Source organism: Rutidosis leptorrhynchoides, chromosome 6, assembly GCF_046630445.1.
Source record: "Rutidosis leptorrhynchoides isolate AG116_Rl617_1_P2 chromosome 6, CSIRO_AGI_Rlap_v1, whole genome shotgun sequence".
NCBI lineage: Eukaryota > Viridiplantae > Streptophyta > Magnoliopsida > Asterales > Asteraceae > Rutidosis > Rutidosis leptorrhynchoides.
This window is the reverse complement of record NC_092338.1, coordinates 170,091,184-170,379,541: the sequence shown is the minus strand read 5'-3', so window position 1 is coordinate 170,379,541 and position 288,358 is coordinate 170,091,184. Positions and strand designations below refer to the sequence as shown.

The 288,358-nt window shown below is 34.2% G+C and overlaps 1 pseudogene; it reads left to right on the top strand.

Annotated features, from left to right (window-relative positions):
- The first annotated feature begins 94,031 nt into the window (after positions 1 to 94,031).
- On the top strand, positions 94,032 to 220,923 carry LOC139854248 (uncharacterized; annotated as a pseudogene).
- The last annotated feature ends 67,435 nt before the right edge of the window (positions 220,924 to 288,358 follow it).

Here is a 288,358-nt window from a genome sequence, read left to right as displayed (position 1 = left end):
GGTAGGACTGTACGATTGGCTCATCCGATCAGATCCATACTACCCTATTTAGAGGTTCATCCTCATTACTTCTTTTCCCTAGCCTAGACGTATATCATGGACAACATTTCCTTGATCTGCACACTCCGGTATTCCTCCACCTTTTTACTTTTCCAGTACTTAGGAACCAGTTAGATAAAAACTTAAACTACTCTTTTATCCAGACAGTTTAACCAAGAACAGTTATCCCTTTGAAATTCAATTCGTTAAACCATTCAAAAACACGACCCTAGGTCAACTTACTCTTTCTACCTTAAAAAGTGCTAATAAGATTTAGGCCCCCGCACTTAAAAAAAAAAAAAAAAAAAATTAGAACACTGTTGGGACCCACTTGTCTACCTCGTCCCACGAAAAACGTAACCGACTTTTTAAGCGATATCAAGGTGTGATTGACCAAGATTAGCGTTCTATTGACCAAAACTCCTTTGGATATGAAGAGGGCAACTATTCTAAGCATGTTGAAACAAGTTTCATGAATTATAGATACCCCGAAGCGGTTAATCTTTATTTGATCAAGAGATTTAGATAGAACATTCTACGATCAATCCACGGTCAGCCGTAGAGTCAACCGTGTACCTGGTTTCAAAAACCAAGGTACATGATTCCCACGGTCTGACCTGCGATCGATCGTGGACTAAACCGTGTGGCATCTGTTTATTTTAAGCTTCATTTGGTTTGGTCTTTGCTAGAGTAAGTGTGGATTATTGAACTTGTATATTTATGTCAAGATGTCTACCACCACTTTTGGTTATATGCATGAGTCATCATCAAAATACTTATTAACGTTGGTTAAGATTAATATTATCGTTAAACATAAACCAACATCCTTCCCCAACAGTATTGATTAGTATTGATTAATATTATCGTTAAATATAAACCAACATCCTTCCCCAACAGTATTGATTAGTTTTTTTTTTTTATATTTACATTTTTATTCTTAGGTTTTGAATGCAATTTTTTTGTATTTTGTGGTTTCATTTTATTTCTTTTGTAATTAAATAATCTTTTGTACTTTTCTAACGATAGTCCTACTACATTTGTTATCGTGCATAAATGATTAGTACATAGCGATTATTATTGGTTTTTGTTTAGCAATTACTCTTTTAAGCAATCATTTTAAACAACTAAATTATTTGGTTTTGACTGGTTAAATTATGGAAACTTATATTAATAATATTACAATTAAGCAAATCCAAAGTTACTATTCCTCAATAGTAACTTTTTTGTCCTTTTGTTTTATTTTCATCTCAAACTATTTTTGTCTTTGTTCCAACAACATCTAACCACCATACTTTCGGCAATACAACTTTTAGAACTTACCCACATAGCTTTTAGACCTAAAAAATCTCATAAACCCACCCCAAACTTTGAACGCAAATACTTTAATTTTCTAGCGAAATAAAAAGACACCACCTACACAAATTAACGCGCAGCATATTTTCGAACGTACAATTTTTACCAGCAATCGGTCTGAAGCGCACTGTCACACGCCACACACATAGGTCATCGGAAATTTCTCCCACCACTTTTTCTGAGTTTTTCCATGTAGTATAGATGTGTTCTTCAGTGGGAACAAAAGATATCAGCGACGAAAAAAGGAAAGAAAGAAGAAAAGTCTGGACGTTCGGAGGATACTAGAAACCGGAACGGAGCCGAAAAAATCAGGTTTTAGGCGAGACACATGAGAGAAGGCAGAGTCAACAAATATGTCGAGACTCATAGAGCAAATATTCAGAAGATATTGTAAATGGTTACCTGACTTTTTTTAATACTAGCTATATATAGATATAGCACTTGCTCCAATTAAAGACTTGGAGTCATTAATAAAATATTCCTTTAATGTGCAACACAAATTACATTACAATTACAATTATAAATTACATCAAAATTGGGTCATTCTTTTCTAACTTAAATTTTTTCAAACCTTATTAAATCATTCTTCTAATTTATACGGAGTAATTTTTATTACGTGTATATAAATTTATTTACGTGTTATATAGTAATTATTTATAACAATTAATTTGATACATCTCAAAAAAAATATTATACAATATAATTTGGACAGCTCAGGATAATTAATTTGTTACAATCCATATAGTAATATATGACACTATGTTTCTTTGCAATTGTATTAGATGTTTAATATGTTAAAACGAATTATTGTCTTATAAGTTACGTTAACTGTTTGTTTCAATATATTTTTATTAAAATATATGAAAAAAAGTTTTACGTAAACGAGGGGTGGTCGTCGCAACGCGCGGCTGACCACCCTGCTTGTTAATATGGATTTGGAAGCTTTAACTAGATTTTTTTGTTAATCCTAGTACGAGTAATATATTTTAATAAAAAAACATATAAGTTTGTATAATGATAATTAGCCCAATCGCCGCAACATGCAGATAACCTACACTGGTTATAAAATATTAGCCGAGGAAAATGCTGATCTATTGGGTCTTACTGTCCAATAATTAAAGCTTCCTTAAAAAGCCTAGTAGTAGGCTTTTGATGGGCCTGAGGATTTGGGCTTCGTATTGGAGGCTGAGTTCATAGCTCACTATCATCCAACATGATAACATGACTACTATTCTCATATTAAAACTTTAGCATAAATTATGTTTTATTGTTAAAAGTACGGATTTATGATTAACAATCATGTTTACATAAACTAATTTTTTTATTTCCAAATTAAAATTAATCGTAACATTCAGTATTTAATTTGTTAATATTTTTCTAATATTATTTTTTTAAATTGATTTAATAAAGAAACTCTTTCTTATAACACCCTCCTTATAAATTTAATCGGAAGTATGAATTTAGAAAAATGATAAACATAGTCCTTAAGGCTATGTTTAAGCATACTATATAAACTTAAGAAAGTTGATACTAAAAAAGGGATATTTATACTCTCTAATTAATTTAATGAAGTTTGTAAATTTAAAATGATAAGCTTAAACGTAGGCCTAAAAGTTACGTTTATAAAATCTTTATGTACGTGCTTCAATGAAGTTTAGGTAACTGGGTTTGTGTTTGAATTTAGGGTATCTTAAGTCAGCCCATATATATTAGGGCAGGTAATGTTCTTGATATCAACTTAAAATAAATGAATCGTTAATCATCAAATCAAATTATAATTGATATGTGAACGGAAACTCATCAAGTTTTTAATACTCCGTATTTCGTACACTCTGTCAAATAAATTTCGATGGATGGTCTAGTTTGAAATAGCTGTATCTAATTTAAGTTTTTGGTGACAACTAACGCGAATTTTGTGGGATTAAGAAAAACACGAATATTTTATACTTAGAATAAACACTACCTAAATAATTATACGGCCAATCCTAATATTATAAATACTTTATTTATTTATTTATATACGAAATTTAATACTGTAGCTAATCTTATACGGAGTACGTTAAAATGAAATGAATTTAATTAGTGAGTTGAACACCTGGACAGGTAAACACGTAGGGCAACTTTAAACGAATCTGAATGAGACACGTAACCAAACACCAGTTGAATATAAACACGTGCCACATGGGCCCAGTTAAAAGATCTATATAATGACGTGGGGGTTTCGATTTGTGAGCTGGATTTGCTGATGGGTCATGGGCCCAAGGTACTTAATTTATTATTTATACTGTGAACCAACTCATTCAGTGGACACGTCGATGGCCCGGACCACATCTTAAACCGACATCAGCAACGGTGTTTGTATGGTCCAACTAACGACTTCCAAGATGCCCTTTATTCATTTCTAAATTCTTTTCATCGTGGATTAATCTCGGTCGTCTCTCCTCCAGATCAGGGTCCCACGAGACTAGTGATTGCTTGTTGATATTTTAAAATATGTAAATGACCATTTATTATTAGAGAGATGGTCCTTACATCCAATTTTATGAAACATGTACGTCTAATAACATATTTTATACTTAATTATATTTATTTATTTTTTTTTTTTTGAAAAGCCAAATATATTATATATGCAAATAATTACAAACCAATGAGGTAAACGAAATGGCTACCCACATCAGACGCGTATGGTACAAATTCACGAAGCTATGGAAATCAACGCTACATTACAATACAAACTATAATAACTCAACCGGGGGCAAAATTGGTGTTCAACACGTTTGAAGATGACGGTTGAAGAAGCCATTGATGCCATGATGTGAAGAGTTTCTTCGACCGATTTTTAATCCATTCGAAAGATTGCACTTGAATCTCATTAATGATTTTCGGTGTGGCCCATGCCTCGTTTTTGAAGACCTTGAGATTTCGATTTTTCCAAATGATATAGCATGTTACCCACATCACCGCTTGCCACATTTTCGATAGTTTTGAGTCTAATGCAAATGAAATCGAACCTTTGAGTAGTTCATCAATCGTACATCCCGAGGGGAGGGAGAGATTCCACCATTTAATGATGCCCATCCAAACTTCTTGAGCGAATTTGCACGAGAAAATGGCGTGATCCACCGACTCCACCGCGTCGTTACATATAGGGCATAATAGTGTGTCCAAGTCGATCCCCCTCCGATCGAGTTCCTCTTTTACCGCTATTCTTTTCCTAAGAATTCTCCAAATAAGTATCCCGATCTTTAAAGGAACAAGATTGTTTCTCATAGTAGACGTCGGGTTGGATTCTTTTGGGATAAATTTGTCGTCGATTGCTTTAGCCATTGAGTTTGTAACGAACGTACCGCTTCTGTCCCCCAAGAACTTCCATTTGCAACCCCCGCTACCTGAGATCGAAACTTCACCGATATCGTTTACCATGGACTCTAACTCACCGTGTAGCCTGCCTGATAATTCTCGTGACCAATCCCAACTGAAATTACAAGTGTTGTTGTTTCGAATTACCCTCTCCTTGACTGAAATTAATGGCTGCCTTTCGAGCCGGAAAAGACGCTGGAATTTGTCTTTAAGTGGCCCGGAACCAGTCCATGTGTCGAACCAGAAACTGACCTCGCCACCATCTCCTATCTGGCGCTCGAATAATGCTTCAATGTTGATGCCGAGTTTTCGAAGTTCACCTCCAACTTTGACTATATTCTTCCAAACCGAGTTCTGTTTCACAATCTCATGTTCACGATTAGTATTTAACCCCCCGTCCCGCCCATAAATGCTCTTAATTGTTTTAGCCCAAAGTGAATCATTTTCGGTGTAAAATCGCCACCACCACTTGACAAGTAATGCCCAATTTTTTGCTTTAAGACTCCTAATGTTTAACCCGCCCTCTTTAAAAGGTAAAAGAACCGTTTCCCATTTAATCCAAGCAAGTTTAGTGTTATCCCCCGACCCGCCCCAAAAGAAGTTACGTCTCATACCTTCGAGTAGTTTAATGATGCAAGATGGAGCGCGAAACAACGAGAAGAAGTAGAGAGGGAGACTATTAAGTACCGCCTTTAAGAGGGTCAATCTACCACCGAAAGACATCGTTCTTGCTTTCCAATCCGACAAACGTTTATTAAATTTCTCAATAACGGGGTTCCATGCTTCTTTTTTATGCCACTTTTCGCCTATCGGCATCCCTAGATAAGTGAATGGTAGGGAGCCCGACAGACAACCCAATCTACTTAATTATATTTATAATAATAATATAAATTCCAACTCTCTGAAGCATAATTATAATTTTATGAGATAAAAGTATACATGGATCAAAAAGTGATGTGTGAAAATCACCTCCCTATTATAATGTACAAAGCTAATTATACTTTAAAGCATTGTACAGTAGAACATTGTAAAACATAATTAATTATGTACGTAATAAAAAAATTTGTATACATATCATCACGTTTATTTTAAACGCCAAATGATATATATCTCCTACTCCCTCCCTCCTATTTCAAATTACCAGTTTTTCCTTTTAAAGATGTCACAAATTAATTGTCCACTTCCGTAAATAAAAAAAATACTCCTGCCGTCCCATATCTATTGTGCATTTTTTTTTTAAGATGTCCCAAATTAATTGTTCATTTTTATAAATGGAAAAAGTATAATGTGATAAATTATTTTTGTTTATATATGTAAGACAAAAGGATTAATAAAAATTAATAAAAATTAATTAAAGGATAAGACTAAAAAGTTAACAAAAAAGTATATGTGTCGAGTATTTTTTCTTAACTGTGTAATTTTTTGTCTGTGGACAATAGATTTGGGACAAATGGAGTAATGTGATAAAGTTCTTATGTGCCCCTTAATTTATAAATATATGACCGAAAGATAGGTAAAAAGTAAGGGATAAAGCTGAAAAGTAAACAAAAAAGTTATGCGTCAGTCACATTTTCTTAAACCGTATTTTTGATTATTTTTTTTTGTGGGACTATAGATATGAGACGAATGTAATATTATATTTAAGTATGTAATATTTCTAATTAATTACTCCATGGTAGATCCACTTATATTTATGCATTACAATTATTATACCGTATAACAACTATTGCATAAAAAGTAAATATATAAAATGAATTTATCAGCACCCTTATTTATATTTATTATATCCATCATAATTAAACAATAATTAGTATAGTGGCGGAATTAGAATTTTTTTTTCCATTTGAGAGGGATTTTTTTTTTAAAGCGTAGCAACTTTTTTTGGACAAAATATGGAGGCTTTTGGGCATAATATTGAGGCTTTGAGAAAAATAAAGATGTTTTTGGGCAAAATATGAATGTTTTGGAAAAAAATGAAGGCTTTTGGACAAAATATGAAGACTTTTGGGCAAGGAAAAAATTTATTGGAAACAAAATAAAAAATCTAAAATTTTTGCATTAGAAATTTAAAATCGACTATGGGTGCCCCATATGCATTAGAAAAAAGAACTCAGCTATTTCAACACGAATTTTATAAAAGACGACACGAAAACCTTTTGGTACTTGAAGTAAAAAACCTTTTATATATATGTTTCAGAAATCTCAAGTCTTACATAAAAGGATTTTATGAAAATAATAGTGTAATTGTACATAAAACTTTATCTTCATGTTTATTCTATACCGTTACATAAATATACCAATGATAAATCCATCAAAAATTTCATGTATTACTTTATTGTATTGAATGTATATGTTTAAGAAGTTGTGATGTGGTTCAGCAGTTGGTGGCATACCTCTTTTAGAGGAGGTCGGGAGTTCGACCCCCGTTGGCTACATATTAAAAACACAATTTCATCTCTGCCATGAAGTATCCACCCATGACACCTTTCTCATATCGTTTGAGGGGTAAAGGGGATGGGGGTTTTACTTGGTCGTGCCCTTGGATCGGTTTCAAGGTTTCCTCCCGGGCAGCGATGGGGGCGTGGTTATTATCGTTGCATTGGCAGAGTCGAAACGGGAGATGATCGCAACAGGTGGTTTAGTCCCCTCGGGTAATTACAATCGCTGTTAAAAAAAAAAAAGAATGTATATGTTTAATGTATTTATCAAATAGTGTGTTGAAGATATAACAAACCGAAAAAATATGGTTTTATACACCAAAACAATCAAATGTGTGTAATCATATATGCAAAAACGTGTATAACATTAGTTTAAAAAATTTGCACTTAGTTTATTCCTTCATGTTGCCTCATAAAAAGATATAAATCTGGATATAACTGATCAATCCTAAATTAGATGCTAAAATCTAATTTAGGAATTGAGTGCAATGGGGGTGGATGGTGGTGTTGATAATGTTTTTGGGATCTTATGATCGTCTTTCACTTAGATTCAAGTGATCAATCACCATGTCCCAGTCTTGATCGTATTACCTTGGCTCGATTATGATTAATACTTGAGCGTAGTGACAAGTGAATCACAAAGACCAGAGCAATTGCACAAAATCAACAACCTAAAATGAGAGGCCAAGCTCCCTATTTATAGGCTTAGGTCGCGGAATCTATTAGGTACCCGAGAAGGAGTAAAACGTGTTTCCCTAGCCTTAAGGAGGATCCTTTGTACGAGGGCTATATAAAGGATTCAAGGCTCCCTAGATTAGTTAACAGTAGCCACCGATTTGTAATGTATTCAAGAGAGCCGTGGAATATAGTTGACTAGTTTGACTAATGATGTGACGCCCCGTACAAAATCATCGTGTACGGATCATCAACAACAGGATTATTACAAGGTCAAACACTATATGCTGTTTAAAAACCAGTTTTTGCATTCATGAAAAGATAACTTCAATTGTTTTACAAAAGATAACGTGCTTCCTACGAATAGAAGCATTAACATAAGTATGTGACCCAAAGGTCGTTACAAAGCCATTGTTTGAAAATAACGTAAGTTACGAATGCAAGATAAAAGTTCCATGATTGAGACATCTTTAAGTAATGCAGCGGAAGTCTAACACAGCAAGTTTGTAATGGCAAGTTTATAGCACCAAGACAGCAAGTCTAACAGCGGAAGCAACAACGTCTAAGCACCTGAGAAATACACGCTTAAAAAGTCAACGCGAATGTTGGTGAGCTATAGTTTGTTTGTAATCAGTAAAGTAATGTAGACCACGAGATTTCAGTGCTTCAACCAGCAGTTTAAATCAGTATGAAAAGTATATGCTTAACCATGGACACCCGGTAACTAGACTTAACGTATGTATATCACCCCCTAAAAGTGCACTTGGCGAGTGCGTTTGTCCTCGAAGTATTAAACACCCGTTGAATGCTAGCGCGACTAGCCCGAGTGGGGATGTCAAACCCTATAGATCCATATCTAAGATTCGCGTTCACGGTTAGGAAACTAATGATTAAACGTTACCGAGCTAAGGGGAATCTTTGTGCCGTTATGTTACCCACACATATGTAAAGTTTAAGTACTCGTGTCTAGTATGTAAAACGTAAAAAGCGCATGCATTCTCAGTTCCAAAAATAGTAAAAAGTAATAAGGGATGCTATAACTCACAGTGAATAAGCAGTAAAAGTTGATATGAAACGTATGCAAGTAGTAAGTCGGTCCGAAAGGTCATCAACCTAAGTCAAAGGTCACTAGGTCAGTATGTTGTCCCCATAAGTTTAAAAGTGCGTAAATTAAGTTTAAGTGTCATCCTCATCATCATCATTCATCAAAGCTAAAGTAAGTTTAACAAGAATAGAGATCGAAACAATAGGCTGACTTTGGACAGCTGTTACGACCTCTATACAAATCGAAAAGACGCGTAGTCAGTGGCCATGGCTCTGTATGTGAGTCCTCTAACCGGTTACCAATTTTCAGAACCTAACTATTCTTCATTTGACCGTGGCGACGGTTTAAGTGCGAGTAGGTCAGAAATTTCAGCACAACGTTACAAAGGCGTAGTGGTTTTAAAAAGACTATAAATCCTAAACCGTATATCGGATTTAGGTGAGTCTTAAACGAAAAGTTATCTACTCGAAACGAAATATCTGAAAATCAGCTTTACAGAAGCCTCAGGGGTCTGATCAGACCCCGAAAAATATTAAACAAGTGCTCCGGTGGGATTCTTGGTGCTTGATGCTCATCACGGTTCTCATCCTTGATGCTTGTAGCTTCAAGTGTACAACTCATTGATGTGTTAGCATCACTTTGACCAAGTTTCAACCATCAACACACAAAATGTCAAGACTAAGTAAGATTACAACTCACTTAAGAGTTTTAGAAGGATGATGAACCTAGATTACATCATGTTCTTAGTCTTAACACAAATACAAGTCCTATCTACAACAAAAGCTACAAACTTTCATTCAATCAAACAAGTATGAACATAAATTTGATCAAACAAAGTAATGGAACCCTAAGCTAGAAAGCTTGGATCCTTTTAACAAAAGTTATGAGATTGCAAAGCTAGAAAGCTTGAATCTTTTTTGTTATTGAAGATCTTGAATGCATAAAGCTAGATCTTCAAGTTCCATGAAGATCATAAACACAAGTTTTGATCTTTATAACAAAATAAGGAGATCATAAGCTAGAGAACTTAGATCTAACAAGTAAATGAAGATTCAAAGCTAGAAAGCTTGAATCTTGATTGTTCTTGAAGATCCTTGAAGCATGAAGCTAGATCTTCAAGTTACCTGAAGATCATAAACACAAGTTTTGATCTTTATAACAAAATAAAGAGATCATAAGCTAGAAATCTTAGATCTAACAAAGTAAGTGAAGATTCAAAGCTAGAAAGCCTGAATCTTCCATGTTCTTGAAGGATTCAAATTCAAGTTTGAATCTACAAGATGTAACAAGATCAAAAAGCTAAAAAGCTTGATCTTCACATGATGATGATGATTTCGTGACTAGGAGAAGAAGAAGAAGAGAAAGAAAATTTAATAGTTACACTTTTTAGAGTGAGAAAGACTAGAGAGAAAATAAGAGAGTAAGTGTGTGTAAATTATGAATGAGATCAAGTGTGAAATGGGTGAGCTAAGGCTTGTATTTATAGTGGAAATGGGTGTGGAGAGGTCCTTATGGCTGTAGCTTTTGGGGGGGACAAGTGGGGGGACAAGATTTACTTTTTGGTTAGTGGTTGTCTAAAGTTGGTGCTTATGTTAGGATCTCATGTAACATTAGTGATAATGGTTAACAAAAATGCTAGTATGTTGTCTCTCATAAATGGGAATTTTTCCTACATATAATTGGGTCATTAACCATTAATAATTGGGCTAATTAAATAGTCCACTAGCTAGAGTAGGGTGGGCTTTGAAGGTATTCGTATGCCCGAGAGATATATTAAATTAATGTGGCAAATATGTTATGATCCAAGTCGGGTCATACCCAATAACAAGCTTACCAACACCTTATACGTATTTAATCTTAACGATTGGTTCGTTAAATGAATACGCGACACTTGAACTTTAGAAAATCGGTTTTCTAATATCACTTGAAATAAATTATTTGGATAATTTATATTTAATTATTTATAGGTTTAAATAATTATGTTGTGTTATATTTTATAACTTAGTTTATAAAATATGTAAGTAACAAATGCAAGGAATTAGATATAACAAAGTTTATATTCTACAAGTTTTATAAAACAATGGTCTTTTATAAAAAAATAATACCCACTCATGTGCTGAATTTTGGAAGCCCCATGAGGACACACATGCAAGCATATTTGTAACTTTTAAGGTGACTCCATTCCAAATGTGCATGGGTGATTGAAAGACCAAGATATTCCTTGACTTCTACTTAGAAAAATACAACATTTCAAGTGTTAAAGAGGCTCACATTTTCTGTCCAATATTTGCTGCTGCTGTTCGATTTTTTGGGCAGCAAGAAAGGGTATTTGAGCTTGTTTTTTTGGTCATTCAAGTGTCTCTAAAGCCTAACCATATTAAGGAAGGTGTTGGTAATTGAAAGCTTGGGGTATGCTACACTTGAGGCTTCAAGTTAGAAGCTTATTTGCCATCATTTTCTTCATCATTTTCAGCTCACAAACTGCAGCTGCTGTCCGATTTTTACAAGGCAGAAAAGTGGTTTTTCAAGTTAGTTAACAAGGGTTTAAAGGTTCCAAAGTATAGCCAAGATTAAGGGTGGTGGTGGAGCACAAGAGCTTAGGGTTCTATACACTTGAAGGTTCAAGTTAGGGGCTCATTTCATCATCATCTCCTTCAAACTTTCTGCTCATTTTGGACAGCCCTTAAACTTAATTAAGGAGGTATAACACTCTATCTTTTCTTGTTAATTAGTAAGCATAATATTCACAACTTGATCCTTGTGGGATTTGGCTTTAATTGGTTTAAAGATGACAAGTAAAATTGATTAACACACGCTTCCGCTTATTATGATTCTTAAAAGGTTTTAAGATATATGAACTTGTTAAATCCCAACAATGGTATCTAGAGCCGAAGTTGTTGAAATATGCTTCTAGATGGTTATTAAACCCACTATAATTTTGCATTCTATGAACATGCATGAAGTAGAATGTAAAATTTTCGGTTTTGGGTGGTTGTCATTTTGGCCAAAATCACTTGTGATTCTGCATTCTGTACTGCCAATCACTTGTGATTCTGTACTGCAAATCACTTGTGATCCTGTACTGCCAATCACTTGTGATTCTGAACTGCCGATCACTTGTGATTCTGTACTGCCAATCACTTGTGATTCTGTATTGCCTATCTCTTATGTAGTTAAAGTTCACAATCTATGCCTTGACCTTGTGTTTGGTTGCATGCATGGTTGATTGATATTTATTCAATTGGTTTGTAATAATATTTATTCATTTGGCATGTAATAATTCATTTGGTTATGTAATTCATTTTATATTTGGTATGTAAAATAGAATAGGTTGTATTTTCATTTTCTAGATAAAAATGTATTAGGATACATATTTTGTAAAAATGAAGATACAAGATGATGAAGACTTGAAGAACACAAGGAGCATATGGATGCAAGAATAAGTGGGAGATTTGAAATCTCCTACTTTGTATGATTAACCCTTACCCGGTGACATTTGTTTTCGGCTAAACAAATGTCTACCAAAATGGCTAGATTGTGAACATACTTATTTTGCATGTGTGGTTGCTTGTATGTTTATTATGTTTGTGTGATTTGGATGATACAATTAATTACTAGATAACAACAAGCAAAACGACTATTTAATCGGTTAAATTAGACGTATTAAGGACATGCAAAACGGCAATTTAAATGGTTAAATTGAAAAGGCAACTAAAGACCTTAATAAATGGTTATTAGGAACAAGAAAAGGATAACAAATATAAATTGGTTTATATCAAGTAATTGGCTCAATTACAAGACATGAAATTGTTTTTTTTCATATGTACCATACACTAAATGCATGTTGGTGTATGACATAAAAGTTTTCTCAAACTAGAATTAACGAAAACTTAAAATCCCTTTTACTAAACAAGGCAACAAGTTTAACGCCATCCTTTTGTGTGACACTTAAGCATGTTAGGGAACTCATGATGGGATAAAGGTCACCTAACCATCATGAACAAACTAATGTGGTTAAGGTGAATTTGACATACTTGTGGGATAAAGGTCACCTAACCACTTGTATGTTAAATTTACACGTTTACACAAGTAGGACGACTTGATTTGGGAATCATGAACTTAGGGTCACCGAAGCATGAGGAACAAATAGGCGTTGATGGGATAAATATGCCATGCAAAAGGATTGCATGATCCCATACATTAGAAGTTGCAAAAGGATTGCAATTGTCATATAATGACTACCTAGCTAAATCAAACAACGGGATAAAGGTCACCTAACCGAAATTTGGTTTACCGTTGGATTCTAAAATTTAATATATCAATTGGATTAAAAGGGTATTGAATGTTAAATTAAAATCGATACTTAAACGAACTTTGTTAAATTTTGTAGATGGCCGCCAATAACAACAACATTCCAAACGCACCAATCCACTTTAATAACCTATCATTGAGGTCCATCCTCAGAAAAGAAAATAACTCCCAATCTGTTTCATCTAATGCACTAAAGATGAAAAGCCTCATTGATCGATTGCACCGTCTCAACAGTCCCGTGTCTAATGAATTAACCACGGACCTTATCCTCAACTCTTTGTCAAAAAGGTTTGACACATGCGTGTTGAATTACAGCATGAATGATTGGGATAAGAGCATTGACGATTTATATGTCATGCTAAGGACGGATGAATCAAGCATGGGTAAAAGGGCTTCACCCATGCTCATGATCAAAGAAGGTGGATCCAAGGATAAATCCTCTTCTAAGCCAAAGGTGGCTAAGAAGAAAGGACCCACCTACAAGGGCAAAGGAAAAGGGAAGATGGTTGCCCCAACCAACAACACTAAATGGCAAAAGGGTGCCAGACAAGCAAACCCCAAGGAAGATCCGTGCTTTGGTTGCGGTGTGATAGGTCACTGGAAACGCAACTGCCCGGTCTACCTAAAGGAGTTGAATGCAAAGAGGGATGCAGGGCAAACCTCAGGTAATGTATACATGATATACGTTGAGCTTAGTATTACTTCTTCTAATACATGGGTACTAGACACAGGATGTGGAACTCATATTTGCAATTCATTGCAAGGGTTCAAAAGAAGTAAACTAAATGCGGGAACAACAAGTCTCTACATGGGAAATGGTGCAAAGGTGCACGTAAAAGCTCAAGGAGACTTTGTTTTAAAGCTACCAAGTGGTTTGGAGCTTATATTGAAAAATGTTTTGTATGCACCTGATTTAACACGAAACATTATTTCTGTTTCCCGTTTAAGACATTGAGGTTTTAATCTTAATTTTATTAATGATGATATCCATGTCTTTTTGAATGATATGTTCTATTTTAAGGCCTCGCCTTTGAATGGTATTTATGAATTGGTTCATGATAACACATCGTTCGATAGCTCAATATACCAAGCAAGCACCAAGAAACTCAAAAGGGATTTGAGTGATTCCTACTTATGGCATTGTCGCCTTGGTCACATAAACAAGAATCGAATGCATACACTTCAAAAGAGTGGCCTTTTGAAATCAAATGAACTAGACTCATTTGATGTATGTGAATCTTGTTTACAAGGCAAAATGACTAAAGCACCTTTCAAAGGGACCTATGAAAGGGCTAAGGACTTATTGGGATTAATACATTCGGATGTATGTAGACCCTTTAAGTCCATGACTAGGAATGGTGAAGGATACTTCATTATTTTCATTGATAACTTCAGTCATTTCTGATATGTCTACTTATTAAGACACAAGGACGAAACATTTGAAGCATTCAAAGTATATCAAATGAAGTACTTAATCAACTCAACAATATATTTTGGGGTTATTGTCTATGCTCCGTGGCTCGTATTCTAAATATGGCTCCAACCAAGAAAATGGAACGAACACCTCATGAGATATGGTTTGGTAAACCTCCATCTCTATCATACTTAAAGGTATGGGGATGTGAAGCTTATCCTAAGCATTACGTCCCTAATAAGTTGAATGCTCGATCCACGAAGTGTATCTTCATAGGATATCCCAAGGATGATATGGGATATTATTTCTATGATCCATCCGAGCAGAATGTATTTGTTGCTCGGAAGGCTGAATTCCTTGAAACTAAGTTCCTTCTGGAAGGAAATAGTGAAAGGAAGATAGATCTTGAAGAGGTTCAAGATCAAGTGGATGATACACAATTGGTTGACACTAGCACTCAATATGAAAATGTTGAGAATGATCACATGGGTGATCAAGGTATACAAAACATTCGTAGATCTGGTAGAATTAGTAACCCTCCTGAGAGATATGGGTATCTCATAGATGGTTGCTATACGGTTGATTTGGATGAACCAACAAACTACCAAGATGCTTTATCACGGATTGATAAAGATAAATGGCAGGAAGCCATGAAAGCTGAAATGCAATCCATGTATGACAACCAAGTTTGGGAATTGGTTATACAACCTACTAGCTCTAAGTTAGTTGATTGTAAATGGATTTTAAGAAGAAAACCGACATACATGGAAACTTAGATACATACAAAGCTAGACTTGTAGCAAAAGGTTTCACTCAAACTCAAGGGGTTGATTATGATGAAACTTTTTCACCTGTAGTAATGCTAAAGTCTATCAGGATATTATTTACCATTGCTGCACATTATGATTATGAGATATGGCAAATGGATGTCAAAACCGCTTTCCTAAATGGATATCTTGAGGAAGATGTCTATATGGTTCAGCCTGAAGGTTTTATCGATCCAAAACATCCTGACAAAGTATGTAAACTAAAGAAGTCAATCTACAGACTGAAACAAGCTTCTAGAATGTGGAATCATCGTTTTAATGAGGAAGCCAAGAAATTTGGCTTCATTAAAAATGGAGATGAAGCTTGTGTATACAAGAAAGCTAGTGGGAGCTCTATCATATTCCTTGTACTATATGTGGATGATATATTATTATTTGGAAATGATATTCCGCAAATGCAAGGAGTTAAGACTTGGCTAAATAGTTGCTTCTCCATTAAGGATATTGGAGATGCAAAATACATTTTGGGGATTGGGATCTACATGGATAGATCCAAGAAATTGATAGGTTTGTATCAAAGCGCATACATTAAAGAGGGCTTGAAAAGGTTCAAGTTGGAAACTCTTAGAAAGGTTTGGTACCTATTCAAAGAGGAACACTTCTCAGTTCATCTCAGTGCCCTACCACAAAAGATGAACAAGTGAGAATGAAGAATGTCCCATACGCGTCTGCCATTGGGTCAATCATGTATGCAATGATATGCACTAGACCGGATGTGTCATGCGCTCTTAGCTTGACAAGTATATACCAGTATAACCCAGGAAACAGTCATTGGATTGCTGTTAAAAGTATATTGAAATACCTTAGAATGACTAAGGATATGTTTCATATGTACGGGTCTGGTGAGGAGGAACTCGCTGTAAAAGGTTACGTGGACGCGAGCTTCCAAACTTATTGAGATGGATCTTGGTCACAATCCGGTTATGTCTTCATTTTAAATGAAGATGCGGTCTCTTGGAAGAGTTAAAACCAGGATGTTGTTGCTTTATCCACTACAGAATCAGAGTACATCACCGCCTCATTGGCAGCTAAGGAAGCTGCAAGGATGAAGAAATTCATCGACGACTTAGGAGTGGTCCCTACCATTCAGGACACTCTTGAGATCTTTTGTGATAACGAAGGTGTGATTGTTCAAATCAAGGAACCTCGTGCTCATCAAAAGACCCGTCACATTGAGCGGAGATTCAACTACATAAGGGATGAAGTTGAAAAAGGAAAGATATGTATCCACAAAGTTCACACAGATCATATTATAGCGGATCCACTCACGAAGCTCTTACATGGGCCAAAACATGAGGAACGTGTTTGTGCATTAGGGCTTCGATATTCTAGTGATTGGTCATGGTCTGTTATAAGTATTGTACCGGAACGAAATTATTCAAACTCATTAATATAACTATGGTGTTAATTTATTTGAGTTATGTTCCTATTTTGCATATTTCATCCATGAATAAGCAATTATTCTAAATTTCCGTAGTCGATCACATTTGTGGGAACAAGTGTGAGGTTTAGGCTATTATGAACTTGGATTGGTATACATTCACGGACTGAATGTGGGGCAAGGTTGCTACCAAGGTTCATAGATATTTGTAGGACACAAATATTGGAAGACCCGCTCTCAAGATTTACTAAATGGAGCCTTTGTGGTTGATCACATGTAATCTTGAGTAAAGGCGAATATCATTGTATCCTCTGACCTGAGATACATATTGGGTTCGGATATTCACTAAGTATTGTGCCTTGATTCTTTCCTTCGCTATTCTGAAATATGGTAGTACATAAGGAAGAGCTCAGGTATAATGCAAAATGTATATCTAGGACGTATGTAGTCAAGATGGAATTTGTCCCTCTTATTTGTTGAGAGTCAGATGTCTAAGGCCTGATAAAGTTAAATCTATAAGAGAGTGATCACTCTGTATCTCTTGGATTTAACATGACATCTAGGACGAAAGGATATAATGAAAGATTCACCTATTCATATTCGAGATGGGACTCGAAAGGGATGATGTTATTGAATGGCACAAAGTCATAACATATTGGGGGTGATGGACGGTGTGTTAGGCTGTATCCATCACTTGCATTAATTTCTTATGTTTCTCGTGCAAGTGGGAGATTGAAGGTATTCGTATGCCCGAGAGATATATTAAATTAATGTGGCAAATATGTTATGATCCAAGTCGGGTCATACCCAATAACAAGCTTACCAACACCTTATACGTATTTAATCTTAACGATTGGTTCGTTAAATGAATACGCGACACTTGAACTTTAGAAAATCGGTTTTCTAATATCACTTGAAATAAATTATTTGGATAATTTATATTTAATTATTTATAGGTTTAAATAATTATGTTGTGTTATATTTTATAACTTAGTTTATAAAATATGTAAGTAACAAATGCAAGGAATTAGATATAACAAAGTTTATATTCTACAAGTTTTATAAAACAATGGTCTTTTATAAAAAAATAATACCCACTCATGTGCTGAATTTTGGAAGCCCCATGAGGACACACATGCAAGCATATTTGTAACTTTTAAGGTGACTCCATTCCAAATGTGCATGGGTGATTGAAAGACCAAGATATTCCTTGACTTCTACTTAGAAAAATACAACATTTCAAGTGTTAAAGAGGCTCACATTTTCTGTCCAATATTTGCTGCTGCTGTTCGATTTTTTGGGCAGCAAGAAAGGGTATTTGAGCTTGTTTTTTTTGGTCATTCAAGTGTCTCTAAAGCCTAACCATATTAAGGAAGGTGTTGGTAATTGAAAGCTTGGGGTATGCTACACTTGAGGCTTCAAGTTAGAAGCTTATTTGCCATCATTTTCTTCATCATTTTCAGCTCACAAACTGCAGCTGCTGTCCGATTTTTACAAGGCAGAAAAGTGGTTTTTCAAGTTAGTTAACAAGGGTTTAAAGGTTCCAAAGTATAGCCAAGATTAAGGGTGGTGGTGGAGCACAAGAGCTTAGGGTTCTATACACTTGAAGGTTCAAGTTAGGGGCTCATTTCATCATCATCTCCTTCAAACTTTCTGCTCATTTTGGACAGCCCTTAAACTTAATTAAGGAGGTATAACACTCTATCTTTTCTTGTTAATTAGTAAGCATAATATTCACAACTTGATCCTTGTGGGATTTGGCTTTAATTGGTTTAAAGATGACAAGTAAAATTGATTAACACACGCTTCCGCTTATTATGATTCTTAAAAGGTTTTAAGATATATGAACTTGTTAAATCCCAACAGGCTTAAGTCCAAGAAGGTAGAAAGTCCAACAAGACTAACTAGTGTGTTCTAGTAAATCACTAAGTGTAGTTAAGCATCCAAAAACCAAGTAATTGTTATTATAAAATAACAATTAGTATTTCGTAATCATAATATTCCGATTATGACCAAAGTTAAACGTGTACACAGTACATAGCTCATTTCAAATGTCAAGTGACACCAACGGTCGTAAAAGCATTCGGGGATCAAGTTAAGTGATTACACACTTAATAGCACGTTTTAAGATATAAATGAAAGTAATTAATCATTAAATAAGATCCCAGAGCATAAACTAGCTTAGTACGCACATATACGCAGTTTCGTGAAAGCACAAAGCACAAAAGCAAGTTGAAAAAGCCGGGTCGTTACATTACCCACCCGTTAAAGAAAATTTCGTCCCGAAATTTTGAGGAGTGACCAACAATGGTACCGTTTTTGAATAAGAATGAGCGTATCAAAGTTCCGAGGGACTCGTGGGCTCAGAAGTGAGCTATTTATCTTGAAAGGTGTTTGGGTGTATAAAAGTAAGAATAGTATATGCCATTAATTAAGTCTCTTGTCCTAAGATATCAACAAATTTATTTTGTTTCTTGCTAACACGAATATGTCATCTGAATATATACCCACAAAAAGAAAGATGATGTTTTTAGCCTACAGGCATCCTCAATAAGCTAGATGTATGAAATGCATCATGAATGTTACCAAACTCTTCTAAAACATTGAGCGCTTATGTCGCAATACAAAGCTGACAGGTAGAATGGAAAACATGGTGCTCTCAACCATGCGATTTGATGTCTGGATAGTGTTAGCCACAAATTTTACTAACCCCCCCTTAATTTCGGAAGAAGACTATAGGTATAAAGAACCCGATATTTAAGAAATGTTTGATTCGAATAAATGAATTGAAATTTTTTTGCTGAAAGTGACTAATCAGACTTACATGTAATGCAAGCCATAATTATTTATAGTGTCTTCAGGACGGTCTGAACGAACAATGAAGGATATCACCCAGTTTAACGTACTGGATGTGAACTTATCCTTAGATGGGATGAAAGCACAGTTCCATAATGTATGCTTTCAGTTACATGCTGAAGTTAGGGTTATCATCGACTAGAATAACATATAGTTGCAACCAACGAAGGAAGAAATATATAAAGTAACCGTATCAGTGTTATAGATGTTTTAAGCAGTCCCTTCCAAGAGGACAAGATTCATAGATTTCTAAAGTAGTTTACATTACATTTCTGAAAGAAAATCGCACGAAAGGTGGGGTCTTTGAACGAGAGTGAACTCTTCGAGCGGGTTGTTCTGAATTTAGCCTTATACTTAAGGGGATGCGCGAATGAGAAGATACGTGAACCCTTGGTCATAAAGAATGGTTTACTCTAAGTGAAAGGAATCTCAAAAATGATTCCTTGTACCTCAACCTACTGATTCACAGAGATGACGTTTACGAGGGTGTTGCAATTTAGCCGTGAAACATTGAGAGTAAAAACCCGCCTAGTGCCTTTTCTACGATAGGGTGACCACTGAGTGTTTCCCAGAAAACTGATTTATCTTCTCGCGTTTTTGCCAAGTCTAACCTTAAAAGGAACATTTTCGAGTGCAAAGACTTCCCAATAAATTTTATAAATCTGCCATCCAAAGTGGCTCAAGATTTTTTAACAAAGATTTTAATAGTAAGCTTCATCCCTAACGGAGGGCGAGAAGAAATGTGATCCATACATGGTGTAGTCTAATACGAAAACCTTTAATAAAATCAACCAAGGAAGTTTTGAAAAACCTTTAAATGTTTGGGCTAATTGAATCTGATCTGGCCTGTTTTCTTATTTGGGCTAACCGAATCTATAAGCCCAATAGCAAAAAATGTCAGATTATGATGAATTTTCACATTTAGTCTATGACATGTTTCAAGGTTTTACAAGACCAGTCCTTTACCGAATCTGACAGTCTTTTTGACAGTTTTGGCCCCTGCAGTTCATCAGATTTTTTAAGAATGGTCCTTTACCGAATCTGGACCTCCAAAGCTTATTTTTCTACTACTTTTGAGGCTCGAATTCACACGGCTTTTCTCATACGCGTTCTTTACGATATTTTGGAGATTTTCTGCGCATGTCAACCATTTTAAACAATGACGCTTTTATTTTATGCAAGCATCATTGTGGGGGAGATATGGATATGGTTGATGTGAATGTGACTTCTATACATGTACGGTATAGGACTCGGACTTCAAAGAAAGAATTGTTTGTTTGGGGGGGAGCTAGAGACTTGATGAAGATCCTACATCATATGGGGAGTTTTCTTATAACTAGTATCGAAAGTACACTTTGGAACAATGAAAGTTCAAGAGGCGTGTCTCGGTATTGAAACCGACGGTATTTACTTCATGACACTTTGATGAGAGCCCATGTACTTTGAGGGAGGAGCTTCTAAAGTTTCGAAACGACTTCTCAATACAAGAAAATTCTAAAGACACATCACAACTAAGTCAAGGGAGGGATTGATGGTAACATATTTAGTTTGTGATGTGTTCTTCAATGCGCATTCCGCTGTGCACACTCAAAGACCGTTGAAAGAACAATGACATCAAGTTTGGAAGATTTCAAGATCTTCATCAAAGGCCGTACATCATTCGGGGGGGGGGGGGAGTTAGTTAGCAATAGTTGATTCTTTCCTTGTAATGTTGTGTTGTAACGACCCGACTTTTTCGACTTCCTTTTGTGCTTTGTGCTTTCACGAAACTGCGTATTTGTGCGTACTGAGCTATATTATACTGTGGGATCTTACTACATGTGGATTACTTTCTTTTATATGTTTAAACGTGCCTTTAAGTACGTAGGTTACTTAACTTGATCCCCGGAAGCCTTTATGACCGTTAGTGTCACTTGACGTTTATAACGAACTGCGTACTATGTACACGTTTAACTTTTGTCGTAATCGGAATATTATGACTATGAAACACTAATTGTTATTTTATAATAACAATTACTTGGGTTTTTGAGTGCTTAATTACGCTTAGTAATTTACTAGAGCACACTAGTTAGTCTTGTTGGACTTTCTACCTTGTTGGACTTAAGCCCACCCTACTCTAGCTAGTGGACTATTTAATTAGCCCAATTGTTAATAACTAGTGACCCAATTATATGTAAGATAAATGCCCATTTATTAGAGGGAACATACTAGCATTTTTGTTAACCATTATCCTTAATGTTACATGGGATCCTAACATAAGCACCAACTTTAGACAACTATTAACCAAAAAGCAAAAAAGGTGTCCCCCTTGTCCCCTCCCCAACCCCACGGTCACCACCAACTCCCCACACCCTCACCTTCTATAAATACCAAGCTTATTCATCCCATTTCACACTTGATCTCATTCACAAATTACACACACATACTCTCTAATTCTCTCTCTAGCCTTTCTCACTCTAAAAAGTCTAAGTTTTAAACTTTATTCTTCTTCTTCTTCCCTTCTCATTCACGACATCATCATCATCAAAGGGTCTAGCTCTTTAGCTTTTAGATCTTATTATATCTTGTAGATTCAAACTTGGATTTGAATCCTTCAAGAACATGAAAGATTCAAGCTTCCTAGCTTTGAATCTTCACTTATTTTATTAGATCTAAATCTTGTAGCTTTTAATCTCTTTATTTTGTTGTAAAGATTCAAACTTGTGTTTGTAATCTTCATGTAACTTGAAGATCTAGCTTCATGCTTCAAGGATCTTCAAGAACAATCAAGATTCAAACTTTCTAGCTTTAAATCTTCATTTCTTTTGTTAGATCTAAGTTTTCTAACTTATGATCTCATTATTTTGTTATAAAGATCAAAACTTGTGTTTATGATCTTCATGTAACTTGAAGATCTAAGCTTTATGCTTCAAGATCTTCAAGAACACCAAAGATTCAAGCTTTCTTGCTTTGTAATCTCATAACTTGTGTGAAAGGATCCAAGCTCTCTAGCTTAGGGTTTCATTACTTTATTTGATCAAGATTGTGTTCATACTTGTTTAATTGGAGGAAAGTTTGTAGCTTTAGTTGTAAATAGAACTTGTATTTGTGTTAAGACTAAGAATATGATGTAACCTTGATTCATCATCCTTCTAAAACTCTTAAGTGAGTTGTATTCTTACTTGGTCTTAACATATTGTGTGTTGATGGTTGAATCTTGGTCAAAGTGATGCTAACACATCAATGAGTTATACACTTGAAGTTACAAGCATCAAGGATGAGAACCGTGATGAGCATCAAGCACCAAGAATCCCACCGGAGCACTTGTTTACTATTTTTTGGGGTCTGATCAGACTCTCTGGGCTTCTGGAAATTTTATTTTCAGATAGTTCGTTTCGAGTAGATGACTTTTCGTCTAGGCCTCGCCTAAATCCGATATACGGTTTAGGATTTATACTTGCACTTAAACCGTCGCCACGGTCAAACGAAGACGAGTTAGGTTCTGAAAATTGGTTAACGGTTAGAGGACTCACATGCGGAGCCATGGCCACTGACTACGCGTCTTTTCAATTTGTATAGAGGTCGTAACAGCTGTCCAAAATCAGCCTTTTGTTTCGATCTCTATTCTTGTTAAACTTACCTTAGCTTTGATGAATGATGATGATGTTGATGATGACACTTAAACTTAATTTATTCACTTTTAAACTTTTGGGAAAAACATACTGACCTAGTGACCTTTGACTTAGGTTGAAGACCTTTCGGACCGACTTACTACCTGCATACGTTTCATATCGACTTTTCTGCTTATTCACTGTGAGTTATAGCATCCCTTACTACTTTTTTTTACTATTTTTGGGACTGAGAATACATGCGCTTTTTACGTTTTACATACTAGACACGAGTACTTAAACTTTATATATGTGTGGGTTACAAAACGACACAAAGATTCCCCTTAGCTAGGTAACGTTTAATCATTGGTTTCCTATCCATGAACGCGAATCTTAGATATGAATCCATAGGGTTTGACAACCCCACTTGGGCTATTCGCGCTAGTAGACAACGGGTGTTTAATACTTCGAGGACAAACGCACTTGCCAAGTGAACTTTTAGGGGGTGATATACATATGTTAAGTCTAGTTACCGGGTGCCCACGGTTAAGCATATAATTTTCATATAGATTTAAACTGCTGATTGAAGCACTGAAATCTCGTGGTCTACATTACTTTACTGATTACAAACTATAGCTCACCAACAGTGTTGACTTTTAAGTGTGTATTTCTCAGGTGCTTAGATGATGTTGCTTCCGCTGTTAGACTTACTGTCTTGGTGTTATAGACTTGCTGTTATGGACCTGCTGTGTTAGATTTCCCCTGCATTACTTAGAGATGTCTCAATCATGAAACTTTTATTTTGCATTCGTAACTTATGTTATTTTCAAACAAAGGCTTTGTAACGACCATTGGGTCACATACTTATGTTAACGCTTTTATTCATAGGAAGCACGTTATCTTTTGTAAATCGCTATCTTTTATGAATGCAAAACTGGTTTTCAAATAGCATGTAGTGTTGGACCTTGTAATGATCCTGTTGTTGATGAACCGTACATGATGGTTTTGTACGGGGCGTCACATGGATGTTTACTAGGGAGTTAGTTTTTGGAAACCCGGCTCACTCCTGGGGGGAGATTGTTAGGTACCCGAGAAGGAGTAAAACGTGTTTTCCTAGCCTTAAGGAGGATCCTTTATACGAGGGCTATATAAAGGATCCAAGGCTCCCTAAATTAGTTAACATTAGCCACCGATTTGTAATGTATTCAAGAGAGCCGTGGAATATAGTTGACTAGTTTGACTAATTCTCTCTACATTCATGTGATTAATTCTTCACATTCATGGTATTCATAAGATCTAGGATCCTACAGAATCAATGTTCGCGCACACTTTGCAAATCCGTAATGTTTATGCGGGACATCTTCGCAATCTCAAGTTATGCGGGCATCTGCAATGTTACAACGCTTTTGGCAATTGCTTTTTACCTTCGCAGTTTTGTTTGCATTTGCTCTTGAATTGCCTTTTGCACTTAAAATGTACATATACATGCCTATGTATATGATCAAGTCCCCCCAGTTTATTGTGTTATATTTACGCAGAAAAATATAACATAATAAACTCTAAAAAATGTAGTCAAATATATATATTTTCAAACGGTTCGCAAAAGAAAATCCGATACGCATAAAATAATGCGTCTGACAGACAGTGCGTGTCCCATCAGCGCCTTCTAACGGCTCTTTTCTAGCCGTTGATATAATTCTGCAAACTTATAGCCGTTGATTGTAATCATTGCGAATAATTTTTAACACTTCAATTAACAATATAAATAGGATCGATTTCCACTCAATTTCATTTTAATCATTCGCATTCATCTTTCATTCCATTAAAACGCTTTCGCTATTCCAACGCCGATTAACACTTCATCTACTTTGCTATTGCAACTCACACTTGATCACTTTTTCTTTTAGATTCTTTAATTTCAATTCTTTCTTAATTGACCATGGCTTCCCCTTCTACACCTCAATCTTCAACCGCAACAACTGCGAATAAGTTCTCATCATATATGACGGATGAGAAAATTGACCAATTGAATGTCAACTATCCATTATTGGATCAGTTCTGCCCAATCGCTCCTTCTGAGGATGAAAGGGCAAACAATCCTCCACATGGGGTAATTGAGGTTTACGAAACCGTGATGTATCAAGGAAATCTCAGATTTTCGCTGAACGACTTCTTCTTGGGCGTATGAGATGCATATAACATCGGCATCGCTCAATTGCACCCAGTTGCTAAAGTAGTATTGTTTGAAATGTACTGCAGGGTTATTAACAAGCAACCTTTAATTGAGGTGTTTCGCAGTTGTAAAATATCACGCCAACTGATAGCGGATGGTTCTCATTCAAATCACGCCAAGGCATCATTACAACTCCCAAGGCCTCCATTGGGAATTGGCGCATCTCCTTCTTTTTCATTAAGGGTGAAACTGTGCGTGAGCACGAGGACAGAGTCTCCTGGGCAATGGAGCTTGGCCAGAGTGCCTTTGAACGCATCACGCTTAACGAGATTGGTGAAGAACTTCTTGTAGACATCAAGAATTTTCACTTAGCGGTCCGCCCATATGGCCATGTTCCGCTATATATGGGACAAGTTTATACGTATTGGCCATGGAGCAATTTAACGCTGTTTTGCTTGACGCAAATAATCAAGGTATGCAATAAACCTTTAAGTTGTATAAAAAGTTCATTCGTGTATGCGTATGTCATACTAACCATCATTACTTTTCGCAGAAATTTTGCTCGTTGACTTAATGCGGTTAGAAGATGTCACTGGCGTTAAAGCCATTCGCCGCCCAAAAGAAAGTGGCAGCACTTCTGTAGATATTGAAGAGCCATTACTCAACTCGAAAATCATCCAAAAGGCGCCGACAAGGGCAAACACAAAAATACTACCACAAGTGAGCCTATTGCGCAAGAAAGTAGATGCAAGCATCCACGCGTTTCTCCTATAGCAGAAGAAGTCTCTGGAAAAGGCAAAGAGAAAGGTACATTACAGTTTTGCGTAATAATTACACGCAATAACTTCTGCCATTGTCCTGCCATTTACTAAATATTCTTTTATGCATTGCAGCTGATACTGTTGATCTGACAGCGGATACAGAGGAAAATGAAGAGGGATTCCTTAATCAAAGTCTCCCACTAGGGGATGAGTTTAGCGACTCCAATTTTCAAAATTTATTCATATCGCCGAACAATCGCGTTCAGTCAATTCTTATTGACAATTTTGCTGCTATCTTGAATGTTAGCAATGCCACAGCTGAAGATCAATTTAAAAATCTTCGCAAAGCGGTACCCAAAGACATTCGCAATGAATATCGCAAACTCAGCGATATTGCCGCAGAAAATTTCAGTATACAAAGCTGCTTTAATGCAGTTTGTTCTTTGATAGATGGCGTTAAACACCGTAAAGCACTCGCTACAGCAATTGGCGCTGAAAGAGCAGCAAATGACGGCCTGCAAGCAAAAATTCTTAGACTTGAACAAGATAATCCGCAGTTATCTTTGGAGCTTAAGGACGCACGAACTGCTCTCAAAGAATTGGGTGCAATGAGGGGTGGATGGTGGTCTTGATAATGTTTTTGGGACCTTATGATCATCTTTCACTTAGATTCAAGTGATCAATCACCATGTCCCGGTCTTGATCGCATTACCTTGGCACGATTATGATTAATACTTGGGCGTAGTCACAAGTGAATCACAAAGACCAGAGCAATTACACAAAATCAGCAACCTAAAATGAGAGGCCAAACTTCCTATTTATAGGCTTAGGATATTAGGGGAATCAATGTTCACTCACACTTTGCAAATCAGCAATGTTTATGCGGGACATCTTCGCAATCTCAAGTTATGCGGGCATCCGCAATGTTACAGCACTTTTGGCAATTGCTTTTTACCTTCGCAGTTCTGTTTGCATTTGCTCTTAAATTGCCTTTTGTACTTAAAATGTACATATACATCTCTATGTATATGATCAATAATAGCACTAAGTGTGAGATTTTCAACAAGCATTGAAAACTCTTTAGAGTTTAGACCTTATTCTGTGATGCCTTATATATACTTTGTTGTATGACAGGAAGCTGGCAACCGCCACTTATGTGTAGGGTTGGAAATTACCACCCGATTCAGTGGATATTCACCCGCTTCGTGATGAATATGGATGAACCTAAATGGATATGGATACGGATATGGATGAACCTAAATGGATATGGATATGGACATAGATGAAAAAGTTTCATCCATAGATATATCTATTAATACCCGAAATAAATATATAAATACATGAATATAGATATATGCTTACATAGTTACTATGATAAATATATTTAACGTTAGATTTACATCCTGCTTTCAACCTATTAATGAAATAACTATGATATTTTCCGATAGAACACGTATATATAACAATATAAAATACAAATTACATATTTAATTATTAATAATTTATGTTTGTTAGAAAATTTAACAAATTGTGTTCTATCTTCAATAAATATAACACATTCTTGTGGATAGATTTTAATTATGTCATGTTATATTTATTTTCGTTATACTACGTTTTCGTTTTGATCGCATGATAGAAAATATTATAAAATTTTCTTAATATCCATTGGATATCCATTAACTCGCTTAATTCATTAGATATGGATATGGATGGATAAATTGAAATTAAATGAGTATGGAATGGATGAACAGAAACTAAATGGATATGGATATGGATACGGCATCACCTGGTCCATATTCGATCCATTTCCATCCCTACTTATGGGGCGTGGAAACAAAAAATGTGGTGGGCGTGGTAGGTACATCGAAAATGAACAATAGAACAAAATACACTTTGATTCGCTATATTAATTTCAACAGATTAATCCTTTATCAATTCTCTCATCAAACTACCAATTATATTTTACAACAATTCACACAACACTCCTTCACAACACTACCATGCAAATCTCATTTCCCACAACATTCTTACGTCAACACAATTTCCCCTAAAACACCACAACACTCACTTCACTTTAGGAAATGGTCTTTATGTAGGCCATTGTGAGCAAGATTTATTCCGGACATGGTTAATTTATAACGCGAAATAAATAAGGTATTCGTCAAATTATTGTTAACTTGTTATTTTAATCTTCCCACTCAACTCCTAATTAAATATTAAATACTGATATTAAATTATTAATTTCTTTACCGACATACATGCGCGCACACATACACATATAAGATCTAATGATCCATTGAGTTACACGTGTGACAAATCAGATGATCTGAATGAATCTACTATGCGTTCTACTCAACGTTAAATTGCAATTACACACCCCAACAAGTAGAAACTAAGCCACAAACATAACTAATCATACAAATCGTGTAACAAACTACCAACAATAGAGCTAAATCTAAACAACATAATCGAGCATTGATATTGCACATTTCTCATATATTTATCATGCTAATATCCGTCATTTTTAGTCCATTCGAATACGGTTCTAGTTATTATTCGCGATTATTTGTAAGTTTATGATTTGAGAGCCAAGAAGTGTTATTTGATTGATTTATGGTGTTTATGGCGCGTTTACAGCAGTTTCTATGTTATCGGGCGATTTTGGTTGTGATTTATTCAAGTTATAAGTAAAAATAGAGCAGAGTTGCTGTGTTCAGGTATGCGCGCTGTGCATCAGGCTGTGCACCGCACAGTTCTACTTCAAAACAGATCAGGAGCTTTCAATTTTCGAGCACCATAATTTATGTGGAAGTGCGCGCCGCGCGGAAGGATGCGCACCGCGCAAATGTACTTCGAATCAGATCAGGGATTTATTAATTTTGTCCTGGGTGTTTTATTTAGATGTGCGCGCCGGGCACTTATTTGCGCACCGCGCGGAATAGGTCTGCCAGAAATTAGATTTTATAAATAGGGAGCATTTTTTATCATGCGGGGTTATCTTTTTTGGCAGCCGTTTTCTTCAGCTCTTAGGGCAATTTTTGGGCACTTTTGGGGAATTCCAAGGTTACTCTAACCCTCTAATCATTCCGCTATCAAGAATCAATTCAAGCAATAATCAAGATTCATTATGTTAGGTTGATTCTTACTTATCATACAATGTTTACTCTATTATTTATTACTTTGATTTCTGTTGTTGCCATGGTTATTGGCTAAGTTATTTAATGTTTGTCTAGACTTATAAACCTTTGTATTGGATGTTACTTATCAGTTATTCTTTTAATTAATGATGATTTGATGTTTGAATTAAAGAACGATTCTTATTAAAGCTAGACTTTTCGATTCAATTGTGTAACGACCCGGCTTTTTCGACTTGCTTTTGTGCCTTGTGTTTTTGCGAAACTGCGTATTTGTGCGTACTGTGTTACTTTATACTCTGGAAACTTGATTTACGTGGTTTACTTCCATTTATATGTTAAAACGTGCCTTAGAGTACGTAGGATACATAACTTGATCATTGGAAGCCTTTATAACCGTTAGTGTTATTTGACGTTTCGAATAAACCGCGAACTTGCGCGCACGTTTAACTTTTGTCATAATCGGAATATTATGACTGCGAAATATTAATTATTATTTTATAATAATAATTACCTGGGTTTTTGGATGCTTAATTACGCGTAGTAATTTAATTATGCACAATAGTTAGTCTTGTTGGACTTTCTACCTTGTTGGGCTCAAGCCCACCCTACTCTAGCTAGTGACCCAATTAATTAGCCCTTGTCCATGTCATCAATCCTTGTCAAATTCCTTGCTTATAAATACTAGCCCTTGTCCATGTCATTAATCCTTGTCAAATTCCTTGCTTATAAATACTAGCCCTTGTCCATGTCATCAATCCTTGTCAAATTCCTTGCTTATAAATACTAGCTATTTACCTCTCATTCAAATCACTTGCTCATTTGGTTTTCACACACACTTGTTCTTTCTTTCTTTCCTTTCTAGTATTGCTTGTAAGTCTTCTTTTTCTTCTTCGTTTCCTTTCATTTTTGTGGCCATCATCATCATATTATGGAGATCAAAGTTCCTTTTAGCTTTGATCTTGCTTATATCTTGTTGATTCAAGCATGAATCTTTCAAGAACATGGAAGATTCAAGCTTTCTAGCTTTGAATCTTCACCAACTTTGTAGATTCATCTTTCTTTTACTTTAATCTTGTTATTTTGTTATAAAGATTCAAACTTTTGTTTGTTATCTTCATATATCTTAAAGATCCAAGCTTTATGCTTCAAGATCTTCAAGAACACTAAAGGTTCAAGCTTTCTAGCTTTGTGACCTTATAAATTGTGTGAAAGGGATCCAAGCTCTCTAGCTTAGGGTTCCATCACCTTTTTTGACTTGGATCATGTTCATACTTGTTTGATTGATGTAAAGTTTGTAACTTTGTTTGTAAATAGTACTTGTAATTGTGTTAAGACTAAGGATATGATGTAACCTTGGTTCATCATCCATCTAAGACTCTTAAATGAGTTGTGTTACCATTTGGTCTTAAAATATTGTGTATTGATGGTAGAATCTTGGTCAAAAGTAATGCTAAACCATCAACGAGTTGTACACTTGAAGCTACAAGCATCAAGGATGAGAACCGTGATGAGCATCAAGCACCAAGAACCTCACCGGAGCACTTGTCCACTGATTTTCGTATCTGATCAGACCACCTGGGCTACTGGAAAGTTAATTTTCAGTTAGTTCGGTTCGATTAGATGATTTTCCGTTTAGGCCTCGTCTTAATCCGAGTTACGGTTTAGGATTTATGGCCCTCCGAGAGTCACTACACCCTATTAACGTTGTGATGAAATTTATGACCTACTCGCACTTAAACCATCGCCACGGTCAAACGAAGACGAGTTAGGTTCTGAAAATTGGTCAGCGGTTAGGGGACTCAAATACGGAGCCATAGCCACTGACTATGCATCTTTTCAATTTACGTAGAGGTCGCAGCAGCTGACTGAAGTCAGCCTATTGTTTCGATCTCTATTCTTGTCGAACTTACCTAGCTTTTATGATGATGAATGATGATGATGATGACACTTAAACTTATTTTATGCACTATTAGAATTTATAAAGACAACCTACTGACCTAGTAACCCTTGATTTAGGTTGACAACCTTTCGGACCGACTTACTACTTGCGTACTTTCATTACCGACTTTACCGCTTTTATCAATGTGAGTTATAGCATTCCCTTTTTACTTTAACTTATTTTGGGAACTGAGAATACATGCGGATTTTATGTTTTACATACTAGGCACAAGTACTTAAACTTATATATGTGTAGGTTATATAACGGCAGAAACATTCCCTTTAGCTCGGCAACGTTTAGTCATTGGTTTTTGAACCGGTGAACGCGAATCTTAGATATGGATCCATAGGGTTTGACATCCCCACTCGGGCTAGTCGCGCTAGCATTTAACGAGTGTTTAATACTTCGTAGACATACGCACTTGCCAAGTGTACTTTCAGGGGTATAAACGTTAAGTTAGTTACCGAGTGCCCACGGTTATACATATACTTTATCATACTGATTTGAATTACTGATTTGAAATGGTTGTTTGAAGCACTGAAATCTCGTGGCCTACATTACATTACTGAATACAAACAAACTATAGCTCACCAACATTCGTGTTGACTTTTTAAGCATGTATTTCTCAGGTGTTTAGACATTGTTGCTTCTGCTGTTAGCCTTGCTGTTCTAGTCTTGGTGTATAGACTTGCTGTGTTAGACTTTCGCTGCATTACTTAGAGATGTCTCAAGCATGAAACTTTTACTTTGCATTCCCAACTTATGTTATTTTCAAAACAATAGCTTTGTAATGACCTTAGTATCATGTACTCATGTTAATGTTTCCTATTCATCTTTTGTAAAACGTTATCTGTTCATGAATGCAAAACTGGTTTTCAAACCGCATATAGTGTTTGACCTTGTAATGATCCTGTTGTTGATGTACCGTACACGATGATTTTGTACGGGGCATCACAGTTGGTATCAGAGCATTGGTTGTAGGGAATTAGGTTGCATTAGTGAGTCTAGGACCGACCCAAGTAGGATTCACTAATAGGACTAATCTACAATTTGCTAGTTTACTTGTTTCTGCGGAACTTGCTGCATGCTACCGTTTCCTTTTACTGTTATGTAAACTCGCTGCATGCTTTTGCTTATTCTAGCTACTGCATGCTACTATCTGCTTTCGATTGCATGTTACTTCTGTTTAGTACTGTTAATATTGCCATGCTATATACTACTGTAAACGAGCTAGGTTGCTGTAGTGCCTGATTACGTGCTTGCTTCATGCCTGCTATTCGCTGCACCGACTTGGAAAAACTTACCTTTCCTAGTTCAGATGTTCTTTTGAACCCATTTCCCACACGTCTAACCCTAAGGATTAGTATTGTAATCCACCTGTTACTACTGTTCCACCGTTCCAGGGATTGAAACTATTCTTCACGCAATCTAGGAGGAGTACCCCTCGAATTACACGCCCACTAAAGTCGATCCTCGGAGGAGGAGATATTGGAGGATTTTTCGGAGTAACCGCACCCCGAGCTCACTCTAAATAGCCACGTACGACGTGTGAACATTCGAAGGTTGTTCAGTTCCTGCAAGATGGCTCGTATCTCGTACGCTTTCATGACCGTCACTTATCTCTTTCGTTCTTCACCACTGCTCGACGATCTGACGACATTTCTGGATTTAGTACCCTAACACTCTTAGGCATTAGGGAAGTCGGGAGGACATCTCCTTTCATAAGGTCAGAGTGCCTTCTACTGATGCTCAACCATACCCAAAGACTTGGGAGTCGCCTCAAGACATATCGTACTACTACTTGCTACACATACAACTCGACTCGAGACCCAGATTGAATTTCTAGAAAGGAACCTAACGATGTTACCTGAACCTGAACATTTTGAAGAAATTTCAGGACATTTAGGCATTGGTGCATGACCTACGGAACTTACGCACCCACACCGAGAAACCGTGAGATTAATTATGTAGATTTTGTTTTGAGATAGCATAGATAAAGCACCGTTGGATGAAATTGAGTAGAACTGAAAGTAATCACGTTACATTGACCATATGGAGTGATATTGGAATGAACGTACGATTTAGTACAATATAATGACGCCAGGCCAGCGTAATTATATTGAAGTGAATTATGCAGAAGTCCCAATGTTACTACATAAGGAATATGAAGCGATTCAAAGGAAATTTTGGTAGGAACCACTTGAGTATACGCATTATGGTCTGATAAAGGCAGGAATAACCACTTAGTCTAGATACTGTACGAGAAGGGCCTGGACTGCAGAATTGATAACCCGAAAATTTGTTATAGATATAGACACCCTGGATACTTAAGGAAAAAGTTCTCAAATAGGAAAAAAAAAAACTTTAGACTCACATACGATAGAGCAATCGTTATCTCAGCTATGGAGACTCGCATGGATCCTGATTTTAGTTAGGGTACGTTTCTTCACAACGATTTATCGTCTCGGAATTGTTTAATACTAGAGTGATAGAAACCTTATATCTAAGAATCCTAGTGTGATGACTAATAAGCCATTAACAATCATGAGAGTTAAGTATTCTATAGGACAAGCTAATGGTAAGTTGGCAGAGATAGAGGAGTAATTTAAGATAGTACCTTAAAAATTAACAGGTGGGTCATTTGGAGATGACCTCATGCCAACAAAACTTGGAAGTTTTATAGTAGTAGTTGGAAAGGATTAGTTACCTGCGCACAAGCAGATGTTATTTGAGATGGTTGATAAAAATTTTCACGGCAGTATAATAAGATTTGGTTGGAATGGACCTTAAAATTAACTTAATACTCATCGAGTTAGAAAGCTTTGAGGAAATAGTTGGAACGGACTGACTTTCAAGGACGAAAGTGAAAGTTATTTATAGTAAGAAGATTATTCTTATACCTCGCGAGAATGGTGAGCCAAAAGCCATCCGGATTACTTCAACAACCCGAGATCCCACAATGGAAATGGGAAGGGATGACGATGGATTTCATTCTGAAACTACCGAAAACAGTCGGCAGTTATGACACTATCGGGGTTATCGTTGATCGCCTCACCAAATCTGCTCACTTTCTAGCCATGAAAGAAACCGATACAATGGACAACGATACATAAAGGAAATTGTGTCCCGTCACTTCAGCAATTCAAATACTATACTACCCAAGAATTGTATTTGATACTCATTCTTATGCGACACTGAATCCTAACTTATTCCGAGAGAATTCTTAATCAATGATAATCACACCATCACCCTTCTTACTTCGATATTAGTCATACCAGTTCGGAATTTCCAAAATCAATGGGTAGTTAATCCCCGTCCTCATACTCTCCCTTTCGTTTCTCACTTATAAGCAACAATTTTATACTTAAGCATTTTTGGTCGAAGGACTTATGCCCTACTAATAGTCATCAACCACATTAAAATTCAACAGTTTTCATTACCTCGTAACATTTTTGCTCAAATATCACCCGAGATTTTCAAAAGTCTTTTACTCTATTCTCATCAATCTTTTTTCAACTTGTAACCTCCGAAATATGAAAATTTTGTTTGCCAAAATTTTACTTACACTATTTTACTGTGCGATCCTCTCAAAACTTAATAAAAAGAAATTTATTTTATTTGCCATTCGTGCGAATTTTTGAAATCGTATACGTTATATAAAATAAAGTAAATAATTACTTCTTTTTGACAAATACATATGAAATTTTACTTTCACTTTTACAAATCAAATCTTTTATTCAAAGGATATTTTACCTTGAATGGTACGTGTTGTACATAACCCTAGTTTGCAAAGAACTTAATTTCTTTTCTTACATCGTCACCTTAAATGAATTCTATAAAATTTTCGTTGCTTGTCAATATAAAATTTTTTGTTGCTTATTCGTATCCAAGTCATCATGAAGACAGACAACTGTCGAAACTAAGAGATTCATGTGTGTGTATGTGATGAAGGCACTTACTACCACGTCATGCAGAGCCTTCGGGCATCCACAAACACTTAAACCATTCAAAATTACTGCGTTACCACAGGGATCTTATTCTTCACATCTGTCGGAGCGATGCTCTATCTTACATAACTCAAAGTCCTGACCTATTCCAAGGAAATTCTCATCTAGCAATATTAACATCATTAGTATTCCGACTTTAATATTAGCCATAACCTGTATGGCATTCTGCAAAGTCAAGAAGCGATTAACTTCTCATCCTCATGCTCTATCCTTCATACCTCACTTTTTAGCAACGGCTTCGGACGTAAACATTTTTGGGCCAAAGACTTAAGTTCGGATAATCATCAAAACTACATTTAATTCATTAGTTTTTATTACCTAGTAACATGTCAACCGATGATTCATAGATTTTTCACTTGACCTTTTCAACTCGTAACCTCTGAAATACGAAAAACTTTGTTTATCAAAAATTTTACACGTTGATTTACACGTTGCTTATTTGTGCGGTCCTCACGAGATTTATGGACAAATGAAAGTACTAAAAACTTTTCTATCACTTACGCGATTTATAAAATCATATATGTATAAATTTACCCTTACTTATTTTGGGTTAGTACATACTAAGTTATACCTTCAAGATGATTAAAAATCGCTCCTTTATTGAGTTGTTTTAAGTCAAATAATTTTGTGCAAATGGTACTTGTTATACATACTTCTAAATTTACCAAGAACTTCGTTCCATTTATGTTGTCGCATCAAACGTTTAAAGGTTTTTCAAAACTTCCTCGGTTGATTTTATTAAAGGTTTCCGTATTAGACTACACCATGTAGGGATCACACTTCTTCTCTCCCTCCGTTAGGGATGAAGCTTACTATTAAAATCCTTGTTAAAAACGCTTGAACCACTTTGGGTGGCAGATTTATAAAAAAAAATTTGTTAGGAAGTCTTTGTACTCGAAAAATGTTCCTTTTAAGGTTAAACATGGCAAAATCGCGGGCCGATAAATCAGTTTTCTGAGGTACACTCAATGGTCACCCCATTGTAGGAAGGGCACTAGGTGGGTTTCTATTCTCAATATTTCACGGCTAATCGCAACATCCTCGTAAAAATCATCTCTATGAATTAGTAGGTTGAGGTACAAGGAATCGTTTTGAGATTCTTTTCACTTAGAGTAAACCGTTCTTTACGACCAAGGGTCCACGTATCTTCTTGTCCGCGCATCTCCTTAAGTATAAGGATAAATTCAGAACAAACCGCTCGAAGAGTTCACCTTGGTTCAAAGATCACACCTTTCGTGCGATTCTCTTTCGAAAATGTAAAGTAACATACTTTAGGAATCTATGAATCTTGTTATCCTCTTGGAAGGGACTGCTTAAAACATTTGTAATACGGATATGGTTACTCTACACATTCCTTTCTTCGTTGGTTGCAACTATATGTTGTTCTAGTTAATGCTAACCCTAACTTCAACATGTAACTGAAAGGATAAAGTTACATTATGGAACTGTTCTTTCATTCCATCTAAGGATAAGTTCACCTGCAGTATGGTAAACTGGGTGATATCCTTCATTGTTCGTTCAGACCGTCCTGAAGGCACTATAGATAATTATGGCTTGCATTGCATATAAGTCCGATTATTCACTTTCAGCAAAAGTTTCAATTCATATAGTCAAATGAAACGTTCTTAAATATCGAGTTCTTTATGCCTATGGTCTCTTTCCGAAATCAAGGGGTTAGTAAAATCCGTGGCTAACACTATCCAGACATCAAATCGCATGGTTATGATCACCATGTTTTCCATCCTACCTGTCAGCTTTGTATTGCGACATAAGTGCTCAATGTTTTAGATGAGTTTAGTAACATTCATGATGTATTTCATGCATCCAGCTTACTAAAGATGCCTGTAAGGCTAAAAACATCATCTTTTCTTTTGTGGATATATTCAGACAACATACTCATGTTAACCAGAAACGAAATCAATTTTTTGATCTCCTAAGAGACTTAATTAATAGCATATACCTATTCTTACGTTTATACGCCAGAGTACCTTTCAAGGTAAATAGCTCACTTTTTAGCCCACGAATCTTTCGGAACTTTGATACGCTACTTCTTATTTAAATACGGTACCATTTTTTTTGTCACTCCTCAAATTTCGGGACGAAATTTCCATTAACAGGTGGGTAATGTAACGACCCGGCTTTTTCGACTTGCTTTTGTGCCTTATGTTTTTGCGAAACTGCGTATTTGTGCGTACTGTGTTACTTTATACTCTGAAAACTTGATTTACGTGGTTTACTTCCATTTATATGTTAAAATGTGCCTTAGAGTACGTAGGATACATAACTTGATCATTGGAAGCCTTTATAACCGTTAGTGTTATTTGACGTTTCGAATAAACCGCGAACTTGCGCGCACGTTTAACTTTTGTCATACTCGGAATATTATGACTGCGAAATATTAATTATTATTTTATAATAATAATTACCTGGGTTTTTGGATGCTTAATTACGCGTAGTAATTTAATTATGCACAATAGTTAGTCTTGTTGAACTTTCTACCTTGTTGGGCTCAAGCCCACCCTACTCTAGCTAGTGACCCAATTAATTAGCCCTTGTCCATGTCATCAATCCTTGTCAAATTCCTTGCTTATAAATACTAGCCCTTGTCCAATGCATTAATCCTTGTCAAATTCCTTGCTTATAAATACTAGCCCTTGTCCATGTCATCAATCCTTGTCAAATTCCTTGCTTATAAATACTAGCCATTTACCTCTCATTCAAATCACTTGCTCATTTGGTTTTCACACACACTTGTTCTTTCTTTCTTCCCTTTCTAGTATTGCTTGTAAGTCTTCTTTTTCTTCTTCTTTTCCTTTCATTTTTGTGGCCATCATCATCATATTATGGAGATCAAAGTTCCTTTTAGCTTTGATCTTGCTTATATCTTGTTGATTCAAGCATGAATCTTTCAAGAACATGGAAGATTCAAGCTTTCTAGCTTTGAATCTTCACCAACTTTGTAGATTCATCTTTCTTTTACTTTAATCTTGTTATTTTGTTATAAAGATTCAAACTTTTGTTTGTTATCTTCATATATCTTAAAGATCCAAGCTTTATGCTTCAAGATCTTCAAGAACACTAAAGGTTCAAGCTTTCTAGCTTTGTGACCTTATAAATTGTGTGAAAGGGATCCAAGCTCTCTAGCTTAGGGTTCCATCAACTTTTTTGACTTGGATCATGTTCATACTTGTTTGATTGATGTAAAGTTTGTAACTTTGTTTGTAAATAGGACTTGTAATTGTGTTAAGACTAAGGATATGATGTAACCTTGGTTCATCATCCATCTAAGACTCTTAAATGAGTTGTGTTACCATTTGGTCTTAACATATTGTGTATTGATGGTAGAATCTTGGTCAAAAGTGATGCTAAACCATCAACGAGTTGTACACTTGAAGCTACAAGCATCAAGGATGAGAACCGTGATGAGCATCAAGCACCAAGAACCTCACCGGAGCACTTGTCCACTGATTATAATATCTGATCAGACCACCTGGGCTACTGGAAAGTTGATTTTCAGTTAGTTCGGTTCGATTAGATGATTTTCCGTTTAGGCCTCATCTTAATCCGAGTTATGGTTTAGGATTTATGGCCCTCCGAGAGTCACTACACCCTATTAACGTTGTGCTGAAATTTCTGACCTACTCGCACTTAAACCATCGCCACGGTCAAACGAAGACGAGTTAGGTTCTGAAAATTGGTCAGAGGTTAGGGGACTCAAATACGGAGCCATAGCCACTGACTATGCATATTTTCGATTTACGTAGAGGTCGCAGCAGCTGACTGAAATCAGCCTATTGTTTCGATCTCTATTCTTGTCGAACTTACCTAGCTTTTATGATGATGAATGATGATGATGATGACACTTAAACTTATTTTATGCACTATTAGAATTTATAAAAACAACCTACTGACCTAGTAACCCTTGATTTAGGTTGACGACCTTTCGGACCGACTTACTACTTGCGTACTTTCATTACCGACTTTACCGCTTTTATCAATGTGAGTTATAGCATTCCCTTTTTACTTTAACTTATTTTGGGAACTGAGAATACATGCGGATTTTATGTTTTACATACTAGGCACGAGTACTTAAACTTATATATGTGTAGGTTATATAACGGCAGAAACATTCCCTTTAGCTCGGTAACGTTTAGTCATTGGTTTTTGAACCGGTGAACGCGAATCTTAGATATGGATCCATAGGGTTTGACATCCCCACTCGGGCTAGTCGCGCTAGCATTTAACGAGTGTTTAATACTTCGTAGACATACGCACTTGCCAAGTGTACTTTCAGGGGGTATAAACGTTAAGTTAGTTACCGAGTGCCCACGGTTATACATATACTTTATCATACTAATTTGAATTACTGATTTGAAACGCTTGTTTGAAGCACTGAAATCTCGTGGCCTACATTACATTACTGAATACAAACAAACTATAGCTCACCAACATTCGTGTTGACTTTTTAAGCATGTATTTCTCAGGTGTTTAGACATTGTTGCTTCTGCTGTTAGCCTTGCTGTTCTAGTCTTGGTGTATAGACTTGCTGTTACAGACTTGCTGTGTTAGACTTCCGCTGCATTACTTAGAGATGTCTCAAGCATGAAACTTTTACTTTGCATTCCCAACTTATGTTATTTTCAAAACAATAGCTTTGTAATGACCTTAGTATCATGTACTCATGTTAATGTTTCCTATTCATCTTTTGTAAAACGTTATCTGTTCATGAATGCAAAACTGGTTTTCAACAGCATATAGTGTTTGACCTTGTAATGATCCTGTTGTTGATGTACCGTACACGATGATTTTGTACGGGGCGTCACAAATTGGTTGTGTATTTGTTTGATAGGATGAGAGTTCATCAATTTAATGCATAAATTTACAATTGGTTTGTCTTAATTGATTGTTTGCTTACTCGGAGACGAGAGTAAATTGCATTCAAAAGGCTAGACGAAATAGGGGTGAATTATGCGCAACGAGAGTTGGTGTAATTGTAATTCGAGTCTTCATCTCAGTTGAGGTATTTGGTCACAATTAGGAGGTCATAGGCTACGGGGAATTCCGTGTCGTGTAATCTTAATTGAAGTGTTTGCGCTGGGGAATTCCAGGTGAACCGACTAGATAATTCACATAAGTTAGATAATAACTGGGGCTTAATCTAAATGCATCCAATATTAGGTGTAAAAGGTCTAGACAAGCATTCGTTCTCCTATTTGATTTCAACTATTTTATTTTTACTTGTCTGTTTGCTTTAAAACTTAAACTTAAAAATACCAAAAATATTGTTTTTCTTCGTTAATTAATTAAAGTTATCCTTGATTTGGCTAATCGTTAAATAGCCACCAACAAAACTATTTCGTACTTTCCATTTTCTTAGATTAACTTAGTTTACTTTTATTAGTTACAATCTTAATTCTCACGTTTAACTGTCCTTGGAACGAATACGGATTTACCAACTTTGTACTATTGCACGATCGGGTACACTGCCCATTAGTGTGTAGTAATACTTTTTACCGGTATTTTCGATTATAAATTATAGACGCGATTTTACACATCAAGTTTTTGGCGCCGCTGCCGGGGACAGTTGTGTCGAAAATTAAGATTGTTATCTAATTGTTCTTAGTTTAGTTTAATTATAGTTTATTATTATTATTATTAGTTTATTCTCAGTTTAATCGGTGCGTTTAATCAGTTGTTAGTTGTGATTTCGCAGATAACAGGTAGTGCATGCCACATACGCGTTCTTCAGATTCTCCTATTCTTCAACCATTTGACGAACCTGAAAGAGAGTTATTTAGAGTGTTAAGTCAAGAGAAACAGTCTACAGTGGATTCATCAGCTTCTTCAAGTGATAATTTAATTAATTTGGGTATTAGTGCTGAGACTGTGGTGCCCGATACACCACCTGAAATCCACGAAGCAGAAGACTCTTACGTTTCATTTGATACTTTCGATACTGAAGAGATGGCTGATCAACCACCTCGTCCTCAGACTATGGCTGATGTGTGCGAGGTGGTGTACAAAATAGTTACTACCTCCGTCCCATCACAAGTGTCCACATTTCTATTTTGGGATGTCCCATATCAAGTGTCCACTTTGTGTTTCAACCAATGAGAAGAGGTTATTCTGGAGAGAGAAGATTTCTGATTGGTGGAGAATGAAGTTAGTGGGATTTTCTAAAACTGTGTGCAAAAAGTAAGTGGACACTTGTAATGGGACGGAGGGAGTATATTTTTACTACGAAAAAACTATTAAATACGATACAATTTTATACAAGTTATTTATTTATTTATAGAGTGGATATACCTAAACCTTGCTACAACACTTATAGGCAGTGTACCTAATCGTACAGTAGCGTAGTTTTTAGTAAGTCCGGTTCGTTCCACAGGGATCTTAGCTAAGTTTAACGCTATATTAGTTTTAACTTATAATTGTAAAAATACAAAAATATATAAATAATATTATTATTATAAAAGGGGGATTTTACCGTTTAATGACCGGTTTGTCGATTTTAAAACTTTAGTCGCAGTTAAAACCTAATGTAAAATATTAAAAATAAATATAACTTAAATTAAAGCGTAAATTAAATAACGATAATGAAATTGCGATAAATAAAAGTGTGATAAAATAAAATTGCGATAATTAAAGAGTACGATAATTAATAGTGCAATTAAATAAAATGACAGTAAATAAAAGTGCGATAATTAAAAGTGCAATTAAATATGAAATAAAATAAATTATGCTTATTTAAACTTCCGTAATCATGATGTTTGACGTGTTGATTTTAGTTTATTACCATGGGTTAATTGTCCTTTGTCCTGGATTATTCAATATGTCCATCTGGTTTTTGTCCATAACAGTCCATCAGTCATAAATATAAAGTGCGAGTGTCCTCGTCAAATTATCCTTATATCCGAAGTCAAATATTCCAACTAATTGGGGACTTAAACTATAATTACACCAATTTTCCTTGTATATAATTCACCCCTGTTTTAATAAGTACATAGACTATTAATCCATTCCCGTGTCCGGTTAAATGAATATAAAATTTTTGTTTTTATTTAATTTTTATATATATTTTGTATAAATATAAATCACAAAACAGAAAATATATATATATATATATATATATATATATATATATAAGTACTCGGCCCAGAACTGTAGCAGCCCATACCTGGCCCGAAACCCTAATCCATGCGACCGCATGGATTTAAAATGCACAGACCATGCGATCGCATGGCCCTGTCTGACACGCCAGGTTTGACCTGATTATTATTATTATTAATTACGGAGTATATTATTATTATTATTATTAAAACCCTAATTAGGGTTTAGTTTTTAATTAATTAGTTTAGTTTTTATTATTAATTTGTATTTTTAGTTTAATTACTTTTATTAATATATAAAAATTAATACTTTTATAAATAAATAATATAAAAATAATATTTTTATAAAAATTGTGCTTTTTACAACTTTAAGTTTATTTTTATATTTTGTATCTTTTTATTTGTTTTAGCGTAATATTTGTATTTTTCGCTCGTATTTAGTTTTAAGTCATAGTTTTTGCCATAGTTATTTTTTTTTTTTTAGATTTTTAGGCTTTGCCGTAAAATCCCTTAAGTACTTTTTCTTTAGACTAAGATTTAGGTGCTTTAGAATTTTGCGACGCCGTTTTAATATTTTAGTACCTTTTTAAGTAATTACCGTTTTGGATATAGTATTTCTTTTAAGCTTTAATACCTTTAGACGCAACTTTTAATTCTTAGTTTTTAGACTTTTAAGTTTCGACGCGCTACGTTCTTTTTATTATTTTTTGACCTTTATTTTTCGACGTTTTTCGACGCGCTCTTTTTCATTCTTATTTTTTCGCCACTCTAGTTTTTAGGACATAGAATTTACTATTTCTTCTGTAAAATTTCTTTAAATTTTAACGAAAAATTATTTTAAGTGGTTAAATTGATAGACATCCAAATTTTCTGCTTCGTAGTAATAGTTGGATTTGTTAGTGGCTGAGTTGTGAGCTTCCGATTTAAAGGGTTCTGGCTCCCTGCTGCATCTATTGGCTATTCGAAACGTGGGCAAAAGCAGAAAAGTCTATTAATTTGATAACTTATATAATTTTTATATTTTATAACTAATAGGATATTCAGTGAATGCACCGAGCAAAACGTTCACTACCTTTTGTACGTTCACCACCTGTAACTCGATCAAGACATCTAGCCAATATTGTCGCCGTTGATTTTTCTTTAGAATCGTCATCCAGTTTAACCAAGTACTCCAATTCAAATTTCCGATAATCCATTTTTTGAACCCGACCTCATAATTGAGAATCCGGAGGATATTCAGGGACAATTCAGAGATCCTGAACCACTAATCTTTCCTCCGGAACCACCAATCATTCAAACAGAGATTGTCGAGGAACAACCCATTAAATCTGAATCCTCTAGTGATTCAGATTCAACAAATTCAATCATGGAGAATCTGGAACCTCTAAGTATGGAAGACCGAATGAGAGCTAAATGCACTGGCCAAGGTCACGCAATTACTCAACCTGACATTAATGCGCCAGATTATAAAATCAAAGGACAAATCCTACACATGGTAACTAATCAATGCCAATTTAGTGGTGCGCCAAAGGAAGATCCAAACGAATATCTTCGTAAGTTTAATAGGATCTGTACAATATATAAAATAAGAGAAGTGGAGGATGAACAGATATATCTCATGTTATTTCCCTGGACTTTAAAGGGAGAAGCCAAAGATTAGTTAGAATCGTTACCTGAAGGGGCGATTGATACATGGGATGTTTTAGTTGAAAAATTTCTTAAACAATTCTTTCCGGCATCTAAAGCCGTAAGACTTCAAGGAGAAATAGTTACGTTCACGCAAAAGCCAAATGAAACTCTATATGAGGCGTGGACCAGATTTGGAAAGTTATTGAGAGGATGTCCGCAACATGGTTTAGACACTTGTCAAATAGTACAAATATTCTACCAAGGATGCGACATCACTACAAGGAAAGACATCGATATAGCAGCTGGTGGTTCCATTATGAAGAAAACAGCAACTGACACTTACAAAATTATTGATAACACTGCTTCCCACTCACATGAGTGGCACCAAGAAAAAGATATCGTTAGATCATCTAAAGCAGCTAGAGCCGATTCTAGCCATGACTTCGATTCCATTTCCTCAAAGATAGATGATGTCGAGAGACGAATGGAAAAGATGACTAAAGATATTCACTCAATACGAATTAGTTGTGAGCAGTGTGGAGGACCACATTTGACAAAAGATTGTCTCAGTATTGAACTAACAATGGAACAAAGAGAGAATGTTTCATACATAAACCAAAGGCCTGGAAATAATTATCAGAATAATTATCAACCGCCAAGACCAATCTACAATCAAAATCAGAATTATAACCGAAATGTTCCATACAACAATCAACAAGATCCCAGCAATCAACAAGTATCCAACAATACTTACAATCAGCAAAGACCTAATTTTCAAACAAACCACCATAAACCGATGATAAAAAGCCAAATTTAGAAGATATGATGTCGAAGCTAGTTGAATCTGAAACTCAATTTTTCACATCTCAAAAACAAACCAATGAACAAAATGCTCAAACATTTAGAAATCAACAAGCTTCTATTCAATATTTTGAACAAGAAGTAAGCAACCTAGCAAGGTTAATAGGTGAAAGGAAATCGGGAAGTCTACCTAGTGATACAAATGCTAACCCCCGGAATGAAACAGCTAAAGCCATTACCACAAGAAGTGGTATTACACTTAAACCACCTGAAATGCCTGTAATTTCTGATGAAGCTATTCCTACTCCACAAGAACCACAATCTGAACAAGATAAGGAAACAGAATCGGTAGTTAAAAAGGTTAATGAAGATAACATAGTTAAGGCAAAACCTTATGTTAAACCATACCAACCACCACTTCCTTACCCGAGTAAAATGAGAAAAGGGAGACTTGAAGCCGAGCAATCCAAATTCTTGGATATGTTTAAACACATAAATGTCAATCTTCCTTTCATTGATGTGATTTCAGGAATGCCTAGATATGCTAAATTGTTGAAAGATCTAATCACAAATAGAAAGAAAATGGAAGAACTCTCGGCTGTTACTATGAATGCTAATTGTTCTGCAGTACTGTTGAATAAGATACCAGAAAAACTTTCAGATCCAGGAAGTTTCACAATTCCATGTTTTATGGGTAGTCTTAGTTCAATAGAAGCATTGGCAGGCTTAGGTGCTAGTATAAATCTAATTCTGTATTCACTATACGCTAAACTAGACCTTGGAGAATTGAAACCAACACGAATAAGCATACAACTAGCAGATCGATCAGTAAAATATCCTAGAGGGATAATGGAAAACATGCTAGTTAAAGCTGGTACTTTAGTATTTCTAGTAGATTTTGTTATTTTGGACATGGAAGAAGATTCTTGAGTTCCTCTCATATTAGGAAGACCATTCTTAAACACGGCCAAAGCAATAATAGACGTGTTTGGTAAGAAACTGACCCTAAGTATAGAGGACGAGATAGTTACCTTTTCTGTTGATAGAGCAATGCAACAACCGCAATCTGAAGATGATACATGTTATTATATTCAAACCATAGATTCACATGCAGAATTATTAGAAGAATTTCCAAAATTACAAGGAACAGGAGAGTGTTCTTTAGGAGAAGGAACTGAACCAATTGATTAAACTGAAATGTTATCTACACTTATGGCTAATGGATATGAACCAACAACAGAAGAAATTCAAATGCTAAAAGAAGAAGACAGATATCGATATAAATCATCGATAGAAGAACCACCGACATTAGAGTTAAAGCCACTTCCAAACCATTTGGAATATGCTTATTTACATGGTGAATCTGAATTACCTGTAATAATATCGTCTTCTCTTACTGAAAATGAAAAATCTCAACTCATTTCTGTGCTAAAAGCTCATAAACCAGCTATTGCATGGAAGATTTATGATATTAAAGGCATAAGTCCTTCGTATTGCACACATAAAATCCTTATGGAAGAAGGTCATAAAACGTATGTGCAACGCCAACGAAGACTAAATCCTCATATGCAAGATGTTGTTAAGAAAGAAATTATTAAACTACTTGATGCAGGTTTAATTTATTCAATCTCTGATAGTCCATGGGTAAGCCCAGTTCAATGCGTACCTAAGAAGGGTGGCATGACTGTCATCACAAATGAGAAAAATGAGCTTATTCCTACTAGAACTGTAACAGGATGGCGTGTTTGTATTGATTATAGAAAATTAAATGACGCTACCAGAAAAGATCACTTTCCCTTACCTTTCATTGATCAAATGTTGGAAAGATTAGCCGGAAACAGTTACTATTGTTTTCTTGATGGTTTTTCCGGATATTTTAAAATTCCAATAGCACCTGAGGACTAAGAGAAAACCACGTTCACATGCCCTTATGGTACTTTTGCTTATAAACGCATGCCATTTGGACTTTGCAACGCCCCTGCAACCTTTCAAAGGTGCATGATGGCGATTTTTCACGACATGATAGAAGAATGCATGGAAGTTTTCGTGAATGACTTTTCAGTCTTCGGTGATACATTTGAATCATGTCTAGTTAATCTTGAACGAATACTTATTAGATGTGAACAATCAAATCTAGTTCTTAATTGGGAGAAATGCCATTTCATGGTTAAAGAAGGCATCGTTCTTGGTCATAAAATTTCAAAGGAAGGAATTGAAGTGGATAGAGCTAAAGTAGATGTATTGGCTAAACTTCCACATCCCACCAATGTTAGAGGAGTTAGGAGTTTTCTAGGGCATGCCGGTTTTTACCGACGTTTCATAAAAGATTTTTCTAAAATTGCCACTCCTATGAATAAACTCCTAGAAAAGGATGCTCCATTCATCTTTTCAGATGAATGCATCAAATCTTTTAATATTCTTAAAGAAAAACTCACTAATGCACCGATCATGATAACTCCAAATTGGAATCTACCATTTGAACTCATGTGCGATGCAAGTGATTTTGCAATGGGAGCCGTTTTAGGACAAAGGATTGAAAAACGATTTCAACCTATTTATTATGCTAGTAAGACGTTACAAGGAGCACAAACAAATTACACAACTACTGAAAAAGAACTCCTTGCTATTGTCTTTGCTTTTGACAAATTTCGTTCATATCTCGTTCTAGCAAAAACGGTGGTCTATACCGACCATTCTGCTCTTAGATACCTATTTTCAAAACAAGATGCTAAACCACGATTAATCCGTTGGATCTTACTCTTACAAGAGTTCGATATTGAAATCCGAGATGAAAAGGGAGCAGAAAATCTCACCGCTGATCATCTTTCTCGTCTTGAAAATCCTGAATTAGAAATTCTAAATGAATCGGCCATACAAGACAACTTTCCTGATGAATATCTATTGAGGATAGATTATAGTGAAATTCCATGGTTTGCTGACTATGCAAACTACTTAGTATGTGGATTCCTTGAAAAAGGGTTGTCGTACAAAAAATGAAAGAAATTCTTTAGTGATATAAAACACTATTTCTGGGAAGATCCACATTTGTTTAAAAGTTGTCCCGATGGAATAATACGCCGATGTGTATTCGGGGATGAAGCTAGTAAAATCTTAAACCATTGTCACACAGGACCAACAGGAGGGCATTATGGGCCTCAACTCACAGCAAGAAAAGTTTACGATGCTGGATTCTATTGGCCTACAATTTTCAAAGACACACACCTTCTTTGCAAATCCTATGATGCTTGTCAAAGGGCCGGAAAAATAAGTCAACGTGATGAAATGCCACAAAATGTCATTCAAGTATGTGAAGTATTTGACATTTGGGGTATTGACTTTATGGGTCCATTTCCAAAATCTCATAATAATCTCTACATTCTCGTTGCCATTGATTATGTATCTAAATGGGCGAAAGCACAAGCTCTCCCAACTAACGATGCACGAGTTGTAGTCAACTTTTTAAAACATCTTTTTGCAAGCTTTGGAACACCGAAAGCTTTAATAAGTGATCGGGGTACTCATTTTTGTAACAATCAACTTGAGAAAGTTCTCAAAAGATATGGAGTAACTCATAAAATCTCAACTGCTTATCATCCACAAACAAGTGGACAAGTTAAAAATACCAACCGAGCTTTAAAACGTATTCTAGAGAAAACCGTAGGATCAAATCCGAAGGAATGGTCCATGAAATTGGAGGATGCACTATGGGCTTTTAGAACAGCCTACAAAACTCCAATTGAAACCACACCTTTTAGACTCGTTTACGGAAAAGCATGTCACCTTCCAGTAAAAATTGAACACAAAGCATTTTGGGCTTTGAAGACATGTAATCTTGATTTACATGAAGCTGGACGTCTACGATTAAGTCAACTAAATGAATTAGAAGTGTTAAGATATGAAGCATACGAAAATTCGTTAATCTATAAAGAAAGAACGAAGAAATGGCATGATAAAAGAATCAGAAGTTCAAAAGAATTTAAAGAAGGAGACAGAGTTCTTCTTTTCAATTCACAATTCAAGCTATTTCCTGGAAAATTGAAATCAAGATGGTCTGGACCATTCATAGTCAAAAGAGTTTTCCCGTACGGAACAATAGAGTTAATAAATTCAAATGGAATTGAATTTAAGGTTAATGGTCACAGAGTTAAACATTACATAGATAGTCCGATGGAAGTTGACAACGAAGTTAATCACAATTTCGACACCACAGCTAACTAAGTGTGGGGAGAATCTTTTTAGGGTTATATGTATTTATGTTAGAGTTAGATATTATGTTTTTGTGTAGTTACCGAGAATGGAATCCGAATGGTCTTTCCCTAGCAGACCCTAAAGAACTAGTCTTCTCCCCCCATTCTGAATTTTTATTTTTTTTAGGTTTTACGAGATGAAGAATTCCTGTGAACTAAACCATGGTCTAATGCTACACGCTTTGATCACTAAACGTAATAATGACACACTCCCGAGTGACCTGGTATCAGTAAGAAGAGCCATATTGGACGGAGTAAGAAAAGAACTCAGGAACGATCATAATAAGTTACTTTTTGGTAAAGGAAAATCAAAATCCGCAGCGAAAAGAAGAGCACGACACCTTGAAAGATGTCACAAATGCGAAAAATGGTCACACGAAGGAAAATGCTCGACGAATCAGACATATTCCAATACCGAGTTCATTACTTTATGCAGAGAAGGACCGTTCATATGTTTCGAAGAAAAATCGTTGAATGCTCGAGGTTATGCCTATGTAGCTATGGAAAACCAATTAGTCCGACTATCTTATGAGTGGGCTAAAGCAGCTCACTGAGAATTCTATCTTACAGGTAAGTTTGTACAGTTTTTATTTTTATTTTATTGCTTTTAACCTTTTGATAATAAACGCTAAATCGTTCGCTATAAAGTATTAAATTGATACTCAATAAAATTAGGTTTTGCGACCGAAATTATTGATATCATACAAAAATTTATTACATCACTGCGAAATTTACCGTTTATTCTTAAGGTATAAATATCTTTAATCAATCAACCCAAAATATTTCAAAAATTCGCCAGGAGTAAAACTAGGTAATATAGTCGAAATTACTTTACCGAAAAGAGGGGCGTATATTTTTGATAATATTTGATTGATTAAAGTGGGATAAAAGACCAAAAAGATTTTTAATTTTTATTTTTACTTTGTTTTTAAAATTAATATATTAATATTAAATTATTATTGTAAACTTTTTAAATCAATATATTTAAGTTTGTAAATATTTGAAAAATTTATGTTTTTAATATAAGTTTGTATGTATAAAAACAAAATTATAATATAGATTTGGTGTGAATTTTTAATAATATGAATTTTTAATTTTATGCATTTTAAATTTAAGTTTGGTGTGAATTTTAAAAACAAAAATTTACTTTATTTCACTAAGCTAAAAATTTGATTTTTAAAATTCGTCGTGAGTTGAAAACTAGGTCATTGAACCGAAATTGCTTTACCCAAGGGAGGGACGAGAACTTTTATTATCATTATTTTCAATCTTATTGAATTAAAGTAAGCCAAAAACATTAAAAAAAAACTCAAAAATCTTTACTTTTTAAAACCGCGCTTAAAAATGACAAATTTTAAAATTTTGTCGAGGGACGGACTAGGACAACGATCCGAAACGCCCTCATCCTAAAAAGAAACAAAATTTTAATTTTTAATTAATTATATGTTTTATTAGTATAAGGTTTTTATAAAAAAAAAAAATACAACTGTACCCGGACCCCATGCGATCGCATGGCATTTGGCCTTAGAATCCATGCGATCGCATGGAACTGGAAAAACGATCAGGAACTTAAAACTCAGCGAGCTGCTTCTGTCTCTACACTTCACACACACAAAACACATGAACACACACATAAACCCTCTCAAATTTCATCATTTTTTCACCAAAATTCACCAAATTTCTTGCTACAATCCGCTCTAAACATTAATTTGATAAGAAGTTTATCAAGAAGGGTAACAATTTCACTCCTAAACCTCTTTAAATTTGATTTTTAGTGTTCTTGAGCTATATTTTACCTAATTTGATTTTGTTAATTTCTAGTGTAATTAGAGTTAAATTGTTAGTATATTATGCATGTATAACCTAGATTGATGCTATTTAACATGATTTGAAGTCAAAAACTTCAAAATTTTTAGAAATCTAGGGTTTGTGTTCTTGATCAATTTGGGGCTTTTTGATATAAACAGGTTATGGCCGATTTTTGTCATGAATTATTGCTAAATTAAGTAATGTAACATGTTTAGGTAGCTAAATGATCCAAACTTTGATCCTAAACAAGATTTTTGAAAATTAAAGTGGACTTTTTAGGTATAAAATTCATGAACTTGATTAAATTGATGTAAATGCCATTTGAAACTTGTTTAATTGCTAGTAATGGTTGTTTTAACATGATATTTGAATTGAATGCTTATGAACTTTGTAAACATTTTTATATATGCTTATTTGAAAAAGTGTAGAATTGTAAAAATTGTGAAAATACGTATAAGTTTAATTTGATTTAACATGTTATTGTAATTGTGTTAATTTGTTATTTTGTTAACACTAATGCATATTTGGATGCACAAATTTTGTGTTTAATGTGTTTTGCAGAGATTTACTAATATTGAAACTGGAGGTGCATCATCATCATCTAGACAACCACAACTGGAACCTGAACCAGAAATGCAATATGAACCTGAACCGGAACAACAACAGGAACCACAACAACAACCTGATCAACATGTACCTTATTATGATCTGCTACAATTTGTTGATGCCTTTGTAGTATTTCCGATGCATCCGCCTGTAGAATACCCAACAATTCCTGAACACACGTTGCATCCTAATCTAAGATTTGATAGAAGCTGGAGAGATTACCCAACATATCAAAGTAACAAATTCAAACTGATACCAAAAAATGTAGAAGTGCCAAGGGTAATCGATTGGGAGCCTTTGGAAAGGGTCCAACTTGCTAACTCAGTTAGACAGCATTTGATCCAAAGGGTAAAACAACGCATTTTCAAAGACTGGCATTAAGTTCAGCAAAAGCTACTAGTTTTGACGACAAAACGAAAAACAAATGTGATGTAACAACAAGACGGAATGAACAAATGATGTGCACCATTTATCATTCAGCAAATAAACGCCAATATGTTTGGAAACTTTGGTAAAATTTAATCATTTTTCTACGCTAATCACCCTCAATAATTTAAAATTGTTACTGATTTCTTGCAAATGAGGGAATTGCAAGATCTTAAGTGTGGAAAGGGGTTAAATTCTTTCGGATTTTTAAAAATTTTCTGACTTATACACTTGGTTACCATTAAAAATACTAGTAAAGCAGTAGTTGTATTAGAATCTAGTGCTCTCTAATAATAAAGAACAGCCCTAGTCTTATATACTGACTACCCAATTCTAGTAAAAATTTTCAAAAATTTTCAAATAAATGAATTCAAAATCATGTTTATACATATTTATGAACGATAAAACTAGGTGTTAACACCGAAATTATTGTTACCTCGGAAAGGACATAAATTGAGAAACAACCCAAAATGTTAGAATTCATTTAAAATGGAATAGAGGACAATAAAAAGGAAAATAAAAGAAAAGTGTGGGAAAAATTTACCAAGTTATTTAAAACATATATCACATATTTTTGTACAAATAACTGAAGATACTTTTGTTTTGGACAAAATTTTATCAAGTTTTACCCAATTTTCTGTAATATATTTGAAAGAAAGATGGATCTACACGATGAATCAATTCCATCATTAAAAGGAAGTAAAGTCTTCCGAAAAAGACACGCGCTTCTTGATTTAGGTCAAGAAGTTGTCGTCCAGACCAGCTGTAGGTTGACGAAAAATCTAGAAAAGTCATCTCTAAAATCAGCAGGAAATCCACGGACCTCAGCGTTAAACAGGGTCGCCAATTGGTCAGACTTATCCTAACTATGAGAGGATCTATCTCGTAAAATGGGGAGGGCACCGTGCAAATTAGCTTGATAAGACTAATGAATCAGACCCCCAGAAAAGGATAATCTCCTTAAAGATTAAAAATCAGCATTTAATCCTGATATTACTCAATCCTTGAGATTGACTTTAAAGATTGAGAATTACAAACTCATGGAATTCGATGAAATCTAAACTCGAGCTTGAACGAGAAAATATTTTGATCAAATTAAAACCGATTTGTTTTCTGAACACCTATTTTTAATGCGTTCATTACCATTGAACGTAAAATCCTAGGAATTCACCTGGAATTCATTAGGTCACCTAAACCAAATCGGGTGTCAACCGTAAGAACGGTGGTTGCATAGCATGGTCGAAGACAGGACCTTATGCCAGACCGAAAAACCAAAGGGTGAGCTTTACTATTGCTCCTACAAAGGATAGTAATTGCATCCGACATGTTATAGACCATAATTAAAAGCATGTCAGGGGACATTGCCTTAACAATTGCTTGTTCAACGCTTTCCTTTACAACCGGACGGTAGTTTACCGAAAGGTAATATACGGAGCAAGTATACTGGACTTGTTGCTTTCCTAATACAAGGTTAGTAAGTGGGTGACACAAAACCGTAAGTTTTGAGCTAAAATTTTCAAATCTGAAACCCACCAATCCCACAAAAACAATTTGCAAACACCGGTGAAGGGTTATTTCGGAAAACTTATCTAGGGTAAAAGCTAGATTTAATTTTCAAAAAGATCAAATGTTTTTTATAAAGATCCAATTTCCTAAAGGATCTAAATTTTTATAGTCATGTGGGACTGTAAACCACATCGTTACTACCATTGTTCATACCGCCGTATAGAAATCACTGATGTACAAAGTGTGAAGAATAAAGAAGTGATTCTAGTATTTTTATTTCAAGACTATATTGTTTGAGGACAAGCAACGCTCAAGTGTGGGAATATTTGATAATGCTGAAAACGAACATATATTTCATAGCATTATCCCTCAAGAAAGACAAGCTTTTAGTTGCAATTGTTCTATTTACAAGTAATATTTGTTTAAATAATAAAAGGTGAAGACAAAATACAGATTCGACGAATTGAAGACGCAAACGACCAAAAAAGCTCAAAAGTACAAAGTACAATCAAAGTGGTTCAAATTATTGATAAGAAACATCTCAAAATTACAAGAGTACAAGACGTAAAACGCAAAATACAAGATATTAAATTGTACGCAAGGACGTTCGAAAATCCGAAACTGGGACCAGAGTTAACTCTCAACGCTCGACGCAACGGACTAAAAATTACAAGTCAACTATGCACACAAATATAATATAATATTTAAATAATTTTCAGAAACCCCAAGCCGAAGAGAAAAAGTCCAACCTTGAAGCTATGATCGAAAAGCTTGTGATGTCTCAAACTCAGCTTGTTACTACTGTCACTCAAAACAATGAGAAGAATGATCAAATGTTTCGAAATTAACAAGCAACTATTCAGAATCGGGAGAAACAAATTGGTCAGCTTGCTAATCAGAGTAATGAGAGGAAACCGGGGGAGTTACCGAGAAAAACAAATACTAACCCGAAGAATGGGCACGTTAATGCTATCACCACCCGAAGTGGTTTAGCATATGATTCACCGCGGAAGCCCGATGAGTATGATTTACGAGTGCCGTTAGCTAAGGTGTGACAACCCAAAAATTTCCAACCAAATTTAAACTTAATCTTTATATGTTTCCGACACGATAAGCAAAGTCTGTAATATTGAATCTCAAAAGTTTTGGAATTATATTCATGTAACCAATTACTCTTTGACAGTGCTCGATGATTCACGAACATTTATGTGTATATAGATACGTGTATATAATATATATATTAATTGAAAACGTTAACAAAGTATTAGATGTATAATACTTTACATGAACGTACTTGTTTCAATATATGTTTAACATATTTATCGAAGGAATTAAAAGGTAATATCAAACGATTGAAGTACCAAACATATTGTGATATGATTACGAGTCTCTGTTGTGAGGTCCACATTGATTTGAGAAATCTTTCCATTTTAACAATATTCCGAAAATGTCAAAGTAATTTTCAAGTAAAAACAAATATGTAAAATAACGATAACCGGGCAAAGGTTAGTAGAGATTCTTGTTTAACTTTCAACGCTTGTTTTGCAATAATTACCTCATGTCTCTTCATAAATTAATTATTTAGTTGTTATAATATTAAAACATTATTTGATATAATAACTTTTATTATTTAAACGATTTTAATTTATATAAAACAACTTTGCAATATAATTAGTTTTGAAAAACTAAATATTATATTATTAAAATATTTCAATTATATATGTACAAATTTATATTTCTAAATATATATATATATATATATATATATATATATATATATATATATATATATATATATATATATATATTACAATAAGATAAAATATAAACTTAGTTATAAAAATGTTTTGGTATAAATTACTTATATTAATAAACAACGAGAAGTTGATTTATAGAAGCAAATGACCAAAACACTCAAATGAATAAGTTACATTTCAATTAGTATAATTATTGGTGAAATAAGTCTAATTATTGATAAAGGTACGTGTCACGAAACGTAAAGTACCAGTTTTTCTAAGCGTACGAAAATGCGTTCGAAATATCGAAATCGGTACGTAAGTCGAGTGTCAACGTACAATTCATCGGTGCTAAAATTACAAATCAACTATGCACGAGAATATAATATAATATTTAATTAATTCTAAAGATTAAATATATTATATATTAAATAATATATATATTAAGATCATAAGTGTCGGCAGAGGATTTTATGAGCTGGTAACATGACTCATGCGATCGCATGAGTCTTCCTCACAACTCTCATGTGATCGCATGAGGGGGCTAGGTGGGCTAGTTTCTTTATAAGGCAAACGTTTTCAGTTTCTGAGATGCATTTGTGCATCAAACACTCCGTGAAATTTAATATATATTATTAATATTATTATTATTATTATTATTATTATTAAGATTATTATTATTAATCTTATTATTATTAGTAGTAGTTTTAGTATTATTATTATTAGTATTTATATATATAATACTACGACAGAGTGCTGTTCGAGTAATTTAAAAATGGGTCTCGAATGGGATAGAGCTAAGGAAATTATGGGTTATAGCTATGGAGGTCATGGGTATTGCTCGGGGGTTATGCTCGTGAGTCAAACTAGTGTTTATCATCTCCGTTGCGTCTACGTACTTTCCTACAATATTGAATCACAATATTGATACGTGAGCATTCATATCTTATCTTTTATATATTAATAGTGTATCCATGTCTAGTGCTCGAGTATATATATTTATGCATGCTTGTATGCTTTAATTTTGTCGTTAGATAGTTTATGATGAATCACGAATTTGATACATATGCTGCAGATATAAAGTATATGATATGCATGTTTTTGGAAAGCTGGCGAAAAATTATTAACTTTTCATTTAGAAATCGCGTGATTTCGATGAACGGATTAAAAGATATGGTCAACTGAATTATGGTTAACATTAATTGAAATTGTGTTTGAAACTGTAAATTAATATTTAAACAACTTGTCTATGAGATTGATAAATTGGATTTTTAGATATTACTAATCGAGTAAATGAATTTCTATATAAGGCACGTTTTGTTTTGTTGATCAATTGTCTAAGTTGATTGTATTATCATGTTTTAAAAGCTTTATAAATACTATAATCTAATTTTACAAGTATTGGAAAAACTATGTGACATAATAAAATATGTTCGATTGTCATGATAATGATAATTCAAATATAATATAGCTCCTGAAATAAATAATATTTTGAGTTTGATAAACTATAAATTCGTTCAATTATCAAGACTTATATTATGTTAATAAACATGTATAGATTTAAAGATCATATTGGGTCAGGTTGACTTTTGAGATGACTTTTGTTAACTTTTGCATGTCGGTCTCGAGCATTAGGATTGTGATACGCTATGACCTGACCTAGCTTGTTAAACATGTATTGACCAACATATGTTCTCTAGGTTGAGATCTACGGTTATTTTGCATTCCGAGTTTCAGTCACATTTCGATGAATGACCTTATGTGCTGTTAAGGTGAGTTTCATTTGCTCCCTTTTTAATTACTTTTGCAATCTATATTTTTGGGCTGAGAATACATGCACTTTATTTTAAACGCAATGGATACAAGTACATACTAAATTCTACACCGAGTTTGAACCGAAAATCCCTTAGCTTTGGTAACTAGTAACTGCTGGTTATAAGAACTGGTGGGCGCGAGTAGTTATATATGGATCCATAGGGCTTGACATCCCCGTCTATTCCAGGTATAGAAACCCTAGCCTGAACTATAAAACAGACGTATGCTATTTGAGTTTAGTACACGTTGGATTACGTGTATTGTACATGTTGGTTGCATGTATGTTAAAACAGGGGTACTTATTATATATACGTTAAGTTTAGTTACCAGGGTGCTCAATCTTGTAGAATATTTTGATAAACATTTCTGGATGAAACAACTGAAATCTTGTGATCCACTTTTATATATACAGATTATGCGCAACATTAAAACTATGAACTCATCAACCTTTGTGTTGACACTTTTAAGCATGTTTATTCTCAGGTTCCTAGAAGTCTTCCGCTGTTTGCTTATACGTTATACAAGCTATGTGCATGGAGTCATACATGCTTTATTCGAGAAAACTTTGCATTCACAAAATCATCACCATGTATTTTATTTGACTGTATTGTTAACGGATGTATTGTTAGAAACTATTATATACGATGATTGTTTATACGTAGAAATCATCAGACGTCAAAAACCTTGGATTTATATATTCATTTATGGTGTACCTTTTCAAAAGAATGCAATGTTTACAAAATGTATCATATAGAGGTCAAACCTACTATGAAATCAATGAATGATGTATTCGTCCAAATGAATTTGGACGGGTCATCACAGTTGGTATCAGAGCTTGAGGTCATAGGGAACCAGAATTTGGATTAGTGTGTTTAACTGGTAATTGTTAGGATGCATTAGTGAGTCTGGACTATGACCGTATCTATTTTTACCGAGTATTGCTTACCATTTATTGTCGAAAATTACTTGCTTATCATTCCTAAGTCTAGACATGTCTTACTGCATTTACTGCATAGATATTGTATCGACAAAATTCATATCTTAGCGTATCTGTTACTTTAAACTTTTCCTGACATCTTCCGAAAATTTCTCTGTAATTTATGGGATTTTGGTATTATATATACATATGTAAATTATGTATTGAAGAATACCAAATCTATGTCCTATAATATATTTTACATCAAAAATCATTTCCCTGATTACACAAAATGGATCCTGTATCTAGTTCAAATTCCTTAAACTCCGACAGCTATTCCGATATGGATATTCACCTGAACTCCGAAGACAGTGTAACCGGAATGGATCAACAAGTTAGCCATCAGCTATTCTAGATGAATTAGGGATGGGTTCGTAGCCTACTTAGTCATTAGAGACAAGAAGAAGGTGATCCCTTCCATCCACCACATTCTCCTCTTGGCGAAGAACCTGAAGCACTTACCGGTGAACCTGTTCGTAATACCATTTTCTCTCTCATCTCCAGAGTATCTCGTCATGATTATATACTATCTCAAATTATGGATCTTATTCATCCACTCGTCCGAAATCGCCAATCATCCCGGTGTAGTAGAAGAAGTCAACGAGCTTCGCGCTCGGGTAGTGACTTTGGAGAATACGGTGCAAAGATTACAAGCACCAGCAGCATCACTGGCATCAACAGTACCACCATCATCAACACCAACAGTATCATTACCACTACCAACAACAACATCTGCATCCCACACCTCAACATCACAATCTGTACCTCGAACATCAATGTCATACGCACCATAGATACCAAGGAATACCAACAACAACAAACGATGAAGTATCGATTCATAACTTCATCGAAGAAATATTCTGCAGAGAATATGTAGTTTCTAAAAGTTTTAGAGATTACTTATTCTACTTCTAATTGTAAACCAGATGAGTGAGCGAATAGAAATGATGAAATAAAACCCTGATCGGAATGGTGCACGATTTACAAGCTAGATCTGTTTTACCAGCAGCATCAACAGTACCGTCAGCATCACCGGCACCATCAGTACCGTTAGCATCGTCAGCATCAGCATCATCTACAATATCACAAGCTCCACCAGATCCGTAATCACTGCAAACATCATCACTAATCAACAACGCGTATATCGTATCAATGAGTTATGAAGTATTAACTCATTCTCTCTGAAGAAATTATATGTATATTATATATATATATATATGAATTTTAAGATTAAAATAAATCTTTTCGTGCTAAGCTATTACGTGTGATTCTTAACTACTCGGTTAGTTCATGTAATTAATATGCTATGATGTACATCCTTCGTTAATGACTTAACAATCGTTAACTATAATCTTTGCTTCGACTTAATAGATTCCATTTCATAATAAATCAAGTGTATTATTCAAATACATGTTTGATTTTACACTTTTATTTTCGATGTACTTGAAACTTTCCAGAAAACATCATTCGTACCTTGTGAAGTTAGCAAGAGTTCCATAAGAACCAACATGATTCACTGAGGAAATATCAATAAAACAGAATAACGAAGTATTGATTACATTAGTGAAATACTCTGCGAAGATTATGAAATCGTTAATGTTTTAGAGATTATTCAATATCTAATCCAGCCGAAAATCAAATGAGCTTAATATGATATTAACTCATTAAATCTATATTACATCTGAAGAAAATATACATACATACATTTTCATAAAGACTGTAATAAAATTCTCTGGTACAAAATATTACTTGTAAAACTTTTAACGGGTAGGTAATACCCGAGAGATATATAACTTACATTCTTCGATTCTGATTCAGCAAATCAACTTTAACTTTTCATCCAAATAAGCCTTATTATTACCTCGATATATACGTTGCCCTTTTGCCATCGTTACCGGAGAACCGTTTATGTTCCACCACATTAGCAATAAACTTACCAACAACTTCACTGATCTTTGACTTTCTGAAAAATCATTATATATTTATTGAAACCCCATCATTTACGCATCCGCATCTTGTAACAAGAATTGTCATGCTAACTACTGGGAATCAGCAATCAGTATTTTGAAATCTCGCAGCATGTCTACGCCAACAGTTATATGTGTACATATAACATCTATCTCCTATACTTAGGTACTTCGAATGTGAAGTTTCTAAAAAACATTTTAAGGTGCGAACTAGTTCTCCGAATTTTTTTTTGAAAAATAATGATGAAGCAGCAAAAACTATAAATGACCTTAACGACCAAAAGTTTGATGATAAAGAATATTGTGTTGGCAAAGCTCAGAAAAAGATAAGGTTTGGAACTGGAAAACGGATTGAGCAAACTATGAAGGAGGCTATGGACAAATCACAAAGACTAAACCTGCCTTCTGTAGTGACCCGTCCTAATCCACCAGGACGAATACATTACAATTGGTTACATCGCGAGGTACTTGACCTCTATATAATACATTTTACAAACATTGCATTCGTTTTAAAAAAAAACAAACTTTCATTACATCGAAAATTGATGGCATGCATACCATTTCATAATATATCCAACTATAATTGACTTAATAATAATCTTGATGAACTCAACGACTCGAATGCAACGTCTTTTGAAATATGTCATGAATGACTCCAAGTAATGTCTCTAAAATGAGCAAATGCACAGCGGAAGATTTCTTTCATACCTGAGAATAAACATGCTTTCAAGTGTCAACCAAAAGGTTGGTGAGTTCATTAGTTTAACATAAATAATCATTTCCATCATTTTAATAGACCACAAGATTTTCATTTTCATTTCTCATAAATATACGTCCCATGCATAGAGACAAAAATAATCATTCATATGGTGAACACCTGGTAACCGACATTAACAAGATGCATATAAGAATATCCCCTATCATTCCGGGAAATCCTTCGTACATGATAAAAACGAATTCGAAGTACTAAAGCATCCGGTACTTTGGATGGGGTTCGTTAGGCCCAATAGATCTATCTTTAGGATTCGCGTCAATTAGTAGATCGGTTTACTAATTCTTAGGCTACCAAGCAAAAGGGGAATATTCGGCTTCGATCATTCACCCATATAATGTAGTTTCAATTACTTGTGTCTATTTCGTAAAACAGTTATAAAAGCGCATATATTCTCAGTCCCAAAAATATATATTGCAAAAGCATTTAAAAAGGGAGCAAATGAAATGCACAATACTGTATTTCGTAGTAAAAATACATATGACGTCATTGAACAAGTGTAAGGTTGGCCTCAGATTCACGAAACTATATCAATTATATATATTAACACATTGTAGTCGAACAAATTTATATATTTTTTTGATTAGTGATATAATTGTTATATTAATAAATTATATGTTTCATGAATTAACTTAATTAAATATATTTATGTTATATACTTTAAATAAATAAATAGTATAAAAATGTTAATATAGTTATGTTATATGTATTAAATATAGTTTTATATAACTTAATAGTTATATGATAAGGTAATATTATTGATAATAATTAGAATGTTAAAAATAATATTAATAATGATATTAATACTAAAAATAATAAAATAACCATAATTCTAATAATAATAATAATAATAATAATAATAATAATAATAATAATAATAATAATAATAACAATAATAATAATAATAATGTTGCTAAGAATGATGATATTAATAGAAATTGTACCCTTATATATCATTATTATAATTATGCCTCATCGTCAAGATCTTGCATCATTATATCGTCTTCATTATCATCATTATACGATTTTCATCACCATCACTTAATCAACACAATCCGATCATCATCATCATCCTTAATATCATCGAATCATCTCGATCATACATTACTAACATCGACTATTTTCGTTATTTTTTTCGTATCCATTTGTCATCATCATATCTTAATCACCGGCACCCTAATCCTTAACATCATTTTTATATGTCATCTTTATCTATATCAATATCAATATAAATATTAATCCGCAATCATCTCGTCCTTATCGTTCTCATCATCAATATATATATCATCTATATCGAATCAACCTTAAGTTATAATGTGAATTGAGTGTTTGTAATATCGAGCCCAATCTATATATATTCAACCCACTAAACATAACAAACCCGATAGCGATAATAACAACCCCATTTAATCAAACCCGACTAGCATAGACCAATTATCACTATCATAATCTTAATAATCTAATCACTATTTTCATGATTATTACTTATAACTATCATTATCATTCTGCAATTACCCCGTAACCCTTATAATCATTAACACCACACTTTCAACTAACTTGATTATCTCCGCAACTATCTCGGGAACTAATTCGTTAAACACCACCCTCGTTATAAAAGAAATTGTAGCAGCATGTCAACAAGGGCTAGTGATTGGATCACGGCCCAACTAAGAAATAGAATATGATAGCCCAACATCCTAGACAAACACGGCCCAAGGTACCTATCTAGTAATTAACGGCCCAGCTAAGAAATGATGTACAGCTCGATAGTAATAAACAAAACAATCTGATTTTTCTCAACCTTGGATCCGTCTCCCACTTGCAGACCCTACCATATCATTATCATTCTACTAAAAATCAAATCATGTATTATCTATGGTTGTGTAGCCTTTAAATAATTTGTGTGGTGAACTTGTAAAGAGGCAATATTTAGATACCCAACATAAATATCACCTTAATCATAAAAGTTAACGGCAGTTGGTTTGGCTTCCATCCAACAAAAATGAATAACAAAAAAAAAATGAGATGTTTGGTTACCTTGAGTTCACGGATTAATTTAGAGAGAGAGAGAGGAGAGAGTGAGATATATGAGCTAGTGAATAAGAAGAGTGGTGTTGTTTATGTTAATGGAGGAGGTCATAAAGGTGGCAGTGGTTGTGGTTATTTGGTTACAATAATTAAAAGAGTTGGAGAATGATGAATAATGGTGGTGGGTTTGATTGTATACGTACTTGTGTTGGTGTTCCGGTGCGATTTCACTGAAGACAAGATGATAGCAGCTGCAGCAGATAATGGGTTTGGTTGGGGTAGATTTCGAATGATAGGGAAACAAAAGTAATCATGTTGGTGATGATTTATTCGTGACAAAACAGAAAAACAAACGTAGTAGCCGTGGAGGTTATCATGGGTTCGATTATGGTATTAGATGATAAAGGTTTTGTGATTGTGATCAGATAGAGCTAACAACGTACGACCCTCGTATCAATATCAATAGTTTGGCAGTAGCAGTCAGTTTCAAATGAAGTAGGAAAAGACACGTACGGTGGTTTGAGGGATGGTGATGGTGGCGGCTCTATAAGGTGATGGAGTAGTTGATCTTGTATCTTTTAAATTTTCTGTTAATTCAATCATATTACAGGTGTAATCGTTTATGTGATAATGTAAATGGATGAGTGGATGACTTCAAGGATAACGTTAAGTAACTTGATTGTTTTATAGCTCATACACTCGACAAGAAGGATCATTGGGTACAGAATATAAATAAAATAAATAAAAGATGAATATGACACCTAACAAAATTCGTTTGTATTGTAAATAATATGTACTGTTATTCAATCACCTACAGTTATATAACAAGATTTGGAAATGACCCTGTGATATATATATATACATATATATCAGTATCTATATTTTGTATATAATTGTTGTTATTAAATAACTAATAAATAATAATAATAATTATAATATTAATTATAATTATAATATTAATTATAATACTAATACTAATAATCATAATAATATTATTAATGATAATATAAATTGCGTTATTTCCTAATAACTATAATAATAATGATCATAATTTATAATAATAACAATAACTCATAATAATAATAAGTCTAATGATTAAAGTAATAATGATAATAATAGTAATGATAATAACCATAATTATAATTTTTTTAATTAATTATAATAAAAGTGATGTTATTAATGATAATAATAATTTTTGTAATTTAATACATTAATTGTATCAAATTTCCTATCTAAATATTATATATAGTAATATTAATAACATTGATATTAATATTAACATTGATTTTAATATTACTAATAATAATGAAGTAATAATAATATTAGTGTACAACTATATTTTACTTGTAATTAAATTTAATTTATTAATATTATACTTTATTAACTATGTAAAATTATATCATATATAATATGATAACATATATTGACTATTTATTATCTATACATTACCACATGATAATAATTGTGAATAGAAATCATATATATATTCATTTCAATAACAACCTAATTATCCTTTATATTATTTTATATTTTAATTCGGATGATTAAAGTGGGGTTATTAATTTATAATAGTATTTATATACTTATATTTATATACACCTAATTCTTTATAATCAGTTGTTCGTGAATCGTCGGAATTAGCCAAAGGGTAAATGCATTCATGAAAAAAGTTCAAAATTTTTTGAGATTCTGTTTAGTTGACTTTTCTTATCGTGTCGAGATCATATAATAATAAAGTTTAAATTTGGTCAAAAATTCCCGGGTCGTCACACCTTCAAAGAATCCAAATGATTTAGTGTCTGCTGAAGTCATTATCAAATACCTTGCTTCTGACTCTAAACCCTTAGGGAAAATATTCTTCATCATCCTCTTATCTTAAATATTCTAAGATATCATCATATCTTACATTATAAATATCCTCCATATTTTTGAAAATATTTTCATAATCATTCTTATCTGAAATCATTTATCTTCTCGCGTTATCTGTGTCACATCATAAAGGAAACTGTTTTAGTTTCTAAACATCTGAAACCTCTGAGTGTAAAGTATGAATGTTTTTGAAGTAGTGTTGGGAAATGAAGCATGAGTTAGTATAATATAATGACACTTGATCAACGTGATTAGATTACAGTAAGTCATGCTGAGTTTCTAAATGGAACGTGATGATTCACATATCAAAACGTCATCATGTGCCATGTTACACGACTCTTGTATTCTACTTAACCTCTAAAACATATCAAGAAAATATTTTTCTTGATGATTCGGTCTTTTCTGAGATATTCTGGTAATTTGACAAATCAAGATCGTGCCATTACAATTTCCTTCTTAGAACATTAACTATGTTCATTCCGAAATTCATATCTGCGAATTCTGGACCATTACATGCGGTGCTTAATTGATAGAAGGGAAAACAGAGCATAAAGCTCCGAAATAGAAATGGGGGTATAAATCGCAGCAAATATGAGAGAGCATTAACTGTGGATGTCGATGATTATAGAAAGACAGAAGCAGGGACTCTGAAAAATAAGGAAAGATATAAATCCCAACGACAACACATAAATTACAAACCGTGTATATCAATAAGTATTGCAACGTAAAGACATGGGAGAACTAAAAACACTATAAAGCCAAGAGTATAGTAAAAGTGAATAGATTCCTCCGGCGGCAGATGAAAAAGAAGAATGATATATATGAAAGTTAGGAGTATATCAAGAACCAGAACTGGATGGAGCATATTGACGAATACTTTAAAGTATGAGTTGAGGGAGGAAGAATAGAAGGTGAGCTGTGGAAATAAAGAAACGAAGGGAGTGGATTTATAGCGAAAAATCTGACAGAGCAATCGTAACAGGTTATCGCATTTAATCAAAGAAGATCCTAATTTCCTTAATTATCGAAGAATCAAATCTTATTATGAAGATTTTCTCTAAATCCCTTGAACTCCAGAAATCAATCCTATCTACGTCAAAAGATATGACGAATCTACATTTATTCATTTCACTCTTTTGTGATAACTTCACTCGTACTCTTCACAAAATCGAATTGTTTTATCTATATTATTCAATGATGATAACACTCTAATTTTCAGCTCGTATGCGTCATGAAAACATACTTATTGTCAGCCATGACCATCCCAATCAAATTTCGGGACAAAATTTTTTTAACGGGTAGGTACTGTGACAACCCGTAAATTTCCAACCAAATTTAAACTTAATCTTTATATGTTTCTGACACGATAAGCAAAGTCTATAATATTGAATCTCAAAAGTTTTGGAATTATATTCATGTAACCAATTACTCTTTGACTGTGCTCGACGATTCACGAACATTTATATAGATATGTGTATATAATATATATATATATATATATATATATATATATATACATATATATATATATATATATATATATATATATATATATATATATATATATATATATATATATATATATATATATATATTAATTGAAAACGTTAACAAAGTATTAGATGTATAATACTTTACATGGACGTATTTGTTTCAATATATGTTTAACATATTTATCGAAGGAATTAAAAAGTAATATCAAACGATTGAATTACCAGACATATTGTGATATGATTACGAGTCTCTGTTGTGAGGTCCACATTGATTTGAGAAATCTTTCCATTTTAACAATATTCAGAAAATGTCAAAGTAATTTTCAAGTAAAAACAAATATGTCAAATAACGATAACCGGGCAAAGGTTAGTAGAGATTCTTGTTTAACTTTCAACGCTTGTTTTGCAATAATTGCCTCGTGTCTCTTCATAAATTAATTATTTAGTTGTTATAATATTAAAACATTATTTGATATAATAACTTTTATTATTTAAACGATTTTAATTTATATAAAACAACTTTGCAATATAATTAGTATTGAAAAACTAAATATTATATTATTAAAATATTTCAATTATATATGTACAAATTTATATTTCTAAATATATATATATATATATATATATATATATATATATATATATATATATAAACTTAGTTATAAAAACGTTTTGGTATAAATTACTTATATTAATAAACAACGAGAAGTTGATTTATAGAAGAAAATGACCAAATCACTCAAATGAATAAGTTACATTTCAATTAGTATAATTATTGGTGAAATAAGTCTAATTATTGATAAAGGTACGTGTCGCGAAACGTAAATTACCAGTTTTCTAAGCGTACGAAAATGCGTTCAAAAAACCGGAACCGGTACGTAAGTCGAGTGTCAACGTACAATTCATCGGTACTAAAATTACAAATCAACTATGCACGAGAATATAATATAATATTTAATTAATTCTAAAGATTAAATATATTATATATTAAATAATATATATATTAAGATCATAAGTGTCGGCAGAGGATTTTATGAGCTGGTAACATGACTCATGCCATCACATGAGTCTTCCTCACAACTCTCATGCAATCGCATGAGGGGGGTAGGTGGGCTAGTTTCTTTATAGGGCGAACGTTTTCAGTTTCTGAGATGCATTTGTGCATCAAACACTCCGTAAAATTTAATATATATTAATATTATTATTATTATTATTATTATTATTATTATTATTATTATTATTATTATTATTATTAAGATTATTATTATTAATCTTATTATTATTAGTAGTAGTTTTAGTATTATTATTATTAGTATTTATACATAAAATACTATGACGGAGTGCTGTTCGAGTAATTTAAAAATGGGTCTCGAGTGGGATAGAGATAAGGAAATTATGGGTTATAGCTATGGAGGTCATGTGTATTGCTCGGGGGTTATGCTAGTGAGTCAAACTAGTGTTTATCATCTCCGTTGCGTCTACGTACTTTCCTACAATATTGAATCACAATATTGATACATGAGCATTCATATCGTATCTTTTATATATTAATAGTGTATCCATGTCTAGTGCTCGAGTATATATATTTATGCATGCTTGTATGCTTTAATTTTGTCGTTAGATAGTTTATGATGAATCACGAATTTGATACATATGCTACAGATATAAAGTATATGATATGCTTGTTTTTGGAAAGCTGGCGAAAAATTATTAACTTTTCATTTAGAAATCGCGTGATTTTGATGAACGGATTAAAAGATGAACGGATTAAAAGATATGGTCAACTGAATTATGGTTAACGTTAATTGAAATTGTGTTTGAAACTGTAAATTAATATTTAAACAACTTGTCTATGAGATTGATAAATTGGATTTTTAGATATTACTAATCGAGTAAATGAATTTCTATATAAGGCACGTTTTGTTTTGTTGATCAATTGTCAAAGTTGATTGTATTATCATGTTTTAAAAGCTTTATAAACATTATAATCTAATTTTACAAGTATTGGAAAAACTATGTGAAATAATAAAATATGTTTGATTGTCATGATAATTCAAATATAATATAGCTCCTGAAATAAATAATATTTTGAGTTTGATAAACTATAAATTCGTTCAATTACCAAGACTTATATTATGTTAATAAACATGTATAGATTTAAAGATCATATTGGGTCAGGTTGACTTTTGAGATGACTTTTGTTAACTTTTGCATGTCGGTTTCGAGCATTAGGATTGTGATACGCTATGACCTGGCCTAGCTTGTTAGACATGTATTGACCAACATATGTTCTCTAGGTTGAGATCTACGGTTATTTTGCATTCCGAGTTTCAGTCACATTTCGATGAATGACCTTATGTGCTGTTAAGGTGAGTTTCATTTGCTCCCTTTTTAATTGCTTTTGCAATCTATATTTTTGGGCTGAGAATACATGCACTTTATTTTAAACGAAATGGATACAAGTACATACTAAATTCTACACCAAGTTTGAACCGAAAATCCCTTAGCTTTGGTAACTAGTAACTATTATAAGAACTGGTGGGCGTGAGTAGTTATATATGGATCCATAGGGCTTGACATCCCCATCTATTCCAGGTATAGAAACCCTAGCCTGAACTATAAAACAAACTTATGCTATTTGAATTTAGTACACGTTGGATTGCGTGTATTGTACATGTTGGTTGCATGTATGTTAAAACAGGGGTACTTATTATATATACATTAAGTTTAGTTACCAGGGTGCTCAATCTTGTAGAATATTTTGATAAACGTTTCTGGATGAAACAACTGAAATCTTGTGATCCACCTTTATATACAGATTATGTGCAACATTAAAACTATGAACTCACCAACCTTTGTGTTGACACTTTTAAGCATGTTTATTCTCAGGTTCCTAGAAGTCTTCCGCTGTTTGCTTATACGAAATACAAGCTATGTGCATGGAGTCATACATGCTTTATTCTAGAAAACTTTGCATTCACAAAATTATCACCATGTATTTTATTTGACTGTATTGTCAACGGATGTATTGTTAGAAACTATTATATACGATGATTGTTTATACGTAGAAATCATCAGACGTCAAAAACCTTGGATTTATATATTCATTTATGGTGTACCTTTTCAAAAGAATGCAATGTTTACAAAACATATCATATAAAGGTCAAAACCTCACTATGAAATCAATGAATGATGTATTCGTCCAAATGAATTTGGATGGGTTATCACATAAGGATAGTGAACCGGTTGTTGTTAGTGAACCGGAGGGGGAAAAGGAGCCGAAACAGGTGGTTGAGAAAGTTGTGAGGATACCAGAAACTGTTGCTGCGAAACCGGTAGTTAAAGAGTATCAACCACCGCTCCCATTCCCAAGGAAGCAGAGATTGGAGAAGCTTGAGGCGGAAAAGTCCAAGTTCATGGACTTGATTAAAAAAGTTAACATAAATATGCCTTTTATTGATGTGATTGCAGGTATGCCAAAGTATGCAAGGTTTCTGAAGGATTTGCTAACTAACAGGAAGAAGCTGGAGAACGTGTCTTCAGTCAGGTTGAATGCCGCATGCTCAGCGGTAGTTGCAAACAAGCTTCCCGAGAAGCTTGAGGATCCTGGGAGTTTTACCATTCCTTGTTTAATTGGTAATTTGGACTGTGTGATGGCGTTGGCGGATTTGGGGGCTAGCATAAATTTAATGCCTTATTCTATTTATTTACAGCTAGACCCCGGGGAGTTAAAACGCACGCGTATGGCTATTCAGCTAGCTGACCGCTCTATTAAATTCCCTCGTGGAATTATAGAGAATATGCTAGTTAAGACCGGGTCGTTGGTTTTCCCGGCTGATTTCATGGTTTTGGATATGGAAGTGGATGAAAGGATTCAACTTATTTTGGGTCGGTCATTTTTGAATACTGCTAGGTGTATCATCGATGTTTATGGCCAAAAGTTGACCCTAAGGATAGATGACTTGAGTGCAACATTCTCAATCGACCATGCTTTAAAATACCCTGCCAACACTGATGATACATGTTATTTTCTTAACACTGTGGATGTCCATTCTGAGTTTTTACAGGAATTCCTAGAGTTACAGGGTTCAGGAGAATGCTCATTGGTTGAAATTGATGAGGAGTTGCAGGTTGAGGAGGTGGATGTTTTAACCGCCTTGATGGAGAACGGCTATGAGCCGACTGAGGAGGAGTTCAAAGAACTCGAACGTGATGTGGATTACCGGAGCAAGTCTTCATTTGAAGAACCTCCCGAGTTAGAATTGAAGCTAATTCCAGATCATTTAGAATACGCTTATTTGCAGGAGGAATCTAAGCTCCCGGTAATTATTTCTTCTTCTCTTACTACAGGTCAGAAAACTGAACTTGTGACCATGCTAAAGGCCCATAAACCGGCCATTGCGTGGAAAATTCATGACATCAAGGGTATTAGTCCCTCCTTTTGCACCCACAAAATTCTAATGGAGGATAACTCTAAACCTGTGGTGCAACGTCAAAGGAGGTTGAACCCGCACATGGATGTCGTGAAGAAAGAGATCATTAAGCTCCTTGATGCAAATCTGATTTACCCGATTTCTGACAGTCCGTGGATTAGCCCGATACACTGTGTACCTAAGAAAGGTGGTATGACTGTTACCACCAATGATAAAAATGAGTTAATTTTCACTCGAACTATCACGGGGTGGCGTGTTTGTATTGACTATCGTAAGTTGAACGACGCCACACGCAAAGACCATTTCCCGTTACCTTTCATGGATCAAATGCTAGAGAGGTTAGCGGGAAACAGCTTTTATTGTTTTCTTGATGGTTTTTTGGGCTATTTTCAAATTCCTATCTCGCCCGAGGACCAAGAGAAAACCACTTTCATGTGCCCTTATGGCACATTCTCATACCGTCGCATGCCCTTTGGCCTTTGTAACGCTCTGGCCACTTTTCAAAGGTGCATGATGGCCATATTCCATGATATGATAGAAGATTGAATGGAGGTGTTCACGGATGACTTTTCGGTCTTCGGTGACACTTTCAATTCATGCCTTCTTAATTTAGAGCGGATGTTGGTAAGGTGTGAGAAATCTAATCTTGTGCTCAACTGGGAAAAGTGCCATTTCATGGTACAAGGGGGCATAGTTCTCGGGCACAAGATTTCTAGGAATGGTATTGAGGTGGATCCCGCAAAGGTAATGGCTATTAAGAACCTTCCACCTCCCACCGATGTTAAGGGTGTTCGGAGTTTTCTCGGGTACGCCAGTTTTTACCAGCGGTTCATTAAGGATTTTTCCAAAATCGCTAACCCAATGAACAAACTCCTCGAAAAGGACACACCTTAGAACTTCTTTAAAGAGTGCCAAAAGGAATTCGAACTTCTTAAGGAGAAACTCATCAATGCACCTATCATAATTGCTCCGAATTGGTTTCTTCCGTTCGAGATTATGTGTGATGCATCCGATTTTGCTGTTGGCTCTGTTTTGGGCCAAAGGGTTGAGAAACATTTTCGACCCATCTATTATGCAAGAAAGACCTTGCAAGGAGCACAATTAAATTATACCACCACTGAAAAGGAGCTCCTTGCGGTGGTCGTTTCTTTTGATAAGTTCCGGTCTTACTTAGTCTTGTCTAAGACTATTGTTATTACGGACCATTCTTCTCTAAAGTAGCTTTTCGCCAAACCGGATTCCAAACCTCGGTGCTGAAAATCTCGCGGCCGACCACTTGTCTAGACTCGTGAATCCGAATCTTGAAGTCCTTCATGAGTCGAGTATCCATGATGATTTTCCCGATGAATATCTCATGAAGGTGGAGGAGTGTGAAGACCCTTGGTTCATTGATATTGCTAATTACTTGGTTGGGGGGTTCTTAGAAAAAGGTTGGTCACATCATAAACGTAAGAAATTCTTTAGTGACCTTAAGTATTATTTTTGGGAGGACCCTTATCTTTTTAGGCGGTTTTCCGACGGAATGATCCGTCGATGTGTTTCCGGAGAAGAATGTGAGCGCATTCTGGTCCAATGTCATCATGGACCGACGGGTGGGCATTATGGTCCCCAAGTTACGGGGTGAAAAGTATTTGAGGCCGGTTTTTATTGGCCTACTATCTTCAAGGATGCCCACCGTATATGTCAATCGTGCGATGCTTGTCAACGGGCGGGCCAAATCACCCAACGAGATAAGATGCCTCAAAATGTCATTCAAGTTTGTGAGGTTTTTGATATTTGGGGGATTGATTTCATGGGCCCGTTCCCGAAATCTAATAATAAGCTCTACATTCTTGTTGCCATCGACTATGTTTCGAAATGGGTCGAAGTGCAAGCTTTGCCCACTAATGATGCATGGGTTGTAGTTTCATTCCTTAAACAACTATTTTCTCGGTTTGGTGCCCCAAAAGCTTTAATTAGCGATCGGGGAACTCACTTTTGTAATGCCCAACTTGAAAAGGTGTTGAAACGATATGGGGTGACCCATAAAGTTTCTACATCATACCATCCTCAAACGAATGGGCAAGTCGAAAACACCAACTGAGCTTTAAAGAGGATTCTTGAAAAAAACGATTGGATCTAATCCTAAGGAGTGGTCGTTCAAGCTTGATGATGCCTTATGGGTGTTTAGAACGGCGTACAAAATGCCAACTGGAACCACTCCTTTTCGTTTACTCTATGGTAAAGCGTGTCATCTTCCAGTGAAGATTGAACACAAAGCTTTTTGGGCTCTCAAAACGAGCAATCTTGATCTTAAGGAGGCGGGTCGCCTTCGTTTGAGCCAATTAAATGAGTTAGAAGAATTAAGGCTCGATGCTTATGAAAATTCATTGATTACTAAGGATGATAGTCGTTTAAAAGATCCTAAGGAATTTAAGGAGGGGGATCGTGTGCTTCTTTTCAATTAACGTTTCCGTTTGTTTCCCGAAAAGTTAAAGTCTAAGTGGTCGGGACCATTTATTGTTCGTAAGGTTTATCCCCATGGGGTGGTTGATTTGGTTAATTCAAAAGGGGAAGAGTTTAAGGTGAATGGTCATCGAATAAAACATTATGTTGATGGACCGCAAGAGGTGGACGATGTGATCAAACTCATCTTTACTTCTAACGACGCGTGATAATCTTGGCTATGATCTTTGTTGTAGAGTTTGTATAATATTTTCTGTAGTTTATATTTTTCATGCTTGAAACAGGTGCAATTTGATCAACGGTATTGTTTTGGTCCATGGGGAATTGATTTAGATGAGTGAAATACGCTAAGTGTGATAAAAAGTATGCAAAATTCGAGTCTGGACATTTGCACGCCGTGCACACACACGCGCACCGCGCACTTGTGAAGAAAAACAGCTGGAAGGTTGGGTTGGATTTCTGATTTCGTTTATAGCTATAACGCGCGCCGCTCGTCACTACACGCACCGCGCAATTTGCACACGCATAAAAGTGCGCCGTGTGGTCTCTGCGCGCCGCACACTTCTGCTTTCAGGCCCGTTTCACTGTTTTAAAATAACCCGAACCCCAAATTTGTTTTAACCCGAAATTAAATGGGTCCAGTCGGTTTTTAAGGACTTTTAGGGTTATTTTAAACCAATTTACACCCACTCAAACACACACAAACATATACGATCTCTACCTAAAGCTAGGGTTTCTTCAATTTTCAAACTTTTTGTGATTTTCTCTCAAATTACTTGTGAATCATGCCTCCTAGGGTCCGTTTCTCTTACTCTTACACTTAATTTCATCTTTATCTGTGCTAGTTATGTTTTAATTGATGATTAATTGAAGTTCAAGTGTGGGGTTAACCCTAATTCATTTAATGCTTAATGATTCACATGATTAGTGTTAATAATGCCTAATATGCTTTGTTTGTATGAAGTTTACATTTCATTAGTGCATATTATTGATGCTAGGGTTTGCTATGAGGTTAAATCCGAATTTGAAGTTTTAATTTGGGGTTTTATGTGTGAGATGGTTAATGGAGGTAGTTCATGATAGTGTGGGGTAATTTGGGCGGGTCAAGTGTGAAGCTACTTGGTTTTTGATATTTTGAGTTGGATTGCCAATAGAGTTGATAATTTTGGGTATGTTTGAGTATGATAGGAATTTTTCATGTGTTGTAGGGGATTTCAAAGGTGATTTTGAGTTGGTTAAAATTTTATGTTCATGAATGATTAAGCCTAGTTTGTTTGGAAATCGAATTTTGTTGATATGCTAGCTTTTCATGAGACATGAAATATCATTGATTATGTGGATTTAGTTGGTTGTGTTTGTCATGAAAAATAGTGTTAATTTTGGAACATGCTCTTATGTGATGTTTAATTGGAAAAAGTAGAATTAATTAATAAGAGGATGTTTGCGAGTTTAAATTTAGCTAACACTAACTTTTGAGTTTTTGTGGTTGTTTTGTGGTTAAAATTGTGAATGCAGAGTCAAGCAAAGCGTACTAGAACTGCACCAAGTGCTTCAGCACAAGCGCAAGCACCGCAAGAGGATCCAAGGGATTGGATTGAGTACTTAAGGAATGAGTATCCGACTGAGTTTGCAAGGATAAATGATCGGGTTATTGGTCTCACTTGGTATTTTGATTGGAGCTTTCTTGAGGAGAGGGTGTTTTCGCTTCATGATGATATTTATCCATTGTTATGCAAGGAGTTTTTCTCTTCGTTGATGGTTACTAATACCAGGGATCCGAATGAGCGTAATTTTATGCGGTTTCGTTTAGGTGGTCAAAATCAAGCGATGAGTCAGTCCCAAATTGCTCGAGCTTTAGATTTGTATCCGGAATTGGATGATATCCTACTTCTGAATTATTTGATTAGGACTGAATTTTACAAGCAGGAACCTTTTAACACTGTTGCTTTTTGGGGTAGATTAACTGGAGGTGAAATTTTTCATGCAGGACGAGTAAGTTATGAGAAAATTAAATTACCATTTGATAGGTTGTTGCAAAGGTTGGTGGCTTGTACTTTTAATGCGCGGGTGAATGGGAATGAGAAACCGAATAATAAGGATCTATGGTACATGGATCAAATCAAGAGAGGGAAGCATACGGATATTATTGGTTCTATCGCTACTTTCTTGAGTAAATGTGCAAGTGATACGGCTCCAGGAAAGAAGCTTTTGGGTTGCCATTATATTACTAAATTCGCGAGGAAATTGAATATTGATTTGAGCAGGTTGCGTACTACAGACCAGAGTATGCCAGTTTTTGGTTCGATGTTCTATACTAATGGGAAGATTTTGATGCACGGTTTTGAGAATCGTTTGGTTATGTATCGGGAACCTGTGGGTTCTGGTGCGGTAGGTACGAGTGCAGCTGGGGCTGCAGGTGGTTCTTCATCGGGACCTAGCACGGGAGCTGGTCCATCCGCTAGTACACATTTTGAAGGTTTTTGGTTCCCGAGTCAGGAAGGTTGGGACAGTTTGATAAATAGTGTGAACAGAATGGGTTTAGATTACGGCGATGTTGCGGGTCAGGTAGAGAATCATGTGTATCAGTATACTATGGATCAACCTGATAATACGGAGTTTCATCGTGACATTCGTAGGCACACCGAGGTGGTGGAAAGGCATAATGAAGAGGTTAGTCGACACAATGCTCAGATGTGGCAGAGTCAGCAGCGAACAGAGGAGCTCGCAAGGGCTAATCATTATGATACAGGGATGATTGCATATGGTGTCGATTGGCAGCGCCATAATTCGCGTTTGTATTTTTCTAACCCTGAGCAGTATTATGGTACGGCGAGTCGGGATTCGGTTTATTATTATGATCAGAACCGTCCTGAGCATCCTCCGCATTATAGTGAGACAGTGGCTATGAGAGACGCACAGTTGAGGTTCCAACAGGAGTATCCAGGCGGGCGTCAGAACAGGAGCGGTTCATGAACTTACGGATGGCCGTTTGATGATTACCAGGGATGAGGGCCTGCGTGCCTGTTGATCATGTTGTATTTGTTTACAAATATTTTATTTGGTTCTGTACTATGATAACTATTTACTTTAATTATGTACTGTGGGTTTTTTCGGGGACAAGGCATTTCGGCATCGGGTGGTGCCACCTTGTCCTATTTATGTAGTTCGTTTGTTTTTCTTTTCTTAGGTTTGTTGGTGAAACGATTTTTCAAGTCTGGCATTAAGTTTAGCAAAACTACATGATTGATGATACTGGTGTGATGATCGGGAATGGACGATGTTCTTATGCTGGCAGTCAGTTCAGCCCCATCTGTCACTGGCATTCCGCGATCAGTGTTTAAGCTCGATAAGTTTTTATATTTTCTTTCTCACATAACCCTTTCGATTTTTATCTAATTTTGATCTCAAGTGATGGGGACATTACTTGATCTCAAGTGTGGGGTGGGGGATGTAAAATCTCTCGGGTTGGTTGTTAATGGAATCATCATCATAGTAGTTTTAATCTAAAAAGACTTGACGTTTCACGGGTTTTGGTCGTAAAAAAGAAAATTGAAAAATTAGGGGAAAAATAAAAAATAGAAAAAGTAGAAAAACAATTGAAAATTTGGCCAAAACCTTTGTTATGAAAATTGGTTTTGATTTGGCTTGGTATTTTATGGCATATTTCGTGATTTCAAAGAAGCCAAAATTGTTCCACATGTTCATTTTCTTGAACATGAAATCCTACGAGTTCTGGGAACTCAATAGTAGGTCACCTGTACCAAAACGGGTGTAAACCGTGAGAGTGCAGTGATTGAATAATGTGATTGTGACCGAATCACGTGCCAGATCAAAAACTTTTAGTTACTTGGTATAGCAGACTTCCGAAACTATACCATTTTATTATTTACATCATCTAATGGTGTGATACTGTGGGAAGAGGAGCCTTGAGCTTCACCAGTGTTGCCCTTTTTAGAAAAAATAGCTACGTGCTTGTGTTTGCTTAGACAACACAACCCATATTCAAAAGCTATGGCACCCAAAGGTTTTTGGGATTTATCGGAAGGGTAGTATCTACTTCCTACCTTTCTTAAAACAAGCAGAAAAGCTTGTCATGTGGGAAGTAGGCAACTTGGAATTAATTCCTACCACATTCATTACCATTGAATGTGAAATCCTACGAATTCTTTAAAAATTCAATCGTAGGTCACTTGCACCAAGGCGGGTGTCAACCGTATGAACGGTGATTGTATCGTGTGGTCAAAATCAGGCCATGTGCTAGATCAAAAACTTTAATAGGGCGATCCTCATTGTTTCTCCTAACAAGGACAATGTTGCACCCGATCACTTTATATAACCTAAGGAGTAAAGTCTCTAAATCGACACACTTGCTGATTTATTTCAGAAGCTGTAGTCCAGACCAGTTGTAGGGTGACGAAAAGTCTTGAAAAGTCATTGCTAAAATCGACTGGAAATCTACCAGGCCTCAACATCAAACAGGGAAACTGGTAGTCAGACTTATCTCGATGAGGGAGATCTATCTCGTCAAATGGGGAGCGCACCATGATACACAAATATGTGATTGATCAGATCCACACTTGGATAACCTCCGGAAAGGTAAGATATCAGCTTTTAAGGCTGATGAACTTCAATCTTTATGGTTGACTTAACGGATTAGATGATTACCTCATGATTATCGATGATATCTGGACGTAATGTGTAGTGACCCGAACTTTTCCATGTTTATATATATATTAAACGAAATTTTTATTTACATGATTAAGTGTTTCCAACATGTTAAGCAATCAAACTTGTTAAGACTTGATTAATTGAAATAGGTTTCATATAGACAATTGACCACCCAAGTTGACCGGTGATTCACGAACGTTAAAACTTGTAAAAACTATATGATGACATATATATGGTTATATATATATAGTTAACATGATATTATAATAAGTAAACATATCATTAAGTATATTAACAATGAACTACATATGTAAAAACAAGACTACTAACTTAATGATTTTGAAACGAGACATATATGTAACGATTATCGTTGTAACGACATTTAATGTATATATATCATATTAAGAGATATTCGTACATCATAATATCATGATAATATAATAATTTAAAATCTCATTTGATATTATAAACATTGGGTTAACAACATTTAACAAGATCGTTAACCTAAAGGTTTCAAAACAACACTTACATGTAACGACTAACGATGACTTAACGACTCAGTTAAAATGTATATACATGTAGTGTTTTAATATGTATTCATACACTTTTGGAAGACTTTAAGACACTTATCAAAATACTTCTACTTAACAAAAATGCTTACAATTACATCCTCGTTTAGTTTCATCAACAATTCTACTCGTATGCACACGTATTCGTACTCGTACAATACACAGCTTTTAGATGTATGTACTATTAGTATATACACTCCAATGATCAGCTCTTAGAAGCCCATGTGAGTTACCTAACATATGTGGGAATCATCATTTGGCAACTAGCATGAAATATCTCATAAAATTACAAAAATATGAGTAATCATTCATGACTTACTTACATGAAAACAAAATTACATATCCTTTATATCTAATCCATACACCAACGACCAAAAACACCTACAAACACTTTCATTCTTCAATTTTCTTCATCTAATTGATCTCTCTCAAGTTCTATCTTCAAGTTCTAAGTGTTCTTCATAAATTCTACAAGTTCTAGTTTCATAAAATCAAGAATACTTCCAAGATTGCTAGCTTACTTCCAATCTTGTAGAGTGATCATCCAACCTCAAGAAATCTTTCTTATTTACAGTAAGATATCTTTATAATATAAGGTAATACTCATATTCAAACTTTGATTCAATTTTTTTAACTATAACAATCTTATTTCGAGTGGAAATCTTACTTGAACTTGTTTTCGTGTCATGATTCTACTTCAAGAACTTTCATGCCATCCAAGATCCTTTGAAGCTAGATCCATTTGTCTCTTTTCAAGTAGGTTTATCCACAAAACTTGAGATAGTAATGATGATCATAACATCATTCAATTCATACATATAAAGCTATCTTATTCGAAGGTTTAAATTTGAAATCACTAGAACATAGTTTAGTTAATTCTAAACTTGTTCGCAAACAAAAGTTAATCCTTCTAACTTGACTTTTAAAATCAACTAAACACATGTTCTATATCTATATGATATGCTAACTTAATGATTTAAAACCAGGAAACACGAAAAACACCGTAAAACTGGACATACGCCGTCGTAGTAACACCGCGGGCTGTTTTGGGTTTGATAATTAAAAACTATGATAAACTTTGATTTAAAAGTTGTTCTTCTGGGAAAATGATTTTTCTTATGTACATGAAACTATATCCAAAAATCATGGTTAAACTCAAAGTGAAAGTATGTTTTTCAAAATGGTCATCAAGACGTCGTTCTTTCGACTGAAATGACTACCTCTTACAAAAATGACTTGTAACTTATATTTCTGACTATAAACCTATACATATTCTGTTTAGATTCATAAAATAGAGTTCAATATGAAACCATAGCAATTTGATTCACTCAAAACGGATTTAAAATGAAGAAGTTATGGGTAAAACAAGATTGGATATTTTTTTATTTTTGTAGCTACGGGAAATATTAACAATTCTATACAAATCATATCCTAGCTAACTTATATTGTATTATACATGTATTCTAATATATTATGTAATCTTGGGATACCATAGACACATATGCAAATGTTTTGACATATCATATCGACCCATGTATATATATTATTTGGAACAACCATAGACACTCTATATGCAGTAATGTTGGAGTTAGCTATACAGGGTTGAGGTTGATTCCAAAAATATATATACTTTGAGTTGTGATCTAGCCTGAGACGTGTATACACTGGGTCATGGATTGATTCAAGATAATATATATCGATTTATTTCTGTACATCTAACTGTGGATAACTAGTTGTAGGTTACTAACGAGGACAGCTGACTTAATAAACTTAAAACATCAAAATGTATTAAAAGTGTTGTAAATATATTTTGAACATACTTTGATATATATGTACATATTTGTTATAGGTTCGTGAATCGACCAGTGGCCAAGTCTTACTTCCCGACGAAGTAAAAATCTGTGAAAGTAAGTTATAGTCCCACTTTTAAAATCTAATATTTTTGGGATGAGAATACATGCAGGTTTTATAAATGATTTACAAAATAGACACAAGTACGTGAAACTACATTCTATTGTTGAATTATCGAAATCGAATATGCCCCTTTTTATTAAGTCTGGTAATCTAAGAATTAGGGAACAGACACCCTAATTGACGCGAATCCTAAAGATAGATCTATTGGGCCTAACAAACCCCATCCAAAGTACCGGATGCTTTAGTACTTCGAAATTTATATCATATCCGAAGGGTGTCCCGGAATGATAGGGAAATTCTTATATATGCATCTTGTTAATGTTGGTTACCAGGTGCTCACCATATGAATGATTTTTATCTCTATGTATGGGATGTATATTGAAATATGAAATCTTGTGGTCTATTGTTACGATTTGATATATATAGGTTAAACCTATAACTCACCAACATTTTTTGTTGACGTTTTAAGCATGTTTATTCTCAGGTGATTATTAAGAGCTTCCGCTGTCACATACTTAAATAAGGACAAGATTTGGAGTCCATGCTTGTATGATATTGTGTAAAAACTGCATTCAAGAAACTTATTTCGTTGTAACATATTTGTATTGTAAATCATTATGTAATAGTCGTGTGTAAACAGGATATTTTAGATTATCATTATTTGATAATCTACGTAAAGCTTTTTAAACCTTTATTGATGAAATAAAGGTTATGGTTTGTTTTAAAATGAATGCAGTCTTTGAAAAACGTCTCATATAGAGGTCAAAACCTCGCAACGAAATCAATTAATATGGAACGTTTTTAATCAATAAGAACGGGACATTTCAGTTGGTATCCGAGCATTGGTCTTAGAGAACCAGAATTTTGCATTAGTGTGTCTTATTGAGTTTGTTAGGATGCATTAGTGAGTCTGGACTTCGACCGTGTTTACTTGAAAAATGATTGCTTAACAAATTTTGTTGGAAACTATATATTTTTAACATGTGAATATTATGTGATATATTAATCTCTTAACGTGTTTGATATTATGTGATAGATATCTACCTCTAGAACAAGTCCCATTGACTCATATAATAATAATGAAGAGTCAAATGTAAATTGGAATGATTCGTGGACTGATTCACAAGTTCCCGGAGAGGAACCGGAAGAAGAGTCGGAACCGGAAGAAGAATCGGAACCGGAAGAAGAAATAGAATCAGTGGAGGAAATAATAAAACGGTTAAGTAGAAGAAAATCCTTAACCAACCGATCAAAGTTAATTATGGTCAATGGTGTTTCCGCCAAGGAAGCAAAGTATTGGGAGGATTACCAATTCTCCGATGAATCGGATCCTAACAAGGATTCCGATGATGTTATAGAAATTACCCCAACACAATTTAATAAGGCAAAAGAGAACAATAGGGAAAGGGCATAAAAATAGATAAATTTGATTCCAAACCCGATGAACTTTATATGTATCGTCAACACCCGTATTTCTTAAGTTGTGACAATAACCCGGGAACCTCTAAACCACCAGGTTTTTCTAAACCAATGTGGAAAACAACGGCTCGTATTAGAGGAACATCATATATCCCAAGAAACTTGGCAAAACGAACCAAAACCGAAGAAGAAGAAACGAGCGAGTCGGAATAAGATAGTTGTATTCGTGTGGTGTAATATATGTAATATAGTGTGCTTATGCTTTATGATATATGTAAAAATTGCTTGTATTAATAAGTATTTTTTTTATGAATCTAACTCTTGTCTATTTTACAGTATAAAAACACAAAATGGATAGACAACCCAATATTTTAAGAGACCTACCCGGAGACATGATTGATGAAATCTTGTCTAGAGTCGATCAGAATTCCTCGGCACAACTATTTAAGACGAGATCAGTTTGTAAGACATTCGAAGAACGTTTCAAGAATGCCTTGGTTTATAAAAGGCTTTCGTTCGAAAGATGGGGGATATCACATTGGGAAATCCATAAGTGACGATGTGTTTACTTTGACGCATATATTGCGGGGAACCCAAATGCTATTTTACGCAACGGGTTAAGAAATTATTTTGACTCAATATATCTGAATATAGGACTTCGTGATTTAGAAAAAGCGGCTAACATGCAACATAAAGAAGCATGTTATGCTTACGGGTTAGTAATGTTCACTTCTCACCAAAGTGAGAACAAGAACATCGGGCTACAACTATTAAACAAAACGTTCCCACAAGTGACGGAGTCGGTAATTGGGGTAAGAAATGAGGTTTTTAGGTTATTACGAGACTGTTGGTCATTACGTAACCTTCATCCTTTTGACGACGTTACAACACATTGTTTTACTATCGGTCACAACGGTTATGTTCCACAAAACCAAGGATGGGAAGTGGTATTAGTAAAACCAGAATGCATGACTTGTTTCTGGACGTATGAATTACGTGTCTTTATTGCCTTTGCTGAACGCCTTATTTATTAACTAGAATTATCTTCGCAACTACTTTGTATCAAAGTTTTATGTGCTATATTTCATGCTATATGTAAAATAGCGGTATTGTAAGTTTGCAAGTTATTGTATAAAGGTTTGAATATGATATATATTTTTTTTGTGATTAGTTTTTCATATAGAATTTTAGTAGTTGAAATGGTATGTTAGCTACTAAGTATGAACTTAACGGGTAGGTACTACCCGAATTAAAGAGTATAAAATGCTAATATGAAAAAAGAGCTTTTATAAATAAGTTCATATTACGCTACGAAATACTATTGACTACTCTTGATATTCTATATGATTAACTCGTTTCATTTGATTATTTTGAAGGAAATGGCACCGACTACTCGACACACCTTGAATATGAGCGAAGAGGAATTTCGTGCCTTTCTTGCTTCAAACATAGCCGCAGTACAGGCCGTGCTACATACCAACAATAACTCTGAATCTAGCGATACAGCTAACAGCGCAAGAAATCGTGTAGGATGCTCCTACAAGGAATTCACTACTTGCAAACCTTCAGAATTTGATGGGACTGAAGGACCAATCGAATTGAAACGGTGGACCGAGAAAGTTGAATCGGTCTTTGCCATAAGTAAGTGTGCTGAAGGAGACAAAGTGAGGTACGCTACGCATTCCTTCACAGGTATTGCGTTAACATGGTGGAATACCTATCTAGAGCAAGTGGGACAAGATGCTGCTTACGCGCTACCGTGGTCAGCATTCAAGCACTTGATGAACGAGAAGTACCGTCCTAGAACCGAGGTCAATAAGCTCAAGTCAGAACTTAGAGGGTTACGAACACAGGGATTCGATATTACTTCGTACGAAAGACGATTCACAGAATTGTGCCTATTGTCTCCTAGAGCGTTCGAAGATGAGGAAGAGAAGATCGACGCGTTTGTGAAAGGGTTACCGGAGAGAATCCAAGAAGATATAAGTTCACACGAGCCTGCCTCCATACAAAAGGCATGTAGAATGACTCATAAACTAGTGAACCAGATTGAGGGAAGAATTAAAGAACAGGCGGCCGAAGAGGCCAACGTGAAGCTAGTCAAAAGAAAGTGGGAGGAAAACGGTGATAAGAGTCACCAAAACAACAACAACTATTCCAACAATCGCAACATCAATCGCAACTACAACAAACGGCAAAACAACAACAATAACAACAACTACAACAATCATTCCAATAACAATAACAACCGCAACAACAACAACAATCAGAAGCATATATGCCAAAGGTGTGAAAAGTATCACTCGGGGTTCTGCACCAAATTTTGCAACAAGTGTAAAAGAAATGGTCATAGCGCAGCAAAGTGTGAGGTCTACGGACCAGAGGTTAACAGAAGGAAAGGAACAAATGGTGTCGGAACGAGTAATGGCAGAGCAAGTAGTGTCGGAGCAAGTTATGCCAATGTAGTTTGTTATAAATGTGGAAAACCGGGCCCACATTATTAGAAATTGCCCGAACCAGGAGAACACGAATGGACAAGGCCGCGGAAGAGTTTTCAATATTAAAGCGACAGAGGCACAGGAAGACCCGGAGCTTGTTACGGGTACGTTTCTTATTGACAATAAATCTACTTACGTTTTATTTGATTCGGGTGCGAATAGAAGCTATATGAGTAGAGATTTTTGTGCTAAATTAAGTTGTCCATTGACGCCTTTGGATAGTAAATTTTTACTCGAATTAGCAAATGGTAAATTAATTTCAGCAGATAATATATGTCGGAATCGAGAAATTAAACTGGTTAGCGAAACATTTAAGATTGACTTGATACCAGTAGAGTTAGGGAGTTTTGATGTGATAATCGGTATGGACTGGTTGAAAGAAGTGAAAGCAGAGATCGTTTGTTACAAAAATGAAATTCGCATTATACGAGAAAAAGGAAAACCCTTAATGGTGTACGGAGAAAATGGCAACACGAAGCTACATCTTATTAGTAATTTGAAGGTGCAAAAACTAATAAGAAAAGGTTGCTATGCTGTTCTAGCACACGTCGAGAAAGTACAAACTGAAGAAAAGAGCATCAATGATGTTCCCGTCAAAAAATAATTTCCCGATGTATTTCCGAAAGAATTACCGGGATTACCCCACATCGATCCGTTGAATTTCAAATAGATCTTGTACCAGGAGCTACACCAATAGCTCGTGCTCCTTACAGACTCACACCCAGCGAGATGAAAGAACTGCAAAGCCAATTACAAGAACTTTTAGAGCGTGGTTTCATTCGAACAAGCACATCACCGTGGGGAGCTCCTGTTTTGTTTGTCAAGAAGAAAGATGGTACATTCAGGTTGTGTATCGACTACCGAGAGTTGAACAAACTTACCATCAAGAACCGCTACCCACTACAGAGAATCGACGACTTATTTGATCAACTACAAGGCTCGTCTGTTTATTCAAAGATTGACTTACGTTCCGGGTATCATCAAATGCGGGTGAAAGAAGATGATATTCCAAAGACTGTTTTCAGAACACGTTACGGTCATTACGAGTTTATGGTCATGCTGTTTCGTTTAACTAATGCACCCGCTGTGTTCATGGACCTTATGAACCGAGTGTGTGGACCATACCTTGACAAGTTTGTCATTGTTTTCATTGATGACATACTTATTTACTCAAAGAATGACCAAGAAAGGTGTTAGAAGTATTGAGGAAGGAAGAATTATATGCTAAGTTTTCAAAGTGTGCATTTTGGTTAGAAGAAGTTCAATTCCTCGGTCACATAGTGAACAAAGAAGGTATTAAGGTGGATCCGTCAAAGATAGAAACTGTTGAAAAGTGGGAAACCCCAAAAACTCTGAAACACATACGCCAGTCTTTAGGACTAGCTGGTTACTACAGAAGGTTCATCCAAGACTTTTCCAGAATAGCAAAACCCTTGACTGCATTAACGCATAAAGGGAAGAAATTTGAATGGAAGGATGAACAAGAGAAAGCGTTTCAGTTATTGAAGAAAAAGCTAACTATGGCACCTATATTGTCATTGCCTGAAGGGATGATGATTTTGTGATTTATTGTGACGTATCAAAGCAAGGTCCCGGTTGTGTATTAATGCAACGAATGAAGGTGATTGCTTATGCGTCTAGACAATTGAAGATTCACGAACAAAATTATACGACGCATGATTTGGAATTAGGCGCGGTTGTTTTTGTATTAAAAACTTGGAGGCACTACTTATATGGGGTCAAAAGTATTATATATACCGACCACAAAAGTCTTCAACACATATTTAATCAGAAACAACTGAATATGAGGCAGCGTAGGTGGATTGAATTGTTGAATGATTACGACTTTGAGATTCGTTACCACCCGGGGAAGGCAAATGTGGTAGCCGACGCCTTGAACAGGAAGGACAGAGAACTGATAATGCTAAAAACGAACATATATTTCATAGCATTATTCCTCAAGAAAGACAAGCTTTTAGTTGCAATTGTTCTATTTACAAGTGATATTCGTTTAAATAATAAAAGGTGAAGACAAAAGACAGATTCGACGAATTGAAGACGCAAACGACCAAAAAGCTCAAAAGAACAAAAGACAATCAAAAAGGTTCCAATTATTGATAAGAAACGTCTCGAAATCACAAGAGTACAAGATTCAAAACGCAAAGTACAAAATATTAAATTGTACGCGAGGACGTTCGAAAATCCGGAACCGGGACCAGAGTCAACTCTTAACGCTCGACGCAACGGACTAAAAATTACAAGTTAACTATGTATATAAATATAATATAATATATAATTAATTATATTAATTATATATATATTATATATATATATTAAAAACCGTCGGCAGCCAGAAACTCTGTAAATACCTCTCCGCGACTCGCGGAGTTTTAAGGCCATTTTGCCGCGAGTCGCGGAGCCCCAATTTTCAACCCTGGCTATAAAGCAACCCGAATTCTGATCAAAATTATCATCTTATTTTCTCAATCTCTCTCTCAATATATACGTAATATATTTATATTTATAATTTATATTTTAATTTTAATTATAATTCTAATAATAAGGGTATGTTAGCGAATGTTGTAAGGGTGTAAGTCGAAATTCTGTCCGTGTAACGCTACGCTATTTTTAATCATTGTAAGTTATGTTCAACCTTTTTATATTAATGTCTCGTAGCTAAGTTATTATTATGCTTATTTAAAACGAAGTAATCATGATGTTGGGCTAATTACTAAAATTGGGTAATTGGGCTTTGTACCATAATTGGGGTTTGGACAAAAGAACGACACTTGTGGAAACTAGACTATGGGCTATTAATGGGCTTTATATTTGTTTAACTAAATGAAAGTTTGTTAATGTTAATATAAAGATTTACAATTGGGCGTCCCTATAAATTACCATATAAACTCGATCGGACACGATGGGCGGGGTATTTATATGTACGAATAATCGTTCATTTAACCGGACACGGGAATGGATTAATAGCCACTAGAATAATTAAAACAGGGGTGAAATTACATTCAAGGGTAATTGGTGTAATTGTTAACAAAGTAGTAAAACCTTGGTTTACACGCAGTCGATAACCTGGTGTATTCATTAAACAAAGTATTAAAACCTTGTTACAATTCGAATCCCCAATTAGTTGGAATATTTATCTTCGGGTATAATAATAATTTGACAAGGACACTTGCAATTTATATTTATGACTGATGGACTGTTATGGACAAAAACCAGACGGACATATTGAATAATCCAGGACAAAGGACAATTAACCCAAGGGCATAAAACTAAAATCAACACGTCAAACATCATGATTACGGAAGTTTAAATAAGCATAATTCTTTTATTTCATATTTAATTTCCTTTATTTTATATTTAATTGCACTTCTAATTATCGCACTTTTATTTATTGTTATTTTATTTAATCGCACTTTTATTCGCAATTTCATTATCGTTATTTACTTTACGCTTTAATTTAAGTCTTGTATTTATTTTATATTTTACATTAGGTTTTAACTGCGACTAAAGTTTTAAAATCGACAAACCGGTCATTAAACGGTAAAAACCCCCCTTTATAATAATAATATCACTTATATATATATTTGTATTTTTATAAAAGTAAACTAATATAGCGTTGAGCTTTGTTTAAAGATTTCCCTGTGGAACGAACCGGACTTACTAAAAACTACACTACTGTACGATTAGGTACACTGCCTATAAGTGTTGTAGCAAGGTTTAAGTATATCCATTCTATAAATAAATAAATATCTTGTGTAAAATTGTATCGTATTTAATAGTATTTCCTAGTAAAATATAAGCTATTTTATATACACCTCGCACTTCATCAAGTATTTTTGGCGCCGCTGCCGGGGAATAACTCTTAAAAGCCGGAAGCGCAACGCTAATATAAAAAAAAAAAAAAAAAGATTTTTAGTTACTTTTATTAAAATTCGTTTTTGTAAAATTACGTTTTAAAAATTCGAAAAATATAAAAAGAAAAAAACAAAAATATTAGTATTTTTAAGATTTTGTTAAATAGTTAAGTTTTATAAGTTCCTTTATTTCTATTTTAGTTTATAAAAATATAACTTTTGTTTTAAACATCTTTTATTTATATAAAAAAAAAAACAAAAAACAGAAAACATAAAAAGAAAAAAAAAAATAAAGAAAAACGCGTAAAAAGTGAAACCTGTCAGCTCAAATTCTGAACCCCGCGACTCGCGGGGATTTCTTCTCTCTTTGCCGCGACTCGCGGAGGGCTTCTGACACACGGACAAAAACCCTAATCACGGGTTATTTTTAATTATTATTATTATTAAAACCTAATTACTATTATTATTATTATTAGTTTTAATTTTACTTATACTATTTATTTATATATTTAGTATTAATTAGTTTTATTAAATTGTAAAATTAATAGTTTTATTAAATAAATAATATAAAAATAATATTTTTATAAAAATTGTACTTTTTACAACTTTTTGTATATTTTTATATTTTGTACCTTTTTAATCGTTGTAGCGTAACTTTTGTATTTTTTAGCTCATAATTAATTTTAAACTTAGTTTTTGCTATAGTTATTTTTACTCCTAGATTTTTAGTCTTTGCCGTAAAATTCCTTAAGTGCTTTTTCTTTAGACTAAGATTTAGGTGCTTTAGAATTTTGCGACGCTTGTTTAAGTTTTAGTTTCTTTTTAAGTTATTTCCATTTGGGATTTAGTTTTTCCTGTAAGCTTTAATATTTTTAGACCTTTTACTATGTATCAATTATCATTCCAATTAGTAATTTCAATTTGCGATTATAATTTTAAGTTAGTTGTAGTAATAAGGTTAAATTAGTTAAGTATTTTTAAGTTTTTATAAGTTTCTTTTATTTTTTTCGTCACCTTTTATTTTTCAACCATTTTTTTCTTTTTCAATCTTTTTCGACGAACTCTTTTTCTCTCTTATTTCTCGCTATTCTAGTTTTAGGACTTAGAATTTTTTCTACTTCTTATCTAAATTTCTTAAAAATTACGAAAATTTATTTTAAGTGGTTAAATTGATAGACATCAAAATTTTCTGGTTCGTAGTAATAGTTGGATTTGTACGTGGACCGGGTTATTGGAGCCAAACAGTCCTCAATTATATTGAGACCAAACGAATCCTGCCCCTCTGCTGCATCTTTTGGCTATTCGAAACGTGGGCAAAATCAGAAAAGTCTATTGATTGGATAACTTATTATAATTTTTCTTTCCTTTTTAAAACTAATAGGATATTCAGTGAATGCACCGAGCAAGACGTTCATCACCTTTTGTACGTTCACCACCTGTAACTCGATCAAGACATCGTTTAACAAATATAACCGCCGTTGATTTTTCTTTAGAATCGTCATCCAGTCGACCAAGTACTTCAGTTCAAATTTCCGATAATCCAGTTTTTGAAACAAACCTCACAATTGAGAATCCAGAAAATATTCAGGAACGGTTCGTAGATCCTGAACCATTAAACTTTCCTCCGGAACCACCAATCATTCAAACAGAGATTGTTGAGGAACGAACTATTAAATCAGAACCATCTAGTGATACCGATTCAACAAATTCAATTATGGAGAATCTGGAACCTTTAAGTATGGAAGACCGAATGAGAGCTAAACGCACTGGCCAAGGTCACGCAATTACTCATCCAGACATTAATGCGCCAGATTATGAAATCAAAGGACAAATTCTACACATGGTGACTAATCAATGCCAATTTAGTGGTGCGCCGAAGGAAGATCCAAATGAACATCTACGTACCTTTAATAGAATCTGCACACTATTTAAAATCCGAGAAGTAGAGGATGAACAGATATATCTCATGTTATTTCCCTGGACTTTAAAGGGAGAAGCCAAAGATTGGTTGGAATCGTTACCTGAAGGGGCGATTGATACATGGGATGTTTTAATTGACAAATTTCTTAAACAATTCTTTCCTGCATCTAAAGCCGTAAGACTTCAAGCAGAAATTGTTACGTTCACACAGAAACCAAATGAAACTCTATATGAGGCGTGGACAAGATATGGAAAGTTATTAAGAGGATGTCCGCAACATGGTTTAGACACCTGTCAAATAGTACAAATATTCTACCAAGGATGCGACATCACTACAAGAAAAGACATAGATATAGCAGCTGGTGGTTCTATTATGAAGAAAACCGAAACTGATGCTTACAAAATTATTGATAATACTGCTTCCCACTCACATGAGTGGCACCAAGAAAAAGATATCATTAGATCATCTAAAGCAGCTAGAGCCGATTCTAGCCATGACTTAGATTCCATTTCCGCAAAGATAGATGCTGTGGAGAGACGAATGGAAAAGATGACTAAGGATATTCACTCAATACGAATTAGTTGTGAGCAGTGTGGAGGACCACATTTGACAAAAGATTGTCTCAGTATTGAATTAACAATGGAACAAAGAGAGAATATTTCATACATAAACCAAAGGCCTGGAAATAATTATCAGAATAATTATCAACCGCCAAGACCAATTTACAATCAAAACCAGAATTATAACCGAAATATTCCATACAACAACCAACAAGGTCCTAGCAATCAACAAGTATCCAATAATACTTACAATCAGCAAAGACCGAATTTTCAAAACAAACCACCACAACAAACCGATGATAAAAAGCCGAATTTAGAAGATATGATGACAAAGCTAGTTGAAACTCAAACGCAGTTTTTCACATCTCAAAAACAAACAAATGAACAAAATGCTCAAGCATTTAGAAATCAACAAGCTTCTATTCAAAATCTGGAACAAGAAGTAAGTAACCTAGCAAGGTTAATAGGTGAAAGAAAACCGGGAAGTTTACCTAGTGATACAAATACTAACCCCCGGAATGAAACAGCTAAAGCTATTACCACAAGAAGTGGTACAACACTTAAACCACCTGAAATACCTGTAACTTCTGATGAAACTATTCCTACTCCACAAGAACCACAACCTGATCAAGATAAGGAAAAAGAACCGGTAGTTGAAAAGGTTAATGAAGATAACACAGTTAAGGATAAACCTTATGTTAAACCATACCAACCACCACTTCCTTACCCGAGTAAAATGAAGAAAGAAAAACTAGAAGCCGAGCAATCCAAATTCTTGGATATGTTTAAACAGATAAATATAAATCTTCCTTTCATTGATGTGATTTCAGGAATGCCTAGATATGCTAAATTCTTGAAAGATCTGATCACAAATAGAAAGAAAATGGAAGAACTCTCGGCTGTTACTATGAATGCTAATTGTTCAGCAGTGCTGTTGAATAAGATACCAGAAAAACTATCTGATCCAGGAAGTTTCACAATTCCATGTTTTCTGGGTAGTCTTAGTTCAATAGAAGCATTGGCAGACTTAGGTGCTAGTATAAATCTAATGCCGTATTCACTATACGCTAAACTAGACCTTGGAGAATTGAAACCAACCAGAATAAGCATACAACTAGCCGATAGATCAATAAAATATCCTAGAGGGATAATGGAGAACATGCTAGTTAAAGTTGGTACTTTAGTATTTCCAGTAGATTTTGTTGTTTTGGACATGGAAGAAGATTCTCAAGTTCCTCTCATATTAGGAAGACCATTCTTAAACACGGCTAAAGCAATGATAGACGTGTTCGGTAAGAAACTGACCCTAAGTATAGAGGATGAGAGTGTTACCTTTTCAGTGGATAGAGCCATGCAACAACCACAATCTGCAGATGATACATGTTATTATATTCAAACTATAGATGCACATGCAGAATTATTAGAAGAATTTCCAGAATTACAAGGAACAGGAGAATGTTCTTTAGGAGAAGGTAATGAACCAATTGATGAAGCTGAAATGTTAGCTACACTTATAGCTAATGAATATGAACCAACAACAGAAGAAGTTCAAATGCTAAAAGAAAAAGACAGATACCGATATAAATCATCGATAGAAGAACCTCCGAAATTAGAGTTAAAGCCACTTCCAAACCATTTGGAATACGCTTATTTACATGGTGAATCTGAATTACATGTAATAATATCGTCTTCTCTTACTGAAAATGAGAAATCACAACTCATTTCTGTGTTGAAAGCTCATAAACCAGCCATTGCATGGAAGATTCATGATATTAAAGGAATAAGTCCTTCGTATTGCACACATAAAATCCTTATGGAAGAAGGTCATAAAACGTATGTGCAACGCCAACGAAGACTAAATCCTAATATGCAAGATGTAGTTAAGAAAGAGATTATTAAACTGCTAGATGCAGGTTTGATATATCCAATTTCTGATAGTCCATGGGTAAGCCCAGTTCAATGCGTACCTAAGAAGGGTGGCATGACTGTCATTACAAATGAGAAAAATGAGCTTATTCCTACTAGGACTGTAACAGGATGGCGTGTATGTATTGATTATAGAAAATTAAATGACGCCACCAGAAAAGATCACTTTCCCTTACCTTTCATAGATCAAATGTTGGAAAGATTAGCCGGAAATAGTTACTATTGTTTTCTAGATGGATTTTCCGGATATTTTCAAATTCCAATAGCACCCGAGGACCAAGAGAAAACCACATTCACGTGCCCTTATGGTACTTTTGCTTACAAAAGAATGCCATTTGGACTTTGTAATGCCCCTGCAACCTTTCAAAGGTGTATGATGGCGATTTTTCATGACATGATAGAAGAATGCATGGAAGTATTCATGGATGACTTTTCAGTCTTCGGTGATACATTTAAATCATGTCTAGTTAATCTGGAACGAATGCTAATTAGATGCGAAAAATCAAATCTAGTACTTAATTGGGAGAAATGCCATTTCATGGTTAAAGAAGGCATCGTTCTTGGACATAAAATTTCAAAAGAAGGAATTGAAGTGGATAGAGCTAAAGTAGATGTAATTGCTAAACTTCCACATCCCACAAATGTTAGAGGAGTTAGGAGTTTTCTAGGGCATGCCGGTTTTTACCGACGTTTCATAAAAGATTTTTCTAAAATTGCCACTCCTATGAATAAACTCCTAGAAAAGGATGCGCCATTCATCTTTTCAGATGAATGTATCAAATCTTTTAATATTCTTAAAGAAAAACTCACTAATGCACCGATCATGATAACACCAAATTGGAATCTACCATTTGAACTAATGTGCGATGCAAGTGATTTTGCAATGGGAGCCGTTTTAGGACAAAGGATTGAAAAACGATTTCAACCTATATATTATGCTAGTAAGACATTACAAGGAGCACAAACGAACTATACAACTACTGAAAAAGAACTCCTTGCTATTGTCTTTGCTTTTGACAAATTTCGATCATATCTCGTTCTAGCAAAAACGGTGGTCTATACCGACCATTCTGCTCTTAGATACCTATTTTCAAAACAAGATGCTAAACCAAGATTAATCCGTTGGATCTTACTCTTACAAGAGTTTGATATTGAAATCCGAGATAAAAAAGGAGCAGAAAATCTCGCCGCTGATCATCTTTCTCGTCTTGAAAATCCCGAATTAGAAGTTCTGAATGAATCGGCCATACAAGACAACTTTCCTGATGAATATCTATTGAAGATAGATTATAAAGAAATCCCATGGTTTGCAGACTATGCAAACTACTTAGTTTGTGGATTCCTTGAAAAAGGATTATCGTACCAAAGACGAAAGAAATTCTTCAGTGATATAAAACACTATTTCTGGGAAGATCCACATCTGTTTAAAAGTTGTCCCGATGGAATAATACGCCGATGTGTATTTGGAGATGAAGCTAGTAAAATTTTAAACCATTGTCACACAGGACCAACAGGAGGGCATTATGGGCCTCAACTAACAGCAAGAAAAGTTTATGAAGCTGGATTCTATTGGCCTACAATTTACAAAGACGCACACCTTCTTTGCAAATCCTGTGATGCATGTCAAAGGGCCGGAAAAATAAGTCAACGTGATGAAATGCCACAAAATGTCATCCAAGTATGTGAAGTATTTGACATTTGGGGTATTGACTTTATGGGTCCATTTCCAAAATCTCATAATAATCTATATATACTCGTAGCCATTGATTATGTATCTAAATGGGCGGAAGCACAAGCCCTCCCAACTAACGATGCACGAGTTGTAGTCAACTTTTTGAAACGTCTTTTTGCAAGGTTTGGAACACCGAAAGCTTTAATAAGTGATCGGGGTACTCATTTCTGTAATAATCAACTTGAGAAAGTTCTTAAAAGATATGGAGTAACTCATAAAATCTCCACCGCATATCATCCACAAACAAGTGGACAAGTTGAAAATACCAACCGAGCTTTAAAACGTATTCTAGAGAAAACCGTAGGATCAAATCCGAAGGAATGGTCCATTAAATTGGAGGATGCACTCTGGGCTTTTAGAACAGCCTACAAAACTCCAATTGGAACCACACCTTTTAGACTTGTGTATGGAAAAGCATGTCATCTTCCAGTAGAAATTGAACACAAAGCATTTTGGGCTTTGAAGACATGTAATCTTGATTTACATGAAGCCGGACGTCTACGATTAAGTCAACTAAACGAATTAGAAGAATTAAGACATGAAGCATACGAAAATTCGTTAATCTATAAAGAAAGAACGAAGAAATGGCATGATAAAAGAATCAGAAGTTCAAAAGAATTTAAAGAAGGAGACAGAGTTCTTCTTTTCAATTCACGATTCAAGCTATTTCCTGGAAAATTGAAATCAAGATGGTCTGGACCATTCATAGTCAAAAGAGTTTTCCCATACAGAACGATAGAATTAATAAATTCAAATGGGATTGAATTTAAAGTTAATGGTCACAGAGTTAAACATTACATACATGGTCCGATGGAAGTCGACAACGAAGTTAATCACAATTTCGACACCACAGCTAACTAAGTGTGGGGAGAATCAAGTCTGTAAAGGATAATATGTATTTCTGTTAGAGTTAGATTGTCTGTTTTCGTGTAGTTCTCGAAAATGGAACACGTATGGTCTTTCCCTAGCAGACCTTAAAGAACTAGCCTTCTCCCCCCATTCTGAATTTTTATTTTTTTAGGTTTTTACGAAATGAAGACTGCCTGTGAACTAAACCATGGTCTAATGCTACACGCTTTGATCACTAAAAGAAATAATGACATACTACCGAGTGAATTAGTATCAGTAATCAGAGAAAGAATGGACGGAGTTAGAAAAGGATCCAGATGCGAAGATAATAAGTTACAATTTGGTAAAGGAAAATCAAAATCCGCAGCGAAAAGAAGAGCACGACACCTAGAAAAATGTCACAAATGTGGAAAATGGTCACATGGAGGTAAATGTTCAAATAATCAAACCTATTCAAATACCGAATTTGTTACTTTATGCAGAGACGGACCGTTCATATGTTTAGAAGAAAAGACAATGAATGCTCGAGGTTACGCCTATGCAGCCATGGAAGACCAATTAAACCGATTATCTTATGAATATAATAGATCATATAACTAAGAAATCTATTTCACAGGTATGTCTGTACAGTTTTTATTTTTATTTTTATTTTTAACCTTTTGATAATAAACGCTAATTTGTTCGCTAAAAAGTATTAAATTGGTATTGAATAAAATTAGGTTTGGCGACCGAAATTATTGATATCGTTCAAAAATTTATTACATCACTGCGAAATTTAACGTTTATTCTTAAGGTATAAATATCTTTAATCAATCAACCCAAAATATTTCAAAAATTCGTCATGAGTCAAATTAGGTCTTGGAACCGAAATTACTTTACCGAAAAGAGGGGCGCATATTTTTGATAATATTTGATTGATTAAAGTGAGATAAAAATACAAAAAGATTTTTAATTTTATTTTTACCATATTTAAAATTAATATTTAAATCTTAAATTAATATTGTAAACTTTGTAAAAACAATATTTTTAAAATTGTAAATATTTGAAAAATTAATATAAGTTTGGTGTGAATTTATAATATGAATTTTTAAATTAAGTTTGGTGTGAATTTTTAATTTTTAAAATATGAATTTTAATTTTATGCATTTTAAATTTTGAGTTTGGTGTGAATTTTTAATATTAATTTTGAATTTTATATTTATGTTGTGTGAATTTAAAAACAAAAATTTACTTTATCTCATTAAGTTAAGAATATGATTTTTAAAATTCGTCGTAAGTTGAAGACTAGGTCTTTGAACCGAAATTGCTTTACCCGAGGGAGGGACGAGAACTTTTATTATCATTATTTTTAATCTTATTGATTTAAAGTATGCCAAAAACATTAAAAAACCCAAAAATCTTAGCTTTTAAAACAATCGCTACAAAAAGACAAATTTTAAAATTTTGTCGAAGGACGGACTAGGACATCGATCCGAAACGACCTCGTCCTAAATAACAAGGGAAACAAAATTTTAAAAATTAATTTCTTAATTATTTTATAAGTTAAAAAAAAAAAAAAAAAAAAAAAAAAAAAAGGGTAAACTCCGCGACTCGCGGAGTTTTCAGTACAAAACCTCCGCGACTCGCTGAGGGTCCAAAACCCAGAAAAAAAATAAAAGAGCTGCTCGATCAGTTTACCTCCCCCACACAAAAACACCCAAATACAGCTCGAAAAAGAACCCGAAAATACACCCAAAAACACTCCAAAAATCTCAATTTTTAACCGTTAATCACCAAATTTTTTGCTAAAATCATATTGAGAAGGATGATATCTAGGAACTACTCAAGAAAAACGGTAAATTTCTACACCTAAACACCATTTAATTCGAATTTTAGTGTTCTTGAGCTAATTTTTACCCAATTTGATTTTGATGCTTTTTAGTGTAATTAGACTTAAATTGTTTATGTATTATGCTTGTATAACCTAGATTGATGCTGTTTAACATGATTAGAAGCCTTAAACTTCAAATTTTGAATAATCTAGGGTTTGTGTTCTTGAGCAATTTGGGGCTTTTTGATATAAACAGGTTATGGCCGATTTTTGTCATGAATTGTTGCTAAATTGAGTAGTGTAACATGTCTAGGTAGTTAAATGATCCAAACTTTGAGCCTAAACATGATTTTGAGAATTAAAGTGGACTTTTTCAAGTCCAAAATTCATGAACTTGATTTTTGAAAGATAATGCCATTTGAGACTTGTTTATTTGCTAGTAATGATTATTTTGACATGTTATTTGAGTTGAATGCTTATGAACTTGGCGAAAATTTTCGTATATGCTTATTTGAAAAAGTGTAGATTTGATAAAAATGTGAAAATAAGCTTAAGTTTGATATAAATTGATAATGTCATTGTAATTATTTTGATTGATGATTTTGCTGACACTAATGCATATTTGGATGCACAAAATTTGTGTTTGATGTGTTTTGCAGAATGAAAGGGGTGAATCTTCATCCCAAGCCCGTCATGCTCCTGCTGAGAACTTGGAACAACAGGAGGTAGATAACTACTACAAGCAGGATGTACCTCATCCAGTCATGACCTTTTCAGATATGCACTTGGAACAGTTGCACCCGAACCTGCGATTTGACAGACTTTGGATAGATTATCCAAAATATCAACGGGGTTTGCATACTCTTCATTCCAAGGTTGTTGAGGTACCGAGGGTCATAGAATGGGGACCCTTGGAAGCTGTAGAATTGGCCGGGCCAATTAGGGAATTACTGGTACAGAGGTATGGTAATTCTTCTTTTAATGACTGGATATGTTTATTCACCATACGCAGACCTGTGTATAAAGTATGGTGTGAAGAGTTGTTATGTAGTATAGAGTTGAATGATCGGGTAGCTAGTTTAACCGATCGTTCTTTTATTAGATTTTTATTAGGCGGTTCGATGCGCCACATGTCTTTACTGGACATGGCTCAGGCTTTACGTATATACACGCCTGAGGAATTAGCGTCTGCCGATTGTAGAGGATTGATACTAAACGGTAGGAAAATAGATGAAAATTTTGATACACACGGTGTGTGGAGTCAAATGACAAGCCATCACCGTTTTAAAGGGGGAAACTACTCTTATTTGGATATAGATAGAGCCGAATTAAGAGTGATACATAGGTTTTTAGCTAATTCGATTACACAAAGGGGTAAAAACAAAGAAAAGGTAAATGAACAAGATTTGTTTTACCATATGTGTATTCGAGACCCACACAGCGCTGTAAGTATACCATATTGTGTGGGTTATTATTTATCAGCTATGGTTCGAGGGATGCGTCCACATAGCATAATAGGAGGTGGTATTTTTATTACTTTGATTGGTGAATATCTCGGTGTGGATATAAGTCGGGGGGGATTATTAGTAGAAGAGCCGGAACCCCGCGACACTATAGGTTTAAATGTATACCATGGTGCTAAAGTTTTGAAGCGGCGAAATAACGCCGCAGTACGATACAATGGTAGACATCCACAGGTAGAGAGAAACCAGGAACAAGGTAATGTAGGAGGGGGGAATGAGATGCAAGAAATGCATAGGTTTATAGCTTCTCAGGAATACGAAAATGCTAGACAGAGAGCATTTGAAGATTGGCAAGTTCATCAGAACCAGATCATAGCGCATTGCCAACATATAGGTAGAAACTATATTCCTACACCGAAACCCGTCTTCCCTCCTTGGTCGATAGAGATGCAGCCACCATATCCTACGTATGACCCTGCCGAAGCATTCTATAGCACTTATGGTTATGCGTGGAACCCCTATTGGTACCAATATCATCCTTAGTTTACTTATTTTTATTTTTATTTTATAATTTGTAATTATTGATATGTTTAATACTTTTGTTAATATTGTAATCATTTTTATAATTATCTAACTTTTATTCTTAGATTTTAATAATTTTTGAATGTGGGGTAATATACCAAACTTCAAAAATATGTATATATGTTTGCAGTTTATCTTATGTACACAACAGGGTAAAACAACGCATTTTCAAAGACTGGCATTAAGTTCAGCAAAAGCAACTAATTTTGACGACAAGATGCAAAATATATGTGAAATAACAACAAGACGGAATGAACAAATGATGTGCACCATTTATCATTCAGCAAACAAACGCCAATATATTTGGAAACTTTGGTAAAAATTTAATCATTTTCACACAAATCACCCTCATTAATTTAAATTGTTACTGATTTCTTGCAAATGAGGGCATTGTAAGATCTTAAGTGTGGGAAGGGGTTAAATTCTTTCGGATTTTAAAAAATTTTATATTAAACACTTGGTTACCATTAAAATACTAGTAAAGCAGTAGTTGTATTAGAATCTAGTGCTCTCTGAAAAAAAAAAGAACAGCCCTAGTCTTATATACTGACTACCCAATTCTAGTAAAATTTTTCAAAATTTTCAAATAAATGAATTCAAAATCATGTTTATACATATTTATGAACGATAAAACTAGGTTTTAACACCGAAATTATTGTTACCTCGGAAAGGACATAAATTGAGAAACAAACTAAAATGTTAAAATTCATTTAAAATGGAATAGAGGACGATAAAAAGAAAAATAAAAAGCCAAGTGTGGGAAAATTTACCAAGTTATTTTAAACATATGCCACATATATTTGTAACAAATAACTGAAAATACTTTTGCTTTGGACTAAACTAAACTGTTTTACCCGATGAAAGAAAAGAAGAGATGGATCTACACGATGAATCAATTCCATCATTAAAAGGAAGTAAAGTCTTCCGAAAAAGACACGCGCTTCTTGATTTAGGTCATGAAGTTGTCGTCCAGACCAGCTGTAGGTTGACGAAAAATCTAGAAAAGTCATCACTAAAATCAGCAGGAAATCCACGGACCTCAGCATCAAACAGGGTCGCCAAGTGGTCAGATTTATCCTAACCATGAGAAGGATTTATCTCGTACAATGGGGAGGCACCGTGCAAATTAGCTGGATAAGACTAATGAATCAGATCCCCAGAAAGGATAATCTCCTTAAAGATTAAAAATCAGCTTTTAAGACTGATATTACTCAATCCTAGAGATTGACCTTAAAGATTGAGAATTCAAACTCATGGAATTCAATGATATCTAAACTCGAGCTTAAACGAGAAAATATTTTGATCAAAAATACAAACCGATTTGTTTTCTGAAAACCCTATTTTCAATGCGTTCATTACCATTGAACGTAGAATCCTAGGAATTCACCTGGAATTCATTAGGTCACCTGAACTAAATCGGGTATCAACCGTAAGAACGGTGGTTGCATAGTGGTCAAAGACATGACCTTGTGCCAGACCGAAAAAATTATAAGGATGAGCTTTACTATTGCTCCTACCAAGGATAGTAATTGCGTCCGACACGTTATAGACCATAATCAAAAGCATGTCACGGGACATTGCCTTAACAGTTGCTTGTTCAACGCTTTCCTTTACAACCGGACGGTAGTTTGCCGATAGGTAATATACGGAACAAGTAAACTGGACGTGTTGCTTTCCAAATACAAGGTTAGCAAGTGGGTGACACAAAACCGCAAGTTTTGAGCTAAAATTTTCAAATCTGAAACCCACCAAACCCACAAAAATATTTTGCAAACACCGGTAAAGGGTTATTCCGGAAAACTTATCTAGGGTAAAAACTAGATTTCAAAAGATCAAATGTTTTCATAAAGATCCAATTTCCTTAATGGATCTAAATTTTTATAGTCATGTGGGACTGTAAACCATATCGTTACTACCATTGTTTATACCGCCATATAGAAATCACTGATGTACAAAGTGTGAAGAATAAAGAAGTGATTCTAGTATTTCAAGACGATATTGCTTGAGGACAAGCAACGCTCAAGTGTGGGAATATTTGATAATGCTAAAAACGAACATATATTTCATAGCATTATTCCTCAAGAAAGACAAGCTTTTAGTTGCAATTGTTCTATTTACAAGTGATATTCGTTTAAATAATAAAAGGTGAAGACAAAAGACAGATTCGACGAATTGAAGACGCAAACGACCAAAAAGCTCAAAAGAACAAAAGACAATCAAAAAGGTTCCAATTATTGATAAGAAACGTCTCGAAATCACAAGAGTACAAGATTCAAAACGCAAAGTACAAAATATTAAATTGTACGCGAGGACGTTCGAAAATCCGGAACCGGGACCAGAGTCAACTCTTAACGCTCGACGCAACGGACTAAAAATTACAAGTTAACTATGTATATAAATATAATATAATATATAATTAATTATATTAATTATATATATATTATATATATATATTAAAAACCGTCGGCAGCCAGAAACTCTAAGGGTGTGAACTGTAAATACCTCTCCGCGACTCGCGGAGTTTTAAGGCCATTTTGCCGCGAGTCGCGGAGCCCCAATTTTCAACCCTGGCTATAAAGCAACCCGAATTCTGATCAAAATTATCATCTTATTTTCTCAATCTCTCTCTCAATATATACGTAATATATTTATATTTATAATTTATATTTTAATTTTAATTATAATTCTAATAATAAGGGTATGTTAGCGAATGTTGTAAGGGTGTAAGTCGAAATTCTGTCCGTGTAACGCTACGCTATTTTTAATCATTGTAAGTTATGTTCAACCTTTTTATATTAATGTCTCGTAGCTAAGTTATTATTATGCTTATTTAAAACGAAGTAATCATGATGTTGGGCTAATTACTAAAATTGGGTAATTGGGCTTTGTACCATAATTGGGGTTTGGACAAAAGAACGACACTTGTGGAAACTAGACTATGGGCTATTAATGGGCTTTATATTTGTTTAACTAAATGAAAGTTTGTTAATGTTAATATAAAGATTTACAATTGGGCGTCCCTATAAATTACCATATAAACTCGATCGGACACGATGGGCGGGGTATTTATATGTACGAATAATCGTTCATTTAACCGGACACGGGAATGGATTAATAGCCACTAGAATAATTAAAACAGGGGTGAAATTACATTCAAGGGTAATTGGTGTAATTGTTAACAAAGTAGTAAAACCTTGGTTTACACGCAGTCGATAACCTGGTGTATTCATTAAACAAAGTATTAAAACCTTGTTACAATTCGAATCCCCAATTAGTTGGAATATTTATCTTCGGGTATAATAATAATTTGACAAGGACACTTGCAATTTATATTTATGACTGATGGACTGTTATGGACAAAAACCAGACGGACATATTGAATAATCCAGGACAAAGGACAATTAACCCAAGGGCATAAAACTAAAATCAACACGTCAAACATCATGATTACGGAAGTTTAAATAAGCATAATTCTTTTATTTCATATTTAATTTCCTTTATTTTATATTTAATTGCACTTCTAATTATCGCACTTTTATTTATTGTTATTTTATTTAATCGCACTTTTATTCGCAATTTCATTATCGTTATTTACTTTACGCTTTAATTTAAGTCTTGTATTTATTTTATATTTTACATTAGGTTTTAACTGCGACTAAAGTTTTAAAATCGACAAACCGGTCATTAAACGGTAAAAACCCCCCTTTATAATAATAATATCACTTATATATATATTTGTATTTTTATAAAAGTAAACTAATATAGCGTTGAGCTTTGTTTAAAGATTTCCCTGTGGAACGAACCGGACTTACTAAAAACTACACTACTGTACGATTAGGTACACTGCCTATAAGTGTTGTAGCAAGGTTTAAGTATATCCATTCTATAAATAAATAAATATCTTGTGTAAAATTGTATCGTATTTAATAGTATTTCCTAGTAAAATATAAGCTATTTTATATACACCTCGCACTTCATCAAGAACCCATTCGAGTAAAATCTCTGAATATAATGATTCACAATAACCTTACTACTCAAATAAAGGAGGCGCAACAAGGAGTTTTAAAAGAAGGAAATTTAAAGGATGAAATACCCAAAGGATCGGAGAAGCATCTTAATATTCGGGAAGACGGAACCCGGTATAGGGCTGAAAGGATTTGGGTACCAAAATTTGGAGATATGAGAGAAATGGTACTTAGAGAAGCTCGTAAAACCAGATACTCAATACATTCTGGAACGGGGAAGATGTACAAGGATCTCAAGAAACATTTTTGGTGGCCGGGTATGAAAGCCGATGTTGCTAAATACGTAGGAGAATGTTTGACGTGTTCTAAGGTCAAAGCTGAGCATCAGAAAGCATCAGGTCTACTTCAACAACCCGAAATCCCGGAATGGAAATGGGAAAACATTACCATGGATTTCATCACTAAATTGCCAAGGACTGCAAGTGGTTTTGATACTATTTGGGTAATAGTTGATCGTCTCACCAAATCAGCACACTTCCTGCCAATAAGAGAATATGACAAGATGGAGAAGTTAGCACGACTGTATTTGAAGGAAGTCGTCTCCATACATGGAATACCAATCTCTATTATCTCTGATAGGGATGGCAGATTTATTTCAAGATTCTGGCAGACATTACAGCAAGCATTAGGAACTTGTCTAGACATGAGTACTGCCTATCATCCATAAACTAATGGGCAGAGTGAAAGGACGATACAAATGCTTGAAGACATGCTACGAGCATGTGTTATTGATTTCGGAAACAGTTGGGATCGACATCTACAGTTAGCATAATTTTCCTACAACAACAGCTACCATTCAAGCATTGAGATGGCGCCGTTTGAAGCACTTTATGGTAGAAAGTACAGGTCTCTGATTTGTTGGAGTGAAGTGGGGGATAGACAGATTATGGGTCCAGAGATAATACAAGAAACTACCGAGAAGATCATCTAAATTCAACAACGGTTGAAAACCGCCCAAAGTCGACAAAAGAGCTACGCTGACATTAAAAGAAAAGATATAGAATTTGAAATTGGAGAGATGGCCATGCTTAAAGTTGCACCTTGGAAAGGCGTTGTTCGATTTGGTAAACGAGGGAAATTAAATCCAAGGTATATCGGACCATTCAAGATTATTGATCGTGTCGGACCAGTAGCTTACCGACTTGAGTTACCTCAAAAACTCGCGGCTGTACATAACACTTTCCACGTCTCAAATTTGAAGAAATGTTTTGCTAAAGAAGATCTCACTATTCCGTTAGATGAAATCCAAATCAACGAAAAACTTCAATTCATCGAAGAACCCGTCGAAATAATGGATAGTGAGGTTAAAAGACTTAAGCAAAACAAGATACCAATTGTTAAGGTTTAATGGAATGCTCGTAGAGGACTCGAGTTCACCTGGGAACGAGAAGATCAGATGAAGAAGAAATACCCGTATTTATTTCTAGAAGATACGTCAACACCTCCAACTGCTTAAAATTTCGGGACGAAATTTATTTAACGGGTAGGTACTGTAGTGACCCGAACTTTTCCATGTTTATATATATATATTAAATGAAATTGTTATTTACATGATTAAGTGTTTTCAACATGTTAAGCAATCAAATTTGTTAAGACTTGATTAATTGAAATAGGTTTCATATAGACAATTGACCACCCAAGTTGACCTGTGATTCACGAACGTTAAAACTTGTAAAAACTATATGATGACATATATATGGTTATATATATAGTTAACATGATATTATGATAAGTAAACATATCATTAAGTATATTAACAATGAACTACATATGTAAAAACAAGACTACTAACTTAATGATTTTGAAACGAGACATATATGTAACGATTATCGTTGTAACGACATTTAATGTATATATATCATATTAAGAGATATTCATACATCATAATATCATGATAATATAATAATTTAAAATATCATTTGATATTATAAACATTGGGTTAACAACATTTAACAAGATCGTTAACCTAAAGGTTTCAAAACAACACTTACATGTAACGACTAACGATGACTTAACGACTAAGTTAAAATGTATATACATGTAGTGTTTTAATATGTATTCATACACTTTTGAAAGACTTCAAGACACTTATCAAAATACTTCTACTTAACAAAAATGCTTACAATTACATCCTCGTTCAGTTTCATCAACAATTCTACTCGTATGCACCCGTATTCGTACTCGTACAATACACAGCTTTTAGATGTATGTACTATTGATATATACACTCCAATGATCAGCTCTTAGAAGCCCATGTGAGTCACCTAACACATGTGGGAACCATCATTTTGCAACTAGCATGAAATATCTCATAAAATTACAAAAATATGAGTAATCATTCATGACTTATTTACATGAAAACAAAATTACATATCCTTTATATCTAATCCATACACCAACGACCAAAAACACCTACAAACACTTTCATTCTTCAATTTTCTTCATCTAATTGATCTCTCTCAAGTTCTATCTTCAAGTTCTAAGTGTTCTTCATAAATTCTACAAGTTCTAGTTTCATAAAATCAAGAATACTTCCAAGATTGCTAGCTTACTTCCAATCTTGTAGAGTGATCATCCAACCTCAATAAATCTTTCTTATTTACAGTAATATATCTTTCTAATATAAGGTAATACTCATATTCAAACTTTGATTCAATTTCTATAACTATAACAATCTTATTTCGAGTGGAAATCTTACTTGAACTTATTTTCGTGTCATGATTCTACTTCAAGAAATTTCAAGCCATCTAAGATCCTTTGAAGCTAGATCCATTTATCTCTTTTCAAGTAGGTTTATCCACAAAACTTGAGGTAGTAATGATGATTATAACATCATTCAATTCATACATATAAAGCTATCTTATTCGAAGGTTTAAACTTGAAATCACTAGAACATAGTTTAGTTAATTCTAAACTTGTTCGCAAACAAAAGTTAATCCTTCTAACTTGACTTTTAAAATTAACTAAACACATATTCTATATCTATATGATATGCTAACTTAATGATTTAAAACATGGAAACACGAACAACACCGTAAAACTGGACATACGCCGTCGTAGTAACATCGCAGGCTGTTTTAGGTTTGATAATTAAAAACTATGATAAACTTTGATTTGAAAGTTATTCTTCTGGGAAAATGATTTTTCTTATGTACATGAAACTATATCCAAAAATCACGGTTAAACTCAAAGTGAAAGTATGTTTTTCAAAATGGTCATCAAGACGTCGTTCTTTCGACTGAAATGACTACCTCTTACAAAAACGACTTGTAACTTATATTTCTGACTATAAACCTATACTTTTTCTATTTAGATTCATAAAATAGAGTTCAATATGAAACCATAGCAATTTGATTCACTCAAAACGGATTTAAAATGAAGAAGTTATGGGTAAAACAAGATTGGATATTTTTTTATTTTTGTAGCTACGGGAAATATTAACAATTCTATACAAATCATATCCTAGCTAACTTATATTGTATTATACATGTATTCTAATATATTATGTAATCTTGGGATACCAAAGACACGTATGCAAATGTTTTGACATATCATATCGACCCATGTATATATATTATTTGGAACAACCATAGACACTCTATATGCAGTAATGTTGGAGTTAGCTATACAGGGTTGAGGTTGATTCCAAAAATATATATACTTTGAGTTGTGATCTAGCCTGAGACGTGTATACACTGGGTCGTGGATTGATTCAAGATAATATATATCGATTTATTTCTGTACATCTAACTGTGGACAACTAGTTGTAGGTTACTAACGAGGACAGCTGACTTAATAAACTTAAAACATCAAAATGTATTAAAAGTGTTGTAAATATATTTTGAACATACTTTGATATATATGTACATATTTGTTATAGGTTCGTGAATTGACCAGTGGCCAAGTCTTACTTCCCGACGAAGTAAAAATCTGTGAAAGTGAGTTATAGTCCCACTTTTAAAATCTAATATTTTTGGGATGAGAATACATGCAAGTTTTATAAATGATTTACAAAATAGACACAAGTATGTGAAACTACATTCTATGGTTGAATTATCGAAATCGAATATGTCCCTTTTTATTAAGTCTGGTAATCTAAGAATTAGGGAACAGACACCCTAATTGATGCGAATCCTAAAGATAGATCTATTGGGCCTAACAAACCCCATCCAAAGTACCGGATGCTTTAGTACTTCGAAATTTATATCATATCCGAAGAGTATCCCGGAATGATGGGGATATTCTTATATATGCATCTTGTTAATGTCGGTTACCAGGTGTTCACCATATGAATGATTTTTATCTCTATGTATGGGATGTATATTGAAATATGAAATCTTGTGATCTATTGTTACGATTTGATATATATATGTTAAACCTATACCTCACCAACATTTTTTGTTGACGTTTTAAGCATGTTTATTCTCAGGTGATTATTAAGAGCTTCCGATGTCGCATACTTAAATAAGGACAAGATTTGGAGTCCATGCTTGTATGATATTGTGTAAAAACTGCATTCAAGAAACTTATTTCGTTGTAACATATTTGTATTGTAAACCATTATGTAATAGTCATGTGTAAACAGGATATTTTAGATTATCATTATTTGATAATCTACGTAAAGCTTTTTAAACCTTTATTGATGAAATAAAGGTTATGGTTTGTTTTAAAATGAATGCAGTCTTTGAAAAACGTCTCATATAGAGGTCAAAACCTCGCAACGAAATCAATTAATATGGAACATTTTTAATCAATTAGAACGGGACATTTCATAATGTGTATCCTCCTAAGCACATTATTTTCTTACCGACATCTCACGATGTTAGGTACTGTGGGAGGCATTGGCTTGACCAATCGCGGGGTAGCCCGTATGGTTCGTATGGTTCTTTGGTTCGAGGGTTTACCCTTCTCGCCTCATAGCTTCCACTCGTATCCACGTTTCATATATTTGAAGACATTATCAAGTTCGAGATTCTCTACATTTATTTGGATTACATATGGGGTACACTTTGTTCGAGTTATTATTATTGTGCCGATATTTTGTTGGGGATGTTGGAGATTTTGGGATATTAAGTGGAAGTCACATTGTTGATATGTTCTCTTTAAACCGTACCCACGCTAGTTTTTCTTTTGGTTCCTGTTCGTTGGTTCTACTTACACTTATGAAGACGTTCTCATTTAGTAGAAGATTATTTTTGAGTCGGATTTGCTTGAGGACAAACAAGACTCTAGTGTGGGGTGATTTGATATTGCACATTTCTCATATATTTATCATGGTAATATCCGTCATTTTTAGTCCATTCGGATACGGTTCTAGTTATTATTCGCGATTATTTGGAAGTTTATGATTTGAGAGCCGAGAAGTGTTATTTGATTGATTTATGGTGTTTGTGGCGCGTTTACAGCAGTTTCTATGTTATCGGGTTATTTTGGTTGTGATTTATTCAAGTTATAAGTAAAAATGGAGTAGAGTTGCTGTGTTCAGGTATGCGCCGCGCATCAGGCTGCGCACCGCGCAGTTCTACTTCAAAACAGATCAGGAGCTTTCAATTTTCGAGCACCATAATTTATGTGGAAGTGCACGCCGCGCGGAAGGATGCGCACCGCGCAAATGTACTTCGAATCAGATCAGGGATTTATCAATATTTCCAGGGTGTTTTATTTAGATGTGCGCGCCGCGTACTTATTTGCGCACCACGCGGAATAGGTCGGCCAGAAATTAGATTTTATAAATAGGGAGCAGTTTTTATCATGAGGGGTTATCTTTTTGGCAGCCGTTTTCTTCAGCTCTTAGGGCGATTTTTGGGCACTTTTGGGGAATTTCAAGGTTACTCTAACGCTCTAATCATTCCGCTATCAAGGATCAATTCAAGCAATAATCAAGATTCATTGTGTTAGGTTGATTCTTACTTATCATACAATGTTTACTCTATTATTTATTACTTTGATTTCTATTATTGCCATGGTTATTGGCTAAGTTATTTAATGTTTGTCTAGACTTATAAACCTTTGTATTGAATGCTACTTATCAGTTATTCTTTTAATTAATGATGATTTGATGTTTGAATTAAAGAACGATTCTTATTAAAGCTAGACTTTTCGATTCAATTGGTTGTGTATTTGTTTGATAGGACGAGAGTTCATCAATTTAATGCATAAATTTACAATTGGTTTGTCTTAATTGATTGTTTGCTTACTCGGAGACTGTTGCATTCAAAAGGCTAGAGAAATAGGGGTGAATTATACGCAACGAGAGTTGGTGTAATTGTAATTCGAGTCTTTATCTCAGTTGAGGTATTTGGTCACAATTAGGAGGTCTTAGGCTACGGGAAATTCCGTGTCGTGTAATCTTAATTGAAGTGTTTGCCTGCGGAATTCCAGGTGAACCGACTAGATAATTCACATAAGTTTGATAATAACTGGGGCTTATCTAAATGCATCCAATACTAGGTGTAAAAGGTCTAGACAAACATTCGTTCTCCTATTTGATTTCAACTATTTTATTTTTACTTGTCTGTTTGCTTTAAAGCTTAAAAATACCAAAAATATTGTTTTTCTTCGTTAATTATTTAAAGTTATCCTTGATTTGGCTAATCGTTAAATAGCCACCAACAAAACTATTTCGTACTTTCCATTTTCTTAGATTAACTTAGTTTACTTTTATTAGTTACAATCTTAATTCTCACGTTTAACTGTCCTTGGAACAAATACGGATTTACCAACTTTGTACTATTGCACGATCGGGTACACTGCCCGTTAGTGTGTAGTAATCCTTTTTACCGGTATTTTCCATTATAAATTATAGACGCAATTTTACACATCAAGCATCATCAGATCAAAGACATCTAGGACCAAACCGTATCCCATAATGCGAGACCTCTAGAAAACTCTCAATCAACCGATCCCACCCCTTCAAGTCCATAAGCCACAAGAATCGTCCAACGAGAACCCCTTCACGAGATCACGAAAAGAAAATCCGGTAACCAAAGCCTAGAAACACCCATCATCAACACGTCCACCCTAGAATCAACAGCCCGATGAATCTCCATATACGGACAGTCAAGAAACTACCGAGATACCTCCCCTGAAAACCTAGCCCAATCAGCTATGTCGGAAACAACGTCGAAACTTCCCGAAAAGCACAAATGACGAAGAGGGTGGAACATTCGAAACGAGAACAAAAGAAGCAGAAAAGGCGTGAAACACAGACGACACAAAAGACCAGGACCGAAACCAGTCAGATTACTAAAAAATTCAGCCATATTCCCACCCACAATCAAAACCGAAGCATAGAGAAAGATTAGGAACATGGATGGACAGAAAGAAAGAACAAAGAAAAAGGTGACGATGGTGCTCACCACCGCGCACAAAAAATCGGAAAGGACCCGACTAAATATTTAGACCACCGTCGGTCGCCGGACGAAGCAACAAAACACAGGTGACAAACAAAAGAAAAAAACACGCGTTTTTGAAAGAATATGAAAAACCTCCGTTCAACCGGAGGTAAAACTTCGAGTCCAAACCTCAATTCAGGAACTTAGCAGAGATCTAATGAAAAGGAAGCAAAAGGTAACCACGAAATAACCTGAAATCGCTGCAGAGTTTCCAACAGAAACTCGCCGCCTGCAACGATGAACAAATCGGAATCGTGGAGATCTCTACCGAAATAAAAACCACCGAAGAAAACCACGTCTACAAAAACGGATCCAAGTTAACCCTGCCCAAAACGCACTCGTCGGAGTATAGAAAATCCAAGACTATCGCCTCCTGTGACTGCCGTCCAAGAGGACCAACCCATCGGAAAAGCCTTAAACGATCAGAGAAGTTCATACATAAAGGTGAGATTGGAAGAAGGAAACAAAGCGGTAAAGCTTCATCGGATCACTGGCGAGATGCCGGTGACTGAAAAGACATATTAGTTGCACTAGAACCCTAGATATAAAATGGTGTACCGGAACCATAAATATAATAAAATACATTAATTTATAACAACAAACACATAACATTAATTAAATTCTTGTTTGTTTTTTCAATTGATAATCATCAAAACTAATGTACACGTTACAATTATACATATTATACATATATTATTATTATTATTATTAACCCTTATATACTAAATGTGGTGGCAATGGTTTAACCCTTATATACTAAAAGTGGTAGCAATTGTTGTAGTTTTAGTTATACCGGATTTTAGTTTTGAGTTTGCGTTCACATTACAAACGGTCCATCAACTTCGGTTATATTTACACAAAGACCCCTTAAGTTTACATTTTCTCAGGGGTTAAAAGTGTAAAAATATAATTTTATTAAAATAAAAGACACTAATTCCACCCGAATTTATAACGGGCTCTATCTTCTCGCTCGGTACGAGTTAAATTTTTTCGAGACCACCGTTCAATTACAAAAAATCTTACGAACCCAACGAGACTAACTATACGCGAAACGGACAATTTTTAAAAAAAACGCTAAATACAACGACAACCCGTATCTTACCGCTCGCCACGAGTTAAATTTTTTCAACGGCAGCGTCAAACTCGAAATAATTTTATGAACAAAACGAAACTAACCACGTTCGAAACGGACACTATTTAAAAAACGCTTAACACAACGACAACCCGTATCTTTCTGCTCGCCGCGAGTTAAATTTTCCGACAGCACCGTTGCACTCGAAAAAATTTATTGAACAAAACAAGACTAACTACGTTCGAAACGGATACTTTTTAAAAAACGCTTAACACAACGACATCTAAAACGGCGCTTAACACATGGACCGTGTTCCCATCTGTAAATACACAACGCTACGCTAAATATGAATATGCAGCCCGAAAGCCCCCGCCGCAACGCGCGGGCCGCTCCGGGCTAGTTGTATATAAACCAGAAACCTGATAATCTGAATCATAACATAAACTACTAATTGATTTTTATGGGTAGCCAAACTAATCATCATATAAAATAATCGATAATGTTTAAGGATAACAAAAACTAGAAGTATCTGATAAAATGAGGGTGCACTGATCATGTGCCACGAGGTCCTTTGTTGGCGGGGACTAAAAAGAAAGCGTGCTGATTCAGCATAAGCATATGGACGGCTAGGATTGAGTTTGTGGTTGGTGGGCTTTCGCTCCAAGTCAAACATCATGCGTCAGACATGCTATGCTCTCCGCGTCGGATTTTTTGACAGTGGATTCCCCATGCTTTATTATTTTTTCGTACAACATTTATATTTTTATATGAAAATTAAATTATTAGATTTATATTTTTTAACGAGTCGTAACGTTTCGTTTTTTTCCCGAAAAGTTACAAATTCACCTCACTACATGCAAACGTAATGCTCAAGGATCGACTCGCATTTGTGTGTTAACCTATAAACTGGTTCAATTTCATCAACTTTTCACTATGACTCGAAATAAGATGCAATTAACAAGCACACAAACACATCACGTAGTACGCAAGCGTTTTATGTGTTGCCCTATAAGCTAGTTTGATCTAGCTAACTTTTAACCATGACTCGAAAGAGCTGTAGCAACATGCAAATTTACCTTCTACTTCAGGTATTCGACAAAATTATCTCAACGATTTTTATATAAAATCAAGGTGTGATAACTTCAAATGCATCGCATTTGATGCTCTTTACCTTCAATATCAAATTCCATAATCAAGTTAATCCGCTAATGCGATAATCATTTGAAACTATTAACAAATATCGCATTCCATAATCAAAGGGGGGTTTTCTCCTGGATCGATTCAGGATTTAAATCCGGTCCGCCTGTCCCTCGGGATGATTAAAGGATCGAGTTCCTGTAATGCGATTCGAGTTTCCTCCCGAACGAGTGTGTGTGCAAATGATGAGTGTCGTTAAAAAAAAAAAAAAATCCACTAATTAGATATCCACTGATGTGTAGGATTTTTGAAGTGGGGCTTGTACATTAATTTGGCTCACAAGTTACCTAAACACTAATTCTCATCTATAAACATGGGTTGAAAACATATATCAAGGGCACCTCCTCCATGGCATGCGGCTTCCTTACGATCATCTCTATGATCTAAACACGCAATCTACACTAGGGTTTTTACCTTCGGCTTCGCGTAGGTGCCCACCGATTTACGCATAGCTATTTGCGCATGTTTTTGTGAACTTGTTTTTACGCAACATATTGAGGAGTTCAATATAATACTTGACAAAAATATCATACCGAACTCCTGGGACTTTGCGATGTAGGGTTTTTCAATTAGGGCTTGTACGTTGACTTGGTCCCCAAGTCGCCTATACCCTAATTCTCATCTATAAATATGGGTAAAAACCTACATCAATGGCACCTTGTCATGGCGTACGGTTATCATTCTTGCGCCTAACATTTGCTTCCTTATGATCGTCTTTATGATTAGAACACACAATCTACAATATGATTTTTACCTATGGCTCCTCGTAGAGTTTTTTCCCTCACTAACGACCGGCGCCGTCCATCAGCAGGTGGAAAATCCTTTAACCTCCCTTCCGAGATTATTTTCTCGACTAGATTAATCGTACCGAGCTTAATGCCGTTGAATTTGAAAAACTACACTATTGCACTCGAGCGTATTCTTATCCCCCTATGCCCCTGTAAGAATATGCTTGATCATCCACCGAAACTATAAACTTGACATCAACCTCTATGTATCGAGAATACAAACGCGAATACAAACTGAGCCCATTTCTTGAACATATCAAACTTAAATTCAACACGTGAGTATCGAATGCGATATAATTTTAAAAAACCGATCTTCATCTTCAACCCGCGTAAAATAAAATTCAACAGTGAATTAATACATGAATTTGAATTTGATTCCAGTTCACTATATCCATACAAAAATAAGTTCATGTAGTGGAGTTCAAGTAATTCATCCATAAACTATTCCAAATTGTTCAATCTAAGTCATGAAAAATTTAAAAATCCAAATTTGTGAATGCTTAGATACGTGCAATTTGGCCCGTAAATGTACAACTAAATGATTGAGTAATGCCTAATGAGATTAAGATTTATAATTTTGTGTTTGATCGATCAATTTTACGAAATTATTACTAATAAATCGAATTGATGATTACAAGGCTACACGCAAGGAATGCGTATTGCGTTTTGCGATCTACAGAGGGTAAATATACACACACAAAAAGTAAAAAAAATGGAAAATATTATAGTTCGTTAAGAAAGAAAACAATTTGCCATGTCCTCAGATTGGTCTACGTTTCTTTTAGAGCAGCATTTGAGGCGGATTATGCAACTGCGAGAGATGATTGCGTGAGTGGTTTAGTTCCCCTGCACGATCTCAAATTGCTGTTCAAAACAGAAAACTTCTATTTATTATAAGAAAGTATACTTATATTTATTCTAGTACATGTATATTTATTCTCAATTTTTATCAATTATTGATATTTTTTATGCTAATTTTTATAGCAAATCTTTCTTAGCGTTGGAAAAACAGAAACTTAATGTTGTTTGAGTGACAAGAAGGATATAAAACTGATTAGCCCTACAATTTTCAAAATTCACTGTAACCCATTTTGATACTTGACCCACCTATCCACAAGCTACACTTTCAGCTTTCAACTAATTTCATAAGCATTACGAGGTCTAAAATGCTTCATTTCACAACATATCTATATAAATTATAATTTTTCGAAAACTTTCAAATGTATCTGTTGAGTCCCCAAAATAATTAAGGATTTAATTATGACAAAACTGTAATTTATTTGCACTAAAATGTTATGTGCAGTCAGCACAAGTTTGTTTATGTATAGACAACAAATATTGCTGTGTCGAGTGTTTAGTTTGCTGCTCAGTATACCAGCACAAGGTAGACAGTGTTCTTCAATCAGCACAGGATGTGTACTCAGCAGCTCAAGAATATCAAGTGTCTCAGCAATGAAGAACCAGCACAGCTGGAATGCAGATTACTACACAAGACAGCTATGCTCCATTATAAGCATAGTAGTTTCCCGAGTGGTCTACATCAATTGTACTATTCAACAGAAGTCAAAGACAAAGTTGAACAGAAAAGGACACGCGTCGGCGGCTGACAAATGACCTTACAAGACCATGTGGGAAGGTAGAAGGTTAACGCATGTGCAGACATGTGTTATACTTTGTCAACACTTAGGGAACACAACATTCTATTTGTTTAATCAAATAGTGGTGCCAAACCGAAATGAGGTGTTCCTGCAAATAGCTACCAAAGAGGAAAGAGGAGAGCATGCTCTCTGATGCAGTTGTCCCCACAAGTACAGACATCCTATGTACCAGTGGACAATAGAACCATTACCCGGTTAATAGGACTACTATAAATTATTGTATCCACTATTGTAACAACTAGTGGTGTGGGTTTTTCTATTTAGAGTCAAAAACGTGTAATAGCTTTTAGTTTACCTCTTAGCTATATTCTAGGTAATCTGTATCAACCAACTATCATTCCGCCAAGGATAGTTGTGATTCTTTGTGATTCAATCAATAAAGAATAACCGTCGAAAATTACCTGTGACTCTATTTAATTTACATGTTTGAATACTAATCGTGTTTAACTGTTAAGTTAATTAAAAGAAATTGTATTCCCCCCCCCCCCCTCTCTAATACTCCTGTTGCTATCAAGGGACCAACAACTGGTATCAGAGCTTCAGTCTTGATAATTAATATCTTGGATCTGAATTCTTTCATGGCTGCATATTCAAATACAACTTACCTTGAAAATGGCTCATCCAATAGACCACTCAAATTTGATGAAGATGAGTATGAAACTTGGAAGGCAAAATTCATGCTTCACCTTGAGTCTATTGACCCACTCATACCTGGTATTGCCACAGATGGTCCATTTGTTCCCACTGAGACTATTGGTAGTGCTTCAGCTACAGCTGACACTCCTGCTGTTCCTGGCATAGAGGTTATTCTCACTCCTTCTAGATGAGATGCTGAGGATAAACGTTGTGTTGGACTTGACCCTAAAATCAGAACCCTGTTAGCTATAACTTTGCCTAACCCACTGTTCAAACTGATTAAGGAGAAAGGAAATGTCAAGCTTATGTTGGACTATCTAGATGTCACCTATGAGGGTATGTGTAACGACCCGTCAAAATCGCTATTGACGCGGCACGTTAATCATTGATTCCACAGTGAGGTTTTGACCTCTATATGATACGTTTTGATAAAATATTGCATTCATTAAAATAAGTGACTTTCTAAACATAGAAAGTTATAAACATGTGGGCAAGTGCTTAGGTATAAGCAAAACCCCGAAATACATAAGTCTTTAATTTACAGGTTGACATCACAGTCCAATTATTTATTACACAACGCAGTTTTATTTTGAATGCAATAAACTTTGTACAAAGCATGAGAGACTCCATGCAGGCAATAAGCACATCACAGCGGAAGCATTCTAAGGACCTGAGAATAAAACATGCTAAAAAGTCAACACGAATGTTGGTGAGTTATAGGTTTAATTGCTCGAGTCATAAACATATATAAAGATAGACCACAAGATTTCATCAAAAGTTTATCAATAGATTCTACGTAACAGAGCACCCTGGTAACTAAACTTAACGCTATAGTGATAATTACCCCATTCGTTTTAATACACGCAAACCAACGTGTCTTAAACTCAAATAACATACGTCCGTTAAAAGGCTAGCGCTCTAGCTCGGACGGGGATGTCAAGCCCTATGGATCCATATACAATTATTCGCGCCCACCAGTCCATATCCTATGTACTGGCAGCTACTAGTTACCAAAGCTAAGGGATTTCCGGTTTAACTCAGTGTAGAATTTAGTATGTACTTGTGTCTTATCGCGTTTAAAATAAATTGCATGTACTCTCAGCCCAAAAATATTTAAAGTATTTAAAAAGGGAGACTATAAACTCACAGTTCAATATTGCGATTCAATATTGTAGGCAAATTGCGTAGACGTAATGATGGTAGATGACTGTATGGTTGACCTTGGATTCAAGAACAATACCCCGAACAATACCCAATATTTTCTTAGCTTAAAGCGGTTTGAAACCCGAATTAAAACACCCTCGAATATACTTTATTATTATTAAACTTAAATTATAATTATAATTATAAATTAAAATTTAAGTTACAGATATATTTATGAAAAATATCGTCGAGCAAAACTGACCTTTTATAGTACTTTTCGATTTACTGTAGCTCATGCGATCGCATGAGTTTTCAGTGTTTTTGCCATGCGATCGCATGGCCGCCTTTTGCGTTTTTGTTTGCTAGTTCGTCGACATCAAATAGTGTTTACTGTAGCAAATAGTGTTTACTTTAGCAAATAATGTTACTGTAGCAAATAGTGTTTACTGTAGCAAATAGTGTTTACTGTAGCAAATAGTGTGTTACTGTAGCAAGTAATTTTTACTGTAGCAACTAGGGTTTTACTGTAGGAAAGTCGTTTTTACTTGTACATATATATATATATATATATATATATATATATATATATATATATATATATATATATATATATATATATATATATACATACATATAATTGTTCATGAATCGTTGAGAGTAGTCAAAGGTAATTGTATATATGAAACAGTTCTAAAATTTTGAGACTCAATCTAACAGACTTTGTTTAACGTGCCAAAATAATAAATCGTATAGAGAATTGGTTTAAATTAGTCGAAATTTTTCGGGTCATCACAGTACCTCCCCGTTAAAGAAAATTTCGTCCCGAAATTTTGAGTAGTACCTATTTCATGAGCGATATCAGTGAACAAATGTGGATACTTTTGCTTCATTTGATCTTCACGTTCCCAAGTAAACTCGGGTCCTCGTCTTGCGTTCCAACGAACTCTAACTATCGGTATTTTGCTTTGTTTTAATTGTTTGACCTTACGGTCCATGATTTCAACAGGTTCTTCGACAAAATGGAGTTTATCATTAATTCGTATTTCGTCAAGAGGAATTACGACATCCTCTTCAGCTAAACATTTCTTCAAATTTGACACGTGAAATGTGTCGTGAACACTACTAAGTTCTTGTGGTAGCTTTAATCGATAAGCAACTGCTCCAATTCTTTCGGTGATTTCAAAGGGTCCTACGTACCTAGGACTTAGCTTTCCTCGTTTACCGAATCGTACAACGCCTTTCCAGGGTGACACCTTCAACATGACTTTGTCGCCCACTTGAAATTCTAGCGGTTTTCTTCTTACATCAGCATAACTCTTTTGGCGACTCATGGCCGTTTTCAATCGCTGTTGTATTTGAATGATCTTTTCGGTGGTTTCATGAATAATTTCTGGTCCAGTAAGTTGTCTTTCTCCTACTTCACTCCAACAGATAGGAGATCTGCACTTTCTACCGTAAAGTGCTTCAAATGGCGCTGCGTTGATGCTCGTATGATAGCTGTTATTGTATGAAAATTCTGCCAACGGTAAGTGTAGATCCCAACTGGTTCCAAAGTCAATCACGCATGCCCGTAACATGTCTTCCAATGTTTGTATTGTTCTTTCACTTTGACCATCTGTCTGTGGGTGATAAGCGGTGCTCATATCTAATCGAGTTCCCAATGCTTTTTGTAATGACTGCCAGAAACGTGATGTGAATCGGGTGTCGCGATCAGATATGATAGAGATGGGTACACCATGCCTGGAAACTACTTCCTTCAAATATAGGCGTGCTAATTTCTCCATACTGTCTGTCTCCTTTATTGGTAGAAAGTGAGCTGATTTAGTTAGACGATCAACTATCACCCAAATAGTATCATGACTACTTGTAGTCCTTGGCAATTTCGTAATGAAATCCATGGTTATTCTTTCCCATTTCCACTGCGGAATTTTCGGTTGTTGCAGTAATCCTGACGGCTTTTGGTGCTCAGCTTTGATCTTTGCACACGTCAAACATTTGCTTACATAAGTAGCAATTTCTGTCTTCATATTAGGCCACCAATAAAACTTCTTGAGATCGTGGTACATTTTCCCGTTTCCTGGGTGAATTGAGTACCTCGTTTTGTGTGCTTCATCCAGTACTAGTTGCCTTAGGTTACCATGTTTTGGTACCCATATCCTACCAGCAAAATACAGGGTTCCATCGGCTTTTACTTCAAGTTGTTTTTCTAACCCTTTGCTCATTTCGCCTTTTTCGTTTTCTTCTTTTAAAGCTTCTAACTGTGCTACTTGAATTTGCTTTGTGAGATCAGTACGAATTGTAATATTCAAAGCTCGAACCCTAAGAGGTTTTACTCTTTCTTTTCGACTTAAGACATCAGCTACAACATTAGCCTTTCCGGGGTGGTAACGGATTTCACAATCGTAATCGTTTAACAACTCTACCCAGCGACGTTGCCTCATATTGAGTTGTTTTTGATCAAAAATATGCTGAAGACTCTTATGGTCAGTGTACACTGTACACTTGGTGCCATATAGATAGTGTCTCCATATTTTGAGTGCAAAAACTACTGCTCCAAGTTCTAAATCATGCGTCGTATAGTTCTTTTCATGAATTTTTAGTTGTCGTGAGGCATATGCGATGACTTTTGTGCGTTGCATTAATACACATCCTAAACCTTGGCGTGAAGCATCACAATAGATCACGAAATCATCATTTCCTTCCGGTAATGACAAAATGGGTGCAGACGTTAACTTCTTCTTTAATAACTGGAATGAGGATTCCTGTTCTGTGGACCAATCATACTTCTTTCCCTTTTGAGTCAATGCAGTTAAGGGTTTGGCGATTCTAGAGAAATCTTGAATGAATCTTCGGTAGTAACCAGCAAGACCTAAGAATTGGCGACTTTGTGTTGGAGTCTTCGGGATTTCCCATTTACTAATGGCTTCGATCTTGGCGGGGTCAACTTTAATTCCATGTTTACTGACAACATGGCCCAAAAATTGTACTTCTTGTAACCAGAAATCACACTTCGAAAATTTTGCGTACAATTCTTCTTTCTTGAGTATCTCCAGTACCAGTCTTAAGTGTTGCTCATGTTCTTCCTTGTTCTTCGAGTAAATCAATATGTCATCGATAAAAACAATGACAAATTTGTCTAAATACGGTCTACAGATGCGATTCATTAGATCCATGAATACTGCTGGAGCATTAGTTAATCCAAAAGGCATGACTAGAAACTCATAGTGACCGTAACGGGTTCTGAACCGGTTTTAGGAACATCTTCTTCCTTCACTCTCAGTTGATGATATCCGGAGCATAGATCAATCTTAGAATAAACACTTGATCCTTGCAATTGATCAAACAAATCATCAATCCTCGGTAATGGGTACCGATTCTTGATCGTTAATTTGTTTAATTCTCGGTAATCTATGCACATTCTCATAGATCCATCCTTCTTCTTGACGAACAGAATAGGAGCACCCCAAGGTGAAAAACTAGGACGAATAAATCCACGGTCCGATAATTCTTGCAACTGGTCTTGTAATTATTGCATTTCTGAAGGTGCAAGTCTATATGGAGATCGGGCTACAGGTGCAGCTCCTGGTATGAGATCAATCTGGAATTCTGCACATCTATGTGGAGGTAGCCCCGGTAATTCTTCTGGAAATACTCCGGGATATTCTCTTACAACCGGCATGTCATTAATGCTTCTTTCTTCAGTATCGATCTTCTTTATGTGTGCCAGAATAGCATAACAACCTTTTCTTATAAGTTTCTGGGCCTTCATACAGCTGATAAAGTTCAGCTTTGAGTTGCTCTTCTCCCCATAAATCATTAATGACGTTTCATCCTTACGAGGGATGCGGATTGCTTTCTCAGCGCAAACAACTTCCGCTCTTGTTTTGGACATCCAGTCCATGCCAACGATTACGTCAAAACTTCCTAATTCTACGGGTATCAAATCGATTTTGAAGGTTTCACCAGCGAGATTCATTTCGCAACCATGGCAAATTTTATCGGCTTTTATCAGTTTACCATTAGCTAATTCAATAGTATATTTATCGTCTAGAGGTAATGATGCACATTTTAGTTTAGAACTAAAGTCTTTACACATATAACTTCTATCAGCACCCGTATCAAACATAATAGAAGCTAGTTGATTATTAACGATAAACGTACCCGTGACAAGATTTAAATCCTCACGTGCTTTACTGGCACTAACATTAAATGCCCTCCCACGCGCGGGTTCTTTGTTCTTCTCCTTATCAGGGCATTGATTTATAAAGTGACCAGACTTCCCGCATCCATAACATTTTTGACATCGGTCAATTTTGTCTTTACTTCAGAAACGGTGGCATAACAATCTTTCACCACATGTCCTTTCTTGTTGCACTTATCACAGACCACTTGACAATAACCTGCATGATGTGTGTAACATCTTTTGCAGAACGGATGGGGTCCCTTATAGTTTGGACTTGCAGTTGCCCCATCTTGTTTACCTTTAAAAGTTTCTTGTTTCTTCAGGTGAGTACTTTTGCCCTTATAGTCTTCCCATTTCCTCTTTCCTTCAGTTGTCTTGACTTCGGTAATTGGTGCCTTAATCGAACTCTCTGTGATCTGGTCCATGAGTTGGTGTGCCATTGTCATGGCTTCCTGCATCGTATTCGGTTTGGACGATGTAACATTTCCTTTGATATTGATCGATAAACCGTCAATATACATTTCTATCTTTCGTTTCTCATTTGGCACCAATTCGGGACACAACAAGGCTAGTTCCATGAAACGCTTTTCATAGTTATTGAGATTCGCTCCGATAACCTTCAGATTACGTAACTCCGATTCCATTTTTCTGATCTCGTTTCGAGGACAGTACTCCTCGATTAGCATCTTTTTCAGTTCTTCCCAAGAGATATCATATGCCGTATCTATTCCTTCTGCTTTAGCATAATTGTTCCACCAAGTAAGTGCACCATCTTGCAACGTGCACGAAGCATACTTTGACTTGTCTCCGTTCGCACAATTACTGATTTTGAAAACGGACTCCATCTTTTCAAACCATCGGGTTAGACCGACTGGTCCCTCAGTTCCACTAAACGTCTGTGGTTTGCATCCTTGAAAAGTTTTGTATGAGCATCCGTTTCGTGAATTTGTGTTTACGGCTGCTGCTTTGGCTGCTGCTTCGGCTGTTGCTTTTGCTGTTTCGGTTGCAGCAATTCTTTCATTCACACGTTTCTCGACTAGTTGCTCAAACTCAGCATCCGACATTTGAGACATGTTTCTTCAATAAACACAACAGATATAATTTAATCATATAGAATATTATAGGTAAAATGAGTTGTCAATAGTTAATCGTAGCATATTAATAATATGAACCGATTATTATAAAAGCCTTTTCTTCTTATTAGCATTTTATAATTATTTCTAGGGTATTACCTACCCGTTAAGTTCATACATAATAGCTAGTACAAGGAATTAACTACTAAAATCCTAATAATATTCCACTATGAAAAATTATAGCGAGTTACTACATTATTATGTAATAATAATAATAATAAGTAGTAATAATACAAATAATCATTCCATGCATTTATTATTAATAAACCAAAATAATACAATACCATACAATACTGATATTTTACATATGCTTATTTTACATAACAAGATAGAGTAGCACACATAAGCAATAAAATAGCGCATGGAAGATTTATGGTTGCGAGGTCGTTCATTCAGAACTATCAGAAACTTCTTCCCATTTGGTTCTCTCTGCCAATTGTTTGTGTGCACATGGTCCGACAGACATTCTGGCAGTGTATTTTATTTTTAGTTGGGGTTTTGGGGTACCCGTTGCCTCAGTGGGTTTAATACAATAAGGGTGGTTACGGATCGAATGGTCCTGTTCTTTTTTAATAATTAAGGACATTTTATTATTGTGGTTGTTTTTATTATCTATATCAAGTTGGAATTTCTCCTTAGTGATCTCTTTTATTTCATTAGCGAAATCCTCCTCCTTACTGATCTCGTCTGATGACGAACTGTCTGAGTCATGTGTAGGAGAATATGATGACGAACTGCAAGAATATGTACCGGTGGTCATGAACCGAAATCTGCCAGGCGTAATCGGCACAACCCGCCCGTCGGCGGTATATCTGGACCAATGTCCATATTTGTTTAGAAATGGACGATCCTCGTTTACTCCAGGGATCATGGGTCCATGCCAACGATACTGTGGCTCCGGAAAACTAAAGCTGGGTGGAGCTGGAACCTCCTCTGGGTTTACCGGGAGTTGAGATTCCCCGGCTAACACAATTTCTTCTTTAATAGGTATTGGAACGCCCTTTTCAGTTGTGGATAGAATAGATTCAGTGTCCGATTCCGAGTCGTACAAAATGATAGGATTAGAGGAAGTCATCTATCACATAATTGAAACAACAATTGTGTTAGCATATAAATATATCACATATAATGTTTTTGACCAAATAATAAGCAAAAATCAGTAAAAACAGATATGGTCATAGTCCAGACTCACTAATGCATCCTAACAATTACCAGTTAAACACACTAATGTAATTTCTGGTTCCCTATGACCTCAAGCTCTGATACCAACTGTAACGACCCGTCAAAATCGCTATTGACGCGACACGTTAATCATTGATTCCACAGTGAGGTTTTGACCTCTATATGATACGTTTTGATAAAATATTGCATTCATTAAAATAAGTGACTTTCTAAACATAGAAAGTTATAAACATGTGGGCAAGTGCTTAGGTATAAGCAAAACCCCAAAATACATAAGTCTTTAATTTACAGGTTGACATCACAGTCCAATTATTTATTACACAACGCAGTTTTATTTTGAATGCAATAAACTTTGTACAAAGCATGAGAGACTCCATGCAGGCAACAAGCACATCACAGCGGAAGCATTCTAAGGACCTGAGAATAAAACATGCTAAAAAGTCAACACGAATGTTGGTGAGTTATAGGTTTAATTGCTCGAGTCATAAACATATATAAAGATAGACCACAAGATTTCATCAAAAGTTTATCAATAGATTCTACGTAACAGAGCACCCTGGTAACTAAACTTAACGCTATAGTGATAATTACCCCATTCGTTTTAATACACGCAAACCAACGTGTCTTAAACTCAAATAACATACGTCCGTTAAAAGGCTAGCGCTCTAGCTCGGACGGGGATGTCAAGCCCTATGGATCCATATACAATTATTCGCGCCCACCAGTCCATATCCTATGTACTGGCAGCTACTAGTTACCAAAGCTAAGGGATTTCCGGTTTAACTCAGTGTAGAATTTAGTATGTACTTGTGTCTTATCGCGTTTAAAATAAATTGCATGTACTCTCAGCCCAAAAATATTTAAAGTATTTAAAAAGGGAGACTATAAACTCACAGTTCAATATTGCGATTCAATATTGTAGGCAAATTGCGTAGACGTAATGATGGTAGATGACTGTATGGTTGGCATTGGATTCAAGAACAATACCCCGAACAATACCCAATATTTCCTTAGCTTAAAGCGGTTTGAAACCCGAATTAAAACACCCTCGAATATACTTTATTATTATTAAACTTAAATTATAATTATAATGATAAATTAAAATTTAAGTTACAGATATATTTATGAAAAATATCGTCGAGCAAAACTGACCTTTTATAGTACTTTTCGATTTACTGTAGCTCATGCGATCGCATGAGTTTTCAGTGTTTTTGCTATGCGATCGCATGGCCGCCTTTTCCGTTTTTGTTTGCTAATTCGTCGACATCAAATAGTGTTTACTGTAGCAAATAGTGTTTACTGTACTAAATAGTGTTTACTGTAGCAAATAGTGTTTACTGTAGCAAATAGTGTTTACTGTAGCAAATCACTGTAGCAAAGTCGTTTTCACTGTAGCATTGTAGCAAAATACGGTTTCACTGTAGCAAATAGTGTTTCACTGTAGCAAATAGTGTTTTACTGTAGCAAAGTAATTTTTACTGAAGCAACTAGGGTTTTACTGTAGGAAAGTCGTTTTTACTTGTACATATATATATATATATATATATATATATATACATACATATAATTGTTCATGAATCGTTGAGAGTAGTCAAAGGTAATTGTATATATGAAACAGTTCTAAAATTTTGAGACTCAATCTAACAGACTTTGTTTAACGTGCCAAAATAATAAATCGTATAGAGAATTAGTTTAAATTAGTCGAAATTTTTCGGGTCATCACAGTATGGGAGAAGTAAGGCAGAACAGAATGATTGCTTTGAAAAGAGAATATGAAATGTTCTTTCCCTACAAGAATGAAACCCTTAAGCAAACCTTTATTAGGTTTAACTCCTTGATTGCAGACCTGATCACTTTGAATGTCACCTATATTGAATTTGAACAAGTAAACAAATTCATTGATTCACTGCCTACTAAATGGAAATATGTTACTGACCCTTTACGAACCACTCAGACTTTAAAGAACTTTAACATGTCTTCTCTCTACAGTTCACTTTGGAACCATGAGAAAGCAGAGGCTAAATTTGAACTTAACTTGAAAGAAAACTTTAGGGCTGCCCCCACCACTTCAAAATCTTCTAAGACAGATGATACTGCTCTTATTGTTGCTGCTAAAAAGAAAGCTCAAAAAGATTTACTGGTTCAAAAGTTGTTGGCAAAAGAAGAGACAGCTGAGAGTGATGTGGATAGTGGTACTGGGTCTGAAGAAAGCAGTGATGATGAAAGTGATGTAGAAGGGTTTGCTGAAGGTATGGCTTTGCTGGCTAGGCAGTTCAAAAGGTTCAATCGTAATAGAACCAACAAGTCATACAAAGGGAGTAAGAAACCGAGTGCTAGGTATAGCAGCAAGTCAGTCAAGGGTCCTAAATCTGAGTGTTATAATTGTGGGAAGGTTGGACATTTTGCTGCTGAATGCATGTCCAGGAAACCTTCAACTTCACATGCTAACTCTTTCTCAAAAGCTGATAAGTACAAAAACAAGTACAAAGCTATGAAAGCTCAGATGAAGGAAAGTGCTAAGACTGATAAGAAGGGTAAAAAGCCAGAAAAGGTTCTAGTTGCTGAGCATCATGATTGGGATGAAACCAGCTCGTCGTCATCTTCTGATAGTGATACTGATGATGATGGTGCTGGTTATGCTTCTGATAAAAAGTTGTGTTTGATGGCCAAGGAGGTCAAGAAGTCTGATGAGGATGATAGTGGTAGTAAGTTTTTGGCTGATATGAGGGAAGCTGATCAGAAAAGAGATTCACCTCAATGGAAAACTAAATTGATGTATAAGGTTGATAATTTTTGAACTTATACTGATGATGAAAAAGCCGAAATGTTTGACTACCTAAGAGTTGACTTATGTAGAGGCAGCAAACGTGAAGAAGTTTTGAAAACTGATAACAAATCTTTAAATGAGAAACTTAAAAGCAAAAATGATGAAATTAAAATCTTGAAAGATGATATTTCCAAACTTGAAAAACAAAACTTTGCTTTAAAGTCTCTTCACGTTGAGGCAGCAGAAGTCAAGAACCAGCTGGATAATCTTAAAAAGGTTGTCGCTTCGTGGTGTACATCTGCTCAAAGCACAGCCAAGTGTGTTAACGAGCAGGTGCCTGCCCAAGTTGAAGCTTTCTTTGCTGGTGACTATGCTGCTACTGCTGCTATTGCAGAAGTTACTTTCATGGACCCAATTCTTGAAACTGATCCTGAAGTTGTCTTGCCAAATACTTTTGCCAAGATAGTTAAGGGTAAAAGGGTCTTGACAAATAAGTTTGTTAGACCTGCTGTGTCCCCACCACCTGCCATGAAAGAGATTTTGGAGGATGAAGTTAGAGCAAGAGAAGCCAGTACCTCAATTGATGAGACTACTGACCCCTCAAGCATCTACTACATGACTCCAAAAGAAAGACGTATTAAAAGGGAAATCACTGAAAATAATCTAAGAAAAATTAAACCAACTGATCCCCCTTCGTGTTCGAGTTCCAATTGTGTTGAGCCAGCTGATGACAAACTTACTGGTCAACCAGTAGCTGTAGACAAGCCAGTCAAACAAAATACTGGCAAGTCCAAGGCAGCAGGAAAAACTTCTTCTAGCTCATCAGCTTCAGTAGACAAGCCAGTAACTTCCCACGCTAGCTCGTCAAGTGATAAAGGCAAAGCAATACGCCATGACTATGGTACTGGTTCTAAGAAGAAAGCTTCCCTTAAGGGAAAAGCAAAAGTGGACTCGAATGATGAGCTGTCTATCACTGAGATTATGACAGTCAAGCTTGACTAGCTAATTGAGGCAGTAACCGAAAGTCGACCCGATCTTACTGCACCCATTTACTCAGTGTATGACCAGTCACCGATACCAAATGTGAGAAAATGCTACAAATGTGGCAGCAAGTTTCACTTAGTCAACTGGTGTACTCTAACCCTAACCCCATCTGCTGCTGCCTCTTCAAGCAAACCAGCAGACAGGAAGAGATCATCAAAGATGACCCTTCCAGAACCCATCCTTGGATGGTTCCCAAAAAGAACTAATCTCTTAGCTACTGTGCAGGGCATTCAAAACAAGCAAATCTGGTATCTCGATAGTGGTTGTTCGAGACATATGACCGGATGTAAGTCCCTGCTGATGGACTATCAAGAAAAGGATGGTCCAGTTGTTTCGTATGGAGATAATTCGTTGGGTTACACAAAGGGTTTTGGTACTTTGACAAATAGGAATGTCACGTTCTCAAATGTTGCATATTTCGTTGGGCTTAAACATAATTTACTCAGCATAAGCCAACTAACAAGTAAGAATAAGATAGTCCAATTCAGAAGGAAAATTGGCACTATTTTTGATAAGACAGGGAAGCCACTGCTGACTACAAAACGTCATGAAAACATGTATCAAATTGACATGAACACATCAGTCACAACACTGATACTTGTTTCTATTCAAAGGCAGCAGACAACCTGAAGTGGTTATGGCACAAGAGACTCTCACATCTCAACTTCAAAGATATTCACTAATTATCCAGTAGAAGTTTGGTGTCTGGGCTACCCACTATGTCTTATGTAAAGGACAGATTGTGTCCTGGCTGTAAAAAGGGAAAACATCACCATGCCTCATTCAAATTAAAGCAAATCTCATCTGTTGAGAAACCATTTCATTTACTTCATATGGATCTATTTGGTCCTGTTAATGTGGCCAGCTGTAGTGGGAAGAAGTATACACTGGTTATTATTGATGAATACTCCAGATACACCTGGGTATTCTTTTTGAAGCAAAAGAGTGAAGCTGCTGATGAAATTATCAATTTTATCAAAAGAATGGAGCTTTTAAATGAGCAACTGGTGAAACAACTAAGAAGTGATCATGGTACAGAATTCAGAAATGCTACATTAGAAGAATTTTGTGCTGACAAAGGTATTTCACAGAACTTTTCTGCTATGAGAACACCTCAACAGAATGGTGTTGCAGAAAGAAGAAATAGAACTCTCATTGAAGCAGCAAGATCTATGTTAGCTGAGTCTGGGCTGAAAAATTCATATTGGGCAGAAGCTGTGAACACTGCATGTTTTACCCAGAATAGATCTTTCATAGTGAAAGACATCAGAAAACTGCTTATGAAGTTCTCAAAGGAAGAAGACCCTCAATTTCATTTCTTCATATATTTGGCACTCCCTGTTTCATTCTAAACAATAGGGATCAGCTAGGCAAGTGTGATGCTAAGGCTGATGAAGGTATATTCTTGGGATATTCCAACATGTCAAAGGCATATAGGGTTTTCAATAAAAGAAGGGGTTGTTTTGAAGAATCAATTAATGTTACATTTGATGAAACTGCCTCAGCTTCATCTCTAAGTCAAGAAGATGAAGAGTTATTGTTTGAAGAGCCTACTCAGTAAGCTCTTGATGATGATGATGATGAAGAACCAGCTGCAAATCCCTCACCAATCCATGTTGCTGGGTTCTCTGATGATGAGATGGAACACTCTGTTCCATCTGTGTCTAAACCAAGTGGACCTACTGGCTCTACTGAAGTCCTACAACTTAAGCATAGGTCTACTGGTTCTGAAGGATCACAAGCTGGTACTGGTTACATGAATAATGAACAGCTGTCTCCAACTGCTGCTCATACCTTTGAACCAGCTGATGATCAAGATGTTATATGTTCCACGACAAGCTCACCTGTTCATAACACTAGATGGACAAAAGAGCATCCTATTGAGCAAGTTATTGGTAATCTGGCTAGTGGTGTTAAAACAAAAAGACATGTAACCAGCAACTTTTGTATGCATGTGAATGTTGTGTCTACCATTGAACCTACATGTCCTGATGAAGCAATCAAAGATCTAAGCTGGGCAGGAGCTATGCAAGAAGAGATCTCCCAGTTTGATAGGAATAAGGTTTGGACATTGGTACCTAAACCTGATGATGAAACTAAGAAGATCATTGGTACCAAGTGGGTTTTCAAGAACAAGATGGATGAAGATGGTATTGTGATCAGAAATAAAGCTAGATTGGTAGCTCAAGGGTTCAAACAGGAAGAAGGATTGGATTATGGAGAGACATATGCTCCAGTGGCTAGGATGGAAGCTATCAGATTGTTCTTGGCATATGCTGCTAAGATGAACTTTAGGGTATTCCAGATGGATGTTAAATCTGCATTTCTAAATGGGAAGCTGCAAGAAGAAGTTTATGTCAAACAGCCTCCTGATTTTGTAAGCAGTAAATATCCAGACCATGTCTACAAGCTAGACAAAGCTCTTTATGGCCTCAAACATGCACCAAGAGCATGGTATGAGACACTTCATGTGTATCTCACTGGTATATGTTTTAAAGTTGGAACAATTGATACCACCCTGTTCTCAAAAGAGACAGATGGTGATCTCTTGCTGGTACAGATATATGTGGACAATATCATTTATGGATCTAAAAATGAGAAACATTGTCAAGATTTTTCAAAACTTATGTCAAAGACATATGAAATGAGCTTACAAAGAGATTTGCAATACTTTTTAGGGTTGCAAATTAAACAACTTGATGATGGAATTTTTATAAGTCAGGATAAATATATCAAAGATATGTTAAAGAAATTTGGTCTGACCTGTTTAAAAAATATAGGGACCCCAATGAAATGTCCCGTTCTTATTGATTAAAAACGTTCCATATTAATTGATTTCGTTGCGAGGTTTTGACCTCTATATGAGACGTTTTTCAAAGACTGCATTCATTTTTAAAACAAACCATAACCTTTATTTCATAAATAAAGGTTTAAAAAGCTTTACGTAGATTATCAAATAATGATAATCTAAAATATCCTGTTTACACACGACCATTACATAATGGTTTACAATACAAATATGTTACATCGAAATCAGTTTCTTGAATGCAGTTTTTACACAATATCATACAAACATGGACTCCAAATCTTGTCCTTATTTTAGTATGCAACAGCGGAAGCTCTTAGTATTCACCTGAGAATAAACATGCTTTAAACGTCAACAAAAATGTTGGTGAGTTATAGGTTTAACCTATATATATCAAATCGTAACAATAGACCACAAGATTTCATATTTCAATACACATCCCATACATAGAGATAAAAATCATTCATATGGTGAACACCTGGTAACCGACATTAACAAGATGCATATATAAGAATATCCCCATCATTCCGGGACACCCTTCGGATATGATATAAATTTCGAAGTACTAAAGCATCCGGTTCTTTGGATGGGGTTTGTTAGGCTCAATAGATCTATCTTTAGGATTCGCGTCAATTAGGGTGTATGTTCCCTAATTCTTAGATTACCAGACTTAATAAAAAGGGGCATATTCGATTTCGATAATTCAACCATAGAATGTAGTTTCACGTACTTGTGTCTATTTTGTAAATCATTTATAAAACCTGCATGTATTCTCATCCCAAAAATATTAGATTTTAAAAGTGAGACTATAACTCACTTTCACAGATTTTACTTCATCGGGAAGTAAGACTTGACCACTGGTTGATTTACAAACCTATAACAATATATACATATATATCAAAGTATGTTCAAAATATATTTACAAAACTTTTAATACATTTTGATGTTTTAAGTTTATTAAGTCAGCTGTCCTCGTTAGTAACCTACAACTAGTTGTCCACAGCTAGATGTACAGAAATAAATCGATAAATATTATCTTGAATCAAGCCATGACCCAGTGTATACGTATCTCAGTATTGATCACAACTCAAACTATATATATATTTTGGAATCAACCTCAACCCTGTATAGCTAACTCCAACATTCACATATAGAGTGTCTATGGTTGTTCCGCAATATATATATAGATGGGTCGACATGATAGGTCGAAACATTGTATACATGTCTATGGTATCTCAAGATTATATAATATACAATATAAGTTGATTAGGTTATGGTTGGAATAGATTTATTACTAACTTTCACGTAGGTAAAATGAGTAGTTTTTATCAATCTTGTTTTACTCGCCATTTCTTCGTTTCTAATCCGTTTTGAGTAATTCCAGTGGCCACGGTTTCGTATTGAACTTAAATTTATGAATCTAAACAGAAAAAGTATAAGTTTATAGTGGGAAATATAAGTTACAAGTCGTTTTTGAAAGAGGTAGTCATTTCCGTCGAAAGAACGACATCTTGATGACCATTTTGAAAAACATACTTTCACTTTGAGTTTAATCATGATTTTTGGATATAGTTTCATGTTCATAAGAAAAATAATTTTTCCAAAAGTATAGCTTTTAAATCAAAGTTCTTCTTAGCTTTTAATTATCCCAACCAAAACAGCCCCCGGTTTTACTACGACGGCGTATATCCAGTTTTATGGTGTTTATCGTGTTTCCGGGTTTTAAATCATTAAGTTAGCATATCATATAGATATAGAACATGTTTTTAGTTGATTTTAAAAGTCTAGTTAGAAGGATTAACTTTATTTGCGAACAAGTTTAGAATTAACTAAACTATGTTCTAGTGATTACAAGTTTATAACGTTGAATAAGACAGCTTTTTATGTATGAATCGAATGATGTTATGAACAATATTACTACCTCAAGTTCCTTGGATAAACCTAATGGAAATGAGAAAAATGGATCTAGCTTCAAAGGATCCTTGGATGGCTTGAAAGTTCTTGAAGCAGAATCATGACACGAAAACAATTTCAAGTAAGATTTCCACTCGAAATAAGATTGTTATAGTTATAGAAATTGAATTAAAGTTTGAATATGATTATTACCTTGTATTATAAAGATAACCTACTATAAGTAACAAAGGTTTCTTGATCTTGGATGATTACTTGGAATGGATTTAGAAAACTTGGAAGTAAACTTGCAATCTTGGAAGTATTCTTGATTTTATGAAACTAGAACTTTTGGAATTTATGAAGAACACTTAGAACTTAAAGATATAACTTGAGAGAGATCAATTAGATGAAGAAAATTGAATAATGAAAGTGTTTGTAGGTGTTTTTGGTCGTTGGTGTATGGATTAGATATAAAGGATATGTAATTTTGTTTTCATGTAAATAAGTCATGAATGATTACTCATATTTTTGTAATTTTATGAGATATTTCATGCTAGTTGCCAAATGATGGTTCCCACATGTGTTAGGTGACTCACATGGGCTGCTAAGAGCTGATCATTGGAGTGTATATACCAATAGTACATACATCTAAAAGCTGTGTATTGTACGAGTACGAATACGGGTGCATACGAGTAGAATTGTTGATGAAACTGAACGAGGATGTAATTGTAAGAATTTTTGTTAAGTAGAAGTATTTTGATAAGTGTCTTGAAGTATTTCAAAAGTGTATGAATACATATTAAAACACTACATGTATATACATTTTAACTGAGCAGTTAAGTCATCGTTAGTCGTTACATGTAAGTGTTGTTTTGAAACCTTTATGTTAACGATCTTGTTAAATGTTGTTAACCCAATGTTTATAATATCAAAAGAGATTTTAAATTATTATATTATCATGATATTATGATGTACGAATATCTCTTAATATGATATATATACATTAAATGTCGTTACAACGATAATCGTTACATATATGTCTCGTTTCAAAATCATTAAGTTAGTAGTCTTGTTTTTACATATGTAGTTCATTGTTAATATACTTAATGATATGTTTACTTATCATAATATCATGTTAACTATATATATAAGCATATATATGTCATCATATAGTTTTTACAAGTTTTAACGTTCGTGAATCACCGGTCAACTTGGGTGGTCAATTGTCTATATGAAACCTATTTCAATTAATCAAGTCTTAACAAGTTTGATTGCTTAACATGTTGGAAACACTTAATCATGTAAATAATAATTTCATTTAATATATATAAACATGGAAAAGTTCGGGTCACTAAACCCAATGGCAGCATCTATTAAAATAGATGCTGATCCCAAAGCTGAACCAGTCAATATCACTGAATATAGAGGTATGATTGGATCCCTACTTTATCTTACAGTCAGCATACCAGATATTATGTTTGCCACATGTCTCTTTGCCAGATATCAAGCTGATCCTAAAGAGTCACACTTGCTAGCAGTAAAAAGGATATTTAGGTATCTAAAAGCTACTGCTAAATGTGGTCTTTGGTATCCCAAAGAACAAGATTTTAAGCTAATTGGGTATTCAGATGCTGACTTTGTTGGGTGTAAAATAGACAGGAAAAGTACTACTGGTGGTTGCCAGTTACTGGGGGGTAGGCTAGTCAGATGGATGAGCAAAAAGCAAAATACTGTGTCCACATCTACTGCTGAGGCAGAATATGTTTCTGCTGGTAGTTGTACTGCTCAAGTACTATGGACGCAAAGCCAGCTGAAGGACTATGGTGTTCATGTTACAAAGACTCCAATCTACTGTGACAACACAAGTGCAATTGCTATCACCAACAATCCTGTGATGCATTCAAGGACGAAGCACATTGACGTTTGATATCATTTCATAAGGGATCATGTTCAAAAAGGAGGATTTAAAGAGGCGAATCATCTCTCACAATGAGTATATTGAGGATATTGCCCGTCTTCAAGCTGATTTGGATGATGCTAATCACAGAATTCTTTTCCTTAATGAAGAAAATAGGGTGTTAGAAGAGAGATTGGATTCGCAGGAATAGCAAATGGCTACTATGATTCCTACCTCAGCTTATGTTCAAATGGTGGAGGTAATGCAACGCATGGCTGATCTTCAAGCTGGTGTTGGGGCTGATGTCCAAAATTTGGCCATGGGTGTTGCTAGAAATGAAGTTCGAACTTCCAACCTCTGCCTAAGACAATATGGTGTAGATTCTGGTGCCCATCTTTCTCCTGCTGATGCTGACTGGAACAATTTTGCTTTCTCTGTTCTTCAGTCAGATAGTGACCTTGATGCACAGATCTCCCCTGCTCACCCTTCTGCCCCTGCTGATGACAAAAAGGGGGAGAAGAAGTCTAGGAAAAAGTCTAAAAAGAAAAAACAATCTGAGGGGGAGCATGAGCATGAAAAGGCTCCTAAACAGCAGAGGAGAGATGGTGATGATGGTACTGGCACTAAGCCCAGCAACGCTCATACTGAAGCTGGTGTATAGGCAGCTGATGAATCTCAACCCAGTGTGTCTGCCACATCAGTGGATGATATTGGTTCTGGCAGTAAGCCCATTGACGTTTCTGAATTGGCTGTTGCTGAATCTTTTGCAGTCTCTCAAACCATTGAACGTAAATTGAAAAGAAAAATGGAGAGACATCAGAAGAGACAGCAGGAATTAGATGCTGCTTTCAACGCTAAGTTTGGGGACTATGCTGCTCTAAAAAGACTTAAAATCGAGCGTAGACGAACCCTCACTCCTGATAAGCGTGAAATTGATGATGATCTGATCAGCATTGAAGAATATAAAAGGGCTACCCTGAAAAGAAATGCTAAGTTCATGATCAAGTATGATAAAAAGAAAGCCAAGCTATATGCTGAGCGAGCAGATAGAATAAAGAAGATGACTCCTGAAGAGATGAAAGACTATTTAGCTTCTACTAAGTCAGGAGGAGTTAGAGCTGATGTATTTATGAAATGGCTAGATGCAGTGTTAGAAACCAGCTCATCTTCTCGACCAGTATCGTCTACTCAGCCAGCTACACAACAACAGCCAGCAGATGTTGATGTTCAGGGGGAGCATCTTGCTATTGTTCCCTATCTGCCACCACAAGAACTAGTATCAACACAAGAACCATCAGCTGAACCCAAGCCAATTGGCAAACAAAGAGTGAAATCTGCTCCTAGGGACAACCAGCCCCTACGGAAAGGAACCATATTTGAGGCAGCTGATGAAGATACTGAGGCAGTTGTGCCAGCTGATAGTAATCAGTCAGCTGGTACTGAAGACACAGCAAGGAGTGCTGTGAATGAAGACCCAGCCAGTAGTGTGCTGCTGGGTGAAACAAGTGTTGAAGACCAAGCAAAGGTGGATGTGTCGGGTGCTAATCAAGATGATGATACGGTTAATCCTGCTGACTTTACAGTCTGGGGTAGTGGAGATCACTTATTTGTTCAATCACCTATCTCTCCCCGGACCCTCACTTATTTTAACAGAACACAGGATAATCGTGTTAATAAGTTTCCAGTGAGTTCATCTGGCATAGGTGAATCAATCATGTATCCTCCATCTTTCCCAAAACATCATGGTAAACACAGAACTTGGGAAGATGATTCAGTTTCCCGTGGTGAGCCAGATCTATTTAGAATGAATCCAGATGAAAGAGATACTTACAGGCTGGAGATCACTGTACCAGAATTGCTTGAGCAAAGACAAGCAGCTTGATGTTGTGCGAGGTGTATATGAAATAGTTATATTTTTACTGCGAAATACTACAAAATATGATACAAATTACGCAAGTTTTATTTATTTATTTATGGAATATACCTAAACCTTGCTACAACACTTATAGGCAGTGTACCAAATTGTAGAGTAGTGTAGTTTTTAGTAAGTCCGGTTCATTCCACAGGGAGCTAGCTGAGTTTAACGCTATATTTTTAACAACTATATTTATACAAAATATATATAATTATATATAGTAATATTATTATAAAAGGGGTTTTTATCGTTTAATGACCGGTTTGTCGATTTTAAATAAAGCGTAAAGATAAATGACGATAATATAAATGACAGAATTTAAATTGAGATAAAGTAAATTGCAGTAATTAAAATGACAGTAAATAAAGGTACGATGAAATATGAAATAAAAGTATTATGCTTATTTAAACTTCCGTAATCATGATGTTCGACGTGTTGATTTTAATTTATTACCCTGGGTTAATTGTCCTTTGTCCTGGATTATTCGATATGTCCATCTGGTTTTTGTCCATAACAGTCCATCAGTCATAAATATAAAGTGCGAGTGTCCTCGTCAAATTATCCTTATATTCGAAGTCAAATATTTCAACTAATTGGGGACTTAAACTATAATTACACCAATTTTCCTTGTATGTAATTCACCCATGTTTTAATAAGTCCATTGACTATTAATCCATTTTCGTGTCCGGTTAAATGAACGATTATTAGTACTTATAAATATCCAGCCCATCGTGTTCGATCGAGTGTATATGGTTATTTATAGGTACATCCAATTGTAAATCTTTATATTAAATTAATGAACTATCATTCAATTAAACAAATATAAAGCCCATTAATAGCACATAGTCTAATTTCCACAAGTGTCGTTTTTTGTCCAAACCCCAATTATGGTACAAAGCCCAATTACCCCGTTTTTAATATTTTAGCCCAACATCATGATTACTTCGGCTTAAATAAGCATAATAATAACTTAGTTACAAGACATTAATTTAAAAAGGAGAACATAACTTATATTGAGTATTTATCGCGTAGCTTTACACAGACAGAACTTCGACTTTAAAACCCGTAAAATAACCTTTTACATTACTCAAACTAATCTAATATAAAACTAAACTAATATATATATATATATATATATATATATATATATATATATATATATATATATATATATATATATATATATATATATATATTACAGAGGGAGTATTATTATTATTGTGTAAAGAACTCGGCCAGAATTCGTTGCATTTATAGGACCTGGCCTGGAATTTTCATCCATGTGATCGCATGGAATTTCTGCCTTCTGGCCATACGATCGCATGGCCACCCTAGATCCAGCTATTTTGCTTTGTTTCTAGCTTGTCGACATAATTTAATAAATATATATAATATATATATAATTTATATAATTATATATATATTATATTATATTCTTGTACATAGTAGACTTGTAATTTTAGGTCCGTTGCGTCGCGCGTTGATAGTTGGCTCAGGTCCCGGTTCTGGATTTTCGAACGTCCTTTCGTACTATTTAATATCTTGTACTTTGTGTTTTGCAATTTGTAATTTGTACAAAAAATTATTTTCCTTAACTCCCGAAATCTGCGCAAGTCTTTAACTCACTTTTAGTGGCACTTTTGAGTGCACTATGGCTTTAGTGGCACTTTTCAGGCTTTAGTGGCACTTTTTCTTCAATTCTTTAATCTTCGTGCTTTGTCTTCAAATTTATTTATTTAAACGATTACAACTTAAAAATAGAATAATTACAACTAAAAACTTTACATATTGGGATGATATTGCGACTAAATATATGTTCGTATAGAGCACTATCAAATATCCCAACACATGAGCGTTGTTTGTCCTCAAGCAATACAGAACTTGAAATTAAATCACACGAATCACTTCTTTATTCTTCACACTTTATACATTAGTAATTTTGATACGGCGGTATAAACAATGATAGTAACGATGTGGTTTACAGTCCCACATGACTATAAAAATTTTGATCCTTAAGGAAATTGGATCTTTATGAAAACATTTGATCTTTTGAAAATTCATTCTAGCTTTTACCCTAGATAAGTTTTTCGGAATAATCCTTCACCGGTGTTTGCAAAATGTTTTTATGGGTTTGGTGGGTTTCAGATTTGAAAATTTTAGCTCAAAACTTATGGTTTTGTGTCATCCACTTTTTAACCTTGTATTAGGAAAGCAACACGTCCAGTATACTTGCTCCGTATATTACCTTTCGGTAAACTACTATCCGGTTGTAAAGGGAAGCGTTGAACAAGTAACTGTTAAGGCGATGCCTAATGACATGCAGATGTTCATGGTCTACAACGTGTCGGATGCAATTACTATCCTTTGTAGGAGCAATAGTAAAGATCACCCTATAATTTTTTGGTCTGGCACAAGGTCCTGTCTTCGACCATGCTATGCAACCACCGTTCTTACGGTTGACACCCGATTTGGTTCAGGTGACCTAATGAATTCCAGGTGAATTCCTAGGATTTTACGTTCAATGGTAATGAACGCATTGAAAATAGGTTTTCAGAAAACAAATCGGTTTTAATTTGATCAAAATATTTTCTCGTTCAAGCTCGAGTTTAGATTTCATCGAATTCCATGAGTTTGTAATTCTCAATCTTTAAAGTCAATCTCAAGTATTGAGTAATATCAGGCGTAAATGCTGATTTTTAATCTTTAAGGAGATTATCCTTTCTGGGGGTCTGATTCATTAGTCTTATCAAGCTAATTTACACGGTGCCCTCCCCATTTTACGAAACAGATCCTCTCATGGTTAGGATAAGTCTGACCACATGGCGACCCTGTTTGATGCTGAGGTCCGTGGATTTCCTGCTGATTTTTGAGAAAACTTTTCTAGATTTTTCGTCAACCTACATCTGGTCTGGACGACAACTTCTTGACCTAAATCAAGAAGCGCGTGTCTTTTTCCGGAAGACTTTACTTTCTTTTAATGATGGAATTGATTCATCGTGTAGATCCATCTTTCTTTTAAATATATTATAGTAAATCGGGTAAAACTGATTAAAATCGTCCAAAACAAAAGTACCTGTAATAATCTTGTACAAACATATGTGATATGTGTTTTAAATAACTTGGTAAATTCTTCTCACACTTAGCTTTTATTTATTTTTTTCTTTGCCTTTTTATTCTCCTCTATTCCATTTTAAATGAATTCTAACGTTTTGGGTTGTTTCTCCATTTATGTTCTCTCCGAGGTAATAATAATTTCGGTATTAACACCTAGTTTTATCGTTCATAAATATGTATAAACATGATTTTGAATTCATTTAGTTGAAAATTTTTCAAATTTTCACAAAATTTGGCAAATAAACCAAGTGCAAACCCGAGAGAATTTATAACTCTTCCCCACACTTGAGATCATGCAATGCCCTCATTTGCATGAAATCAGACTATAATTATAAATTCATGAGGGTGATTAGCGTAAAAAAGTGATTAAAAATACCTAGTTTGTAATTTCATAGCTCGTCGAATGATAGATGGCGCGCCTCATCGTTCATTCCTTCTTGTTTTATCACACATGTTTTTCTTCAAAAACGGTTGCTTTTCTTGAACTGTTTGCTAATCTTTGAAAATACGTCTTTTACCCTAATTTATCATGCATTTTTGTTAACGAGTTATGCACTAACCGGAACCCTTAATTTAACGTTAAGTGGGGTTAGAATTCCCTACACTTAGCTGACGACATGTGAAGTCGGTAGAATAAGTTTCACGAATTAAAATAGTGAGCCAGTTATTTACATCTCGGGTGGTGTATAATATATTAATGGGTTTAAAGTTTAGACCCACCCGATCGTCACTACTTAATTCTTTTTTAAGTGTAGCTTTTAGTAAATGGATATATCTCTTTTCTGGTTCTTGGTCAAATGGATCGATATACACCGACATACATATTTCTATAGGGTGGACAATTCCTAACATTTCCTTTCGTTTATTCTCGGGATGAAAGTTTTCACCTCTATTACCCAATTGGGTGAAATTCGAGGTGTCAATATATATTACAGCTTGTAGTTCATCTTTGGTAGATGACTCGTCTATTGAGAATATTGGGTTGGAAGGTTGTGGAATGGTGAATTTCGGAATCGAAGCAAATTCTTCTTCATTAATGGTACTTATCGGTCCCACCATTTTGGTCTCGGGGGTAAAATTTTCAACGTTATCGTTTTTCCAAGAGTACCAATTTGTCACCCTTACTTCTTCTTCTTCATCCATTGATGGATCGTTGATTTCGTCGGTAGAGACTAATGTGTCGATATGTTGTGAAATTGGTAAAGCTGAATAAAAAGTATCATCGGGATAATTGGTGATTTCGGAGCTCTCGAATTCATCAAAATTCGATGAGATGAGATTTTCTTGCACAATACTCCTCAGATCAACAGGTGTGTAATATGATAGAGTTTTAGCTTGCCGATTTACAAACTCTCTCATTTGTTCATTTTGAGCATCGAGTTCTTCGAGTTTGATTTTCATATTGTCTAAAAGATTTTCAGACACATAATGTTCCTCGTCTTCTGGTTGCTGAGTTTGGATATATTCTTGGAAATAATCCCAATTTGAATTGTATTCTTCATAATCATTCCATTCAGGTTCTATGGGTGCATAATTTTCCATAGGAACGTAATAATAACTTTCCCATGTTGAGTGATAATCTCCACAGATTTCACAACCAGTTATTGTTTCGTCATTCGTGATCCAAGATTGACCGAACGAATTGTCATCAATACCCGTTTGAGAGTATTGATTAAATTGATTTCGGATGTCATAAAGAGTTCCCAAGATATTTTCGAGGTTTTCCATGCTACACTTATTACCAAATTTTAGCTACAATTTGGTGCATTTATTAATTATCCTATTAGTTATAAAATTAAAAAAAAATTATATAAGTTATCAAATTAATAGACTTTTCTGATTTTGCCCACGTTTCGAATAGCCAATAGATGCAGCAGGTAGCCAGGACCATTTAAATCGGAAGTCCACAACTAATCCAACTATTACTACGAACCAGAAAATTTGGATGTCTATCAATTTAACTGCTTAATTTTTCGTTTTGAAATTTTAGAGAAGAAATAGAAAAAAAATTCTAAGTCCTAAAAACTAGAGCGTCGAGAAATAAGAAAGAAAAAGAGCGCGTCGAAAAACATTGAAAAATAAAAGTTCGAAAAATAAAAATAAGAAAGAAAAACCTCGAAACTTAAAAGTCTAAAAATTATATCTAAAAAGTTGAGCCTAAAGGTCTAAAGGTAAATGCAATTTTATTTGGAAAACGGCAATCACTTAAAAGGCACTAAAATCTATTTAAAACTAAAGCGATAAGCGACGTCGTAAAATTCTAAAGGGCCTAAATCTTAATTCTAAAGAAAAAGCACTTAAGGGATTTTACGGCAAAGCCTAAAAATCTAGAAATATAAAATAACTACGGCAAAAACTAAGTTTAAAACTAATTACGAACGATAAATATACACATGTTTAAAATATACAAATTATAAAAAGGGATAAAAAAATGATAAACTTACAATTTTTATAAAAATATTATTTTTATATTATTATTTTATAAGAGTATTAACTCTTTTAATTTAATAAAACTAAATTAAAACCCTAAATTAATTAAATAATATTAATTAAAAATAAACCCTATGCGTAATAAATGCTGTGATCAGAACTGTCAGGGCACCCCATGCGATCGCATGGGGTTTACAATAGTCGGCTCATGCGATCGCATGGGCGTGGTTTCCAGAATTTTTTTTTTAAATTCTATATTTTTTTCTAAAAATGATATATAAAAATATTTACACAAATATATATTAAAAATATAGCGTTTCGCCGAATTCCCCGGCAGCGGCGCCAAAAACTTGATGTTGTGCGAGGTGTATATGAAATAGTTATATTTTTACTGCGAAATACTACAAAATATGATACAAATTACACAAGTTTTATTTATTTATTTATGGAATATACATAAACCTTGCTACAACACTTATAGGCAGTGTACCAAATCGTAGAGTAGTGTAGTTTTTAGTAAGTCCGGTTCATTCCACAGGGAGCTAGCTGAGTTTAACGCTATATTTTTAACAACTATATTTATACAAAATATATATAATTATATATAGTAATATTATTATAAAAGGGGGTTTTTATCGTTTAATGACCGGTTTGTCGATTTTAAATAAAGCGTAAAGATAAATGACGATAATATAAATGACAGAATTTAAATTGAGATAAAGTAAATTGCAGTAATTAAAATGACAGTAAATAAAGGTACGATGAAATATGAAATAAAAGTATTATGCTTATTTAAACTTCCGTAATCATGATGTTCGACGTGTTGATTTTAATTTATTACCCTGGGTTAATTGTCCTTTATCCTGGATTATTCGATATGTCCATCTGGTTTTTGTCCATAACAGTCCATCAGTCTTAAATATAAAGTGCGAGTGTCCTCGTCAAATTATCCTTATATTCGAAGTCAAATATTTCAACTAATTGGGGACTTAAACTATAATTACACCAATTTTCCTTGTATGTAATTCACCCCTGTTTTAATAAGTCCATTGACTATTAATCCATTCCCGTGTCCGGTTAAAAGAACGATTATTAGTACTTATAAATATCCCGCCCATCGTGTCCGATCGAGTGTATATGGTTATTTATAGGTACATCCAATTGTAAATCTTTATATTAAATTAATGAACTATCATTCAATTAAACAAATATAAAGCCCATTAATAGCCCATAGTCTAATTTCCACAAGTGTCGTTCTTTTGTCCAAACCTCAATTATGGTACAAAGCTCAATTACCCCGTTTTTAATATTTTAGCCCAACATCATGATTACTTCGGCTTAAATAAGCATAATAATAACTTAGTTACAAGACATTAATTTAAAAAGGAGAACATAACTTACATTGAGTATTTATCGCGTAGCTTTACACAGACAAAACTTCGACTTTAAAACCCGTAAAATAACCTTTTACATTACTCAAACTAATCTAATATAAAACTAAACTAATATATATATATATATATATATATATATATATATATATATATATATATATATATATATATATATATATATTACAAAGGGAGTATTATTATTATTGTGTAAAGAACTCGGCCAGAATTCGTTGCATTTATAGGACCTGGCCTGGAATTTTCATCCATGCGATCGCATGGAATTTCTGCCTTCTGGCCATCCGATCGCATGGCCACCCTGGATCCAGCTGTTTTGCTTTGTTTCTAGCTTGTCGACATAATTTAATAAATATAAATATATATATATATATATATATAATTTATATAATTATATATATATTATATTATATTCTTGTGCATAGTAGACTTGTAATTTTTGGTCCGTTGCGTCGCGCGTTGATAGATGGCTCAGGTCCCGGTTCCGGATTTTCGAACGTCCTTTCGTACTATTTAATATCTTGTACTTTGCTTTTTGCAATTTGTAATTTGCACAAAAAATTATTTTTCTTAACTCCCAAAATCCGCGCAAGTGTTTAACTCAATTTTAGTGGCACTTTTGAGTGCACTATGGCTTTAGTGGCACTTTTCAGGCTTTAGTGGCACTTTTTCTTCAATTCTTTAATCTTCGTGCTTTGTCTTCACATTTATTTATTTAAACAATTACAACTTAAAAATAGAATAATTACAACTAAAAACTTTACATATTGGGATGATATTGTGACTAAATATATGTTCGTTTGGAGCATTATCACAGCTATTAATGAAAGGATACGCCAAGTTAGATTGCTGCATCATCCTCTTGATCAGCCACTCTACATCACTGCCTTGACTTATGGCATTGAAATTGGTGTATACTTAAATAACAGTGGTCAAAGGCTCTCTACTGATGAGGAGAAAGCTCAATTTCAAGAGGCTCGCCAGCTGAGTATGGATCTAAGGGAGTATCGTGCTGCCCTTAGAACTGAAGAGGGTAGAAAGATAATTGAAGCAGGAAAGTCCCTGAGAATTACTGCCGATGATTATCTGTTGGGCTTAGAAGCTGAAATGCAAAGAAGGGAGGCTGCTGATGCTGAACTCACTGAGAGGATAAGGCTTCAGGAGATAGAAGACAAATTGGCTGCTGATAGAAAGCTAGAGGCTGATGAAAGGACCCGTTCATATACATTATAAATGATTCTAAATAGCTGATTACATTGCGAGGTATTTGACCTCTATATGATACATTTTTCAATCATTGCATTCGTTTTTTAAAAGATAAACTCTCTTTACATCGAAATTTGACAGGCTTGCATACCATTTAAATTGACAGGTATGCATACCATTTCATAATATAAAACTATAAATGACCTAATCTGTCATTTACTTAATAATAATCTCTATTGAACTCAACGACTTGAATGCAACGTCTTTTGAAATATGCCATGAATGACTCCAAATAATATCTTTAAAATGAGCAAATGCACAGCGGAAGATTTCTTTAACACCTGAGAATAAACATGCTTTAAAGTGTCAACCAAAAGGTTGGTGAGTTCATTAGTTTATCATAATCATTCATTCCCATCATTTTAATAGACCACAAGAATTTCATTTTCAGTTCTCATAAATATACGTCCCATGCATAGAGACAAAAATCATTCATATGGTGAACACCTGGTAACCGACATTAACAAGATGCATATAAGAATATCCCCTATCATTCCGGGAAATCCTTCGGACATGATAAAAACAAAATCGAAGTACTAAAGCATCCGCAACCATGGATGGGGTTCGTTAGGCCCAATAGATCTATCTTTAGGATTCGCGTCAATTAGTAGATCGATTTACTAATTCTTAGGTTACCAAGCAAAAGGGGCATATTCGACTTCGATCATTCACCCATATAATATAGTTTCAATTACTTGTGTCTATTTCGTAAAACATTTATAAAAATTACGCATGTATTCTCAGCCCAAAAATATAAAGGGTAAAAAGGCAAATGAAACTCACCTATTGTATTTCGTAGTAAAAATACATATAACGTCATTGAACAAGTGCAAGGTTGGCCTCGAATTCACGAACCTATATATATATATATATATATATATATATATATATATATATATATATATATATATATATATATATATATATATATATATATATACGTTGGTCAAAATTTGTCTAACAATTTAGTTTAGATCATAGTGTATCACAAGCCTAATGCTCGAGACTAATATACAAAGGTCAACAAAATTCAATTTGACTTAAAATAATTTTCAAGAATCTATACATGAATAGTATATAGTTTAAATATCGTCGTTTTATATTTTTAAATATTTTTAAAAGATTTATTAGAGTAAATAATATAATTCATTTATTAATAAATAAATTTAAAATTTAAATTTATATAATAAAATATACTTTTATATATATTAAGTAATAAAATTTATAGAGTTCATTTAATATTATAAAGATAATATGATAGGTATTATTAAAGTAATTTTATTACCCGTAGTAAAAATATGTTTGTATCACATATTTATTTGATAAAATAATATCTATGATAATAGTAAGTAAAAGTTATTTTATTTTGTAATAATAATTATTATTTTTCTACTAATAATAATAACAATATTTATATTTACGAAAAATGGTATTATGATAATATGATAATTCTAATTATGATAACTTTAATATTTACGATACTTTTTAATATTAACTTTAAAATAATAATTTTATTTAAAATGATAATAATAATGATATTTTGTAATAACTATAACATTTCATTTAAAATGATAATTTTTATTAAAATGATAGTTTTAATACTAACGATACTTTTAATAATAGTAATGATAAAATAATAAGAACGATAATTTTGTCTAAATCAATATCTTACAATATTTTAGTTTCATCATGATACTCATACTTATTATTTCTTAATCGATTCGTTTAATAACTTTTAATTGTCTTTTATAATGTGTTCATTTTAATGATAATAATAGTAATCATAAAAATTAAGTGTTACTAATATTAGTTTTAATAATATTAATGATAATAAATATTATGACAATCTTAATGATAATACTTAATAACTATTTTAATGATAATAATAATGATAATAATACTAATTATAATTTTAACGATAAATACGATAGTAATAATAATAAAAATAACAATTTTTAATGTTAACACTTTTTATTGATAAAGATAATAATAATAATAATAATAATAATAATAATAATAATAATAATAATAATAATAATAATAATAATAATAATAATAATAATAATAATAATAATAATAATTAGATAAAAGTTATAACGACGATAGTAACGACGATAATAATAATCATTTTTAATAATAATACAAAGATTCAATTGACTATAACTTCTAATCCGTTCATTGAAACCATTCGATATCTAAATGAAAAGTTCTTATGAAACAACCCAACCCGTATTAAAACCGGCCCATAAAAATTTTTCCTTTTAATACGCGTTAAATAATACTTTAGGTCCCAATACACAATTTCCAAAACATATTTGTTACCGAAGTAAGTTCAACGAACTTAAAACATACATTAATAATTTAAACTCCTTAATACAATAATATGTTATTTAAAACATAACCCGAGCATGGTGATTTGGGACTATGCTACCCAAATCCTAATCGAGTCCAAAAGCAAGATCTTCTAAAGCAACCTAGCCAAGATCTCTAATCCCCAAGCTTACCCGAGCCGCCAAGCATGCGAACCTATAAAAATGTAAACAACGAGAGGGTAAGCTAATGCTTAGTGAATGCAATACTTATACGCATACATACATAATCCAATTACTTGCATACACCTACACAACAACACAATATCATTAGCATACCACAATAAACGAATAAACGAATACACGAATAATCATACGTACAATGCTAGTAGAACATACACAACCCAATATACACAATGTCGACATTCGACTCGATGGTGGCCGACGAAGAGCGGTAGGTCAAATACGTTAACCACTCACCACCCATCGCAACACGTACGTAGTCGACGAAGAGCGGTAGGTCAAATACGTTAACCACTCACCACTACGCACCATGAGGCCGACGAAAAGTGCAACCGAAACGTTAACACTTACCTCAATCACAAGGATGGCTGACGAAAAGCGAGACCGCTTACCATCCCACGATAAGTGGCCAACGAAGAGCGAATCCCTAAACGGATAACACTCACCACTTACCCATACACACATGTGGCCGACGAAGAGCGATAGGTCAAACGTTAATCACTCGCCACAAAACAAAATATACACATGTGACCGACGAAGAGTGATAGGTCAAACATTAACCACTCGTCACATATCCAAACGCACACATGTAGCCGACGAAGAGTGATAGATCAAACATTAATCACTCGCTACATAACCAATACTAACATGTAACCGACGAAGAGCGATAGGTCAAACATTTATCACTCGTCACATGCCTCACCTCCATTTGTGGTCGACAAAGATTCATTCCTTACGGAAATCACTCCCCACATTCCAAACACACACATACACATGTGGCCGACAAAGAGCGATAGGTCAAACATTTATCACTCGCCACATACACAAAACGAATATAGCCAACGAAGAGCTATCCACACGGATATCACTCACTATATTTTCCCAACTCAAATGTGGTCCACGAAAAGTGAATCCTAACGGATGTCACTTACCACGTCGCACGCAAGCAACCAAATTATATACATAGGCGTATAAATATTCCACTCACTTCGATTACTTGAAAAGCAATCCCGCTTGAGCTCCAAATCGTCCAAATGCAAATCACCTAAGTAATTTACAAACAAATAAGCTAAACATTCTATCTTATACCCAAAACACCAATAAGTGCAATATTAACCCATTTGCACTTACTTCCAATTTGACTAAGTCAAATCTCGCCCAAAACACCCATAATCACAATCAACTAGTGATTATGTTCTAACACCATATTTTACAAGTCTTACAAGCATAAACTTGCACACCAAACCCAAAACCCGACATTAACAACAATAAACCCGAATCTTGGTGTTAACCTTCAATTAACAACTAAATGGGTTTCACCTATGAATCATACAATCAAAAGCCCTAAACTTGAATGATGAACACGAAAATGAATTTCGGAGTTAGAGCTTACCACTAGTATCACCGTGTAGCTAAGAACGAGGAGAACACACTTGTCAACTACGCCAAAGATCAAAACCCGCTTCTTCCTTTCCAAAATCCCACTTGAAACACTTGGGGTATTTGAGTTTCTTGAGAGAAAATGAAAGAAAAGGAAAAAGAAAATAAGAAATGAAATGGGTGGACCAGATTTTAGATCCCCATCTGGCTCAATCGTGAAATGACCAATTTGCCCTTGAACTTCATTTAAATTTACAAGAATCTGGTGCCAGTTCGCACCATTTGCCGCGCCGCGGCCTAATTCGTCGCGCCGCGACGATTGCCTTGAACTGGGATCACTTTTAAACGAACTTCTGGTCTGGATTTCTTCGAAACGCCGCGCCGCGGCCCTCTTTGTCGCGCCGCGACCTATAGCTGGTTCTGGGATCATTCTTTGTCGTACTTCTGATCTCAACTTCAGTTCATTGCCGCGCCGCGGCCTCCTTTGTCGCGCCGTGACACAAAGCTCGACCAGAGCCCTTCTCTCGCTTATAAGATTTTAACACCCGAACATGTCCCGAACCCTTCATACGCCTATCGTACATACACAATACACTTATAAATCATGTACGGGGAAAAACGGGGTGTTACAACTCTCCCCCACTTAGACTCGATCACGTCCTCGTGATCCTCGTCACTTAACCGATCCGAATCCACACGCTATGGTCCTCAACATAAGTCTCAGATTCGATGTCCACAACAATTCCCACAAATCCGAAGATTTCGCTCAACTCCTTTAGGCGACTTTACACAAAAGTTACCCTCCCGATTTAAATCATCATCCGTGATTTACCAAATCTACCAAGCCGAGCACTAGAATCTCGTTTCGTCCCCAAACCGGAACGAACTCATGTCTCGACCGCATGACAAACACATGCTAACATTCCAAATTTCGTACCGAGTTAGCAATCCCTTTAGCGTACCCTTATCATGTACATCGCTAAAGTAACAACACACCAATAATATGGCCAACAAACAATACAATGGAGCCAACGAAAAGTGAATCCTCACGATTGGATACCACTTGCCCCATATCCTCACGCGTACGTGGCCGATGAAAAGCGGTAGATCAAACGTTAACCACTTACCACTACGCAACAAGAGGCCGACAAAAAGCGCATTCTTACGGATCACACTTACCTCTCCTCACACATGGCTAAACAAAAGCGATTCCTAACGGAAAACGCATGCCACACACCAATAAGTAGCCAACGAAAAGCGAATCCTAACGGATAACACTTACTACTTATCACACTCAAACCGTGGCCAACGAAAAGTGAATCCTCACAATGGATAACACTTACCACAATACATACAAACAAACTAAGTATATGCGCATACTTAGAATCATTCCATACCGTCTGGAATTTCCGCACACGAAATGTCCGCACCCGCGAACATTGCTTAACACAGTCGAGCAAGAACTACCTATAGCGCACATAGGCACAAAACAATAATCCTCTAGAAGAGAATTCGACACGCACACTCCTTAACCGGGGATTTCCTTGCTCGTCAAACACGTCCATTATCTCTCAACGAGATTTCCCACATTACCACCTCGAGTAGTAATTCACATCCAAATCAATAAATACAATTCAACCAAAATTGTATTCCACCACAAATCGACCAATCTAGGCCTCGACACCAACTCCGGATCTAATCATGAGCATTATCCGAAATTTTCACACCAAAACCTCCTCGTGCGGGAGTGTAACTCCCCCACTTGGAACTACGTTCCATAACTGCATCTTGCACAACCGTACAATGCTACCAAAGGTAGACTTTACCAACAATTGGGTTCACACGACCCATCACCATATCTTGCTCCAACCTTGAGCATACTAAGGATCTTGACATACCCTTAAACACTTCGAACGAAGAGTTCATCACAAATTACACAACTTTATTCTTGCAATCCCACGATTGCCACAACTTGTTAAAGTTCCACCTAGTCACTCATGTACCTAAGGGTTTCTCTCCGGTACCCTAAGTACAATGTAACCACAATACCGTCGGAGTCGAACGTTACGCTTGCAGGTATGAAAGAGGCACCTGACATCGCGTCACATAGACTCCACTATCAACATTCATCGAGACCGAAAAACTCGACCTCGAGGGTTCCATTCATCCGATGTCACCCATCACAACACTAAAGTGACCTTAAGTCATCCGTACCTGACGGAACTTATGTTTCATCAATTACGACACAAAAGCGACTACGCGCTACCAAAACAACACCAAAGCCCGTTCTCATGGCTTGGTAAAATCTTTCGCCCAACACTAAGGAATGCTTGGAATCACCAAGTCTTACGTCCTTAGCTCGTCAATCAAACCATCGTCATAGGGTACTTCCATAAGGAACGCTGCCCCTCATCACACTATGCACTAACACAAAATGCATTTAAACAAAGTCATAAGTACGTTTCAATAAGATAATCGAAAGGTACCTGAACATCGTCGTCAGGTTCATGCATTACCAACCAAATCCGGACACGCCGACTTTCGGTGTCCCTCCTTTCGACAATTAAAACACGTAACCTTGTTAGACTTCGCATTCGTACATTCACGCGACAAATGACCCCGTTCTCCGCAATTATAACACGTGGGTACAAAACCGCCCGTACCACTCTTCTTCACGCTTCCGCCGCCCTCGGAAGTACTCTTACTTTTCTTGTTCGAATGCATCGTAGTCTCGGACTTCCGCTTACTAACATCGGAACCACTCTTCTTTAGGACAAGCGTCTCAAAACCTTTCGCCATGTCAAACAACTCGTCAAAAGTTTTCACCACGTTTACGCTAATCTTCTCTTGATAACTATCGTTCAAGATTCGATAGAAGTCTTCCTTCAACATTTTGTCATTACCGACATACTCCGGGCAAAATTGGGTCTTTGATAAGAATACGGATTTGAGAGTGTTTAAATCCATTGACCCTTGCCTCAAAGCACGCAACTCATCTTTAAGCTTAGAAAGATCGGCCGAAGTTCGGTACTCCTTGAAAAATTTCGCTTTGAGCTCGTCCCAATTGAACTCCATACATTGTTCCTCACCATAGAGTTGAATTTTCGCATCCCACCACAACTTGGCGTCACCCCTTAGCATACTACTACCATACCTCGTCTTCTTATCGAGAGGGCACTCACTAGTACGAAAGGCCCCCTCCATATCGGAGATCCATCGAGCACTCTTAAGTGGATCTCGCTCACCCTCGAAAGTGGGAGGTTGAGCATCCTTGAAGTTTTTGTAGTAGAAGTTGCGCCTTACCATATTATCTTCGTGAAGAACAATCTTAACTTGTTCCTTGACTAGATTGACTACTTGCTCGTCAATCGTATCTAAGAACATCTTTTTAACGTCCTCTAGAAACCCCGCTTTGTGACGTTCGAAGATGGCCTCAACCTTAGCCGTGAACTCGGAGTCCTCGCCTTGATCACCATTATCATGTCCGTTCCTCGTCTTCATTCTAAGAAATGAACTCGGTTAGGAACGCAACACGAATAAATTATATACACCGTCGCGAACACTAATCACAATCAAGTAAATACGCCACCGTTCGCACATCCCATCTGGTTCAATACTTGTTGTACATCACTTACTTGACTTGGCTTGCAACCGTAATAATGGTCGCGAAGCATTATTACGCTCACACGTCATGCCGAGCTCATGAATACAACAACTATCTCGCTAGACGTTCAACACAAAACAACATGATTAGTAACAACATAATCAATACATAGTTAGTTCACCTATTCTCTAAGGCACTAACTAAAACCCGAACCGACCCGTAATCCTACAAGTCCCGCATAATAGCACACACAAAAAGTCTAAATCTAGGCGCCTATCTCAAGTCACCTAAATCCCTTAGACCATGCTCTGATACCACTTGAAACAACCCAACCCGTATTAAAACCGGCCCATAAAAATTTTTCCTTTTAATACGCGTTAAATAATACTTTAGGTCCCAATACACAATTTCCAAAACATATTTGTTACCGAAGTAAGTTCAACGAACTTAAAACATACATTAATAATTTAAACTCCTTAATACAATAATATGTTATTTAAAACATAACCCGAGCATGGTGATTTGGGACTATGCTACCCAAGTCCTAATCGAGTCCAAAAGCAAGATCTTCTAAAGCAACCTAGCCAAGATCTCTAATCCCCAAGCTTACCCGAGCCGCCAAGCATGCGAACCTATAAAAATGTAAACAACGAGAGGGTAAGCTAATGCTTAGTGAATGCAATACTTATACGCATACATACATAATCCAATTACTTGCATACACCTACACAACAACACAATATCATTAGCATACCACAATAAACGAATAAACGAATACACGAATAATCATACGTACAATGCTAGTAGAACATACACAACCCAATATACACAATGTCGACATTCGACTCGATGGTGGCCGACGAAGAGCGGTAGGTCAAATACGTTAACCACTCACCACCCATCGCAACACGTACGTAGTCGACGAAGAGCGGTAGGTCAAATACGTTAACCACTCACCACTACGCACCATGAGGCCGACGAAAAGTGCAACCGAAACGTTAACACTTACCTCAATCACAAGGATGGCCGACGAAAAGCGAAACCGCTTACCATCCCACGATAAGTGGCCAACGAAGAGCGAATCCCTAAACGGATAACACTCACCACTTACCCATACACACATGTGACCGACGAAGAGCGATAGGTCAAACGTTAATCACTCGCCACAAAACAAAATATACACATGTGACCGACTAAGAGTGATAGGTCAAACATTAACCACTCGTCACATATCCAAACGCACACATGTAGCCGACGAAGAGTGATAGATCAAACATTAATCACTCGCTACATAACCAATACTAACATGTAACCGACGAAGAGCGATAGGTCAAACATTTATCACTCGTCACATGCCTCACCTCCATTTGTGGTCGACAAAGATTCATTCCTTACGGAAATCACTCCCCACATTCCAAACACACACATACACATGTGGCCGACAAAGAGCGATAGGTCAAACATTTATCACTCGCCACATACACAAAACGAATATAGCCAACGAAGAGCTATCCACACGGATATCACTCACTATATTTTCCCAACTCAAATGTGGTCCACGAAAAGTGAATCCTAACGGATGTCACTTACCACGTCGCACGCAAGCAACCAAATTATATACATAGGCGTATAAATATTCCACTCACTTCGATTACTTGAAAAGCAATCCCGCTTGAGCTCCAAATCGTCCAAATGCAAATCACCTAAGTAATTTACAAACAAATAAGCTAAACATTCTAGCTTATACCCAAAACACCAATAAGTGTAATATTAACCCATTTGCACTTACTTCCAATTTGACTAAGTCAAATCTCGCCCAAAACACCCATAATCACAATCAACTAGTGATTATGTTCTAACACCATATTTTATAAGTCTTACAAGCATAAACTTGCACACCAAACCCAAAACCCGACATTAACAACAATAAACCCGAATCTTGGTGTTAACCTTCAATTAACAACTAAATGGGTTTCACCTATGAATCATACAATCAAAAGCCCTAAACTTGAATGATGAACACGAAAATGAATTTCGGAGTTAGAGCTTACCACTAGTATCACCGTGTAGCTAAGAACGAGGAGAACACACTTGTCAACTACGCCAAAGATCAAAACCCGCTTCTTCCTTTCCAAAATCCCACTTGAAACACTTGGGGTATTTGAGTTTCTTGAGAGAAAATGAAAGAAAAGGAAAAAGAAAATAAGAAATGAAATGGGTGGACCAGATTTTAGATCCCCATCTGGCTCAATCGTGAAATGACCAATTTGCCCTTGAACTTCATTTAAATTTACAAGAATCTGGTGCCAGTTCGCACCATTTGCCGCGCCGCGGCCTAATTCGTCGCGCCGCGACGATTGCCTTGAACTGGGATCACTTTTAAACGAACTTCTGGTCTGGATTTCTTCGAAACGCCGCGCCGCGGCCCTCTTTGTCGCGCCGCGACCTATAGCTGGGTCTGGGATCATTCTTTGTCGTACTTCTGATCTCAACTTCAGTTCATTGCCGCGCCGCGGCCTCCTTTGTCGCGCCGCGACACAAAGCTCGACCTGAGCCCTTCTCTCGCGTATAAGATTTTAACACCCGAACATGTCCCGAACCCTTCATACGCCTATCGTACATACACAATACACTTATAAATCATGTACGGGGAAAAACGGGGTGTTACATCTTAATTTTTCGCTAGCTTTCTAACGACATGCATATCTTATACCTTATCTTAACCGCATATGTAACTAATTCAAGATTCAACACATCCTATCTAATGGCAATATCAAAAGTACAAGAATGCACAATCCTATATACTCGAGCACTAGTCAGGGATACACTATTAGTATGTAAAAATTAAATTATGAGTACTCACGTATCAATATTGAGATTCAATATTGCAGGAAAGGTACGTAAACGCAACGGAGATGATAAACACTAGATTGACCTCATGAGCATACCCATGAACCATACCCATCACCTCCATAGCTATAACCCACAATTTCCTTAGCCCTATCCTACTCATAAAATCCATTTTTAACATAACCCGCTCATGACTCCGTCGTAGTATTTTATGTATAAATACTAATAATAATACTACTACTTCTAATAATACGATTAATAATAATAATAATAATATTAATCTTAATAATAATAATAATTATTAATAAATATATATGTATGTATGTAAAGAGAGATCGAGAGATACAGATGATTGAAAGTTGAACCAGAAATCGTGAAATTTAAAGGATGTAAACCCACCTACCACCTCATGCGATCGCATGAGGTTTGTGAGAGGGACTCATGCGATCGCATGAGCCTCTCCTTCATCTTATCTTCGCTCAACACAAAGTGTGCCGACACCTTTTTTACTTACATTACACACATGATATTTAATCTTTATAATTAATTAAATATTATATTATATTTACGTGCGTAGTAAAAATGTAATTTTTGTTCAAATGACTCGTACGTTGTCACTCGACTCATGTACCACTTTCAGTTTTTCGAACGCACTTTCGTACGTTTAGAAAACTAGCCTTTTACGTTACGCGACGTGTACCCTTATTAATAATTTGACTTACTCATCAATAATTTTCCTTATAAAAAAAGTAACTTATAAAATTGAGCGTTGTGGTCATTTGCTTCTATAAATCAGTGGCTCGTTGTTTGTCAAAATAAATTAGTCTAAATCAGGACGTTTTATGACTAAATTATATATATATTTATATTTTCATTTTGAAATATAAATTTGAACTATTTACATAATATAGTTTTTCAAAACTAATGTCATTCCAAACTAAAATATTTAGAAATCGTTTAAATATTAAGAATTACTATTTCTTAACATTTGTATTTTAAAGTTTAAAATTGATATAGTTCATTTATATACAAACGTTCATAAAACATTTTAATAATCAAAATTATTTTATATACAAAAAAATCATTTTATTACAAAGGTTATAATAATAGAAGTTGTTATGTCATAGGACGTTTTTAATAATAAAAGTCTATTATGTCGAAAAGACGTTTTCGTTTAAGAAAGTAATGTTATATATGAATCATATCAGGTTTCAAGGTTTTAAATTTCCATTTTAATCATGACTCGTAGGATTAAGTCTAAGGGAAAATCAAACGTATGTAATCATCTTAATGTAAAACGTCGATATATTTAACTTGTCAATATATATTTTCTAATTTACCTATATTCCCTAATTTCACTTTCACAATACCTAATATGAAGGTTAATTAATTTATCTTATCAACAGTCACGAGGCAATTATTGTAAGGCATGTATTGGAATTTAACAGAAATTTCCACCAATCTGACTTGCTCTCGCTACTTGATACTTTGTCCTTACTCGAAGATCACTTTACCATTTATTCCGAATATCGTTAAAAAGGAAAGGTTTTCTAAATCAAAGTGGACCTCTCAATAGGGACTCGTAATCAAAATTCAATATATCTGATAAATCAATCATTTGATATTATCTTCTAATTCCATCGTTAATCATATTGAAACAAATACGTTCATATAAAGTATTATACGTTTAATATTTTGTTAACATTCTCAAACTGTTATATATACATATAACTATACATATTCATATCTAATTAAATAATGGTCCATGAATCGTCGTAATTTGGTCGAGGTTAAATGAATGTATGAACACAGTTTAAAATTCTTGAGATTCAACTTACAATCTTTGCTTATCGTGTCGGGAATATATAAAGATTAAAGTTTAAATTTGGTCAAAAATTTCTGGGTTGTCACAGATGAGTCCCTCAAATTAGCTAAAGCCATTGTCAAGGAACAGGATAAGGCCCTTGATGAACTAGAAGCTGCTGAGAAAGCACCTGCTATTGCTCCTATAGAAACTGCCCGAACCATAGAACTATCTGATCATTATTATAGGAGCAAGTATGGTGATGTGATGAACAGAAGATCAAATCCCAGCAAGATCATCAAGGTGCACAGAGGCTCAAAAAGAGCTTTCAATGTCAGCAGGGAGAATAATTTTCAAGAAAGGATAAATTATGATGAGTTACGATCTTTAGGATTCAGTGAATGGATGGAGATATTGGAGTACTTCATTGGTAAAGCTGAAAGTGGTATTAAAAAGTCATTGAAGCCAGAACTCCAAGATCTATTTAACAAAGCTACAAAATTTGGGAATGCACTAGTAGTAAACGTAGAAGAAGTACTTTCTCAAAAACCTAAAGGAAAGAAATCTACTGGTGAAAACCCACAAAGAAGAGATCCCATCATTCTACCTCCTCATATGCCTGTATTTGATCCTACTGATATACCTATCCTATTTCCTGAAGCCTGAAAAATCAAACAAGAGGAGCTATCTGAAGAGGAATTAGCTAAAGATAAAGATAGATTGCCCTCTAGTGCTCAAATTGTATCTTTTGTTTATTTCATTTTTCATTATGAGGTTCTTGTAATTACTGTATATACTCTGCTGTAATGAAAGTGAAATGAGTTTATCTTCAAAATCATATCAAATTATAAGATATATAGATAACTCAGCAAAAGATCCCAAAAACAAACTTAAAAGGGACAAACTTACTGCCCATTTTTCATTAGGTCCCTCTGTGCTAGCTTTAGTGTTTTCTCTATACGTCATAGGTTTTGTCATCATCAAATAGGGGGAGATTGTTGAGTCCCCAAAATAATTAAGGATTTAAATATGACAAAACTGTAATTTATTTGCACTAAAATGTTATGTGCAGCCAGCATAAGTTTGTTTATATATAGACATCAAATATTGCTGTGTCGAGTGTTTAGTTTGCTGCTCAGTATACCAGCACAAGGTAAACAGTGTTCTTTAATCAGCACAGGATGTGTACTCAGCAGCTCAAGAATATCAAGTGTCTCAGCAATGAAGAACCAGCACAGCTGGAATGTAGATTACTACACAAGACAGCTATGCTCCATTATAAGCATAGTAGTTTCCCGAATGGTCTACATCAATTGTACTATTCAACAGAAGTCAAAGACAAAGTTGAACAGAAAAGGACACGCGTCGGCGGCTGACAAGTGACCTTACAAGACCACGTGGGAATGCATAAGGTTAACGCATGTGCAGACATGTGTTATACTTTGTCAACACCTAGGGAACACAACATTCTATTTGTTTAATCAAATAGTGGTGCCAAACTTAAAATGGGGTGTTCCTGCAAATAGCTACCAAAGAGGAAAGAGGAGAGCATGCTCTCTGATGCAGTTGTCCCCACAAGTACAGACATCCTATGTACCAGTGGACAATAGAACCATTACACGGTTAATAGGACTACTATAAATTGTTGTATCCACTATTGTAACAACTAGTGGTGTGGGTTTATTTATTTAGAGTCAAAAATGTGTAATAGCTTTTAGTTTACCTCTTAGCTATATTCTAGGTAATCTGTATCAACCAACTATTATTCCGCCAAGGATAGTTGTGATTCTTTATGATTCAATCAATAAAGAATAACCGTTGAAAATTACCTATGACTCTATTTAATTTACATGTTTGAATATTAATCGTGTTTAACTGTTAAGTTAATTAAAAGAAATTGTATTCACCCCCCCCCCCCCTCTACAATACTCCTGTTGTTATCAAGGGACCAACAGTATCAAAAACTAAGCATACTACTACAATCATTTTCAAATGACCTTCATAGTTTCGTTGGTAAAACAAGTTCCAAAAGCACCAAAGAGTGTTTCTACATTCATGTATTGATATCTTCACGGGGTCTGGAACCAGAACATTCACTTACCAAAAGTTCTCTTCTACTAGACGATCTAGACATTGCCATTGCCTTTATCGCATACATGCAATTAAACAAAGTAAGCAAAACGCTTAATGAGTATGCACATATAAATAACTATAACAACTAAGCATGGCATAATCATACGAAGGTAGTAACACTTACTACGTACTTACAATGCTAACGGATCCGAAGCCTAAAACAATTTTTGACAATCGCACAAGGGTTATTGCCACCTAAACATACTAGCTTATGTTAGTTAACTAAGCACAATTGAGAAAATATTCCCATCAAATCATGTGTCATTACTAGAAGTGCAAGTCAATTATATCTTACCCATTTACCACATAAATATTCACCTGGTAAGTTAAGCTTCCACAAAATTTGCACAAACAAGAAGCAAGCTCCTTATCAACCTAATACCACAAAACATACATACACATATTAGTTACTAACACCCTTTCTTCCATTCAAGTCCTCTAATTAACCATTGAACCCAACCCATTTGACCACTACAAAAGGTTTGCCATCAACATTTTCCATAAAACAATCTTTATTACACAAGATATCTCTTTCAGTTTTCTTAAGCCCATAACATTTTTATTAAGTAACTATCTTTAATTCTACAATAACAATATTATAGAAAAATCATCTTTTACTACTCATTCACTAGTTACATTACTTCAAGAATCACTATTCAATTGACAAAGAGCATCTAATACCAAATTAGAGTTTTATGTTTACAAAAACACAAATCTTGACTTTAATGACAATAAACTTTCACATATTCGCTTAAAGATACTAGTTGCAAACCAAAACCCACCAAAAATAAAGAAAATTAACAAAAGCCCTAATATAACTAATCAAATAAAATTATGGTTTCTTACCAAGAGGATAAATGAAGAAGAAATAGTGTTCCTACAACTGAAACAAGATTCTGTATTGCTCATTGATGCTTCAATTACAAGAGGAATCCTTCAATTTGCACAAAATCAACAAACCCTAGCTTTACCTTTAAAACCCGTTCTTTTATTTCTCTCTAATTCTTTATTTGAGTAGCAATGAAAATAAAAATCTGGAACTTTCAGGAAATGGGGCTTTTAACCCGAGCTTGCAATTTAGTCCTTCGTATTTTCAAAATTTGCAAAACAGTCCCTACTAATCTGGTACTTTGCGCGGCGCAGCATATGTGCGCGACACACACTATGCTGAAACAGGGTTGTCACAACTCTCCCCCCGTTGAGGTGTTAGAGTCTACGAACCACTCTTGATACACGGATGGACAGTATACCATCAACCAATCTTAAGGTTCCCATGTACATTCTGATCACTTCCGAAACTTCCATTTAACTTTCAATAACATCAAAAAAAAAAAAAAATTTAACTTCTTCACCTTAAAATCTAAACCTTGGCCGGCTCTTCAAAATATCTTAACTTATCATTTACAACAACTTCCGACAGAGGTGCATACGTTATTTCATCGGTTAATCATTTCCTGAGTTGCGACACATGAAAAGTATCATGAATGATATTCAACCCTTCCAATAATAGCAATCGATAAGCTACTTCTCTAACACGGGAAATTATTTCGAAAGGTCATATGAACCTTGGACCTAACTTCCCTCGTTTTTGGAAACAAATGATTCCCTTCGACATAGAAACTTTCAACATTACTCTATCCCTACTTGAAATTCTATCGGTCTCATTCGTTTGTCGGTATAAGACTTTTGTCAGTCTTGCACTGTTTTCAACCTTTCTCAAATTTGATTGATCTTTTTGATTGTTCGTTACACAATATTCGTGATACCCAATTCTCTTTGACCTACTTCTCCGTAACATACTGGGGTTCTACATTTTCTTTCGTAAAGCATCTCATAGGGTGCTAACCAATACCCTAGTTAGTTCACCTACACGCTAAGGCGCTAACCAAGTTCCCATTCCGACCCGTACTCCTACAAGTCTCGCAACAAATAAGCACACACAAAAGTCTAAGTCTAGACACCTATATCAAGTCGCCTAAATTCCTTAGACCATGCTCTGATACCACTTGTAACGACCCAACCCGTTATCCAACCAATTATGAAAAATATATATATTTTTTATAAGAGAAGGGTGCGCGGCGCGCAACCCTTGTTGTGCGCGGCGCGCACAGAGCCCAACAGCTTCTGTCTGATTTTCCATTTTTCATTTAATGATCTCCCACTTCCCGACACTTTTAGACGAAACGGTTTTCACAACATTTAATATTAGTTAAAACTAACACGCTCCAATAATAAAATGAGTTTTACGACACCGGGTCCACATCAGCCGTTTTACGACTTTCGTACAAAATACGAGTTTTCGACCACATGATTTTCAACACAAAATAAAGACCGAGCATGGCGATTGGGGATACGCTACCCAGTCCTAATCAATCCAAAAGCAAGATCTTATAAAGCAACTATGCGAGTCCACTAATTCCCACGCTTACTCGAGCCACCGCATCCATGCAAATCTATAAAAATGTGAACAACGAGAGGGTAAGGTAAAGCTTAGTGAGTGAGAATATACTTGATAATGCTAAAAACGAACATATATTTCATATGCTCCAGTGGCTAGGATGGAAGCTATCAGATTGTTCTTGACATATGCTGCTAAGATGAACTTTAGGGTATTCCAGATAGATGTTAAATCTGCATTTCTAAATGGGAAGCTGCAAAAAGAAGTTTATGTCAAACAACCTCCTGGTTTTGTAAGTAGTAAATATCCAGACCATGTCTACAAGCTAGACAAAGCTCTTTATGGCCTCAAACAGGCACCAAGAGCATGGTATGAGACACTTCATGTGTATCTCACTAGTATAGGTTTTAAAGTTGGAACAATTGATACCACTCTGTTCTCAAAAGAGACAGATGGTGATCTCTTGCTGTTACAGATATATGTGGACGATATCATTTATGGATCTAAAAATGAGAAACATTGTCAAGATTTTTCAAAACTTATGTCAAAGACATATGAAATGAGCTTACAAAGAGATTTGCAATACTTTTTGGGGTTGCAAATTAAACAACTTGATGATGGAATTTTTATAGGTCAGGATAAATATATCAAAGATATGTTAAAGAAATTTAGTCTGACCTGTTTAAAAGATATAGGGACCCCAATGGCAGCATCTATTAAAATAGATGCTGATCCCAATGCTGAACCAATCAATATAACTGAATATAGAGGTATGATTGGATCCCTACTTTATCTTACAGCTAACAGACCATATATTATGTTTGCCACATGTCTCTGTGCCAGATATCAAGCTGATCCTAAAGAGTCACACTTGCTAGCAGTAAAAAGGATATTTAGGTATCTGAAAGCTACTGCTAAACGTGGTCTTTGGAATCTCAAAGACCAGGATTTTGAGCTAATTGGGTATTCAGATGCTGACTTTGCAGGGTGTAAAATAGACAGGAAAAGTACTACTGGTGGTTGCCAGTTACTGGGTGGTAGGCTAGTCAGCTGGACGAACAAAAAGCAAAATACTGTGTCCACATCTACTGCTGAGGCAGAATATGTTTCTGCTGGTAGTTGTACTGCTCAAGTACTATGGATGCAAAGCCAGCTGAAGGACTATGGTGTTCATGTTACAAAGACTCCAATCTACTGTGACAACACAAGTGCAATTGCTATCACCAACAATCCTGTGATGCATTCAAGGACGAAGCACATTGACGTTCGATATCATTTCATAAGGGATCATGTTCAAAAAGGAGGATTTAAAGAGGCAAATCATCTCTCACAATGAGTATACTGAGGATATTGCCCATCTTCAAGCTGATTTGGATGCTGCTAATCGCAGAATTCTTTCCCTTAATGAAGAAAATAGGGTGTTAGAAGAGAGATTTTATTCGTAGGAACAGCAAATGGCTACTATGATTCCTGCCTCAGCTTATGTTCAAATGGTGGAGGTAATGCAATGCATGGCTGATCTTCAAGCTGGTGTTAGGGCTGATGTCCAAAATTTGGCAATGGGTGTTGCTAGAAATGAAGCTCGAACTTCCAACCTCTGCCTAAGACAATATGGTGTAGATCCTGGTACCCATCTTTCTCTTGCTGATGATGACTGGAACAATTTTGCTTTCTCTGTTCCTCAGTCCGATAGTGTCCTTGATGCACAGGTCTCCCCTGCTCACCATTCTACCCCTGCTGATGACAAAAAGGGGGAGAAGAAGTCTAGGAAAAAGTCCAAAAGAGAAAACAATCTGAAGGGGAGCATGAGCATGAAAAGGCTCCTAAACATCAGAGGAGAGATGGTGATGATGGTAGTGATGGTACTGGCACTAAGCCCAGCAACGCTCATACTGAAGCTGGTGTACAAGCAGCTAATGAATATCAACCCAGTGTGTCTGCCACATCAGTGGATGATATTGGTTCTGGCAGTAAGCCCAGTGACATTTCTGAATTGGCTGTTGCTGAATCTTTTGCTGTCTCTCAAACCATTGAAAGTAAATTGAAAAGAAAAATGGAGAGACATCAAAAGAGACAGCAGGAATTAGATGCTTCTTTCAATGCTAAGTTTGGGGCCTATGCTGCTCTAAAAAGACTTAAAATAGAGCGTAGACGAACCCTCACTCCTGATAAGCGTGAAATTGATGATGATCTGATCAGCATTGAAGAATATAAAAGGGCTACCCTGAAAAGAAATGCTAAGTTCATGATCAAGTATGATAAAAAGAAAGCCAAGCTGAATGCTGAGCGAACAGATAGAATAAAGAAGATGACTCCTGAAGAGATGAAAGACTATTTAGCTTCTACTGAGTTAGGAGGAGTTAGAGCTGATGTTTTTATGAAATGGCTAGATGCAATGTTAGAAACCAGCTCATCTTCTCGACCAGTATCGTCTACTCAGCCAGCTACACAACAACAGCCAGCAGATGTTGATGTTCAGGGGGAGCATCTTGCTATTGTTCCCTATCTGCCACCACAAGAACCAGTATCAACACAAGAACCATCAGCTGAACCCAAGCCAATTGACAAACAAAGGGTAAAATCTGCTCCTAGGGATAACCAACCCCTAAGGAAAGGACCCCTATTTGAGGCAGCTGATGAAGATACTGAGGCAGTTATGCCAGCTGATACTAATCAGTCAGCTGGTACTGAAGACATCGCAAGGAGTACTGTGAATGAAGACCCAGCCAGTAGTGTGCTGCTGGGTGAAACAAGTGTTGAAGACCCAGCAAAGGTGGATATGTTGGGTGCTAATCAAGATGATGATACGGTTAATCCTGCTGACTTTACAGTCTGGGGTAGTGGAGATCACTTATTTGTTCAATCACCTATCTCTCCCTGGACCCTCACTTATTTTAACAGAACACGGGATACTCGTGTTAATCATTTTCCATTGAGTTCATCTGGCATAGGTGAATCAATCATGTATCCTCTATCTTTCCCAAAACGTCATGGTAAACACAAAACTTGGGAAGATGATTCAGTTGCCCGTGGTGAGCCAGATCTATTTAGAATGAATCCAGATGAAAGAGATGCTTACAGGCTGGAGATCACTGTACAAGAATTGCTTGAGCAAAGACAAGCAGCTATTAATGAAAGGATACGCCAAGTTAGATTGCTGCATCATCCTTTTGATCAGCCACTCTACATTACTGCCTTGACTTATGGCATTGAAATTGGTGTATACTTAAATAACAGTGGTCAAAGGCTCTCTACTGATGAGGAGAAAGCTCAATTTCAAGAGGCTCGCCAGCTGGGTATGGATCTAAGGGAGTATCGTGCTGCCCTTAGAACTGAAGAGGGTAGAAAGATAATTGAAATAGCAAAGTCCCTGAGAATTACTGCCGATGATCATCTGTTGGGCTTAGAAGCTGAAATGCAAAGAAGGGAGGCTGCTGATGCTGAACTCGCTGAGAGGGTAAGGCTTCAGGAGATATAAGACAAATTGGCTGCTGATAGAAAGCTAGAGGATGAGTCCCTTAAATTAGCTAATGCCATTATCAAAGAACAGGATAAGGCCCTTGATGAACTAGAAGCTACTGAGAAAGCACCTGCTATTGCTCCTATAGAAACTGCCCGAACCATAGAACTATCTGATCATTATTATAGGAGCAAGTATGGTGATGTGATGAATAAAAGATCAAATCCCAGCAAGATCATCAAGGTGCACAGAGGCTCAAAAAGAGCTTTCAATGTCAGCTGGGAGAATAATGTTCAAGAAAGGATAAATTATGATGAGTTACGATCTTTAGGATTCAGTGAATGGATGGAGATATTGGATTACTTCATTGGTAAAGCTGAAAGTGGTATTAAAAGTCATTGAAGCCAGAACTCCAAGATCTCTTCAACAAAGCTACAAAATTTGGGAATGCACCAGTAGTAAACGTAGAAGAAGTACTTTCTCAAAAACCTAAAGGAAAGAAATCTACTGGTGAAGGCCCACAAAGAAGAGATCCCATCATTCTACCTCCTCATATCCCTGTATTTGATCCTGCTGATATACCTATCCTATTTCCTGAAGCCTGAAAAATCAAACAAGAGAAGACATTTGAAGAGGAATTAGCTAAAGATAAAGATAGATAGCCCTCTAGTACTCAAATTGAATCTTTTGTTTATTTCATTTTTCATTATGAGGTTCTTGTAATTACTGTATATACTCTGCTGTAATAAAAGTGAAATGAGTTTATCTTCAAAATCATATCAAATTATAAGATATAGATAACTCAGCAAAAGATCCCAAAAACAAACTTAAAAGGGACAAACTTACTGCCCATTTTTCATTAGGTCCCTCTGTGCTAGCTTTAGTGTTTTCTCTATACATCATAGGTTTTTTCATCATCAAATAGGGGGAGATTGTTGAGTCCCCAAAATAATTAAGGATTTAAATATAACAAAACTGTAATTTATTTGCACTAAAATGTTATGTGCAGCCAGCACAAGTTTGTTTATATATAGAAAGCAAATATTGCGGTGTCGAGTGTTTAGTTTGCTGCTCAGTATACCAGCACAAGGTAGACAGTGTTCTTCAATCAGCACATGATGTGTACTCAGCAGCTCAAGAATATCAAGTGTCTCAGTAATGAAGAACCAGCACAGCTGGAATGCAGCTTACTACACAAGACAGCTATGCTCCATTATAAGCATAGTAGTTTCCCGAGTAGTCTACATCAATTGTACTATTCAACAGAAGTCAAAGAAAAAGTTGAACAGAAAAGGACACGCGTCGGCGGCTGACAAGTGACCTTACAAGACCACGTGGAAATGCAGAAGGTTAACGCATGTGTAGACATGTGTTATACTTTGTCAACACCTAGGGAACACAACATTCTATTTGTTTAATCAAATAGTGGTGCCAAACCGAAATGGGGTGTTCCTGCAAATAGCTACCAAAGAGGAAAGAGGAGAGCATGCTCTCTGATGCAGTTGTCCCCACAAGTACAGACATCCTATGTACCAGTGGACAATAGAACCATTACACCGTTAATATGACTACTATAAATTGTTGTATCCACTATTGTAACAACTAGTGGTGTGGGTTTATTTATTTTGAGTCAAAAACGTGTAATAGCTTTTAGTTTACCTCTTAACTATATTCTAGGTAATCTGTATCAACCAACTATCATTCCGCCAAGGATAGTTGTGATTCTTTATGATTCAATCAATAAAGAATAACCGTTGAAAATTACCTATGACTCTATTTAATTTACATGTTTGAATACTAATCGTGTTTAACTGTTAAGTTAATTAAAAGAAATTGTATTCACACCCCCCTACAATACTCCTAATGTTATCAAGGGACCAACAGTATCAAAAACTAAGCATACTACTACAATCATTTTCAAATTAGCTTCATAGTTTCGTTGGTAAAACAAGTTCCAAAAGCACCAAAGAGCGTTTCTACATTCATGTATTGATATCTTCACGGGGTCTGGAACCAGAACATTCACTTACCAAAAGTTCTCTTCTACTAGACGATCTAGACATTGCCATTGCCTTTATTGCATACATGCAATTAAACAAAGTAAGCAAAATGCTTAGTGAGTATGCACATATAAATAACTATAACAACTAAGCATGGCATAATCATACGAAGGTAGTAACACTTACTACGTACTTACAATGCTAACGGATCCGAAGCCTAAAACAATTTTTGACAATCGCACAAGGGTTATTGCCACCTAAACATACTAGCTTATGTTAGTTAACTAAGCACAATTGAGATAATATTCCCATCAAATCACGTGTCATTACTAGAAGTGCAAGTCAATAATATCTTACCCATTTACCACATAAATATTCACCTGGTAAGTTAAGCTTCCACAAAATTTGCACAAACAAGAAGCAAGCTCCTTATCAACCTAATACCACAAAACATACATACACATATTAGTTACTAACACCCTTTCTTCCATTCAAGTCCTCTAATTAACCATTGAACCCAACCCATTTGACCACTACAAAAGGTATGCCATCAACATTTTCCATAAAACAATCTTTATTACACAAGATATCTCTTTCAGTTTTCTTAAGCCTATAATATTTTTATTAAGTAACTATCTTTAATTCTACAATAATAATATTATAGAAAAATCATCTTTTACTACTCATTCACTAGTTACATTACTTCAAAAATCACTATTCAATTGACAAAGAGCATCTAATACCAAATTAGAGTTTTATGTTTACAAAAACACAAATCTTAACTTTAATGACAATAAAGTTTCACATATTAGCTTAAAGATACTAGTTGCAAACCAAAACCCACCAAAAATAAAGAAAATTAACAAAAGCCCTAATATAACTAATCAAATAAAATTATGGTTTCTTACCAAGAGGATAAATGAAGAAGAAATAGTGGTCCTACAACTGAAACAAGATTCTGTATTGCTCATTGATGCTTCAATTACAAGAGGAATCCTTCGATTTGCACAAAATCAACAAACCCTAGCTTTACCTTTAAAACCCGTTCTTTTATTTCTCTCTAATTCTTTATTTGAGTAGCAATGAAAATAAAAATCTGGAACTTTCAGGAAATGGGGCTTTTAACCCGAGCTTGCAATTTAGTCCTTCGTCTTTTCAAAATTTGCAAAACAGTCCCTACTAATCTGGTACTTTGTGCGGCGCAGCATATGTGCGTGACACACACTATGCTGAAACAGGGTTGTCACAACTCTTCCCCCGTTGAGGTGTTAGTGTCCCTACGAACCACTCTTGATACACGGATGGACAGTATACCATCAACCAATCTTAAGGTTCCCATGTCCATTCTGATCACTTACTAAACTTCCATTTAACTTTCAATAACATCAAAAAAAAAAAAAATTTAACTTCTTCACCTTAAAATCTAAACCTTGGCCGGCTCTTCAAAATATCTTAACTTATCATTTACAACAACTTCCGACAGAGGTGCATACGTTATTTCATCTGTTAATCATTTCCTGAGTTGCGACACATGAAAAGTATCATGAATGATATTCAACCCTTCCAATAATAGCAATCGATAAGCTACTTCTCTAACACGGGCAATTATTTCGAAAGGTCATATGAACCTTGGACCTAACTTCCCTCATTTTTGGAAACAAATGATTCCCTTCGACAGAGAAACTTTCAACATTACTCTCTCCTTTCTTGAAATTCTATCGGTCTCATTCATTTGTCGGTATAAGACTTTTGTCAGTCTTGCACTGTTTTCAACCTTTCTCGAATTTGATTGATCTTTTTGATTGTTCGTTACACAATATTCGTGATACCCAATTCTCTTTGACCTACTTCTCCGTAACATACTGGGGTTCTACATTTTCTTTCGCAAAGCATCTCATAGGGCGCTAACCAATACCCTAGTTAGTTCACCTACACGCTAAGGCGTTAACCAAGTTCCCATTCCGACCCGTACTCCTACAAGTCCCGCAACAAATAAGCACACACACAAGTCTAAGTCTAGACACCTATCTCAAGTCGCCTAAATCCCTTAGACCATGCTCTGATACCACTTGTAACGACCCAACCCGTTATCCAACCGATTATGAAAAATATATATATTTTTTTATAACAGAAGGGTACGCGGCGCGCAACCCTTGCTGTGTGCGGCGCGCACAGAGCCCAACAGCTTCTGTCCGGATTTTCCATTTTTCGTTTAATGATCTCCCACTTCCCGACACTTTTTAGACGAAACGGTTTTCACAACATTTAATATTAGTTAAAACTAACACGCTCCAATAATAAAATGAGTTTTACTACACCGGGCCCACATCAGCCGTTTCACGACTTTCGTACAAAATACGAGTTTTCGATTACATGATTTTCAATACAAAATAAAGACCGAGCATGGCGATTGGGGATACGCTACCCAGTCCTAATCAATCCAAAAGCAAGATCTTATAAAGCAACTACGCGATTCCACTAGTTCCTACGCTTACCCGAGCCACCGCATCTATGCAAATCTATAAAAATGTAAACAACGAGAGGGTAAGCTAAAGCTTAGTGAGTGAGAATATACTTGATAATGCTAAAAACGAACATATATTTCATAGCATTATCCTTCAAGAAAGACAAGCTTTTAGTTGCAATTGTTCTATTTACGAGTGATATTGGTTTAAATAATAAAAGGTGAAGATAAAAGACAGATTCGACGAATTGAAGAAGCAAATGACCAAAACGCTAAAAAGTACAAAGTACAATCCAAGAGGTTCTATTTATTGATGAGAAACGTCTAGAAATTACAAGAGTACGAGCCGCGAAATGCAAAGTACAAGATATTAAATAGTACGCAAGGACGTTCAAAAATCCGGAACCGAGACATGAACCAACTATCAACGCGCGATGCAATGGACCTAAAATTACGAGTCAACTAGGCACAAGAATATAATATAATATATATAATTTTATAAAATTATATATATTATATTATATATTAAATAAACTCAGCAGCCCACATTTTAGTTGACAATGTGAGCTGGTACAGCTGGCCATGCGATCGCATGGTCTAGAAGAGTTAATTCCATGCGATCGCATGGTTCACTGTAGCTGGCCACATCTATAAATTGAAGCATTTTTCGAACGAATTAAATACACCTTTTTCTAATCTCTTACTCTCTCAATATATATTTATATTTCTAATTATAATTTTAATATTAAATTAATAATAAGAAGGTTATAGTGGTGAATGTTTTAAGTTTGTAAGTCGAAATTCTGTCCGTGTAACGATACGCTATTAATACTCATTGTAAGTTATGTTCAACCTTTTTAAATTAATGCCTTGTAGCTAAGTTATTATTATGCTTATTTAAATCGAAGTAATCGTGATGTTGGGCTAAATAAAAAAGACGGGGTTATTGGGCTTTGTACCATAATTGGAGTTTGGACAAAAGAACGACACTTGTGGAAATTAGACTATGGGCTATTAATGGGCTTTATATTAACTAAACGATACCTCGTTAATTTAATATAAAGGTTACAATTTGATGTATCTATATATAACCACATACGCTTAATTGGGTACGGTGGGCGGGATATTTATAAATACGAATAATTGTTCATTTTACCGGACACGGGGATGGATTAATAGTTAATGGACTCATTAAAACAGGGGTGGATTACATTCAAGGGTAATTGGTGTAATTGTTAACAAAGTAGTAAAACCTTGGATTATACGCAGTCGATAACCTAGTGTATTCAATAAACAAAGTATTAAGACCTTGTTACAGTTCGAATCCCCAATTAGTTGGAATCTTTGACTTCAGATATAAGGTTAATTTGACGAAGATCCTCGCACTTTATAATTATGACCGATGGACTATTATGGACAAAACTGTATGGACATATCGAATAATCGAAGACAAAGGAAAATTAACCCATGGTAATAAATTAAAATCAACACGTCGAACATCATGATTAAGGAAGTTTAAATAAGCATAATTCCTTTATTTTATATCTCATCGCACTTTTATTTACTGTCATTTTATTTATTGCACTTTTAATTATCGTACTTTTAATTATCGCATTTTTATTTATCGTCATTTACTTTACGTTTTAAATTAAGTTGTATTTATATTTAATATTTTACATTAGGTTTTAATTGTGACTTAAGACATTAAATCGACAAACCGGTCATTAAACGTTAAAACCCCCTTTTTATAATAATAATACTACTTATATATATTTATATACAAATATAGTTTAAAATAAAATATAGCGTTAATTGGCTAGTTCCCTGTGGACGAATCAGACTTACTAAAAACTATACTATTTTACGATTAGGTACACTGCCTATAAGTGTTGTAGCAAGGTTTAGGTATATCCACTCTATAAATAAATAAATAACTTGTGTAGAATTGTATCGTATTTAATAGTATTTTGCAATAAAAATATAACTATTTCATATACACCTCGCATAACATCAAGCATTTTTGGCGCCGCTGCCGGGGAACGCCGAAGCGAAACTCTATAAAAAATTAGTTTTTAAGATATTTTTGTAAAAATATAATATTTCTTATTTTGTAAAAATATAGTGTTAAAAATAAAAAAAATATAAAAACATAAAAAAAAGAGTTTATATTTTAGAGTTATAAAACTAATAAGTAATATTTTTTTAGTTTAATTACATAATATTTTATATAAATATTCTATAAATATTTTCTATATTTTAAAATCAGAAAAAAGATATATATTAATTAAGTTTGGGCCGAGTCAGTTAAGAAGTCCGAAACATTTTTGGAAAATTGGGCCATGCGATCACATGACCCATAAGGCAAAAATCATGCGGTCGCATGAGTGAGTGTGACAGGGCCAAAACCTCGGACCACATTTATTACGCAGTAGGTTTAATATTATAATTATTATTTAATCATTTAGGGTTAGGATTAATTATTATTAATTAAGTTTTAGGGTTTAATTATAATATTAATTAGTTTAATTTTGTTTTTAGTTATAATTATTAATATTAAGTTTATTATTATTATTAAGTATATAAATTAATATTTTTATAAAATAATAATATAAAAATAATATTTCTATAAAATTTGTATTTTTATCATTTTATTTATAATTTGCATTTTAATCGTAATTTGTATTTTTATCGTTCGTAACTAGTTTTAAACTTAGTTTTTGCCGTAGTTTATTTTTATTTCTAGAATTCTAAGGTTTGCCGTAAAATCCCTTAAGTACTTTTTCTTTAGAATAACATTTAGGTACTTTAAAATTTTATGACGTCGCGTATCGCTTTAATATTTTATAAATTTTAGCGCCTTTTAAATTATTGCCGTTTTGGATATAGAATCCTTTTAAGCTTTAATACCTTTCGACGCAACTTTTAATATTTTTAGCCTTTTGAGTTTCGACGCTTTTCTTTCTTATTTTTATTTTTTAACCTTTTATTTTTTGACCTCTTATTTTTCGACGCACTCTTTTTCTTTCTTATTTCTCGACGCTCTAGTTTTTAGGACATAGATTTTTTCTTCAAAATTTCAACGAAAAATTATTTTAAGTGGTTAAATTAATAGACATCCAAAATTTTCTGGTTCGTAGTAATAGTTGGATTTGTTAGTGGCGAGTTGTGGGCTTCCGATTTAAAGGGACCTGGCTACTTGCTGCATCTATTGGCTATTCGAAACGTGGGCAAAATCAGAAAAGTCTATTAATTTGATAGCTTATATAATTTTTATATTTATAACTAATAGGATATTCTGTGAATGCACCGAGCAAAACGTTCACCACCTTTCATACGTTCACCACCAGTAACTCGATCAAGATATCTAGCCAACATTGTCGCCGTTGATTTTTCTTTAGAATCATCATCTAGTCGACCAAGTACTCCAATTAAAATTTTCGATAATCTATTTTTTGAACTCGACCTCACAATTGAGAATCCGAAGGATATTCAAGGACAATTCAGAGATCCTGAACCACTAATCATTCCTCCTGAACCACAAATCACTCATCCAGAGATTTTCGAGGAAGAAACCATTAAGTCAGAATCCTTTAGTGATTCAGATTCAACAAACTCAATCATGGAAAATCTGGAACCTCTAAGTATGGAAGATCGAATGAGAGCTAAACGCACTGGCCAAGGTCATGCAATTACTCAACCAGACATTAATGCGCCAGATTATGAAATCAAAGGACAAATCCTATACATGGTAACTAATCAATGCCAATTTAGTGGTGCGCCGAAGGAAGATCCAAACGAACATCTTCGAACCTTTAATAGGATCTGTACTCTATTTAAAATTCGAGAAGTGGAGGATGAACAGATATATCTCATGTTATTTTTCTGGACTTTAAAGGGAGAAGCCAAAGATTGGTTAGAATCGTTACCTGAACGAGTGATTGATACATGGGATGTCTTAGTTGAAAAATTTCTTAAACAATTCTTTCCAGCATCTAAAGCCTTGACACTTCAAGGAGAAATAGTTACGTTCACACAAAAGCCAAATGAAACTCTATACGAGGCATGGACAAGATTTGGAAATTTGTTAAGAGGATGTCCGCAACATGGTTTAGACACTTATCAAATAGTACAAATATTCTACCAAGGATGCGACATTACTACACGAAAAGACATCGGCATAGCAGCTGGTGGTTCCATTATGAAGAAAATCGCAACTGAAGCTTACAAAATTATTGAAAACACTGCTTCCTACTCACATGAGTGGCATCAAGAAAAAGACATCATTAGATCATCTAAAGCGGCTAGAGCCGATTCTAGCCATGACTTTGATTCCATGTCCGCAAAGATAGATGCTTTCGAGAGACGAATGGAAAAGATGACTAAAGATATTCACGTAATACGAATTAGTTGTGAGCAGTGTGGAGGACCACATTTGACAAAAGATTGTCTCAGTATTGAACAAACAATGGAACAACGAGAGAATGTTTCATACATGAACCAAAGGCCTGGAAATAATTATCAAAGTAATTATCAACCGCCAAGACCAAACTACAATCAAAACCATAATTATAATCGAAATGTTCCATACAACAACCAACAAGGTCCTAGCAATCAACATGTATCCAATAATACTTACAACCAGCAAAGACCTATTTTTCCAAATAAACTACCACAAACCGATGATAAAAAGCCAAATTTAGAAGATATGATGTCGAAGCTAGTTGAATCTCAAACTCAGTTTTTCACATCTCAGAAACAAACCATTGAACAAAATGCTCAAGCATTTAGAAATCAACAAGTTTCAATTCAAAATTTGGAACAAGAAGTGAGCAACCTAGCAAGGTTGATAGGTGAAAGAAAACCGGGAAGTTTACCTAGTGATAAAAATGCTAACCCCCGGAATGAAACAGCTAAAGCCATTACCACGAGAAGTGGTATTACACTTAAACCACCTGAAATACCTATAATTTCTGATGACGCTATTCCTACTACACAGGCACCACAACCTGAACAAGAGAAAGAATCAGAACCGGTAGTTGAAAAGGTTAATGAAGATAACATAGTTAAGGCAAAGCCTTATGTTAAACCATACCAACCACCAGTTCCTTACCCGAGTAAAATGAGAAAAGAAAGACTTGAAGCTGAACAATCCAAATTCTTGGATATGTTTAAACAAATAAATGTCAATCTTCCTTTCATTGATGTGATTTCAGGAATGCCAAGATATGCTAAATTCCTGAAAGATCTAATCACAAATAGAAAGAAAATGGAAGAACTCTCGGCTGTTACTATGAATGCTAATTGTTCTGCAGTGCTGTTGAATAAGATACCAGAAAAATTATCAGATCCTGGAAGTTTCACAACTCCATGTTTTCTGGGTATTCTTAGTTCAATAGAAGCATTGGCAGATTTAGGTGCTAGTATAAATTTAATGCCATATTCATTATACGCTAAGCTAGACCTTGGAGAATTAAAACCAACATGAATAAGCATACAACTAGCCGATCGATCAGTAAAATATCCTAGAGGGATAATGGAGAACATTCTAGTTAAAGTTGGTACTTTAGTATTTCCAGTAGATTTTGTTATTCTGGACATGGAAGAAGATTCTCGAGTTCCTCTTATATTAGGAATACCATTCTTAAACACGGCTAAAGCAATAATAGACGTGTTCGGTAAGAAACTGACCTTAAGTATAGAGGACGAGAGTGTTACCTTTTCTATAGATAGAGCCATGCAACAACCGCAATCTGTAGATGATACATGTTATAACATTTAAACTATAGATTTACATGCAGAATTGTTAGAAGAATTTCCAGAATTACAAGGAACATGAGAATGTTCTTTAGGAGAAGGAACTGAACCAATTAATGAAGCTGAAATGTTAGCCGCACTCATGGATAATGAATACGAACCAATAGCAGAAGAACTTCAAATGTTAAAAGAGGAAGACAGATATCGATACAAATCATCGATAGAAGAACCACTGACATTATAGTTAAAGCCACTTCCAAACCATTTGGAATACGCTTATTTACATGATGAATCTGAATTACCTGTAATAATATCGTCTTCTCTTACAGAAAATGAAAAATCTCAACTCATTTCTGTGCTAAAAGGTCATAAACCAGCTATTACATGGAAGATTCATGACATTAAAGGTATAAGTCCTTCGTATTGCACACATAAAATCCATATGGAAGAAGGTCATAAAACCTATGTGCAACGCCAACGAAGACTAAATCCTAATATGCAAGATGTTGTTAAGAAAGAAATTATTAAACTGCTAGATGCAGGTTTTATTTATCCAATCTCTGATAGTCCATGGGTAAGCCCAGTTCAATGTGTACCTAAGAAGGGTGGCATGACTGTCATCACAAATGAAAAAAATGAGCTTATTCTTATTAGGACTGTAACGGGATGGCGTGTTTGTATTGATTATAGAAAATTAAATGACGCCACCAGAAAAGATCACTTTCCCTTACCTTTCATTGATCAAATGTTGGAAAGGTTAGCTGGAAACAGTTACTATTGTTTTCTTGATGGTTTCTCCGGATACTTTCAAATTCCAATAGCACCCGAGGACCAAGAGAAAACCACGTTTACGTGCCCTTATGGTACTTTTGCTTACAAACGCATGCCATTTGGACTTTGCAATGCCCCTGCAACCTTTCAAAGGTGCATGATGGTGATTTTTTATGACATGATAGAAGAATGCATGGAAGTTTTCATGGATGACTTTTCAGTCTTCGGTGATACGTTTGAAACACGTCTAGTTAATCTTGAACGAATGCTTATTAGATGCGAGCAATCAAATCTAGTTCTTAATTGGGAGAAATGTCATTTCATGGTTAAAGAAGGCATCGTTCTTGGTCATAAAATTTCAAAGGAAGAAATTGAAGTGGATAGAGCTAAAGTAGATGTAATTGCTAAACTTCCACATCCCACCAATGTTAGAGGAGTTAGGAGTTTTCTAGGGCATGCTGGTTTTTACCGACGTTTCATAAAAGATTTTTCTAAAATTGCCACTCCTATGAATAAACTCCTAGAAAAGGATGCTCCATTCATCTTTTCGGATGAATGCATCAAATCTTTTAATATTCTTAAAGAAAAACTCACTAATGCACCGATCATGATAACTCCAAATTGGAATTTACCATTTGAACTTATGTGCGATGCAAGTGATTTTGCAATGGGAGCCGTTTTAGGACAAAGGATTGAAAAACGATTTCGACCTATTTATTACGCTAGTAAGATGTTACAAGGAGCACAAACAAATTACACAACTACTGAAAAAGAACTACTTGCTATTTTCAAAACAAGATGCCAAACCACAATTAATCCGTTGGATCTTACTCTTACAAGAGTTTGATATTGAAATTCGAGACAAAAAGGGAGCAGAAAATCTCGCCGCTGATCATCTTTCTCGTCTTGAAAATCCCAAATTAGAAGTTCTAAATGAATTGGTCATACAAGATAACTTTCCTGATGAATATCTTTTGAAAATCGATTATAATGAAATTCCATGGTTTGCAGACTATGAAAACTACTTAGTATGTGGATTCCTTGAAAAAGGGTCGTCGTACCAAAAACGAAAGAAATTCTTTAGTGATATAAAACACTATTTCTGGGAAGATCCACATTTGTTTAAAAATTGTCTCGATGGAATAATACGCCGATGTGTATGCGGGGATGAAGCTAGTCAAATCTTAAACCATTGTCACACAGGGCCAACATGAGGGCATTATGGACCTCAACTCACAGCAAGAAAAGTTTACGACGCTGGATTCTATTGGCCTACAATTTTCAAAGACGCGCACCTTCTTTGTAAATCCTGTGATGCATGTCAAAGGGCTGGAAAAATAAGTCAACGTGATGATACAAAATGTCATTCAAGTATGTGAAGTATTTGACATTTGGGGTATTGACTTTATGGGTCCATTTCCAAAATCTCATAATAATCTCTACATTCTCGTTGCCATTGATTATGTATCTAAATGGGCGGAAGCACAAGCTCTCCCAACTAACGATGCACGGGTTGTAGTCAACTTCTTAAAACATCTTTTTGCAAGGTTCGAAACACCGAAAGCTTTAATAAGTGATCGGGGTACTCACTTTTGTAATAATCAACTTGAGAAAGTTCTCAAAAGATATGGAGTAACTCATAAAATCTCAATCGCTTATCATCCACAAACAAGTGGACAAGCTGAAAATACCAACCGAGCTTTAAAACGTATTCTAGAGAAAATCGTAGGATCAAATCCGAAGGAATGGTCCATGAAATTGGAGGATGCACTCTGGGCTTTTAGAACAGCCTACAAAACTCCAATTGGAACCACACCTTTTAAACTCTTTTATGGAAAAGCATGTCACCTTTCAGTAGAAATTGAGCACAAAGCATTTTGGGCTTTGAAGACATGTAATCTTGATTTACATGAAGCTGGACGTCTACGGTTAAGTCAATTAAACGAATTAGAAGAATTGAGACATGAAGCATACGAAAATTCATTAATCTATTAGGAAAGAACGAAGAAATGGCATGATAAAAGAATCAGAAGTTCAAAAGAATTTAAAGAAGGAGACAGAGTTCTTCTTTTCAATTCACGATTCAAGCTATTTCCTGGAAAATTGAAATCAAGATGGTCTGGACCATTTATAGTCAAAAGAGTTTTTCCATACGGAACAGTAGAATTAATAAATTCAAATGGGATTGAATTTAAGGTTAATGGTCACAGAGTTAAACATTACATAGATAATCCAATGGAAGTTGAAGATGAAGTTAATCACAATTTTGACACCACAGCTAACTAAGTGTGGGAAGATTCGAATATTTTAAGGGTAATGTGTATTTCTGTTAGAGTTAGATTTTCTGTTCTCGTGTAGTTTTCGAGAATGGAATCCGAATGGTCTTTCCCTAGCAGACCCTAAAGAACTAGTCTTCTCCCTCCATTCTGAATTTTTATTTCTTTTAGGTTTTACGAGATGAAGAATTCCTTTGATCTGAACCATGGTCTACTACTACACGCTATGATTACTAAACGTGATAGTAACACTTTTCCGAGTGAACTGGTATCATTCATAAGAGGAAAAATGAACGAAGTGAGAAAAGAACTCAGGAAAGATCATCATAAGACACATTTTGGTAAAGGAAAATTAAAATCCGCAACAAAAAGAAGAGCACGACACCTTGAAAGATGTCATAAATGCGGAAAATGGTCACACGAAGGTAAATGTTCGAACAATCAAACATATTCAAATACCGAATTTGTTACTCTATGCAGAGAAGGACCGTTCATATGTTTAGAAGAAAAGTTATTGAAGAATCGAGGTTACGCTTATGTAGCTATGGAAAACAAAATCACACGACTCTCCTATGAGTCGGCTAAAGCAGGTATCTGAGAATTTTATCTCACAGGTAAGTATGTACAGTTTTTATTTTTATTTTATTGCTTTTAACCCTTTGATAATAAACGCTGAATCGTTCGCTATAAAGTATTAAATTGATATTCAATAAAATTAGGTATGCGAAACCGAAATTATTGAAATCATACAAAAATTTATTACATCACTGCGAAATTTACCGTTTATTCATAAGGTATAAATATCTTTAATCAATCAATCCAAAATATTTCAAAAATTCGTCAGGAGTAAAACTAGGTAATATAGCCGAAATTACTTTACCCAAAAAGAGGGACGTATATATTTGTTAATATTTGATTGATTAAAGTGGGATAAAAGACCAAAAATATTTTTATTTTTACCTTATTTTTAAAATTAATATATAAATATTAAATTATTATTGTAAATTTTTAAAACTATTATATAATTATAATATTTTAAATGAAAGTTTGTAAAATTAATGTATATAAATATTAATAATATTTATATGAAATTTTATGCATTTTAAATTTAAGTTTGGTGTGAATTTAAAAACAAAAATGTACTTTACTTCATCAAGTTAAAAATTGATTTATAAAATTCGTCGTGAGTTGAAGATTAGGTCGTTGAACCGAAATTGCTTTACCCGAAGGCGGGACGAGAAATTTTATTATCATTATTTTTAATTTTAACGATCTAAAGTATGCCAAAAAAATTAAAAAAACTCAAAAATCTTTGCTTTTAAAATAATCGCTTTAAAATGACAAATTTTAAAGTTTTGTCGAGGGACGGACTAGGTAAACATACCGAAACGACTTCTTCCTAAATAAAAAGGAAAACAAAATTTTAAATAAATCACTTATTTGTTTTAAGAAGTTAAAGGTTTTAAAAAAAAAAAAAAAAAAAACTGGACCCCATGCGATCGCATGGGGTTTACACTGCATAGGCATGCGATCGCATGGCAAGGAAAAGCTGGACAGATTACAAAGTCCCAGCGAGCAGCTCTCTGTTCCATTTTTACACACACACACAAATACGAACACCCACACATAAATTCACCCAAAATCAACAATTTTCAACCAAAATTCACCAAATTTCTTGCTATAATCCGCTCTAATCATGCGTCTGTTCAGAAGTTTTTCAAAGAAAGTAACGATTTTACCCCTAAAACTCTTTAAATTTGAATTATAGCGTTCTTGAGCTAAATTTTATCTAATTTGATTTTGTTAATTTCTAGTGTAATTAGAGTTAAATTGTTAGTATATTATGCATGTATAACCTAGATTGATACTATTTAACATGATTTGAAGCCAAAAACTTCAAAATTTTTAGAAATCTAGGGTTTGTGTTCTTGAGCAATTTGGGGTTTTTTTTGATATAAACAGGTTATGACCGATTTTTGTTATGAATTAGTGTTAAATTAAGTAGTGTAACATGTTTAGGTTGTTAATTGATCCAAACTTTGATCCTAAACATGATTTTTGAGAATTAAAGTGGACTTTTTAAGTCTAAAATTCATGAACTTGATTAATTTGATATAAATGCCATTTGAAACTTGTTTAATTGCTAGTAATGATTATTTTGACATGTTATTTGAGATAAAAGCTTATGAACTTTGTAAACATTTTCATATATGATTATTTGAAAATGTGTAGAATTGATAAAAATATGAAAATGAGTACAAGTTTAATATGGATTAAACATGTTATTGTAATTGTTTTAATTTGTTATTTTGCTAACACTAATGCATATTTGGATGCACAAATTTTGTGTTTAATGTGTTTTGCAGAGAAATACCGATACGGACGGTGCGTCATCGTCTAGGCAACCTGATCCGGAACCACAACCAGAGATGCAATATCACGAACTGGAACAACAACCTGAACAACAACAACAACAACATTATGATCAACATGTACTATACTATGAACCAGAACCACAATTTTTTATTGCCTACGTAGTATTTCCCGTTCACCATATAATAGAACACCCAACAATTCATGAAGAACAGTTGCATCCCAATTTAAGATTTGATAGAAGTTAGAGAGATTACCCGACGTATCAAAGTAACAAATTTAAGCTTTGGACCAAAAATGTGGAAGTACCAAGGGTAATAGATTGGGAGCCTTTGGAAAGGGTCCACCTAGCTAACCCTGTCAGGCAGCATCTAATCCAAAGGTATGGGAGCTCTTCTTTTTCTGATTGGGAACGTTTATTTACCACTCGTAGGCCTGTATATAAAGAGTGGTGTGTTGAACTAATTAGTACTATAGCTTTTAATAAGGATGTAGATAGGTTAGGCGATAAGAGTTTTCTTAGATTTTTACTTGGCCGTAGGATGTACAAGATGTCCATGCTGGACATGGCCAGGGCTTTACAGATTTACACTCCCGCTGAATTACTATCACCTGATTGTAAAAATTTGATTTATCATGGTGAGAGGGTAGATAGAAATTTTGACGCTAACGTCATCTGGAGGCGTATGTCAAATTTTAATGTGTTTATGCGGGGAGGAAGACACTCCTATTTAGATATTAATAAAGCCGAACTTCGTAAAATACATAGATTTTTAGCAAACTTGATTACACAAAGAGGTAACAACAAGGAGAAAATGACCCTACACGGTTTATTTTACTTTAAGTGCATTCGAGACACTAGAAGCTTTGTTAATATCCCCTACTCTGTTGGTTTTTATCTGTCCAAAATGGTGGAAGGAATACAGGACGGGGGAATAATAGGAGGAGGCATTTTTGTTACTCTCAGTGGAGAGTATTTAGGTGTAGATAGGGAACAAGGGGGTCCAATGATGGTAGTTAGGTAACAAGACGAGACTTTAGGTTTGCAAGTCTATCAAGGTGCATAGGTATTGACTAGGAGACGCAATCAGGCAATACCATATCAGGGCCGCCATCCACAGGTAGAGAGGGGTTCGGATGATGAGATGGAGGAAGCGGATGACATTAGGGATGTCATTAGGGATAGTGCTACTGACATTTTCCAGCGTATAGATGAGGTAGAAATGACTAATGAGGATAGGCATCGTTGGTATGAGCAGTGGCAAACTGCGAATGAGTATGAGACTTCCAGGCGATGCCAACACGATAGCTGGCAAGTTCATCAGCACCAAATCATGAGCCAGCTATCATATCAGGTACCAAAAAACTACATCCCGACTCGACCTGCTTACTATCCACCACATCAGCCCGACATGCGACCATCCTATGATCTGTACGACCCCAATCAAGCCTACCAAAACATCTATCACCAACCATGGAACCCGAACGATGATATGAACTGGAATCCCTACCCAAATCAATAGTGTTCTATTGGTGATGTCTTATCTTTTATTATTTTTATCTATTTATGTTAAACATTTAACATTTTGATACTTTAATGTAATGTTTAATATTTTTATTATTTTGTACTAATATTTCATTTTTGTAATTTGAAAGTGGGATATTAAGTCCCATTTTAAAATACCATGTATGTTTATATTTGTATTGTATGTATTTTATCTCATGTACACAACAGGGTAAAACAGCGCATTTTCAAAAACTGGCATTAAATTCAGCAAAAACAACTAATTTTGACGACAAGATGCAAAATAAATGTGAAATAACAACTGCAGGGATGAACAAATGATGTGCACCATTTATCATTCAACAAAAATAACTATATGTTTGGAAACGTTGGTAAAATTTAATCATTTTTCTACGCTAATCACCCTCAATAATTTAAATTGCTACTGATTTCTTGCAAATGAGGGCATTGCAAGATCTTAAGTGTGGGAAGGGGTTAAATTCTTTAGGGTTTTAAAATTTTAATTTAAACACTTGGTTACCATTAAAAATACTAGTAACGCAGTAGTTGTATTAGAATCTAGTGCTCTCTGATAAATAAAGAACAGCCCTAGTCTTATATACTGACTACCCAATTCTAGTAAAATTTTTAAAAATTTTCATATAAATTAATTCAAAATCATGTTTATACATATTTATGAACGATAAAACTAGGTGTTAACACCGAAAATTATTGTTACCTCGAAAAGGACATAAATTGAGAAACAACCCAAAACGCTTGAATTCATTTAAAATGGAATAGAGGAGAATATAAAGGCAAAGAAAGAAAAATAAAAGCCAAGTGTGGGAAAAATTTACAAGTTATTTAGAACATATATCACATATTTTTGTACAAATAATTGAAGATACTTTTGTTTTGGACGATTTTAATCAAGTTTTACCCAGTTTAAAAGGAAGTAAAGTCTTCCGAGAAAAAGACACGCGCTTCTTGATTTAGGTCAGGAAGTTGTCGTCCAGACCAGTTGTAGAGTCTACGAAAAACCTTGAAAAGTTTTCTCAAAAATCAGCTGGAAATCCACGGACCTCAGCATTAAACAGGGTCGTCAAATGGTCAGACTTATCCTAACCATGAGAGGATCTGTCTTGTACAATGGGGGGGGGGGGGCACAGTGCAAATTAGCTTATAAGACTAATGAATCAGATCCCCAGAAAGGATAATCTCCTTAAAGATCAACAATCAGCTTTTAAGCCTGATATTACTCAATCTTGGGATTGACCTTAAATATTGAGAATTACAAACTCATGGAATTCAATGATATCTAAACTCGAGCTTGAATGAGAAAATATTTTGATCAAATTACAAACCGATTTGTTTTCAGAAAACCCATTTTCAATGCGTTCATTACCATTGAACGTAAAATCCTAGGAATTCACCTGGAATTCATTAGGTCACCTGAACCAAATCGGGTGTCAACCGTAAGAACGGTGGTTGCATAGCATGGTCGAAGATGGGACCTTGCGTAAAAGCAAAAAACTATAGGGTGATCTTTACTATTGCTCCTACAAAGGATAGTAATTGCATCCGACACGCTTTCGACCATAATTATCTGCATGTCACGGGACATTGCCTTAACAATTGCTTGTTCAACGCTTTCCTTTACAACCGGATGGTAGTTTAGCGAAAGGTAATATACGGAGCAAGTATACTGGAAGTGTTGCTTTCCCAATACAAGGTTAGCAAGTGGGTGACACAAAACCATAAGTTTTGAGCTAAAATTTTCAAATCTGAAACCAACAAAACCCACAAAAACAATTTGCAAACACTGGTGAAGGGTTATTCCAGAAAACTTATCTAGGGTAAAAGCTAGATTGAATTTTCAAAAGATCAAAAGTTTTCATAAAGATTCAATTTCCTTAAAGGATCTAAATTTTCATAGTCATGTGGGACTGTAAACCACATCGTTACTACCATTGTTCATATCGTCGTATAAAAATCACTGATGTACAAAGTGTGAAGAATAAAGAAGTGATTCTAGTAAAGTTATATTCAAGTTCTATATTGCTTGAGGACAAGCAACGCTCAAGTGTGGGAATATTTGATAATGCTAAAAACGAACATATATTTCATAGCATTATCCTTCAATAAAGACAAGCTTTTAGTTGCAATTGTTCTATTTACGAGTGATATTCGTTTAAATAATAAAAGGTGAAGACAAAAGACAGATTCGATGAATTGAAGACGCAAATGACCAAAATGCTAAAAAGTACAAAGTACAATCCAAGAGGTTCTATTTATTGATGAGAAACGTCTAGAAATTACAAGAGTACGAGCCGCGAAACGCAAAGTACAAGATATTAAATAGTACGCAAGGACGTTCGAAAATCCGGAACCGAGACATGAACCAACTATCAACGCGCGACGCAATGGACCTAAAATTACGAGTCAACTAGGCAAAAGAATATAATATAATATATATATAATTATATAAAATTATATATATTATATTATATACTAAATAAACTCAGCAGCCCACGTTTAAGTTGACAATGTGAGCTGGTACAGCTGGCCATGCGATCGCATGGTCTGGAAGAGTTAATTCCATGCGATCGCATGGTTCACTGTAGCTTTCCACATCTATAAATTGAAGCGTTTTTCGGACGAATTAAATACACCTTTTTCTAATCTCTTACTCTCTCAATATATATTTATATTTATAATTATAATTTTAATATTAAGTTAATAATAATATGGTTATAGTGGCGAATGTTTTAAGTTTGTAAGTTAAAATTCTGTCCGTGTAACGATACGCTATTAATACTCATTGTAAGTTATGTTCAACCTTTTTAAATTAATGTCTCGTAGATAAGTTTTTAAATTATGCTTATTTAAATCGAAGTAATCGTGATGTTGGGCTAAATAATAAAGACGGGGTTATTGGGCTTTGTACCTGATAATGCTAAAAACGAACATATATTTCATAGCATTATCCCTCAAGAAAGAAAAGGTTTTAGTTGAAGTTGTCCTATTTACAAGGAATATTCGTTTAAATATTAAAAGGTGAAGACAAAAGGCAGATTCGACAAATTGAAGACGCAAACGACCAAAAAGCTAAAAAGTACAAAGTACAAGCAAAGAGGTTCAAATTATTGATGAGGAACACCTAAAAATGACAAGAGTAGAAGCCGCAAAACGCAAAGTACAAGATATTAAATCATACGAAAGGACCTTCTAAAATCCAAAACCGAGACATGAACCAACTTTCAACGTACGATGCAACGGATCAGAAATAATAAATTAACTATGTATATAAATATAATATAATATATAATTAATTATATAAATTATATATTTATATTATATTTATAATAAAAACCGTCGGCAGCCTTGGATCCTTTGTTTGGTGAGCTGAAATTGAGGGGACCGCACTCACGGAGGTCTGAAGAACAAAATGGACCGCACTCGCGGAGGTCCCATTTCCTATAAAAAGGGATGCAGTTCAACGATTTTAGACACGGATATATATTTATATTTATATTTTCTTTACCCAATTTATGTATCAAGTGTCACTCCAAATCGTAATCATAATTTGTAATTTTAATTTTAAGTTAGTGATAATAATAAGGTTCGATTAGTCGAATGTTTTAAGGATTTGTAAGTCGAAACTCTGTCCGTGTACCGCTACGCTATTAATACCCAGTGTAAGTTATGTTTATGTTATTTTCATTAATGTCTCGTAGTTAAGTTATTATTAGGCTTATTTAATTCCGAAGTAATCATGATGTTAGGCTAAAAATATTAAAATTGGGTAATTGGGCTTTGTACCATAATTGGGGTTTGGACAAAAGAACGACACTTGTGGAAATTAGACTATGGGCTATTAATGGACTTTATATTTGTTTAACTAAATGATAGTTTGTTAATTTTAATATAAAGATTTACAATTGGACGTCCCTATAAATAACCATATACACTCGATCGGACACGATGGGCGGGATATTTATATGTACGAATAATCATTCATTTAACCGGACACGGGAATGGATTAATAGTCTATGGAATTATTAAAACAGGGGTGAAATTATGTACAAGGACACTTGACATAATTGATAACAAAGTATTAAAACCTTGGGTTACACGCAGTCGATATCCTGGTGTAATTATTAAACAAAGTATTAAGACCTTGTTACAGTTTAAGTCCCCAATTAGTTGGAATATTTGACTTCGGGTATAAGGATAATTTGACAAGGACACTCGCACTTTATATTTATGACTGATGGACTGTTATGGACAAAAACCAGACAGACATATTAAATAATCCAGGACAAAGGACAATTAACCCATGGGCATAAAACTAAAAATCAACACGTCAAACATCATGATTACGGAAGTTTAAATAAGCATAATTCCTTTATTTTCATATTTAATTGCACTTCTAATTATCACATTTTTATTTATTGTTATTGTATTTAATTGCACTTTTAATTATCGCACTTTTTAATTATCGTAATTTTATTTTATCGCACTTTTATTATTCGCAATTTCATTATCGTTATTTACTTTACGCTTTAAATTAAGTCTTTTATTTATTTAATATTTTACATTAGGTTTTAACTGCGACTAAAGTTTTAAAAATCGACAAACCGGTTATTAAACGGTAAAAAACCCCCCTTTATAATAATAATATTACTTATATATATATTTGTATTTTTATAAATTAAAACTAATATAGCGTTAAGCTTTGTTTAAAAGATTTCCCTGTGGAACGAACCGGACTTACTAAAAACTACACTACTGTACAATTAGGTACACTGCCTATAAGTGTTGTAGCAAGGTTTAGGTATATCCATTCTATAAATAAATAAATATCTTGTGTAAAATTGTATCGTATTTAATAGTATTTTCTAGTAAAAAAAAGCTATTTCATATACACCTTGCATAACATCAAGTATTTTTGGCGCCACTGGCGGGGAACTTAAACGCCGAAAGCATAACGCTAATGATATAAAAAAAAATAATAATAATATAATTTTGTAAAAGTTTTTATTAAGTCCTTCGTATAAAAATATAAGTTTTTTTTTAAAATATAAAAATATAAAAATACAAAAAGAGTTTGTTAAAAAAATATATGAAGTTTAAAAAAAAAGTATTTTTACTTTTGAGTTTAAAAATAAGTATTTTATTGTTTTATAAAAATATTTAGTTATATTTATATTTTATATATATTTGATAAAACAGAAAAACATACAAAAAATAAAAAGAAAAAAACTGAACCTGTGCAAAAACAAACCCCTTTTCAGCCTAAATTTGACCCTCCGCGACTCGCGGAGCTTTTGAACTGGACCTAACCGCACTCGCGGAGGTCAATCTGACAGGTCAACCTAGGACTGCAATTAATACGAAATTAGGGTTTAATTAATTTAATTATTTAGTTTTTAGGGTTTTATTTATTTAATTAGTTTAGTTATTTATTTAATTTGTATTATTAAGTTATAATTAGTTTAATTAATTTATAAAATTAATAGTTTTATTAAATAAATAATATAAAAATAATATTTTTATAAAAATTGTATTTTTACAACTTTAAGTATATTTTTATATTTTGTACTTTTTTTATTCGTTTTAGCATAATATTTCTATTTTTCACTCGTATTTAGTTTTAAATCATAGTATTTGCCATAGTTATTTTTATTTCTAGATTTTTAGGCTTTGCCGTAAAATCCCTTTAGTGCTTTTTCTTTAGACTAAGAATTAGGTGCTTTAAAATTTTGCGACGCTGTTCTAAGTTTTTAGTACCTTTTTAAGATATTGCCATTTGGGATATAGAATTCCTTGTAAGCTTTAATATTTTTAGACGCAACTTTTAATTCTTAGTTTTTAGTTCCTTTTTAAGTTTTGACGCGCTACTTTCTTATTTTTATTTTTCGACGCCTATTATTTTTCATTCTTTTATTTTTCGACGTTTTTCGACGCGCTCTTTTTCTTTCTTATTTCTCGACATTCTAGTTTTTAGGACTTAGAATTTTCTCTATTTCTTATCTAAATTTCTTAAATTTCAACTAAAAATGAATTTAAGCGGTTAAATTGATAGACATCAAAATTTTCTGGTTCGTAGTAATAGTTGGATTTGTACGTGGACCGGGTTATTGGAGCCAAACAGTACTCAATTATATTGAGACCAAACGAATCCTGCCCCTCTGCTGCATCTTTTGGCTATTCGAAACGTGGGCAAAATCAGAAAAGTCTATTAATTGGATAACTTATATAATTTTTCTTATTTTTAAAAACTAATAGGATATTCAGTGAATGCACCGAGCAAAACGTTCACCACCTTTTGTACGTTCACCACCTGTAACTCGATCAAGACATCTAGCAAATATTGTCGCCGTTGATTTTTCTTCAGAATTATCATCCAGTCGACCAAGTACTCCAATTCAAATTTCCGATAATCCATTTTTTGAACCCGACCTCACAATTGAGAATCTGGAGAATATTCAAGGACAATTTATAGATTCTGAACCATTAATTTTTCCTCCGGAACCACCAATCATTCAAACAGAGATTGTTGAGGAACGAACCATTAAATCAGAATCCTCTAGTGATTCAGATTCAACAAATTCAATCATGGAGAATCTGGAACCTTTAAGTATGGAAGACCGAATGAGAGCTAAACGCACTGGCCAAGGTCACGCAATTACTCAACCTGACATTAATGCGCCAGATTATGAAATCAAAGGACAAATTCTACACATGGTGACTAATCAATGCCAATTTAGTGGTGCACCGAAGGAAGATCCAAATGAACATCTTCGTACCTTTAATAGGATCTGTACTTTATTTAAAATAAGAGAAGTGGAGGATGAACAGATATATCTCATGTTATTTCCCTGGACTTTAAAGGGAGAAGCCAAAGATTGGTTAGAATCGTTACCTGAAGGGGCGATTGATACATGGGACGTTTTAGTTGAAAAATTTCTTAAATAATTCTTTCCGGCATCTAAAGCTGTAAGACTTCAAGGAGAAATTGTTACGTTCACACAAAAGCTAAATGAAACTCTATATGAGGCGTGGACAAGATTTGGAAAGTTATTAAGAGGATGTCCGTAACATGGTTTAGACACCTGTCAAATAGTACAAATTCTACCAAGGATGCGACATCACTACAAGGAAAGACATAGACATAGCAGCTGGTGGTTCCATTATGAAGAAAACAGAAACTGATGCTTATAAAATTATTGATAACACTGCTTCCCACTCACATGAGTGGCACCAAGAAAAAGATATCGTTAGATCATCTAAAGCAGGTAGAGCCGATTCTAGCCATGACTTAGATTCCATTTCCGCAAAGATAGATGCTGTCGAGAGACGAATGGAAAAGATGACAAAAGATATACACTCAATACGAATTAGTTGTGAGCAGTGTGGAGGACCACATTTGACAAAATATTGTCTCAGTATTGAACTAACAATGGAACAAAGAGAGAATGTTTCATATCTAAACCAAAGGCCTGGAAATAATTATCAGAATAATTATCAACCGCCAAGACCAATTTACAATCAAAACCAGAATTATAACCGAAATGTTCCATACAACAACCAACAAGGTCCTAGTAATCAACAAGTATCCAATAATACTTACAATCAGCAAAGACCTAATTTTCAAAACAAACCACCACAAATCGATGATAAAAAGCCGAATTTAGAAGATATGATGACGAAGCTAGTTGAATCTCAAACGCAATTTTTCACATCTCAGAAACAAACAAATGAACAAAATGCTCAAGCATTTAGAAATCAACAAGCTTCTATTCAAAATCAGGAACAAGAAGTAAGTAACCTAGCAAGGTTAATTGGTGAAAGAAAACCGGGAAGTTTACCTAGTGATACAAATGCTAACCCCCGGAATGTAACAGCTAAAGCCATTACCACAAGAAGTGGTATTACACTTAAACCACCTGAAATACCTGTAATTTCTGATGAAGCTATTCCTACTCCACAAGAACCACAACCTGATCAAGATAAGGAAAAAGAACCGGTAGTTGAAAAGGTTAATGAAGATAACACAGTTAAAGCTAAACCTTATGTTAAACCATACCAACCACCACTTCCTTACCCGAGTAAAATGAAAAAAGAGAGACTTGAAGCCGAGCAATCCAAATTCTTGGATATGTTTAAACAGATAAATTTAAATCTTCCTTTCATTGATGTGATTTCAGGAATGCCTAGATATGCTAAATTTCTGAAAGATCTAATCATGAATAGAAATAAAATGGAAGAACTCTCGGCTGTTACTATGAATGCTAATTGTTCTGCAGTGCTGTTGAATAAAATACCAGAAAAACTATCTGATCCAGGAAGTTTCACAATTCCATGTTTTCTGGGAAGTCTTATTTCAATAGAAGCATTGGCAGACTTAGGTGCTAGTATAAATTTAATGCCGTATTCACTATACACTAAACTAGACCTTGGAGAATTGAAACCAACAAGAATAAGCATACAACTAGCCGATAGATCAGTAAAATATCCTAGAGGGATAATGGAGAACATGCTAGTTAAAGTTGGTACTTTAGTATTTCCAGTAGATTTTGTTGTTCTGGACATGGAAGAAGATTCTCAAGTTCCTCTCATATTAGGAAGACCATTCTTAAACACGGCTAAAGCAATGATAGACGTGTTCGGTAAGAAACTTACCTTAAGTATAGAGGACGAGAGTGTTACCTTTTCAGTTGATAGAGCAATGCAACAACCGCAATCTGCAGATGATACATGTTATTATATTCAAACTATAGAATCACATGCAGAATTGTTAGAAGAATTTCCAGAATTACAAGGAACAGGAGAATGTTCTTTAGGAGAAGGAACTGAACCAATTGATGAAACTGAAATGTTATCTACACTTATGGCTAATGGATATGAACTAACAACAGAAGAAATTCAAATGCTAAAAGAAGAAGACAGATATCGATATAAATCATCGATAGAAGAACCTCCGACATCAGAGTTAAAGCCACTTCCAAACCATTTGGAATACGCTTATTTACATGGTGAATCTGAATTACCTGTAATAATATCGTCTTCTCTTACTGAAAATGAAAAATCTCAACTCATTTCTGTGCTAAAAGCCCATAAATCAGCTATTGCATGGAAGATTCATGATATTAAAGGAATAAATCCTTCGTATTGCACACATAAAATCCTTATGGAAGAAGGTCATCAAACGTATGTGCAACGCCAACGAAGACTAAATCCTAATATGCAAGATGTTGTTAAGAAAGAAATTATTAAACTGCTAGATGCAGGTTTAATTTATCCAATTTCTGATAGTTCATGGGTAAGCCCAGTTCAATGCGTGTCTAAGAAGGGTGGCATGACTGTCATCACAAATGAGAAAAATGAGCTTATTCCGACTAGGACTGTAACAAGATGGCGTGTATGTATTGATTATAGAAAATTAAATGACGCCACCAGAAAAGATCACTTTCCCTTACCTTTCATTGATCAAATGTTGGAAAGATTAGCCGGAAATAGTTACTATTGTTTTCTTGATGGTTTTTCCGGATATTTTCAAATTCCAATAGCACCCGAGGACCAAGAAAAAACCACGTTCACGTGCCCTTATGGTACTTTTGCATACAAACGCATGCCATTTGGACTTTGCAACGCCCCGGCAACCTTTCAAAGGTGCATGATGGCGATTTTTCATGACATGATAGAAGAATGCATGGAAGTTTTCATGGATGACTTTTCAGTCTTTGGTGATACATTTGAATCATGTCTAGTTAATCTTGAACGAATGCTTATTAGATGTGAACAATCAAATCTAGTTCTTAATTGGGAAAAATGCCATTTCATGGTTAAAGAAGGCATCGTTCTTGGACATAAAATTTCAAAGGAAGGAATTGAAGTGGATAGAGCTAAAGTAGATGTAATTGCTAAACTTCCACATCCCACCAATGTTAGAGGAGTTAGGAGTTTTCTAGGGCATGCCGGTTTTTACCGACGTTTCATAAAAGATTTTTCTAAAATTATCACTCCTATGAATAAACTCCTAGAAAAGGATGCTCCATTCATCTTTTCAGATGAATGTATCAAATCTTTTAATATTCTTAAAAAAAAACTCACTAATGCGCCGATTATGATAACTCCAAATTGGAATCTACCATTTGAACTTATGTGCGATGCAAGTGATTTTGCAATGGGAGCCGTTTTAGGACAAAGGATTGAAAAACGATTTCAACCTATATATTATGCTAGTAAGATGTTACAAGGAGCACAAACAAATTACACAACTACTGAAAAAGAACTCCTTGCTATTGTCTTTGCTTTTGACAAATTTCGTTCATATATCGTTCTAGCTAAAACGGTGGTCTATACCGACCATTCTGCTCTTAGATACCTATTTTCAAATCAAGATGCTAAACCATGATTAATCCGTTGGATCTTACTCTTACAAGAGTTTGATATTGAAATCCGAGATAAAAAGGGAGCAGAAAATCTCGCCGCTGATCATCTTTCTCGTCTTGAAAATCCCGAATTAGAAGTTCTAAATGAATCGGCCATACAAGACAACTTTCCTGATGAATATCTATTGAAGATAGATTATAATGAAATTCCATGGTTTGCAGACTATGCAAACTTTTTAGTATGTGGATTCCTTGAAAAAGGATTGTCGTACCAAAAACGAAAGAAATTCTTTAGTGATATAAAACACTATTTCTGGGAAGATCCACATTTGTTTAAAAGTTGTCCAGATAGAATAATACGCCGATGTGTATTCGGAGATGAAGCTAGTAAAATCTTAAACCATTGTCACACAGGACCAACAGGAGGGCATTATGGGCCTCAACTAACAGCAAGAAAAGTTTACGATGCTGGATTCTATTGGCCTACAATTTACAAAGACGCACACCTTCTTTGTAAATCCTGTGATGATTGTCAAATGGCCGGAAAAATAAGTCAACGTGATGAAATGCCACAAAATGTCATTCAAGTATGTGAAGTATTTGACATTTGGGGTATTGACTTTATGGGTCCATTTCCAAAAATCTCATAATAATCTCTATATTCTCGTAGCCATTGATTATGTATCTAAATGGGCGGAAGCACAAGCTCTCCCAACTAACGATGCACGAGTTGTAGTCAACTTTTTAAAACGTCTTTTTGCAAGGTTTGAAACACCGAAAGCTTTAATAAGTGATCGGGGTACTCATTTATGTAATAATCAACTTGAGAATGTTCTCAAAAGATATGGAGTAACTCATAAAATCTCCACTGCTTATCATCCACAGACAAGTGGAGAAGTTGAAAATACCAACCGAGCTTTAAAACGTATTCTAGAGAAAACCGTAGGATCAAATCCGAAGAAATGGTCCATTAAATTGGAGGATGCACTCTAGGCTTTTAGAACAGCCTACAAAACTCCAATTGGAACCACACCTTTTAAACTCGTTTACGGAAAAGCATGTCATCTTCCAGTAGAAATTGAACACAAAGCATTTTGGGCTTTGAAGACATGTAATCTTGATTTACATGAAGCTGGACGTCTACGATTAAGTCAACTAAACGAATTAAAAGAATTGAGACATGAAGCATACGAAAATTCGTTGATCTATAAAGAAAGAACGAAGAAATGACATGATAAAAGAATCAGAAGTTCAAAAGAATTTAAAGAAGGAGACAGAGTTCTTCTTTTCAATTCACGATTCAAGCTATTTCCTGGAAAATTGAAATCAAGATGGTCTGGACCATTCATAGTCAAAAGAGTTTTCCCGTACGGAACAGTAGAATTAATAAATTCAAATGGGATTGAATTTAAGGTTAATGGTCACAGAGTTAAACATTACATAGATAGTCCGATGGAAGTTGACAACGAAGTTAATCACAATTTCAACACCACAGCTAACTAAGTGTGGGGAGAATCAAGTCTTTTAAAGGATAATATGAATTTCTGTTAGAGTTAGATTTTCTGTTTTCGTGTAGTTCTCGAAAATGGAACCCGAATGGTCTTTCCCTAGCAGACCCTAAAGAACTAGTCTTCTCCCCCCATTCTAAATTTTTATTTTTTTTAGGTTTTACGAAATGAAGACTTCCTGTGAATTAAACCATGGTCTAATGCTACACGCTTTGATTACTAAACGGAATAATGACACCCTTCCAAGTGAAATAGTATCATTAATCAGAGGCAAATTAGACGAAGTAAGAAAAGAATCCAGATGCGAAAATAATAAGTTACAATTTGGTAAAGGAAAATCAAAATCCGCAGCGAAAAGAAGAGCACGACACCTTGAAAGATGTCACAAATGCGGAAAATGGTCACACGAAGGTAAATGTTCAAATAATCAAACCTATTCAAACACCGAATTTGTTACTTTATGCAGAGACGGCCCGTTTATATGTTTAGAAGAAAAATCGATAAATGCTCGAGGTTACGCCTATGTAGCTATGGAAAACCAATTAGTCCGACTATCTTATGAGTGGGCTAGAGCATATCACTAAGAAATCTCTTTCACAGCTAAGTTTGTACAGTTTTCATTTTTATTTTTATTTTTATTTTTAACCTTTTGATAATAAACGCTAATTTGTTCGCTATAAAGTATTAAATTGGTATTCGATAAAATTAGTTCTTGCGACCGAAATTATTGATATCATACAAAAATTTATTACATCACTGCAAAATTTAACGTTTATTCTTAAGGTATAAATATCTTTAATCAATCAACCAAAAATATTTCAAAAATTCGTCATGAGTTAAATTAGGTCATGGAACCAAAATTACTTTACCGAAAAGAGGGGCGCATATTTTTGATAATATTTGATTGATTAAAGTGGGATAAAAGCCAAAAAGATTTTTAATTTTATTTTTACCATGTTTTTAAAATTAATATATAAATATTAAATTAATATTGTGAATTTTTTTTAAAATCAATATATTTAAGTTTATAAATATTTGAAAATTTTAATATCTTTAATATAAGTTTGTATGTATAAAAACAAAAATATAATATAAGTTTGGTGTGAATTTTTAATTATTAATATGAATTTTCAATTTTATGCATTTTAAATTTAAGTTTGGTGTGAATTTAATAACAAAAATTTACTTTATTTCGCTAAGTTAAAAATATGATTTTTAAAATTCGTTGTGAGTTGAAGACTAGGTCGTAGAACCGAAATTTCTTTACCCGAGGGAGGGACGAGAACTTTTATTATCATTATTTTTAACCTTATTGAATTAAAGTATGCCAAAAACATAAAAAAAAAAAAAAAAAAAAAATCTTTGCTTTTAAATCAACTCTTTGAAATGCCGAGCCAATCAGGGAATTACTTACTCAAAGGTATGGTAATTCTACTTTTAGTGATTGGGTACATTTATTCAACATGCGTAGACCTGTATATAGAGAATGGTGTATAGAGTTATTGTGTACTATTAAAATAAATGATCGGGTAGATACTTTAACCGATCGTAGTTTTATTAGATTTTTATTAGGAGGGGAGATGCGCCATATGTCCTTACTAGACATGGCTCGGGCTTTAGGTATATATACGCCCGAGGAGCTAGCATCTTATGATTGCCAGAGGTTAATAGTTTATGGTAGGAGGGTGGATGAGAATTTTGATACAAATGACGTATGGAGTAGGATGACTAGCCATCGCCGATTTCAGGGGGGATTATACTCTTATCTTGATATTAATAGAGCTAAATTAAGAGTAATCCATAGGTTTTTAGCTAATTCGATTACACAACGAGGTAAAAATAAGGAAAAGGTAAATGAACAGGATTTGTTTTACCACATGTGTATTCGAGACCCACATATCGCTGTAAGTATACCTTTTTGTGTGGGTTATTATTTATTGACTATGGTTAGGGGTATGAGGCGTGGTAGCATAATAGGAGGTGGTATATTTATTACTTTAATTGCTGAATATCTCGGTGTGGATAGAAGTCGGGGGGAATATTAATGGCAGAACCAGAACCCCGCGATAGAATAGATTTGCGTGTTTATCATGGTGCTAAGGTCTTAAAGAAACGAAACAACGCGGCAGCACGTTATGATGGCAGGCATCCACAGGTTGAGAGAGATCAACCGCAAGGTCAACCGGGAGGGGGTAATCCAATGACGGAAATGCAAATTTTTATGTCTCGACACGAGTATGAAATGGCTAGACAAAAAGCATTTCAAGATTGGTAGTATCATCAAAGCCAAATCATAAGTCATTGTACACACGTAGGTAGAGACTACATTCCTACCGTTATGCTCGAATTTGCTCCTTGGACTTTAGAGAGCCGACCACCATATCCTACATATGACCCGGCCCAAGCATTTTACAGCATCTATGGATACGCTTGGGACCCATATTGGAACCATCCTCCTCATCCGTAATTTTCTTATTTTATATTTTTGTTTATTTTATTGTAATGTTACTAATTCTTAATTTTCTTATTTTTTATTTCTTATTTTATTATTATAATAGCTTTTATAATTTTCTAACTTTATTAGATTTTAATAATTTTTGAATGTGGTGTGAAAACCCAACTTCAAAAATATGTATATATGTGTTTGTATTTTATCTCATGTACAAAACAGGGTAAAACAGCGCATTTTCAAAGACTGGCATTAAGTTCAGCAAAAGCTACTACTTTTGACGAAAAAAAAATGAAAAACAAATGTGATGTACCAACAGACGGAATGACCAAATGATGTGCACCATTTATCATTCAGCAAACAAACGCCAATATGTTTGGAAACTTTGGTAAAATTTAATCATTTTTCTACGCTAATCACCCTCAATAATTTAAATTGTTACTTATTTCTTGCAAATGAGGGCATTGCAAGATCTTAAATGTGGGAAGGGGTTAAATTCTTTCGGATTTAAAAAAAAAAAAATTTGATTTAAACACTTGGTTACCATTAAAAATACTAGTAACGCAGTAGTTGTATTAGAATCTAGTGCTCTCTGATAGTAAAGAACAGCCCTAGTCTTATATACTGACTACCCAATTCTAGTAAAATTTTTCAAAATTTTCAAATAAATGAATTCAAAATCATGTTTATACATATTTATGAACAATAAAACTAGGTGTTAACACTGAAATTATTGTTACCTCGGAAAGGACATAAATTGAGAAACAAACTAAAATGTTAGAATTCATTTAAAATGGAATAGAGGACAATAAAAAGGCAAATAAAAGAAAATAAAAGTCAAGTGTGGGAAAATTTATCAAAGTTATTTAAAACATATATCACATATTTTTGTACAAATAACTGAAGATACTTTTGCTTTGGACTAATCTAAAAAAAGTTTTACCCGATTTACTGTAAGAGAGATGGATCTACACGATGAATCAATTCCATCATTTAAAGGAAGTAAAGTCTTCCGAAAAAGAAATGCGCTTCTTGATTTAGGTCATGAAGTTGTCGTCCAGACCAGCTGTAGGTTGACGAAAAATCTAGAAAAGTCATCTCTAAAATCAGCAGGAAATCCACGGACCTCAGCATCAAACAGGGTCGCCAAGTGGTCAGACTTATCCTAACCATGAGAGGATCTGTCTTGTAAAATGGGGAGGACGTGATAATGCTAAAAACGAACATATATTTCATAGCATTATTCCTCAAGAAAGACAAGCTTTTAGTTGCAATTGTTCTATTTACAAGTGATATTCGTTTAAATAATAAAAGGTGAAGACAAAAGGAAGATTCGACGAATTGAAGACGCAAACGACCAAAAAGCTCAAAAGTACAAAATACAATCAATGAGGTTCCAATTATTGATAAGAAACGTCTCAAAATTACAAGAATACAAGATTCAAAACGCAAAGTACAAGATATTAAATTATTCGCAAGGACGTTCGAAAATCCGGAACCGGGACCAGAGTCAACTCTCAACGCTCGACGCAACGGACTAAAAATTACAAGTCAACTATGCATATGAATATAATATAATATATAATTAATTCTTAATATTAATATATATATATTATATTTAAATAAACGTCGGCAGAAGAAAACAACCAAATTTGGCTCTCCCCAGCTGGCCATGCGATCGCATGGCCTTGAAGGGTAAAGCTCATGCGATCGCATGAGCATATTTTCTAGATCACAGGCCTATAAAAATCGAGCTTTGGTGTAACACAAAACACATAGTTTTCCTTCTTCATCATACATAAATTATATATATATATATTTATATTTTAATTTTAATTTTAATTTTAATTTCTAATAATAAGGGTATGTTAGCGAATATTGTAAGGGTGTAAGTTGCAATTCTGTCCGTGTAACGCTACGCTATTTTTAATCATTGTAAGTTATGTTCAACCTTTTTAATTTAATGTCTCGTAGCTAAGTTATTATTATGCTTATTTAAAACGAAGTAATCATGATGTTGGACTAATTACTAAAATTGGGTAATTGGGCTTTGTACCATAATTGGGGTTTGGACAAAAGAACGACACTTGTGGAAATTAGACTATGGGCTATTAATGGGCTTTATATTTGTTTAACTAAATGATAGTTCGTTAATTTTAATATAAAGATTTACAATTGGGCGTCCCTATAAATAACCATATACACTCGATCGGACACGATGGGCGGGGTATTTATATGTACAAATAATCGTTCATTTAACCGGACACGAGAATGAATTAATAGTCTATGGAATTATTAAAACAGGGGTGAAATTATGTACAAGGACACTTGGCATAATTGATAACAAAGTATTAAAACCTTGGGTTACACTCAGTCGACATCCTGGTGTAATTATTAAACAAAGTATTAAAATCTTGTTACAGTTTAAGTCCCCAATTAGTTGGAATATTTAACTTCGGGTATAAGGATAATTTGACGAGGATACTCGCACTTTATATTTATGACTGATGGACTGTTATGGACAAAAACCAGACGGACATATTAAATAATCCAGGACAAAGGACAATTAACCCATGGGCATAAAACTAAAATCAACACGTCAAACATCATGATTACGGAAGTTTAAATAAGCATAATTCTTTTATTTCATATTTAATTTCCTTTATTTTATATTTAATTGCACTTCTAATTATCGCACTTTATTTCATTGTTATTGTATTTAATTGCACTTTTAATTATCGTACTTTTTAATTATCGCACTTTTATTTATCGCAATTTCATTATCGTTATTTACTTTACGATTTAAATTAAGTCTTGAATTTATTTTTAATATTTTACATTTAGGTTTTAACTGCGACTAAAGTTTTAAAATCGACAAACCGGTCATTAAACGGTAAAAACCCCCCTTTAAAATAATAATATTACTTTTATATATATTTGTATTTTTATAAATTAAACTAATATAGCGTTAAGCTTTGATTAAAAGATTTTTCCCTGTGGAACGAACCGGACTTACTAAAAACTACACTACTGTATGATTAGGTACACTGCCTATAAGTGTTGTAGCAAGGTTTAAGTATATCCATTCTCTAAATAAATAAATATCTTGTGTAAAATTGTATCGTATTTAATAGTATTTCCTAGTAAAATATAAGCTATTTCATATACACCTCGCATAAACATCAAGTATTTTTGGCGCCGCTGCCGGGGACTGATCTAGCTTAAAAGCCGGAGGCGCAACGCTAATATATAAAAAAAAAAGATTTTTCTTTTTAGTTTACTTTTATAAAAAAATACGCTTTTGTAAAAATACGTTTTAAATATTCAAAAATATAAAAAGAAAAACAAAAATATAAATATTTTTAAGAGTTTGGTAAATATTTAAGTTTTATAAAGTTTCTTTATTTCTATTTTTTAGTTTGTAAAAATATAAGTTTTATTTAATTTATAAATATATTTTACAGCAAAAACAAAAAATAAAAAAAATATATTAAAACTCGAGTCCGGTACTGTAGCAGCCCACTCTGTGGCCCGAAACCCTAGCCCATGCGATCGCATGGCCGGGTAGCTTCGGACTCACGCGATCACATGAGCCCGTCTGACACGCCACAGTTGACTGCAGCCTGCATTAATTACGGATTATAATTATTATTATTATATTTAAACCCTAATTAGGGTTATATATTATATAATTTAATTTAGTGTTATTTATTTAATTTGTATTTTTAGTTTAATTAGTTTATTTAAATTGTAAAATTAATAGTTTTATTAAATAAATAATATAATATTTTTATAAAAATTGTAATTTTTACAACTTTTAGTATATTTTTATATTTTGTCCCTTTTTAATTGTTTTAGCGTAATATTTGTATTTTTCGCTCGTATTTAGTTATTAATTCATAGTTTTTGCCATAGTTATTTTTTTTTTAATTTAGATTTTTAGGATTTGCCGTAAAATCCCTTAAGTGTTTTTTCTTTAGACTAAGATTAAAGTGCTTTAGAATTTTGCGACGTCTTTTTAAGTTTTAGTACCTTTTTAAGATATTGCCATTTGGGATATAGTTTTTCTTGTAAGCTTTAATATTTTTAGACACCTTTTACCTATGTATCAATTATCATTCCAATTAGTAATCTCAATTTGCGATTATAATTTTAAGTTAGTGGTAGTAATAAGGTTGGGTTAGTCGAGTGTTTTAAAGTTTTATAAGTCACTCTTTTTATTTCTTATTTTTCGACACCTTTTATTTTTCAACCCTTTTCTTTTTCAACGCGCTCTTTTTCTTTCTTATTTCTCGCTATTCTAGTTTTTAGGACTTAGAATTTTCTCTACTTCTTATCTAAATTTCTTAAAATTACGAAAATTTATTTTAAGTGGTTAAATTGATAGACATCAAAATTTTCTGGTTCGTAGTAATAGTTGGATTTGTACGTAGACCGGGTTATTGGAGCCAAACAGTCCTCAATTATATTGAGACCAAACGAATCCTGCCCCTCTGCTGCATCTTTTGGCTATTCGAAACGTGGGCAAAATCAGAAAAGTCTATTAATTGGATAACTTATATAATTTTTCTTTCCTTTTAAAAAACTAATAGGATATTCAGTGAATGCACCGAGCAAGACGTTCACCACCTTTTGTACGTTCACCACCTGTAACTAGATCAAGACATTTAGCTATTATTACCGCCGTTGATTTTTCTTTAGAATCGTCATCCAGTCGACCAAGTACTCCAATTCAAATTTCCGATAATCCATTTTTTGAACCCGACCTCACAATTGAGAATCCGGAGAATATTCAGGGACAATTCATAGATCCTGAACCATTAATTTTTCCTCCGGAAACACCAATCATTCAAACAGAGATTGTTGAGGAACGAACCATTAAATCAGAATCCTCTAGTGATTCAGATTCAACAAATTCAATTATGGAAGTAAAGAACCTTTAAGTATGGAAGACCGAATGAGAGCTAAACGCACTGGCCAAGGTCACGCAATTACTCATCCAGACATTAATGCGCCAGATTATGAAATCAAAGGACAAATTCTACATATGGTGACTAATCAATGCCAATTTAGTGGTGCGCCGAAGGAAGATCCAAACGAACATCTTCGTACCTTTAATAGGATCTGCACACTATTTAAAATAAGAGAAGTTGAGGATGAACAGATATATCTCATGTTATTTCCCTGGACTTTAAAGGGAGAAGCCAAAGATTGGTTAGAATCGTTACCTGAAGGGGCGATTGATACCTGGGATGTTTTAGTTGAAAAATTTCTTAGACAATTCTTTCCGGCATCTAAAGCTGTAAGACTTCAAGGAGAAATTGTTACGTTCACACAGAAGCCAAATGAAACTCTATATGAGGCGTGGACTAGATTTGGAAAGTTATTAAGAGGATGTCCGCAACATGGTTTAGACACCTGTCAAATAGTACAAATATTCTACCAAGGATGCGACATCACTACAAGGAAAGACATCGATATAGCAGCTGGTGGTTCTATTATGAAGAAAACCGAAACTGATGCTTACAAAATTATTGATAACACTGCTTCCCACTCACATGAGTGGCACCAAGAAAAAGATATCGTTAGATCATCTAAAGCAGCTAGAGCCGATTCTAGCCATGACTTAGATTCCATTTCCGCAAAGATAGATGCTGTCGAGAGACGAATGGAAAAGATGACTAAAGATATTCACTCAATACGAATTAGTTGTGAGCAGTGTGGAGGACCACATTTGACAAAAGATTGTCTCAGTATTGAATTAACAATGGAACAAAGAGAGAATATTTCATACATAAACCAAAGGCCTGGTAATAATTATCAGAATAATTATCAACCGCCAAGACCGATTGACAATCAAAATTAGAATTATAACCGAAATATTCCATACAACAACCAACAAGGTCCTAGTAATCAACAAGTATCCAATAATACTTACAATCAGCAAAGACCTAATTTTCAAAACAAACCACCACAAACCGATGATAAAAAGCCGAATTTAGAAGATATGATAACAAAGCTAGTTGAAACTCAAACGCAGTTTTTCACATCTCAAAAACAAACTAATGAACAAAATGCTCAAGCATTTAGAAATCAACAAGCTTCTATTCAAAACTTGAAACAAGAAGTAAGTAACCTAGCAAGGTTAATAGGTGAAAGAAAACCGGGAAGTTTACCTAGTGATACAAATGCTAACCCCCGGAATGAAATAGCTAAAGCCATTACCACAAGAAGTGGTACAACACTTAAACCACCTGAAATACCTGTAACTTTTGATGAAGCTATTCCTACTCCACAAGAACCACAACCTGATCAAGATAAGGAAAAAGAACCGGTAGTTGAAAAGGTTAATGAAGATAACACAGTTAAGGCTAAACCTTATGTTAAACTATACCAACCACCACTTCCTTACCCGAGTAAAATGAAAAAAGAAAAACTTGAAGCCGAGCAATCCAAATTCTTGGATATGTTTAAACAGATAAATGTAAATCTTCCTTTCATTGATGTGATTTCAGGAATGCCTAGATATGCTAAATTCTTGAAAGATCTAATCACGAATAGAAAGAAAATGGAAGAACTCTCGGCTGTTACTATGAATGCTAATTGTTCTGCAGTACTGTTGAATAAGATACCAGAAAAATTATCTGATCCAGGAAGTTTCACAATTCCATATTTTCTGGGTAGTCTTAGTTCAATAGAAGCATTAGCAGACTTAGGTGCTAGTATAAATTTAATGCCGTATTCACTATACGCTAAACTAGACCTTGGAGAATTGAAACCAACAAGAATAAGCATACAACTAGCCGATCGATCAATAAAATATCCTAGAGGGATAATGGAGAACATGCTAGTTAAAGTTGGTACTTTAGTATTTCCAGTAGATTTTGTTGTTCTGGACATGGAAGAAGATTCTCAAGTTCCTCTCATATTAGGAAGACCATTCTTAAACACGGCTAAAGCAATGATAGACGTGTTTGGTAAGAAACTGACCCTAAGTATAGAGGACGAGAGTGTTACCTTTTCAGTTGATAGAGCAATGCAACAACCGCAATCTGCAGATGATACATGTTATTATATTCAAACTATAGATTCACATGCAAAATTGTTAGAAGAATTTCCAGAATTACAAGGAACAGGAGAATGTTCTTTAGGAGAAGGAACTGAAAAAATTGATGAAGCTGAAATCTTAGCTACACTAATGGCTAATGGATATGAACCAACAACAGAAGAAATTCAAATGCTAAAAGAAGAAGACAGATATCGATATAAATCATCGATAGAAGAACCTCCGACATTAGAGTTAAAGCCACTTCCAAACCATTTGGAATACGCTTATTTACATGGTGAATCTGAATTACCTGTAATAATATCGTCTTCTCTTACTAAAAATGAGAAATCACAACTCATTTCTGTGTTGAAAGCTCATAAACCAGCCATTGCATGGAAGATTCATGACATTAAAGGAATAAGTCCTTCGTATTGCACACATAAAATCCTTATGGAAGAAGGTCATAAAACGTATGTGCAACGCCAACGAAGACTAAATCCTAATATGCAAGATGTAGTTAAAAAAGAAATTATTAAACTGCTAGATGCAGGTTTAATTTATACAATTTCTGATAGTCCATGGGTAAGCCCCGTTCAATGTGTGCCTAAGAAGGGTGGCATGACTGTCATCACAAATGAGAAAAATGAGCTTATTCCTACTAGGACAGGATGGCGTGTGTGTATTGATTATAGAAAATTAAATGACGCTACCAGAAAAGATCACTTTCCCTTACCTTTTATTGATCAAATGTTGGAAAGATTAGCCGGAAACAGTTACTATTGTTTTCTTGATGGATTTTCTGGATATTTTCAAATTCCAATAGCACCCGAAGATTAAGAGAAAACCACGTTCACGTGCCCTTATGGTACTTTTGCTTACAAACGCATGCCATTTGGACTTTGCAACGCCCCTGCAACCTTTCAAAGGTGCATGATGGCGATTTTTCACGACATGATAGAAGAATGCATGGAAGTTTTCATGGATGACTTTTCAGTCTTCGGTGATACATTTGAATCATGTCTAGTTAATCTGGAACGAATGCTTATTATATGCGAACAATCAAATCTAGTACTTAATTGGGAGAAATGCCATTTCATGGTTAAAGAAGGCATTGTTCTTGGACATAAAATTTCAAAAGAAGGAATTGAAGTGGATAGAGCTAAAGTAGATGTAATTGCTAAACTTCCACATCCCACCAATGTTAGAGGAGTTAGGAGTTTTTTAGGGCATGCCGGTTTTTACCGACGTTTCATAAAAGATTTTTCTAAAATTGCCACTCCTATGAATAAACTCCTAGAAAAGGATGCTCCGTTCATCTTTTCAGATGAATGTATCAAATCTTTTAATATTCTTAAAGAGAAACTCACTAATGCGCCGATCATGATAACACCAAATTGGAATCTACCGTTTGAACTTATGTGCGATGCAAGTGATTTTGCAATGGGAGCCGTTTTAGGACAAAGGATTGAAAAACGATTTCAACCTATATATTATGCTAGTAAGACATTACAAGGAGCACAAACGAATTACACAACTACTGAAAAAGAAGTCCTTGCTATTGTCTTTGCTTTTGACAAATTTCGTTCATATCTCGTTCTAGCAAAAACCGTGGTCTATACCGACCATTCTGCTCTTAGATACCTATTTTAGAAACAAGATGCCAAACCAAGATTAATCCATTGGATCTTACTCTTACAAGAGTTCGATATTGAAATCCGAGATAAAAGAGGAGCAGAAAATCTCGCCGCTGATCATCTTTCTCGTCTTGAAAATCCCGAATTAGAAGTTCTAAATGAATCGGCCATACAAGACAACTTTCTTGATGAATATCTATTGAAAATAGATTATAATGAAATTCCATGGTTTGCAGACTATGCAAACTACTTAGTATGTGGATTCCTTGAAAAAGGATTATCGTACCAAAAACGAAAGAAATTCGTTAGTGATATAAAACACTATTTCTGGGAAGATTCACATCTGTTTAAAAGTTGTCCAGATGGAATAATACGCCGATGTGTATTCTGAGATGAAGCTAGTAAAATTTTAAACCATTATCACACAGGACCAACAGGAGGGCATTATGGGCCTCAACTAACAGCAAGAAAAGTTTATGATGCTGGATTCTATTGGCCTATAATTTACAAAGACGCACACCTTCTTTGCAAATCCTGTGATGCTTGTCAAAGGGCCGGAAAAATAAGTCAACGTGATGAAATGCCACAAAATGTCATTCAAGTATGTGAAGTATTTGACATTTGGGGTATTGACTTTATGGGTCCATTTCCAAAATCTCATAATAATCTATATATTCTCGTAGCCATTGATTATGTATCTAAATGGGCGGAAGCACAAGCTCTCCCAACTAACGATGCACGAGTTGTAGTCAATTTTTTAAAATGTCTTTTTGCAAGGTTTGGAACACCGAAAGCTTTAATAAGTGATCGGGGTACTCATTTCTGTAACAATCAACTTGAGAAAGTTCTCAAAAGATATGGAGTAACTCATAAAATCTCCACCGCATATCATCCACAAACAAGTGGACAAGTTGAAAATACCAACCAAGCTTTAAAACGTATTCTAGAGAAAACCGTAGGATCAAATCCGAAGGAATGGTCCATTAAATTGGAGGATGCACTCTGGGCTTTTAGAACAGCCTACAAAACTCCAATTGGAACCACACCTTTTAGACTCGTTTATGGAAAAGCATGTCATCTTCCAGTAGAAATTGAACACAAAGCATTTTGGGCTTTGAAGACATGTAATCTTGATTTACAAGAAGTTGGACGTCTACGGTTAGTTCAACTAAACGAATTAGAAGAATTAAGACATGAAGCATACGAAAATTCGTTAATCTATAAGGAAAGAACGAAGAAATGGCATGATAAAAGAATCAGAAGTTCAAAAGAATTCAAAGAAGGAGACAGAGTTCTTCTTTTCAATTCATGATTCAAGCTATTTCCTGGAAAATTAAAATCAAGATGGTCTGGACCATTCATAGTCAAAAGAGTTTTTCCATACGGAACGATAGAATTAATAAATTCAAATGGAATTGAATTTAAAGTTAATGGTCACAGAGTTAAACATTACATAGATAGTCCAATGGAAGTTGACAATGAAGTTAATCACAATTTCGATACCACAGCTAACTAAGTGTGGGGAGAATCAAGTCTTTAAAGGATATTATGTATTTCTGTTAGAGTTAGATTGTCTGTTTTCATGTAGTTCTCGAAAATGGAACCCGAATGGTCTTTCCCTAGCAGACCCTAAAGAACTAGTCTTTTCCCCCCATTCTGAATTTTTATTTTTTTTAGGTTTTTACGAAATGAAGACTTCCTGTGAACTAAACCATGGTCTAATGCTACACGCTTTGATCACTAAACGTAATAATGACACACTTCCGAGTGAAATAGTATCAGTAATCAGAGAAAGATTGGACGGAGTAAGAAAAGAATCCAGATGCGAAGATAATAAGTTACAATTTGGTAAAGGAAAATCAAAATCCGCAGCGAAAAGAAGAGCACGACACCTAGAAAGATGTCACAAATGCGGAAAATGGTCACATGGAGGTAAATGTTCAAATAATCAAACCTATTCAAACACCGATTTTGTTACTTTATGCAGAGATGGACCGTTCATATGTATAGAAGAAAAAACACTGAATGCTCGAGGTTACGCCTATGTAGCCATGGAAAATCAATTAAACCGACTATCTTATGAATGGGATAGATCATATCACTAAGAATACTATCTCACAGGTAAGTCTGTACAGTTTTTATTTTTATTTTAATTTTTAACCTTTTGATAATAAACGCTAATTTGTTCGCTATAAAGTATTAAATTGGTATTGAATGAAATTAGGTTTGGCAACCGAAATTATTGATATCATACAAAAATTTATTACATCACTGTGAAATTTAACGTTTATTCTTAAGGTATAAATATCTTTAATCAATCAAAACAAAATATTTCAAAAATTCGTCATGAGTTAAATTAGGTCATGGAACCGAAATTACTTTACCGAAAAGAGGGGCATATATTTTTGATAATATTTGATTAATTAAAGTAGGATAAAAGCCAAAAAGATTTTTAATTTTATTTTTACCATGTTTTTATAATTTAATATTAATTTAATATTGTAAACTTATTTAAAATTGTAAATATTTGGAAAATTAATATTTTTAATATAAGTTTGTTTGTATAAAAACAAAAATATAATTTAAGTTTGGTGTGAATTTTATTTTTATGCATTTTTAAATTTAAGTTTGGTGTGAATTTAAAAACAAAAATTTACTTTATTTCGTTAAGTTAAAAATATGATTTTTAAAATTCGTCGTGAGTTGAAGACTAGGTCGTTGAACCGAAATTGCTTTACCCGAGGGAGGGACGAGAACTTTTATTATCATTATTTTTAATCTTATTGAATTAAAGTATGCCAAAAACATTAAAAAACCCAAAAATCTTTAGTTTTAAAACCGCGCTTTGAATTGACAAATTTTAAAATTTTGTCGAGGGACGGACTAGGACATCGATCCGAAACACCCTCGCTCCTAAAGGAAAATAAATTTTTAAAATTTAATTAATTATAAGTTTTATAAAGTATAAGGTTTTATAAAAAATAAAAAAAAAGGTCAAAACACTGTAGCCGGGTACCCATGCGATCGCATGGGAATCACCTTATACCTTCATGCGATCGCATGGAGGCAAAAATCTGGCCTGATACATACAGACAGCGAGTCTGTCTTCCTCACCACAACATACACACACAAACACGAAACTCTCTCAAATCTTCACCAAATTTCATCATTTTTCCACTCTAATTCGTCATTTTTCTTGCTCTAATCATGCCTAGATTCTCATTCTTCAGCAAAATGGTAAAAATTACACCCCTAAACTCTATAAATTCCTAGTTTTTGTGATAATTACCAATATTTTATCTAATGCAATTTTGTTAATTTCTAGTGTAATTAGTGTTAAATTGTTAGTATTTTATGCATGTATAACCTAGATTGATGCTATTTAACATGATTTGAAGCCAAAAAACTTCAAAATTTTTAGAAATCTAGGGTTTGTGTTCTTGAGCAATTTGGGGCTTTTTGATATAAACAGGTTATGGCCGATTTTCGTCATGAATTATTGCTAAATTGAGTAGTGTAACATGTTTAGGTAGTTAAATGATCCAAACATTGATCCTAAACATGATTTTTGGAGATTAAAGTGGACTTTTTAAATCCAAAATTCATGAACCTGATTAATTTGATATATTTGCCATTTGAGACTTGTTTAATTATTAGTAATAACTATTTTGACATGTTATTTAAGTTAAATGCTTATGAACTTTGTATACATTTTCATATGTGCTTATTTGAAAAGTGTAGAATTGTGAAAATGTGTATAAGTTTAATTTTAATTTAACATGTTATAGTAATTGTTTTAAGTTGTTATTTTGCTAACACTAATGCATATTTGGATGCACAAATTTTGTGTTTAATGTGTTTTGCAGAAAGCCGATACTGGAGGTTCAGGAGCATCATCATCTAGACGACCAGCACCATAACCAGAACCAGAAATGCAACACGAACAAGAACCACAACAACAGCCTGATCAGCACATACCTTATTATGATCCGGTACAGTTTGTTGATGAATTCATAGTATTCCCAATGAGGCTGCCAGTAGAATTCCCAACGATTCCTGAGCACACTCTGCATCCTAATCTGATATTTGATAGGAGATGGAGAGATTACGAGACATATCAAAGGAACAAATTCAAATTGGTAACAAAAAATGTAGAGGTGCCAAGGGTAATCGATTGGGCCCCATTGGAAACGGTCCATCTAGCTGACCGTGTTAGACAGCTTTTAGTTCAAAGGTATGGCAGTTCTTCTTTTACAGATTGGGAACGTCTTTTCACCATTCGTAGACCTGTATATAAGGAATGGTGTGTTGAGTTGATGAGTACTGTATCACTTGATACAAATATAGTTAGAATAGATGATAGAAGATTTCTTAGGTTTATCCTTGGCGGTAGGATGTACAGAATGTCCATGCTGGACATGGCTAGGGCTTTACAGATATATACTCCTGGTGAGTTGCTACTACCCGATTGTACAAATTTGATTCATTATGGTGAAAGGGTAGATAGCAACTTTGACGCTGACGCCATTTGGAGGCGTATGTCACATTTTGATGTTTTTACACGAGCAGGAGGACACTCCTATACACATATTGATAGAGCCGAGCTTCGTATTATTCATAGATTTTTGGCTAACTCGATTACACAGAGAGGTCACAATAAAGAAAAAATTACCTTACATGATTTATTCTACCTAAAGTGTATTCGGGATCCTAGAAGCTTTGTCAATATCCCTTACTGTGTTGCTTTTTATTTATCTAAAATGGTAGAGGGAATGCAGGACGGGAGTATAATAGGAGGAGGTATTTTTGTTACTCTCATTGGAGAGTATTTAGGTGTTGATAGGAACCAAGGAGGTCCATTACAGCTTTGTAGAGAACAGGTTGAGCCCTTAGGATTGAAAGTTTATGTGGGTGCTAAGGTATTGAAAAGTAGACGTAACCAGGCAGTACCCTATGAGGGATCTCATCCTCAGGTAGAGAGAGGCTCAGACGAGGAAATGGAGGAGGCGGAAGACATTAGGGATGTCTTTTGAGATGCTATTCTTGACGTCCACGTTCGTATAGATGAGGAAGCAATGACGAACGCGGCCAGACATAGTATGTATGAGCAGTGGAACTCCGAGCGAGTATACGAGGATTATAGGCGACGCCAACACGATAGCTGGTTAGTTCATCAGAACCAAATCATGAGCCAGCTATCATATCAGGTACCAAATAACTATGTACCTACTCGACCTGCTCATTTTTTACCACACAGCCCCGATATCCGACCACCCTTTAATCGATATGACTATAACCAAGCCTATCAGAACACCTATAACCAACAATGGAACCCACCTGACGAGATGAACTGAAACCCATATCCAGACTGATTTAGTTCAATTTGGTTATTTATATGATTTTTATGTTTTTATCTTTTTACTTATTCATGTTTAAACTTATGTTATTGAATATACTTATGTAATCTTTATCATTTTTATTATTATTGTGTACTAATATTTCACATTTAGGATTTGAAAGTGTGATATTAAGTCCCATTTCAAATTGCCATGCATGTTTATATTTGTATGTATGTATATTGTAAATTGTACAAAACAGGGTAAAACAGCGCATTTTCAAAGACTGGCATTAAGTTCAGCAAAAGCTACTAATTTTGACGACAAGATGATAAATAAATGTGATGTAACAACAGACGGAATGAACAAATGATATGCACCATTTATCATTCAGCAAACAAACGCCAATATGTTTGGAAACTTTGGTAAAATTTAATCATTTTTACGCTAATCACCCTCAATAATTTAAATTGTTACTGATTTCTTGCAAATGAGGGCATTGCAAGATCTTAAGTGTGGGAAGGGGTTAAATTCTTTCGGATTTTAAAATTTTTACTTTATACACTTGGTTACCATTAGAAATACTAGTAAAGTAGTATTAGAATCTAGTGCTCTCTGATAATAAAGAATAGCCCTAGTCTTATATACTGACTACCCAATTCTAGTAAAATTTTTCAAAATTTTCAATTAAATGAACTCAAAATCATGTTTATACATATTTATGAACGATAAAACTAGGTGTTAACACCGAAATTATTGTTACCTCGAAAAGGACATAATTGAGAAACAAACTAAAATGTTAAAATTCATTTAAAATGGAATAGAGGACAATAAAAAGGAAAATAAAAGCCAAGTGTGAGAAAAATTACCAAGTTATCTTAAACATATGTCACATATTTCTGTAACAAATAATTGAAGATACTTTTGCTTTAGACTAAACTAAACTGTTTTACCCGATGAAAGAAAAGAAAAGTTGGATCTACACGATGAATCAATTCCATCATTAAAAGGAAGTAAAGTCTTCCAAAAAAGACACGCGCTTCTTGATTTAGGTCATGAAGTTGTCGTCCAGACCAGCTATAGGTTGACGAAAAACCTAGAAAAGTCATCTCTAAAATCAGCAGGAAATCCACGGACCTCAGCATCAAACAGGGTCACCAAGTGGTCAGATTTATCCTAACCATGAGAAGGATTTATCTCGTACAATGGGGGGGCACCGTGCAAATTAGCTTGATAAGACTAATGAATCAGATCCCCAGAAAGGATAATCTCCTTAAAGATCAAAAATCAGCTTTTAAGACTGATATTACTCAATCCTAGAGATTGACTTTAAAGATTGAGAATTACAAACTCATGGAATTCAATAATATCTAAACTCGAGCTTGAACGAGAAAATATTTTGATCAAATTAAAACCGATTTGTTTTCTGAAAACCCTATTTTCAATGCGTTCATTACCTTTGAACGTAAAATCCTAGGAATTCACCTGGAATTCATTAGGTCACCTGAACCAAATCGGGTGTCAACCGTAAGAACGGTGGTTGCATAGCATGGTCAAAGACAGGACCTTGTGCCAGACCGACAAATTAAAAGGGTGAGCTTTACTATTGCTCCTACCAAGAATAGTAATTGTGTCCGACACGTTATAGACCATAATTAAAAGCATGTCAGGGGACATTGCCTTAACATTTGCTTGTTCAACGCTTTCCTTTACAACCGGACGGTAGTTTACCGAATGGTAAAATACGGAGCAAGTATACTGGACGTGTTGCTTTCCTAATACAAGGTTAGCAAGTGGGTGACACAAAACCATAAGTTTTGAGCCAAAATTTTCAAATCTAAAACCCACCAAACCCACACAAAAAAAAAAGAATTTGCAAACACCGGTGAAGGGTTATTCCGGAAAACTTATCTAGGGTAAAAGCTAGATTTAATTTTCAAAAGATCAAATGTTTTCATAAAGATCCAATTTCCTTAATGGATCTAAATTTTTATAGTCATGTGGGACTGTAAACCATATCGTTACTACCATTGTTTATACCGCCGTAAAGAAATCACTGATGTACAAAGTGTGAAGAATAAAGGAGTGATTCTTGTATTTCAAGACTATATTGCTTGAGGACAAGCAACGCTCAAGTGTGGGAATATTTGATAATGCTAAAAACGAACATATATTTCATAGCATTATTCCTCAAGAAAGACAAGCTTTTAGTTGCAATTGTTCTATTTACAAGTGATATTCGTTTAAATAATAAAAGGTGAAGACAAAAGGAAGATTCGACGAATTGAAGACGCAAACGATCAAAAAGCTCAAAAGTACAAAATACAATCAATGAGGTTCCAATTATTGATAAGAAACGTCTCAAAATTACAAGAGTACAAGATTCAAAACGCAAAGTACAAGATATTAAATTATTCGCAAGGACGTTCGAAAATCCGGAACCGGGACCAGAGTCAACTCTCAACGCTCGATGCAACGGACTAAAAATTACAAGTCAACTATGCATATGAATATAATATAATATATAATTAATTTTTAAAATTAATATATATATTATATTATATTTAAATAAACGTCGGCAGAAGAAAACAACCAAATTTGGCTCTCCCCAGCTGGCCATGCGATCGCATGGCCTTGAAGGGTAAAGTTCATGCGATCGCATGAGCATCTTTTCCAGATCACAGGCCTATAAAAATCGAGCTTTGGTGTAACACAAAACACATCTTTTTCCTTTTTCATCATACGTAAATTATATATATATATATATATATATATATATATATATATATATATATATATATATATATATATATATATATATATATATATATTTATATTTTAATTTTAATTTTAATTTTAATTTCTAATAATAAGGGTATGTTAGCGAATGTTGTAAGGGTGTAAGTCGCAATTCTGTCCGTGTAACGCTACACTATTTTTAATCATTGTAAGTTATGTTCAACCTTTTTAATTTAATGTCTCGTAGCTAAGTTATTATTATGCTTATTTAAAACGAAGTAATCATGATGTTGGACTAATTACTAAAATTGGGTAATTGGGCTTTGTACCATAATTGGGGTTTGAACAAAAGAACGACACTTGTGGAAATTAGACTATGGGCTATTAATGGGCTTTATATTTGTTTAACTAAATGATAGTTTGTTAATTTTAATATAAAAATTTACAATTGGGCGTCCCTATAAATAACCATATACACTCGATCGGACACGATGGGTGGGGTATTTATATGTACGAATAATCTTTAATTTAACCGGACACGGGAATGAATTAATAGTCTATGGAATTATTAAAACAGGGGTGAAATTATGTACAAGGACACTTGGCATAATTGATAACAAAGTATTAAAACCTTGGGTTACACTCAGTCGACATCCTGGTGTAATTATTAAACAAAGTATTAAAATCTTGTTACAGTTTAAGTCCCCAATTAGTTGGAATATTTAACTTCGGGTATAAGGATAATTTGACGAGGATACTCGCACTTTATATTTATGACTGATGGACTGTTATGGACAAAAACCAGACAGACATATTAAATAATCCAGGACAAAGGACAATTAACCCATGGGCATAAAACTAAAATCAACACGTCAAACATCATGATTACGGAAGTTTAAATAAGCATAATTCTTTTATTTCATATTTAATTTCCTTTATTTTATATTTAATTGCACTTCTAATTATCGTACTTTATTTCATTGTTATTGTATTTAATTGCACTTTTAATTATCGTACTTTTTAATTATCGCACTTTTATTTATCGCAATTTCATTATCGTTATTTACTTTACGCTTTAAATTAAGTCTTGTATTTATTTTTAATATTTTACATTTAGGTTTTAACTGCGACTAAAGTTTTAAAATCGACAAACCGGTCATTACATGGTAAAAACCCCCCTTTAAAATAATAATATTACTTTTATATATATTTGTATTTTTATAAATTAAACTAATATAGCGTTAAGCTTTGATTAAAAGATTTTTCCCTGTGGAACGAACCGGACTTACTAAAAACTACACTACTGTACGATTAGGTACACTGCCGATAAGTGTTGTAGCAAGGTTTAAGTATATCCATTCTCTAAATAAATAAATATCTTGTGTAAAATTGTATTTTATTTAATAGTATTTCCTAGTAAAATATAAGCTATTTCATATACACCTCGCATAACTATCAGGATGCCGTGCAAATTAGCTGGATAAGACTAATGAATCAGATCCCCCGAAAGGATAATCTCCTTAAAATTAAAAATCAGCTTTTAAGACTGATATTACTCCATCCTAGAGATTGACCTTAAAGATTGAGAATTCAAACTCATGGAATTCAATGATATCTAAACTCGAGCTGAACGAGAAAATATTTTAATCAAAATTACAAACCGATTTGTTTTCTGAAAACCCATTTTCAATGAGTTCATTACCATTGAACGTAAAATCCTGAGAATTCACCTGGAATTCATTAGGTCACCTGAACCAAATCGGGTGTCAACCGTAAGAACGATGGTTGCATAGCATGGTCAAAGACAGGACCTTGTGCCAGACCGAAAAATTATAAGGGTGAGCTTTACTATTGCTCCTACAAAGGATAGTAATTGCATCCGATACGTTATAGACCATAATTAAAAGCATGTCAGGGGACATTGCCTTAACAGTTGCTTGTTCAACGCTTTCCTTTACAACCAAACGGTAGTTTATCGAAAGGTAATACACGGAACAAGTATACTGGATGTGTTGCTTTCCCAATACAAGGATAGCAAGTGAGTGACAAAAAACCCAAGTTTTGAGCTAAAAATTTCAAATATGAAACCCACCAAACCCACAAAAAAAATTTGCAAACACCGGTGAAGGGTTATTCCGGAAAACTTATCTAGGGTAAAAGCTAGATTTAATTTTCAAAAGATCAAATGTTTTCCTAAAGATCCAATTTCCTTAATGGATCTAAATTTTTATAGTCATGTGGGACTGTAAACCATAACGTTACTACCATTGTTCATACCGCCGTATAGAAATCACTGATGTACAAAGTGTGAAGAATAAAGAAGTGATTCTAGTATATTTCAAGACTATATTGCTTGAGGACAAGCAACGCTCAAGTGTGGGAATATTTGATAATGCTAAAAACGAACATATATTTCATAGCATTATCCCTCAAGAAAGACAAGCTTTTAGTTGCAGTTGTCCTATTTACAAGGAATATTCGTTTAAATATTAAAAGGTGAAGACAAAAGGCAGATTCGACAAATTGAAGACGCAAACGACCAAAAAGATAAAAAGTACAAAGTACAAGCAAAGAGGTTCAAATTATTGATGAGGAACGCCTAAAAATGACAAGAGTACAAGCCGCAAAACGCAAAGTACAAGATATTAAATCATACGAAAGGACGTTCGAAAATTCGGAACCGAGACATGAACCAACTTTCAACGTACGACGCAACGGATCGAAAATAATATATTAACTATGTATATAAATATAATATAATATATAATTAATTATATAAATTATATATTTATATTATATTTATAATAAAAACCGTTGGCAGCCTTGGATCCTTTGTTTGGTGAGCTGAAATTGAGGGGACCGCACGTGCAGAGGTCTGAAGAACAAAAGGGACCGCACTCGCGGAGGTCCCATTTCCTATAAAAAGGGATGCAGTTCAACGATTTTAGACACGGATATATATTTATATTTATATTTATATTTTCTTTACCCAATTTATGTATCAAGTGTCACTCCAAATCGTAATCACAATTTGTAATTTTAATTTTAAGTTAGTGATAATAATAAGGTTCGATTAGTCGAATGTTTTAAGGTTTTGTAAGTCGAAACTCTGTCCGTGTACCGCTACGCTATTAATACCCACTGTAAGTTATGTTTATGTTATTTTCATTAATGTCCCGTAGCTAAGTTATTATTATGCTTATTTAATACTGAAGTAATCATGATGTTAGGCTAAAAATATTAAAATTGGGTAATTGGGCTTTGTACCATAATTGGGGTTTGGACAAAAGAACGACACTTGTGGAAATTAGACTATGGGCTATTAATGGCCTTTATATTTGTTTAACTAAATGATAGTTTGTTAATTTTAATATAAATATTTACAATTGGACGTCCCTATAAATAACCATATACACTCGATCGGACACGATGGGCGGGATATTTATATGTACGAATAATCGTTCATTTAACCGGACACGGGAATGGATTAATAGTCTATGGAATTATTAAAACAGGGGTGAAATTATGTACAAGGACACTTGACATAATTGATAACAAAGTATTAAAACCTTGGGTTACACGCAGTCGATATCCTGGTGTAATTATTAAACAAAGTATTAAGACCTTGTTACAGTTTAAGTCCCCAATTATTTGAAATATTTGACTTTAGGTATAAGGATAATTTGACGAGGACACTCGCACTTTATATTTATGACTGATGGATTGTTATGGACAAAAACCAGACGGACATATTAAATAATCCAGGACAAAGGACAATTAACCCATGGGCATAAAATTAAAAATCAACACGTCAAACATCATGATTACGAAAGTTTAAATAAGCATAATTCCTTTATTTTCATATTTAATTGCATTTCTAATTATCACATTTTTATTTATTGTCATTGTATTTAATTGTACTTTTAATTATCGCACTTTTTAATTATCGTAATTTTATTTTATCGCACTTTTATTATTCGCAATTTCATTATCGTTATTTACTTTACGCTTTAAATTAAGTCTTTTATTTATTTAATATTTTACATTAGGTTTTAACTGCGACTAAAGTTTTAAAAATCGACAAACCGGTCATTAAACGGTAAAAAACCCCCCTTTATAATAATAATATTACTTATATATATATTTGTATTTTTATAAATTAAAACTAATATAGCGTTAAGCTTTGTTTAAAAAATTTTCCTATAGAACGAACCGGACTTACTAAAAACTACACTACTGTACGATTAGGTACACTGCCTATAAGTGTTATAGCAAGGTTTAGGTATATCCATTCTATAAATAAATAAATATCTTGTGTAAAATTGTATCGTATTTAATAGTATTTCCTAGTAAAAATAAAGCTATTTCATATACACCTCGCATAACATCAGTACCATAATTGGGGTTTGGACAAAAGAACGACACTTGTGGAAATTAGACTATGGGCTATTAATGGGCTTTATATTAACTAAACGATACCTCGTTAATTTAATATAAAGGTTACAATTTGACGTATCTATATATAACCACATACGCTTAATCGGGTACGTTGGGCGGGATATTTATAAATACGAATAATTGTTCATTTTAACGGACATGGGGATGGATTAATAGTTAATAGACTCATTAAAACAGGGGTGGATTACATTCAAGGGTAATTAGTGTAATTGTTAACAAAGTAGTAAAACTTTGGATTACACGCAGTCGATAAACTGGTGTATTCATTAAACAAAGTATTAAGACCTTGTTACAGTTCGAATCCCCAATTAGTTGGAATATTTGACTTCGGATATAAGGTTAATTTGACGAAGATCCTCGCACTTTATAATTATGACCGATGGACTATTATGGACAAAACCGTATGGACATATCGAATAATCCAAGACAAAGGACAATTAACCCATGGTAATAAATTAAAATCAACACGTCGAACATCATGATTACGGAAGTTTAAATAAGCATAATCCCTTTATTTTATATCTCATCGCACTTTTATTTACTGTCATTTTATTTATTGCACTTTTAATTATCGTACTTTTAATTATCGCATTTTTATTTATCGTCATTTACTTTACGCTTTAAATTAAGTAGTATTTATATTTAATATTTTACATTAGGTTTTAATTGTGACTTAAGACATAAAATCGACAAACCGGTCATTAAACGGTAAAACCCCCTTTTTATAATAATAATACTACTTATATATATATATATATATATATATATATATATATATATATATATATATATATACACACAAATATAGTTTAAAATAAAATATAGCGTTAAACTTGGTTAGTTCCCTGTGGACGAACCAGACTTACTAAAAACTACACTACTCTACAATTATGTACACTGCCTATAAGTGTTGTAGCAAGGTTTAGGTATATCCACTCTATAAATAAACAAATAACTTGTGTAAAATTGTATCGTATTTAATAGTATTTTGCAATAAAAATATAACTATTTCGTATACACCTCGCATAACATCAATACTACATACATATATATGCATAAAATGGACACGCCACACAACAATAATCAAATAGCACATACCGGAGCGTCCATGTATAAGACTAGCAACCTAAACATGCCGTTCGATCACTATACAACAAGCTATTAATCAACAAGTAAGTTTACCAACGACGCTATGAACAACACCAACAAGCTACACCCGGAGGGCTAGCTACATCACAACAATACGACGATATATAACATTAAAGCGTAAAACGCCCAAGGTTAACCCCTTAACCCAATACCAAAAGAAGATTGGCCGAACTACACGAGCCTTAGTAAATCCGCATCCACACGAGACTACTATCTTCAATACCACAACAACATCGAGGTTGGCCGAACTACACGAGCCTTAGTGAATCCGCAACCACACGAGATCACTACCTCAATAAGATGACCGAGCTACACGAGTCATCGTGAATTCGCATCCACACGTGATCCACTTTTCCAATATTCAAACCCACAATCACGGGATTATAAAATCCACCACATTGGGGTTATCCAATTTACAACTCAATATCAACCCTTCGCCATTGGGGTTATATAATCCACATCACAAGCACATGTGATAACGTACACACAAAGTGTACACCTCGCCAAAGGTGGTCAACCAAAATGCACAACCGTGCCAATTGGACCTATACACAAGTCCATCAAATCCACCTATATTTGAAGTGAGCTCTATAACCGAGAACCACTTCACCCGACCAGCACCCATCCTGCACATACATATGCACATAGGATATTAACACTCACCTTGTCATCTTGATGAATGCTACCGAATAATCCGCAACTCGCCGATGGAATGTACCTATTCCAATATCACAATACAAGTAACACACTTAGAGTGGATTTACAAACCAACTCAAAACGACACTTAGTGCAATTTTCGACCAATTGCACTTCCAAGCACAAAACGTGCCCAAACTAACCAATAATCACTAACAAAAGTGAAAATGGTCCTAATATGTCAATTAAACCCAAATACAAGTTTTAAACACTTATCATTCACAAAATCACCCATAAACCCTAATTTTGACTCATTTCAAAATTAGTCTTTCAAATACACTAAAATGGGTTCCAACACTTCCATAATCACCAAACCTAGTGATTAAACCCAATTCCAAGTCCTAAATCATGGCCAAGTCGGTTTCCAACCCAAAACCCACCAACAACAACAATAAACCCGATTACTAGCATCAAAGAACTCACTTCAAGAGTTTAAATGGGTTTCTCTACAAATCAAGTTCAAACCCTAACTTTGAATATCAAATCAAATATTGAAATTCGGAGTTAGAACTTACCACAACAACCAAAACGTAGCTAGGAATGAGGTGAACAACTTTAACACTCGAGCTTTTGATCAATTTGAGCTTCTTCTTCTCCAAAACCCCAATTCTCTCTCTAGAACTCTTTCTCTCTCTAAGAATGGATGAGAGTGTGGAATGGATGTGAAAGTGATCCAAAATTGTATCTAAACCAGCTGATAAGCTCTCAGATCCGTCCTCAAGTGAAAAGACCAAAAAGCCCCTCATTAAACTCTAATTAAAACGAAAAAGGAAAACTCTCCCAGATGGGGTGCGCGGCGCGCACCCTTGACCTTGCGCAGTGCGCACAGAGGTCAAAACAGCCTTCCAGTTTAATAATTCATTCCACGCCTCACCCACTTAAGTACACCATAAATACTCTATGTACAATCAATATTTGGGTCTTACACGTAGTTACCTATTGGTCGTAGTACGGATCCCGGGGACGTGATCCAATCTAAGTGTTGGAGAGTTGTAAGTCCATGGTTCATTTTCAATAGAATGGCGTGCCACACCATCTCCTTGCGCGCCGTGCGGATGGGCGGTCAGAAAGGGCTGTTTTGTAATTTATTTTAAAGAGGGACCTTGATTCAATTTTGCATGTGAACGGGTTTAAGGGCTAGAATTAGATCTGGAACTTCATTTGTTCTGTACCTCTTCATCTCATACACCCCAAGTTAGAGTGAGAAATATTTAGTGAGAAAAGCTCAAAATTGGTAAAGAAGATAGTGATGCATGCCCAAATTGGAGTTCACCTTGGTGTGTCCAGCTCTGAGGCTTCTCTTTGGGTCAAGAGGTAAATCGTAATCTGAATTGTTTGATTTCCATTTTGGATTAGGGTTAGTGTGTGTATTGAACTATAAACCCTATTTTTTGTGAAATTTGGGGGTTTTATGGTGTAATTGATGTATGTAAACCCTTTGAAAGTGGGTTTGGGTTGGATGACGAAATTAGAACAAGTGGTGTTGGTTTTTGAATATATTGTTGTTGTTGAACTAGATTTGGGGTGATTTTGGGTGCTAGTTTGCAAAGAAAATGGGTCATGCACATGAGGCGTTCGATGAAATGCCTCAACTAGAAATTTGTGTTGATGATGATGATATTGTTGTTGAAATGAGTCCTTAAAGGTGTATAAACTGATTTTAAGCAAATGAAAATGTTATTGTTCATCTGGAGTTGAATTTTGGTCAAAAGTGGTCAAACCCATCACTGTAAGAACTGCACGAAACATGCTTTTGTAAGGGTCATATCTTGCAAACCGTGTCTCCGTTTGAGGCATGTGAACACTTTTCGAAAAGTTCTTTGAGTATGCTTTTTAAAGAATAAGCTTTTACTTACTGTCTTGACATATTAAATGGGTTAGAATTTCTTTGGAAAAGGGGCTGTTCAGTTTGGGTAATTTAGGTGAAAAGTGACCAAAGTGTTACTATTTAGGATTTTGAAGATGGTGTAAGTGTGTATATATATTTAGGGAATTATTGGGCTTGAATTACCACATGTAGTCGTGATGGGTTGAGTCTTTTAGGTCAAGTGTAATTTGGTAAAATGGTACATGATTGTGTGTGTTTTGAAATTACCACCCGTAGTGTTGGAAGTGTTCTTCATTCGATGACTAGCACTGTTGTGTACGGTTAACCATATTTGTGTGTTTGTAGTGTAGCATATTATAATGTGATATATGCGATTGTGATGCTAGCTTGTATGCGAATTTGTGAAGTATGTGCAAGTAGGCAGGTTATGTATGTATGTATGCATATAACTATTGCACTTACTAAACATGTTGCTTACTCCCTCGTTGTTTACCTTTTTCTATAGGTACCCTTTGGATGCTAGCTTATATTCGACTAGAATGCTAGAAACTTGCTTAGGCTTGGTGAATTTAGCTCTTAGATATTTTGGCTTCGGTTGGGGATGGATGAATCCCCGAGATCATGCTCTTGGTATCGGGTTGGGTTATTGAGTCTTAACCCGTGAATTGGTGTGCTTGGGTCAAAATTACTAATTCGGTTTTGTAACGGGTCCCGGATGATGTAATTTTGTGTAATGTCAAAAACAGTATGCTATGATATTGTGTTATAAGTTAAAATGGGTCTTAGAATCGTGTAAATGCGTTTAGGGACTTTGGCACGTTGAAATGGATCAAGTCTACGTTTTAAAAATTGGAGTTCTGATTTATATGTTACTGCGCGCCGCGCAGGTATTGCACGCCGCACAGTTGAAGTGATTCTGGCATCTGCTTTTGATTCAAGCTTCGGTATTCAAAACCCTTTGTGGCACGCGCCGTGCAACCAATTGGCGTGCCGCGCCACTTTACTGTAACCGGGACTGTTTCAAAAAAGTCTTGTCATTTCTTGGTAAATGGGTTTGGGTTGTTTCACCACGCTATCTAATTATTTTTAGAGAAAAAATTATAGTCAATTTAAACAACAACAAATTCTGTACGCCCAGTGTGATGCCCCGTCCAAAACCTCTAAGGTACGGATCATCAACCACAGGTCCATTACACGGTATAACACTATATGCTATTTTAAAACAAGGTTTTGCATTCATAAAAAGATAATGTTTTTCCAACGACAAATGTTTTACAAAAGTAAAGTGCTTCTACGGATAGAAAGCATTAACAATAGTACGTGACACTTAGGTCATTACAAAACCATGGTTCGAATACAACATAAGTAGTTAATGCAAAATAAAAAGTCCATGATTAAGAGACATCTCTAACAATGCAGAGTACAGCGGATGCATAATCGTCTTAGTTACCTGAGAATAAAACATGCTAAAAAGGTCAACACGAATTTTGGTGAGCTATAGTTTTATCGTAAACTATAGAATAATGTAGACCACGAGATTTTTGTATTCAAAATAGTATGAAAAGTATATGCTCAACCGTGAGCACTCGATAACTAACTTAACAATGTAATATATATATATCACCCCCTAAAAGTACACTTGGCGAGTGCGTTAAAATAGACGAAGTATTAAACACCCGTTGTGTGATGACCCGGGAATTTCCGACCAAATTTAAACTTGAATCTTAATTGATTTCAATACGATAAGCAAAATCTGTAATGTTGAGTCTCGAAAGTTTTGAAATCTTTATTCATGAAATCAAATACCCTTTGACCATGTTCGACGATTCACGAACAATTGTTTGTAAATAAATATGTGAACAATATATATATATATATATATATATATATATATATATATATATATATATATATATATATATATATATATATATATATATGATTTTTGCACATAACTAAAATACTATGTTTATTGAAATAAATATTCGAATATGTTATATGAATGTTACATAATTATTAATATGTAATGTTAATATATTGTATGTAATTACAAGTTCAGATTTTAATTGATATGTTAGTATTAGTATCATTATTTTATCATAATATTCATATCATTATAATTATTATATAAAGTATTTATATATATATGAAATTCGATAAGTATAAGTTGATATGTTATTAGTATTATTACTATCATTAATAAAAATATTAAATTTATAACTAATAATATAAATGGTACCAATGATAATATTAATATTGTTATTATTATTATCTATACTAAAAATCAGTGTTAAAAATATTATTATTATCAGTAGATAATATATTGATATGAAAGTTATTGTATACAAATTGATATAGTTTTATTAGTATTATTGTTATCATTAAAAATATTAGTACTAGTATAATTAGTTTTATTGTTATTAATAATATTATTATTATATATTTTATAGTAGTATTATCAATATCATTAGTAATAATAATAATATTATTATTATTATATTATAAATTTGTATTACTATAATATTAAGTGTATATATTAATATTAATTATAATTTATAATAATAGTATTATAAATAAATGAGATTATTAAAATTATTATAAGTATTGGTATTTTTTTATCATTAATAAAAATATTAACATTATTATAAAAAAAAATACATTATTTTCATTATTTACATTAATATTATTTTTATTAATAATATTAAAAGTATTATTATTATTAATATAATTATATTTATAATAATTATATAATAAAAAGTGATACAAGTCAATCTCAATTCTGTTTCCCATCACATTCATACTGTGATTAATTTTGTTTGTTGTCTTTAGACTGATTACCTATCGAATTTTAGCTTGGAAACACAACAAAATCGGTTAGCCATCGATATCTATTTTATTTTATTTTTATTATTTTCTATCCTTGAAACTTATTTTCTGTCGATTCATCTATGTATATATAATAGTCAAATTAGTCGATGATATGGTTAAAAATCTTTCAGTTCATCATCATATTTATCAGGTGTCAATTACAAATAAATCAAATTGTTGAATTCAAAACAGAAATATAAACTCCACGACTTATATCTCTGTTCTTTGTCATTTGAGTCAAAATTTGAATTCGAGCTATTTTTAAAAATCTAGAAATGCAGTAGTGCTTAAAATCATCTTAACAAACTATCTGTAAAGTCTTATCTTCCAATTTGTCGAATTGAGTTTGAATTTGCGAGTCAAACTTTTATTTTCAAAAAGTCAACAATTGTTCATTAGCAAACTTTGTATTTGTTTTTACGTTTTAGGATCAATTGAGGATCCAGGTAGTTTCTAATGGTCATTTAAAACTTCTTTCATGTTATAACTATTATCTAAAACAGCCTGGATTATCGAAACAGAAATTGAGTTCATAACCGTCAAAAACGGGTCTGTTAATGATTTTTAAATTTTCTTTCGGTGTTAACAAATCAAATGTATTATAATCAGTCGTTTCTGTCTCATTGAATAAATGTAATTTAATTAGAAATCGATTGTGGTAATGAATAAAGTGTCTGTTCGATTTTTAAATGGGGAAGAAGATGAAGGATTCGAATAATGGGTTATATAATTTAGGACGGGGATTTAAAACAGAAAAGAGCAAGTAGAGCATATGGTTTATGTGTGTGTCGGGATAGCGGGTGGTCACAGGTTCGAATCCGGGCAGGAACATTAATTTTTTTTAGCCTAATTCTTGAAGGTAGTTTTCTTTTATTTATTATTTATTATTATTATTATTATTAATGTTATTAATCATTAATATTATTGTTGTTACTATTATTTTTATTATGTGTTATGTTCATTATTATTATTATTATTGATATTGTTATTATTATTATTATTATTATTATTATTATTATTATTATTATTATTATTATTATTGTTATAAGATGTGTTATTAATGCTATTATTATTATTTTCATAAATATTAACATTAACATCAATTTATAAGTATAAGTATTATTATTATGTATTATTAATATTATCATTAATATTAGTATTATCAGATTATTATAAGTATTATTATCAATATTAAGAGTATCATTATTATTATTACTATTAAAACTACTATCCTAACTATTATTAACAGTAAAATTACCATAATTATTATTGTTATCATTATTGTTATTTTTTAATTATTATTATAATCAAATACAACTTTTAATTACCATTATTAATACTATTTTACTAAATAAATATTATGTATATAAAAATATATTTATAGGAGATATTTTATAAAAGTACGTATTAATCATATTAACGAAATTTATACGAATATACATATATAACAAATCAGGTACTTTTAATATAAAATTAACTGAATATATATATATATATATATATATATATATATATATATATATATATATATATATATATATATATAAACACTAATCATTTTCGTATACACAAATTAAAAATATATAATATATAACATAAGTTATAATATATGAATTTGTTCAATTGCGATTATATATATTAATAATTATACAAATGATATAGGTTCGTGAATCCGAGGTCAACCCTGCATTGTTCATTATCGTTATATGTATTTTTACTACAAAGTACATTAGGTGAGTTTCATTGATCCCCTTTTACTCTTTACATTTTTGGGGCTGAGAATACATGCAAATGCTTTAGTAACTGTTTTACAATAATTATATGCTTGAGTTTCATTTGCCCTTTTTACTCATTATGTTTTTGGGCTGAGAATACATGCAAATGCTTTATTAACTGTTTTACAATATTTATATGCGTGAGTTTCATTTGCCTTTTTACCCTTTATATTTTTGGGCTGAGAATACATGCGCAATTTTTATAAATGTTTTACGAAATAGACACAAGTAATCGAAACTACATTATATGGTTGAATTATCGAAATCGAATATGCCCCTTTTTATTTAGTCTGGTAATCTAAGAATTAGGGAACAGACACCCTAATTGACGCGAACTCTAAAGATAGATCTATCAGGCCCAACAAGCCCCATCCAAAGTACCAGATGCTTTAGTACTTCGAAATTTATATCATGTCCGAAGGAGGATCCCGGAATGATGGGGATATTCTTATATGTATATTGTGAATTTCGGTTACCAGGTGTTCAATCCATATGAATGATATTTTTGTCTCTATGCATGGGACGTATGTTTATGAGAAATGTAAATATGAAATCTTGTGGTCTATTAAAATTATGAAATGATTATTTATGATAAACTAATGAACTCACCAACCTTTTGGTTGACACTTGAAAGCATGTTTATTCTCAGGTATGAAAGAATCTTGCGCTGTGCATTTGCTCATCTTAGAGATATAACTTGGAGTCATTCATGACATATTTCAAAAGACGTTGCATTCGAGTCATTGAGTTCATCAAGATTATTATTAAGTCAATGATAGTTAGATATATTATGAATTGGTATACATGCCGTCAACTTTCGATGTATTGAAAGATTGTCTTTTCAAAAACGAATGCAATGTTTGTAAAATGTATCATATATAGGTCAAGTACCTCGCGATGAAATCAACTGTTGTGAATCGTTTATAATCAATATGGACTTCGTCCGTATGGATTAGGACGAGTCTCTACACGTTGAATGCTAGTGCGACTAGCCCGAGTAGTGATTTCAAACCCTATGAATCCATATCTAAGATTCGCGTTCACCGTTTCATAAACCAATGACTAAACGTAACCGAGCTAAGGGGAATCTTTGTGCCGTTATCTAACCCACACATATAATATAGTTTAAGTACTCGTGTCTAGTGTGTAAAACATAAAACATGCATGTATTCTCAGTCCCAAAAATTTTAGAGTAAAAGGGAGCTATAACTCACAGTGGATGCACGGTAAAGTCGATACAACAATGTAAGCAAGTAGTAAGTCAGTCCAAACAAGTAAGTTGGTCGACCCAAAAGGTCCTCAACCTAAATCAATGGTTGCTAAGTTAGTAAGTTATCCAAAAAAGTTTTAAAGTAAGTAAGTTAAGTCTTAAGTATCATCATTATCATCATATGTAAAAGATAAAGTAAGTTTTCAACAAGAATAGAGGTTGAAATGAAGGGCTGAATTCGAACAGCCACTACGACCTCTACTCAAACTGAAATGAAGGGCGGCCAGTGGCCAAGGCTCCGTTTGTGAGTCCTCTTACCTCTTTCCGAAGCTCAGATCCTAACTCGATGTCCTTTGACCGTGGTGACGGTCAAAGAAAGAGTAGGTCAGAAAATTCAGCACGTCGTTACGAAGTCGTAGTGAACTTCGGAAGACTATAAATCCTAAACCGTATATCGGATTTGTTACAACCCGGAAATTTCCGACCAAATTTAAACTTAATCTTTATATGTTTCCAACACGATAAGCAAAGTCTGTAATGTTGAAATCTCAAAAACTTTGAACTGTATTCATGTAATCAATTACCCTTTGACTGTGCTCGACGATTCACGAACATTTATGTGTATATAAATATGTATATATAATATAGTTATATTAAGTGAAAACGTTAACAAAGTATTAGAGTTATAATACTTTACATAAACGTATTTCTTTCAATATATGTTTAATATATTTATCAACGGAATTAAAAGGTAATATCAAATGATTGGGTTATCAAGATTCATTATGATTATGGGTCTATGTTATGAGGTCCACTGTGATTTAAGAAATATATTCTTTTTGACAACATTCGGAAAATGGTAAAGTGATTTATAAGTAAGAACAAATGTGTCAATTAACGAGAACTAGAAAAGAATTAGTGGAAATTCCTGTTTAATTTCCAATTCATGTTTTATAATATTTTCCTCGTGACCTTGATAAGATAACTATGTTAACTTTCATTTTATTTAATATGAAAGTAAGAACGTGGAGTGTAAATAACTTAGATGTTGGATATCGACAAGTTAAGTAACTCGACGTTTTTCATTAAGATGATTTCATACATTTATTTGACCTTTAGACTTTATCCCATGCTTCACCAACAGACTGTAATTTAAAAACTTAAAATCTATTATGAATATATATATAATTCTACTTTTCTAAAACGTTTTATGATATAACGATTTCCATTATTTTAACCTTTTAACAAAATGATTCTTAAATATATTTAATTTTGGAAAACAAAATTATCATATTTATTTGATTTAGTTTCAAACGTACAAAAACGTTTTCAGTTTAAAAAGAAATTTATTATTAAAATGTATATAACTTTTATAAATATCTAGAACCACTTTTGACAACTCATTACTTAACCAGTATGATAAAGATAACGATATTTATATTTTATTTTATTAAATATATATATAACGATTTAAATTAATATTATATATATTTATACGCGTATTATACATACATAGTTTTATACTTTTACTATACTTTAACTTTACCTTACTTTACTTTTAATTTACTTTAACTTTAATAATTCACTTTAATAATTCTTACTTTAATAATTCACTTTAACAATTCACTTTAATAATTCATACTTTAATAATTCACTTTAATAATTCATACTTTAATAATTCACTTTAATAATTTATACTTTAATATTTCACTTTAATAATTCATACTTTAATAATTAACTTTAATAACTATTACAAATAGAATTCAATAGGTTTCATTATTTCATAGAAACTTGAAAATATATTTCTCTAAACTCTCTCAATCGATTTACACACACACACACACACAGATATATATATATATATATATATATATATATATATATATATATATATATATATATATATATATATATACATACTCAGTATTATTTCAAGATATTATTAGTAAACATAAAATACTACGACGGAGTTATGTTCAGGCGATTTCAAAATAAGTTTTTAAATGGGATAGAGCTAAGAAAATTACGGGTTATAATTATGGAGGTTATGGGTATTGTTCCGGGGTATGTTCGTGAAGTCAATCTAGTGATTATGATTTCCGTTGCGTCTACGTACTTTCCTGCAATATTGAATCTCAATATTGATACGTGAGCATTCATACTTTATCTTTTATATATTAATAGTGTATCCCTGACTAGTGCTCGAATAGATATGATCATGCATGCTTGTATATTTATTTTCGTCGTTAAATAGTTTATGATAAATCATGAATTTAATACATATGCTACTAGGATAAGGTATATGATATGCATGTTGTTGGAAAGCTGGCGAAAAATTAATAACTTTTCATTTAGAAAGCTTATGGTTTCGATAAACGGATTAAAAGATATGGTCAACTGAATTATTGTTAATTTTAGTATTATTATTATTAAAATAATTATTATTATTACTATCGTCGTTATCGTTATCGTTATCGTTATCGTCGTTATTATCCTCATTATAATTATTATCTAATAATCAATATTATTATTATTATTATTATTATTATTATTATTATTATTATTATTATTAAAATAATTAATATTTTTATCAAAACTATCATTTTATTATTTGTATCATTATTATTATTAAAAGTATCATTAATATTAAAACTATCATTTTTATTAAAATTATGATTTTAATAAAAATATCATTGTTATTATTAAATATCATTATTATTATCATTTTAGTATTATTATTATTAAAAATTATCATTTTGAATAGAATTATTATTATTATAAAATATTATTATTATTACAGTTAATAATAAAAAGTATCGTTATTATTAAAATTATCATGATTAGATCATTAGTAAGTATAAATAATGTTATTGTTATTATTAGTAGAATAATAATAATTATTATTATTACAAAATAATACAAATTTTACTCATTATTATTATTATCAATATTATTTTATCGAATAAATATGTGATACAAAGATATATTTACCACATGTAATATAATTACATTAATAATACATACCACTATATTTTTATGATATTAAGTGAACTTAATAAATTTTGTTACTTGAGATATATAAAAAATATATTTTTATCATATATAAATTTTTAATTATTAATAGATTACTTGTATTATTTACTTTAATAAAATCTAATAAATATATTTAAATATATAAAACGACTATATTTATGTTATATATAAACATGTATAGATTTTGGAAGTCATTTTGGGTCAAGTTGACTTTTGTTGACTTTTGCATGATAATCTCGAGCATTAGGATTGTGATACACTATGACTTAACCTAAATTGTTAGACATATATTGACCATTACATAAATATATATACTTAATATAGGTTCGTGAATCCAAGGCCAACCTTGCATTGTTCAATGTCGTCATATGTATTTTTACTACAAAATACAGTATCGTGAGTTTCATTTGCTCCATTTTTAAATGCTTTTGCAATATATATTTTTGGGACTGAGAATACATGCGCTGCTTTTATAACTGTTTCACGAAATAGACACAAGTACTTGAAACTACATTCTATGGTTGAATTATTATACAGGATATCACCCTTGTTAGCTTGGTAGCCTAAGAATTTGGGAACAGACCCCCAAATTGACGCGAATCCTGAAGATAGATCTATGTACTTTGACACGTCCCATCCGGGTTACGGATGCTTTAGTACTTCGATTTTATATACAGATGAGTGTACCTGTATATTTGGAGATATTCTAGGTGCATTTGTTAATGTCGGTTACCAGGTGTTCACCATATGAATGATTTTTGCAGATGAGTGTTCTTGCAGTTAACTATGAAAATGAAATCTTGTGGTCTATTAAAATTATGGAAACGATTGATTATGATAAACTAATGAACTCACCAACCTTTTGGTTGACACTTTTAAGCATGTTTATTCTCAGGTATTAAAGAAACCTTCTGATGTGCATCTGCTCATTTTAAAGATATTACTTGGAGTCATTCATGGCATATTCCAAAAGACGTTGCATTCGAGTCATTGAAGTCATCAATATTATTATTAAGTCATTTATAGTTTGGAAATATTGGGAAATGGTATGCATATTGTCAACTATCGTTATAATGAAAGTTGACTTTTAAAAATGAATGCAATGTTTGTAAAATGTATCATATAGAGGTCAAATAACTCGTAATGTACCATATGTTATTGTATTCATCCTTATGGATTAGGATGGGTTACTTCATGTGGTATCAGAGCGGTGGTCTTAGCGAACTAGGTCTTGCATTAGTGTGTCTAACTGATAGATATTAAGATGCATTAATGAGTCTGGACTTCGACCTTAGCTGCATGTCAAAAAGTTTTGCTTATCATTTTTGTCGAAAATTACATGCTTATCATTCTTAGTCTAGACACATCTTACTGCATTTATTGCATAAATAGTGTATAGGCAAAATTCATATCTTAGCGTATCTGCTAATTCATATCTTAACGTATCTGTTACTGTAAACTTTGCCTGACATATTTCAAAGATTCCTCTGTAATTTATGAGATTTTGATATTATATATACATATGTAATTTATGTATTAAAGAATACCAAATCTAAGTCTTATAATCTTCCTCATATCGAAAAAATCATTTTCCTACTCTGTACGAGATGGATCCTGCAACCAGTTTCAGTTCCTCGGATTCCGACAGATATTCCGATATGGAGTTTCACTCAGGCCCCGAAAGCAGTGTGACCGAAATGGATCAACCAATGAGCCATCATCTATTCTGGATGAATTGGGGATGGGTTCGTAGCCTACTTAATCATTGGAGACAAGAAGAATGTGATCCCTTCCATCCACCACATTGTCCTCTTGGCGAATAACCTAAAGCACTTACCGGCGAACCTGTTCGAGACACCATTTTCTCTCTCATTTCCAGAGTATCTCGTCACGATTATATAATATCCCAGATTCTAGATCTTATTCATCCGCTTGTTCGAACCACCGATAATCTCGGTGTAATAGAAGAAGTCAACGAGCTTCGCGCTCGAGTATTAGCTTTGGAGAATATGGTGCAAAGATTACAAGCACCAGCAACAACACCAGTACCACCAACAACATCCACATCGCAAGCCTCAATACCACAAGCACCGGCAGTATCACCGGCATCAACAGTACCACCATCATCAACACCAACAGTACCATTACCACATCAACAATAACATCCGCATCCCACATCTCAACATCACAACCTATACCTCGAGCATCAACGTCATACGCACCAAAGATACCAAGGCGTACCAACCACAATAACCGATGAAGTATTAATTCATAACTTCATTGGAGAAACATTATGCGGCGATTATGTAATCTCTAAAGTCTTAGAGATTACCTATTCTAGCCTTAACCAAAAATCAGATGAGTAGAAACCCTGACCTGAATAGTGCGTGATTTACAAACGACACATGTTACACAAGCATCATCAGCACCAGCAGTACCGTCAACATCATCAACATTAGCAGTACTGTCATCAGCAAGTACCTACAACATCACAAGTTCTGCTAGTTCCACAATCGCCGATATCATCATAAATCAACAAAAAGTATGTCATATCAACGAGTTATGAAGTATTAACTCATTCCCACTGAAGGATTTATATGTATATCTTAAATATATAAATTTTGAAACCATAATAAATCTTTACGTACTAAGCTATTACGTGTGAGTCTCAACTACACGATTAATTCTTATTACTAGTATACTATGATGTACATCCTTCGTCAGCGACTTAACCATCGTTAGCTACAATCTCTATTTCAATTCAATGAATTCCAGTTCATAATAAATCAAGTGTATTAATCAATTACATGTTTGATTTTACACTTTCTTCTTCGATGTACTTGAAACTTTCTAGACAACATCATTCGTTCCTTGCGAAGTTCACAAGAATTCCACGGACACCAACATCATTCGCCGAGTAAATATCACTAAAAATGAATAATGGAGTATTGATTCATAATTTCATTTACGTTGATGTGATAATCCACGAAAATTACGAAATTTCTAAAGTTTTAGAGATTATTCATTTCTAGTTCCAGCTGAAAATCAAATGAGTTTAATATGATATTAACTCATTAAATCTGTATTACATTTGAAGAAAATATATATAATAATATTTTCATAAAAATTGTAACAAAATTCTCTCGTACAAAAGATTACTTGTGAAACTTTTAACGGGTAGGTAATACCCGAGAGATATATAAATTCACAATTAATATGTTACATTCTTAGATTTTGATTCAACAAATCATCCACTATACTCCCTACTTTCACAACAACATACATTCTTTTATAGAAATCAAAACAACCATACTCATGAAATGTCCCGTTCATATTGATTATAAACGTTCCATATTAATTGATTTCGTCGCGAGGTTTTGACCTCTATATGAGACGTTTTTCAAAGACTGCATTCATTTTTAAAACAACCATAACCTTTATTTTATCGATAAAGGTTTAAAAAGCATTACGTACATTATCAAATAATGATAATCTAAAATATACCGTTTACACACGACCATTACATAATGGTTTACAATAAGAATATATTCCATCAAAAATAAGTTTCTTTAATGCAGTTTTTACATAATATCATACAAGCATGGACTCCAAATCTTGTCCTTATTTTAGTATGCAACAGCGGAAGCTCTTAATAATCACCTGAGAATAAACATGCTTAAAACGTCAACAAAAATGTTGGTGAGTTATAGGTTTAACCTATATAATATCAAATCATAATAATAGACCACAAGATTTCATATTTCAATACATCCCATACATAGAGATAAAAATCATTCATACGGTGAACACCTGGTAACCGACATTAACAAGATGCATATAGAATATCCCTATCATTCCGGGACACCCATCGGACATGATAAAATCGAAGTACTAAAGCATTCCAAATTCCAGAATGGGGCTTGTTGGGCCCGATAGATCTATCTTTAGGATTCGCGTCAATTTGGGGGTCTGTTCCCAAATTCTTAGGCTACCAATCTTAAAAGGGGCATATTCGGCTTCGATCATTCACCCATATAACGTAGTTTCATTTACTTGTGTCTATTTCGTAAAATATTTATAAAATTGTATGTACTCTCATCCCAAAATATTAGATTTTAAAAGTGGGACTATAACTCACTTTCACAGATTTTTTACTTCGTCGGGAAGTAAGACTTGGCCACTAGTCGATTCACGAACCTATAACAAATATGTACATATATATCAAAGTATGTTCAAAATATATTTACAACATTTTTAATAAGTTTTAATGTTTTAAGTTTATTAAGTCAGCTGTCCTCGTTAGTAACCTACAACTAGTTGTCCATAGTTAGATGTACAGAAAATAAATTGATATATATTATCTTGACCCAATCCATGACCCAGTGTATACACGTCTCAGGCTAGATCATAACTGAAAGTATATATATTTTTGGAATCAACATCAACCCTGTATAGCTAACTCCAACATTACTGCATATAGAGTGTCTATGGTCGTTCCAAATAATATATATAGATGGGTCGATATGATATGTCAAAACAGTTGCATACGTGTCTATGGTATCCCAAGATTACTTAATATATTAGAATATATGTATTATACAATATAAGTTAGCTAGGATATGATTAATATAGATTTGTTACCAATTTTCACGTAGCTACAACAAGTAAAAATATCCAATCTTGTTTTACCCATAACTTCTTCGTTTTAAATCTGTTTTGAGTAAAACAAATTACTATGGTTTCATATTCAACTTAAGTTTATGAATATTTGCAGAAAAATTATAAGTTTATAGTCAGAAATACAGGTTACAAGTCATTTTTGTAAAGGTAGTCATTTCAGTCGAAAGAACGACGTCTAGATGACCATTTTGGAAAACATACCTCCACTTTGAGTTTAACCATGATTTTTGGATATAGTTTCATGTTCATAAGAAAAATAATTTTCCCAGAAGAACAATTTTTAAATCAAAGTTTATCATAGTTTTTAATTAACTAACCCAAAACAGCCCGCGGTATTACTACGACGGCGTATATCCGGTTTTACGGTGTTTTTTGTGTTTTCAGGTTTTAAATCATTAAGTTAGCATATCATATAGATATAGAACATGTGTCTAGTTGATTTTAAAAGTCAAGTTAGAAGGATTAACTTTTGTTTGCGAACAAGTTTAGAATTAACTAAACTATGTTCTAGTAATTACAAGTTTAAACCTTCGAATAAGGTAGTTTTATATATATGAATCGAATGATGTTATGAACATCATTACTACCTTAGGTTTTGTGGATAAACCTACTAGAAATAATAAAAATAGATCTAGCTTCAAAGGATCCTTGGATGGCTTGAAAGTTCTTGAAGCAGAATCATGACACGAAAACAAGTTCAAGTAAGATTTCCACTCGAAATAAGATTGTTATAGTTATAGAAATTGAAACAAATTTTGAATATGAGTATTACCTTGTATTAGAAAGATATCTTACTATAAATAAGAAAGATTTCTTGAGGTTGGATGATCATTTTACAAGATTGGAAGTAAGCTAGCAAACTTGGAAGTATTCTTGATTTTATGAAACTAGAACTTATAGAATTTATGAAGAACACTTAGAACTTGAAGATAGAACTTGAGAGAGATTAATTAGATGAAGAAAATTAAAGTATGAAAGTGTTTGTAGGTGTTTTTGGTCGTTGGTATATGGATTAGATATAAAGGATGTGTAATTTTGTTTACATGTAAATAAGTCATGAATGATTACTAATATTTTTGTAATTTTATGAGTAATTTCATGCTAGTTTCCAAATGATGGTTCCCAAGTGTGTTAGGTGACTCACATGAGCTGCTAAGAGCTAATCATTGGAGTGTATATACCAATAGTACATACATCTAAAAGCTGTGTATTGTACGAGTACGAATACGGGTGCATACGAGTAGAATGAGGATGTAATTGTAAGCATTTTTGTTAAGTAGAAGTACTTTGATAAGTGTCTTGAAGTCTTTCAAAAGTTTATGAATACATATTAAAACACTACATGTAAATACATTTTAACTGAGTCGTTAAGTCATCGTTAGTCGTTACATGTAAATGTTGTTTTGAAACCTTTAGGTTAACGATCTTGTTAAATGTTGTTAACCCATTGTTTATTATATCTAAAGAGATGTTAAATTATTACATTATCATGATATTATGATATATTAATATATCTTAGTATGATATATATACAGTTAAATTTTGTTACAACGATAATCGTTACATATATGTCTCGTTTCGAAACCCTTAAGTTAGTAGTCTTGTTTTTACATATGAAGTTCATTGTTAATATACTTAATGATATGTTTACTTATCATAATATTATGTTAACTATATATATATATATATATATATATATATATATATATATATATATATATATATATATATATATATATATATATATATATATATATACACACATATATATATATATATACACATATATATATATATATATACACATATATATATATATACACATATATATATATATATATATATATATATATATATATATATATATATATATATATGTCATTATATAGTTTTTACAGGTTCTAACGTTCGTGAATCACCAGTCAACTTGGGTGGTCAATTGTCTATACGAAATCTATTTCACTTAATCAAGTCTTAACAAGTTTGATTGCTTAACATGTTGGAAACACTTAATCATATAAACATGGAAAAGTTCGAGTCACTACAGTAACTACCCGTTAAATAAATTTCGTCCCGAAATTTTAAGCAGTTGGAGGTGTTGACGTATCTTCTGGAAATAAGTGCAGGTATTTCTTCTTCATCTGATCTTCTCGTTCCCAGGTGAACTCGGGTCCTCTACGAGCATTCCATCGAACCTTAACAATTGGTATTTTGTTTTCTTAAGTCTTTTAACCTCACGATCCATTATTTCGATGGGTTCTTCGATGAATTGAAGTTTTTCGTTGATTTGGATTTCTTCTAAATGAATGGTGAGATCTTCTTTAACAAAAAATTTCTTTAAATTCGAGACGTGGAAAGTGTTATGTACAGCCGCAAGTTGTTGAGGTAACTCAAGTCGGTAAGCTACTGGTCCGACACAATCAATATTCTTGAATGGTCCAATATACCTTGAATTTAATTTCCCTCGTTTACCAAATCGAACAACGCCTTTCCAAGGTGCAACTTTAAGCATGACCATCTCTCCAATTTCAAATTCTATTTCTTTTCTTTTAATGTCAGCGTAGCTCTTTTGTCGACTTTGGGCGGTTTTTAACCGTTGTTGAATTTGGATGATCTTCTCGGTAGTTTCTTGTATTATCTCCGGTCCCGTAATTTGTCTATCCCCCACTTCACTCCAACAAATCGGAGACCTGCACTTTCTACCATAAACTGCTTCAAATAGTGCCATCTCAATGCTTGAATGGTAGCTGTTGTTGTAAGAAAATTCTGCTAACCGTAGGTGTCGATCCCAACTGTTTCCGAAATCAATAACACATGCTCGTAGCATGTATTCAAGCGTTTGTATCGTCCTTTCGCTTTGCCCATCAGTTTGTGGATGATAGGCAGTACTCATGTCTAGACGAGTTCCAAATGCTTGCTGTAATGTCTGCCAGAATCTTGAAATAAATCTGCCATCCCTATCAGAGATAATAGAGATTGGTATTCCATGTCTGGAGATGACTTCCTTTAAATACAGTCGTGCTAACTTCTCCATCTTGTCATCTTCTCTTATTGGCAGGAAATGTGCTGATTTGGTGAGACGATAAACTATTACCCAAATAGTATCAAAACCACTTGCAGTCTTTGGTAATTTAGTGATGAAATCCATGGTAATGTTTTCTCATTTCCATTCTGGGATTTCGGGTTGTTGAAGTAGACCTAATGGTTTCTGATGCTCGGCTTTGACCTTAGAACACGTCAAACGTTCCCCTACGTATTTAGCAACATCGACTTTCATACCTGGCCACCAAAAATGTTTCTTGATATCTTTGTACATCTTCCCCGTTCCAGGATGTATTAAGTATCTGGTTTTATGAGCTTCTCTAAGTACCATTTCTCTCATATCTCCAAATTTTGGTACCCAAATTCTTTCAGCCCTATACCGGGTTCCGCCTTCTCGAATATTAAGATGCTTCTCCGATCCTTTGGGTATTTCATCCCTTAAGTTTCCCTCTTTAAAACTCCTTGTTGCGCCTCCTTTATTTGAGTAGTAAGGTTAGTGTGAATCATTATATTCATAGCTTTTACTCTAATAGGTTCTCTGTCCTTTCTGCTCAAGTCGTAATCATTCAGCAATTCAATCCACCTGCGCTGCCTCATGTTCAGTTGTTTCTGATTAAATATGTGTTGAAGACTTTTGTGGTCGGTATATATAATACTTTTGACCCCATATAAGTAGTGCCTCCAAATCTTTAATGCAAAAACAACCACGCCTAATTCCAAATCATGCGTCGTATAATTCTGCTCGTGAATCTTCAATTGTCTAGACGCATAAGCAATTACCTTCGTCCGTTGCATTAATACACAACTGAGACCTTGCTTTGAGGCGTCACAATATATCACAAAATCATCATTCCCTTTAGGTAATGACAATATAGGTGCCGTAGTTAACTTTTTCTTCAACAATTGAAACGCTTTTTCTTGTTCATCCTTCCATTCAAATTTTTTCCCTTTATGCGTTAATGCAGTGAAGGGTTTTGCTATTTTGGAAAAATCTTGGATGAACCTTCTGTAGTAACCAGCTAGTCCTAAAAATTGGCGTATGTGTTTCGGAGTTTTCGGGGTTTCCCACTCTTCAACGGTTTCAATCTTTGCTGGATCCACCTGAATACCTTCTTTATTCACTATATGACCGAGGAATTGAACTTCTTCTAACCAAAATGCACACTTTGAAAAGTTAGCGTACAGTTTTTCTTTTCTTAGCAACCCTAGCACATTTCTCAAATGTTCTTCGTGCTCTTGATCATTCTTCGAGTAAATAAGTATGTCATCGATGAAGACAATGACAAACTTGTCAAGACATGGCCCACACACTCGGTTCATGAGGTCCATGAACACAGCTGGTGCGTTAGTTAATCCAAATGGCATAACCATAAACTCGTAATGACCGTAACGCATCCTAAAAGCAGTCTTCTTAATGTCATCCTCCTTCACCCGCATTTGGTGATACCCAGAACGTAAATCAATCTTCGAATAAACCGATGAGCCTTGTAGTTGATCAAATAAATCGTCGATTCTCGGTAATGGGTAACGGTTCTTGATGGTAAGTTTGTTCAACTCTCGGTAGTCGATACACAACCTGAATGTACCATCTTTCTTCTTGACAAACAGAACAGGAGCTCTCCATGGAGATGTACTTGGTCGAATGAAACCACGCTCTAAAAGTTCCTGTAATTGACTTTGTAATTCTTTCATTTCACTGGGTGCGAGTCTGTATGGAGCACGAGCTATTGGTGCAGCTCCTGGTACAAGGTCTATTTGAAATTCAATGGATCGATGTGGGGGTAATCCCGGTAATTCTTTCAGAAATACATCGGGAAATTCTTTTGCGACGGGAACATCACTGATGTTCTTTTCTTCAGGTTTGACTCCCTTGATGTGTGCTAGAATGACATAACAACCTTTTCTTATTAGTTTCTGCACCTTCAAACTACTAATAAGATTTAATTTTGCGTTGTTCTTTTCTCCGTACACCATTAAAGGTTTTCCTTTTTCACGCACAATGCGAATCGCATTTTTGTAACAAACGACCTCTGCTCTCACCATTTTCAACCAGTCCATACCAATTATTACATCAAAACTCCCTAACTCGACTGGTATTAAATCAATTTTAAACGTTTCATCTCCCAGTTTAATTTCTCTATTCCGACATATATTATCTGCTGAAATTAATTTACCGTTTGCTAATTCGAGTAAAAATTTACTATCCAAAGGTGTCAATGGGCAACTTAATTTAGCACAAAAATCTCTACTCATATAGCTTCTATCCACACCCGAATCAAATAAAACATAAGCAGATTTATTATCAATAAGAAACGTACCCGTAACAAGCTCCGGGTCTTCCTGCGCTTCTGTCGTATTAATATTGAAAACTCTTCCGCGGCCCTGCCCATTAGTATTCCCCTGATTCGGGCAATTACTTCTAATGTGGCCCGGTTTTCCACATCCATAACAAACAAAGGCGGCATTACTTGTTTCGCCACTATTTGTTCCTTTAGTTCTATTAAACTTTGGTCCGTAGACCTCACACTTTTTCGCACCATGGACAGTTCTTTTACACTAGGTGTAAAATGTTGTGCAGAACCCATTCTGGTGGTACTCTTCACACCTTTGGCATTTTTTGTTTTTGTTGCCGTTGTTGTTATTGAGGTTGTTGTTGAGATTGTTATTTTTGTTGGAACGGTTGTTGTAGTTGTTGTTGTTTTTGGGACATTTGTTGTAGTTATTATTAGGATTGCGGTTATTGTTGCGATTGTTGTTGCGGTTGTGGTTGTAATTGTTGTTGTTGTTGTATTGGTGACCCTTGTCACTGGTTTCTTCCCACTTTCTCTTGAGTTGTTTCATGTTGGCTTATTCGGCCGCCTGCTCTTTAATTCTTCCCTCAATCTGATTTATGAGTTTATGAGCCATTATACTTGCCTTTTGTATGGAAGCGGGCTCGTGTGAACTTACATCTTCTTGAATCCTTACTGGTAACCCTTTTACAAACTCGTCGATCTTCTCTTCTTCATCTTCGAACGCTCCCGGACACAATAGGCACAACTCTGTGAATCGTTGTTCATATGTGGTAATGTCAAACCCTTGTGTTCGTAACTCCCTAAGTTCTACCTTGAGTTTATTAACTTCGTTTCTAGGACGGTACTGCTCGTTCATCAATTGCTTGAATGCCGACCACGGTAGTGCGTAAGCAACATTTTGTCCTACCTGTTCAAGATAGGTGTTACACCACGTTAATGCCATACCTGTGAAGGTATGCGTAGCGTACTTAACTTTGTCCTCTTCAGTATACTTACTTATGGCAAACACCGATTCGACTATCTCGGTCCACCATTTCAATCCAATTGGTCCTTCCGTTCCATCAAATTCCAAAGGTTTGCAGGCAGTGAATTCTTTGTAGGAGCATCCTACACGATTTCTTGTGGAATTAGTTCCACTGCTAGATCCAGAGTTATTGTTATTTTGCATCGCAGCCTGTACTGCGGCTATATTTGCTGTAAGGAAAACACGGAAGTCTTCCTCGCTCATGTTCAAATTCTGACGAGTCGCCGGTGCCATTTCCTTCAAAAATAGGCAAAAGAATTGAGTTAATCATATAGAATTTAAGAGTAGTCAATAGTATCTCGTAGTATTATATGAACTTATTTATAAAAGCTTTTTCTTCATATTAGCATTTTATAGTTTATATTCGGGAAGTACCTACCCGTTAAGTTCATACTTACTAGCTACTATACAATTCAACTACTACGTTTCTATATGAAAAAACTTATTACAATAATATTTCGCGTTCAAACTTTATACAAAATATTACAAACTTACAATACCGCTATTATACATATAGGATGAAATATAGCACATAATAACTTTACTACCCGGCAGCTATAAAGGCAATTCTAGTTAATACGCAAGTTGTTCAGCAAAAGAAATAAAGACACGTAATTCATAAGTCCAGAAACAAGTCATGCATTCTAGTTTTACTAAGACGACTTCTCATCCTTGATCTTGTGGAAAGTAACCGTTATGACCATTGGCTAGGCAGCATGTTGTTATGTCGTCAAAAGGACGAGGGTTTCGTAATACCCAACAGCCTCGTAGCAATCTAAAAACCTTGTTTCTTACCCCAACTACTGAGTCCGTTACTTGTGAAAATGTTTTATTTAAAAGTTTCAACCCAATGTTCTTTTTCTCCATTTGATGAGAAGCGAACATTATTAACCCGTAAGCATAACATGCTTCTTTATGTTGCATGTTAGAAGCTCTTTCTAAAGAATGGAGTCCTATGTTAGGATATGTTGAGTCAAAATAGGTTCGTAACCCGTAACGTAAAATTGCATCTGGGTTTCTCGCACTAAATGCCTTAAAGAAAACTTGGCGTAACTTAAAGTCTCCCCAATGTGATATACCCCATCTTTCAAAGGAAAGCCTTTTATATACTAAGGCATGCCTGGAATTTCTTTCAAACGTTTGACAAACTAATTTTGCCGTAACTAATTGTGCTGATGAATTCTACCCGACTCTAGACAAGATTTCATCAATCATATCTCCTGGTAGGTCTTCTAAAATTTTTGGTTGTCTATCCTTAACGTCCATTTTGTGTTTTTATACTGTAAAATAGACAAGGATTAGATTCGTAAAAGATAATTAACAAACAATACAAGCAATTTTTACATAGAACATAAAAGTACAAGCATACCACAATACATATAATACACAACATGATTACAACCCTCTAATCCGAATAACTGGTTTCTTCTTCTTCTTCGAACTTGGTTCGTTTTCCTAATTTTCTAGGGATATATGGTGCTCCTCTAATACGAGCCGTCGTTTTCCACAATGGTTTAGAAAAACCTGGTGGTTTAGAGGTTCCCGGGTTATTGTTATAATTTAGGAAATACGGACGTTGCCGATACATATAAAGTTCATCGGGGTTGGAATCAGGTTTCTCTATTTTTATACCTTTTTCCTTATTATTTTCTTTTGCTATATTAAATTGGGTCGAGGTAATTTCTATAACATCATCGGAATCCTTATCGGGATCCGATTCATCGAAAAATTGGTAATCTTCCCAATAATTTGCTTCCTCGGCGGAAACACCATTGACCATTTTTAACTTTGGTCCGTTGGTTGGATTTTCTTTTATTTAATCGATTTACTGTAGGTATCAACATTTCTTCCTCCGGAACTTCTTCTTCTTCCGGTTCCTCCTCTTCCGGTTCCTCTTCTTCCGGTTCCTCCTCTTCCAGTTCCTCCTCTTCCGGTTCCTCCTCTTCCGGTTCCTCTTCGGGAATTTGTGAATCTTCCCAAAGTATATTCGACTCTTCATTATTATTAGGTGAGTCGATGTGATTTGTACTGGTGGTAGACATCTATCACACAATATCAATCATATTAAGAGGTTAATATATCACATAATAATTACATGTTAATAATATATAGTTTCCAACAAAAGTGTTAAGCAATCGTTTTTAAAGAAAACACGGTCGAAGTCCAGACTCACTAATATATCCTAACAAACTTGATAAGACACACTAATGCAAATTTTTAGTTCTCTAAGACCAACGCTCGGATACCAACTGAAATGTCCCGTTCATATTGATTATAAACGTTCCATATTAATTAATTTCGTCGCGAGATTTTGACCTCTATATAAGACGTTTTTCAAAGACTGCATTCATTTTTAAAACAACCATAACCTTTATTTTATCGATAAAGGTTTAAAAAGCATTACGTAGATTATCAAATAATGATAATCTAAAATATACCGTTTACACACGACCATTACATAATGGTTTACAATAAGAATATATTACATCAAAAATAAGTTTCTTGAATGCAGTTTTTACATAATATCACACAAGCATGGACCCCAAATTTTGTCCTTATTTTAGTATGCGACAGCGGAAGCTCTTAATAATCACCTGAAAATAAACATGCTTAAAACGTCAACAAAAATGTTGGTGAGTTATAGGTTTAACCTATATATTATCAAATCATAATAATAGACCACAAGATTTCATATTTCAATACATCCCATACATAGAGATAAAAATCATTCATACGGTGAACACCTGGTAACTGACATTAACAAGATGCATATAGAATATCCCCATCATTCCGAAACACCCATAGGACATGATAAAATCGAAGTACTAAAGCATTCCAAATTCCAGAATGGGGCTTGTTGGGCCCGATAGATCTATCTTTAGGATTCGCGTCAATTTGGGGGTCTGTTCCCAAATTCTTAGGCTACCAAGCTAAAAAGGGGTATATTCGGCTTCGATCATTCACCCATATAAAGTAGTTTCATTTACTTGTGTCAATTTCGTAAAATATTTATAAAATTGCATGTATTCTCATCCCAAAATATTAGATTTTAAAAGTGGGACTATAACTCACTTTCACATATTTTTTACTTCGTCGGGAAGTAAGACTTGGCCACTGGTCGATTCACGAACCTATTACAAATATGTACATATATATCAAAGTATGTTCAAAATATATTTACAACATATTTAATACGTTTTAATGTTTTAAGTTTATTAAGTCAGCTGTCCTCGTTAGTAACCTACAACTTGTTGTCCATAGTTAGATGTATAGAAAATAAATTGATATATATTATCTTGACCCAATCCACGACCCAGTGTATACACGTCTCAGGCTAGATCACAACTCAAAGTATATATATTTTTGGAATCAACCTCAACCCTGTATAGCTAACTCCAACATTACTGCATAAGGAGTGTCTATGGTTGTTCCAAATAATATATATAGATGGGTCGATATGATATGTCAAAACATTTGAATACATGTCTATGGTATCCCAAGATTACATAATATATTAGAATATATGTATTATACAATATAAGTTAGCTTGGATATGATTAATATAGATTTGCTACCAATTTTCACGTAGCTACAACAAGTAAAAATATCCAATCTTGTTTTACCCATAACTTCTTCGTTTTATATCCGTTTTGAATGAATCCAATTACTATGGTTTCATATTGAACTTAAGTTTATGAATATATGCAGATAAAGTATAAGTTTATATTCAGAAATACAGGTTACAAGTCATTTTTGTAAAGGTAGTCATTTCAGTCGAAAGAACGACGTCTAGATGACCATTTTGGAAAACATACTTCCACTTTGAGTTTAACCATGATTTTTGGATATAGTTTCATGTTCATAAGAAAAATAATTTTACCAGAAGAACAATTTTTAAATCAAAGTTTATCATAGTTTTTAATTAACTAAGCCAAAACAGCCCGCGGTGTTACTACGACGGCGTATATCCGGTTTTATAGTGTTTTTCGTGTTTTCAGGTTTTAAATCATTAAGTTAGAATATAATATAGATATATAACATGTGTCTAGTTGATTTTAAAAGTCAAGTTAGAAGGATTAACTTGCGAACAAGTTTAGAATTAACTAAACTATGTTCTAGTTATTACAAGTTTAAACCTTCGAATAAGGTAGTTTTATATATATGAATCGAATGATGTTATGAACATCATTAATACCTTAGGTTTTGTGGTTAAACCTACTGGAAATTATAAAAATAGATCTAGCTTCAAAGGATCCTTGGATGGCTTGAAAGTTCTTGAAGCAGAATCATGACACGAAAACAAGTTCAAGTAAGATTTTCACTCGAAATAAGATTGTTATAGTTATAGAAATTGAATCAAAATTTGAATATGAGTATTACCTTGTATTAGAAAGATATCTTACTGTAAATATGAAAGATTTCTTGAGGTTGGATGATCACATTACAAGATTGGAAGTAAGCTAGCAAACTTGGAAGTATTCTTGATTTTATGAAACTAGAACTTATAGAATTTATGAAGAACACTTAGAACTTGAAGATAGAACTTGAGAGAGATCAATTAGATGAAGAAAATTAAAGAATTAAAGTGTTTGTAGGTGTTTTTGGTCGTTGGTATATAGATTAGATATAAAGGATGTGTAATTTTGTTAACTTGTAAATAAGTCATGAATGATTACTAATATTTTTGCAATTTTATGAGATATTTCATGCTAGTTGCCAAATGATGGTTCCCACATGTGTTAGGTGACTCACATGGGCTACTAAGAGCTGATCATTGGAGTGTATATACTAATAGTACATACATCTAAAAGTTGTGTATTGTACGAGTACGAATACGGGTGCACACGAGTAGAATTGTTGATGAAACTGAACGAGGAAGTAATTGTAAGCATTTTTGTTAAGTAGAAGTAATTTGATAAGTGTCTTGAAGTCTTTGAAAATTGTATGAATACATATTAAAACACTACATGTAAATATATTTTAACTGAGTCATTAAGTCATCGTTAGTCGTTACATGTAAATGTTGTTTTGAAACCTTTAGGTTAATGATCTTGTTAAATGTTGTTAACCCAATGTTTATTATATCTAAAAAGATGTTAAATTATTACATTATCATGATATTATGATATATTAATATACCTTAGTATGATATATATACAGTTAAATGTTGTTACAACGATAATCGTTACATATATGTCTCGTTTCGAAACCCTTAAGTTAGTAGTCTTGTTTTTACATATGAAGTTCATTGTTAATATACTTAATGATATGTTTACTTATCATAATATCATGTTAACTATATATATATATATATATATATATATATATATATATATATATATATATATATATATATATATATATATATATATATATATATATATATATATATATCCATATATATGTCATTATATAGTTTTTACAAGTTTTAACGTTCGTGAATCACCGGTCAACTTGGGTGGTCAATTGTCTATATGAAATCTATTTCACTTAATCAAGTCTTAACAAGTTTGATTGCTTAACATGTTGAAAACACTTAATCATGTAAACATCAATTTCATTTAATATAAAATAAACATGGAAAAGTTCGGGTCACTATAACTCATTCAAATCCAATTACATATTCTGATTTTGAAATCTCAGAATTCAATTCGAGATATAACCGGTATCATCACTCTTAGATCCCTATAGCTTTCAAATCTATACTTTGACTTCAAAACTGTGCTAGAACATCATTTCTATTCATAGAACCCAGAAAAATATTTGTATCATTCAAAATCTTAGAACATCATATGTATATTAACGATTATAATCTGTGTTCAAACCCCTCGAAATTCGTGAAGACACATCAAACAATGAACAATCGAGATAATGATCCAACCACATGTTACCCACAGTCATGAATCTGAAAAACTCTCGAAACCAAAGTCATAGTTTAACTCGTATTCGTGTCAGATCATTTGGCATTTATTACCAAAAATAACTTTTCAATCCCTTTTCAAAATAGATAGTTTTGTCAAAACTTCAGCAAATCAACTTCAATTACTCAATCGAATAAGCCTTATTATAACGATTACCCCTTCATCAGTGTTACCTGGGAATCTTTTATATCTTGCCACATTAGCAGTAAACATACCAACAACATCATTGATCTTTAAGCCTCTCCGAAAAATCACTATACTTATTCATTGAAACCCTATCATGCACTCATCTTCATCTTGTAATGGTAGTTGCCATACCAAAAAACTTGAATCATTATTCTTGAATTTCGCAGCAATTCTACGCCAACAGTTATATATATATATATATATATATATATATATATATATATATATATATATATATATATATATATATATATATATATATATATATATATATATATATATATACATATAACATCTATCTCCAGGACTTACATACTTCGAATGTGAAGTTTCTATTAAACACCATAAACTGCGAACTAGTTCTCAAAATTTTGAAAAATGCTGATGAAGCAGCAAAAACTGTAAACGATCTTAACAATCAAAAGTTTGATGATAAAGAATAGTATGTTGGCAAAGCTCAGAAAAAGAGAAGGTTTAGAACTGGAAAACGAATTGAGCAAACCATGAAGGAGGCTGTGGACAAATCACAAAGACTAAACCTGCCTTCAAAGAATCCAAATGATTCAGCGTCTGCTAAAATTATTATCAAATACCTTACTCCTGACTCTAAACCTTTACGGACAAATCTTCATCATCATCCATCGATGTTAGAAATTCTAAGATATCATCAAATCTTTCATTATAAATATCTTCAATATTCCTGAAGATATCTTTATAACTATTGTTATCCAAAATCATTTACCTCTTCGCGCTATCTGTGTTACATCATACAAGAAACTATTTTAGTTTCTAAATTCTGAAACCTTCGAGTTTAAAATATGAATGTTTTAAAGTAGTGTTGGGAACTGAAGCATGAGCTAGTATAATATAATGACACTTGATCAACGTGATTATATTACAGTAAGTCATGCTGAGTTTCTAATGGGACATGACGATTCACAGACCATACAGTCATCATGTGTCATGTTACATGACTCTTGTATTATATTTAACCTCTAAAAATATCAAGAAAATATTTTCTTGATGATTCAGTCTTTTCCGGATATTCTGGTAATTTGATAAATCAAATCGTGCTACTACCTTTCCCTTTCTACTTTGTATATTATGATAATTCGAAACTCCATACCTACGAATTCTAGACCATTACTTGCGAAAAGAAAACAAAAGCATGAAGCTCCGAAATAGAAAGGGGGTATAAATCGCAGCAAACAGAAAAGATCATTAACTGTAGATGTCAACGATTATGGAAAAACAGGAGCAGGGACTCCGAAAAATAAGGAAAGATATAAGGCTCGATGATAATACATAAATTACAAACTGTGTATATCAATATGTATTGCAACGAATAGACACGGGAGAACTAAAAACACTATAAAACCAAGAGTATAGTAGAAGTGAATAGATTCTTCCGGTGGCAGATGAAAAAGAAGAATAACAGATATAAAAGTTAGGAGTATATCAAGGATTAGAATCGGATGGAGCATATTGACGAATGCTTTAAAGTATGAGTTGAAGGATAAAGAAGAGAAAGTATGAACTGTGGAAATAAGGAAACGAAGAGGGTGAATTTTATAGTGAAGTACCAGACAGAACAATCAGGATAGATCATCGCATTTAACCAAAGAGGATTCTAATTTCCTTAATTATCGAAGAACCAAATCTTATGACAGAGATTTCCTCTAAATCCCTTAAAATTCGAAAATCAACGGTGACTACGTCACTGGTTAAAATGAATCTGCATTTATTCATTTCACTCTTTTGTGATAGCTTCACTATACTCTTCGTGTAATCAAATTGTTTTATCTATATTACTCAATGATGATAAAACTCTATTTATAAACTCATATTCGTCATGAAAACATTTTTATGGTTAGCCATGACGACCTCGATCAAATTTCGGGACGAAATTTCTTTAACGGGTAGGTACTGTGACAACCCAGAAATTTCTGACCAAATTTAAACTTAATCTTTATATGTTTCCAATACGATAAGCAAAGTCTGTAATGTTGAAATCTCAAAAACTTTGAACTGTATTCATGTAATCAATTACCCTTTGACTGTGCTCGACGATTCATGAACATTTATGTGTATATAGATATGTATATATACTATAGTTATATTAAGTGAAAACATTAACAAAGTATTAGATGTATAATACTTTACATAAACGTATTTGTTTCAATATATGTTTAATATACTTATCGACAAAATTAAAAGGTAATATCAGATGATTGAGTTATCAAGATTCATTATGATTACGGGTCTATATTATGAGGTCCACTGTGATTTAAGAAATCTATTCTTTTTGACAACATTCGGAAAATGGTAAAGTGATTTATAAGTAAGAACAAATGTGTCAATTAACGAGAACTAGACAGGGATTAGTGGAAATTCCTGTTTAATTTCCAATTCATGTTTTATAATATTTTCCTCGTGACCTTGATAAGATAACTATGTTAACTTTCATTTTATTTAATATGAAAGTAAGAACATAGAGTGTAAATAACTTAGATGTTGGATATCGACAAGTTAAGTAACTCGATGTTTTTCATTAAGATGATTTCATACGTTTATTTGACCTTTAGACTTTATCTCATGCTTCACCAACAGACTATAATTTAAAAACTTGAAATATATTATGATTATATATAATTCTACTTTTCTAAAAATGTTTTATGATATAACGATTTCCATTATTTTAACCTTTTAACAAAATGATTCTTAAATATATTTAATTTTGGAAAACAAAATTATCATATTTATTTGATTTAGTTTCAAACGTACAAAAAAGTTTTCAGTTTAAAAAGAACTTTATTATTAAAACGTATATAACTTTTATAAATATCTAGAACCACTTTTGACAACTCATTACTTAACCAGTATGATAAAGATAACGATATTTATATTTTATTTTATTAAATATATATAACGATTTAAATTAATATTGTATATATTTATACGCGTATTATACGTACATAGTTTTATACTTTTACTATACTTTAACTTTATCTTTACTTTACTTTTACTTTACTTTAACTTTAATAATTCACTTTAATAATTCCTACTTTAATAATTCATACTTTAGTAATTCACTTTAATAATTCACTTTAATAATTCGTATTTTAATAATTCACTTTAATAATTCATACTTTAATAATTCACTTTAATAATTCATACTTTAATAATTCACTTTAATAATTTATACTTTAATAATTCATTTTAATAATTCAAAAATCTATTATAAATAGAATTCAATAGGTTTCATTATTTCATAGAAACTTGAAACTATATTTCTCTAAACTCTCTCAATCGATTTACATATATATATATATATATATATATATATATATTTATATTTACTCAGTATTATTTCAAGATATTATTAGTATACATAAAATACTACGACGAAGTTATGTTCAAGCGATTTCAAAATAAGTTTTCAAACGGGATAGAGCTAAGGAAATTATGGGTTATAATTATGGAGGTTATGGGTATTGTTCGGGGGTATGTTCGTGATGTCAATCTAGTGATTATCATTTCCGTTGCGTCTACGTACTTTCCTGCAATATTGAATCTCAATATTGATACGTGAGCATTCATACTTTATCTTTTATATATTAATAGTGTATCCCTGACGAGTGCTCGAATAGATATGATCATGCATGCTTGTATATTTAGTTCTGTCATTAAATAGTTTATGATAAATCATGAATTTAATACATATGCTACTAGGATAAGGTATATGATACGCATGTCGTTGGAAAGCTGGCGAAAAATTAATAACTTTTCATTTACAAAGCTTATGGTTTCGATGAACGGATAGAAAGATATGGTCAACTGAATTATTATTAATTTTAGTATTATTATTATTAAAATAATTATTATTATTACTATCGTCGTTATCGTTATCGTTATCGTTATCGTTATCGTCGTTATTATCGTCATTATTATTATTATCTAATAATCAATATTATTATTATTATTATTATTATTATTATTATTATTATTATTATTAAAATAATTAATATTTTTATCAAAACTATCATTTTATTATTTTTATCATTATTATTATTATTAAGAGTATCATTAATATTAAAACTATCATTTTTATTAAAATTATGATTTTAATAAAAATATCATTGTTATTATTACATATCATTATTATTGTCATTTTAGCATTATTATTATTATTAAAAATTATCATTTTGAATAGAATTATTATTATTATAAAGTATTATTATTATTACAGTTAATAATAAAAAGTATCGTTATTATTAAAATTATCATGATTAGAATAATCATTTTATTATAATTAATATCATAATTAGTAGATATAAATATTGTAAATGTGGTTATTAGTAGAATAATAATAATTATTATTATTGTTACAAAATAATACAACTTTTACTCATTATTATTATTATCAATATTATTTTATCGAATAAATATGTGATACAAAGATATTTTTACCACACGTAATATAATTACATTAATAATACATACCACTATATTTTTATGATATTAAGTGAACTTAATAAATTTTATTACTTGAGATATATAAAAAAAAATATATTTTTATCATATATAAATTTTAATATAAATTTTTATTTATTAATAAATGACTTGTATTATTTACTTTAATAAAATCTAATAAATATATTTAAATATATAAAATGACTATATATATGTTATATATAAACATGTATAGATTTTGGAAGTCATTTTGGGTCAAGTTGACTTTTGTTGACTTTTGCAGGATAATCTCGAGCATTAGGATTGTGATACACTATGACTTGACCTAAATTGTTAGACAGATATTGACCATTATATAAATATATAAACTTAATATAGGTTCGTGAATCCAAGGCCAACCTTGCATTGTTCAATGTCGTCAGATGTATTTTTACTACAAAAAAAGTATCGTGAGTTTCATTTGCTCCCTTTTTAAATGCTTTTGCAATATATATTTTTGGGACTGAGAATACATGCGCTGCTTTTATAACTGTTTTACGAAATAGACACAAGTACTTGAAACTACATTCTATGGTTGAATTATTATACCGGATATCACCCTTGTTAGCTTGGTAGCCTAAGAATTTGGGAACAGACCCCTAAATTGACGCGAATCCTGAAGATAGATCTATAGACTTTGATACGTCCCATCCGGGTTACGGATGCTTTAGTACTTCAATTTTATATACAGATGAGTGTACCTGTATAATTGGGGATATTCTAGATGCATTTGTTAATGTCGGTTACCAGGTGTTCACCATATGAATGATTTTTTCAGATGAGTGTTCCTGCAGTTAACTATGAAAATGAAATCTTGTGGTCTATTAAAATTATGGAAACGATTGATTATGATAAACTAATGAACTCACCAACATTTTGGTTGACACTTTTAAGCATATTTATTCTCAGGTATTAAAGAAACCTTCCGCTGTGCATTTGCTCATTTTAAAGATATTACTTGGAGTCATTCATGGGATATTTCAAAAGACATTGCATTCGAGTCGTTGAAGTCATCAAGATTATTATTAAGTCATTTATAGTTTGGATATACTCGGGTCCTCGTTTAGCATTCAAACAGACTCGGACTATTGGAATATTGCTTTGCTTCAAGTTCTTGACCTCGCGGTCCATATCTCAACAGGTTCTTCTACGAAGTGGAGTTTATCATCAATCGTAAGCTCATCGAGGGGTATGACAAGTTCTTGTTTGGCAAGGCACTTCTTCAGGTATGATACGTGGAAAGTGGGATGAACGGAACTTAATTGAGTCGGAAGATCTAAACGGTAATCAACGGGTCCAACACGCTCCAAGATTTTAAAAGGACCAATATATCGCGGATTTAGCTTTCCACGCTTTCCGAAATGGATTACACTTTTCCAAGGTGTGACTTTTAACACTACGCAGTCACCCACTTGGAATTCAAGATCTTTACGTCTAATGTCGGCATAGCTCTTTTGATGATTACGGGCTGTCTTGAGCCTTTCTTAGATTTGAACGATCTTCTCGGTTGTTTCATGGATGAGTTCGGGTCCGGTGATTTTCTTATCACCCACTTTGGCCCAACAAATAGGAGAACGACATTTACGGCCATATAAAGCTTTGAAAGGTGCGACGTCAATACTCGAGTGGTAGCTATTGTTGTAAGAGAATTCGACTAGAGGCAAATGCTTTTCTCAAGCTTTTTCGAAGTCAATAACACAAGCTCGTAACATTTCTTCCAAGGTTTGAATTGTGCATTCGCTTTGTCCGTCGGTTTGTGGGTGATATGTGATACTCATGTCTAAACGTGTTCCCAAGGCTTCTTGTAAGGAACCCCAAAATCTAGAAGCGAAACGGGCATCTCGGTCAAAAATAATTGATAAGGGTACACCGTGACGGGATACAATTTCCTAAATGTATAGTTGTGCGAGTTTGTCCATTTTATCGGTTTCTTTCATGGCTAGGAAGTCAGCGAATTTGGTGAGACAGTCAATAATAACCCAAATGGTATCATAACCGCCTACCGTTTTTGGTAGTTTCGTGATAAAGTCCATCGTTATTCTTTCCCACTTCCATTGCGTGATTTCGGGTTGTTTAAGTAACCCGGATGACCTTTGATGTTTGGCTTTGACCTTGGAATAAGTTAAACACTTTCCGACATAAGTAGCAACATCCTTTTTAATGTTCTGCCACCAATATTGTTCTTTGAGATCGTGGTACATCTTACCGGCCCCGGGATGAATCGAATAACTTGATTTATGGGCTTTGTCTAGAATAAGGCTTCGTAAATCCCCATAACTAGGCACCCAAATTCTTTCAGCAAAATATTGGAGCCCGGTCTCTTTAACCTCGAATCGAGAGACGAGAACGTTCAAGCTTTCGTGAGAAATATTTTCATCTTTGAGAGCCTCATCTTGGGTTACACGGATTTGGCTATTGAGATTTGTATGAATGGTGATGTTTAAGGATCATATACGAAGAGGTTCCATTCTTTCCTTTTGGCTCAAAGCATCGGCTACTACATTTGCCTTCCCGGGATGGTAACGAAGTTTACAATCGTAATCGTTCAATGTTTTGATCCACCGTCGTTGCCTCATATTTAGTTGTTTTTGATCGAAAATGTGTTGAAGGATTTTGTGGTCGGTGAAGATGATACTTTTGGTTCCGTAAAGATAGTGTCTCCACATTTTGAGTGCAAAGACAACAGCTCCAAGTTCGAGATCGTGTGTCGTGTAGTTTCGTTCGTGAATTTTTAATTGTTGAGAGGCATAAGCAATAACTTTCTTTCGTTGCATCAATACACACCCAAAACCATGTTTCGAGGTATCGCAATATACAATAAAATCATCATTGCCTTCGAGAAGAGATAAGATAGGAGTGGTGATTAACTTTTTCTTTAAGGTTTGAAACGCCGACTCTTGTTCGACCGCCCAAACGAATTTCTTTCCTTTGTGAGTTAACGCGGTTAAAGGACGTGCAACCAAAGAGAAATCTTCGATGAATCTAATAATCGGCGAGGCCTAAAAATTGACGAATATGAGTAGGGGTAGTGGGGGTTTCCCAATTACTAATGGCTTCGATTTTCGCGGGATCGACTTTAATACCTTGATCGCTTACAACATGACCAAGAAATTGAACTTCCTTTAACCAAAATTCACACTTGGAGAATTTGGCATAGAGTTATTCTTGTCTCAAGAGTTCAAGCACGAGTCAGAGGTGTTGTTCGTGTTCTTCATCGCTTTTTGAATAGATTAAGATATCATCTATGAATACGATAACAAATTTGTCAAGAAACGGCTTGCACACGCAGTTCATAAGATCCATAAACAGAGCAGGTGCGTTAGTCAAACCAACTGGTATCACAAGAAACTCATAATGACCATAACGAGTTCGGAACGCAGTTTTAGGGACATCGCCTGTAACATCCCGCATTTTTCCGTTAAATTATTTTAACGTCCGTCTTATTATTTTATATAATACTCTTCGTATCTAGATTGGTATCTTCTATTACTTAGCGTTTCTAATATTCACGTTGTTTAATTATAACATCTCTCGTTTACTCTAGCGTATTTAAAATAATTCATTTGGTTAATTCACGCACCCGCTTTAAACCCGAGGGACCAAAGTTGCCAAGGGGCCTAACTAGTTGACTAGGTCAACTAGTCAAACCCCACCTTCCACCACTCATTCATTTCATCTTCAACCTCCCTTTTCTCTCTAGCTACCAAAACCCCATTTTCATCTTCATCACTAAATCATCATCTAAATCATTTCTAGGAAGCTTGCTACAAAACAAATTACATATTTGGAATCCTTGCATCTTCCTCTACAATTTGATTCTAACTTCATCTCTTTTGGGTAACTTTCTTAAAACACTGAATTTCTTGTTCTTGATCTTTAAAACTTAAAAGTGTGTTAATTATTGTCTATGGCTCGAGTCTAACATGAATATGTGATTTATTTGCTCGATCTTGTTATTTTGCATAAACTAGCATGAACTTGAAATAGGTGTGTTTAATCTTGAGTTTTGGTTGATTAAATGTTGTTATTATGTTAAAGTTTATGTATTAAATGTGTTACTAGCATCATTAGCTTCGTTTTGGTATGTTGGTTGACTTGGAAAAACTTCATAAACAAAATTGTTGAATTCTTGATTCTTGGTTAGGGTTTGATGAACTTTGAAATGAACTTTTGATGCATTGAATGATATATGATGTTGTTATTAAGTGTTTAGTTGTATTGTATGTTTAATTACCTTCGAAATGGCATATCGTATGTGTAAATTGGATTCCCGAATCATGAAATGCATTTTATGAACTTGAAACATCAATGATGAACTTTTAACGATCATTCGACGAGGATTTTATTATTGTTAATGATGGATTTGATTGATTATATGTGTTTGATTGTGTTCCTCGTTAAATTACCTTTCAACGATATAAGATACGTGTTGTAAGTGTTTTCGGTTCATAAGTTGTGTTAGTTTGAAGTTTGGTTCGTGTACTTGTTAAAATTCAGCAACAGCAATTTCCCAGGTACAGGAGCGCCGCTTCTGTATTAAGAGCGCCGCTTCTGTATTAAGAGCGCCGCTCCTGGTCAGCCTTTTGTAGAGTTTTTCATCAGACGTCAGGAGCGCCACTCCTGGAAACAAGAGCGTCGCTTCTGGGTCCTCAAGAGCGCCGCTCCTGGTTTGGGTGCGCCGCTCCTGTGCTGAAAAAGTAGACCAACTGATTTTGTGTTTTCACAAATTCATCTCCGGTTACTCACAACTTCGATTAACATGAAACTTGGCCAACATGTTTATATATGATTACTAATTGAATAGAAATTGTTGGATACCCGACCCGACCCCGACCCCACCGACATTGACTTTGACTTTGACCAAGTTTGACTTTTAGTCAAACTTAACCAAATACTTGTGCAATCGTTCTAATTTTCTATTATACATGATTCTTGCATGAAACTTAACAATTTGATTCACATGCTATATAATCGAGTCGTAACAAGTCATAGGACTAATTGAACAACTTTGACCAACCGTGATTACCGTTATTGATACAACCTATTTGTTTAGGTCAAGACTAGCATTGTTCTTTGCACACGTTTACTTTGTGAAGTACCTATTTAACCGTGCACTCGAGTTTCATTTTACAAAGTGAACACAAGTTCGAAAACAAATATTCTACGTACGAGTTAGAACAAAAATGCCTCAATTCGATTATCATTAATTACACTTGCCGGGTGTAAGCGTGAACTTATGTTGTATGGCCATACGGGTTTGACAAACCCTCATTCGGACGGTTCGCTACCGTTATTCGGATGGAATATATTTTTGAGAATAAAGTGTAGGTTCTAACACTATGTGATGGGGTAACGTTAATTAAGCCTTGATAATTGGGTGCTCATGATAACAATTTTTAGAATGATTATACTATTACTTCAACGTTATAAAATCTTGTGGTCCAACTTACTTACTTATGTACTCACTTACTAAACCTATGATTTCACCAACGTTTTCGTTGACAGATTTTCTATGTTTTTCTCAGGTCCTTGAACGATATGTGTTACATGCTTCCGCTCACTATTTTTGATACTTGCTTGGATGTCGAGTATACATGCATACATGGAGCGTCTTTTGACTTTACTTTAAATTGTGTCGCATAGGTTTCATTTGTACTTTAAAACATTGTAAGGTATTAGTTGTCGAACTACTTTGTAAACATTGAAACATCATTACATTTGAAATGAATGCGACATATTTTTAGTCAAACGTTGTTTTAAAGACTTATGACCACGTAACGGGACCTAAGTAGATGGCGCCGTCAATGACAATTTTGTCGGGTCGCTACAGATGGTATCAGAGCGTTGGTTGTAGGGATTTAGAGTTCATTGGTGTCAACCCCGAGTCATAGGGTACATTAGTGAGTCTAGACTACAACCGGCATATAGACTTGAAGTAGGAATTACTTGACTACTTGTGCATTTATACTCGAACTCTTTTATTCATATCTAACTCTTATTCTATCTTAATATCACTTGTTGATTTGATTGACACGGTGTCTTGACATTATGAGATAATGTTAAATGCACATGTGAATTAGGATAATATAATTGCCGGGATTATATTATGGTGATTCATGTGGGCATTCCGACATTACGACATAGAGAATCGAGGGCGGGTCAAGGAAAATTTTCTCTCTATCTTTATTCCATATCACGATTAGTATTATTGAGAATACTAATCAACGATATTCTTGCGTTTTCAAGGAACAATGGCTCACCGAGGTCAACACAACACTCCTCCCGAAACTCTCGAACAAGCTCTTCGACGAATGATAGCTACCGTTGTGGATGCGGCCATGGCTGATCACTCCTCCAACAACAACAACAATCATGGAGCCGGTAATCCAAACGAGGGATGCTCCTACAAGAACTTCATGGGGTGCAAACCTCCCATTTTCGATGGAACCGGGGGACCGGTTGCTCTCACCCGATGGTTTGAGCAAACGGAAGTTTTTTTTTAGCATAAGCGGTTGCGGGACCAAGACAAGTTCAAGTTTTCCACCCACACTTTCGCCGGTATTGCTCTCTCATGGTGGAACACGTATGTACAATCGGTGGGTACCAATGAAGCCTACGCACTCTCTTGGACCGAATTAAGAGAAAGTATGATTTCCAAATACTTCCCGCGTGAAGAGACTCGAAGGCTCGAACACGGGCTAAGAAATTTAAAAATGGACCAAAATGACCTCGAAGCTTATAATCAACGTTTTGCCAAACTAGCCTTAATGTGTCCAAACCTCATGACTCCCGAGTCCCTAAGAGTTGAACTTTACATGGATGGCCTCCCTAAGAGCATTCAACGCGGGGTATTGTCATTAAAACCCGCCAACCTACAAGAGGCTTTAATGATGGCGTTTCAATTTATAGAAACGGTGGATGAAATCAAAGCGTCGGAACCAACGGTCGAGGATCAATCGGATGGCAACAAAAGAAAATGGGAAGCCTCTCCATCAAGCAACTACAACCACAATAACTCCGCCAAGAAGCCTTTCACCACCGACGGCAAGAATGGTTATGCCGGAAATCTACCTTTTTGTGACAAATGCCACAAACATCACTTTGGTGAGTGTGGCAAACCATTTTGCAGCAAGTGTCGAAGAAGTGGCCATTTGGCCAAATATTGTAAGAGTACCGCTACCATCGCTCAAAAGGTGCCCAATGCACACAGAATGGGTGTTTGTTTCGAATGTGGCCAACCGGGTCATTATAAGAATGCATGTCCAAAGAAGAAAGCAAACCCCAATGTACGCGGATGAGTTTTCAACATTAACACCTAGGATGCCCGAGATGACAATGAACTAGTCACGGGTACGTTTCTTCTCAACAACTCTTATGTTTCTTGTTTATTCGATTCAGGTGCCGATAAATGTTTTGTATCCAAGGCTAGGGCTCATACTCTTTGCACTCCACCACTCCCCCTAGATACTACATAAGCCATTCAAGTGACCAAAGGAAAACTATTGCGTGCTGACAAATTTTATCGGAGGGTGTACGTTAAACTTTTAGAGTAAAGAGTTTGAAATTGACTTGATACCTATAGAACTAGGGAGCTCAAAACCTATTCGTTAAGAAGAAAATGTTTCCTTACATGTGTATAGATCATCGTGAACTAAATAATTTCCGGTTATCATCAATTGAGGGTTAAGGGAGAAGATGTCTCCAAAACCGCTTTTCGAACTCGCTACGATAGTTATGAATTTCTTTTAGTGACCGTTCAGTTTAACTAAGGCTCCGTCCGTATTCATGGATCTTATGAATTGCGTATGCAAGCTTATCTAGATAAATCAATTATCGTATTCATAGATGATGTCTTAATCTATTCAAAAATCAAAGAAGAAAACGAACAACATCTCCATCCTACGTTCGAACTCTTGAGAAAAGAGCAACCCTATGCTAAATACTCAAGTGTGAATTTTGGTTAAACGAAGTCCAATTTCTAGACCATGTTGTTAGTGGTCAAAGTATTAAAGTAGATCTCTCAAGGATAGAAGTCACACATAATCGGGAAACCCTTACGACTCCGACTTGAATTCATAAAATCTCAGATCACGCCAGTTATTACCGAAGATTCATTTCTGTCTTTTCCCATATTGCTCGTCCTTTAACCCCATTAACTCACTAAGGGAAAAATTTAAACCTCTTCCTCTCCAAACCTTGAACGTGATTATCCACACCAACCTTACTAGCTAAATTCATGTAGCACAATGGAACTCACATATGAAAAAAAAAAAAAAAAAAATCAAAGTGAACGCCTGGAAGGCATCCTCTCTCAACATGAAATCAAGGAAACTGAAATTCGTTACATTCGCATGAAGAATTGGAACACTTAATTATGGGCCCGATCAACCTTCTCATCACCACGTACTACGTTACATAACTCTGTTATTTCACTGATACTGTCTGATATTATTGGAACCTAAGATAACACACAATCCAAGGATACCTCTTCCTTCTTTGACTTATCGTCCTTATGCCTCTGATAGGTGGCCAGCTACTACTAAACTCCAAAACATATAACTACGTGTACTACCTTATTTCCACCAAGTCTCAACATTTGACCACAAGACCCGCGATGCGACTATATCAAAAAATGAAAAACTCCTCCCATCCTTACGCTCATAATTTCGTATAAGGAAATCTTATCATCCGATCTCTTAATGGAGAGGGACCCCACACACAATACCATCTTTCACCACGAAGGGGAATAACCTTATTAAACATATTCAGAAACTGACGAGAAAGGAAAACTAGCACAACTATTTATCAAAGGGAAATCTTTTCCAACACGGTGTACCATTGTCAATTATCTCGGATCAAAATGCTCATTTCACTTCTAGAGTTACAAGAAGCCTTGGGACATGTTTAGACATGAGTACTGCATATCATACACAACCCGACAGACCAATCAGACGTACGATTCAAATCTTAGAAAGACACGTTACAAACATGTATTGTCACTTTTAGCCGATTCCTCTTACAAGGGTAGTTATCACTCGTGTGTTAACGTCACACCTTTTCGAAACTTTATATGGCCGTAAATGTCGTTCTCGTATTCGTTGGGCCGATGTAGGTGACAAGAAAATCACCGGATCTGAACTCATACAAGAAATAACCGTTAAGATCATTCAAGTCCGGGAAGGGCTCAAGACGGCCCGTAGTCGCCAAAAGAGCTATGCCGATGTTAGACGTAAACCTCTCGAATCCCAAGTGGGTAATCGCGAAATGTTAAGAGTCACACCTTGGAAAGGTGTAATTCGTTTCAGGAAAATGAAGGAAGTTAAATCCACGATATTGATCCTTTTGAAATCTTGGGGCGTATTGGACCCGCTACATACCGTTTAGATATTCAGACTCAATTAAGTTCCCGTCTATCCTACATTTCGGGTATCAAACTTAAAGAAGTGTCCTGCTGAACAGGGACTTGTTATTCTTTTAGATGAGCTTACTATTGATGACAAACTCCACTTCATAGGAGAACCGGTTGAATTTATGGATCGTAAAACCAAACCTTAAGACAACGTAAATCCCCGACTGTCCAAATTCGTTGGGATGCCAAAAGAGGACCTGAGTCTACGTGGGAGAGACAAGACCAAATGAAAAGGAAGTATCTACACATATTAGTAGATTTGACAATGCAAGGTCTCGAGGAAGAGACATCGACTACTATATATATATATATATATATATATATATATATATATATATATATATATATATATATATATATATATATATATATAGGACGAAATTTCTTTTAAGGTGTGGGAAATGTAACATCCCGCATTTTTTCGTTAAATTATTTTAACGTCTGTCTTATTATTTTATATAATACTCTCCGTATCTTCTGTTACTTAGCGTTTCTAATATTCACGTTGTTTAATTATAACATCTATCATTTACTCTAGCGTATTTAAAATAATTCGATTGGTTAATTCACGCACCCGCTTTAAACCCGAGGGACTAAAGTTTCCAAGGGGCCTAACTAGTTGACTAGGTCAACTAGTCAAACCCCACCTTCCACCACTCATTCATTTCATCTTCAACCTCCCTTTTTTCTCTAGCTACCAAAACCCCATTTTCATCTTCATCACTAAATCATCATCTAAATCATTTCTAGGAAGCTTGCTACAAAACAAATTACATATTTGGAATCCTTACATCTTCCTCTACAATTTGATATTAACTTCATCACTTTTGGGTAACTTTCTAAAAACACTAAATTTCTTGTTCTTGATCTTTAAAACTTAAAAGTGTGTTAATTAGTGTCTATGGCTTGAGTCTAACATGAATATGTGATTTATTTGCTCGATCATGTTATTTTGCATAAACTAGCATGAACTTGAAATGGGTGTGTTTAATCTTGAGTTTTGGTTGATTAAATGTTGTTATTATGTTAAATTTAATGTATTAAATGTGTTACTAGCATCATTAGCTTCGTTTTGGTATGTTGGTTGACTTGGAAAAACTTCATAAACAAAATTGTTGAATTCTTGATTCTTGGTTAGGGTTTGATGAACTTTGAAATGAACTTTTGATGCATTGAATGCTATGATATATTGTTAGTAAGTGTTTAGTTGTATTTTATATTTAATTACCTTCGAAACGGTGTATCGTATATGTAAATTGGATTCCCGAATCATGAAATGCATTTTATGAAATTAAAACTTCAATGATGAACTTTTAACGACCATTCGACGAGGATTTTGTTATTGTTAATGATGGATTTGATTGATGATATGTATTTGTTTCTGTTTCTCGTTAAATTACCTTTCCAATGATATAAGATACGTGTTGTAAGTGTTTTTGGTTCATAAGTTGTGTTTGTTTGAAGTTTGGTTCGTGCACTTGTTAAAATTCAGCAACAGCAATTTCCCAGGTACAGGAGCGCCGCTTCTGTATTAAGAGCGCCGCTCCTGGTCAGCCTTTTGTAGAGTCTTTCATCAGATGCTAGGAGCACCACTCCTGGAAACAAGAGCGTCGCTTCTGGGTCCTCAAGAGCGCCGTTCCTGGTTTGGGTGCGCCGCTCCTGTGCTGAAAAAGTAGACCAACTTATTTTGTGTTTTCACAAATTCATCTCCGCTTACTCGCAACTCCGATTAACATGAAACTTGGCCAACATGTTTATATATGATTACTAATAGAAGAGAAATTGTCAGATACCCGACCCGACCCCGCCGACATTGGCTTTGACTTTGACCAAGTTTGACTTTTAGTCAAACTTAACCAAATACTTGTGCAATCGTTCTAATTTTCTATTATACATGATTCTTGCTTGAAACTTGACAACTTAATTCATATGCTATATGATCGAGTCATAACAAGCTATAGGACTAATTGAACAACTTTGACCAACCATGATTACCGTTATTGATACAACCTATTTGTTTAGGTCAAGACTAGCATTGTTCTTTGCACACGTTTACTTTGTGAAGTACCTATTTAACCGTGCACTCAAGGTGAGATCATAGTCCCACTTTTACTCTTTTATACTTACATTTGGGATGAGAAAACATAAACGTTTCGTTTTACAAAGTGAATACAAGTACGAAAACAAACATTCTACGTACGAGTTAGAACAAAAATGCCTCAATTCGATTATCATTAATTACACTTGCCGGGTGTAAGCGAGAACTTATGTTGTATGGCCATACGGGTTTGACAAACCCTCATTCGGACGGTTCGCTACCGTTATTCGGATGGAATATATTTTCGAGAATAAAGTGTAGGTTCTAACACTATGTGATGGGGTAACGTTAGTTAAGCCTTGATAATTGGGTGCTCGTGATAACAATTTTTAGAATGATTATACTATTACTTCAACGTTATAAAATCTTGTGGTTCAACTTACTTACTTACGTACTCACTTACTAAACCTATGATTTCACCAACGTTTTCATTGACAGATTTTCTATGTTTTTCTCAGGTCCTTGAACGATATGTGTTACATGTAGTGACCCGAACTTTTCCATGTTTATATATATTAAATGAAATTATTATTTACATGATTAAGTGTTTCCAACATGTTAAGCAATCAAACTTGTTAAGACTTGATTAATTGAAATAGGTTTCATATAGACAATTGACCACCCAAGTTGACCGGTGATTCACGAACGTTAAAACTTGTAAAAACTATATGATGTCATATATATGGATATTGATAATGCTAAAAACGAACATATATTTCATAGCATTATCCCTAAAGAAAGACAAACTTTTAGTTGCAATTGTTCTATTTACAAGTGATATTCGTTTAAATAATAAAAAGTGAAGACAAAAGACAGATTTGACGAATTGAAGACGCAAACAACCAAAAAGCTCAAAAGTACAAAGTACAATCAAAGTGGTTCCAATTATTGATAAGAAACGTCTCAAAATTACAAGAGTACAAGACGCAAAACGCAAAGTACAAGATATTAAATTATACGCAAGGACGTTCGAAAATCCGGAACCGGGACCAAAGTCAACTCTCAACGCTCAACGCAACGGACTAAAAATTACAAGTCAACTATGCACATAAATATAATATAATATTTAAATAATTCTTATAATTATTTATATATTATATTTATTTATTAAAACGTCGACAAGCAAAGAAACAAAAATATGTGAGCTGCTACCTACCCTCATGCGATCGCATGGCCTGGAGGCACAAAAGCCATACGATCGTATGGCCCTGAAATCCAGCCCACAGGCCTATAAATTAACAGCTTTGGTTCATCATACAGACATCTTTTCTTCTTCTTACTCATACGTAAACATATATATATATATATATATATATATATATATATATATATATATATATATATATATATATATATATATTATAATTTTAATTTTAATTTTAATTTTAATTCTAATAATAAGGGTATGTTAGGTAATGTTGTAAGGGTGTAAGTCGAAATTCTGTCCGTGTAACGCTACGCTATTTTTATTCACTGTAAGTTATGGTTAATGTTATTTTTAATTTAATGTCTCGTAGCTAAGTTATTATTATGCTTATTTAAGACGAAGTAATCATGATGTTGGGCTAAAAATATTAAGATTGGGTAATTGGGCTTTGTACCATAATTGGGGTTTGGACAAAAGAACGACACTTGTGGAAATTAGACTATGGGCTATTAATGGGCTTTATATTAACTAAATGATATCTCGTTAATTTAATATATAGACTTATAATTTGACATATTTATATATAACCACATACACTTGACTGGGCACGGTGGGCGGGATATCTATAAATACCAATAATTGTTCATTTTACCGGACACGGAACTGGATTAATAGTTAGTAGACTTGTTGAAACAGGGGTGGATTACATTCAAGGGTAATTGGTGTAACTGTTAACAAAGTAGTAAAACCTTGGTTTACACGCAGTCGATAACCTGGTGTATTTGTTAAACAAAGTGTTAAAACCTTGTTACAATTCGAATCCCCAATTAGTTGGAATATTTGACTTCGGGAATAAGAATAATTTGGTGAAGACTTCCGCATTTTATGATTATGACTGATGGACCATTATGGACAACTCCGTATGGACATATTGAATAATCCAGGACAAAGAACAATTAACCCATGGGAATAAACTAAAAATCAACACGTCAAACATCATGATTATGGAAATTTAAATAAGCATAATTCTTTTATTTCATATTTAATTGCACTTTTAATTATCGCACTTTTATTTATTGTCATCGTATTTTATCGCACTTTTATTTATCGCAATTTCATTATCGTTATTTCCTTATGCTTTAAATTAAGTTATATTTATTTTTAATATTTTACATTAGATTTTAACTGCGACTAAAGTTTTAAAAATCGACAAACCGGTCATTAAACGGTAAAAACCCCTTTTAATAATAATAATATTACTTATATATATTTTTGTATTTTTACAAATATAGTTTTTAAAATTTTAGCGTTAAGCTTGTTTAAGAGATCCCTGTGGAACGAACCGGACTTACTAAAAACTACACTACTGTACGATTAGGTACACTTCCTATAAGTGTTGTAGCAAGGTTTAGGTATATCCATTCTATAAATAAATAAATATCTTGTGTAAAATTGTATCATATTTAATAGTATTACGTTGTAAAAATAATACTATTTCCTAGTACACCTCGCACACATCAAGTATTTTTGGCGCCGCTGCCGGGGACATTCTTGCTTAAATGCTGGAAGCGCAACGCTATATAAAAAAAAGATTTTTATTAATTTTTAGTTTACTTTTATAAAACTACGCTTTTATAAAAATACGTTTTAAATATTCGAAAATATAAAAAGAAAAATAAAATTTATATATTTTTAAGAGTTTGTTAAATATTTAAGTTCTATAAAGTTTCTTTATTTTTATTTTGTAAAAATATAAGTTTTATTTAATTTATATAAATATATTATATAAATATCTAAATCAGAAAACAAAAAAAAATAAAAATAAAATAAAATAAATAAGCACTCGGCCCGATCACTGTAACAGCCCAAAGTCTGGCCCAAATTCGTAGACGATGCAATCGCATGGTATTTCAACGGTCAGGCCATGCGATCGCATGACCTGATTTGACAGGCCTGGTAACCTCAGCCGACAGTTAGGGTTTAATTATAATTATAATTATTATATATTTAAAACCCTAATTAGGGTTTAGTATCTAATTAATTTAGTTTAGTTTTTAATTAATTTGTTTTAATTAGTTTAATTAGTTTTAATAAATTATAAAATTAATAGTTTTATAAAATAAATAATATAAAAATAATATTTTTATAAAATTGTACTTTTTATAACTTTAAGTATATTTTTATATTTTGTATCTTTTTATTTGTTTTAGCATAATATTTGTATTTTTTCGCTCGTTTTTAGTTTCAAGTAATAGTTTTTGCCATAGTTATTTTTACTTCTAGATTTTTAGGCTTTGCCGTAAAATCCCTTAAGTGCTTTTTCTTTAGACTAAGATTTAAGTGCTTTAGAATTTTGCGACGCCGTTTTTATATTTTAGTACCTTTTTAAGTTATTGCCATTTGGGATATAGTATTTCTCTAAAGCTTTAATATTTTTAGACGCAACTTTTAATTTTTAGTTTTTATTTCCTTTTTAAGTTTCGACGCGCTACTTTCTTATTTTTATTTTTCGACGCCTATTATTTTTCGACCTTTTATTTTTTTTCGACGTTTTTCGATGCGCTCTTTTTCTTTCTTATTTCTCGACGCTCTAGTTTTTAGGACTTATATTTTTTCTATTTTTAATCTAAAATTTCTTTAAATTTAAACGAAAAATTATTTTAAGTGGTTAAACTGATAGACATCAAAATTTTCTGGTTCGTAGTAATAGTTGGATTTGTACGTGGACCGGGTTATTGGAGCCAAATAGTACTCAATTATATTGAGACCAAACGAATCCTGCCCCTCTGCTGCATCTTTTGGCTATTCAAAACGTGGGCAAAATCAGAAAAGTCTATTAATTGGATAACTTATATAATTTTTCTTTCTTTTTAAAAACTAATAGGATATTCAGTGAATGCACCGAGCAAAACGTTCACCACCTTTTGTACGTTCACCAGCTGTAACCAGATCAAGACATCTAGCAAATATTGCCGTCGTTGATTTTTCTTTAAAATCGTCATCCAGTCGACCAAGTACTCCAATTCAAATTTCCAATAATCCATTTTTTGAACCCGACCTCACAATTGAGAATCCGGAGAATATTCAGGGACAATTCATAGATCCTGAACCATTAATCTTTCCTCCGGAACCACCAATCATTCAAACAGAGATTGTTGAGGAACCAACCATTAAATCAGAATCCTCTAGTGATTCAGATTCAACAAATTCAATTATGGAAAATCTGGAACCTCTAAGTATGGAAGACCGAATGCGAGCTAAACGCACCGGCCAAGGTCACGCAATTACTCAACCTGACATTAATGCACCAGATTATGAAATCAAGGGACAAATCCTACATATGGTAACTAATCAATGCCAATTTAGTGGTGCACCAAAGGAAGATCCAAATGAACATCTTCGTACCTTTAATAGGATTTGCACACTATTTAAAATAAGAGAAGTGGAGGATGAACAAATATATCTCATGTTATTTCCCTGGACTTTAAAGGGAGAAGCCAAAGATTGGTTGGAATCGTTACCTGAAGGAGCGATTGATACATGGGACATTTTAGTTGAAAATTTTCTCAAACAATTCTTTCCGGCATCTAAAGCCGTGAGACTTCAAGGAGAAATTGTTACGTTCACACAGAAGCCAAATGAAACTCTATATGAGGCTTGGACAAGATTTGGAAAGTTATTAAGAGGATGTCCGCAACATGGTTTAGACACCTGTCAAATAGTACAAATATTCTACCAAGGATGCGACATCACTACAAGAAAAGACATCGATATAGCAGCTGGTGGTTCTATTATGAAGAAAACCGCAACTGATGCTTATAAAATTATTGATAACACTGCTTCCCACTCACATGAGTGGCACCAAGAAAAAGATATCGTTAGATCATCTAAAGCAGCTAGAGCCGATTCTAGCCATGACTTAGATTCCATTTCTGCAAAGATAGATGATGTCGAGAGATGAATGGAAAAGAAGACTAAAGATATCCACTCAATACAAATTAGTTGTGAGCAGTGTGGACGACCACATTTGACAAAAGATTGTCTCAGTATTGAACTAACAATGGAACAATGAGAGAATGTTTCATACATAAACCAAAGGCTTGGAAATAATTATCAGAATAATTATCAACCGCCAAGACCAAACTACAATCAAAACCAGAATTATAACCGAAATGTTCCATACAACAACCAACAAGGTCCTATCAATCAACAAGTATCTAACAATACTTACAATCAGCAAAGACCTATTTCTCAAAATAAACCACCACAAACCGATGATAAAAAGCCAAATTTAGAAGACATGATGTCGAAGCTAGTTGAATCTCAAACTCAATTTTTCACATCTCAGAAACAAACCAATGAACAAAATGCTCAAGCATTTAGAAATCAACAAGCTTCTATTTAAAATCTGGAACAAGAAGTGAGCAACCTAGCAAGGTTGATAGGTGAAAGAAAACCGGGAAGTCTACCTAGTGATACAAATGCTAACCCCCGAAATGAAACAGCTAAAGCCATTACCACAAGAAGTGGTATCACACTTAAACCACCTGAAATACCTGTAATTTCTGATAATGCTATTCCTACTCCACAAGAACCACAATCTGATCAAGATAAGGAAAAAGAACCGGTAGTTAAAAAGGTTAATGAAGATAACACAGTTAAGGCTAAACCTTATGTTAAACCATACCAACCACCACTTCCTTACCCGAGTAAAATGAGAAAAGAGAGACTTGAAGCCGAGCAATCCAAATTCTTGGATATGTTTAAACAGATAAATGTAAATCTTCCTTTCATTGATGTGATTTCAGGAATGCCTAGATACGCTAAATTCTTGAAAGATCTAATCACAAATAGAAAGAAAATGGAAGAACTCTCGGCTGTTACTATAAATGCTAATTGTTCTGCAGTGCTGTTGAATAAGATACCAGAAAAATTATCAGATCTAGGAAGTTTCACAATTCCATGTTTTCTGGATAGTCTTAGTTCAATAGAAGCATTGGCAGATTTAGGTGCTAGTATAAATTTAATGCTGTATTCACTATACGCTAAACTAGACCTTGGAGAATTGAAACCAACACGAATAAGCATACAACTAGCCAATCGATCAGTAAAATATCCTAGTGGGATAATGGAGAACATGCTAGTTAAAGTTGGTACTTTAGTATTTCCAGTAGATTTTGTTATTTTGGACATGGAAGAAGATTCTCGAGTACCTCTCATATTAGGAAGACCATTCTTAAACACGGCCAAAGCAATAATAGACGTGTTTGGTAAGAAACTGACCCTAAGTATAGAGGACGAGAGTGTTACCTTTTCAGTTGATAGAGCCATGCAACAACCGCAATCTGCAGATGATACATGTTATTATATTCAAACTATAGAATCACATGCAGAATTGTTAGAAGAATTTCCAGAATTACAAGGAACAGGAGAATGTTCTTTAGGAGAAAGTACTGAACCAATTGATGAAACTGAAATGATAGCTACACTTATGGCTAATGGATATGAACCAACAACAGAAGAAATTCAAATGCTAAAAGAGGAAGACAGATATCGATACAAATCATCGATAGAAGAACCACCGCCATTAGAGTTAAAGCCACTTTCAAACCATTTGGAATATGCTTATTTACATGGTGAATCTGAATTACCTGTAATAATATCGTCTTCTCTTACTGAAAATGAAAAATCTCAACTCATTTCTGTGCTAAAAGCTCATAAACCAGCTATTGCATGGAAAATTCATGATATTAAAGGAATAAGTCCTTTGTATTGCACACATAAAATCCTTTTGGAAGAAGGTCATAAAATGTATGTGCAACGCCAACGAAGACTAAATACTAATATGCAAGATGTTGTTAAGAAAGAAATTATTAAACTACTAGATGCAGGTCTAGTTTATCCAATTTCTGATAGTCCATGGGTAAGCCCAGTTCAATGCGTGCCTAAGAAGGGTGGCATGACTGTCATCACAAATGAGAAAAATGAGCTTATTCCTACTAGGACTGTAACAGGATGGCGTGTTTGTATTGATTATAGAAAATTAAATGACGCCACCAGAAAAGATCACTTTCCCTTACCTTTTATTGATCAAATGTTGGAAAGATTAGCCGGAAATAGTTACTATTGTTTTCTTGATGGTTTTTCCGGATATTTTCAAATTCCAATAGCACCCGAGGATCAAGAGAAAACCACGTTCACGTGCCCTTATGGTACTTTTGCTTACAAACGCATGCCATTTAGACTTTGCAACGCCCCTTCAACCTTTCAAAGGTGCATGATGGCGATTTTTCACGACATGATAGAAGAATGCATGGAAGTTTTCATGGATGACTTTTCAGTCTTCGGTGATATATTTGAATCATGTCTAGTTAATCTTGAACGAATGCTTATTAGATGCGAACAATCAAATCTAGTTCTTAATTGGGAGAAATGCCATTTCATGGTTAAAGAAGGCATCGTTCTTGGTCATAAAATTTCAAAGGAAGGAATTGAAGTGGATAGAGCTAAAGTAGATGTAATTGCTAAACTTCCACATCCCACCAATGTTAGAGGAGTTAGGAGTTTTCTAGGGCATGCCGGTTTTTACCGATGTTTCATAAAAGATTTTTCTAAAATTGCCACTCCTATGAATAAACTCCTAGAAAAGGATGCTCCATTCATCTTTTCAGATGAATGTATCAAATCTTTTAATATTCTTAAAGAAAAACTCACTAATGCGCCGATTATGATAACTCCAAATTGGAATCTACCGTTTGAACTTATGTGCGATGCAAGTGATTTTGCAATGGGAGCCGTTTTTGGACAAAGGATTGAAAAACGATTTCAACCTATTTATTATGCTAGTAAGACATTACAAAGAGCACAAATGAATTATACAACTACTGAAAAAGAACTCCTTGCTATTGTCTTTGTTTTTGACAAATTTCGTTCATATCTCCTTCTAACTAAAACGGTGGTCTATACCGACCATTCTGCTCTTAGATACCTATTTTCGAAACAAGATGTCAAACCAAGATTAATCCGTTGGATCTTACTCTTACAAGAGTTCGATATTGAAATCCGAGACAAAAAGGGAGCAGAAAATCTAGCCGCTGATCATCTTTCTCGTCTTGAAAATCCTGAATTAGAAGTTCTAAATGAATCGGCCATACAAGACAACTTTCCTGATGAATACTATTGAAGATAGATTATAATGAAATTTCATGATTTTGCAGACTATGCAAACTATTTAGTATGTGGATTCCTTGAAAAAGGATTATCGTACCAAAAATGAAAGAAATTCTTTAGTGATATAAAACACTATTTCTGGGAAGATCCACATTTGTTTAAAAGTTGTCCCAATGGAATAATACGCCGATGTGTATTCGGAGATGAAGCTAGTCAAATCTTAAACCATTGTCACACAGGACCAACAGGAGGGCATTATGGGCCTCAACTAATAGCAAGAAAATTTTACGATACTGGATTCTATTGGCCTACAATTTTCAAAGACGCACACCTTCTTTGCAAATCCTGTGATGCTTGTCAAAGGGCTGGAAAAATAAGTCATCGTGATGAAATGCCACAAAATGTCATTCAAGTATGTGAAGTATTTGACATTTGGGGTATTGACTTTATGGGTCCATTTCCAAAATCTCATAATAATCTCTATATTCTCGTTGCCATTGATTATGTATCTAAATGGGCGGAAGCACAAGCTCTCCCAACTAACGATGCACGAGTTGTAGTCAACTTTTTAAAACGTCTTTTTGCTAGGTTTGGAACACCGAAAGCTTTAATAAGTGATCGGGGTACTCATTTTTGTAACAATCAACTTGAGAAAGTTCTTAAAAGATATGGAGTAACTCATAAAATCTCCACCGCTTATCATCCACAAACAAGTGGACAAGTTGAAAATACCAACCGAGCTTTAAAACGTATTCTAGAGAAAACTGTAGGATCAAATCCGAAGGAATGGTCCATGAAATTGGAGGATGCACTTTGGGCTTTTACAACAGCCTACAAAACTCCAATTGGAACCACACCTTTTAAACTCGTTTACGGAAAAGCATGTCATCTTCCAGTAGAAATTGAACACAAAGCATTTTGGGCTTTGAAGACATGTAATCTTGATTTACATGAAGCCGGACGTCTACGATTAAGTCAACTAAACGAATTAGAAGAATTAAGACTTGAGGCATATGAAAATTCGTTAATCTATAAAGAAAGAACGAAGAAATGGCATGATAAAAGAATCAGAAGTTCAAAAGAATTTAAAGAAGGAGACAGAGTTCTTCTTTTCAATTCACGATTCAAACTATTTCCTGGAAAATTAAAATCAAGATGGTCTGGACCATTCATAGTCAAAAGAGTTTTCCCATACGGAACAATAGAGTTAATAAATTCAAATGGGATTGAATTTAAAGTTAATGGTCACAGAGTTAAACATTACATACATGGTCCGATGGAAGTTGACAATGAAGTCAATCATAATTTCACCACCCAAGAAAACCTTCAAAATGAAAACATAAATATGTTATCAACAACATATGAAAAATCAAAATTGGAAAATAGGGAGGATTCAAATTTGAGTGATGAAGAAGAATTCTTATACAAACCTCCCATTCCAAGAAACGAAGAAAAATGTAAACAAGAAGTTCAAATAGAAGTGAAAGAACCAAGAAAAGAACACCCAAAAAAAGGTTTACAAACCAACTCGACTTACTAAAGCAGGAGACCCGGGTGAATTTATCATTTCTTGCTTGCTTAATGATGGTGATGTATATAATGGACTCGCAGATTTAGGAGCAAGTGCAAATATTATGCCTCTTTCCTTATACAAAAGATTAGGTATGGGTAAATTAAAACCAACCAAAATAGGTGTTCAATCATTTGACCTAACCATTAAACACCCGGTTGGAATAGCAAATAATTTACTTGTTAACGTGGGAAGTTTGACCTTTGTTGCAAACTTCATAGTGATTAATATGGAGGAAAACCTTGATATTCCTCTAATTTTAGGTCGCTCATTTTTAGCAACCACCGAGGCATTCATTGATGTAAGAGAAGGTAGAATGACACTTAGGGATGGTGATACATCGATCACCTTTGTGAACCGAAAGTTTAGATCTCCACCAACCAAAACTGTTAAACCAATAAAAACGTATAAGTGTGGGGAAGATGAAGAAATACTTAATGATAATCCGATCACAAAGAACCCTGTTGATGATAAGAAATTAGATGAACCCGTTTTTAACAGTTCAACAAAGAAACTTTATAAACTGATTCATGATGCTAAGATTAAGGGAAACTTTAAGATATGTAACCGATTAATATCTAATTTATCACCAAAAGAAAAGGCGATGTTAGTTGAATTTGTGAAAGTTACGGAGGAAATCAACAAATGGATTGAAGTAAAAGTCAAAGATATTCAAGTTGTTGATGATCCAATTGAAAATAACATTAATCACAATTTCAACTAAGTGTAGGGAGGTTCGAATCTTGTTAGGGTAATATGTATTTCTGTTAGAGTTAGATTTTCTATTTTCGTGTAGTTCTCGAGAATGGAATCCGAATGGTCTTTCCCTAGCAGACCCTAAAGAACTAGTCTTCTCCCCCCATTCTGAATTTTTATTTTTTTAGGTTTTACGAGATGAAGACTTCCTGTGAATTAAACCATGGTCTAATGCTACACGCTTTGATCACTAAACGTAATAATGACACCCTTCCAAGTGAATTGGTATCATTAATCAGAGGTAAATTGGACGGAGTAAGAAAAGAATCCAGGAACGAAAATAATAAGTTACATTTTGGTAAAGAAAAATCAAAATCCGCAGCGAAAAGAAGAGCTCGACACCTTGAAAGATGTCACAAATGCGGAAAATGGTCACACGAAGGAAAATGTTCGCGAATCAGACATATTCCAATACCGAATTCGTTACTTTATGCAGAGATGGACCGTTCATATGTTTCGAAGAAAAAACGTTGAATGCTCGAGGTTATGCTTATGTAGCTATGGAAAACCAATTAGTCCGACTATCTTATGAGTGGGCTAAAACAGGTCACTGAGAATTCCATTTCACAGGTAAGTATGTACAGTTTTTATTTTTATTTTATTGCTTTTAACCTTTTGATATTAAACGCTAAATTGTTCGCTATAAAGTATTAAATTGGTATTCAATAAAATTAGATTTTGCGACCGAAATTATTGATATCATACAAAAATTTATTACATCACTGCGAAATTTACCGTTTATTCTTAAGGTATAAATATCTTTAATCAATCAACCCAAAATATTTCAAAAATTCGTCAGGAGTAAAACTAGGTAATATAGCCAAAATTACTTTACCGAAAAGAGGGGCGTATATTTTTGATAATATTTGATTGATTAAAGTGGGATAAAAGACCAAAAAGATTTTTAATTTTTAATTTTACTATGTTTTTAAATTTAATATATAAATATTAAATTAATATTGCAAAACTTTTAAAATCAATAGATTTAAGTTTGTAAATATTTGAAAAAATTAATATTTTTTATAAGTTTGTATGCATAAAAACAAAATTATAATTTAAATTTGGTGTGAATTTTTTTTTTAAATTTTAATAATATGAATTTTTAATTTTGTGCATTTTAAATTTAAGTTTGGTGTGAATTTAAAAACAAAAATTTACTTTATTTCGCTAAGTTAAAAATTGATTTCTAAAAATTCGTCGTGAGTTGAAGACTAGGTCGTTGAACCGAAATTGCTCTATCCAAGGGAGGGACGAGAATTTTTATTATCATTATTTTTAATCTTGTTGAATTAAAGTATGCCAAAAACATTAAAAAACCCAAAAATCTTTGTTTTTAAAACTAAGCTTTGAATTGACAAATTTTAAAATTTTATCGAGGGACGGACTAGGACAACGATCCGAAACGCCTCATCCTAAAAAGAAATAAAATTTTAAATTTTAATTAATTATATGTTTTATTAGTATAAGATTTTTTTATAAAAAAACAAAAAAAAGGGGGGGGGAACTTCGAGATCGCGGAGCCAGGAGGCTATCCCCCTTCGAGATCGCGGAGTAACAGAAATCCAGAAAGGATAAACTGGTCTACAAACCAGTTTCTTCACACACACACCACACATATTCTGCGAAAAATCCACGAAAAAAGCACCCCAAAATCGCCATGTTGCACTGTTTTTCATCAAATTTGTTGCTAAAAATTGATGTGGAGATTCCTACCTAGATCCCTTTCAAGAAGAATGTTAATTTCTACATCCCTAACACTCTTAAATTGGAATTTTTTTTTGTGTTCTTGAGCTATTTTTTTTAATTTGATTTTTGTTAATTTTTAGTGTAATTAGTGTTAAATTGTTGATATATTATGCATGTATAACCTAGATTGATGCTATTTAACATGATTTGAAGCCAAAAACTTCAAAATTTTTAGGAATCAAGGGTTTGTGTTCTTGAGTAATTTGGGGCTTTTTGATATAAACAGGTTATGGCCGATTTTTGTCATGAATTATTGCTAAATTAAGTAGTGTAACATGTTTAGGTAGCTAAATGATCAATACTTTGATCCTAAACATGATTTTTGAGAATTAAAGTGGACTTTTTAAGTCTAAAATTCATGAACTTGATTAATTTGATATAAAAGCCATTTGAAACTTGTTTAATTGCTAGTAATGATTATTTTGACATGTTATTTGAGTAGAATGCATATAAACTTGGTAAACATTTTCATATATGCTTATTTGAAAAAGTATAGAATTGTTAAAAATATGAAAATGAGCATGAGTTTAATATGGATTAAATATGTCATGTTAGTTATTTTTAATTGTTATTTTGCTAATACCAATGCATTTTTGGATGCACAATTCCTTTTTGTTTAATGTGTTTAGCAGAATGAACGAGGTGAATCTTCATCCGCGCCACAAAATTTGAATACTTATAATGAAAGTGACGAGGATCAAGATCTCAGTGAACAATACAAACAGAATCAACCTCATCCTTTAATTTCATTGTCGCGATCAGTTGAAGCAAATCTACACCCTAACTTATGATTTGACAGATTTTGGATAGACTATCCAAAATATCAGAGGAACTTGAACATTCTTTATCTCAAAGATGTTGAAGTGTCCAGGGTGATAGATTGGGCACCATTAGAAACAGTGGGATTGGCCGAGCCAATAAGAGAATTACTTACACAAAGGTATGGTAATTCTACTTTCAATGATTGGATTAATCTATTCACTATACGTAGACCTGTGTATAAGGAATGGTGCGTTGAGTTAGTAAGTACTATTGAACTAAATGATGAAGTAACTAGTTTAACGGATAGAAGTTTTATTAGATTTCTATTAGGAGGTGGGATGCGCCGTATGTCTTTATTAGATATGGCTGAAGCTTTGTGTATTTATACGGCTGAAGAATTATTAACTAATGATTGTAGACAGTTGATAAGTAATGGTAGAAGGGTTGATTATGATTTTGATAAGAATGAGTTGTGGAGTATAATGACTAGCCATAATCGTTTTCGTGGAGGTCACTATTCTTATACTGATATACATAGAGCTGAGCTTAGGGTAATCCATAGATTCATTTCCAACTCTATTACACAAAGGGGTAGAAATAAAGATAAAGTGACTGAAGAAGATTTATTTTATCTGATGTGTATTAGAGACCCACAGAGCTTTGTAAATATTTCTTATTGTGTGGGCTATTATTTGTCGGATATGATAAAAGGAATGCGAAACAATAGTATTATAGGAGGTGGTATTTTTGTGACTTTAATTGCCGAGTACCTCGGTGTGGATATTACTCGGGGAAGGGAGTTAGTACAAGTACCCATTCCTCGTGATCGGATTGATATGCGGGTATATGCTGGTGCAAAGGTTTTGTTGAAAAGAAATAATGTTGCACTTCCATATCAAGGGAATCATCCACAGGTAGAAAGAGGTCAACAACAAGGTAATGTGGGAGGAGGAAACCAAATGACCGATATACAAAGAATAATGTCCCAAACTGAATACCAACGGGCTATGCAACAAGAGTATCAGGCTTGGCAATATCATCAAGAATATATCAAAGCCTATTTAGCCTCCCAAGGTAGGACCTACATTCCTACTGAGCCAGTCCATTTTCCTCTGTGGACCGAGGACACGAGACCACATTTTCCTACCTATGACCCATTTCAAGCATATCAAGATAGATACAATGAACCATGGAATCCCTACGGGTTTCAGAATCAACCCTAGTTTACTTAGTCTTATTTATCTTATTTATTTGTAATGTTGCTATATTTAATACTTATGTTGGTATTGTATTAGTTTTTATAATTTTCTAACTTTTATTATTATATTTTAATAATTTTTGAATGTGGGGTAATATACCAAAATTCAAACATATGTATATATGTTTGCAGTTTATCTTATGTACACAACAGGGTAAAACAATGCATTTTCAAAGACTGGCATTAAGTTCAGCAAAAGCTACTAATTTTGAAGACAAGATGCAAAATAAATGTGATGAAACAACAAACGGAATGAACAAATGATGTGCACCATTTATCATTCAACAAACAAACGCCAATATGTTTGGAAACTTTGGTAAAATTTAATCATTTTTCTACGATAATCACCCTCAATAATTTAAATTGTTACTAATTTCTTGCAAATGAGGGCATTGCAAGATCTTAAGTGTGGGATGTAGTGACCCGAACTTTTCCATGTTTATATATATTAATTGAGATTGATATTTACATGATTAAATGTTTCCAACATGTTAAGCAATCAAACTTGTTAAGACTTGATTAATTGAAATAGGTTTCATATAGACAATTGACCACCCAAGTTGACCGGTGATTCACGAACGTTAAAACTTGTAAAAACTATATGATGACATATATATGGATATATATATATATATATATATATATATATATATATATATATATATATATATATATATATATATATATATATATATATATATATATATATAGTTAACATGATACTATGATAAGTAAACATATCATTAAGTATATTAACAATGAACTACATATGTAAAAACAAGACTACTAACTTAATGATTTTTAAACGAGACATATATGTAACGATTATCGTTGTAAAGACATTTAATGTATATATATCATATTAAGAGATATTCATACATGATAATATCATGATAATATAATAATTTAAAATCTCATTTGATATTATAAACATTGGGTTAACAACATTTAACAAGATCGTTAACCTAAAGGTTTCAAAACAACACTTACATGTAACGACTAACGATGACTTAACGACTCAGTTAAAATGTATATACATGTAGTGTTTTAATATGTATTTATACACTTCTGAAAGACTTCAATACACTTATCAAAATACTTCTACTTAACAAAAATGCTTACAATTACATCCTCGTTCAGTTTCATCAACAATTCTACTCGTATGCACCCGTATTCGTACTCGTACAATACACAGCTTTTAGATGTATGTACTATTGGTATATACACCCCAATGATCAGCTCTTAGCAGCCCATGTGAGTCACCTAACACATGTGGGAACCATCATTTGGCAACTAGCATGAAATATCTCATAAAATTACAAAAATATGAGTAATCATTCATGACTTATTTACATGAATACAAAATTACATATCCTTTATATCTAATCCATACACCAACGACCAAAAACACCTACAAACACTTTCATTCTTCAATTTCCTTCATCTAATTGATCTCTCTCAAGTTCTATCTTCAAGTTCTAAGTGTTCTTCATAAATTCCAAAAGTTCTAGTTTCATAAAATCAAGAATACTTTCAAGTTTGCTAGCTCACTTCCAATCTTGTAAGGTGATCATCCAACCTCAAGAAATCTTTGTTTCTTACAGTAGGTTATCATTCTAATACAAGGTAATAATCATATTTAAACTTTGGTTCAATTTCTATAACTATAACAATCTTATTTCAAGTGATGATCTTACTTGAACTTGTTTTCGTGTCATGATTCTTCTTCAAGAACTTCGAGCCATCCAAGGATCCATTGAAGCTAGATCCATTTTTCTATTTTCCAGTAGGTTTATCCAAGGAAATTAAGGTAGTAATGATGTTCATAACATCATTCGATTCATACATATAAAGCTATCTTATTCGAAGGTTTAAACTTGTAATCACTAGAACATAGTTTAGTTAATTCTAAACTTGTTCGCAAACAAAAGTTAATCCTTCTAACTTGACTTTTAAAATCAACTAAACACATGTTCTATATCTGTATGATATGCTAACTTAATGATTTAAAACCTGGAAACACGAAAAACACCGTAAAACCGGATTTACGCCGTCGTAGTAACACCGCGGGCTGTTTTGGGTTAGTTAATTAAAAACTATGATAAACTTTGATTTAAAAGTTGTTATTCTGAGAAAATTATTTTTATTATGAACATGAAACTATATCCAAAAATTATGGTTAAACTCAAAGTGGAAGTATGTTTTCTAAAATGGTCATCTAGACGTCGTTCTTTCGACTGAAATGACTACCTTTACAAAAACGACTTGTAACTTATTTTTCCGACTATAAACCTATACTTTTTCTGTTTAGATTCATAAAATAGAGTTCAATATGAAACCATAGCAATTTGATTCACTCAAAACGGATTTAAAATGAAGAAGTTATGGGTAAAACAAGATTGGATAATTTTTCTCATTTTAGCTACGTGAAAATTGGTAACAAATCTATTCCAACCATAACTTAATCAACTTGTATTGTATATTATGTAATCTTGAGATACCATAGACACGTATACAATGTTTCGACCTATCATGTCGACACATCTATATATATTTCGGAACAACCATAGACACTCTATATGTGAATGTTGGAGTTAGCTATACAGGGTTGAGGTTGATTCCAAAATATATATAGTTTGAGTTGTGATCAATACTGAGATACGTATACACTGGGTCGTGGATTGATTCAAGATAATATTTATCGATTTATTTCTGTACATCTAACTGTGGACAACTAGTTGTAGGTTACTAACGAGGACAGCTGACTTAATAAACTTAAAACATCAAAATATATTAAAAGTGTTGTAAATATATTTTGAACATACTTTGATATATATGTATATATTATTATAGGTTCGTGAATCAACCAGTGGCCAAGTCTTACTTCCCGACGAAGTAAAAATCTGTGAAAGTGAGTTATAGTCCCACTTTTAAAATCTAATATTTTTGGGATGAGAATACATGCAGGTTTTATAAATGATTTACAAAATAGACACAAGTACGTGAAACTACATTCTATGGTTGAATTATCGAAATCGAATATGCCCCTTTTTATTAAGTCTGGTAATCTAAGAATTAGGGAACAGACACCCTAATTGACGCGAATCCTAAAGATAGATCTATCGGGCCCAACAAGCCCCATCCAAAGTACCGGATGCTTTAGTACTTCGAAATTTATATCATATCCGAAGGGTGTCCCGGAATGATGGGGATATTCTTATATATGCATCTTGTTAATGTCGGTTACCAGGTGTTCACCATATGAATGATTTTTATCTCTATGTATGGGATGTGTATTGAAATATGAAATCTTGTGGTCTATTATTATGATTTGATATATATAGGTTAAACCTATAACTCACCAACTTTTTTGTTGACGTTTTAAGCATGTTTATTCTCAGGTGATTATTAAGAGCTTCCGCTGTCGCATACTTAAATAAGGACGAGATTTGGAGTCCATGCTTGTATGATATTGTGTAAAAACTACATTCAAGAAACTTATTTTGTTGTAACATATTTGTATTGTAAACCATTATGTAATGGTCGTGTGTAAACAGGATATTTTAGATTATCATTATTTGATAATCTACGTAAAGCTTTTTAAAACCTTTATCTATGAAATAAAGGTTATGGTTTGTTTTGAAAATGAATGCAGTCTTTGAAAAACGTCTCATATAGAGGTCAAAACCTCGCAACGAAATCAATTAATATGGAACGTTTTTAATCAATAAGAACGGGACATTTCAGTTGGTATCCGAGCGTTGGTCTTAGAGAACCAGAATTTTGCATTAGTGTGTCTTATCGAGTTTGTTAGGATGCATTAGTGAGTCTGGACTTCGACCGTGTTTACTTGAAAAATGATTGCTTAACAAATTTTGTTGGAAACTATATATTTTTAACATGTGAATATTATGTGATATATTAATCTCTTAACGCGTTTGATATTATGTGATAGATGTCTACCTCTAGAACAAGTCCCATTGACTCACCTAATAATAATGAAGAGTCAAATGTAAATTGGAATGATTCGTGGACTGATTCACAAGTTCCCGAAGAGGAACCGGAAGAAGAGTCGGAACCGGAAGAAGAATCGGAACCGGATGAAGAAATAGAACCGGTGGGGGAAATAATAAAACGGTTAAGTAAAAGAAAATCCTCAACCAACCGACCAAGGTTAATTATGGTCAATGGTGTTTCCGCCAAGGAAGCAAAATATTGGGAGGATTACCAATTCTCCGATGAATCGGATTCCGACGAGAATTCCGATGATGTTATAGAAATTACCCCAACCGAATTTAAAAAGGCAAAAGAAAATAATAAGGGAAAGGGCATAAAAATAGAGAAATCTAATTCCAACCCCGATGAACTTTATATGTATCGTCAACCCCCGAAGTCCTTAAGTTGTAACAATGACCCGGGAACCTCTAAACCACCAGGTTTTTCTAAACCAATGTGGAAAATAACAGCTAGTATTAGGGAAACATCATATATCCCTAGAAACTTGGCAAAACGAACCAAAACCGAAGAAGAAGAAACAAGCGAGTCGGAATAAGATAGTTGTATTCGTGTGGTGTAATATATGTAATATAGTGTGCTTATGCTTTATGATATATGTAAAAATTGCTTGTATTAATAAGTATTTTTTTTTATGAATCTAACTCTTGTCTATTTTACAGTATAAAAACACAAAATGGATAGACAACCCAATATTTTAAGAGACCTACCCGGAGACATGATTGATGAAATCTTGTCTAGAGTCGGTCAGAATTCTTCGGCACAACTATTTAAGGAGAGATCAGTTTGTAAGACATTCGAAGAACGTTCCAAGAATGCCTTGGTTTATAAAAGTCTTTCGTTCGAAAGATGGGGGATATCACATTGGGAAATCCATAAATTACGATGTGTTTACTTTGACGCATATATTGCGGGGAACCCAAATGCTATTTTACGTAATGGGTTAAGAAATTATTTTGACTCAATATATCCGAATATTGGACTTCGTGATTTAGAAAAAGTGGCTAACATGCAACATAAAGAAGCATGTTATGCTTACGGATTAGTAATGTTCGCTTCTCACCAAAGTAAGAGCAAGAACATCGGGCTACAACTATTAAACAAAACGTTCCCACAAGTGACGGAGTCGGTAATTGGGGTAAGAAATGAGGTTTTTAGATTGTTACGGGACTGTTGGACAGTACGTAACCCTCGTCCCTTTGACGACATTACAACACGCTGTCTTATCAACGGCCATAACGGTTATGTTCCACAAGACCAAGGATGGGAAGTAATCCTAGTAAAACCAGAATGCATGACTTGTTTCTGGACGTATGAATTACGTGTCTTTATTGCCTTTGCTGAACGACTTATGTACTAGCTAGAATTATCTTCACAACCATCTTGTATCAAATTTATTGTGTGCTATATTTCATGCTATATGTAAAATAAGCGGTATTGTAAGTTTGTAAAATATTGTGTAAAAGTTTGAACGCGAAATATTATTATAATCAGTTTTTCATATAGAATTGTAGTAGTTGAATTGTATATTAGCTACTAAGTATGAACTTAACGGGTAGGTACTACCCGAATTTAAACTTATAAAACGCTAATATGAAGAAAAAGCTTTTATAAATGAGTTCATATTATGCTACGAAATACTATTAACTACTCTTAATATTCTGTATGATTAACTTGTTCCATTTGACTATTTTGAAGGAAATGGCACCGACTACTCGACACACCGTGAATATGAATGAAGAGGAATTCCGTACTTTTCTAGCTTCAAACATAGCCGCAGTACAGGCTGCGCTACATACCAACAATAACCTTGGATCTAGCAGTACAGGAAATCGTGTAGGATGCACCTACAAAGAATTCACTGCCTGCAAACCTTTGGAATTTGATGGAACCGAAGGACCGATCGGATTGAAACGGTGGACCGAGAAGGTCGAATCGGTGTTTGCCATAAGTAAGTGTACTGAAGAGGACAAAGTGAAGTACGCTACGCATACCTTCATAGGTTCTGCGTTAACATGGAGGAATACCTATCTAGAGCAAGTGGGACAAGACGATGCGTACGCACTACCGTGGTCAGCATTCAAGCACTTGATGAACGAGAAGTACCGTCCCAGAACCGAGGTCAATAAGCTCAAGACAGAACTTAGAGGGTTACGAACCCAAGGATTTGATATTACCACGTACGAAAGACGATTCACAGAATTGTGCCTATTGTGTCCGGGAGCATTCGAAGATGAGGAAGAGAAGATCGACGCGTTTGTGAAAGGATTACCGGAAAGAATCCAAGAAGATATAAGTTCACACGAGCCCGCCTCCATACAACAGGCATGTAGAATGGCTCATAAACTAGTGAACCAGATTGAAGAAAGAATTAAAGAACAGACTGCTGAAGAGGCCAATGTGAAGCAAGTCAAAAGAAAATGGGAGGAAAACGGTGATAAGAATCACCAATACAACAACAACAGCAATTACAACAATAATCGCAACAATTATCCCAACAATCGCAACATCAATCGCAACTACAACAAACGGCCCAACAACAACAACAACAACAACAACAACAACAACAACAACTACAACAATCATCCCAACAACAATAATAACCGCAATAATAACAAGAATCAGAAGCAGCTATGCCAAAGGTGTGAAAAGTATCACTCGGGGTTCTGCACCAAATTTTGCAACAAGTGTAAAAGAAATGGTCATAGCGCGGCGAAGTGTGAGGTCTACGGACCAGGGGTTAATAGAACGAAAGGAACAAATGGTGTCGAAACGAGTAAAGGCGGAGCAAGTAGTGTCGGAGCAAGTTATGCCAATGTAGTTTGTTATAAATGTGGAAAATCGGGCCACATTATTAGAAATTGCCCGAACCAGGAGAACACGAATGGACAAGGCCGCGGAAGAGTTTTCAATATTAATGCGGCAGAGGCACAGGAAGACCCGGAGCTTGTTACGGGTACGTTTCTTATTGACAATAAATCTGCTTACGTTTTATTTGATTCGGGTGCGGATAGAAGCTATATGAGTAGAGATTTTTGTGCTAAATTAAGTTGTCCATTGACGCCTTTGGATAGTAAATTTTTACTCGAATTAGCAAATGGTAAATTAATTTCAGCAGATAATATATGTCGGAATCGAGAAATTAAACTGGTTAGCGAAACATTTAAGATTGATTTGATACCAGTAGAGTTAGGGAGTTTTGATGTGATAATCGGTATGGACTGGTTGAAAGAAGTGAAAGCAGAGATCGTTTGTTACAAAAATGCAATTCGCATTATACGATAAAAAGGAAAACCCTTAATGGTGTACGGAGAAAAGGGCAACACGAAGCTACATCTTATTAGTAATTTGAAGGCACAAAAACTAATAAGAAAAGGTTGCTATGCTGTTCTAGCACACGTCGAGAAAGTACAAACTAAAGAAAAGAGCATCAATGATGTTCCCGTCGCAAAAGAATTTCCCGATGTATTTCCGAAAGAATTACCGGGATTACCCCCACATCGATCCGTTGAATTCCAAATAGATCTTATACCAGGAGCTGCACCAATAGCTCGTGCTCCTTACAGACTCGCACCCAGCGAGATGAAAGAACTGCAAAGCCAATTACAAGAACTTTTAGAGCGTGGTTTCATTCGACCAAGCACATCACCGTGGGGAGCTCCTGTTTTGTTTGTCAAGAAGAAAGATGGTACATTCAGGTTGTGTATCGACTACCGAGAGTTGAACAAACTTACCATCAAGAATCGCTACCCACTACCGAGAATCGACGACTTATTTGATCAACTACAAGGCTCGTCTGTTTATTCAAATATTGACTTACGTTCCGGGTATCATCAAATGCGGGTGAAAGAAAATGATATTCCAAAGACTGCTTTCAGAACACGTTACGGTCATTACGAGTTTATGGTCATGCCGTTTGGTTTAGCTAATGCACCAGCTGTGTTCATGGACCTTATGAACCGAGTGTGTGGACCATACCTTGACAAGTTTGTCATTGTTTTCATTGATGACATACTTATTTACTCAAAGAATGACCAAGAACACGGTGAACATTTGAGAAAGGTGTTAGAAGTATTGAGGAAGGAAGAATTGTACGCTAAGTTTTCAAAGTGTGCATTTTGGTTGGAAGAAGTTCAATTCCTCGGTCACATAGTGAACAAAGAAGGTATTAAGGTGGATCCGGCAAAGATAGTAACTGTTGAAAAGTGGGAAACCCCAAAAACTCCGAAACACATACGCCAGTTTTTAGGACTAGCTGGTTACTACAGAAGGTTCATCCAAGACTTTTCCAGAATAGCAAAACCCTTGACTGCATTAACGCATAAAGGGAAGAAATTTGAATGGAATGATGAACAAGAGAAAGCGTTTCAGTTATTGAAGAAAAAGCTAACTACGGCACCTATATTGTCATTGCCTGAAGGGAATGATGATTTTGTGATTTATTGTGACGCATCAAAGCAAGGTCTCGGTTGTGTATTAATACAACGAACGAATGTGATTGCTTATGCGTCTAGACAATTGAAGATTCACGAACAAAATTATACGACGCATGATTTGGAATTAGGCGCGGTTGTTTTTGCATTAAAGACTTGGAGGCACTACTTATATGGGGTCAAAAGTATTATATATACCGACCACAAAAGTCTTCAACACATATTTAATCAGAAACAACTGAATATGAGGCAGCGTAGGTGGATTGAATTGTTGAATGATTACGACTTTGAGATTCGTTACCACCCGGGGAAGGCAAATGTGGTAGCCGATGCCTTGAGCAGGAAGGACAGAGAACCCATTCGAGTAAAATCTATGAATATAATGATTCATAATAACCTTACTACTCAAATAAAGGAGGCGCAACAAGGAGTTTTAAAAGAGGGAAATTTAAAGGATGAAATACCCAAAGGATCGGAGCAGCATCTTAATATTCGGGAAGACGAAACCCGATATAGGGCTGAAAGGATTTGGGTACCAAAATTTGGTGATATGAGAGAAATGGTACTTAGAGAAGCTCATAAAACCAGATACTCAATACATCCTGGAACGGGGAAGATGTACAAGGATCTCAAGAAACATTTTTGGTGGTCGGGTATGAAAGCCGATGTTGCTAAATACGTAGGAGAATGTTTGACGTGTTCTAAGGTCAAAGCTGAGCATCAGAAACCATCAGGTCTACTTCAACAACCCGAAATCCCGGAATGGAAATGGGAAAACATTACCATGGATTTCATCACTAAATTGCCAAGGACTGCAAGTGGTTTTGATACTATCTGGGTAATAGTTGATCGCCTCACCAAATCCGCACACTTCCTGCCAATAAGAGAAGATGACAAGATGGAGAAGTTAGCACGACTGTATTTGAAGGAAGTCATCTCCAGACATGGAATACCAATCTCTATTATCTCTGATAGGGATGGCAGATTTATTTCAAGATTCTGGCAGACATTACAGCAAGCATTAGGAACTCGTCTAGACATGAGTACTGCCTATCATCCACAAACTGATGGGCAGAGCGAAAGGACGATACAAACGCTTGAAGACATGCTACGAGCATGTGTTATTGATTTCGGAAACAGTTGGGATCGACATCTACCGTTAGCAGAATTTTCCTACAACAACAGCTACCATTCAAGCATTGAGATGGCGCCGTTTGAAGCACTTTATGGTAGAAAGTGTAGGTCTCCGATTTGTTGGAGTGAAGTGGGGGATAGACAGATTACGGGTCCAGAGATTATACAAGAAATTACCGAGAAGATCATCCAAATTCAACAACGGTTGAAAACCGCCCAAAGTCGACAAAAGAGCTACGCTGACATTAAAAGAAAAGATATAGAATTTGAAATTGGAGAGATGGTCATGCTTAAAGTTGCACCTTGGAAAGGCGTTGTTCGATTTGGTAAACGAGGGAAATTAAATCCAAGGTATATTGGACCATTCAAGATTATTGATCGTGTCGGACCAGTAGCTTACCGACTTGAGTTACCTCAACAACTCGCGGCTGTACATAACACTTTCCACGTCTCGAATTTGAAGAAATGTTTTGCTAAAGAAGATCTCACTATTCCGTTAGATGAAATCCAAATCAACGAAAAACTTCAATTCATCGAAGAACCCGTCGAAATAATGGATCGTGAGGTTAAAAGACTTAAGCAAAACAAGATACCAATTGTTAAGGTTCGATGGAATGCTCGTAGAGGACCCGAGTTCACCTGGGAGCATGAAGATCAGATGAAGAAGAAATACCCGCATCTATTTCCAGAAGATTCGTCAACACCTTCAACAGCTTAAAATTTCGGGACGAAATTTATTTAACGGGTAGGTACTGTAGTGACCCGAACTTTTCCATGTTTATATATATTAATTGAGATTGATATTTACATGATTAAATGTTTCCAACATGTTAAGCAATCAAACTTGTTAAGACTTGATTAATTGAAATAGGTTTCATATAGACAATTGACCACCCAAGTTGACCGGTGATTCACGAACGTTAAAACTTGTAAAAACTATATGATGACATATATATGGATATATATATATATATAGTTAACATGATACTATGATAAGTAAACATATCATTAAGTATATTAACAATGAACTACATATGTAAAAACAAGACTACTAACTTAATGATTTTTAAACGAGACATATATGTAACGATTATCGTTGTAAAGACATTTAATGTATATATATCATATTAAGAGATATTCATACATGATAATATCATGATAATATAATAATTTAAAATCTCATTTGATATTATAAACATTGGGTTAACAACATTTAACAAGATCGTTAACCTAAAGGTTTCAAAACAACACTTACATGTAACGACTAACGATGACTTAACGACTCAGTTAAAATGTATATACATGTAGTGTTTTAATATGTATTTATACACTTTTGAAAGACTTCAATAAACTTATCAAAATACTTCTACTTAACAAAAATGCTTACAATTACATCCTCGTTCAGTTTCATCAACAATTCTACTCGTATGCACCCGTATTCGTACTCGTACAATACACAGCTTTTAAATGTATGTACTATTGGTATATACACTCCAATGATCAGCTCTTAGCAGCCCATGTGAGTCACCTAACACATGTGGGAACCATCATTTGGCAACTAGCATGAAATATCTCATAAAATTACAAAAATATGAGTAATCATTCATGACTTATTTACATGAAAACAAAATTACATATCCTTTATATCTAATCCATACACCAACGACCAAAAACACCTACAAACACTTTCATTCTTCAATTTCCTTCATCTAATTGATCTCTCTCAAGTTCTATCTTCAAGTTCTAAGTGTTCTTCATAAATTCCAAAAGTTCTAGTTTCATAAAATCAAGAATACTTTCAAGTTTGCTAGCTCACTTCCAATCTTGTAAGGTGATCATCCAACTTCAAGAAATCTTTGTTTCTTATAGTAGGTTATCATTCTAATACAAGGTAATAATCATATTCAAACTTTGGTTCAATTTCTATAACTATAACAATCTTATTTCAAGTGATGATCTTACTTGAACTTGTTTTCGTGTCATGATTCTTCTTCAAGAACTTCGAGCCATCCAAGGATCCATTGAAGCTAGATCCATTTTTCT